Here is a 288358-nt window from a genome sequence, read left to right as displayed (position 1 = left end):
ATGGCAAGTGATGGAAGGTATCCCACATTACCGTGTCTGTTGTTATCACTGTGGGGATATGCCATTGTCAGAGGTGGTGTAGACTTCAGAGGGGAAGGGGCAGGGGTACATGGTGGTGCTGGGGAGTGTGGTGTCATACAGCATCATACATGGGCTCCTATGTCGGTACTTGGGTAAAGCTGGGGGACCGTTTTCTGGTGGTCGGTGGGGCTATTCGCCTGGGGGGCTGTGGTGGCAGGGTGGACAGGTGGGAGAGGAAGGGAGGTGGAGATAGGGCAGGAGTGCCAAGGGGGGGTGAAAGAGGTCAGGGACAAGCTTTTAGGAGGTATGTGATCGCAAATGAAGGTGTGAAGAAGGGGGTGAGGGGGAAGGATAGGGGGCATATATGTGGGGCGAGATAGGCCTTTGAAGTGTCCCTAGGGTTGGCAGGACTACAGGGGGTACAGAGTAGTTGAAGATGAAGAGATGGTGATACATAGTAGGCGTTATGTGTACAGCTTGTACAAGGTACATGTAGGAGAGAGAGGGGGGTGCGCAGGGGGAAATAGCCACAGTGCATGAGGTGACCTCCTGTGTCACAGTTTGCTTGTCATTATCTGTTGCCGTTGCTATTGCAGGGTCCGGGTTCCCTATTGTATGGTTCTCCTCGGTACTATCCTCTGTGCGCAGGAAGGGTGCCCATATCTGAAGGAACAGGTCAGATTGGTCCTGGAGGTTGTAAATGACTCACTCATGGGAGGCAGTGTAGATCATAGCCACTAGCCAGGCCTCCAGTGATGGTGGGGTTGGCGACCTCCATTGCCGTAGAATACATATTTTAGCTGTGACCAGCGCTGTGTGTAAGAGACAGCGTTGTGGTTTTGAAAGCTCTGGAGAGTGCCGCAGGTCATGTTGAAGAATGGTCGGGGGGTGAGTGGTAGCTGTAGAGGCATACTGGTGCTCAGGGCCAGCCCACATAAGACCAGAAGGTTTGCACCGATGGACATTCGCATATACTATGGGTCGTGTTGCAGCTTGTGTATGTCCATTTCCAGCAGTTTGCATGGGAAAGCAGGCCTGCTCTATGTAGTTTTGTTGGTGTCCAATGCGAATTGTGCAGGGTCTTAAATAGACAGAATTTTAATTGCGCCTCCCTGGTGCCTCTGTCCAGGGCTTCTAGGAGCTCTGCCCATTTGTTCTCCTCATGGGAAACTGATAGTCGGGTTTGCCATCTGGTGCAGAGAGCTCGCAACAGAGGTTGTGAGAAGAGATGGGAAGTAAATACCCCATAAAGTCCGTATGTTACCCCTTTGTGCTTCCTCCAAGTGTGGAGGTATGATACCACCGGTGAGGACAACAGGGACCAAGGGCGCGGGCCTAGAAATATCCTCAAGCAGTGCTGCTGTTTGATGAAATTCCAAGACTATGGCATGGGGAGGTCAAACTCCTCTTTTAACTGTGCGAACATTTTAAGATCGCCATTGTGAAGGAGCTGCTCTAGGGTATTTGTACCTGCTGACCTTCACAGGGGCACAGGCAGTTTCTGCCTGTTGGTGCATATGTCAGCATTGCTCCATAAGGGAGCTTTCCCGTGAAATCGTGGGTTTGAACCCAAAAGGCGATGTGCCTGTTGCCAGGCTTTGTGCATGGCAGATTTGACCGGGTTAGCGGTATCCTGTTGGCTTGTCCTTGTCCCATATAGAGCAGAAAGGCCTACCTCTGTAGACAACAGGTGCCGTTTGATGTGTACCCATTGCGGCGCGTCTGAGATCTCTGGTAACATATACCCCAGTTGGGAGAGCTGCAGGGCAAGGCCATAGTGTTCTACTGACGGGAGGCCCAGTCCTCCGCAGTAGCAGTGAGCTTTCAGTTTCAATGCAGCAAGACGAGGCATCAAGTAACCCCACACAAAGGACTTTATCCTGGAATCAATTAGGCATAACATGGTAAGAGGTACCTGAATGGGAAGAGTACCAAGGGTATATATAGAGCTCGGGAGGGTTACCATGCTTACGACTTGTAGTCTACCCCATATGGAAAGCACCAACACCTTCCATTTTTTAAAATCACATTGCATCTGAGTGAGCAGAGGGCTCACGTTATCCAAGACCACCCCCACCATCCCTTTATTCACCGAAACACCCAGGTATTTAGGCACAAGGTTGCCAGGGGAAGGGGTACCCATGTATGGCCACCTTGGTGGGGCCGACTGAGGTAGGCAATGCTTCACTCTTGTCAGTTTATTTTGTAACCAGAAAAAGATGAGAAATCATTTATGATTTGGAACATCGATGGCAGAGAGCCGTGAAGGTCTATGAGAGTAAGCAGGATGTCATCTGCGTAAAGGTAGAGTTTGAGTCTCCTGTTGGGAGGCGTATGGCCGTACTGCTGGCCGGTGTGCGTACGGTGGCTACTACAGATTCCATGGCCAGGAGAAAAAGGAGTGGGCACCGGGGACATCCTCAACACGTCCCTCTGCAGATTGGAAAAAGGTCCTATACAAAGCCCCTGGAGTTCAACAGTGCTGTAGGATTATCGTAGACCAGTCAAACGTTGGCGATGAATTGATCGCCCAGACCAAAGCGCTCCATTACTTAAAAAAGATAGTTCAAGTTGATGCGATCAAACGCCTTTTCTGCGGCCTGTTCCAAGGATCTACAGTGCTGTAGGGTAGGATGTGCAAAAGACACATAATTGATGGACGGAATGCAGAACAAATAAAAAAATTAACCCCCAGTCAAGAGATCTGGGTTAAATCCATCATTCTTTTGTTCACCATGCCACCCCAGTTTAGACCTGGCCATATGCAAATCAGTCTTGACCCTGTGCTCATGGGAACAGTCCAGCCCGAACTGCCAAGCCAAGTCCTCCCTGGACCAGAAACAAGCATCCTAGGACCAGTTTTGGGGTTTCACCCCTCTTCCGCCAGGATAGCTTGATTCCAGTGGCACAGTAAGCCCAGGACCCACGTCTGGGCATACCTGGTGCACTTAGGGCGAGAAAGCAAAAGACACACAATTGATGGACGGAATGCAGAACAAATCAAAACATTCACCCCCAGTCAAGAGATCTGGGTTAAATACATCATTCTTTTGCTCACCATGCCACCCCAGTTTAGACCTGGCCATATGCAGGGTAGGATGTGCAGAATAAAGGTGGGTATAAGACATAATGTCCTTTTCTAGTTCTTTGTGCTGGGCAGCTGCTTGTCTGTTGGCCTGCGCTGCGTCCCTCATAAGTTAGCCCCTAATGGTACCTTTAGCTGCGACCCAGAGGATCCTGCCAGAGCCCACATACCCTCAGTTGGTGGAGAGATACACCTTGAGGTGTGCCTGCAGTTGAGGTTTGCCCTTAGGGGCCCGATGGCTCTGGATATATTTATGCACCAGAGCTTACGGCCCAGTCTGGCCAGCCCTACCTCCAGCGATAGAAGAACCGAAGAATGATCAGAGAGTGCTTCCACCAGTATGTGGGATTCTCGGACAAGCTGCTCTGGGAAACAAGGAAATAGTCCAAGAGGGAAAGCGTGCAGTGGGTCGGGGAGGTAAAAGTGAATTCTGTATCGGTCGGGTGGCAAAGGCACAATGGTACACCAGGCCAGTGTCTGCCAGTATGTCGTCCATCAGAGCCCTATTCACAGCATTCCCCCTGTCAAGGGGTCCAATTCTATCCAGAACTGGGTCCCTCACCAGGTTCCAGTCCCCACCAATAAGGTATTGCAAGGCGCCTATCTCCCCCAGCACCCGTTTAGTTGGAGAAAGATTTTTTTTCCGCTCCGGTCACAGTGTAGACTGACCCCACGCAGACATGGTTGTCCCTAGTTGCAGTCTGGCAAATGCTTATTACCCGCCCGGGTCCGTCCATGTCTTTGTAACCATGGCCTGGAGTGATTTGCAGATGAGGATCGCTATGCCACATTTGCGAGTGGGTCCTGCATCTGGAGCATCCCCACCATGTACACTACTGTGAATCACCTTCCCCACTCAGTCACTGGGCAACTTATCAGACTGTAGGGCGTCTAGGTGCTTTTCCTGGAGCAGTGCTACATGCACCCGCTTTGATTGGAGGTAAGACAACATTTATTTTTCTTTTGATATTGTGCGTGAGTCCATGTACCTTCCAGGTTATTGTAGCACAGAGAGGGTGGGTGGTAGCCAAGGTGGGGGATATAGTGGGATGAGAAGTGGTAGGTGCTCACTGAGATTTATTGAGGACCCTCTTGGTGGGGAAAGTACGCTAGAGTGAAACAGGGGCGGGATTCCCCTGCTGGGTGTGTGTAGGTAACAAAGCATCTAAGGCGACACACAAAGAGGGAGTAGGATTCGGAGGAAAAGGGGGGGGCTCAGTGATAGATATAGAAAGAAAAAAGGGTGGAGGAAAGTTGGGATGGAGAAGCAAATGCTAGGCTGGGAGGTGGATGAGGCAGGTAGGGTGGGATCAATACGTGTAAATACACCGGCGTGATGGTTAAAGGAGGGGGAGGGAGGAGGGTGTGGATATCGGGAGGTCCCTAGGCACGCACCAGAGGTATTGTGGTCTGGTGGAGCGACCAAAATCAGTGCCAGCTGTGTTTTGGGCATAGATGTAGTTAGTGAGAGATGCGGTGTGGCTATACAGGGGAATATGGGAAGGCAGGGGGAGTAAGGGGGAAATGAAAAGAAGGGAGTGGTTGTTGGCTGCTGTGCAGCCTAGGGAATCCTAGACTTTCTGCCAAGGGTCTAGACTCACTGGTATGCTGCTCTGAGGGGGGGTCCGCCGGGAGGGCCGGGCTTTGCCTAGGGCTAAGCATGAGAGAATTTGTGCTAGGCGGGATGGAGGAGGCAGTATTGACCAGGGGGAGGATCCCAGGGAGCATCCTAAAACAGCATGGGAGTGCTCTGGGTGAGCATGATGCACAAGGGGATGATGAGCATACATCAGGTGGATATGAAACAGAAGCAGTGATGTTGATTACATTGTGAGTAAAAAGAGTCATGGTAGCATCATCTACTGATAGCATATACAACTTATATAACTACTCAAACAGTTAACACAGTAAAAGCAATACTCAGCTGTCTGACATATGGGGCCCTCTTTCTGCTCGATAGAACGTCTGCACCCTGTTCTGTCTCTAGTATGGGGGGCCCTGTCTAGGTCCCCCATTCTCAGCCTGCATCCGAGGTGGGCTTTAGAGGAGAGAAGGATTTGTCTCTGTGTTGCTCATGTATGAAGCAGTTACAGTTTGAAGGGCCGAAGCCTTATCCTTATGGGTGCGGACAGACATCACATGTTCTCTTTTTTTCACAATGAGCAACTGTTCTAGGAAGAGTGGAAAATAATAATCTTCCGTTGTGGTGGAATAATCTTCCAAAACCCAACTGTCAGGTGGAATATCAAAGATATTGAAGTAAAAGCCTCACTCACATAATAGTGACATGCTTCATCATAGGCAAATACTCCACTCCCAGAGAAGATGGTACTCTCCGGGCGGACTCAACCAAAGATATAATGGGAGTTCTTAGATAAGTGGGTAACTGGTTAAGCAGGGAACCAGGTTATAATTAAAAATACCTGCGAGTATACCCTTAATTGATCCTTTATTCTTGGGTACTCTTGGTATCGTTAAAAACTACGTGTTGGGGTTATTTTGAATCTAATTTAATTCAAATGTACCCTCAATTTTGTGCCAACATGTTTCGGCCCTTGTAACTAGCCCAATTGGGTCTGGGGGCCTTCGTCAGGGCGATGTATTTGTTCTGTATTTATATATCCCTGCCGTGTGTTAATGCATGTGTTGCATGCACCCCGAAAGTGAGACCTAATGCACTCACCTGTACGTGTTTGTACTCCGACACCAGTAGTTTTTCTATTAGAGATATCAAACAGAAGCAGTTCAACATTTATACTTTATAAACATATTGAAAATACTACTGTGCCTAAATTGTGCTCTTATTATCTACAATGAAGGTGGAGTGTGAGTGCACCACCTGACTATGTGCTCACTATTTGTGGCTTAGTGGACTAAAGAAATTTCAATCCATAATACTTTTTTGTGCCAATTCACTAAAATCCAATCACCGCGCTACGTGCTCTCAAAAAGGGATTGTTGCATCATAACTGTAGTGGCCACGACCGTTGTGTAGGTTAAAATCAACCTCAAATGTCGCACTCTCTCCTCTCACGAGGAAGGCGCTAAGCGTGGTGTTTGAATACATTCATTTGAATTCTTTTATTCGCTGAGTTCTATAGTGCTTGTTTATGAACCTATAGACGGGATGTGTTCATAGTTCCCAACTACGGTGAAGGGAGAATTATCTTTCCAACCATATTTAATTGATCAAGCATCAATCCGTTGTTTCTCACCTACTGGGAGATGCCTACTCGCACCATGAAGTTCTCATGTGTAGGGATGATATCTTGTAGTCACACACTAGATTGAAAAAGCGATATATGTCGCATGCTATCTGTTGCACCAACACGACTTGCTTCTTAAATCTCTGACATACGTGGTATTAAAATCTATGCAGAGCATACACGTTATGTTAACGATATGTGTCCCCCACAGCTCATGGTAGTGTTACCTAAATCACGTAGTGAGCAGTCGCTACAATCGCACATCCAAGGGGGTTTAGAATATTGTAAAACGAGGTCAATATCCCGCGGTGCAGTGCCTATTTGCCCTATAAATCTACGAACATTGTGTCCGCTGGTTGAAGGTGGGCTGCTCTTGTCTGCCCTTCTCAAATAATTATGTGCTACATTGGCGCTAAGGACGCATCTTCTACTCCCCCTTAGTCTAAAGGGAGGTAACCACAATTACGTTGCCCTTCAAGACTCCAGTGTAGTTTAATAGGGGGCCTCCATAAGTAAATGAAATTATATACCCACTTACTTCGTCAAAGATAACACCCGCTGTTCCACCTCTCGGGACACATCGTCTGCCGTCGGAGAGGTTACGCTGATACTGGCGCCTTAAGTGGAGTGTTAACCTTCTGGTGATTGGTCGCTCTATCTGGTGCAGTGTGATCTCTATGGTATAGAAAGGGGATGCCGGGATATTAGGCATGTGTCTGACTGGTTACCCCGGGTTTCTGGGTAATGTAGTTTCACATGTCGTGTTTACGATATTCTGCCTCTGCGGTGTAAATCTACTTCTTTTTTATTACAATCGGTGCAATTTTATGTCGCAACGATGTTTTTGCAATTCCGATCGGGAACTCTTAACGTCGTGTATTCAACTACGGAGTTTAGCCCAGTCTGTGGAAAGTGTGTTTACTGCCAAGGTTCATGGTAATTCTTCCGCTCCCCATTTTATAATTCCTCCAAATAAACGGATATCTGGAGAGTGTAATTGTCGCCCAGGCTCTGTCCTGTATTTATGAGCCCTATTGCATGTTGTCTGTATTTCCAACCCCTCCATTTTTCTGTCATCTAGCAAGGGATTGTGTTTTTGACCAGTATTAGGTTATGTTGGTTAATATATACTGTAACTGCCAAATGTACCATCTGCACATTTGTAGTGTTCTGTTTACGTTAGGGAAGTCCACAGGATTTCCTCGTTCAGGCCCAGGGTTGCGCTTGACAAGCGGTAGATCCATCTCTGTTCAAGTTTGAGTAGTGGTCCTTCATTGAAGCTGTTTGGTAATTTTTCAATCACAGTCCAAGTGAAATCATTCTCATTGTGATTCTGGGATTGAAAATGACGCATCATTTTGGTGATTGTTTTCCCACATCTAAACGTGCTCCGATGCTCATTTATTCTGGTTTTAACTTTCTGTGTGGTCATACCAATGTATATCTTCTTACATTTGCATGTTATTAGGTAGACTACGTTTTGGCTGTTACAATTGCTAAAGGTACGTTGTTGCCACGGGGTTCTTAGGCCTACGTTAATCTCCTTAGTAGCTGTTGTTAGTCTGCATACGTTGCATGATCCACACGGGAAATGTCCTACCACTTCTGGGAGATTCCACAAAGTGTGTTGCTGCCCTGTTCTTGTTTGTCTCTTATTTGGACGGGTATGGACAACAGCATCCCGGATTGACTTCCCTCTCCTGAAGGCAAATAATGGTTTTTCCAAACCCAGACCCCCTGAGTTTAGGGTTCTCCAATGTCGTAGGATAATTCCTTTTATTTCATTGGATTCTGTTCCGAAGGTAGTGACACAAACCATTTTTTTGTTTTCAGTTTTAGTTCGAGGTTCAAGCAATCCCTCTCGGTTGCTATTCTTTGCTCTTTTATATGCTTGTTTAATCAATCTTTTTGGATAAGATTTTGTCTTTAATTTGTTTGTCAGTTGTTCAGCGTGGAGTTCATATTTCGCCTTGTCTGTGCAATTTCTTCTCAATCTTAGAAATTGCCCTACTGGTAGGTTATCTTTTAAAGCTTTAGGGTGAAAGCTATCATATCTGAGCAGATTGTTAGCGTCAGTCGGTTTGTAAAACACTTCTATTTTAAGTATCCCTTCGGTTGGCCAGATCTTTAGGTCCAAGAAAGTAATGGAATCTCTTGCCAGGGTCATCGTGAACTTCAGGTATGCATCCCTGGAGTTCAACCAAGCTAGAAAATCATGAGCTCTGTCAACATCTCCTTTCCAAATGACGAATATATCGTCGATAAAGCGTTTCCATGTCCCCAAGTTGGTATGATAAGGGTTTGTCTCACTATATATGAACGTTGTTTCAAAGTTGTGGACATAAAGACACACTATGCTCGGCGCGCAGGTCATGCCCATGGATGTACCATGAGTTTGTAGGAAGTACTCTCCTTCGAATTCGAAGTAATTTCTTGTCAGGGCTAATCTTACACAATCCACAACAAACTTTATCGGTGTTATGGATGTCCAATTCTCTGATTTCAGTAGTTTCTCTATCACCGTTAGAGAAGCTTCTTGTGGAATGCTGGTGTAAAGCGCCTCCACATCGAGGGTCATCAAGTAATCGGTAGTTGGATCGAATCTTAGTAGTTGGAGTTTCAACAAGATGTCCTGTGTATCTTTGAGGTATGAAGGCATTTTTTGTACAATTGGTCTCAAGAAGTGGTCAGCGAATCTGGAGAGTGGTTCGAGTGCCGAACCAATGCCTGAAACGATTGGTCTTCCCGGTGGTGGATTTATGTTCTTGTGTACTTTCGGGAGAATATAAAAGTATGGTATCTTTGGGTCATTCTCTTTCAAAAAATTCTCTTCAGCAATAGTGATCCATCCCTCTTCTTTGGCTTTTGTTACCATCACATGTATTTCTGATTTTAGGTTCTCCGTTGGATCTCTCAGCAACCGTGTGTAATTACGGGAATCATTTAATAGTTTTAGGCATTCCATGTTGTACATTGCGATGGGTAAGATCACTGTTGCTCCTCCCTTATCCGCTGGTTTGATGATGATGTCCTGCATCTAGTTGAATTCCGTCAGTGTACGCCGTTCCATAGTTGTGAAATTGTTGAACCATCTGCGGTTCCTATCTTTCAGTTGATCAACTTCCCGTGTTACCGCCTTCTCAAAGGCTAGTAATGCTGGTGGCATAGTATGGTTGGGAGGGATGAATTTTGATTTCTTTTTCAGGCCAGTGTTTCTATCTCCAGTGTCGATCAATTCTTCTGTTCCCTCTGTTTCTGAAAAGAACACCGATAGTCGGAGTCGACGGAAAAATTCCGCTAGTTCTATTCTTAAATTGAAGAGATTAGACCTATTCGTCGGGACGAAGCCTAGTCCTTTCTTTAGTACTTCTTCTTGTGTTTTTGAGAGGACTCTGGTGCTCAGGTTTAATATTCCCGTGTGTTTTTGCTCGTGCTGGGTCTCGGGTTCTGTGCCGTAGGGTCTTCTCTGTTTGTTTCCCACTGTACCCTGGGTCCTCTCCGGTTGCCTTCTCTTTGTGTCCGGCCTCGTCCTAAAAAAGGTTGTTGATAGGGTTGCCATTGATATCCAAATTGTGGTGGTTGAAACGGTGCTTGCATGAAGGGGTTCCACCCAAACGGTGGTTGTTGGTAAGGGCCAAGGTGTTGGTATGTACCCCTGTTCCTTCTGGAACGATTGCCTCTGCGTCTTTGATTGCCTTTCTGGCCGTCATAAGATGAATCGCTTGAGTAGTTCCCAGAGCCTGTACTGTCTGTATCTGTAAAATCTGATGTATCTTTTTCAGATGGTGTGTAATCTTCCTTGGAGTATGGAAATACGTTTTCAAACTTGAACTTTTTTAAATCTTTTTGAAATTTTGTGATTTTTGCCTGGGTAAGATATTCTTTATATTCATTAATAGTTGTATTGTTTTCATCTAGTTTCTTTTTAAACTGTGCGATAGTGATCTGGGTCTTCAAACCATTTTCTAGTGTTTTTATTTCAATGAGTAGAGCATCTGAAAGTCTTTTTGCAGTTTTTATAATTAAGACGAGCCAGTCCCTGCTGCATTTCCATGCAATCAAGGACCAGCTGCGTCTGAATTCCGGGTCATTCAAAAATATTCGTGGAGAATTTGTTACAATCAGACCGTTGGGTGCTATGTTGCCCCTCAGATATTCCGTCATGATTGCACCATGTAGTAGGTTTTGGAAGATTATTCCAACACAACGGAAGATTATTATTTTCCACTCTTCCTAGAACAGTTGCTCATTGTGAAAAAAAGTTTAGAACGGGAGAACGCAACTGTGCCGGTTACTCTCTCACTCTCCATGTGTGAAAAATCACATGTTCTCTGCCATGATTCCGTGAACCGCTAGTGTTCCACCTTCTGCTGTCTGACGCCTGATGGGAGGGACTGGATTGTGCCTGATCAGGAGCAGTATGTTGGGTGTCCGTGTCCTGCGGTCCCATTAGGTCCAAAAACAGGCGCAGGTCCTATGGGTCATAGAAGTCCTTGGAATCGCCATCTTTGGTGATGTGGAGGCAGGCAGGCTCAAAGAGTCCATATTTGATGCTCATTTGGTGCAGTCGGGGTCTTAGAGAGAGGAATGCCTTGCGGCGAACACTGGTCTCCCTGGAGAAGTCCACTGTCATGCGAAGGTCATGCCCTTCGCATGTGAATGGGCCTTGGGTGCGTGCTGAGGCCAGCAACTGTCTTGTTTGCTCATGTTGTAGTAAGCAGGCAATGAGGGGACGGGAGCATGCAGCAGGGTCCTTGAGTGGAGGGCCGATGCGGTGGGCATGTTGAATCTCCAGTGGTGGGTCAAAAGAGATGCCTACAACTTCGGGAGGGTGTCTGAGGAACTCTCTGACATTCAAGCCTTTGGTTGTTTCCGGGAACCCAAAGAAACGGACATTGTCTCTCCTGCTGCGATCTTCCAAGTCGATCAGCTTGCTGTGAAGAAGCAGAAGCTCTTGGTCCTTGATTTGTACGGGGTTGAGGCGGCCATTTACCACTCTCAGCCTGTTATCCAGCCCCTCTGCACATGTATGGAACCCCACAATGTCCGCTCTTATTGATTTCGCTTCCGCTGTCGATGAGGAGTGTCCATCCCTTCCAGTTGCTGGTTGACAGATGAGATTTCCAGCAAGATGCGGTCCATGGTCTCACCTTGTGTGGAAGTTGGTGGGTCTGGGAGAGGCCACTTGCGGGGGATGGCACCCTTCATGGACATAGTGCATGGTTGTTTGAGCACTTCTGTGAATAGGAGTTTCCTGAAGGACTTACTCTCATGCTTGTTGGTGGATATTCCCCTCTAGCTACAGGATGATGCACTATGTTAGCGCAGTGACGCAGCAGATAACTGCGAAGTCAGGCCTATGGTGCACCAGTAGCGGACCAGCGGTGTCTAGGGATGAGGTAGTTGCTCCGCGGTGTCCTTTAGAGGCCGGACTAGAAGAGTGTGCAGTTCACTGTGATCCTGCTTGAGGGGGCGGGGAGTCACCGTCAGGCCCAGATCACCGCCGAGGCCCGGACCATGGAAGGGGGGAGAGTGCCGAGACTCACATCTGCCTTTGAGGGTGATGGGTGTGTGGCCCTCCCTTTCAACAGTTCCTGTGCTCTGGTTTGTTCGTGCTGTCACCGGTGCTGTGGGAAGTCCAAAAGTGGGTGGCGGGAGGCACGCGACATCACAGCTCTCTCAGTTGATTGGAGTCATGTGTTATCCGGTCGGCTGTTGGTGTGCCAGGGGTAAGACAGTATAGCTAACCGGGTTCAATATGTGGGTCCTCTTGTCGGTGGTGGCAATCCCATGAGTTGGGACCGCAGAGCAGCCAGGAGGAGGTGTCCAGCTCGTCAGCTCCCTCTGTGGCACGATGTGCTATGCTGGATGGTAGGGGCTCTATGTTAGCTCCTTCCACACCAGGGTCAACCCTCTGGTCCAGCTTCCACATGTCCGGGTGTCAGTCTGTGGGTATGGGGGAGGCCTGTCATGAAGTGTGCCCCGGTTCCCCCTCTCGAAATACGGCCGAACGGAGGTAAGTAAACAAATAAATAAATAAAACGAATTTGCATTTGGCAATGCAGCGCGCACAGTGAAATTTGTTTCATTTATTTATTTGTTTACTTACCTCTGTTCGGCAGTATGCTGTAGTTTACTACCCCCCACCCTGCTCCTCCCCCGCCCTGCCCCACTGCCCCGCAGCCCTCCCTCCAGGAGCCGCTACTGTCCAGGGCCCTGTGGTTTCCAGGCAGCGTGCGGGTATACACCGCTGCTATGTGCCATGTCCAGGAGAGGGGGCGGGGTCACTGCAATGGGGAAGGAGCGGCACCCCCATCGATGCCGTGTCAGGTACGGTTGGCAGCTTTTCATGGTGATTGGCAGGCTAAGGCCTGCTTGGCCGATGAGGGCAGGCGGATGGCGTCAGGCCGTGGTCCACATGTTGGATTGTGGGTCCGGCCGAAGTGGACCCTAGAAATCCCTCTCTCAGGGGGTCGAATGCAGGGCCTTCCCATGCCGTGTTTGCATGCCTACCGCTAGCCCTGATGACACACCTGAAGTGTCAGTCAATCTACAGGGAGCCGGAGCGGTGGGCGGAGTTAACATCCATGCGAGGGCTGAGGCTTCATCCACGCCTCTAGGCCCGGTGCTCCCTCCCAGTTATCAGGACGCTCCGGTGCGCCCCACTAAGATATTGGATCTTGGGCTTCCTTCATCCAGGGGTCTAGGCAGCATGAGGGACTTGCATAGTGTGTCCCCATCTGCGCCACGAAGGCGGCTGCCTCCACTTGGAGCCCGTCTCGGAGCAGAGCTCACAGCTTAGGTGGCCATCTTCTCTCGTAGCTAGATCACGCCCCCCAGGGTAGCAATTTTACGCAAAGTGCAGCACGAAAATGTAATTAGAAAATGAAGATTCTCTTCTCACCTTTTCCTCTACCAGAGACAAGCCAAATTACTGTCAAATATTTCCATTGTGTGGGGAAGCCTTTGACCTTCATGCTTGCTAGTAGAATAATTAACAGAATCTAATTAGCAGCTGAATCAGAGAAACATGATCATTCTTGTAGTGCCAGAAGAGGTGACTGTATGGGGAAAATAATGTTATATTTGTACTCAGGGTACTTGCCTATAATAACATTGTTATGTCAACCTTATATCTTGCCAATCTATGGCAAAACTTTGATGCAACTTTTGTTTATAGTGTAAAATACAGTAAACACAAATCCTTTCAATAAAGCATTTCAGATGTAAGTATTTACCGTCATCATATAAGGCCTGTAAAGGTCGGCATCAATCCATGAAGAGCCCTCTCTGTGACAGGATACCAATGCACATATACCAGGCTCAGTTAGGTAGTAGTTTTGACCAGCCCATTCACCTGTGCAGCAGTGTCTGTGAATTTATTCACCTGTAACTAGCAAGTAACTTGCCATAATCCTATGCCACCTGCGCAGCAGCAGACCTTATCTTTAAAGTGTGCAGTGAGTCAGTGAATGAGACTCAGGTACTGAAACTCACTCACTCACGGCAGAAGGCCACAAATCAAGTGATGCATTAAGCAAACAGATGAGAGGAATTAAGCAGGACAGGGAGCGAACTCTCACTCATTTCGTTAGATTTAGCAAGCAGGTTTATAAAGCAGAAATATTTTGCTCAAATCAAGTTAATAGTAGTGCAAACTGTACTTGAGCCTGACCTACTTATATTTAGAACTCAATTAAGTGGTAAAGACTTGAAATTGATGGAGCCTTTGAGGCTATTTGGACATCTATATAATGTGCAGTCATATTTGAAAACAAAATGGCAGCTTTTGTGCGAGGTACTCTTTACGTATAAGGCACCAATGACAAGACAAAATGCCCTATGCTAATTGTGATGGGGTAGTCCACATGTCATGCTGACTTTAGCACTCCGTACAAAGGTCAAGAATAGAAAAGTGTATGTCAAGTGTCAATTTTCTCCTTACATTATATTCTATAATCTCCTTACAAAGCCATTTACAAAACACATTTTCTTCAGTGTTCTCATTTCTGAACGTGAGAGGCATATTTGTAGATGGTCCTCAAGTTGTAAGCATCTTTTATCCAACTCAAGCCACCATTACTATTGTCTCAGACGGATTGGGGATTCCAAGAAGTGCACGAATATTGTCCCAGAAAATAGTAGGGCTGTCCTGGAGAAATAAGCGCCAACACACATAAATGTTAATTCTCCAAACCAACATGGAAACCTCATAATACTGAGGTAATTCTGCAACCCACAATTATTAATCCCATGGTAGTAATTATTCCGGTGAGAAATATATAGTACGGCATCAAAGGGTACCTCAGAATAATGGTCCCAAAACCCATCTTCCGGGATATCTAAAAAGTTATGAAAAGCCTCCTGCAGGCACTTCTTTTAAAGTCAGTTACCTCTGGGGCTATCCCACTAATTGTATGACTGGCAGATGTGGAACAATTGTAGTAGCTGGACTTTTAGGCAAATTATACCACGTTTGTTCCCAGGTAAAGCAGTTTGTAAATACAGGAGGGGCCTCAGAGACTGGTGTGTCCACAAAGGGGCATTTACTCTGGTGCATGGTGGACATGTCCTTCAAAATGTAGGGAAATTGCATTTGCACAGACTCATGTCTCTTTAAGAACAAGCACCTGGCAAACCACACTTTTGCACAGAATGTCTCATGCCAAGGAGAAGTTTACACTACTAACGTCCTATCCCCGAGTGACTTGGTGGTTAGGAGCAAAGATTATCTCATGTGTGGACAGAGAGTTAGACATGGCACTTTCATGCCTAGGGTGGTTTGTCCGTCCATGTGCAGATCCAGCTAAAGTTAACTTGAACTACACTTATAGGGGCAGATTTAAAAGCCCCTTGCGCCTCCTTACACCACCATTGCTTCACTTTTGTTTACGCAACAGCGGCGTAATCAATGCAGACAATTTACAACGTGACGCATCTAGGGAGATGCGTCACGTTGTAAAGCCCTGCATCATATTATACCTGTGTCAGGTATAATGTATGCGGCGTGGGCGTTCTCATGGAAAAAGCCATGTAGAACTGACGCAGTGAAACTTATAACATTTCACTGCGCCACTCTACGCCTTCACTGCGTCAAAATCCCTACGCCTGCTCAGACCAGGTGTAAGGAATGACCCTGGGCTGTTTTAATGGGAATCACCTATCTGTTGTGGCTCATTGCTGGAGTTATGCCACTTTCATGAGCAACTCCAGTAATGCGTCACTTTTAGGCCAACTTATGCATCAGAATTTCTGACACATCTGTAAATCCTTGCGCCATGGAGCACTGTATTGTCAATACAGCGCATCCATAGTGGCACAAGGACATTTGGTGCTGGCGCAAGGAAACTGACGCATATTTCTGCTGCAATCTGGAGTATTCTACCTCATTACATGTAGTGCTGCCCTGTCGCTCTGTTGTGTAGAATGGACATTCACCTTGAAAGTGTTCTTTGCTCTGTTTACAGAAACCATGTTACCATCCAGCCCAATGGCGCTTATCTCTCTTTAAAGAATGGAAGTCTGAGTAAACTACCAGACTGCAACTTGATGTTGATGCATTAGTCAGCAGAGCCTCAGTGAACATTGCCACCTGATTTGCTGACCTAAACACCCTAGCACCCCTTCTGGTTTTGACCTTGGTTCTGAAGCACTATTAATAGTTTTGGAAACTTGAGTCAAACACACTTGGGCAAAATAAATCGATGATTCTAACACGCTTCTGTCAAAAAATAAATAGTGTATTCTGTAGCATACCTAGTGACACCAGCTCAATAACGCTCTCTAACTTGCGGAGCATTCGGGTATTTCATGCCGACATATATATCTGCTTTACAGATGAGCACTGAAAGCAAACGACGGTTTAGAGCAATTCGAGGAGACAAAATGCAAAGATGTAATGAAGGAATGAAATTCTTTTATGCAGCTGTTGCCGGGAGTGTTCTGTATTTAAGCGCTCTCTGAACTATCATCAACGTGGTGCCTTTAGCTAAATGGATTCCTTTAAAGGTTTAGCTTTGCTTCTTTTGTTTTATTGTGTCTTGAAATGTCAAGAAGGGAAAACAGAATTTAAGTACTAAAAGAAAATAAAGAAGCCGGGTTTGCAGACTTCATATAAATATGGGGACTGTAACCATTAAGTAGAAAAGGAAAGCACTGGTTCAGCTATCCTGGATGCCACCTCAGTGTAAGTCATATTGTAACATTGGAAACCATTCCCGAAAGTCAAGGTGCCTTCTGATCTCAAAATTAAATTAAATACGAATATAGTCTTGAGACCACTTACAAGATTTGAAAAATTAATAATAAACTTGAGCCACCCTTCAGAACAATGTTCGTCCTCCGAATAAGAGACTTGCAGACAAACCTGCTTAGACAGAAGATGCCCGAAGAGGGGCTCAACTTACATAGCAGCCCTGACAAAGCCAACAGGATCAGTGCTTTGTTTTGATTTAAAAGTTTGTGGATGGGTGAGTGAGTGAATGAATGTGGCAGTAATTTCATGGATTGATGACTAACTATATGAATGTACTGATGGATGAGTGATTCAGCTCATAGAAACACGGATGAATAGGTGAGTGCATGGATGGATGGATGGATGAATGTGTGACTAAGAAATTGTACAGATGGAGATCGGTAATAACAATCCTACAAATTGAGGCGTGCCAAGAGCTACAGTCATTCCATCAGTGCAAGCGTAACACAGGGTAGGAAATTAAAAATGTCAACAATGTCATCATAATGCACGTTGAAATTGGCCCCATAACTCAATAATATGCAAAAGAAACAATTGATGGACGGGATGCTGGACAATGCAAACATTCACCCCCAGTCACAAGGATCTGAGTTTAATCCATCATACTTTTGCTCACAACACCACCCCAGTTTGGACCCAGCCATATGCAAATCAGTCTTGACCCTGTTCCTTATGGGAACAGTCCAGCCCGAACTGTCCAACAATTGTTCTATTTCCATTACTCAATAAGCCTTGGGACATTTTTTTATTTTTTGCCATCACTCATCCCAATTATATGTTCACATTCATCCTACCACTCAGAGATCGCCAGTGATTGTTCATAGTCACCCTTTCCCTCATTAGTACTTTGTGCATGTGCAGAATTGAACCCTCACTCTATCCTGAATGAATGTATAGAATTCCCTCAGAAATCGTCTGCTCACCCAGATTTGTACCATTACATAGAAACCATAATAACACTCAATATTTCCTAATACATGGTGAGATTTGCGCCAACTCTCAGTGACAGTGGTGCACATATTCAGGTTTTATCTACTGAATAGAAATCCTTGGTGAATGTTCAGAATTGTACCATAATTGACTAATCTTTAGCACTTACCTACATTTTCACTACCTCTCAGTACCATTTCGTGCATGCTGATATTTACACAGTCACTCAGAGGTTATGGTTACTTGTCCAGAATTGTATTACCACTCAGATATTTTGCTTCACAACATCGCACATTTGCGATTTATACCACCCTTGATAATGATTACATGTTCTGAATTAGTTTATTACACTCTAGCTCTCTCTGCATATCCAGATATGCATTACCACCCAGTAGTTAAGAATCAATGGGTGCCAGTAATGCCCCCATACCTCACAAATCTTGAATTCTTCCCCAGATGTGAACCATTTTTCAGTAAAGTTGGTTGACTGGATGAATCAAATTGCACAAACACATTAATCTTTAATGCAGGCTTTATCTTACACTATTGCTCAATAATTATGCGTAGAACAACATGCAGTGCAAGGATCTGTGCACTGACCCTCCTCCTTTAAGCCTATGACATAGCAGCAGTGTTAGACCTTACACCCTTGGCTTGTGCTCTCTCCTTAGAAATGTCAAATTTGCCTATAGTTAACTGGCACATTAAATCTACTTATAAGTCCTAAGTAAATGCTACTACCTGTATCTAGGACCTGAAAATTAAATCGCTAATAGTGGGCAGCGGTGTTCATTGTGCCACCCACTCCAGTAACATTTTAAAACATGTCTCAGTCCTGACACTGCAACCTGTAGTGCACTTTTAAACTGTCATTTCGACATAGCAAAATAAACCTTTTGCAAGGCCTTAACCTGTCTTTTAAAAATGTAGAAGTCACCAAAAGGTAGGACCCAAACCACCCCTAGGTCAGGGTGCATGGTATTCAAAACAGAGGACATGTGTGTTTAAGTTTTAAATGTTCTGGCAGTCAAAAACTCATAAATGTGTTTTTCACTGCTGAAAGGCTGTCTCTCCCATTGACTAATCATACTGGATATCCTTATTACAATTCATTAGTGCTGATGTTAGAGCAGGAATGGTTTGAAATGGGGTCTGAATTTTCTATTATTGACTAATCCCCCTGTCCTTTTTTTCTACTCAGTGTGCTGGATTTTTGCCACAGTTTCAGGGAAGGTCAAGAGCTGTACATCACATTAAATTATCACAATATCTATCTATATGAGGCAATATTTAGAGTTTTTTATGAGTTACAGGGTTTTTTTATTCAAACATTTTAGTAAGGTTTTTTTATTAAGTCACAAGTTAAATTCATCCATCTCAGTCATTAAAATCTCATTAGAAGTCTACTGATCAATAAGTAAATAATAGATCACAATAACATGTAGAAAGCTGATCCATAAAGGAAAAGAAATCCCTACTCTAAGAATAAAAAGAGGTCAGTCTCAGAGACCCATAAATAGTTCTAATAGTGAGAGAAATCATAAAGCATAAAGCTTCAACATCAACATAAAACATCAGTTCAATAAATCAATCTCAAATCAAAGTAGAACTTCTCATAAAGAGATGTTCAAGAATCTCAGTAGAGTCTCAGAATAGGGTAGACAAAGTATGAAGGGAAGTGGAACATGACGAGAGCGCTTCAATAATGGGGTTCAGAAGAATTGTCCTGCTCTAGGAACACACACTATTATAGTCAGACAAGAATATTGCTTCAATTTTCATGTAGCTTCTTCTCCTTTCTGTCGACCAATCAAGTTCCGATGCGCACATGCGTTCACGTTCACTCCCTGTCTTCTCACAGGAATACAGTTTTCTTTAGACAGCAGCTTCTAAGGTTGCAAATATGTCTGATCATGTAACTATATTGTCTAAATTCTCATGTTACATTCTCCCATTAAGGTCTGCATTCCCACGTCTGAAATTTCATTTCTAACCTTCGAAATAAAGTTTATTCATTTTCTAACATTTGTCTTTTTGGAAGCTGAAATATCTATATAAGTGAAAAACAAACATTTTTGCACAACAGCAATTCACTGGAAAAAAAACATGTCTGCTTAAAAGGTCAAGATGAAGTTGAAATTCTGAATTTACAATTTCTTGAATCTATTTCCTTTAATACGGTAGTGTCTCAGCATAATAGGCCTAGCACGCTCAAGTATGATTGCCTAGTGCAATTTTTTGCATTAAAGTAATGCTTTATGTTTCATTAGTTTTGCACATTATTTACATTATTTGTTGATATTTTTAAAACAGTTCTCTACTAATGTCCGATTGGAAGCAGATAGACATATGCAGTTTACACTCATATTAATTGTAATTTAAAATTCTCTTTAATGGTAAACCAGATTTTAAGTTACAATTTTGAAAATTCCACTTTTAGAAAGTTGAAACTTTCTTGTCCAAACCAACTGTGCCTAAAAGTTGACATTTTCTTGTCCAAGCCTTTCTGTGAGTGTCTTAGGTCACATGACTGTGAATAGCTCTGCAGTTGGCATTTGTGTATTGTTTCCAGAAAGTGAGACAAAGGATCCTAGGTGTGAGGGGTGTCTTCATGATAGGAAGGCTGAGGAGGAGCTCTCCCCTGCCCTGATTACATTTCAGGGTGCCGTGCCTGCATCACACACAAAGGAATGTGGCACCAGGCCTGTTACTGGCTTTTTTTTATTTTAGACAGTTTGGAACCATTAGCAGGGGAAGAACAGGCCAATTCTCCTGCACAAAGAATGGCACCAGAAATAAATGTGGCTTCTTCAGAACCTCTCATCGAAACACTCTGCTGCTGGATGGACTACCGTAATGTATGAAAAAGGAAGATTGGACCTGCTTGTCTTGATCCCAGGGTATCCATAGTGACTTAAAGAGTCAGGTGGCTTACACCTCCTGTGTGAGATACAGGGACACAGCAAGCTTACCGAGGCCTCCCTGCAAATGCCCAGCTGACCAGCACCAACTAGACGTGCCCGAGTCATATGCTGGTCTCTGCTGGAATATATTCTGATCCCCAAGAGGTGCCTCCCTTAGGACCTGTACACTTGGCAGGCATCAGTGAGAACTCCTCAGAAAAATCGTGAAAAGCCTGAAGTTTGGGCTTCTGATGAAAGCAAAGTGATCTCTTTGAGTAAAAAATTCACCACCCGCAACAATAGGCAACAGGAGGCTCCAGCATGACCAGCTCTCACGATGACAGTGACTTTTTGTGATGAACAGCCAATGCGGAGCTCCAGTGGTTCTTTGTGCTACAGCAACAACTAACTGACAGTTGGCCTACTCTTCACGTTGAAAGCCTCCTCCTCGCCGCCTTCTCCAATGCAAACGTAACTCTATGCGCTAGACCTGAGAAGGAAACTCTTAAGCTTGACTAACCTGGTCCCTGTATATGACCTGCGCTCCTTCATGGTCACCCTGAACTTCTGACTTCCTCTGATCCAGTGCAACCAGATAGCCAAGAGTTGGACTTTCTGCTTCTTGGTGCCATTTTTACCTAAAAGAAATTACTTAAAAATGTATCTCCAGTTCTACTGCTTTGGATTCTGTTTATTTCGGTGTCATTTTATTTATTAAAATGTACTCTACCTCTCTAAATTGATTTGCGAATTTTCTAGTGTTGTGTTTTCACTTAATACTGTTTGTGTGCTGCATAAATACATTGAATCTAAGGTAAACATGACCAACCTTTGTGCCAAGCTACCAGAGTCTTGTTAACAGGTTGATTTATTGACTTTTGTGGTTTACCCTGACAAGGATTGAGGTTGCTGCTTAAGAGGGCTTTCCACTACTATCAACGAATAACCCAAAAGCATGAAGAGAAGGGCCAAGCCACTTGGGATGCTTAAAAAAAACAGGCTAGTGCATTCCGCACCGGTAATGCCACATAAAAGGTTCCTGAAATACCAAGCAGCAGTGAAGCAGAATGTACCAATATGCAGGCACCATCCATCAACCAGGCTAAACTGATATTAACTAAGCAACCTAAGGCTTTGTCGTAATTGTGTAGCCAACTATGTAAATAAATATAAGAAACAAGAAATATTTTATTGTTTGTCTCCTGTCTTGATTTTGTGCCATCAGCAGGGACACTGGGATGTGGAAGGGAACAGAATGAGTACTTATGAGCAAACTATCTACTTGCTCAAAGCAGCATCCTTGTAATATTGGAAAATCATGGTGGTAATTGATGGTATGACAGACGGTTGCCTTCCAGGCAAAGAAGAGCAAAGCATTTGTCTCATTCTCATGGTCAAATTGACTTACAACATCCCTGAGCTCTAACTCCCATCACTGACAGGAATTAGCATTCACTCAATGAAGAGTCAGAGAGCTTTTTCAGGAGTGTTGTCACCCTATCTGTAATCACACATGTTGTAGCCCTACCTATGCTTACTTTTGCAATGACCTTTCCGTTGAAATGGCAGTAGGACTGTAAAGAGTAAATACTCCATGTTTAATGGCAGACAGTTGCAACAATCAGTGACCCAGATCACTGATCAAAATGTGAATGACTCAAAAACAAATGAATGCAGGGGACTTAGCTGTTGCCCTTATCTCAATATATGGATTGTGAAAGGTTTGTGAAACAATTACATCTCTGCCAGGCCTAAACAGAAGATTTACTTTTGTTTGTTTTCTGTAACAATCGTTTACACCATACAACTGTGAATAGCACATTTATTAACTGCTTATGTAAATGATACAGACTTTAAGACCCATATTAAAAAAAAAGGTTCAGTGTTCCCTTCTAATGTTCAAACTGGTGATTTGCAAGAAACAGAGATATGTCAGCGCTGGGAACCTATTCACACAGCCACCATAACAGTTCCTAAATAGACTGAAACAAATCTAGTCTTCATGGATGGTACTATAAAAAATACATATACACGATTTTATTAATTAATAGTCTACCACTTCCTTTTTATGTATTTTTGTTATTCTCATACAGTCCCTAGAAAACTTGGGACCTCTTGTGAATCAGAAGTGGGCACATGAGAATGAGTTCATTTTTATTTTTTGCATCTATAGGAGTATGAGCGTTATGTCATTTAAAAGTAAGGGATTAGTTACAGGTTTTCCCTGTAATTAGTTTGATGAAAATATCTAAGGGACTGTTCCATTAAAATGCTGCATTGCAGTTCAATATCTTTGTCATCAAAGTTAATAATAATGCTGTTGTTAGAAATGGGATTTCTGGTTGGCTAGGACTTGCGCCAAAACCAGGCAGAAACCACCACTCTAAGTCAGGGTTGGGGAGTTACACGCCAAAGATAACCCCTGCTCACCCCCTTGGTAGCTTGGCACGAGCAGTCAGGCTTATCCCGGAGGCAATGTGTAAAGCGTTTGCGCGCGCACACAGCAACAACACCCTAGGCCCACCACAAAAGAAACTCCACACAAGGTTAAATATAAAAAATAGCCTTTGTATTATAATAAACACATTAGATGATAATCACTTAAATTACACTGTGCCAACTGGCACTGGGCAGAATTTTACAGGGGACTATTTACACAAGACAGGGCCACATGGACCGCTGTCAGAATTAGCACAAATCACCAATAGTAAATGTAGAACATATACCAACTGTAACACAAATTGGCGCAATAATTACCTCAGCCTTATCACAATAGAATCAGGTATAAAACCTATCCTGTATACATCACAGGGGCATAAACACATTATGCAATCTCTCACACGTCTAACGCATTAGACCCTACCTCCAAAGTATAATTACACTAGGGGCGTACATCACACTGGGAAGTATGATCTCCCTAACATAAACCTAAACAGGTAAAACAACCTCCTATGCAGAAATCATATCTAGAGGTATAACACAAAGGGTGCGCAAAACATACTATACACGGTACATTTCCTAACACCATAAGCATTAACACAGGGTGCGCAAAACATACTACACACGGTACATTTCCTAACACCCAAAGCATTAAAACACAATAGTACGTCAATCACATTAGGGTCCAGGTTGCGCCAAAACCTAAACGTAGCGGCTGCCCACTACTTGCTGGGCAGCTGGGGACAAGAACAGGGACTAAACGCTGCAACTGGCACTAAGTGCTGCGCAGCTGTGGAAGTTAAATATGCGGCATGGGCTCTCAATGGCCCTTGAAACTAATGTGCCCCAAAGTTGGAGCCATCTGGCTCAGAAAACAAACATGTCCCCATGGAGCGCACGGGCTCCTGAAATCAATATGCGCCAATTAGAGGGAAGAATAAAAGAAAAGAACTTGTCCCCAACGTTGGAGCCTCACGGGCTCTGGAAACAACAATGCCCAATGTGGGAGCCACACAAGGGCTCTAAAACAAACAGGCTCCTCTTGGGTGGGGGGAAGCCCGCTGCCAGACGGGGCCGCCCTGACTCTGTGCCTCCACCACCATCTAACTCGAGCCCCACTCACCTGGGCTCTTTGGCGGGACTTCTCTGGGCTCTGGAGCGGGACCGGCACTCTGCTTCACCCGGTGTAGCGGGCGGGGCTCTCTCTCTCTTTGGAGAGCCTCGCTGGTGGCGGCGGTGCTTTCGTATTCACCCGGGCCCCCTCCTGGGACCCGGGACTCTGCATGGGCACTCGGGGAGACAGGGTAGGCTCCTGTCCTCTCCCGTCTTCTTTCCTCTGTCCCGGTGCGGACTCTCCTCTCGCGGGGCTTCCCTTCCTGGAAGCCCCACCCACGGAGTCCCTGATTTCCGGGTCCCGCTGGGCAGCGGCCCGTAGGGAATCCAACGTGCGGCTCGGGCTGCGGAGGTGATTCTTTTTCGGCTCAGATGCGGGGTGGGCACCCGCGTTAATTACGGCGAAGTCGCGGGGTGGGCACCCGCGCCCAAACAAAGTAATTAAATAAACGGGGTGGGCTCCCGCTTACAACAAAATAATTAAATAAGCGGGGTAGGCTCCCGCGTAGTACACCGGCAATTACGGGGTGGGCACCCGCCCTTGAATACAAACGAAAAGTGGGGTGGCCACCCGCTATCCTCAACAGCACTAAACGGGGTGGGCACCCGCGATCACCAGCACAATCAGCAGGGTGGGCTCCAGCTCGGAGGGCACAGAGGCAGGGGGGATCCCCACGCAGGGGATTCCCTCTCCAAAATGATCGCAGCTCTGTGCTGCAGCAAGAGACAGAAGCGCTGCTCCTCCTGGACATAAACCAGAGTGCTCCCAAGGCAATAAGGGTATAGCGCTTCCCAGGCGCTTGAGGGCAAGGTCCAGGAACAAAGTCCTTAGGAAGGCGGGGGGCAAGGGCTGGGCCCAGGGGCCAGCTCACAGGGCCCTCCAGGCAGGGAGGCAGTCCCCAGTGGCAGTCCTCCTGGCGCCCAGCAGCAGCAGCAGGCCCCTCCAGTTAGGATCAGCAGAACATCTTCCATGGGGTCACAGCTCCTTTTTATATACACATTTCCTTTGTCCCCAAGGGGCAGGGAAGGGGCAAACCAGATGCAACTGCTTCCTGAGCACTTTGTTTTGCTCAGCCCCTCTTCCTATTCACAGGACAGGCTAGGGACATCAGTCGCACCACAGGGGGCGGAGCCAGCATTGTGTAGGGAAGGCCCAGCCCTATACAGGTCCCAGGTGTACTCCTCCCTGCCATCAGCATGCAGATCTCTCCATTCACCACTGGGGCAGACCCATCCTGACTCCTGGAGCCAGGCACACCAGCAAATCACAAGCCAGACAGTCACTTCACATTTATTACACAGACATGCCAGCTTCTAGAAGTGGCACTTCTACACTAGACACAGTAACGCCGCACACATCATCGCGCAGCATTCAATCTCACGAGTTCGCACATACCAAACTCGACCCTGCACTCCCCACGCATCAGGAACTACCATGGACACACACATTCCCCATGCATTCCTATGGGAGGGCAGGTCAGTCTCACTAAATTTAACACAGAGCGCACGCACTTTCCACTGGGACACAGTGTAAAAGCGCCTAGAGGCCTAAAACCACTTACACAACATAGGGAAAAAGCTAGAATAATTGCAAAAAGTTTTGGGGGTGAACCCGGAAGAAGGGCCAAGTCCAACAGCTGTAGAATGTGATTTGATCTATTACTTGAGTGGGGAAAGCATGTGGATTGGTTGAAGGTGTGCATGACTTCCCTGTTCCTTGAAATGCTGTTTTCTCTGTGAGAATTGGGAGCAATTTGTTATAAAAAGGCTCAGGAGTTTTAGGTGTGCTCATCAAAGCAGCCAGTTTCTAATGCAGCCACATTTTAAATGGAGGGTGTAAAGGAAAATTCAATCATGCAAAAGTGGATACAAATACATAGCTGTTAACAAATATGATTGATAATGTTTTTACAATTTGATTAAATTCATTACACATCATTGAGAATTTCATTACACATCACTGAGAAAACATAAGCTGTGAATCATTTGTATTAGCTCTGATGATTTTTAGAATTGTATTAAGAAGGTGCTACCATTGATCATTAAGGTACAAAGGGGCATATAAAAAGTGGTCTTTCCGGAACAGTGATTCTGATCTGAACAGAAGGATCACAAGTATGAACCATAAAGAATGAAACACTCTAAGTATAATTAATAAATACATTATTAATAATAAGTCTATAAGTTGGAAGGAAAAACAATCCATACATTTACACTTCTGTATCATAGATTGAAGTATGGATACAAGTGACAATTCTGCAAAAAGATTACAAGTTGTTGTGACAAATTGTAATTCCCACTTGGGTAATCTGGCAAAAATAATTCTACTGCTATTTCGGAAGATTCTTGGGTGTCATCAATTTGTATTAAGGAACTACGGATATGTTTTGGTGCTGTTCCCATAATCCAGTAGTAGATCAAAGTGTTATTTGAATTTCTTCAAGTTATAACATCGGTTGGCTTACAAAGAGGTCTTAGAATTCAGGTGCTCAAATTCCAGAGGAGTCATCATTTAGGGGCCGATTCCGATCCTGTAAAAAGGCCGTACGAATCGTCGTACGGAGCGTTTTCTCCGTTCGACTCTCACCCGGTAAACTGTCCCTACAACCTAGGAAGTACGATTCGTACAGAAAGCCTATTTCTGTACGAATCGTACAAAAGACCATATGTGGAAAAAATACATACGATTCTGATCCGGAACAGCTTGTACGCGACATCCGGACGTATTCAGGCAGCGGTTTCCGGCCCAGCAAGTACGATTCGTCCCTACGTCACTCCGTACGGCCCTTTTTTTTACGGGAGTCAAACACAGCCGGAAAAGCAGAGTTCGACGTGAACCGCTACACAACGGAGCCCCGGTACGCGACGTACACGCCATGAACCCCATCGTACGTGTCATCCCAGTCCTCTTGGCCTACGACCTGGTGCACCGCACCCGACGGACACGCCGCAGAAGGTGAGAACAACACCCAGGGGCCGGGGGGGTGAGGGGCAGGAAACATACCCCATACACAAACCCAAACTTATAATATGTAGGCCATACATTACCACCACGCTCTGGTCACTTGAGGAGGGCTTGTCCAGCAACACCTGTGTACCGCAACAACGGAAGTGGACGTGTACGGTGCGTACCACACGTACCCCTACGGCACCATGACAGCTCAGGTACGGACCGTACCCACGCATGAATGCGTGGGTATGGTGGGTACCACACGTACCCCTACGGCACCATTACAACAGTGGTACGGACCGTACCCACGCATGAATGCGTGGGTACGGTGCGTACCACACGTACCCCTACGGCACCATGACAACTCAGGTATGGACCGTACCCACGCATGAATGTGTAGGTACAGTGCGTACCACACGTACCCCTATGGCACCATTACAACAGTGGTACGGACCGTACCCACGCATGAATGCGTGGGTACGGTGTGTACCACACGTACACCTATGGCACCATTACAACTCAGGTACGGACCGTACCGTACCCACGCATGAATGCATGGGTATGGTGCGTACCACACGTACCCCTACGGCACCATTACAACAGTGGTACGGACCATACCCACGCATTCATGCGTGGGTACGGCGGTCCGTACCACACGTACCCCTATGGCACCATCACAACAGTGGTACAGACCGTACCCACACATTCATGCGTGTGTACGGTGCATACCACACGTACCCCTATGGCATCAGTACATTTGGGATACGAGGCATACACACGCCATGAATGTGGGTTAGAGGACTGGCCCAGCATGTTAACATCATATTGGTGTGTGTGTATGTCCAGGCCAGCAGTGTACAGCTCCAAGGGGGTGCGTGGGTGGGTGCATATGACTCCCAGCAGTGTCCAGACATATGGGGGTGGGTGCATATTACTACCAGCAGTGGACAGACATATGAGGGGTGGGTGCAGAGGACTCCCAGCAGTGGACAGACATATGGGGGTGGGTGAATATCACTACCAGCAGTGGACAAAGATATGGGGGTGTGTGCAGAGGACTCCCAGCAGTGGACAGAGATATGGGGGTGGGTGCATATCACTACCAACAGTGTCCAGACATATGAGGGGTGGGTGCATATGACTCCCAGCAGTGGACGGAGATATGGGGGTGGGTGCATATCACTACCAGCAGTGGACAGAGATATGGGGGTGGGTACAGAGGACTCCCAGCAGTTGACAGAGATATGAGGGTGGGTGCATATCACTACCAGCAGTGTCCAGACATATGAAGGGTGGGTGCAGAGGACTCCCAGCAGTGGACAGACATATGGGGGTGGGTGCATATCACTACCAGCAGTGGACAGAGATATGGGGGTGGGTGCAGAGGACTCGCAGCAGTGGACAGAGATATGGGGGTGGGTGCATATCACTACCAGCAGTGGACAGGCATATGAGGGGTGGGTGCAGAGGACTCCCAGCAATGTCACACTCCCTGGAGGATGGATGTCTTTCACACACTGCATGACACACCACATGTGGATGTGAGGACATATAACACATGCATACCCACCCATGGCGGATGCAGCACAATACACACCCTGATTTCATGCCAACAGACTGTATAGTCATGTAACTGCATACAAAACTAAGATAGCCAAAGGGAACACACACTGTCACACACATCCCGGGACTGATAGGAATGTCCAGGTGCTGGTCCAGCCACCAAGATGTTGTCTCTCATGGAAGGAATAGGGTTCAATGCCACTAGATACAATGCCCACAATTGTGAGTCAGGTGCCCAAATACCCTGCATGACACGTACCATTTGTGTGTTAGGCCGTGATTACACACATGCATAGTGCTGAAAAGGGAACATTTGTCCCTGATGCCATTCCTACATACCCCAAACACCAGTACAGAGACTAGCAAGGATGGCACAGACGATTCAGCAGGAGACATCGGTGAGCAGGCATGGCCATTGTTGAAGGGATCCGTCACCAACAAAGGAAATGTGGACACAGGTCAGCACAACAATTGTGCAACTGTTTGCAGGGACGATGTCAGGAGCAACTCCTTGGGACAATGTCTCCAAAGGAAATGAACACACACTACCAATGATTATTTGCACAGACATTGTGATGGCACACAGATACCATGGTCCACCTCATGACCATCATACAAAAACATATCTCAGAACCCTAACACATTACCAGAACACCAACTTCATGAGCCTCATCACCAACATCAAGTACCTGAAATGCAATAGTGTTGAAAGGAAAAGAAAAGGCTTTATTCAGCACAGAAAAATAATAAATTAATAAGACTATGTACAAAGGCCAATGGCCAGTCCATTTCTCGAGTCCAAGGGTGGACGTAGGGGACCGCGTCCACGCCTACCTTGCCTGCACAAATGAACCTCAAGGTTTGTCGACCGGTGGGTGGCATCATCTATGGCAGGACCAGGCACCGCAGGGACTGGAGGGGGTTGGGTAGGTGTGGTGGATGCAGGGGTGGACGTCTCCACCACAGGGGGCGGGGCGGCGCCAAAGGTGGAGGTGAACACAGCGCTGCATACTTCTGCTAGGGCCTCCATCCTAACCCCTGCACCTGAAGATACCCCAGGGCCAACGGAGGGTGTGGTGGCCGAGGGATGGGGTGCAGCGCTCTTTGGGGAGGGGGTGGACATGGAGGGACTCAATTCCCCTGCCCGGAGACTTCCTCGCATGCTTGTGGGGTGGTGACACAGTGGGGGTGAGGGCCAGACCAGCCATGTAGCTGTCCTTGGGTGACAGTTTGGCAGGGGGGCTAAGGGTAGTGGTGAGGGAGGAACTGGGTTGTGAGGACTGCGGACTATGACTGTGGCTGTGTGTCTGTTGTCTTCCCCCAGTCCCTGTGGGTGTGCCTACATCCCCCTGAGTGTGCGTGCCAGGATGTGTGCGCTGTGCCTTACTTGTGGGTGTGCTGGATGTGTCTGTTGGGGTGCGTGCCTGTGACTGTCTGGGTGTGCGTTGGGCAGGCATGGGAGAGGGCAGTGTGGATGAGTCCGGGGTGGGGGGGATGGAGCGCTGCAGGGCAGTAACTGCTGCCGTCAGTGACGAGTCCATGGACCGCAGAATCCTGCGTTGGTCAGACATCGTTGCTGACATGCCCTCCATGAACGACACCACCTCTGTAAGCAGTCTAGTGTGGTCATGGAGGGCATTCAGCATCGATGCCTGCCCAACCTGCAACTCCCGCAGTATGTCCACAGACTCTTCACTGAGGGCAGCAGGGGTGACGGGGCAGGGGGTGCGGTGCCTGGCACGAAGGAGACACGGTGAGACGCTGCACGGACAGGAGGGACGGGAGCAACTGGGAGGGCGGAGATGGGAATGGAGGAGGCGGGGACAGATGTGGGGATGCTGTCAGTTGGTGTTGCAGCCTCCGCCTGCTCAGGGAGTTCAGCCTCGGACCCGTCGGCGTCGTAGCTACTCTCGCCTCCAGACAGGTCCTCCAACTGACTCCCCTCGCCCTCTGTGCCACTGGCTCCTGCTGACTCCACAGCACTGGCGGCACTGTCGCTGGGTTCCTCCTCCAGGTCCATGCAGGTGTCTCCCTCATTTTCGGTTGATGATGCTGTGGGCAAGGATAAGAAACCAAAATGCATCAGTCACCTGTATACATCTGACACATGAGCACAAAACAATTGGTCACAGTGCATATCCGGCAATGCATCATGAGTAACAGCTATATTACTCCGCACATATGTATGCCCTGTACTGCCCAGTTGGTAGACCCACTATGCCACTTGGACAACATGAAAAAAAGAACACACCAGGCCACAACTTGAATGAGAAATACACTGATAAGCTAGTGTCTGTGAACCGGTGAGCACAGCAATACAATGAAGTCATGCCACCTCTTGTTTACCCTGAAACAAAAAGTAGTGGTGCACCCAAGGTAAACTAACACACCTCAATACTCAAGGTGTCACCACACTCAGAGACCCGTAAGTACTTTGGAACACAAAACAAAAAAATGCAGTTACCTTGGGACTCCCAATACTCTACACAATCAACATGTTTTGAATGTGGAAATTCGCCATCTCGTGAAAGAACACTCATGTGCCTGGATGAAATATGTCGCACAAGGCAGTGCACACAAAAGTACATTTACCCTGTCATTGAAGAAGCTGACAACTTTTCCAAGAAGCTACAGTTAGAAATAAATGGTGTTTCAGAAAGTACATATACATGTGCCCACGGAGGTCTTGATGTCTTGACACTCGTTAGTTCGTATCACCAACAACAAAGGAGTCTCACAAAATCCAGACCACAGTGGGAACATGTATATGGAGAATCTGCAACACCAATTAATTCTAACCGTGGCTTCTTTGAAAAGGTGCCAGTGTGTTCAATGAAAGTGGAAATGCCGTTTGGTGTGTACTTCCTTGGGAGATATCTTTCATGCAGGCACATCATTGTTCTTAACACACATCATCAAATTACCACATTTGAAACATGAAGAACTGTTGACAAGTGCTGTGAGTGCCAAGGTACAACTTATTTAGAGTAACAACTTGAATTATGTCATTTGTCACATGGCTATCCGTCACCTGATTACACAGTTGGCTACACATATGGCCTACTGCCAGTCATCTGGAGTGGCACACATGTCCACACCCAGATCAATGCATAAGCATAAGCTAATGGGCCTGCAATTGGTTTGAAAAACAGCCTAGCTGTACTGTGGGGACAACCTTATGGCAAGCCAGAATGTACACACAGATGTCAGCACACAAAGTCAATACTGTGTTGCATCTGAACCACACACAGGTGCCAAAAATGTATGAGCAGGATACATGTTTGTAAAAAACTGACACAGGCTGCAAAGCACGAACATTAAGCACTGGCCACCATCACAGGGTCACTGCACATTGATTTTCTGTACAGCCAATTCTCAAACACAAGTCAGACCTGGCAATGAAAAATCAGGGTTGCACATGTATGCCCCTCCTGCACACCCCCCGCATACCTGAGTCAATGTGACTGATACAGATCAAGAAGTGACACCTCTTATTCAGGGTTACAATAACTGTGCTTGAAAACTTGCTTCATTGACACAACATCACCTCGTGGGGCTGGCAACACATATTTGTGACAAACAACCATCAACAGATTGTTGTGAATAGCCACACAGGCACTGCCCAGTGCGAGTATGCACAAGCAAATTGGTGTATCCCTGTCCAGTGGACACATGTAGCACACATTTGAAAAATACAAACTAGGCCAGGTAACAATGCCACAGAGGCTGACCTATGCTGAACCCACAGTGAATGTGCACAGTGTTGGATGACACACATGATTAGGAGGCCAGGGTGTCTCAGGGGACTGTAGTGGGCACACTGCTCCATGGTCCTGGAATGAGCTGACTGTACCATGTTCAACACTATGCATATCTCCCACTCATGCACATCATGTCTGATGCCACAACATTGGTCATGCATGCTGCAAGGGGGTTCAATTGAAAGCTCACACTCCTATGTTGGGAATCATCATCAGTGACAACAAATATGGACCCCCAACATAGTGAACAGGTCATGGCACAGGCAAGGTACCAACACAAGTCACAGACCACCCTCCAACATGATGCAGAAAGCTATGTGCACGTAGATTCACTGACACCCTAGATGACCATGTGCAAATGTGATTATACACAGACCGGGGGACACATGTCAAGGAGTGGAAGGGATGAAAAAGAGCCCCAGGTGACAATGGGGAACAGAAAATGCACTGCACATATCAACTCTGGGAGTGTATTCATGCGAAAGAGCACTTTCAAAAGCAGGCGACACATAACACGACCAAAAGCCATGTACCTACCCGCTCCTTGCTGCAGTCTCTCCTGTAACTGCCTATCGAGGTCAGGGAAGACCACCGCCAGGACACGTCTCATGTGAGGGGTCAGGCGTCGGTGGCCGCTGTGGGGGCGAGGACTGTCGAGCCCCAGCTGGACCCGGGCGATCCGCCGGGTCCAGCACAGGATGTCCTGCCACCTCTTGCGCATGTGGGGCAGCTGCCGACTATGCTCCCCCGCAGATCTCACGGCCCTGGAGACGTTGTTCCAGATCACCCCCTTCTCGTAGGCAGTTACCTGTCAGGATGACAAAGTGACACTACATCAATACACCTGCTCCATGTCCCAGAGACACACATTAGAACATCTTTGAAATGTTGAACAGGGCATAGGATGCTGACATGAATTGCCTCATTCACAACAAGAAATAGCCCTGTGTGCAAGCACCAATGCACTACATAGCATTGAAAGTCAACAGGTGGCATGAGGGGTGCAACACACTCACTGATCATGCCACACACTGTGCAGCACATGCAACGGCAGGCTGATGGCAAGCACGTGCCAAGCAGTCACATGTCCCACTCCACCGACGCACCCTCAGCCGACTAGACAGACACACCCAGGCACAGATCACTCGCCTGTCATTGACAACAGCGGATACAACCCTCACCCTGCACATGTGCCATTTGCCCGTGGGGAGTCACAGGTGTCGTGCTAGCTCTGCAAGTCAGACACAAAGCACGGCTTACTTGTCACAACAGATGGGTAGATCTGTTGCCTCCACCATGCAGCTGTGGTGCAACACTTCACATAGACACTCACCCACATGACAAGGAACATTCACACACATCAATGTCCATGAGGCCGTACACATCATTTGGACACTCTCACCACAGGTCCACTCAACTCATGCACATGTGTGGGTACAGTCACCTGTCACACCGGGGGGACCACTGAATCACCTCAGGACAACAGGAAAAAAAGACACCAAGGATTTGCCAGGCTGAATGTGTCATGCATTATGCAGTGAAAGTCACTGTAAGCACTATGCAAGTGAGGAGTGCACAAAGGAACTACATCATGCTCTGCATGTGAGCCATAAGCATGACCCCCCCCCGGGACACACTCTAAACAACATTGCATGTGTGTCCCACCTGGACACTATATTGACTGTCACACAACAGGTGCATAGGCAAAGGTAGTGGAGTCAGCACTCACCTGCTCCCCTGGTCTCCCATACAGGCTGGTGTACTGCAAGGCTTGATTCTCCTCCTGTGTGAATGGCTGGGCCTTCTCCACAGTATGTGACATGGCCAGAGGAAGCAGAGACAGCAGCAGTGTTGTCGACTCTTGAGTTGTGCTGGCAAGTGCCCTCTCATGGGTTCTGGCTGCCTTATATCTGTCTTGCTGAGGGGCATTCATTTTGAGGAGTACATAGTGATTGGTCTGAACCATTCGCATCGTACGTTTACTCCAATCCCTTTAAACATACACCAGTGACAGCATTTGCATCGTTCAAACTTTGAGCATCATTGTCAAGTCAACAACCACTTTGCAACGTTGTATTTTGTGGCCAACTGACTTTTCCAGGACACCTGATGGACAACTGAAAACTCGGTATCCATGACAACCAGCATGCATTTATGGCCTAACACTTGTCCCTTATGTGTCCCCTATGTCATTTTTAAATCCACACACAGGTACTGTGCGTTTGACACTGACCCCTACAGCACCTGTTGTACAGTGCGTTTGACACGTACGTGAACGCACTAGTAGTACACTTACGTGTACTACTAGTGCGTACAGGTACGTGTACTACTATTGCGATCCCCTTACGGGTACGCACTAGTAGTACACGTATGTGTACGCACTAGTTGCGATCCCCTTACGGGAACGCACTAGTAGTACACGTACGTGTACTATTAGTGCGTTCCCGTAAGGGGATAGCACTAGTAGTACACGTACGTGTACGCACTAGTAGTACACCTATGTGTACTACTAGTGCGTACCCATAAGGGGATCGCACTAGTAGTACACATACGTGTACTACTAGTGCGTACAGGTACATGTACTACTATTGCGATCCCCTTACAGGTACGCACAATTAGTACACGTACGTGTATGCACTAGTAGTACACGTACGTGTACTACTAGTGCGATCCCCTTACGGGTACGCACTAGTAGTACACGTACGTGTATGCACTAGTAGTACTCGTACGTGTACTACTAGTGCGTACCCGTAAGGGGATCACACTAGTAGTACATGTACGTGTACTACTATTGCGATCCCCTTACAGGTACACACTAGTAGTACACGTACATGTACGCACTAGTAGCACACATACGTGTACTACTAGTGTGATCCCCTTACAGGTATGCACTTGTAGTACACGTACGTGTACTACTAGTGCATACCTGTAAGGGGATCACACTAGTAGTACACGTACATGTACCGCTAGTGCGTACCCGTAAGGGGATTGCACTAGTAGTACATGTACGTGTATGCACTAGAAGTACACGTACGTGTACGCACTAGTAGTGCATGTATGTGTACTACTAGTGCATACCCGTAAGGGGATCACATTAGTAGTACACGTACGTGTACTACTAGTGCGTACAGGTACGTGTACTACTATTGTGATCCCCTTACGGGTATGCACTAGTAGTATACTAGTGTGTACACATACGGGTATGCATTTCACACGCTTACTATGGTAATACAGGCGTACACATGCCAGGAATGGAGGGCTACCAGTCGCACAAGGATGTCCATCAAGTTCTTGTCATTGCATACTGTTATGTGCAGGCCCTAGGTGTGGCAGCCAGTGATATTGCACAGGTCATCTCATCTAGTTGCACAATTGATGTGTGATGACCTGTGTACACATGTCATGTGTGATGGGGCACTATCTGGCACACATCACCTTGACACTTGCCACATGTGTGTCTGTAGTCCAACTGTGTCATGAACAGCAGCAGTGGGATGGCACAGTCATCACCATCCGGATCTGTCTCCTGATGCCAGGGACAGGGACACTCAATCAACTGACATGTCACGATCTGCGTGCCCCTTTGTGGCTATGTCAGGTGTGTTCCCATGAGCTTGATGTCAGTGTTCCGTCAACTGCATCTGCTGTTGGTACATCCAACATGGGTCTGTGTGGAGAATTGTAGATGGGCATGGGACACATCTACGCACACCATGCCACATGTGGATTCCCACCGCTGGAGGGTCTGTGTGCATCGGACATCATATTTTCCCAGTCATACATGTCTACGTTGTCTCAATGGCTGTGTCTTTCTCTTGGCACGTGTACCCCTTCATTGCAATGTGTTTGATATGTACATTTGACATTCGTTGTGACCTATGCATGTGCCTTGCAGTCAGCTATGTGGTTGTGTGTCACTCCGGTGATATCTGTGGCTCTTCACGCAGACTGGCCACCAACTCATTTCAGGGCATGTCATATAGACTTGACAATCAACAGGTGTATCTGGCTTTTTGTAGGACTGCCAGCAAGCTGGCATATGTGTCCTCTATGTATTGCACACACCCAACTCCATAGTTACCTGATGTGTATTAGCAGTGTAGCATGTGCTAAGTTCATTGACATTGATATTGGCAGACTCTCAATCTTCATTCTTACAAACAATGTCTTGCAGGGCACCGCCTGTCCCAAGACCAATGCCAGACTTGGGTGCCATGAGGGAACGTGCTTGCATCTGAGGTTACAGATTCACTCAACAGTTGATTGAGGACTTGACCGACAGGCTGGCACCACACCTCCAACCACGACACAGGTATCCTACTGCACTGACCCCAAAGATGAAGGTGATGGCAGCCCTACATTTTTTTGCCACAGGTACGTTCCAATTCACCATAGCTGATGTTGGTGGCATGTCACAGACAATGTTCAGCCGTGTCCTGCGTGATGTTTTAGCAGCCATGTTGGAGCACCTTGATGAATTCATCACATTTCCTACTCCTGAGGAGTTGACAGATGTCAAGGGTGATTTCTATGCCCTGGGAGGGATGCCCCATGTCATTGGGTCCATTGATGGTACACATGTGGCTTTGGTACCACCACAGGCACAGAAACAAGCCTATCGCAATAGAAAACATTACCATTCGATAAATGCCCTTGTGGTGTGTCTTGCTAACATGCTGATTTCCCATGTCTGTGCACGTTTTCCAGGATCAGCACATGATGCCTACATCATGAGGCGTAGCAGGGTGCCACAAATTATGCTGCGGCTGCACAACGAACGAGCATGTCTTGTTGGTGGGTATACTCTGTTTGTCCTGTGTGTTGCGGTATCTTTGGCTCTTACAGCGTCTCCTGACCCACTTTTTTACATGATGTTTCCATGTAGGGGACTCTGGATATCCCACCATGCCATGGTTAATGACACCTCCCCGCAGCCCAAGAACAGCTGCAGATCACAGGTACAACAATGCACACGGGCAGACCAGGCGAGTGATTGAGAGGACGTTTGCCCCCTGAAGAGCCGATTCCGGTGCCTGGACAAGACAGGCGGGTCCCTCCCTTATGCCCCCGGAGAAGGTCTGCCGAATCTTCCTCATTTGCTGCATGCTGCACAACATGGCAGTTGAGAAGGCAGTGTCACTCATCCTGGATCCGGATGAGCAGGAACATCCACCCGTGGAGGATCAAGGGCTTGCTCACGAGGCTAGTGATGAGGAGGAGGAGGAGGAGGATGATATCCGGAGTCAGCTCATACGCAACTTCTTCTCATAATGGTGAGTCACTGGGTATGAGTGTGCAAGCTTGTAGCATTGAGTGGCATGTGTTGCAATGTGTGTGTCCAGCTGACTGAATGCAAAGTGACTTGGATGTGTGTTCTGATGTGTCACTCGAGTGATGATGTCATGCCACACAGTTTTGCGGAGAGACTTTCTTTGCAATTTACATGTGTCAAACATTGTTCATGTTTGGTAAATGTCCATGTGTGCAGTGAGAATTGTTTTAGGTGACTTTTTGTGTGTCTGTCATTCCCAGGTATTTTGCGCCTGTTGTCTGCTCGTGTCATCATTGTCCTCCTGCTATTCCTCATGAGGATTGCAACGTGTGCTGAATCAGCGTTCCATGCACGGACATGTGGAAAGGTCAGTCTTGGTAATGTTTGCAGCAAGGATTTTTTGTGGTGGTACGGGTTTGGAATGTGTGGGGACTGCTTCTGTGCATGTTGTGGTACCATGCATACATGTCTTCTCACCATGGAGCATATAACATGTAGCATCACTCCCATGACATGATAGTCACCCTTCTTGACAGTCATTTGTAGTGGAGTGTGGCGTCTGATGAAGGCATCAATGTGTGTAAACATTGCCTCTGAAACATTGCAGATGCTACGGGTGGACATAGTGGGGGACATCACAACAACAGGCTCCATGGGAAATTGCAGCCTCTCCATGTGCAGCAGGATGTGTTTGGCTCATCCCCTTAATTTGTGTGCCAGTTCATTGGGATTTACATCATCCGTGTTGTGAAGGGGCTGTCCAGCATATGTCCCACATGTTCTGTCAACTGACTTGTGAGTCTGTTAATATGGATGCATATCCCTTTGTGTGTGTATGTGGAATACAGGTGTTCAGCACAATCCAAAGTGCCTCATCTCTGTCACTGCAGCTCTCTTGACAGTTTGCATGCGTCATCTATGGCATAATTGTCAAAGATTGAGCATCTGTGTGTATGTGTACTTTGGCAACATGCATGCAGTGCTTTATGGCTAATGATCTCTATTGTGCATGAAGTACCTGGTTGTGTATGTATTTGTGCAGGTTGCTCCCCAGAACGGGACGTGAACGCCTGCTGATGGTGTGTTTCCTTTGCGCTTCTCCGCATTTTGTTGCCTGGTCCAGTGGCTGTAATTTATGGTGATTGTTCATACATTTTCTCGTAGTGACCCATGAGTAACCTGACACTCCTTCCTTTACATACACCTGTTGCACTGTGCCTTTCAGACCTTGTCTTTGTGTGCTACTTTTTTCCTAATATCTAACCCCTTCCGCCTGCTGCTGCCTCACCTGCGGCACCGCCCCACCGAGTGCCCTGATTCTGCAACCCCCATGCCCCAAAAATGCTCTGCCCTTCCCCCTCCACCCATTCGAAATGCAGGCAGCAGCTTTTCTGTGCCACTGTAGCCCCAGCGCCGTGCCAAAGGCAGGAACGTCTGCGCCTGCAACATGCACAGTGCACGACCCTCTAGTCTTTGCATGACCCACGTCACACAACAGGCTCATGCTGCAGCCACTCTCCAAGCAATGTCATTGTGACAATCATCCTCCTGCTATGAGGCAACCCCTAAGCACACACACGACACCTTCGCATGCTGAGTGTGCTACTCCAACTGCCTACACAGTGCTGCCCAGCCTACAAGACCCTGTCAGAACAACCAGGTAATGTGCCTCCTACTCCACACCCGCTCCGTCCACAAGCACGCCATTGGACTCTGTTACCTCCTCAACACAACAGCCTCACACATCACCTTCATGACAGTAACCTGGACAAAAGCATCCTCAGCACATGACGTCTTCATTGCCATCTCAGACGGATACAAGACCACCCGCAGGGACGGCAAAACCAATCCCGGGGGATGAATTGCTATTTATTCACAAGTACACCCTCAGAGTCACAAATCCGGGTTTGCAGCAACTCCATGGCAACCCTCAGTGTAACACTCCTGTACAGATCTGCAGGCCTACATCCAGTATTCTGCTAAGCCATCAACACGTACATCTACACGCACGCCCTCACCTCCACGGGCTACATGTGGCTGGGGGCCAGTAACTTCTTGCTGGAGGGGAACCACTCACCATCCATCATTGGTCCATCAACATTTGAATCCACATCTCCAACAAGCAACACACTGCCCCGCACCCCGCTACCAATCCCCCAAAGATGCTTGATGTAAGTCACCACAGACAAGCTGTGTGGAACAACTCAAAACAACACCCCCGCCACACCCTGCAACCTCATGCACTGGATCAGCAACTGATCCAACAATCTTGCCACATTGACGGACTTTCCTGTGAAGCACAACAACAGTTAAGGCACCTGGGACAAGGCAGACCTACTGGACTTCCTACAGACTTAGCTGGACTCTTGTGCAAACCTTGCAACACAAAGAGCCATCATTTGCCTTACAGCCCTGGAAAACACCACACACAGCCATCACCATATCATCAGCAAGGACAAGTGGAGATCCTTCAGATAGTGCCGAGACACCCAAACACACGACATCAAGGAGCTCATCAGCATTGTGAGTGAACTGACAGCAGATCTCCATCCAAGACACCCCACCCTTGCAAGGCAGATCACATCCCTTGCAACTTTGTACCACTGCAAGCTCATGGGCATACACAATAGCCTTGGCACCCAGATGCAGACAGCACTATTATCCGCAGGACAAACCCTCATCAGGTTATGGACTCCCATCAGCAGCAATGACACAACCTGGCTCATGTGCAACATACACTCTGGCTCTCCATCAGGCCCCTTCCCACACAACATCTAAACCACATCAATCCACATCCTTGAAGCCCACGTCCAGCACGTCCTGAATGTCTCCTTTGAGTTTGCCACATTCCATGGGTGCAGAAGGCATGCAGAGACCCAGGCCCTTCTTAAACAACGGACGGCAGTACCGCAGGATCTCCTGGTACATCACCCTGCTTCCCTACCCGGCAAATGTCATCAGGAAGACACTCAACAAGCAAATGACAATTTTCCTCCATGCAACCATCTCCAGGCAACCGGCACCAGACCATCTTCCACAGTAATCACACCACTGCAACCGTCAGCATTGCCACCACCAACAATAACTTTGCCATGCTCAACAATGGTGAGGCCACCAACCCTTGACCTCTCAATGACATTCTACACCATGTGCTACCACACTGCCAGCTCACACATCTCCAACACTGGTATCCAGAGGAGGGCCCAGGGGTAAATCAGAAAGTCGCTCACCAGCAAGGCCCAGGGAGTCTGCCTCCACCCTGCAACATGTAGTACACTGGGGTCATCTGGCCAATGCCACAGGGCTCTTCTCTCAGCGTGACGATCTTCAATGTCTCATGACCCCCCTCTCCACCATCACATGCGCACACGACCTCATCATCATCTCGTATGCCATTGACACCCAGCTGCTCCTCAAACTCACCAAAGACTCAGCCATTGCCAGATCCAAATTTCAAGAAGGCATGAGATCCGTTGAGGAATGGCTGAAAATCAGCCACCTGAGGCTGGACTTGGACAGGACTGAGGTCATCATCTGAGGATTGTCCCCTTACAGCTGGGTCAACTCCTTGTGTCCCACTGGTCTGTGCACCACACTAGCACCCAGTGGCCACGCACGCAAGCTTGTGTTCATCATGGACCCATCGCTCACAATTACCATGCATTTTACCACCATCTGTACCTCATGCTGCAACACCCTCCACATGCTGCAAATGACCCACAGATGGATCCACTCCAAGGCAAGACAGACCGTCCCCCTGGTCCACAACACCAGCCGGCTCAACTACAGCACCGGCCTCTACGGAGAACAACAGCAAAACTGCAGGAGAAGTTGTCCACCTCCAGGGTGCATCCGCACACCTCATCTGCAACATCCCCTGCCCCAGCCACATCACCGTCCACCTGAGATAGGTACAATGGCTTACTGTGTGCTGCAGGATCACCTTCAGACTCCTCAACCACACTCAGGAGGCAGTCCACAACCCCAGACCCAACACGGACCTTGGATGTATGTCATCCAACACCCCGTTGGCCCAACTCCATGCAGCCCACCTTGCCCTGGCCACCATTCATCACATCCACATAAAAACTGCATGCAGGAGATAGTTCTCCCACCTCACCAAACAGACCTGGGACTCCCTCCCCGGGCACATCAACATGACCCATGACCTCTACACCTTCATGATACTCTTACAAATTGGTCTGTCTGAGCAGTATTTCAAGCACCCCCTCAGCAGCTTGAGGCCATCACGGGTGAGTATTGGGCTCCATGTCTGTATTTTGTGATACATTGTGACCCATGTGTGTCCTCGACCGGACTCAGATCTAAGTGTATGGATGGCTGGAGTTTGTTCCACACTCAGGCATACTTCGACATATCCCCACACGTATGTTGTGGACTCATGCTAAATGACTGCAACATAAAATTTCATGTCTTAATTTTTTATTTATAGCTCTGGGGAGTGATTTGTGCACAGAAAAAGGTGCTATGCAGGGACCATAGAATCCAAAGTTCACAGGGGGAAATGGGATCCTTGGCATTTGAAGTCATCAGAGTCCAGACCACAGTGTTTGGCATCATTGGTCAGACTGGGACAAGCAAGTCCATGTGGCAGATGTTGTCAGTCAATGAGGTGATTCTGTCGCACATGAAGGCCAGGTGAACTGAGAGATGTGGATGGGCCGCTTCCTCTCATGGACTTTTCCGTGGACGACCCACCTTCCTCGCGGGACCCTCAGATGCAGGCCTTGACGATGCTTGTGACGCTCCGTCGGATGAATCCTCCTCCTCCTCCCTCCCTGTGGCTGGTGGTGGTCTTCGCCTGGTGGCACAGGGAGGGTTGCCCATGTTGTCGGTGATCCGACAGAGTGAATGGCTTATGTCCCTTTACACCGCCAGGAGCTCAGCCAGTCTTGCCTCCATCTGTCCTTGGTGTTCTTGTTGACTGGCGTGTTGCTCGGCTTGATCTCTGTGAGGGTCATCACTACCTGGCTGAACTCCCTGGTGTCACGTCGGTATGCCTCCATGATGTTGTGGATGTGTGACATACCTGTCCCTTCAGCTGGCTGGTCAGGTTCTCGCCTCCGCCGTCCTCCACTCCCACCACCCCTGCCCACACGAGCCTGGCCTGCCGTTGTGGGCACATCGGGTCTACGGGACCCCTGAGGGATGGCAGTGGCGGTGGTGTCTGCCTCCTCCTGGGTGCCCGCCACACCTTGTCCCTCCTGGTCAGACTGGCTCAGTTGTTCACTGCGGGCAGGGCTCCTCGGTGTTCCTGGGATGTGGCAGGAATGGGGGGTGGTGGTTGGCACAGATGTTCCTGAACCAGGTTCTGCAGGGGCTTGGACACCAGAGGGTCCAGATCGGTCGGGGTCATCCGCGGAGTGTTGAGAGGCGTCGCTGCCGGTGGGATCAGGTTCCTCCCGAGCCTGTGACTGTGATTCTTCCCCCCATTGTTGGGGGGATATTCATCACGTTGCCCTGTGTGTGAGAGACAGACAATGTTAATGCTGTTTCATGCAACATGCATGTTTCATACACATTCAAGTTGGCACTGTTCCTCCAGGTAGTTGTATGTGCCTAGCATTCTCCTCAATGTTCACTTGTGGATGGGTATGTTGCGGTGGGCAGATTGATATGTTCTCCTGAGTCTTTGACATGTCGATTTGTGGCTTGGATGCTTCTTCGGCTATGTATTGGTCTTGTTGTGTTGCATGTCCATTGTGACAGTGGGTAAATCCATTGCCTGTCCTGGTGGTGTCTGCTTGTGTAAGGGGTGTGTGTGACAGGGCCTGCTGGTGGGTGTAGTGTGATTTGGTCCTGGGGCTCCCAGGTGATGTAGCTGTCCCCCCATGGAGCATGCTGCCATGACAGTGAGTGTGAGTTCCTGCCCTAGATATCTGACCTTGTTGTCTTGGTGTTTGTGTTTGCACTGGTCACAGGAGGGCCTTGTGCTGCCTACACCAGGGCCAAGTGTGAGCTTCATGTAGCATGGGACATAGCATGGCCTTGCTTTCTCAATGGGGCATACACATGTTATTGGCATTAGCATAGTTTTTGACTGTGGTTCTGGCCGGTGATGGCTTGGGGGTAGTTGCGTGCATTTGGTGCAGTTGGGGTGTGGATGCCATTACACCCATGTTACGTAAGTTGTTTGTGTACTCACCAGACTCTGCAACTCCTTGGAGTCCATGTACTCCCACCGGCGGAGGCATGGCCATCACCTTCTCCTCCCAGGGATGGTAATGTACTTGTCTGCGGGGCGCACCACCTCCAGTGATGTTGCTCTGGGCGTAGTCCTTATTCATTTTGCGCTTGACCGCCCTCCGCAGATCGTACCACCTGGCTTGGCATTCATTCCTGGTCCTTCTGATGGGTGCAACAGCATTCACCCTATCGACAATCCTCTGCCACAGGCGTGATTTTTCAGCTATGCTGGTCTGTCTGGCCAATGTTCCAAACAGCTGTGGCTCAACTCTGATGACTTCATTGACAAGGATCTCCAGCTCCTCCCTTGTGAACTTTGGATTCTTGTCTGTGGGCATGGTGTAGGGTGAGGGTGTGGATGGTTGTGGGTCTGAATGTGACGGTGTGGGTGTGAATGTGTAGAGGGGGTATTTGTGAAGGGGGTTGTGTGAAGGTGTATATGTTAAGGTGGATGGGTGCAGTTGTTGGTGTGTTCTCTCTAGCTGCAGTGAGTCTGTTACAAAGGCTCAAGGTTTGTGTGTGTGGGCCCTTTTTATTGGTCCATTTGTGGGTGTGGCTCAGTTAGAATTTTTGGTGGGTGTGTCATAAGGGGTGGTTGTGAGTTTGCCCCTCTGTTTGCCTGTTTGGATGTGTCCAGGTCAGTCCTTTCCATTTTTTGTGCAGTGTAGACGTGTTTTGTGGTGTTGTGCGAGTCGAATAGACCCTCCTTGTGCTGTTTTACAGTGTCCGTGGTTCAGTCCGGTACAGGGGTACGAGTCGTACTGACACACACCCCCATGCGTTGTGTATGTACGGTGCGTACACCGCCATTGCTTATGTATGGTGCGTACACCGCCATCGCTATGTACGGTCTGTACACCGCCATCGCTTATGTACGGTGCGTACACCGCCATCGCTATGTACGGTGCTTACACCGCCATTGCTTATGTACGGTGCGAACACCGCCATTGCTCTGTACGGTGCGTACACTGCCATTGCTTATGTACGGTGCGAACACCCCCATCGCTATGTACGGTGCGTGCACCGCCATCGCTTATGTACGGTGCGTACACCGCCATTGCTATGTACGGTGCGTACACTGCCATCGCTTATGTACGGTGCGAACACCCCCATCGCTGTGTACGGTGCGTACACCCCCATTGCTATGTACGGTGCGTACAACCCCATTGCTATGTACGGTGCGTACACCGCCATCTCTTATGTACGGTGCGTACACCGACATGGCTATTGTACGGTGCGTACACAGACATTGCATATGTCCAAGTCATTCCCCGTGTACCGGACAGACGTTTTCCGTACAAATCGTAAATCGAAAAGCCGGTCCGGATCGTACTAGTACGGTCAGACTGCATTTTTACGATTCGTACGGAAAAGTGTCCGGGTACGTCTCGTACAACTTTTCCCGATCTGATTCGTACGGATAGGGCTGATCCGTATGTACTTTTTCCCGTACGAATCGTACTTAACGGGTCGGACGTTACTTGTACGATTCGTACGGAAAAAAATACGGATATGAGTCGTACGGGAAAGAAAAATACAGGATCGGATTCCGCCCCTAGATGTATTAAAGGGAGCCCAATCCAAATGGACAAAATTTCTCCAGTTCATACTTTTATCTTGCAAAAAAACGGCTACAATTCCTAGATCATGGAATCTATGATTCTGGCACATTTTGGCAAATATCCAGTCTAGAGTGCACTGGAAAATATTCAACAAACTCTTGTTTAGCTATTTGCAAATAACGGCATGTGGAAATAATGTAAAAGGAATGAACCGATCAGGTTTCCATACACCAGCATTAAAGATTCCGACTGATACACATTTAACTCAAAAGCACAACTCATAAGCATTACTATGTCTGCCATGTGATTTGTTGGGAATTTCAGACTGTCTACTAATAACCCCAAAAATCCTGGGTACTGGTGCAATTGGATAACAACACAGTCTATGCTCAAAGAACTCAAACTAACCTCAGACTCAGAGAAGGGTGTGTCCTTGGTTTGTTTTTATTCTCTCTATATCTTGCAGATATACCTGGCATCTCCAATTCAACCCATTCTGTCCCTCCTTTTTTGTAGTGGGCATTCAATTGCCTGTGATATGCTATGAACAATATTATTTTAGATTACTGACAAAAAAGGGAAGCAAAAGTAAATGTTAACCCCTTGCAACTAAGAATGCATATTGCTATACGGGTGTCCATTTTAGCTGTATCTTAACATGGAAAATACACAAAAAGCCTTGACAATAGGCGATGAATTACTCCATTTCTTTGAAAGTATGGAAAATAAAAATTTGTTGCATGAAAGAATACTTATGAAGCTAACTTTCCTACAACTTGCAATGTATGGGTTGAATAGCTACCATTTATATCTATTAATTGATTAAATGACTTATAGCATTACTATGAAGTGGATATTTGTTCTATGCTGCATAGTTTATTATTTGCCGTTTAGAACTAGTTAGGGGTATTTGCACCAATGCAGATGCCTATTTCTTGAAATATTGGTCTAACGTTTTTGCAGCTTTATCATACTCTTTGAACACATTTTGGTGGCTTGTACTACAACTGGATGCTTATAACCTTCAATATTTAAAATCTTTACGCCCTTTTTAAGGGACTAAATGTACCTATGGAGGATGTACAAGCCCAACATTTCCTTTAACCCCTGTGCTGCTAGGCCTTTTCCCCCCCTGTGCTAAGCCTTTTTTTTGGCTATTTGGGGTAGTTTGTGCTTAGGCCCCTGTAACTTTTTGACCACATAACGTATCCACGCCAAATTTGCGCCCTTTATTTTCAACATCATGGGGATTCGAAAGGTACCCAAGGTTTGTGGATTCCCCTGGAGGGGACCCAGAAATTAGCCAAAATACAGCAAATTTTTCTTTTTTTGTGGAAAAATTGGAAAAAAGGGTACCAGATGAATGTGGTTTTACCCTGCAAATGGTATCAAAAAGGGGTTGTGGTGCTGAAATCACCATCTTCCCAGCTTTCAGGGACAAGCAGACTTTTGTCGGAAAACGAAAACATTTTACACAGTTTTGGCATTTTTCTGGGACATAGCCTATTTTTGCTCTTTTTGTGCATTCAACCTCCTTCCAGTTAATGGTAGAAATGGGTATGAAAGCAATAATGGATCACGGAGAGCTATACATTTTGAAAAAGTAGATAAAATATTGAATTCAGCAAGGGGTCATTTGTGTAGATCCTTCAAGGTTTCTTCATAGAAACTAACAGATAAATGTTGGCAAAATTGAAAATTAGTTGAAAAAAGCAGCCATTTGTGTCAACGTTTTCACCTGTAACTTCTTCTAATTATGACAGCTGTATGAAAGCAATATACCGTTACATTTGCTGGACCTTTTTGGTTGTGGGGATATATAGGACTTGTAGGTTCACCAAGAATCCAACGAACCCAGAGCCAATATCTGAGCAGCATCTTGCAATGGTTTTTTATTATGTACCGGGTATACAGCAATTCTTATGGGAAAATGTATACATGGAAAAATTGGTATGAAAGACACCTATGTATTTTTCAAATGGGAACATAATATAGAGTTTAGAAACAGTAGATACTTGCACATTTCCGAAATCGGGAGTACCCATACTAACATGAGAGCAAACCTGTACATTTTTTAAAACTAGACACCAAGGGGAATCGAGGATGGGGTGATTTGACTTCCTCCCACCAGGTTCTGTTACCCAGAATCCCTTGCAAACCTAAACAATTGTCAAAAAAAAACACACTTTCATCACATTTCTGTGGTGGAAAGTTCTGGAATCTGCATGGATCTACAAAATTCCACACACCCCGTGTTCCCTAAAGTCTTTCGAGAAAAATGTTACCTCACTTGTGTGGGTAGGCCTAGTGCCCGCGACAGGAAACGGCCCAAAACGCAAGGTGGGACACAAAACATTTTCACAGTAAAAATTACCCTTTTTTTGCAAGGTGCATAGCTGTAGTTTTTGAACCCTAGCTCTGCCGGCACCTAAGGAAACCTAGGAAACCAATACAGTTTTGAAAACTAGACACCCGGGGGATTCTAGGGAGGTATGGCTTTCGTGGATCTCCAACATTTTTTTACCCAGAATCCCCTGCAAACCTCAAATTTAGCTGAAAAAAACACTTGTTCTACACATTTTTGTGTGGGAAAGTTATGACATCACTGGGCTGACACAAATTCCCTACCACCCAGCGTTTCCCCAGGTCTCGCGATAAAAACGGTGCCTCACTCGTGTGGGAGGCCCAAGTACTAGCAACAGGCAAGGGCGCAAATGTATTGAAGCGTCTTCTAAATTTCCTATCACAAAACGACCTGGTTTTGCAAGGTTGGGGTCACCTGGGTTTTCGGCCCCGTGCTCGGCGGCCATCTAGGGAAACCTACCAAACCCACATATTTCTGAAAACTAGACACTTGGGGGATTCCAGGGACGTATGGCTGGCTTGGATCCCCCAATGTTTTTGTACCCAGAATCCCCTGCAAACCTCAAATGTAGCTGAAAAAAATCACTTTTTTCACACATTTTTGTGTGGGAAAGTTGTGGCATCACCGGGCTGACATAAATTTCCTACCACCCAGCATTCCCCCGGATCTCCCAATAAAAATTGTGTCTCACTCGCGTAGGAGGCCCAAGTACCCGGCAAGGGCCCAAAATGTATTGAGGCAACATCAAAATTGCCTATCACAAAACGACCTGGTTTTGCAAGGGGGGTCACCTGGGTTTTTGGCCCCGTGCTCGGTGGCCATTTAAGGGCACCTACTGAATCCACAATTCAGTAAACTAGACACCCGGGGGATTCCAGGGAGTTATGGCTTGTATGGATCCCCCAACATTTTCTTACCAAGAATCCCCTGCAAACCTCAAATTTAGCAGAAATAAATCACTTTTTTCACACATTTTTGTGAGGGAAAGTTGTGGCATCACCGGTCTGACACAAATTTCCTACCACCCTGCATTCCCCCGGATTTCCCGATGAAAATGGTGCCTCACTCGTGTAGGAGGCCCAAGTACCCGCGACAGGCAAGGGCCCAAAACATGGGTTTCCCTAGGTGCAGGCAGAGCTAGGGTTCAAAATCTACAGCTAGGCACTCTGCAAAAAAGGGTCAGTTTTCACTGAGAAAATGTGGTGTGTCCATGTTGCGTTCTGGGCCATTTCCTGTCGCGGGCACTAGGCCTACCCACACAAGTGAGATATCACTTTTCTCAGAAGACTTTGGGGGACGCGGTGTGGCTGGAATTTTGTGGATCCATGCAGATTCCAGAACTTTCCACCACAAAAATGTGTGGAAAATGTGGGTTTTTATACAAGGTTTGAGGTTTGCAAGGGATTCTGGGTAACAGAACCTGGTGGAAGGCACACAAGTCACCCCATCCTGGATTCCCCTTGGTGTCTAGTTTTCAAAAATGTACAGGTTTGCTAGGTTTCCCTATGTGAAAATTCAGTACCTAGCGGGCTTTCTGTTGCCCTATGGAGGGGGGAAATCGAGGGCTATTGCCCTGATATGCCCCCAAGGGGGGCGGAAAGACTGTGGCTATTCTTTTGGGGGGGGTGGGGGCATTGGGATGCCCATTCTCGGAAGCCCCCACCCCTACTAATAGAAAAGCCAGCATAATCAATGGCGCCTAGTGGACTTTCAGTCCACCGGGTTGCAGATCAGGGGCTACTGCCCTCAACTGCCTCCAGAGGGAGGGCAGAAAGGCTGTGGCATCTTTATTTTGAGAGTGGGGGCCTAGGCATGCCCATTCTTGGCAACCCCCACCCCTACCTATGGCTATTGCCCCCATTTTCTTCCTGAAGGGGCAGCTAGTCTTTAGTTTTCTTTGGGGAGTAGGGTGGGGGCATTTGCATGCCCATTCTGGGCAGCCTCCATCCCGGGCCTATAAAAACAATTATCTCTTGTGTCTAGGGTGCTTTCTGCCCCCACGGGGGTCAGAAATACTGGGATTTTGTGTGGGGGAGGGGTGGGGGCATTGGCATGCCAATCTTTGGCAGCCCCCACCCCTAAATTAATCGTAAAAAAAAACTCTGGCGTCTAGTGGGCTTTCTGCCCCTCCCGGGGGGGTAGATTGGGGGCTACCGCCCCCATCTGCATCTGCACCCAGGGGGACAGAAAGACTGTTATTGTGCAGGGGGGTTGGGGGCTTTGCCGTGCCCATAATGGGCAGTCCCCACCCCTAATATACATAATAAAATAAATCCCTGGTTTCAGGTGGGGTTTCTGATTGGGGGGCTACTGCCCCCTTCTGCCACCTAGGGGGGGCAGAAGACTGGAATTTTGTGGGGGAAGAGGTGTGGGCATTGGCATGCCCATATTGGGCAGCCCCCACCCTAATAACATATGGCAACTAAAAAATCCCTGGCATCAAGTGGGCTTTCTGCCCTCCTGGGGGGAGATTGGAGGCTACTGCCACCATCTGCCCCCCGGGGGGGCAGAAAGGCTGTAATGGTGGCAGGGGTGGGGGCATTGGCAAGCCCGTTTTGGGCATCCCCCACCCTAATATATATGCTAAAAAAAATCCCTGGTGTCAAGTGGACTTCCTGTCCCCCCGGAGGCTGTAATGGTGGTGGGGGGTTGGGGCATTGGCGTGCCTGTTTTGGGCAGCCCCCACCCTAATTATATATGGTAAAAAATAATCCCTGGTGTCAAGAGGGCTTTCTGCTCCCCCAGGGGGGGGCAAATTGGGGGCTACTGCCCCCATCTGACTGAATATGCGCAATTATTTTGCCCAAGGGGCTGCTCCCCCCTCCTTGGTGTCTAGTGGGTGGATCCCTCATGGGGCGATCCCCAAGCAGGGATCCACTAGGGAGGTTCTCCCCTTTTCACCAATACCTCTCCTGACTTTCTACGTGCTCAGGGGGCTGAGATAGCCCCCTGAGCACGTAGAAAGTGAAACTGAAATGAGCCTCTTGGCTCATTTCCATTTAATTTTCATTGCAATGACGTCAGCGTGCCATGCACGCGATCGGCATTGCAAAGAAAATGTAAATTGGCCTCAGGAGGTTGCTTCCCCAGCCTCCCGAGGCCAATAAAAAAAAGGGAAATCCCTCTGCTGTTTACTGCAGAGAGATTTCCTGCCACTGTCCTCATGACGGAATGGTTCCGTCATGAGCACAGGAGCACCAATGCTCATAACGGAACCATTCGATCATGAACATCGAAGGGGTTAAAAACTGTACTGAAGAAGGTATTAAATCAGATCAAAAAGCACAAAAGTTCAGTTTTGCAAAGCATAGTCAGTATTGTATGACGATTTCAAGACTTAGCTTATTAACACAAACGGCAAAGATAAGTTGTATACAAAATATCTATATTTCATTTGTGTCCAAAGGTTAGAAGAATATTTCTAAAATGTAAAACTGGTAGATTGCAAATTGAGGCAGACAATCCAAAAAGTAGAGTACTTTCAACAAAAATGTACCTGCATATAATGGTGCTTTGCAATTATCCGTGTCTTGTGTGCAAAAAGGATTTTGTATATTAATAAATAAATAAAAAATGGGGATAGCTCTGCCCATTCCTTGCATCTATGCTATGTATAAGTTCTGTGTTGATAAGAGGGTGCAGAGAAATAATATTGAGGTAAAAATATCGAATTGCACAAATATTGTGGTAAAAATATCATGGGTCAGGAATATCGACAGTAAAATCCTCGTGGTCAAGAATATTGATTTTAGGTAAATAATAGCGATTTAAAAATATCGAAGTATTTCTTATCGTTTGTAAAAACTAAGGGGTCGATTCCAATCCGGGTCGGACAGCTCTCCGAGAGCTGTTCATAGCCTTACCTTGCGACCGGCTCGTACCCGGAGCTGGTCCGTCTGGGCGGTGAAGTACGATGCGCATAACTGACAAAAATCCGACCGTCACGTAGGCTGAGATTCAAGCTTCATTCTCCATCCGAGGCGTACCTCCGAACGCCGAACCAAGTCGCCCGGATGCAGAATCCACAGCAGTTTCCGGACGGACAAGTACGATGCAGAAATCATATGCGCCGGACGGGTCGCCACATACAGCACGTCACAGCATCCGGAAAAGAAGCATATCAGGTACGATTCGCGCCAGAACACAATCCACGGCTGTGAGACGGACCAGCTTGCAATGGGTATGAGACGGAGCAACAAGTCGCGTGTATGAGACGAACACATCATAAATCCCATTGCGCAGGTCATACCAGTACTGTACATCTATGACCGGATCAGGAACAGATGCGGACGGCGCAGACGGTAAGTCAGACACCCACCACACAAACAAATGACCCGTACCCGCCAAATGTCACACACACCCAGAGGATCCATATCCTGGCCACTAGCAACAGGCCACCATAGGGGTTGCATGGCCAGCACCACTAGTCCCAAAACAGTTGTCTAAGGTAAAGCCAGCATAAAACGACTCAAAGGTGATTTCCTAGGCAACAGTATCAGTTTTTGCAATTCTGTGTCCGATTGTTATCTAAACCATTAAATATGGTTGCCTCGTGTTTAACTTTCATGGCACAAAGAATGTCTGACAGCTGCATGATAATCAGAGGGCTGTACACATTCTTGCAAAGTTAGAATCTGGGTTGTTTCTAAAATTTGATTGAAGCCTTATAATTATATGCCTGGGTGAGGAAAATGTTTCACAATATGATGAGTATTACTTGAACAATACATTTTGGTAATTCTGGTTTACTCTTTGATGCAAAATTACCAATAATAACATGAATATTCATGCTCAAATAATTAAGATCAATTTGGATAAAAAAATCATGGAGCAAGAACACATTTAGCTAGCGTGGGCAGCTGCTCAGGCTGCTGTTCAAGTTTTCATGTTCATCCGCGCATCTATTATGAACGCGAGTGGGCATTTTTTGCCCTCCGAAAATAGCAATAAGTCCAGAATTCTTCTTCTTTTGTAATTCCACTTAATAATTCACCAAATTTGCAGGTAATTCGGCATGATTACGCCACACAGAATTATGCAAGTTACGCCATTTTCGACACAAAGGTGCATTTTGCTCAAAAAGGCTAGTGGTTAATGCCGGGCGTAAGGTGGGGAAAAGCCCGACCACAAGTGCACATTTAGCAAACGCAGCAGCGGCTCATTCTCCTATTTGTATTCTGTTGCATTTAGCGCTATTTCTTAGTGCAAAATACATCCTTGTGTTTATTTTGGATGCAAGTGAGCATTTTTGTACTAAGAAAATAGCACTAAATGCAGAATTTCTGTGCTTGAGTAATTGCACGTAATCTCACTGAATTTTTAGGTAATTCTGCATCACTATGCCACATGGAATTATGCAAGTTTCACCCACCTCTTCTTATGACTTCCTTTTTAGGTCTTGCCTTGGCAGCGCATGCACTCTGAAGGACTGGGTTTTCTTAAGACCCAGCGGTGCCAGGGGACAACACCTGAAACCTTCGTGGGTTACCTGTTCTGGCGTACAAAACACAGGGACACGGGACACTTCCAGTGACGTCAGAGATCAGCGTTTATTTACTGCAGGGATACAGAAGTCACAAGAAGTACACAGCGTGTAGGTTCTCGGAGACTGCTTCAAATTCATAGAAGTAGGTCGCTCCTTTTATACACGTTTTTGCCATAGCGCAGTATGGCGAACAAAGGTTACAACTCAGTTCCCACAATAAACTTCAAAAAGGGTCGCGTTCATGTTTCAGGAGGCCGGAACATAATTACAACAGTCTTGCCGGTTCCCAACTGTAAAAACATATCCCCTCCGCAATAAACACATTTCCTCTTAACCATAAACACATTAAGGAAGGGCGAAAAAAACAGAATGCGAGGAAAGGATGAGGATGCACAACAGGTTAGAAAAGAGTGTTAGGGTAATAAAGGAAACTCGATAGAGGGATCAAAGACCTCGTGTCTAATGTATGCGTGATTGAAACAATAGACCGGAGCGGCAAGATGAGCCTCGAGCGAGGCCATCTGCCTTACTCGTGTCATTCCCCTCGTCATAAAAGTCACCTCAAAGGAACACGTGTCCTTCGTACTATCTTGGAAATCCCAGGGTCACGAAACGGACAAAAGCCCGTTCGCTGGCTACTTGAGGGCAAGAAACAAAATGGACGCTGTATCTAAAATGGAACCCGAGGGTTCGAATGAACGAACACAAAAAATGAGACAAACCGTACAAGGCTGCATAGCGAAACTTCGCACACCCACTGTACTCGTCATTTGCGGTTCATAGATACCACACTCGTCCATATTCGTCACCACTCGAAAAGTGCCGTCCCGTCTCACACGGAACCTCAGACGCTCCTTTTGCCCTCATGTAGGCAAGCACTAGTCTAGATCAGAATCTATATCCATATTCATCAGATCGTTCAGATGCTGCTGAAACATCATTCTATCCATCAATGTCTCCTTGGTAACAGATGGCCGCCTTATACACGTCGCAGCACATTGGCCACATAAGGCAGGACCACACTGAACACAAAGACAACACGTGAACAGAAACGCTACAACAGCCCCTACAATCATCAGAATACTCCAACCCCAAGTTGACATCAGGCCCCAAAACCATCCTAGAAGCGTCCAATTACCTTCGTCCACGTGTATGGACTCGGAAATCTTATGCAACTTCGAGATGGCTTGATATACAGTCGGAGCATTGTCAGGGATGAAAATGCAACAACTAGAATGGATAATTTTACACACACCCCCTCGATCTGCAAGAACAACGTCTAGAACCATACGGTTCTGCAACGTCATGAGTCTATCCGCCTGTAGTTCCGCTGTTAGATTACCAAGGGCGTTTGCAGTAATATTAGCAGTCGATTCCACCACACGGGTCAACTGTCTTAGGTTCCTACTATTAACCATAGGTCCCCAAAACGGCAGGAAACCCTTAAAGAAGTCTCCTGCTTCTTGACCAGCAGTATCCTCTTTGCTAATTACGCCTCTCACGACTCTGGTTTTGTGATAGTCAGAAGCAACTGTGAAGGTCGGAGGTAAGAGATTCGCAATATAACAGGTACCCGAGAAGTCGCGGGGTAACCATGTATATGCGCGCTCATAACACACAAAATAGGTGCCCTTGGCGGTCAGAAAAACAGGGGAAGAGAGCATCGGTAGAACATACGTTTCAGTGCAAGCACTGTTCCCAAGTTGTGCTCTCGGATTTCGACCCAAACCTTGCAAACAGAAATTACCAAGATGCGGTACAATCCATATCGGGGACGAGCTCTTCAACTGTCTATCTCCCACTGACGTACCATACTCAGCCTCACTCAGATCCTTATAAGCCTGCACTTCTTCGTCTGGAATGAGTGATGGATCGAAAACATCTCTATCCAGATCTGCTATGGCTGTCGCCAGAGGCTTGTGGTACGGACCAGGACCGGACTTGACAGATCGTGGCTCTCGACTGGGGTAGGAGTCTAGTGCACTGCGAAACATAGTTTGGAATGCTCGAGCTGAACCCTGGGAGCTGTATGGAAGGACCAAGTACGGAATACCCCTATCCATGGTGTGTGGCATTAAACCACATACCCAACAATTTGTAGTATTCACCACTAACTGATGCTGATGTAGGAGTTGGACAAAAGAATTATTCCTGAATTCCGCACGTCTAACCTGTTCGTGTTGAGGCAAAGGATGAAAAGAATGTGGGGAAACAGTAGTGAGGGAACTTAGATTAGAAGAAGAGGTAGGCGAAACAGAAAGCAAGAATTTCGATACCCCAAAATACACTCCGCCCACCAATAGCATAGATACAGTTAGGAATAACAAAAGCACCTGAAACAGAAAACATTTTGTTCGCACGACCCTCCTTAACTCCGATCTCTGTGCCAATACCCTTTCTTCTTCCACCAGCTTAGAGAATGCCATCCTCTACAAACCGTCCATGACGTTCTTGACACACTTCGTTCTGAGCAGCGATTATCAATCCCCAGGAGTTCCCAGGAATCGACAAAAGTAACCAACCTAACGTCAGAAACCTGCTAAACAGAAAGAAGTGCCCGCACGGCCCTACGGTAACCCAGATGGCGAGGTTCAAATTTATTACAAGTCTCTTAGCTGTGGAAAGCACGAAAAACTTAAAAAGAAAGGGTGTAATTGTTCATAACATTCGTAACGTCAAAACCACTATACTATCAATTTTTATTAGTCCTTGAAGTTCTTGAACGAAGAAAGTATCGACTTCTTCCAGGTTGAGTTTGCTCTACAAACAATTGTTCAGATGGCGCAGCAGTGTTCAATGAAGCAGATGACGAGTCGAACCTTGGGTTTTCTGCTACTGATGACTCCACTTGTGGATAGGGCAATGACGAATCCTCCACAAGTTGAGCGTCGCTGAATGGCACGAAACGCGAGGGAGTCTCAGTCTCTTCGGCCGAAATCCCAGTTCTCACCCAACCGTCAGTTGGTAAGGGAATCGGTACCTTCTTTGTATGACTGGCGTGGACCCAATGTTTCCGGCCCTCCAGTCGTACCGCCGTCCTCGTCGTCAATAGGACTAAGTGGGGTCCAACAAATCTTGGCTCCAAATTACGCTTCCGACCGAAATTACGGGTGACTACCCAGTCACCTGGCCGGAGCTGATGTCCAGGACCCTCTGTCTGCGCCGGTAGAGCTTCAAAGACCTGTTGATGAATTAATCGTAGTTTAGTGGTCAAATCATACAAATAATCGATCAACATTGGATATTCAAGACTATCAAAAGCCCTAGGCCTCGGGACTCCCCAAATATTCGCAGGGCGACCGAACACAATCTCATATGGGCTGAGCCCTACTCGAGAGTGTACCGTCGCTCTGGTCGATAGGAGAGCCAGAGGCAAGGCATCCGGCCATGACAGGCCAGTCGAAGCCTGTATCTTAGCGAGTTTCAGCTTCAGGGTACCATTGTACCCTTCAACCAAACCCGCTGCCTGAGGATGGTTGGCACTGTGGAATTTTTGCTTTATTCCAAGGCCCTTACACACACTCTGCATTACACTTCCCACAAACTCACTTCCATTATCCGACCACACAATCCGCGGCATTCCATACCTAGGGAAGTATTCCTTCAGCAAGATTTTCGCTGTGGACATGGCAGTATTATCCTTAAGAGGATAGGCCTCGATCCATCTGGAGAACGCGCAAACCACAACCAAAACATACTTCAGGTTATTGCATCTCTCCATATGGATGAAGTCTAACTGGATAACCTCAAAGGGGCAGGTAGGAGGAGCGAAATGACCAGGTGGAGTGGGGGTACCCTTTCCGGGATTGTGCATCAAACACACCATACAATTCTTAACCACTCGTTCGGCACACTTAGCAATACCATCATTCCTCCACACAGGAGACAAGAACTTGCATATTCCTTTCGCACTGATATGTGACAACCCATGAGCCATTGTCACAACAGCTAACACGTATGCATCTGGAAGCATCCATCTCTGACATTCCGTCAGATCAACCCAACATCCATGCATATCCAATTTCCCTGTACTTTCTTTCCACTTGATCTTTTCAGCTTCAGTAGCTCCATTCTGAATTTCTTTCACACTCTCGACAGTATTTTCACACATACCAGTCTCTTCCGGCCATCTCACTGAACTCGTAACATACATTCGAGTCGCAAGATTCTTAGCCGTTTCTTTAGCAATCTCATCTGCAAATGCATTACCACGACCAACATCATCCGTCACTTTCCGGTGCGCACTACATTTGACGATCGCCACTTGTTTAGGCAATGTAAGTGCATCCAAAAGATCATTCACTAGTTGCCCGTGTTGAATCTTCGTACCATGCGATGTCATAAATCCTCTCTCTCTCCACAATCTTCCAAAGTTGTGCGCAACACCAAACGCGTACTGACTGTCGGTAAACACATTCACACGCTTTCCTTTCGACAGAACACACGCTCTCGTTAATGCAATTAATTCTGCCGCTTGTGCTGAATTCTGGTTCAATCTCGCAGTTTCCACAACCGTGCTCAATGTCACTACAGCATACGCAGTCGTCACATCACCATTCGGCAACTTAAAGCAGGAGCCATCCACATACAAAGTACCATCGGGATCTGACAAGGGAGTGTTTTTCAGGTCCACACGACCTTTTGTTTCTTCCTCAGTTCGTAAATAACAATCATGGGGCAGCACATTATCTGCTTCTATATTAATCGGCAACAATGTCGCCGGATTCAGCACATTACAGCGCTTAATCTGAATGTGACTTGCCAAAAGGGTAAGCTCATACCCAGACAACCGTGCACTCGTTAGATGTTGAGTCTTTGTCCGATTCAAGAGCGTATCGACTGCATGCGGAACCATTACTATGAGCATATTGTCCATGACCAAACCTGCGGACTGCCGAATAGACGCCGCAGCTGCCGCCGTCGCCCTCAAGCAACTTGGCAACGCTCTAGCTACCGGATCTAAGGTCGAGGAAAAATATGCACACGGACGCTGCTTACCACCAAATTGTTGCGTTAGGACACTCAACGCACAACCATCCCTCTCATGGACGTATAATGTGAAAGGCTTACTGTAATCAGGAGTACCTAACACAGGAGCCGAACACAGTGCATCACGTAGTTCAGAAAAACTTTTCTGACATTCACCCGTCCAGGGCAAAGGAGTCGAAACGTCCTTGCACGTGAGAGCTACCAATGGTTTCGCTAACAGTGAAAAATTCGGGATCCACTGTCTGCAGTACGACGTGATACCTAAGAAGGCACGCACATCTCTCTGAGTTGTCGGCACAGTCATTCGAGCAATTGCTGTAATTCTTTCAGGGGTCAACCTTCTCCCCGCCTTTGACAATAAGTGACCGAGGTAGGTTACTTCTTGACAACAATATTGTAATTTAGAAGGTGACACTTTATGATGCAAGTCGCAAAGGTGCTGTAACAAAGACACTGTAGCGACTTTACAAAGCTGTTCAGTGTCAGCAGCAATTAACAGATCATCAACGTACTGAATCAAGGCTGCACCAGCCGGTAACACAAACGCATCAAGTTGAGTTTTAAGAGCTTGGCTGTAGATTGATGGACTCTCACAGTAGCCCTGTGGGGCGCGTTTGAATCTAAAGCTACGCCCACCTAATGAGAAACCAAACAAATCTCTGCTTTCTACAGCAATCGGAATACTGAAGAACGCATTTTTCAGATCGATGACCGAGAACCATGATGCAGTGGCTGGAATCAGAGTCAGTAAAGCTGTAATGTCTGGTACCACAGGAAACTGTGGAACAACAACTTTGTTTACCTCTCGCAAATCGATAACTAAACGATACACGGGAGGCTTGGAGGGATCCGTTCGTTTCAGAATAGGCAACACGGGACTATTGCACACATTACCTCGTGTCTCCTCAATAACATCTTTGCCGATCAAATCGTAAATGATCGCTAACAGTGCCCGTTCGCCATCAAGGGAGATACGATACTGAGGTATACGTGGCAAACGCGCACCCACTTTTAGTTGGACAACATAAGGTGGTATATCCAACAGGCCCACATCATTGGGACCGGTTGCCCACAAGGAATCTGGAAGAGACCTCAATTCCGATGGGAGCTTGTCGATCGATAAATACATAGGGGAAATCACGCTCTTACCCAACGTAAGCTCCACACCCGTAGGAGAACAGTACAAAGTCGCATGTAACCTTTTCAACAGGTCTAAGCCCAAAAGATTCTCCCCACAACCAGTAGTCAAAATCAAAGGAGCTGCCAGCTCATGAGTCCCAATTGTAAGGGGCAAAGGGCTGGAGACCGGATTGCTAACAGGGGCGCCAGAAAATCCAACGGAAACATTCGTTAAGCCAGACAAAGGCGCGCCAGGGAGTTTAGAATGCATGATGGAACTTTTCGCTGCACCAGTGTCCAACAGAAAAGGCTCAACAACGCCCAAAGTGGCTACTGCAACATAGGGCCCTCTCTGATCAACCGGAACTGATACTTCTCCCTTCCTTTGTCTACGGCTGTCCTAGTAGATACCATCCGCATCAACATCACACTCAACATAATGATCGTCCACGTGATACTGTGCAGACCGATCAGACGATGATTCGCGTCGATCGAAACAATTCTGCGAATCCGAAAACGTCGCAAAGCGTTCGGTCTGATTCTGGGTAACTCCGCGACCTCTACCACGAGAAGTCTGTGGAGGACCACCACGTCCTCCCCGAGCCGACACACCATTAGCCCTATCACGTAAAACCGGACAATCGAACTTAAAATGACCTTCCCCACGACAATATGCGCACTGATTATATCTCAGCACAGTGCGGGGCGCGGGCGAAGCGTTGCGCTGCTGGGGTTTAGAAAACTGTGGTAGCGATCTGTTGGGCTGCTGCGTATCACTAAAATTCGAACGCGGAGGATAAGCTTGCTGCAACAAGACCTTAGTTTTGAGATCTTTAGTTTTCTTTTCTGCACGCTCACTTTCCTCTTTTTCTCTATTCTCATAATATTGGGCCGTAGCCAATATTTGGGCAGTGGTAGAAACAGCCCACGCACTCTCAGAATTCTTCAACTTGTTGCTCAAGTCGGGCAACAAATTCGATACAAATTTGTCAACGAACAACCGCTGACCACCCTCAGAACCCATATCCTGACCGCTATGATCGATGAACGCCTCTTCGAACCTAGTAAAGAAGTCGGACACACTTTCATCCTTCTTTTGCCTGCATGCTGATAATTTGTCCCAATTGACGCGCATCGCTGGCATAAGCGTCTTCATGAGGGTAATAATCCTCTGGGGCAAAGCCGCAATAACCTGTTCAGGTTTAGCCCCACCAACCTGCCGGGCATCTGCCGCTGTGAGGGCAGCCCAGTCACCGCCTAACTCGGCTACATGATTCTCATGACGGATTTTCGCCCAAACCGGCTGAGGCACCACATTGCCGAACAACATATCAATATCGGCTAGGTTCATAACTGTAGCATCCACCAATTGGGACAGCTCCTTATAATAACCCGCAGGGTTCTTACGAGGATCGGGTAGTGATTGCTTCACTTGCAAAACTTCCGACCGCTTCCAAGGGAGGTGTATCCACACTCTCTGGAAGTGCGGTTGGACAGGAGGGACAGCAGCAGCATCGCCTGGCATCCATACTGGGGGAACTTCTCGCATTGGATACTGACCAGGTTGTGCCATCCATTCCGTAGTCGCGTCTTTAAACAGTGCACGTGGTTGCACTGTACATCGAAATGACAACAAACGTTCTAAAGCTTCTCGGACTTTATCGCCTACGATGACACCCGTGGCAAACCGGAGCTGTAGCTCAGAAACCTCAGGTGGCATATCATCAGCCATATCATCATCCCACTCCTCTTTTAATGACTTACACAATTCTTCGAACACAAATCGTTGCGTGGGCGCATTGAACTGAGAAAATGTTTCGAACACTACACGTGGGGTGTATCTAACGGGGTTGCGAATCCATCTGCGCGCCGTCTTTACCAACGACTCACGTTCCCTATCATCAGGAAGCTGACTGCGTCTTTGAGCAACATCCGAAAGGGTCGAGCCAAGTATCGGCCCAAAGAACGGAGAATAAAGAGAAGCAACAGCAGTCAAGAGACGACTACGAACAGAAGGAGAGGAGGAAGAAGACGAAGGTGTAGCAGCCATAGGGGCAGAAACAGCAGAGGTAGACGCAGCAGCAGGAGTAGCAGGAACAACAGACTGAGGAGGGACTGGGAAAGGCGCAATAGGGAGAGAAGCCGGACCAAGGGGATGTACGATCTGTGGCCCAAGGGGATTCGGGAGTACAGGAGGAACGGCAGGCTGACCAGCAGCCGCCAAAACAGCAGGTTGAGGAAGAGGGGGATTAACAAGACCCATAACATCAGGAGCATAAGGAGGTGGCGATTTCATCAGATAAGACAAAAGCGAATCTTCCACCGATTCTTCTCCTGTCTTATCGATCGTAGAAGGTAGCGTCGGGTAACATTTGTCCACCGACATATGGTGAAGCCGAGCACTAACTTCTTGCTCCTTCTCATTCTTATCTAACTGATACTGTTCTGCATTGCGCATCACCGTAATGACACCTTCTCGTTTATTTTTCTTGTTCTGTTTGATTTCTTTCTGCTTGGCCTCTTTCCGCCATAACCGGAAGGAATCAAACATGGCCGGCCTAGCTTTCTTTTTAAACAATTTCGCTTCCAAGTTATCTAAAATGGTAGTCTCAAAACTGCCATGAGGTGGCCAACTAAGGACACCATCCTTTTTAGTATAGCGAACCCAATATTCATTATATACGATAGGACCCACGCCATGGCGACTATAGAGCTCATAAAGCGGAGTTCCAACCGGAGGTATCGGGCAGGAATCCTCCAGCCGGGAATCCATGCTGCAACATTTGAGAAACCCAAACAAAGTACTACGGCCAGGCATCGTGCACACTAGCCAAGTATACAAACTTCAAGGGCTATCGAATTACGATGTCCTCGCAAAAGTGCAAGACCCTCGGTTTTTGGCAATTGCAATCGTCAAATAAAACCCAACAACTAAGAACCAACAACTAAGAACCACAAATGCAATGGAACCATGCAACCAACAAAGCGACACTGGGAGCGACCCACAAATACTTAACTGAGAGAGAGCAATGGCGTCACCAGGAAGGCCCGTCTATCGTCTCGCCGTACAAAGGACTACGCCAGGCGCCAAACAGGTCGACAGTCAGGGCATCGGTCCGTCGCAGCCGTCAGGAGGCGGGGATCTTCGCGGAAAGGACGTCGGGCCACTTATTTCGACAACTGGATCGATGAAGCGGGGTGCACCTTCCCTCGGAGATTTCACACGAAGTTCCTCACGATCGTCGGGCTTTGGACCGGTACCGTTGATGTCGCCCCACGTTGGGCGCCAACTGAAGGACTGGGTTTTCTTAAGACCCAGCGGTGCCAGGGGACAACACCTGAAACCTTCGTGGGTTACCTGTTCTGGCGTACAAAACACAGGGACACGGGACACTTCCAGTGACGTCAGAGATCAGCGTTTATTTACTGCAGGGATACAGAAGTCACAAGAAGTACACAGCGTGTAGGTTCTCGGAGACTGCTTCAAATTCATAGAAGTAGGTCGCTCCTTTTATACACGTTTTTGCCATAGCGCAGTATGGCGAACAAAGGTTACAACTCAGTTCCCACAATAAACTTCAAAAAGGGTCGCGTTCATGTTTCAGGAGGCCGGAACATAATTACAACAGTCTTGCCGGTTCCCAACTGTAAAAACATATCCCCTCCGCAATAAACACATTTCCTCTTAACCATAAACACATTAAGGAAGGGCGAAAAAAACAGAATGCGAGGAAAGGATGAGGATGCACAACAGGTTAGAAAAGAGTGTTAGGGTAATAAAGGAAACTCGATAGAGGGATCAAAGACCTCGTGTCTAATGTATGCGTGATTGAAACAATAGACCGGAGCGGCAAGATGAGCCTCGAGCGAGGCCATCTGCCTTACTCGTGTCATTCCCCTCGTCATAAAAGTCACCTCAAAGGAACACGTGTCCTTCGTACTATCTTGGAAATCCCAGGGTCACGAAACGGACAAAAGCCCGTTCGCTGGCTACTTGAGGGCAAGAAACAAAATGGACGCTGTATCTAAAATGGAACCCGAGGGTTCGAATGAACGAACACAAAAAATGAGACAAACCGTACAAGGCTGCATAGCGAAACTTCGCACACCCACTGTACTCGTCATTTGCGGTTCATAGATACCACACTCGTCCATATTCGTCACCACTCGAAAAGTGCCGTCCCGTCTCACACGGAACCTCAACTCCATGCCCTGTCTCTGCGAGCCTTAAAGTAATCTGTATATTGGCTTCAACTCTGTGTAATTTCTCCTGCCCCTAGCGATTTGCTGAATTTTGGCATAGCTATTGTTAGCTGGCTTTTTAGTGGCTGTTGATGGCAAACTGACTTCCGTGTAGTCCGGAAGCAGCGGCCACCAACTACAGGTTTCATCCACCAGATTGCACTTTTTGTTTGTATCGCGCATTTCTGCCTGATCTAAACATGGCAGCGGCGCATGCACAAGGCTGCGGCAGGAGCCGGTGTGCGCGAGGGGTGGGCAGCACTGTTTGTCTTCCAGCACATGCACACCACTTTCAGGATGCTGCTTATTTATATTACGAGTGTTTCCCTGTGCCGTGTTTGCCTGCCCCACCACCCCTCCCAGATCGCTGCTTTGATAATGCTTGCGCATTACTGCTCCCCGGCTCCGGGCAGCGGGCAGGCCTGCAGGACACGAAAGCAGCCTCCCCAACTGGCAGACTTGAAGCTGCAGGTCATCATCATCGGCTCCCGCGGGGTGGGCAAGACAAGCCTGATGGAGCGCTTCACCGACGACACCTTCTGCAAGGCCCGCAAGTCCACTGTGGGTAAGAGCTGCTCCCAGCCCCGCTCAGCGCAGCCCGTTATATACTAAACTTGGCAGAGTGGGTACCCTTTCAACTTCTTGTTTTAAACACGCGCCTTTGAATCTCTTTTATTTATTTAATATTTACAAGCACAGCACACTTTAACTTTCGCGGCCGTACCCCTTCCATTCTTTAATTAGGCAGCCCGGCAGCTTGCTCCTCCCTGCCGTCCCGCCCCTGGGCGTGAGCTAATCTTTCATTAATTACAACAACACGGCATGGGGCGCTATGCTTAATATTTCAGCTGATGCCTGTTAGATTTGCTGCTTTGATAATGCTTGCGCATTACTACATCTCCCTAAAATTGTTCCTCGACCCCCGCGGGTCGAGCACCTGCTGCTGAGGCCTTTGTACAACAGCGATTCTTTAATTCCGGTGAGGTCACTCGTTGAATGCAGGAATGAAAGCCGGATAACGCTAGTGCAGCATCATGGCGCCACTCTCTCAGACCCAGACCATGGGCTAACTAACCATAGTTGGCAGATGATCCCAGGGGAAAATATAACCACCACTGGATGCACTTGACAGTAGTTAAAGTATTGGTTAGCAGGGCTATATTGCAATCGGGGGCGTAGTTTCCATTGGTACAGCATGTGCAGTGGCACCAGTGCCCAAAGGGGCCCATGATCCCAGATTATTGCTGTATTTTATAATTAAAGCAGGAGTGTGTGTGTGGAGGTGGGGGTTGTTATCCATTTTCTTGCTGAAGGCCCAGGATGGCACTCTGGTTACGCACTGATAGCTACTATTAAAAATGTACTGGAAGGGTATTCGTTGCGACTCTTATCTTTTAGGGCAGTATTTTTTTCCATTTCGGGGAGGCCTCTCGAGCTCCCTCCACTCGCAGGATTGCAGCGCCCCCCTGTTTGTTTTGCAACCAGCACAGTAACTCCCTGCAGGCTCGGGCTCCCCGCCGCCATTGACGGGCCTTTTCATGTGCCAGTCAATGATGTCAGTATTGCTGGCCCAGCCCTTGATTCAAGCACCTGTTCGGAAAGAGGGGCTGTTCAAGAGGTTGCAACCTTCAAACAGTGCGTGCAGAAATGAGGTCAGCTTTACTTTGTGTTTGGGGCGAAGTGAAGTCAAATGCCTCTGCTGGGTGGCATGGGGAGGCGAGTGGGAGGGGTCTGCTTTCTTTTGAGCAGACCAGCACTGTAGTTTGCTTTTGTACATGACTGGGATGACTAGATAAATGCCGGGTTCTGTCCATCACTTTGTGTTCTGCAGAACAGCGAAACTGAGTCCGGTTTGCTGTTGCCCATTTCCAGCATGTCAGACGTAAGTGTGGGGGAAATCTCGAGATCCTCAACCGCAACACTGGGCAAGAGGTGCCCTTTTATGTGTCCCCATACTGTCATGACTCCCTAGGCTCCACGCCTAAAGTAAAGCCACCTTTGTGGTTCATGTTCTTTTTGCCTTTCTGTGTCACTGTTGCCCCTGAAAGGGGTTTAGTTGACTTGGCCAATACAAGGTTATCATACCTGCGAGCCACCAATCCCCCCACGCCCCCTCAATCCCCCCCGTGCACCACAAGTACTTGTATATGTGCATGCGTGTGTAAATGCATCTCCTCTTGGCAATGCTGTATATGTATGTGCATGCTTGCTTATGTGTATGTCTGTGCGTGTGTGTCTGTATGTGTGTGTTGTGCTGCAGGTGTTTGTGTTTCCAAATGTGTGCATGTCTGTGTGCGCGTGTTTCTTTGTGTCTGTGCTTGTATATCTGTCCATCTACGTTTATATTTAAGATTTTTTTATTGCACATAAGAGGGCCAAGGGGTATTTAAAACACGGGCGCCATGCTTTATGTGCAGCATGGTGCCCACTTTTATATTTACAAAAACAATAGCTTGTTCTTTCTATAATCCCACTTCTTCACATTTGTTTTTGGAATTGCAGTAGTATTGTTCATGAAAAGTGGAATTGGTGTCAGCAGTCTTAAATCGTTAGACTAGCTCTGAACTAAGAGGAATTTAGTGGTCAGGTCAGGACTGAGTACGGTGCTGGTAACCATTCTGCATAGTTAAAGCCAAATTAGCAATTGTGAATGTTCCTGTTGGAGTGCTACCAAGCGAGTTGGAAAGTGGTGGTTTGACTCTTTAGCCAGGTCGTGCATTTTCTCTGCTACGATCACAGACAGCATGGAACCTGCAATGTCCCAAATCACTGCCTGACTTTGAATATACAAGAGCAGTGAGTAGCCTGATAGTTCCAATGGAAAGGGTACAAGAACAACCTAAAACCAAACTAAATTAATATATAAAAACAGCCAATTGTCACAGAATACTTGACTGTGGAAAAATTGAGAATAAACAACATTTGTGCTACCTGAGACCCTAAATTAGAGATGTTTGTGATGGTTGTGATAATACAGACATTCCACAAAGTACATTTATTCAATTGGTAATAATGTTATCATGCATTTAGATTTAAAATGTATAATAGCAAGCCATACTTCTGCAATATGTTCAGCATTTAAAGGTCTGGAGTTATCACCAGCTTTCTACTGACGCTAACAGACACATATTTCACATGCAGTGAGATGCTATTACACACATTCTTTATGTGACAATACCACTTTTCACCAAGTACATAAACCATATAAAATGTGCAAAAATTAACGTTCTGCGATTTTATCACAGTGTCTTACCTTCGCAACATATTTTCAAATTAGTGCTTAATTTCAGTACAGGCATCAAGTGTCTACCATGTGGTAGTCTGTTTAACACATAAATCGGCAAATTATGAGAAGCCCCAGGCACCAACAACTAAAAAGATAAAAGGAGCATGGCAGCATCTGTTGTGGACATTTGTTTCAGACATATCTCTCAAACCACACCTGAATGGCACCAACTTACAATTGTCACACACTAGTAATGGTAATTGGTTCCTGACCCTTAACATTTGTGTAGTGCCCACATTACTTACTATCTCACAGTATGGTAGAATGTTATTAGTCTTCTGGGGTTCTACGTTCTACTTTGGACGGTTGGGGAGGATCTCTGGGGACTGTCTGGAAGTGGTTGTTTAAGCTGTCTTCTCCTGTTGGAATAAACCTACATGAAACCTACAACTTGTTTGCTTAAGTGATTACTTTATGTTGGCGACGAGCGGGAGTCAAGGAGAGGACAGCGCTCACTTGGATGAACTATTCAGAAGGTATTTCTACCTTAATTCATGCGTTTAACACCGGCAGTTGCACGAAGGAGCGTGTTTTGATTGCACCAGCAGCTGAACTATATGTTTACCCAAAGAACGTGTTTTGAAAGCACCCGCGGCTGAATTAATGCTTATTAATGCACAGTAGTGGTGGAGCCTAGAAAAGCAGCGGAACAATTAGCAGAGGAAATAGTGTGGATGCGGCTTGGTGGCTTTAGTTAATGACAAGGATTGCCACTTTTGCCGTTTTTGAACTGTGCCTGCGGTAACTTTCAACGATTTGCGTTTGAATTCTACATGCCTTGATGTTGGATCGTGTATTAGACGATTGACAGTTGACAAGTTTTAAAGTAAACAGGAATTGACTTCACTTGCTTTGAAGTTCTATTCCATCGTTCGCGTCTCCTGGCATTTCCGCACGAGAGGAAGACGGGAATTGGAATGCCAGAGTGCATGCTGGGAGCGTGATGACATCACGCACTCCCGGCGGCCATTTTAGGTGTTTGGGATCGTGAAACTGTTTTGGTGGCATTGCTTTGATTAGTCCTTTGTTTCTTTTCCTGCTATTCTTGTAGAAAGCGAAAAAAATATACGCACGGTGCGAACATCGCTTAGGTGATTCGCACACCCCTCAAGTAAGGAAAGAATTAATAATACGTTTTTTTTATTATTCTCCTTTTCTTTTCTTTTATCCTTGGACCGATTTAGTAGTTGCACTGATCACACATTGGAAATATAATGCAACATGAACACCTCATAAACAGAGAGAGTTAAAACATTACATATGAACAGCATACTATATAGATAATTATTGTACTGTTGTTTCATATATCAAACAAAACAGAGAGAGTTAAAACATTATATATGAACAGTATAGTATATAGATAATTATTGTACTGTTGTTTCATTTGAATATTCACAATGTCCAATATTTCTGCACCCCCACATTTTTTACTCTCTGCCGGTGAACCTAAGATAGAATGAGTCCTGTGGTACCCTATGTTTCTAGCTTATGTAGAAGTGTTAGTGGAGGATGGTTGTTCTCCGAAAAGAAAATTAGATCTCTTAAGATATTGCTTAGGCGGTCAAGGCATTAAAGAATTTGATAATTTACCCCCTCTCGAGAGTACAGAAGGGGTAAATGTGTTTGAAGTCGCTGTCAAGAAAATGAGCATCAGATTTGGGAAGAAAATAAATGTGGTTATGGAAAGATTCAAGTTTTACTCTTGTGCTCAGAGAGAAGATGAATTAATCAAGAACTATGTATCTGCTTTGCGTTCCTTAGCGGGTTCATGTGCATTTGATACCATTAACTATGAGCAGGTATTAAGAGATCAAATAATGATGAAGACAAAGAGTAAGAAGATACAAGAAAGGTTGTGGTTAGGTACGGAATCATCGTTAAGTGCAGTAGTTAACATAGCCAAAGGCATCGAACAATCTGAAAAGTTTGTTAGTGAGATCAGAGGTCAACCCCAAACATTTAGTGTGAAGGTGCAAGACCCTGTAACTGAAGTATCTCTAGTAAAGAATCAATCCATGCCCAAAAGACCTACACCTGTCATCAAGAAAGACTTTGGTTTTAAAAATAATAAATTTAGCAATAGACGTAATCCTGTGATCTGCTACAGATGTGGCAGCTTTGATCACGTAGGTAATTACAAAGGATGTCCTGCATGGAATAAAATCTGCATCAAATGCAAGAAATCAGGTCACTTTGGGAAAATGTGTAGGTCGTTACAAAAAGTCAACTACGTCACTTGTGAAGAAGATGAAATCTCCACAGAATTTAGTGAATTCAATTGTATTTCTTGTGTATGTGAGAATAATTGTAAAGGTTTTCCATCTAGTGTAATATTGATTGATGGGAAAGAAGTGTTAATGATGATTGATTCCTGTGCTTGGTATTCTATCATCGGCAATGATGTATATAAAAAATTGTGGGATAACAAAGAACTATTACCCCCGGATATCAGACCTGGCAGTTATTCGGGGCACAAGATTGACTTGGAGGGATTCATTTGGGTTGATTTTGTTTTCAAAGAGAAAAAAATTAAAGGTAAATTGTATGTTGCGACCAAAGGGGTATCTATATTGGGGTGGCCAAACCAACAAGAGTTGGGTATAAAATTGGATCCTAATGCCTCACCTCCTGTGTATAGCGTTTCCACAGGCGATGAGGCATTTGTACTAAACATAAAAAACAAGTATCCTAGTGTATTCAATGATACTCTTGGGAAATATGTGGATTTCAAACACAAAATTATCCTCAAAGACTCTGCTGTTTCGGTGAGGCATAAAGTCCGCAATGTACCTTTAGCCTACCGCACCAAATTGAAAGATATGTTGGCAGACCTAGTTGCTCGGAATGTGATCGAACCCATAGAATCTTCTCCATGGGTTTCTCCGGTGGTTCTTTCCCTTAAAAGTAATGGGGATCTTCGTTTATGTGTTGATCTACGCAGTTTGAACAAAGAGATCTGGATTGACAGACACCCCTTACCCAATATACACAAATTGATCTCAACTCTCTCTGGTGCCTGTGTGTTTTCCACTGTGGATCTAGCTAGTGCATACCACCAAATTATGTTACATGAGGAATCAAAATGTCTAACTGCATTTATAACACCGGAAGGTATGTTTCAATTTTTCCGCATGCCTTTTGGGCTGGCTAGTGCGGCCTCGGTTTTTCAGAGGCTTATGAAGGATGTGTTGGAAGGATGCTCTGGTGCAATCGCCTTCCAAGATGACATCTTAATTTTTGGAAAATATCTTGAAGAACATGACTCTAATCTAAAAAAGGTTCTAGATAGTATACAAAGGAAAGGCTTAACGCTCAAATTTGCTAAATGTAAATTTAGGAAGGATAGAGTTGAATATTTAGGACATGAAACATCAAGTGATGGCATCAAACCAAAGCTAGACCATGTAATTAGCATTTCCAAGGCACCTGCACCTACCACAAAAGAGCAGTTAGTTTCCTTTTTAGGTCTAACTGAGTTTTATAGTAAGTTTGTGAAGAATTATTCTTCAAAGGTTTTTGCTCTACGCATACTATTGAAAAAAAACCGCAAAATTTATATGGGGTGAGGAGCAAAAATTGGCCTTTGAAGCACTGAAAAAGGAGATCAGCTCTGTCCCATTTTTGAGACCTTTCAGTTTTGGAGGGGAATGTATAGTAGCAGTGGATGCTAGCAGCACAGGTCTAGGTGCGGTGCTTATGCAAAAGAATTTTGGAGAAGACTTCGTGGTGTCTTACGCTTCCAGATCATTGCGTGGTGCGGAATATAATTAGTCCACAATTGAGAGGGAATTGCTTACATGCACTTGGGCTGCTCAACACTTTAGACAATTTCTGTGGGGCACGAAGTTTCAATTAAGGACAGATCATAAACCCTTAATTAACATGTTAGCAGCTGGAGGTGGCAGAACACTTACGGCGCGTTTGGCAAGATTAGCTGCCAAACTGCAAGAGTACCAATGTTCAGTTGTGTATATCCCTGGCCGTATGAATGTGCATGCTGATTGCATGTCTCGACTTCCTTTGCCCGATGCTCCAAAGCCTGATAAGGATACAGAAGAATGGGATATAGGGGCAGATTTACAAGAAAGGGATGCATCTGTAGAGATGTGTCACTTTCCCTGCGCCACCCTTAGAAACCCTTGCGCTACCAGAGATGTGCCGTATTTACAATACCGCGCACTATGGCGCAAGGATTGACAGATGCGTCAGAAATTCTGACGCATCTGTTGGCGGAAAAGTCACGCATTGCTGGGGTTGTGTCGCAAGCACGATGCAACTCCAGCAATGCGTGTTGAGGCCTATTCCCACTACACTGCGTCACTACTTACGCCTGCTTGAAGCAGGCGTAAGGTTTTGACGCAGTGGCGTCCTAAAAGTGGTGCACTGAAATCTTGTAGATTTCAATGAGTCACTTTTACAAGTCCTTCCTGCGTGGGAATGCCCACCCTGCATACATGGGTGCAGATTTATGATAACTGGCGCATCCCTGCATATCAGCAGGGATGCGCCAGTTATAATGCGCCACAGCTGCGCCACCATGGATGCGCCGCATTTATAATGCGGCGCACCATGGGGCAAAAACGGCACAGATGCGTGACGCATCTGTGCCGTAAAAGTGGCGCATTGCTGGAGTTGCGTCGCAAGCGCGAAACAGCTCCAGCAATGTTCTGGGGGGCCCTATCTGTACAATGCTGCGTCAATCCTTACGCCTGCTTCAAGCAGGCGCAGGGTTTTGACGCAGCATGGGCCTAAAAGTGACTGAGTGAAATCTTGTAGATTTCACTCAGCCACTTTTAGGAGGCGTTCCTGCGCCGGAACGCCCCCACCTGCCCTGGAACGCCTTCATGTGGCGCAGGGCTTTACAACGTGACGCATCTCCCAGATGCGTCACGTTGTAAATACCCCGCACCATGGCGCAGGATTTGCACCGCTGCTGCGTCACAAAAGTGACGCAATGGCGACGCAAAAGTGGCGCAAGTGCAACATAAATCTGCCCCATTATACCTGACGCAGGTATGATGTGACGCAGGGCTTTACAACGTGACACATCTCCCTAGATGCGTCACGTTATAAATAGGCTGCATTGTTTGTGCCGCTGTTGCATCAAAAAAGTGACGCAACTGCAGCGCAAAAGTCACGCAAGGGGCTTGTATATCTGCTCCATAGCTTATACTATAGAAGATGTTAACTATAGTGTAAACTCGGAGACTATTTCAGAGGAAATGTGGCCAAAGGCCATGTCTGATGATGTAATCTTGAATAGTGTTGTAAAATACTTACGGGTTGGATGGCCTGAAGAGAGGAAATTGTATGGAGTAATTAGTTCTTTCTTCAAAATCAGGGATGAACTTATGTTTTCACACGGATTTGTAACCAGAGGTGATAAAATTGTCCCTCCTCAAAAAATCAGGGAGAAATTGATCGATCTGTCCCATGAAGGACATTTAGGCATGTCTTGCACTAAGCGTCGCTTGAGGGAATTTTATTGGTGGCCCTACATTGATAGCATGGTGGACAGGTGGGTCAGAGAATGTGCACAATGCTCTAAGAGTGACAAGTCAGTCAAACCTTTATCAGTGGATATTTCTCCCACTGAATATTTGCAAGGGCCATGGAGGAAACTGGGGGTTGACATAATTGGTCCTCTTTGTCTTTCTTCTACCAAACACGTTTTTGCTCTAGTCTTGGTAGATTATTTTTCAAAATGGCCAGAAGTCAAAATTGTAGACAAAATCACTTAAACTCAAGTCATGGAATTTTTGGAAAATATATTCAGCCGGGAAGGTCTTCCTGCTGAACTTGTTTCCGACAATGGTCCAAAATTCATTAGTAAAGAGATAGAGATGTTTTTAAATAAATGCGGTATTGTTCATAAAAGAGTTTCTAATTATAATCCTATGGCTAATGGTCAAATTGAACGCTTCAACAGGGTGGTAAAAGAATCCATACAATTGGCTATTAAGAGTAATATTGATTGGAGGAAAGCTTTGCGAGCTACTTTACTTACGTATCGTACATCTCCTAACTCTGTTACGGGCTGTTCACCATTTGAAATGTTAAGGGGAAGGAAACCTAGTTCGAAGCTCATGCCTTGGTGGTTGGAAACATGTAATCCTCATGATCCAAAGGTGGATTTCAAATTAGTTAGAGAACGTGTGAAAAAATATCAAGAAAAATGCGAAAAGATTATTGCAAAAATCGCCCGTTGAATTGTAAAATCAGATTGGGTGATTGGGTACGTGTTAAATTTGGTAGTCCTGACAAAAAATGGTCCAAATGGTCTGACCCTGTCAAAGTAACTGAGGTGTTTAGCAAAGCAGTCAGAGTTCAGGGTGGGAACATTTGGAATTTTAGAAGGGTTTCCATGTACAGGTCTAATGATATTGTTAACAAACCATTTGTTATCCCACAAAAACATATGGTGATTGATGGGGACAAGGAAGATTTTCAGAATTTTTTAGACACTTTTGATGGTTTTAATTCTGAACCTGATGTCTGTGTTCCATCTTCTGAAACTCACAACTTTGGTACTAGTGATACTATTGTAAAATCAACCCTGATGTCGGATACTGCTGTGGCACCAAGTACCATTACTATTGAAAATCAAAATATGGAATGCTCACCTATTCAGTATGAGGAAATATCTGTTCCAAGGAAAAGTTCTCGCATTAGGAAATTACCTGTCAAAATGAATGATTTTGTTACATTTTAATTCTCATTTTTTGGGGTTTTTTTGTTGGTTTTTTCAAAGGGGGAAGGTGTGTAGTGTCCACATTACTTACTATCTCACAGTATGGTAGAATGTTATTAGTCTTCTGGGGTTCTACATTCTACTTTGGACGGTTGGGGAGGATCTCTGGGGACTGTCTAGAAGTGGTTGTTTAAGCTGTCTTCTCCTGTTGGAATAAACCTACATGAAACCTACAACTTGTTTGCTTAAGTGATTACTTCAATTTACTTCTTTGATGCAAAGCGAGGTTTATGTCCACCTCCTGCTTTAACAGCTCTATGTCACGGCCGGACTGGAAAAAAAAAGCAGCCCTAGCAATTCCACTTGACAGCCCGTGGAAGGGGGTGTCACTAGATGCTCTAGTTGCGAGCACCGCTGCCGCTTTTATTTTTGTTACCGACTGCTGCAAAACTGTCCCCCAGTGACAAAACCGGCCCCCAAGGATGCAAAACCGGCCCCCACCCCTCTGGCACACCCGGGAAACGCCTAGTGCTCGCTACGGCCTGTCCAGCCCTGGTCTGTGTCCATCTTCCAAAGCAAGAAGTACTTGTCCGATATGTGGAATATGGATGCTGCTCCACTCCAGGAGGACCACACACCAATTGTAGAGAACCCCAACTGCCAGGTTTGGTTCTCTGTAATGAAAGTGCATCCTCATCTACGTTTGTTAAATGAGCGATGGCTGCCCAGTTAAAGCAGCTCGATCAACACTCTCTTTTGCTTTGCAGTAACACACTGCCAAAGTGATGGTTTGTAGCTGTAAATCTAAATACAAATGCCCCTGATGTTCAGGAAGTTAGATTCCTGCTTGTCAGGGATTTTGACCAGATGTGATAAGACAGGTACAAAATGAACATGGAGCCACACATGCTCTTAAATTAGGTATGAAATTAATGAGTTTTGAAACAGTCTCCTCGATTTATTTTTTAGTAACATTCACAAAGAAGCTGCTGCCCTGGTGCCAGAGGATGGTAAGTCAGGATCGTGAACGGGAGCCATCAAGAAGTATTTACACAAAGATTATACATCTGCAAGGTGTGGTCTGTGATAAATTAGGCTCACCAGCCATCAAACGTATCTCAAAACAAAAAGTGAGACTGAGGGACCAGCACAGAAAGAGCTGTACCGGAAGCTAAAAAGAATTGGAAGGCGAAGCAAAAAAAAGGGCTGGATATCCCTAAACTCATGGAGTCCAGCTGGTGTGTGGCATGCGCTGCATAGGCAAAAAGATCTTTTGCAACCGCTTCGGCTTTTCTGCCGAAAAAGTGCACGCGTTCCATTGCCTTCAATGGCAACGCATGCACGTGTGGCGATTGCCTTGCGGGAGCGAGCTTGACACCATATGTTTGTAATTAACTTACAAACACATGGTGCCCCTGGCTCGCTCCCGCAAGGGAAACGCTTTGTGTGCTGTCGCACTCCCCCCACCCCTCCCACTTTAGCACTTTTTTTTTTTAATGAGCTTTTTACTTGGGTAAGTTGAAACTTGCCTTCTAAATTTTAGTATTTGCTCTGACATGGCTTCATTTGCATGAAACCCTACCTATCTTATCTGTTTGTAATAGAACTCACATGTTGTGTGCTGATTTCCTCTGGATTTCATTGTGCAAATCTAAAATAATACATTCTCCGACAGCATCCCGCGACATCTTGTGTCAGCTACGAAGGGGGTTTTGTAAGTCAACCTTAAGCCCCCTGAGAGCAGCTGCAGCTTAAACTTGTTAAATGGGAACCGAAGCTCACGTTACAAGTATCAGTAAGCTGTGTACTCTGTCAAAGCATTCCTCAGACACTGCAGGCCTTTACTCGCGGTTAACATTGCACAACATTAATATGTTGGTGTTTGACGGAGTGGAAGTTGCCTGTTTCCAGTGAGACCACATAGGTCATAACAGAAGTCACAAGCTCACATTCATTCCTATCTAATTATTAAAGTATGTACTGGACTTCTTGCCAGTCAGCATTATGCCTTTGGACAGTAGGTCTATACATTGATTATCTTACATTGATTTACATTACAACGTTACTCTTTGTGAAACATCTGTTTACAATCGGACATATAGTGTAATCGAGTAAAAATCCCCTTTGTAACCTGTGCATGCTCTAATTTTTTGTAATCAGTTTTTCTTGCTATGTATTATGTCCTCTGGCTTGGTAAAGAGTCCTGCCACTGGTCTGGTCTCCGTTTACATTAAACTGCTAATAAGTAATTTGACGAGTTAGTGTTTGAGGCTAATGCTAGTCTGTTATTTCCTTCGTAGCTTCTGGAGTTTTGGTCATTGCAGCGAGAGCACTTCGTTACCCGAATTGCACTCTAAAAGTAAAATGTCACATTGCACAAGATCATGTTTAACCCCTTCCATGCTGGACGGATTCCCCTGCTGTGCTGATCTTTTCCTGCGCGGGCGTGGTCATGACGGAACGGTTCCGTCATGAGCACAGCTCAACCGTGGCTCATGACGGAACCGTTCCGTCATGAGCACCGAAGGGGTTAAGAAAAAATTGGAGCTCAGAAATAACCTCCCTACTGCATGTTTGTAAAGTCTTTGACAGTAGCTCAAAATAAATTGAAAAGGCCTCTTAGCTTTGCAATAATTGGCAATATACATTTCAAATGATTACAGTTTTAGGAACCGTCTGATTTGTATTCTCCTTAAATCTCTGTACTCGAGTAGTAAACTTTGCTTCTAGTGAGTTATCCAAGCATGTCGTATGCGTTTACTGGTCGTCAGCTTGGTAGGTTTCCTGTGTGCACTGTGATCTCCCAAAAAATGCCAGCTTGCCAGAGTACTGTCCAATTAATGTTAATTGTTGTGTAATTGCATTAATATAGTGCTTACTACACCATGTGAGGCATCAAAACGCTTTTTCGGCAAGTAGCATGCTATTCCGGAACCCACAAACGGTTAGTGGTGAATTAGTATAGGGAACTGTGAAATTATTTTGAGTGGAGGACATGTTAGTCTGTTATTTGGATGGAAACGGAACAGTGAAGGGATAGAAGAGGGAAGGATCTATAGTTTTTTTGTTTTAATATTTTTGTAGTTCATAGCAGTAGGAGGGGGTTTTGATGAGTAAAGGGGAGGTGGAGGCTGTTAGGTTCACAAAACTCAGAGGGACAAACTTCTCACCTCATAACATAACTCTCAGACAAGACATGCATACAACACAACCCTACTCACCTCTTGAGAAAAACTCCCAGAAAACTACAATTGGCAATTTACAGTATTGGGAGTAAGACGACATCCCTCATGGACACTTGCAGTTTCTGGACTATTGGGTATTTCACACCAACAAGAATGTTTATCTTTTCCTTATGATTGAGGAGGTTCTCTCCAAAATTCTGGTAACTAATTGAACAAGCATTTGCATGTACGCGAGTTTGAGCTATTGGCATTGAAAATGACAATGACTTTTATTTATGTTTTGGCTTTGAAAACATAAATAAAATGGTTTGTCATTTACAATGTCAATAGCTTAAACTTGTGTAAATGCGAGACCTAATGCATTGCAAATGCTTGTTTTAACTCTGAGAATAAAACAGCAGAAAGTAGTGGACAAACTGAGTACTGCAAGGAAGATTAGTATGTCAAGCATAAAAGTGAATCAGGATGTGAAGCTGAACTTAGTGTAAGTTAGTGTAAATAATGAAGAAAAAAGACTCCAATTCTCTTTAAAAAGAAAAATGTAGCTGGATTGACTTAGAAATATGCCCTTCAAACAACCAATACATCTGCACAATGGGACTTGGGCAATACCAATTCTGGACAGCACAGAAAAAGCTAGAGATTCAAAGAGCATTTGATGGTGACTCCAACTAAAGAGCATATACAGGTTGATATATTGGATGAGCAAGTAAACATGGTTTATGATGTAGAAATACAGATGGAGAAGGACATACAATGCAGAATTGAGCAATTTTCTGGCTGTACTTATTAAATGCTTATGATATCTTTCTTGATGAAGATGATGCAACCCTCTTCCTCCTTAGAACCTTAAAACCTCCGCAACAAATATGCAAGCAAGTGAGCTTTAAATCAGGCCCCAGCCTTAATTATGAACTGGTGGGATGGGGCAAATGATCATCTCCACATGCCATTCACATAAGGAGTGAGTCCCAAGTGATCACAAGTGAAGGCTCAATATCCTATGAAATCCAGATGCTAAATGCAACATAAAAGCTATTCTAGAACAACTATATTATTAAGACATTATAGCACTTTGCAATTCCATAATGAACATAACTCTTTTTCTGGTTTCTAAAACCTAACAGTTCAAATAGAATTGTTTTAGATTATAGAGAATATATCTCTCTCTCCCTCTCACACACATACACGCACACACGCACACACACACACACACACACACGCGCACACACACACACAACACACACTCACACACAGGCTGTACAAAATGCTCATACTAATGTACTAATGGCAAACCTTGTGCAGTAAAAATACAAAACTATCCCGGATATTTAAAATGGGTTTCCAGCCAAAACATAGCACCTTAAAACCAATATCTAACCACTTTCTTGTTCAAAGGATTTCAATACTATTATACGAGATTGCCTATGGGATATAAATAGTACTGATCTCTTTGCAGTAAGAACAATCGAGATCTTATCGGAAGATCTTGAGGCATTACCTTACATCGATGACAGTTAGATCATGGATGATTACTTGACTGAACACCGGACTATAGTAACATTACTAGCTACATACAGGTACAAAATCAATTTGAAAAAATCCAAAATTCTATGTTTTAATGTAATATTTCATGGATATAAATTGGCAAGTGAGGTAAAGAGTAGGTACCTGAGATCCTATAGAAGTGTGGTACTTTACAATCTCCAAATAAGTTAAGAAGATTGCAAATCCTGTGAGAAATTGGGTGGTTGGTTGAGGGGGCCAGAGCCCTTCTCAAGCAACAGTCACCATCCTTGTCAGAGTGAACCACAAAAGTCACAAAATTCACCTTTGCTTAACCCTCTGGTAGCTTGACAGAAAAGCAGTTGGGCTCAACTTAGAGGCAATGTGTAAAGGGGCAGTTTTATGTGGGACTTGCGCAACTTTTACGCCGCCGTTGCGTCACTTTTGTGACGCAGCGGCGGCGTAAACCCTGCACCACGTTGCGCCCCATTTACATCGTGACGCATCTATGGAGATGCGTCATGGTGTAAAGCCCTGCGCCACGTGAAACCTGCGTCAGGTTTCACGTGGGCGTTTCGACACAGGGGGGGGCGTTCTGTCGCAGGGACGCCCCTAAAAAGTAACTCAGTGAAATCTATAAGATTTCACTGAGTCACTTTCCCAACGCTGATGCGTCAAAACCCTGCGCCTGCTTGAAGCAGGCGTAAGGCTTGACGCACCATGTTAGGGATAGGGTAGGTTGGAACAGTGCTGGAGTTGCGTCGCACTTGCGACGCAACTTCAGCACTGCGCCAACCTTACGCTGGCAGATGCGTCACGTATCTGCTTGTCCTTGCGCCACGATGCACCGCATTGTAAATACGGCACATCTGCGGTGGCGCAAGTGCAAACTTGCGTGACGCATCATGCGCCAGGGAACATAAATCTGCCCCAAAGTATTTAGGCATCACACACACAGTAGTAAAGTGAAATCAGAACACAGCACAACAAAAACACAAAGCAAAGGAAAATCCCACACTAATTTAGAAAAATAGAGGAACATTTTATAAATCATTTGACATGAAAATGACTAAATTCCAATCAGTAGAACCAGAGATATGCAATTTTAAAGTTTAAAGTATGGAACCTAAAACCACAAAGTGTCAGTCACAGTTAGCTCATCGTCATCGTATGAGACTGGGCAAAAGTCAGAAGTTCAAGCTCACTACAATTAAGTGGGGGCCAAATACAGGCACCAAGTTAGTCCCCTAAAAAGTCACCTTCTAAAGTCTAACTCAAAGAGTCCAGATTACGGTGGAGGAAGCCGCGGCAAGCAGGTGGAGAGTTGTGGATGGTCTTTGCTGTAGTGTAAGGAGCCTGTCCGAAGTTGCAGATGGCCGTTGCTGGAGATTTGCGTTAGATGTCACAGCAAGCTGTCGATGCTGCAGCGCAAACTATAGATCTTGTGTTACTGGTCATCGATGGTTGTGACTGTAGCGTGGAGAGTCATATTCACCAGAGCTTCGTGTTGGTAGTTGACGCAGGTGACCAGGTGTTGGAATGAACAAGCTCATTTGTGGTCGTGAAGAGCCCAAAACGTCAGGATTTCTCATTTTCCTTGAGGAGCAGTCTATCTGATGCAACCCCAAACATCAACACCAAAGGTCCAAGACCTGAGGTGCACTTCTTGGGGATCAGGGACTCTCTCCAGCTAGGGCCAGCAGGTATCAGGCAGGTCCAGGCTTCAGGTTATCTGAACAGATGCAGAGAGGCCTCTGGAACTTGTTCTTTCACTGTAGATCTAACATGAGGTCAGTCAGCTGACCCTTGGAGTCACTTCAACCTGGGATGAAGGGTGCAGGTCCAGTCTTTCTTCTAAGCAAGCAGGGCCAGTGCTTTAGCTAGGCATTGTGTTTGCCGCCCAGAGGCCGCATGTAAGAGCGGGGGGTGCTTGCGATTCTTGCAACAGCTGCAGGTAAGAGAGGGGGGAGGCCCAGGCCAAACAGCCCACCCTTGTTACGCCACTGAGCAGGGCAGGCCTCAAGCAGCAGAGCTTGAGGGCGTCCTTCTTCTGTAGTATCAACAGGTCCAGGTGTGTACTGAAGAGTTTGGTCTGAGGGTCCAATATTAATACTTGGTGCCAGATCTGAAATAGGAGAAGGTTCAGGAGGTTTACTTTCCACACCTAGAGGTGTTTGGAATTTTCAGCCTCCCTGCCCTGGCCCCAGTTTTTCTGGGGTAACAAAAGAATACAGTCAAACCTTTGTGAGTGCACTGGGGCAGAGCCTTAATGATGTGCAAGTGTGGTAGGTGACAGTGCCTCCCTCTCATAAAGTCAGAGATGATCCACCCTGGAAACTCATAGTCCCCAGTTGTATGGGAGCAATACAAAAATATAAAATGCCAGCTACACCTAGTCATGTGACACAGGATGCAGGCATCAAATAGTTGGGATAAGAAAATGCAACTTTCTAAAAGTGTCATTTTTAGAATTGTGACATAAAATCCGACTTCATCATTAAATAAAGGTTTTAAATAACAGCTCCTCAAAAACCAAACATGACTTTCCTACCTGCTCCCAATTCACAGTTGTTACTTTAATAAATGCAATAAGGTTACTCAATGTTATCCCATAGGAGAGGTACGTCTTGCAGTAGTGAAAACCAAATGTAGCTTTTTTTGCCACCAGGTCATGTGAAACTTAACCCCTGCGCTGCCAGGCCTTTCTACCCCGTGCCACACCCTTTTTTGACCATTTGGTGTAGTTTGTGCTTAACTTTAAGTCCACATAAGATACCCATGCCAAATTTGCAACCTTCCTTCCAAGATCCTGAGCATTCTATAGGTACCAGGACGTTGTGGATTCCCCTGGAGGGGACTGGGAAATTAGGCAAAATACAGCTAAATTTGGATTTTTGGGGGGGAAATGGGATAAAAGTGCTGCAGTAGAAAGCATCTGCTTTCTTCCCTGCAAATAGTATCAATGAAGGGTTTGTAGTTATAAAATTATGATCTTCCCAGCTTTCAGGAACAGGCAGACGTTTGTCAAAAAAACAACATTTTCTTTACAGTTTTGGCATTTTACTGGGACATAGCATATTTTTTCAATTTTTTGTGCTTTCAACCTCCTTCCAGTTAGTGGAAGAAATGGGTATAAAGCCAATAATGGATCTCGGAAAGCTATTAATTTCTGAAAAGTAGACACAAAATTCAGAATTCAGCAAGGGGTCATTTGTGTAGAACCCTTCAAGGTTTTCCTATGGAAAGTAACAGTTGAAATAAAAGAATGTTGAAATTTAGTTGGAAAAAAAAGCCATTTGTGCATACATTTTCACCTGTAACTTCTTCTAACTATGGTAGTTTTTTGAAAGCTATATACCTTTACATCTGTGGGACACTTCTGGTTGCACGGTTATATGAGGCTTGTAGGTTCACCAAGAACCCGAGGTACCTAGAGCCAATAACTGAGTTGCACCTTGCAATGTTTTTTCATTGTGTACCGGGTATACAGTAATTCATTTGGTAAAATATAAAGAGTGAAAAATCGGTATCAAGGAAACCTATGCATTTCTGAAATCGGAACAAGATATGGAGTTTAGAAGCATTGGTTATTTGTGCATCTCTTAACTTGTGGATACCCATATTAGCTTGTGAATTAGTGGTTATTGTTCAAAAAGACTTCCTTTTTACACACTGTCTTACATTTGGAAGTCAGAAATGAATAGAAAGACAAATCACAATAACACTTGTTCTACTATTGTCTGTTTCCCTAAGTCTCCCAATAAAACTGGTACCTGTGTAGATATGCCTAGTATCTGTTACAGGAAACTCCCCAAAACGCAACGTGGACACATCACATTTTTCCAATGAAAAATGAACCTTTTTTGCAATGTGCCTAACTGTGGATTTTGGGCCCTGGCTTGGCCGGCACCTAGGGAAACCTAGCAAACCTGTACATTTTTTAAACTAGACACTCAGGGGAATCCAGGATTGGGGGACTTGTGTGGCTCCCACCAGGTTCTGTTACCCAGAATATCATGCAGTCCTCAAACTTTGTAAAAAAAACACACATTTTCCTCACATTTCTGTGATGGAAAGGTCTGAAATCTGTGGGGAGCCACAAATTGGCACCCACCCAGGATTCCCCCTATAAAAATGGTACCTCACTTGTGTGGGTAGGCCTAGTGCCTGCAACAGGAAATGCCCCAAAACTTATTGCGTTTATATCAAAATTATTTATCACAAAACAACCTGGTTTTGCAAGGAAGTCATGCACTTTTGTTGGTCCTGGGCTCGGCGGCCATCTAGGAAAACCCACCAAACCCAGACATTACTGAAAACTAGGCTTGTGTGGATTCCCAATCTTTTTACCCAGAATCCCCTGTAAACCTCAAATTAGCTAAAAAGTCACATTTTTCTCACCTTTCTGTGTGGGAAGGTTGTGAGATCACCACGCCGCCACGAATTTCCCACCACCCAGCAGTTCCCTCTATTTCTATAAAAATTATACCTCACTTGGGTGAGTGCCCAAAGCAGTGTCAGCCTACATAGTTATGAAAAAAACTGCCCATCTGGACCCACTTTGGTTCCCCCTCAATTTTTCAGTTTTATAAGATTTTAGGTTTTTTGATTTGGGCACCCACACAAATGAGGTATAATTTTTTTCAGGTGACTGAGGGAAACACTGGGTGTTGGGAAGTTTTTGCAGATGCATTGATCTGACACATTTTCCACATAGAAATATGAGGAAAGTGTGAATTGTTTTAAGGTTTGCAGGTGATTCTGCGTAATAAAACGCTGGAGGATCCACTTAAGCCACACTGCCAGCCAAACGCAATCCATGTTTAACACCGGCCAAGCCCCATCCATGCATATCACGAGCCAAGTGCCATCCATGCCGATTGCCAGCCAAGCACCATCCAAGCACATCGACAGCTAAGCGACAGTCCATGCACACTGCCAGACATGTGCTATCCATGCAGACTGTTAGCCAAGCGACAGTCCACGCACACTGTCAGCCAAGCACTAGTCCACACACACTGCCAGCTAAGCAAAAGTCCACACACACATCACCAGCAAAATGCAGATTCACACACAGCCAGTCAAACGCCAGTAAACACAGACCGTCAGCCGAACTCCATCGCACACACACACACACAGAAACATTTGCTAGTGTCTAGTGCTTTTCTGTCCCCCCTTGGGCGCAGGTGTGCCTAAAAAGATACCTGATCTTCCCCAAGGGGGTGCAAAAGCTAAAATGTGTTCAGAAATAAAGGGAAGCAACCCTTGCCTAAGGGCCACTCCCCTAAAGATATCTCTGTTGTCTAGTGGGATTTCTGTCCCCCGGGGGACAGATCGGTGATAATAACCCCCGTCTGCCTCCCAGGTGGGCAGAAAGGCTAACCGTTTTGGGTTAGGGGTGGGGGCATTGGTATGTCCATTGTGGGCAGCCTCACCCCTCTTCATTAAAAAAAACAACCCTGGTGCCTAGTGGACTTTCTGCCTAATGCCCCCATCTGCACACCGGGGGGCGGGGGGAAGAAAGACTGTTTCAAATTTTTGGGAGGGTTGGGGGCATTATAGTGCCCAATTAACTCAGCCCCCACGCCTAAGTATTAAAAAAAAGAATCCCTGGATACTATTGTGTTTTCTGCCCTTGGGGGAGGCAGGTTGGCAGCTACTGCCCCCATCTGCCTCTTAGGGGGAACAGTAAGAATCACTATGCCCAGATTACTATGGGGAGAGCAAAAGCCCTTGCTCAAGGGGTGCCCTGGTGCCTAGTGTGTAGATCCCTGGTTGGGGATCGCCCTCTTGGCTCCACATGGGAGGTGTACCATTGGAAGGGGAGGTTCCCCCCTTTCCAACAATATCTCTGTTGTTTGATTCATGGCTCGAAGCTGAGATAGCCCAACCAGCACTGAAGCACTGAAATGAGCCGATTGGCTCATTTGAATTTTACTTTCATATGAAATGATAGATGTCAGCACTCCATGTGCGCGATCGCCATTACACATGAAAAGAAAATGCCTCAGGAGGTTGGGGAAGCTCTTCCCCACCTCCTGAGCAAAATAAAAACGAAAGTAAAGCCCTCTGCTGAAAACAGCAAAGGGGTTTACTGTGGTGTGCCGAGGACGTAACGGTTATGTCCATGGCACACCAGTGCTGCAGCAATGGACGTAACCGTTATGTCAATGGCAAGGAACCGGTTAAAAATACATGGCCAACTTTTTAAATACAATGCACACAGCCCTGTGAGTGTATTAGGCCCTACCTTATGATGATTTCTATGTATTAAATGAAAGATTCGAGCCTGGCAAAGGTTTATTTTTCCAGGTTGAAACAGCGTTGTAAAACTGCACACAAGGTTGGCACTGGGTGGCTTGAGGTATGTTTAAAAAGACTACATAAGTGAGTAACACAGTTAATGCTGCAGACCCTCTAGTAGCATTTGATTTACGGGCCCTATGTACATTTAGTACCACTTTGCTAGACCTGGCTTGTCCAGCGGGTTTATCCCTAGACTTTTTGCTTGTTGGCCTTTTGCTTCTGACCTGCTTTTGTTGCTTTTATGACTCTGGGCACTTTACCACTGATGATCAGTGCTAAAGTGCATATACTCTCCCTGTAAATTGTTATGATGGAGTGGTGATTCCATGATTGACATATTTGATTTACTAGTCAGTCCCTAGTAGAGTGCACTGTGTGTGCCCAGGGCCTGTAAATCAAATGCTGCTAGTGGGCCTGCAGCAATGATTGTGCCACCCACATAAGAAGCCTGTAAATGTAACTCAGGCCTGCCATTGCAGAGCCTGTGTGCAGTCTGGTGCTGCCATGTCAGCTTGGCAAGTGCACCCACTTGCCAGGCCGTACTTTCCCTTTTCTTACATGTTAGTCACCCCTAAGGTAGGTCCAAGGTGCCCCTGTGGGCAGGGTGCAGTGTATGTGAAAGGAAGGATATGTCCTGATGTGTGTGGCACGTCCTGATAGTGAAATACTGCCCATTTCATTTTTCACTATTTTAAGGCTATCTGTCCCCAAAGGATATAACGGGGAGTTTGCTCATAACATCTTATGAGCATTAATGCCAATGTTAACAATATGGTAAAATAAAGTTTGATATGCCAGAACTTAGTAGGTATTTTCCTGCCTTACCATCCAGTGTGCCACTGCTAGGATGTGTATTGACTGTCTGGTTTTGGAGTGACAGGGGCTGGGGGTGTTCATTATGTTCAGACTGCCACTTGGGGGGCTGAGGTGTGTTTTGCCTTTCCATGGTGAGACAGGGCTGGGCTGAATAGACCTGGGCTGCATTTAGAGTTGGGGGAGAAGATTTCTTTCACACCTGAATTGGCCTGGTCTGCCAAGGACATTGTCGTCTCCACCACCTGCCAGGAAACTGCACCAGAGAGAAAAGAACTGGTTTTGGCTGGGCAAAGAGCTTCACTGCCACAGAGAAGAAAGGATTTTACTGTATAAAAAGAGGGGCCCAGACCCCAGACTTTTAGATCACTTCTGGGAATCAAGAAGAACCTTTGCCCAGGAGAAGAGCTGGAGAAACTGAGGAGGAATACTGCCCCTGTGCTGTTTGCTTTCTGGGGTTGGCCTGAAGTGGCTATTTTCTGCCAAGGAAAAGGAAAGGACTTTGCTGTTTGCTGTGTACCCTGCTTGAGGAAGACCTCCAAGGGCTTGAATTGAGCTTGCCCCCTATTTTGAGGTCTCAGGGACACAAAGACTTCACCCTCAGTCCCCCCTGAACTCCATTGCTGCGAGTTTTGACCTGCAGAAAGGTGCCTGCCTGTGATCTGGTCCTCTGGAGGTTGTATAGGGACTGGAAACTGCAAGAACTGTGAAAATTGACGCATTACCTATTTTTGACGCATCGCAGCGGTGCAAGAAGAATTTTCCGACACATCGCTGCTGCCAAAGGAGCAACACAGTGCCTGCTCGTGGCTGAAGTGTCTGCCGTGCGACAAATGATGTACACCAATCTCTGACGTCTGAGATCACTGCACCGATTCTGACGCAGGCCCTGTCGGGGAAAAACAGACCCATTGTAGCGGATAGTCACGCATCACATCGAAGCGCCAAGTCTGTCGCATCATTATGGGACACAGTAAGGAATAGACGCATTACCTCCCCCGGATCAAGGAACCGACACATCACCTTCCGTGAGTGTAAGGAACTGATGCATTACCTTCCCTGCGACCCTTTTTCTTGCATTTTTCAACTCATCCAAGGTACTCTGTGTAAAAGTGTTGCAGCCCACATTTTCTTGGAACTTAACTATTGCTACCTTTTAAGAATCATATTTTTAATACTGTATTGAGGATTTTTGTAATTTGGTCTTGTTTTAGTTTAGATAAAGATTACTTATTTTTCTAAACTGGTGTGGTGTCCATCTGTAGTGTTTTCATTGTATTACTGTATGTGCTCACAAATGATTTACACACTGCCTCTGAGATAAGCCTGTCTGCTCCTGCCAAGCTACCAAGGGGGTATGCAGTTTTTTTTTTAGAAGTGTATCCACCTTACCCTGACTAGGAAGAAGGGTCTCTACTGGGAAAAAGGTACCTACCTCTATCAACTACAGACCCCCATTTCTAACACACTTTACTTAAGACTTACAAGTCAATAAATTGTGTCAATTGAGTGTAATCCAATTTCACTGTGTTTAAGGGAGACAGCACAAACACACACTCTTCGTAGCAGTAATAAAGTACATAGAGCCCTAAACGCCCCTCTAAAAAAACAGGTTCAGAACATTGGAGGGTGAAGGTAAATAGTTTGGGGATGACTCTGCAGTGAGGGCTAAGTCCGAAAAGCCCTGTTGGGATTTCTTAACTTTGGGAAACCCTACTTGCTGCACTATGTTGAGTGAGTACATTTATTATATGATTTGATTTCTCCCATGTTTTCTGACAAACATTGGATAAAAACACTCCAGAGCTATCTTGCATGAACTTCAAGCAGACAATATAGAGACTAAGAACCTGATTTAGATCTTGGCGGACGGGTTACCCATCTGCTAAGATCTAAATCAGGCCCTACATTTTTACAGATTAGAGAGAATAAAACAAACCTAGTGAATACAATTATTCCAAGTCCATCAGGCTACGCATGCATAGTTTTCAGTGAGGGACAGACAACTCCCATAGCATACAGATCACATTTCTATTCTACTGCTGACCATGCTTCAATCTCCCAGAGATTGTGGTGCAGACAGCCATATTTAAAGAGCAACCTCTGGTCCAGGGGAAACAAATCATTAAATTATCCCCTTTACCTGCACTTAAGGAAGCAACCTAATGCTCACTCCCTAGACCTGCTGTGGGTACAATGGGCCTGTTTGCTAAATAGAGTTGATGTAATGTTAAATATATATGAGCCTAGAGTTCGCATGCAGGAACTTCTGCAATGAACTCAAAGTATTCCCAAAACTGCTAATGTTTTACCCATTTAAGTTCTCTTGGGCATTGAAGGAAATCAGGTTATTAGTTCAGTGTGGTGTGAGCCCCACTCAAGTAATAAACAAAGTCCTTGTAAGTAAGAACCACAAAAGCACATAAATAAACCTAAGTTTAACTCTCCGGAAGCTTGGCACAAAAGCAGTCAGGCTTAACTTAGAGGCAATATGCTAAGTATTTATGCAGCACACACACAGTAATAAAGTGAAAATGCAACAAAAGAAAAATCCCACACTAGTTTAGAAACATAGAGTAATTCTGAATAAATAGAATTACACCAAAACAACACTACTCCAATAAGTAGAACCTGAGGTATGAACTTTTTAATTTTTAGGTAAAAATAGTTTCAAGAAGCACAGTTATCGGGTCACTCTGGACCGGGTCACAGATCAGAACTTAAGGTCAACCTCTATGAGGCATGGGTCAGATACTGGGACCCGGTTCGCCTCAGAGTAAAGTTTACTTTCAATTTTTGCTTGGTTCCATGCGAGCAGCCTCAATTTGAGCCTTGCGTTGGATGTGCCATTATTGTTTGAATGGATACCTAGTCACCAGTCACATTTGCACATTGACAGCAAATGCAGGGAGGTTGTTGTTGATGCAAAAAGTATTGTGCGGATGAAGTCAGGAGTCTGTAGTCTGAAAGGTTGCGTTGGCAGTCAGATGCAGGTCCAACGTTGGCGTCAGTGAAGGCTGCTTGTGTGGAGACCAGGGATAATTCTTTTTCAAAGAGAAGAGGCCAGATCCTCTGGATTTTCAACTGGAGTCCAGTTATTGCTGTTTTTAGATTGGAGGAGTATACTTTGACAACAGCCCTTAGGCTACCCTAAAGCTCAAGGAGGGCTGAGTACAAACCCCTGGCCATCCTACGCAAGAGAGAAGCAGCATCTGCCACATACAAGGCCTTTTTGTCTTCTCTCTGGAAGGAATAGACATCACACCACAGGTGAGCCATTAACAGTCACATGACTTGATACTGGCAGAAATGGACCTACTGTTTTAGCAGAAAAATGTCGACTTTCTAAAAGAGATAGTTCCAGAATAGCAACTTAAAATCTGACTTTAGCTTTAAAAAGGATTTTACATTACAATTCAAATGAGAAGAAGAAATATTTCTCTATCTGCTCCTAAACTAAAGTTATCACTTAATAAGTGTAACAAGGTAATCTAGTGTTAGGCTATGGAAGAGTTAGCATTGCTACAGTGAAAAACGACTTTACGGCTTTTTCACTGCCAGAAAATGTACAACCTAAGTACACATGACCTTTTAGGGCTGACCTTATGGGTGACATATAAGTATTAAATATGAAGTTTTAAGCCTGGCAACAGGCCTAATTTGCCAGTTTATAATGACATTTTAAATCTGCACTATAGGCTGCAATTTCAGGCCTGATACATATTTTACAGTGCTGCTTTAATGGGTAGCACAATGATTGCTGCAACTCACTAGTAGCACTTAATTTACAGGTCCTGGGTACATGCAGTACCACACACTAGAGACTATGGGAAATTAAATGCATCATTAGGTGTATAACAATGTTGCCATGTTTGGAAGGAAGAGTGCAAACACTTTACCACAGGTTAGCAGGAGTCCTAAAGCCTACAAAAACAGGTTCAGCAAAACTAGGGTAGTGAAGGCAAACATCTGGGGGAATATCACACAAAACATGGTCATTTCTCACAAATGTTTCAAGTGACTCTGCTCAGCCAGTGGAGAGAACTAAACAAAAATACTCTGCAGCTTTTGCTGCAAAACAATGAATTTTCAAAGCCGGTGACTTCAAGCAGCTACATACATACACTGAAATCTTAGCTAATTCCCCTTCATAGCTCATAGAAATACATACCTTTTTGCTAGTGCTCAAAAGGTTAATCCATCATTTCCATAATAATAATGTCAGATTCAACCTATTGTGTTCTATGTTATAATGTAGATTTACCATAATGGCGCTTAAGCAAATTCAGAAATTCAAAAAAGAAATCAATAAAAACATAACCAACTCTGGAGAAATGTGGCTGTCCTCCAGGATAAGCTTCCTTTGGCCCATGCACAGCACACCATGGCGCATCAAAATGTAGGAATTCAAAGAGAACGGTGCAGCAGATTTGTCTACAAAACAGCAGATCAAACATATAAAGTAGCTCCAGTTACGAGTTCTCAAACTACGATCAACACACCTTTATGAGGTAATACAGAAAACATTAAAACAGAGAAGCCTTCCCTTTCAATACTCCTACACCCTCACTCAAAACAATGCTCAGATGGGGTTTTACCTGAAGTGGGAACTAGACATGCACCTAATGAGCAAGCTTGATTTGATTTAAATACGTCATCTCATAAGGGGATGGGGCCTATTCATGCTAGCATAAGTGCTATGGTATCAAGGCTACAGCAACGCTAGTGGTGACTGTATGCAGCAATGTAATATTTGTCAACAGATAAAGCATTTTACTGTTGCCAGACCGCCGCAGACTCCCATTACTGTTTCTGATTGCCCTTTTGGGGTGATTTTACCCTTACTATTGCTGGTTGCACCTGTGGGGTGATTTTCCATGACCATGTTAGGCCAATCACAAGGGTAAACTGACATACATATATATTGGTGCTGTTGATTTCATTTCTGCTCCAGATTCCAATGGGTTTGGCCACAGGGAAATGCAAATGCTTGAGCAGTACAAAGTAGCAATGCAGCAGGTCATACTTTTAATTCAGACAATGGTCCTGTGTTTGCTGCTAAGATGTTCAAGGTGGCATGTCTGCTCTGGGATAACATCTACTATATTGTCACCCTTTCTGACTGGAGTGTAACAGTGTCATACAGGGTGCCACCGGTACACATAAGCAAACCTTGATGGCTAGGGTATTGAGTATAGGACTAAATTGGTTGCATAGCTTTAATGGATAGCGGAGGTCACAAAATAATCTACCTAGATGCATTTTAGGTTGTCACACTCCATACAAGATGCTCTTTGGCGTATCTATGTTTGTGCCTGATCTTGATACCCCTCAAAAGGTGGCAGAAGCAAAACCGTCTGGTCATAAAGCTCATTTAAATTTATTACAAAATGTCCAGGAAGTCAGAATCAAATTATGTAATGTGAAGCATTGCAATTCTGCCGCCAAAAAAGATAAGCATTCTATAGCTGCCGAAAAGTTGTTCCCCCCGGACGGTTGAAGGGGGAGAACATGACGGCTGTGAGCTAGCTGCCGCTTGCGCTCGGAGCACCCGCTCCCACCACCGGACCTAATGCGGCATACTAGTGCATTGCTCACCATCCGGCTCTGTGTTCTTGACCTCTGTGATTCTCTCCCCAGCTTTTTTGCCTTCTCTGCGGCTCGTAGGGGTCGCGGGGGCCGCGGCGGTTTTCTTCAGTGAGGGTGCCGGCTTGGACACGGACATTCTGGCTGGGGATGTGCTGCGGAGAGGTGGGGCAGCTCTCGCTCCTCCCTTGTTGGTCTCAGGCCGTCCTGGAGCTCCACAAGGGACGTAGAGCGGCTGCTCGGGGCCATCTCCGGGGGAACAGTGGTAGAGACGGTAGTGGCAGTCTCTTTCAGACCCGTGCGGCGGGGCACCAGCGGGAGAGTTGCCGTGAGACCTTGGAGCTTTCGGAGACATCAGGTACAGGGGCCGCAGGAGCTGCAGGAGCTGCAGGAGGGGGGACCAATAGCCCGAAATCAAGGCCTGCGCAAAAGTCATCTGTTTTGGAATCTCATGCTCCCTAAGGGGGGGTCTGTTTCTGATTGGAGTGTCCCGCAGCCCGCCTTTGTTTTTAAAAAGGGTTCCAAGAGGAGTAGGAAGGGCGTCAGGGGCATTCTAAGTTCGGTCAAAACTCAGCAAACACAACTAAAAAGCAGTTCCAAAATAGGCATTGAGAACAATCAAAATTCCCCTGAATCCCATCAAGATTCTGATTTGAATGCAGATAACGCTAATGCTGTAAGCAAGCCATTAGGTTTTGCCTGCAGTGCCTCTCCACCAATGCATGCTCTAACTAGCGCTTCTGGCTTTCAGACCCACCAAGTTAAGGCTAGATCTGTTAAACCCAGGAGGTCTAAGCGTATCCCTGTAAGCACCACAGGTAAGATCACCCCCTCATTGCGCTCATATTTTAGAGTGCTACCCGAGGTTCTGCACATCACCACATGGGGGTTCTGCAGGGAGAGCCTTGACGTGTCAAGTTCCACAATAACTTTGGTCCCACCGGAGAAAGCCATGGAGCCAGAACCAGAAAATGAAACAGATTCAGGCTCTCCACAAGTGAATCCCAGTACGGTTTCAGACCCTCTCGCAACCACAGTTAGTCCTTCTACTCCTTTAAGCCCGCCTGGTAGCACTTTAATACAGTCCCAGATTACGCTTTTGGCTAGTCTCATTTGTGGATCTGGGGGGCCTAGAGGCAGCTCTTTCTTCACCCTCAGCCTTAGAAGCCCTCTTTTCCACACTATCGGAAGAGATAAAGAAGGGCTTTGCGATCTCTGCGGCTAACAAGGGGGAAATAAGAAGCTTTCGTGAATCACTCGAGAAAAAAGTAGATCTTCTGAATTCTAGAACGGCAACCCTTGAGAACAACGTGGGTGAATTAAAAGAAGACCTCAGGATGGTAAAATCAGACATTACGGCACTAAAAAAAGAAGAGGCGGATCTGCGGAATAGATTGGAGGGATTGGAGAATACCGCACGCAGGAATAACCTACGCATTTTGAATGTTACTGAAGGAAGAGAAGGATCTGATCTTAGATCTTATATTATCTCACTGCTTAAGTCCTCCTTACAGCTTGAAGACTCTGAAGACGCAATAAACCTTGATGTACAGAGGGTACATAGGGACCCCTTTCGCAAGAACCCAAATAGAGCAAAACCCCGGAAAATTTTAATAAACTTCCTCACCTATGCCTTAAAAGAAAAGATCCTCAATCTGGCATTGAAAACGAAGTCAGTTAAGACTAACGATTTTTCCTTTGAAGTTCGCTCTGACCTCTCAAGGCACACTCTGGATAGGCAGTAGGAACTGGGAAAAAAGCTCGAGGAGTTTAAAAAGTTAGGTGCAGTTGCTCAGTTGAAATTTCCCGCTTTCATGAAGGATATGTACAATAACAAAATGTACAATTTAATATCAATCCAGGAGGCGGATGAGCTGCTGGATTCTATCATTAAGAGGGCACTATAAGGCTTTATTAGGCAGGATCCGGACTGGGGTTTTAGTTTAAATCGGGCTATTGTAATCACCCTCACCCGGTGCAGTATAGCGACCAAGGGCTTAGAGTAGCAGGTGCAGGAAAAGGGAAGGGAAAAAGAAAAAAAGGAATTTACACACTATTTAATAGAGCATAGGGTTGCGGTTTGACACCTTAAGTTTAAATATGAAAGGAAATTAGGAACAAAAAAAAAATATATATATATAAAACCCTGAAAATGGAGGACAATACAGGGGGACCATAAATAATATAGATTAGTATAGAACTTAGAGTTTCTGGTCGCAATCAGGGGCCAGAAGGTCTTTCTTTTTGCTTTTTCTTTGTTTTTTCCTTTTTCTTTTTGACCTTACATTTGGTGGTGGGGGTGGGGACCTCCGAGTTACAGTCTCTGGACTTCTTGTCTAGATTTCTAGGGTAGGGGTTCTCCACGGGTGGTGGGTGGGGGCATGGAGAGGCGGTTGGATGGTGTTGCAAGGTAAAAAATGTAACAAAAATGTCCTCATTCTTTTTTTAACAGTACCAATCTTAGTTTTTAGAGTAACAATTATGGAATTTTCATGGAGCTTTGCTGGTTGTAGGGTTGGTTTTCAGTGCTGGTGTTGGCCCTCGTGTTTTTCCTGGTTGGATCCACCATGAGCATTTTAAAGATCTTGTCCTGGAATGTCAATGGTCTGCGTGCTAGACCAAGGAGAGATAAGACTTTGCAATACCATGGGGACTCCCTTGCGCAGGTCGTTGCCCTCCAGGAAACTCATCTCCGTAATGAAGAGGTAAACGCCCTTTTAAAAAATAAAAAATGGGTTGGTCCATATGCTTGCACTAGCCAGTCAGCTAACATTAGAGGGGTTTTAATTATTTTCAAGAAATCGGCCAGGGCACGAATCCTGTTCCAGTTAGCTGACCCTGGTGGTAGGTGGGTCATTGTAAAAGCTGTTATTATGGGGTTCCAGCTCACCCTGGTTGGTTACTATGGGCCTAATGATGACGACGCTTCCTTCTTAAAGATATTTTTCTTCACTTGGTAGATCTACCTGACCCAGTAGTACTAGCTGGCGATTTTAAGATTGTTTTGAATCCCTTACTAGACAAGTCACCAAATAATAGAGCTATGGTCCTGTCCAAATCAAGGGAATTTTTATTGGGAGCCATGAAGCAATTCGCCCTTTCAGATATATGGAGGGAAAGATCCGGTCAGCAGATAGGAGTCTCGTTTAGGAACTTTAAGCATCGGCATACTTCTGGAATAGACTACATATTGGTTAGTCAAACGTTAAGAGGAAGAGTAAAGGAGATCTCTTACATGGCTTCACATCTTTGGGATCACTCTGGTATTTTGCTGGGGTTAGAGTCTCTAAAACTCAGCTTCTCCAGGTCTTGGTCCTTTGACCGTACCCTTTTATTGGAGGAGGAGGAGACTTCCTTCTTATCTCAGGAAATAGATTTTTTTGGGGAGTTAATTTGGATTCAGCTCCTATTGCGGTAGTCCGGGACTCACTAAAAGCTTACCTGCGGGGTCAAATCTCTAGTAGGTCAAGTTTTAGGAATAAAAAATATAAAGATGAGGTCTCATCAATAGAAGCCAAGCTTAAGGCAGCGGAGGCCGATTTAATCCGTCGTGTCCCCCCTGACATCCAACAAGAGCGTCAGGTCAAGTATGACAACTTGAAGGGTCAGTTGGAGAGTGTCCTACATACCAGGCTTACTCGAAGATGGGAAGCTAGTAAGATTGCCCATTTCGAGTATGGAGAAGGGGCAGGGAACTTCCTTGCGTGGAAATCCAAATCAGATCGGGCAAGGAACCACATTAAAGAAATCATCAGTAAAGACACCACTCTTTCTTCAGATGAGGAAATCTGCGATGCTTTTCAGACCTTCTTTCAAAACATCTATTGTGAGGACAAAAGGGTGGTGGACTCTAGTGTCCAGAGTTGGCTTGAGGATATCTCTCTTCCCTCCTTGAACCCTGAACAGCAGCAACAGTTAGATCGGGAAGTCACCCAAGCAAAGGTCAGGGAAGCTATATTGTCCTGTAAGAATGGGAAAGCTGCGGGTCCCGACGGGCTCCCAGCAGAGATTTATCAATCAGTGAGTGATAAGATTGTCCCCACCCTGACATTGCTTTTCAACCAGATTCTACAAGAGGGGTCAGTGCTCCCTGCTTCCTGGAATGAGGCCACAATCATTTTGATTTTGAAACCCGGGAAAATCCCTTCATGCTGTGGGTCATATAGGCCACTTTCACTTTTGAATGCGGACTATAAAATCTTCGCTTCTATTCTGACAGCCAGGTTGTGACGTGTGGCGGGTGATATTCTCCATCTTGATCAGAAGGGCTTTGTCAGGGGACGGCAGTTATCAGATCTTACTTACGATCTCATAGGGGCCATTGATGTGGCATCCGCGTATTCTTTTCCTTGGGCCGAAAATTCATTCGATCGGTGCAGCTGATCTACCAGAACCCAACGGCCAGACTCTTTGTGAACGGGAACACCACTGAGCCCTTTAAAATTTTGAGGGGGACAAAGCAGGGTTGCCCACTCTTCCCTCTCCTTTTTGACTTATATATTGAGCCCTTTCCTCAATGGCTTAGGGACGACCCTAATATTCAGCCATTTAAATGTGGAGATTGGGAGAGGAAGGTCGCCCTGTATGCTGACAATATTTTAATTATGTCAGCCAATTTGTTAACAGCTTTCCCTGCAGTGATCAGTCAGGCACAGGAGTTTTGTCTGGTCTCAGGATATGAGATCAATGCTGCTAAGACAGAAATCATGGCGTGGAATCTCGAAGGGACACAGTACCAGCACCAGCACCAGCACCAGTATCAGATTAGCCCTAAAATGAGATACTTGGGGATTAATGTGGTTCAGGACATCACTAAGATTGCCGAGACCAATTTAGCTGGGGTGGCCAAGGAGTGTCGGAGGTTGAGGAAATCATGGGCCCTGCTTCCACTATCCATCCTAGGCAGGGTCAACCTAGTTAAGATGTCAATACTCCCCAAGGTTACCTTTCTTTTTAACTGTATCCCCTTACACTTTGAAAAATCTGCCATTGATAAGCTACAGCAAGATATAAATTCATTTGTTTGGGCACACAAATCACCAAGAATAGCCTGGAAAAAGTTGAGGCGGAGGAGAGAGAAGGGTGGCCTTGCCTTGCCAGATTTTCTGTTTTATGCGTGGGATTTCCAACTCACCCATTCGCGTATGTTGCTGAAAATGCCGGTTAATAGCGGGGCAGGGGCTATGTTTCTAGCTATGCTTAGAGGTGCCAATTTAGCTGAGGAGGGCTTTCTGTTTAAATTCGGAGACCCAATTTTTTTTTTGAAGATTAAGCTGCAGGTCCTACAAGGATTTGCTAAAACCTGGGCAAAACTCAGGGGAGCTACTACACTTAGTTATTTTTCCAGCCTGTCTCCCCTGTGGGATTCTCCTGGTACTCCGGAGTGTTTAAGGGATAGTTTGACATTGCAATACCTTTGAGAGAAGCCGGTCTAGCGGTTTGGGGGGATTTGGTCCACGACGGCACTCTTATTTCATGGGATCAACTTAAAGATAAAGTCAGAGAAGACCTCTCTAGGTTTAAACATCTCCAGTTGAAAAGCTGCGTCCAATCCAAGCTAGATCAAAGGAATTCTGTAGGGGAAGGCACTTTTTTAGAACATCAGCTGGTGTCCAAGCCCTGTGGAAGAAGGGAGGTCTCATTTTGGTATCAAGCCATTGCAGTCTCCGTGGATGGCGAATTTAAGCTCACTGAGGAACTGTAGGGGGTGTTCCTTACTTGCACAAAATTGTGATCATCTTTGGGAGAGTTCGTGTAAGCTCTTATATGAGTTGGTAAAGCCTGCATGGTTGAAGAGAAACCACCTGTTTACTATTCATTCTCTTCACTAAAGCTTTCTAAAATCTCTACCGGTCTTCCGGTCTGTTGTAAGAAATGTGGGTTGGCCTCAGCTCCTGACACTCACATGTTTAAGGAATGCCCCGCTCTGGAGATTTATTGGGACCATGTCGGCTGTTTTCTGACAAGGGTTTTGAGCCATTCAATCCATATTGACTTATCCCTGATCATTTTCGGACTCACAGATGAAGTAATGGGCCCTTCCAGATCATTGCTTTTCTATCTCATCTTGCTGGCCAGGAGAGAAATCTGGAAAAGATGGACAGAATCTTCCCCTCCTACCTTAGATCTTGCAGTAAGGAGAAGATGGCATTCTGGGATCTCTTACAACTTAGATTGGGCTCAGGAAGTGCGTGAGGGTATTCTTTCTTTTTCTTCTTTTTTCTCCTGAGTCCTATGATTATGCTGCCTCAACACTCTTCGGGCAATGCCGTTTATCTCCAACTTTACGGCGAGGGTCCCCCGGCTCTTGGAGCTTGGTAGAAGAGCTATCTCAGCTGGTCCTTCTTTAGCATCCAAGTGGGTCTCTGGTACCTGTAGGCGGGCTTTCACTTCTAATTGCCCACCTTCTTCCAGCTTGCTGAGTATGGTATAGAGATCTTGGGAGCACAGTGAAGTGAGATTGGTGGCGAATGAGGACACAACAAAAAAAAAAAGTTGTTCCCCATAGTGGGAAGGATATTGCAAGAAACCTTTCTGGATATACATGTTTTTGAGCCATCTTACATACCACATGTCCCAGTTCATTTGGGTAGAAGGCTCACAAACAATAACCTTGTCTCCTTGGCCTGGTTCAAAGAAAATGAGGAAGGTGTCCATCGATCACATCAAAAAGCATAATATGGCCAATTTGGTTCGTAAGACACTAAGATGCCTTTGCAGCAGAACTGCAAAGCTAATCCATATTCTGGGAGAACTGCCCTTAGAAAAACTGAAATACTGAGTCCTGTTCTGGGGACTGCAGTCCCTGCTAAGTTGCCTGCTCTACACCATGTACCAACTTCCACAGAGGAACCTGATTCTGCAATTTTAACAAACGCTACATTTCCAACTCTTGCTGTAGTTTAATATGAGTTACCAAATGAATCAATGCCATTTCTCCACTATAAGAAACTGTAAGTTATGGGAACGATTCTGAAGTTGATTTTAAAATAAGAAAGTTAACACCACACTCTACAATAGTTCAACACCACAAATGCCTTCATGCTTGATGCTGGTTTTCATGATAGACACATTTTGCCACCATGGTCTCATTTTCGACCGCTGCTGGAGTATACTTTTTTAATGTGGAGTATCATGCTTTTTACAATGTTGCAGCTAATAAATGGGAATGATGTTCCTGACAAAACTGTGCTATTTCTTTTGGTTCAGGAATTGCAACCACATTCTTCTTCTTATAGAGCACACCGGGATAATCATGCTGTGATCATTACTGTGTATCCTGTGGTAGAGAGTGTAGTTTGGAAAAAGGTTCTTTATCAGATTAGAGAACTGACAGAGATGATATAGATTCTGCGTGTATTAAAAGTATCATTAGATGATTCAATAATTCCTGGTTCTTTTTCATATTGATTGGACATTTGATGCTGTTAAACAATTAGAGATTGATTCATTTGTTTATGCTACACTTAATAATGAAGACCCTTATTTAAATGCTGATATTCATAAAGAATTTTCATCATTATTGTCATCCACAGAAATAGAGTTCCCAACGAAATATATATTTATACACAGTGGGAGCTTATGAAGCCCTGCCTATAAATAGTTATAAAAACTTTAAATGAAAAAAATCCTTAATTTAACAGGGTTGAAAGATCAGACTCATCTGCCTTTTTTATGCCTAGAGACCACAAAAACTTCACAAAAATCTGGTTATAGTCACAAACTCATATATTCTGCAGAATTGATAAAAAATATTGTTATACAAGATTGTAAATATTGCAAAGAAAACATTATTGAAAAGAAGTATTTGGGGAACTAGGTTTTGGCAGATTTAAGGTACAAAAGTTCTGTTTAAAGCCTGCATAATGCCTAAAGAAATGTTGTTCTTGAATACTGTCCAGCAGACCACCTATTTGGGATTTGGGTCCATTAAAGTTTTGAAACACCTTCTATTCCATAAGTGAATCTTACACAGTTTCTGGATGGGCAGTGGAAACAAAATGTTGCAGCATCTGAGGTAAATGACATGACTCAAAGCGGGACATTTAATATAACTATATTTAAGATACAGGTGTGTGGTACTGGTATAGTTTTCTCTCGAGTAATTACATGAAAATGTTGACCACCATAGGGGGACTCTATTCCCCAGCAGCCTCGGCCCATAGGTGGAGGGCCTCGCCTGGGCAAAGACTGGGTCAAGTGTGGGCCATTGGCACCCATCTGCGCCAGGAGGAGCAGGGACGGGGCCACACTCCTTAAATATGCCACTAAAAGGTGATGAATTTTTTGTTGTTACCCCCAGCATGTTGATCAGTTGGCTCCCTGAGATATAGCACCCTGATTTGCACCTCAAGCTTCATCCTGAGCATCAATGGGGAAACGGAGGGCAGCGCCTGCCCCTGCGAAGCCTACCCCAGGTTCTACCATAGATGGCCTTCTGCAATGTGCTGTGGGGGTTAGTAGCAGGGGAATTGACTTGGCGGAACAGCGCTTGTCTTTGACATCTCTGCCCGAGCAGCTGCACGAGCTATTACAAGCTCTCCCTGAGTCTCGTGTGTTCATCAGCATGTCTCCACCAGCTCTGTTCCTCCTTACAAGCCTTGGGCCCTGATCAATTGGCCATTTCCACTGGCACCAAAATCTTGAGTGTTGCTACTACTTAGGAGTGTGATGATATTATGGAGCGAGACAACCATCTGCATGCCTGGCAAATTTGACTGATTCTGAGGCGACTAACAACAGAGAGGGCTTGAGAACGAGGCTGGACAGAAACGCCAAATCAAAAAGACCACGTTTAGAACCGTCCATCATGTCAACTACCCCAGTCCTAGCTTCAAAATGTCAAATTAGCCCTCAGTTGTATGCAGGATTCCGTGTCGGTTCTAGCCGGGAAAATGTGTCAAAGAGTAATATCGTCACTTGCTGAATCTCTGGGCCTTATTATTGATAGATTAGGCAAGGTTGAGAAAGCTTTAATTAAATTGATGACACTCTGCTGGCGCAACATTCTGCAAGTTCCTCTCTACCTGGCCCACTAGGTTACACTACTGATATGGCCCATTCAACTGTCATGAACCCTAGTGACCCTTGTGATCCCTCGTCCTGTGTATCCATTGAAGCACTCACTTCGTTCCTTACGTTCATGATGTCCTTAATCAGCCATGTTATGGTCATGATGTCATTAATCAGCAATGAAGTGACCACGTGCGTGTACACAACATATGAGATTCAACTATGTTGTTAGTGTGTTTGGTGAAAACATTGTGCAGATCATGGTACAGAAGGAAAGTATTTACAAAGTTGCACACACACAACATATGGTATTAGAATATGTTGTAAGTGTGCTGGAACATTATAGTACAAACAAAAAGACAGCATGCATATGTGCATAAGACACTGTCTTATTGTTTTGTATCTTTCTTTTTTTGCCTTTTGTGTGAGCTCTTTGTTTTTTCTTTTCGCACACTTCTGCTTGGTTGCGGTCATTTTGTACAACTTCGCAACATGACACCTTGCGACCGCCGTCCGCTCCCAGCTGCACATAAAAGGCGACCATAAAACAGTCCGAAACAGCAATAGCCAGCTTGTACTCCAATATTCTCCCCCTACTTGATAGGGTGTTTAAGGGTGAGACTAATAGCAGTGCAGATGATGAAATCCTAGATATGGACAAAATTCACAAAGATCTAGTAGCTATATTGGGCGGTTCCTTTTACACCTCAGGTCCGCCCAATACAAAGATGTCAGGCAAGTCTAATTCTTGGTTTACCAAGAAATGTAGGTTAGCCAAACAGGAACTACTTCAGGCCATTAGAGGAGGTAACCCTCTACTTATCAGGGAAGCCAGGCGAGTTTATAAAAAGTTAATTTCTGCAGCTAAGTCTGAGTGGGAAGAGCAAAGATGGGTCGCAATGAGGCAAGCCCTCGTGGCAAAGGACCCAAGAACATTCTGGAATCTTGTCCACTCTGGAAGCCCTGAGGGCAACACCATGATTGATCCACATGTTTCCGAGGATGCTTGGGCTTCCCATTTCGAAAAACTATATTCGATTAACACTAGTAGGTGCATCGATCCCCCAGCCATCATAATGTCAAAGGGTCCGTCCTGGCTGGCACCCCCCTGGACCCTATCAGAAGTGGACTTGGCTTTGGACCTGCTTCAAGCTAATAAAGCTCCGGGGTTGGATCGTATTCCAGGGGACTTTTACAAAGACGAACCAAAGGTTTGGGCCCCTTATTTCCAAATTCTCTTCAATTCCATCCTACAAGGCTCACCGATTCCATCTACCTGGACGGGCGCGGAAATTATCCCTATTTACAAAAAGGGATCCCCCCTTGATCCAGGTAATTATAGGCCTATAAGCCTAATAGATGTGAGTCAAAAAATCTACTCTAGGCTTCTTCTCCAACGCCTACAGAGTTGGATAGAAGAGAATAATATACTAACCCCACTCCAAGCTGGATTCAGGGCCAAAACGTCCACTATGGACCAACTATTTAGGCTCCAGTTGCTCCATTGGAAACATGTTATTCTGGACGGGGGTAGCCTATATATGACCTTTGTGGATTTGAAATCCGCCTTTGATATGGTGGATCGTAACCAGCTATGGCACCTACTGCTGGATATGGGAGTCCCGCCTTATCTATGTCATCAATTGAAGATTCTTCATGACGGGACCTATGCTAGAGTCCGCTACGGAAAAGTTGGAAATCTGACTGGCCCATTTCCTGTTGCTAAGGGAGTTCGACAAGGCTGTGTACTTGCCCCAACCTTGTTTTCCCTCTTCCTCAATGGCCTTATTGCCGATCTTTTAGATGCTATTGACATTGATGCACCGAAATTGGCCTCCAGAAAATTCCCTGCCCTCATGTTTGCTGACGACACTCTGCTGCTGTCCAAATCCCCGATGGGCATGCAGAGGGTGTTGGACCAGTTCACAAGCTTTTGCAAACAAAGGAATTTGGTGGTCAATATTGGCAAAACAAAGTATATGGCCTTCACTGTAAAATCCTCTAATTACCCACATCCTAAAATGGGAGGAGTCGCTTTGGATCGGGTTTCTATCTTTGAGTATTTAGGCTTGACCCTAAATGACAAGATGGGTTGGTCCCCACAAATTTCTAAAGCCAATTTAAAACTCAACCAGGCGGTGGGGGGCATCCTTAAAGTTCATAAGAACTGTTGCTTAAAAATTATAAGTGCCCCTCTAGAAATTTACTGTGTCCAATCTAGATCCTCTACACTGTACGGGGCTGAGCTATGGGGTTCTAGTAGCACAAATGATCTGACTATTACTGAAAATAATTTTTTGCGGAAACTATTATCACTCCCAATCAATACTCCACTCATGCCATTGCGGTTGGATCTTAATATCCGTCCTATTTCTGAGGTCATTGCCATACGTCCGGTGATGTATTGGAAAAGGCTTTGGAGCACACCAGAGTTGGCATGTTACAGAGACGAATTGAAGGTAATCTTGGGTTTACTTGGGGCCGATAAGATTCCCTGGCTCCAGTATGTTAGGCAGTCACTATCCAACATTGGCCTTGCCCATCTCTGGACTAATCCAGAGAATTGTTTAGGCATTTCCAAAAAAAGTCTTGCCCTAACACTCAAAGACTACTTTCTCACTAAAGCTTACCGTCTAGTTAGGCCTTCTAGCCTGACTGATCAGTTCTTGGACGTTAAGTGTAATTACGCCTTTGTATCTGACCTCGACGTTATCCAGCCCACTCTAGCAAAGAAGCTGTTCCTACAGTTCAGATATGGGACCCTTCCTTTATATTCAATTACTGATAAATGGGTGGGTGTCCTTGAGCACAATTGTCCGGGGTGCTTATCTGAACAGGAAACTATGATTCATGTTATGCTTTTTTGCCCAGCATACGCTAGAATTCGGAAGAAATGGATTATTCAGCTTTGCTTGAATCTGGGTATTAGGAGCTACCTTGACTTTTTCAGGGTCTTGCGAAGTGATCTAAATCCACTTGTCGTGGTAACAGTTTCCAGGTTTCTACTTGCAATGTGGCTAATTCGCATGAAACTGATACGTAACAATACAGATTGATCGATTGCTATAAATTCAATGGGGGGTTTTATTTGTTGATAAATAGTTAGTCACCTTTATTTCTATTATGGGTATTGTACTGATTGAATATATTACTATGAATTGTTTCATTTATGTACTTTTATGATTTTAAACAATCGAAATAAAGGTTTTTTGAATTGAAAAGGCGACCACACCCAACAGCGTACCGCGGATTAACAGCGGTATGAGAAGAGAGGTTGATTCATCCCATCGGCTCCTGTGCTGACAACGCGCTGCGGTAGGCCTCATTTCAGTTATCTTGTAGTGCTCAGGCAGGAAACCTTTTCCTTGAACTAAAATACGATGGAAAGCAATAGAAATCTTGAGAGTTCTGAGGATTTGTTGTTTTCTGCATACTTTTCAGTTGTTAACTCATAGACAAGATGCATGAATCAATTTGAACAGATAAGAAATCAACTTATTGCAAAAATTCACAGACATTGTACCCTGATAAAAGAGTACTAAAAAGGTGCAGCCACAGACAAGGACTTTATTTGAAAGAAGTCTCTGATAAAATGCTAAAGAACATTATATAAGCACAGTTCGGATTGCAGTTATGAGTAGAAGAACAAATACCTCACTCCTGAGTTTCTTGTTTGCACAGGTAAACCACATCTTGTCATAAGCACATTAGAAATGAGGTGCTGGTTGGCTAGGGTATGCACCTAAGCCAGGCAGAACCCACCACTCTAGTCAGGGCGAGGGAGTTACACGCTGAAGATAACCCCTGCACACCCCCTTGGTAGCTTGGCAGAGCAGTCAGGCTTATCCCAGAGGCAAGGTGTAAAGCGTTTGTGTAACACACTCACACAGCAGCGACACACTAGGCACACCACAAAAGAAACTCCACTCAAGGTTATAAAAAAATAGCCTGTGTATTATCTATTAAAACACATTAGAACACACTCACTTATATTACACTGTTCCATTGACACTAGTCATGACATCACAGGGATTTACATGAATCATGTGGCCAATCGGGCCATTGTCATAATCACATTACAGTTAGGCTGACCAGTAACTACTGGTAATATCACGCTTAGCACATTATGTTATGCACACACATGCTTCTCAGTGCACCTAAGTACACACTTGCCACAATATGTATAAAATGAGCACCTCATGCCAACAGTAGGCCTATTTTCACATTTATCCACATCAGTGCATGATCAGTAGTGCATTATCAATTGCTGGTAGAGTGCACACATCTCTGTGAGAGTTCCACCAATGCCGCCGGCGAGTCTCTCGTTGAACCCAACCTGGTGGCGGCTTCAGACCAGCTGGAAAGTGAGCGTACCGCTGTAGTCGATCGGGTACGTCATGGAAGTGTCCGGACGGCAGCGACAGAACAAGAAGGTGGGACCTGGAACGCTCGGGAAGCGCTGACTTCAGGAAGCTGAGGAGGGAAGAAGCCGCGGGAGAGGACCGAGCAGGAAGAGAGAGTGAGGACAAAGATCTGCACGGCGCAAGAAGCGAAGACACCAGGACCACTGGACATTACACCGGGAGAAGAGAAGGACCCAGGAGCCAAAGACTGCTCTCGGAGCAACGCCAAGGAGGAAAGCGGAGGCTAGGACTCCCCACACTACGGCCCTGGAGGGTTGTGGGTTCAGGCAAGTGCCCAACGCATGTTCCTTTTACTTTAAGGGTTGGTGGGCGGGTTTGCGAGCCAAACCATCTTAAATACACTGTTGTTCCCTGCACTTAGGCACCACACGGTTAGGGCACTGGTGAGAGGAGCACAACCCCCCACTTTTAAAGTATTAGGACAGCAGCCTGACTGAAAGAGAGACAACATCGGCCCTTCTCTCTTCCCGTTTGTGTTCTGGACTTACTCTGATCCCCTTAACCACGTCAAGGACAATTTATACAAAACCCAGGCTGTGAAAAGAGTGTACCAAATAAATAATCCTACAACCAAGAAGCCTAAGAGTACCCTATGTGAGGAAGGGATTTGGGGGGACCTGTTGCACTCAGCGTGGCCACATCCCTACAATCTCCTAATCACATTATGCCCATTTTAGGAATACGGGCGAAAATCAGGCCTTCTGGCATCGTCCTCGGTTTGGCCCTACAGTGGAGTCAGAAGTGGGATCAGGATCAGAGTCTAGACTTGACCTGACCCAGTCCATCACAATGGAGGCCATGATTACCCAACTGGCAGAGGGCCAGCGCCATTTACAGTTAATAATTGAACAGCAGACCAAAATGGCCCAGAAAGAGCGTGACGTCCTACACGCAGCCCTGAAGGACCAAGCATCCCTCCAAGTACTAACCACCAGGTGCAGGACACAGCTCTCCTGCATTTAATGGATGCTATTTCAAGTGCACATGTCCATCCCAGTGTACCGGGGTCTGTACTGCAAAAGTTCCAGGACAGCAATGACCCTGATTATTTTTTTGTGAACTTCGAGCGGGTCGCCTCCACCGCTGCCTGGCCACCAGAAAGATGGGGACCATATATAGCCCCCTTATGATCGGTAGAATTACAAGCCACATAACAAGCTGCTAACCCCGCAGGAGCAACCACCTATGCAGATATAAAAAAGGCGATCCTGGAACGACTTGTTTGCGATGAGGAGTATTACCGTAGCCATTTCTGAAAGGAGAAATGGACAGTTGGGGATAACCCTCGTGCCTTGCACTACTGCATAAGGAATTTAGGGAACCGGTGGCTACAACCCTCCTCATCTTCCATAACAAACTCACTGAGAAGAACTACCTCGAACATTATTTAGAAGCCCTCCCACTTAACACCAGAGCATGGATCAAGCAACATCCCAATCTTACAGTCACTATGGCTGTTGACTTACCCTGTACCTATCACCGGTCCCCAAGTTCAAGGCCCCTTCCCACCGTGTCCCCGTAGGTCCGCCCAAAACCCCAAACAATACACCGTCAACCCCAGCAGAAAGCAAGGGTCCCTCCTCAATGAAATACCACTACAGGTCTGCCCCTGCTACTAGTTCGGTACAAGGCCCACAGTGTTTCCACTGTACTGAGTGTGGACACATAGCCCTACACTTTCCTGCATGCAATCCTCCCCAGGAGACTATGGAAGTAGGGTATATCTGAGGACGGGTGTTGATCGCAGGAGAACCCCTAAAGAGGTATAAAAAAAAGATACATGGTAACAGGAAGCCCATTATAGCCCTACTAGACACCAGATGTCACCACACAGTCGTCAGTAGAGAACTCATACCAGGTTCCCAGAAGGAGAATACATACCAGGTTCCCAGAAGGAGAATGCATACAAGTCACATGTGTGCATGGGGAAAAAAAGACGTATCCACTCGCAGAAGCGTTGATTGACATTGATGCAGAACCCCAGTTGAGGAAGGTGAGAGTAGTGCCTCTTTCCCCGAAACCGTCCTGTTAGGAATAGATCTTTCCAGATTCCACGAGTACTTCTCATCCCTCCATCGCCCTTCCCCCTGGTGAGCTGGTTGGAAAACGCTCTGTTTTTCAGGGAAGAAATAGGTGAGCCCTCCATCTAAAGATTGAAATCCCGTAGAGATAAAAGATTAGAACGAGCGCTGTACAACAGGACGTGTCGTACCATACCAATTCTTGTCCTTGCTTCCTCAGATGGGCCGCAGCTGCCAGGCAAGAGTTTACGAACAGCACAAATGGGCGATGCTACACTGCAACATGCATGGGAACAAGCACAAGAGAATCACCCAGAGAAGGTAGGCCCATATTTCTGAGCAAGAAAAGGACTCTTGTATAGAATACCACATGAGAACAGACACACTAAAGAACAATTGTTGGTCCACAAAGCATTCCATGAACAAGTCCTGTGCTTGGCCCATAGTCAAACAGGGGGTGGGCATTACGGGAAGGAGCATACGCTGAGGTATTTGTTAAAAAATTTCTACTGGCCAGGCGTATAGCAAGATGTGGCCAGATACTGTGCCTCCTGGGCTAGGTGATAATTGGTTCATACACCTGTGCTTCCATGTGCTCCACTGCATGCTTTCCCAATAATAGACGTTCCTTTTCAGAGGGTAGAGATGGACCTAGTAGCCCCCCTATTTCCCTCTGCCCATGGTCACCAATATATTCTCGTGTTGGTGGATTATGCCACCCGGTATCTGGAGGCAATCCCCTTGGCCAGCACAACCACCACAGCTGTAGCACAGGCCATGATCTCTTTTTTCTCCCGTGTCGGCTTTCCCACAAAATATTGACTGACCAAGGTACCCAGTTTATGTCTCAGTTAATGAAACAGGTATGTGATCTCTCAGGAATTAAACAGATATGCACAGCGGTATATCATCCCCAGACAGATGGATTAGTTGAGAGATACAGTAACACAATCAAAACAATGCTGAGAAAAGGTATAGATAAGGCAGCTAGAGACTGGGACAGAAAACTACCTCTCATGTTGTTCGCGATTGGATCACACAAACAAAAATCCACTGGGTTTTCACCATTTGAGTTACTGTTTGGGAGAAAACCTGTGACTCGCCTCGATATGGCAGTGAACAGTGGACCAAGTAGGAGGACGAGGGTAAACCCTTGTTACAGGACAGCACATCCATAAAGGACACCCTAACCACACTATGGGAGGAGGCCCACACAAACATGGACAAAGCCCAAGCCCAACAAAAATGACTGTATGATCATAATGCTAAACTATGGGAATTTTTTCAGTGGGAGACTATGTACTGATACTCCTACCCACTACTGATAAAAAGCTGTTAGCCACCTGGCAAGGCCCTATCAAGTACTGGATAAGATCACTCCAGTCACCCATCACATAGCCATTCCCCACAAAACCCTGACAGGGCAAACCTACCACGATAACCTTCTCAAAGCTGGGATGGTCCTATGCACGTATCTTTGTGTAAGGACATTCGAGAGCATCACATGCACTAGAAAAACCCCTGGAGATATCCTTGGCCCCCCAACACCTTATAGAGACTGTGCCCGTCCGTTTAAAGGAACAATTAACAGGGGAACAGAAACAGCAATTGCAAACCCTGTGTAATGCATATTCCTCTGTTTTATCTGGGGTCCCAGCGCGAATGACCCTGGTCGAACACATGATCATCACAGAAAACACAAGACCGATTAATTTGAGACCTTATCATATACCAGCCTCAAGGAGACAGGCAGTTGACCAAGAGATAAAAGCCATGCTAGAAGCAGACATCATTGAACCCTCCCATAGCGCCTGGTCCTTCCCAATCGTCCTTGTCCCCAAACCCGATGGAAGCATAAGGTTTTGCATTGACTTCCATCAACTGAATGCCATCTCGAAATTTGATGCCTACTCCATGCCCCAGGTTGATGAAAATATAGAGCGATTAGGAGATGCTAGGATTATGTCTACCATAGACCTTACAAAAGGGTTTTGGCAAATCCCTCTTTCTCTTGAAGCCTAAGAAAAGACTGCCTTTTCCGCACCTTCTTGCTTATTTCACTTCAAAGACCTCCCCTCTGGTATTCATGGTGCCCCGGCCACATTTCAAAGACTGATGGACGTTCTTTTGCGTGTCAATCAGACATATGCTTTCGCTTACTTGGACGACATTGTCATCCACAGTCCAGACTGGAAATCACATCTCATTCAAATAGAAGAAGTCTTTTACACCCTTAAACAGGCAGGCCTCACTATTAATCCTAAAAAAATACTTTCGATACTGACCACATTGAGTATCCTGGATATGACATTCAGGCAGGGATCACCAGACCGCAACTGAACAAATTAGATGCCATCTTGAATATCCCTCGTCCCGTCACCCGAAAAGACGCCTGGTGGGTTATTACAGACAGTTCATCCCCCGCATCTCAAGCATGGCTAGTCTCCTCACAGACCTCTTCACAAAAACTACGTCGGGAAAACACATCCATTTGTCAGCTCTTCAAGAGCAAAGTTTTTGCCAATTAAACAAATCCTTGTGTACCTCCCGGTCCTTGCGTTCCCCGATTTAATAAAAACCTTCATTCTCCAAACCGATGCCTCTGGGAAGGGCCTCAGTGGCATACTATCTCAACCTGACGACATGGGAGATCTACGCCCCATTCTCTTCCTTAGTAGGAAGGTCTTCCCTAGGAAAACACGTTATGCTACGATTGAGAAGGAATGCATAACCATTAAATGGGCTATGGAAGCCCTTCAGTATTATCTCTTGAGCCGGCATTTCCTTTTGCTTACTAACTATGCCAGCTTACCTGGCTTTCCCTACATAAGGACTCAAATCCTAAAGTACTTTACTGGTTCCTTGCCTTGCAGTGTTTTTTCTTCCACACCCTACATGTTCTGGGGAAGCTGCAGACAAACGTGGACTTCCTGTCTCATCTCCCTGTTTCCAAAAGGTGCACTCGTCCATTCCTGGGGTAAAGCAGTCTGAGAGTTCCAGGAATGACGCCGGCGAGTCTCTAGATGAGCCCAACATGGCGGCGGCTTTAGACCAGCCCAGAAGTGAGTGTCCCGCTCTAGTTGATCGGGCACGTCGTGGGAGTATCCGGACGGCAGCGACGGAAAAAGAAGGCAGGACCAGGAATTCTGGGGAAGCGCTGACTTCAGGAAGCCAAGGAGGGAAGGAGCCGCAAGAGAGGACCAAGCTGGAAGAGATAGTGAGGACCGAGATCTGCACGGCGCAAGAAGCAGAGACACTGGGACCGCTGGACATTCGTCGGGAGAAGAGGAGGACCAAGGAGCCAAAGACCACTCCCGAAGCAACGCTCTAGAGGCCAGTACTCCAAGGAGGGAAGTGGAGGCTGGGACTCCTCTCACCACGTGGGTTTAGTCAAGTGCGCAACGCACATTTGTTTTCTTTTAAGGGTTGGGGCGGGTTTGCGGGCCACACCACCTTAAATACACTATAATTCCCTGCACTTAGGCACCACACGGTTAGGACACTGGTGAGAAGAGCACTACCCACCCATTTTAAAACATGAGGACAACATCTTGACCCTCTTATTTTCTTTTTTTTTGCGGGGGGGGGGTTCTGCTCCCTCTTGAGGAAGACACCCCGAGGATGAATGGAAAACTTGGTAACAAGTAAAAAGGGAGACAACACCGACCATTCTCTCTTTTCGTTTGGGTTCTGGACTCCCTTTGATCCCCTTAACCAAGTCAAGGACAATTTCTCCAAAACCCAGGCTGCGAAAAGAGTGTACCAAATAAATAATCCTACAACCAAGAAGCATAAGAGTACCCTATGTGAGGAAGGGAGGTGGGAGGGCCTGTGGCACCTAGTGTGGCCACATCCCTACAATCTCCTAATCACATTATACCCACTTTAGGAATAGGGGGGGAAATCAAGCCTTCTGGCATCGTCCTCGGGGAGGGCATCATGCGCTTTCCCCACAATGTCCCCTTCCAGATTAAGAACTTACCCAAAGACGTGTCTCCCTCAAGCAGCAGCCCATGATCTTACGGCGCAGCTGCGGACACTGCTCTCACACTCCCCCAAATGTAGAGCAACCAAAAAGCTCTAACGTTGCAGCGCATCCGGGACCCTCCAGGATCTCAACGACTGCTGTTTGTCAAGCATCCAAAGTGGAGACACCTGCACCCTCTCGACAGCATGGGAGACGCGCTAGACACGCCGGTCAAAAAACAAAGATCAGAGCAACGTCTCTCTGCTTTTGCCGCTTACTTCCTGGGACGTGGTCCCATTCAGCCCCACCCACACCCAGGCTTTGCCTCTGCCTGGCTTCCAGCGCAAATTCGCAGCAAAGTCTCTGTTGGTTTTGGCTCTTTTCTGCTTCTATGTAGTGCGGCAGCCTCGGACCAAGCAGCAGAGCTCCGGCTGCAGCAGTCAGTGCCGGTGCATGAACACAGGAGGAAGAGCACTCTGCTTCCTCAGCTCTCCCCTCCCGCCTCCTGGCCACAAAGGTGAGCCCTATGCTGCCCACTCTACAGGGCAATGAAACAGTGCTCTTCCTAAGTCACACAGAGTGAGCCCACTCTGTGGGCAGTAGGATGAATTACAATGCTCACCCAGCGTCACGTTCTCTTCAGCCCAGCGCAGCCTGCAGGGGCAGCCTGCAGCACTCCCTCCATGCTGGGCTCAGCGAGAATCACGGAAATTCAGTTCAAGAAAACAGGCAGCAGGTCAGCACACATGGTCCTAGGGCATAGGGGCAGTTCCTTCAGCAAAGAAGCTCCCAAGGCAAAGTTACAGTGGCAGTTCCCTGCCAGTGCAGTGTCTTCTTCTGTTCCAAGTAAGCTCAGTTCAACAGACCTCGGGTCACAGCCCCAATACTTATAGTACCATATGTCTTTGTTCTCTCCCTGGCACAGGCTCTGAGCCCAGTCCAAACCAGTTCTGGGGGGCACTTTGCAAGTGCACAACAACCTCCATTGTCAGTGTAAGCCCCGGCCCCGGACACACCACAGGGGGTGAAGCCATCATTATGAAAGGCAGGCACTGCCCTATTCAGGTGCAGGGGCTACTCCTCCCACCTCTCCAAATGCAGACCAGGCCTATTCAGCCTAGCGCTGACTCGTCCAGATTCTCTGGAGCTACTGCACATCCCCAGCCCCTGTCACTCCAAAGCCAGTCTGTCAATACACATCCTAGCAGAGGAGCCAAGACACATATCACACAGAAATGGCCACTTCTAAAAGTGTCATTTCTAAAATAGTAATAATAAATCCGCTAACACCAATAAGCAGCATTTATCACCACTATTCCAAACATTTCAAACTTGATCACGCTACCCCTCTCGTATCAGTAATTACCACTGAGGCACATATCAGGGAATCAACAATGCATCCCTATGAGAGGGCAGCCTCACAGCAGCGAGAAACCAAATAGGCTGTTTGTCTCTACCAGGACATGCCACACAGTTAAGGCACATGTCCTACTTTTTACTTAAACTGCACCCTGCCCATAGGGCTAGCTAGGGCCTACCTTAGGGGTGACTGATATGTAGTAAAAGGGAAGTCATAGACATGGCAACCATTTCATGTGCCATGTCAGAGCGGCACTATATAGTGCGCTTATACCCGTAGGTGTCTTGGCGCTTTCAGCTGAAACATACTACCTGAGGAAAGTTAATTTCTAAAAAGCCACGTCTTAAGCTATTTTCTGAAATCTAGGAGGGTAGGTACCCTACTGAGGCATAATGGGAGGGAATTCCTAAGCTTGATGGTATTATAGCTGAAACTCCTACCACCACAGCTCGTCTTTTTGATTCTAGAAGTGGTCACCAAGCTGGCATTAGCCGATCAAAGAGATCTATTTGAAGAGTACCAGCTGAAAATATTCCAGAGAAATTGTGGACCTTCTTTATACAGTGCCTTGTGAGCAATGCAGAGTGCCTTAAATTTAACATGCTGGCAGCCAGGAAGCCAATGAAGATCCTGCATACCTGTCCCAACTGACTGATATTTAGGAATATCCAGGATCAATCTAGCGGGGCATTCTGTACCGCCTGCAACTTCCTAAGTAGTCTGGCTTGAAGGTTTATATATAGACCATTGTAATAGTTCAATTTGGACAAAACGAACGAGGCCATAACAGTTTTTCTTGTGTTTTTTGGAATGAAGGGAAGAATTTTTCTTAAGGTTTTGATGGTAGGATAATAAGAAGAAACAACCTTAGAAACCTGGGTCTCAAAGTTAAGTTTTTCATCCATAATAAAGCCCAGATTCTTGGCTTTAACTACTGGAGTAGGAGGAGAACCCAGGTTGTCTGGCCACCAAGCTGGTGACCAAGGTGGAAAGAGATTACCAAACAGTACCACTTCTGTGTTGCTTTAATTCAGCTTTAGACAGTGCTTACTCATCCAGCTACTCAAAGCGATCATACAGTCATGTAATTAAAGGGAGTGATTAACATCCTTATCCACTGTCGAGATTACCCGCTGGGTATCTTCCGCGTAGGAAGTGGGATTCAGATTAAAGCTTTTAATCAGCGGGGCAAGTTCAGAGACATATATGTTAAATAGCGTCGGGCTCAGCGAGGAGCCCTGAGGAACCCCACAAGGCAAAGTAAATGGCAAGGACTTAAACTTACCTAAATGTACTGTTTGGAACCTGCCTGATAAAAAAGATGTTAGGAGAGTGAGAGGGCCTTTCCTCCTATCCCTATAGTTTTCAATCGTTGGACCAAAAGACCATGGTCCACGGTGTCGAACGCTGCGGACTGGTGCAGCAGAATAAGAACTGTCATGCATATTTCTTCCGTAGTTTTTATCAAGGCAGTCTCCGTGCTATGATTTGCCCTGAAACTGAACTGACTATAGTCTAGAAGTTGATTTTCTAAAATAAAAGTAGAGAGTTCAACATTTATTATTTTCTCTATAATTTTAGCTGGGAGTGAGAGTCTTGCTATGGGACGATAATTAGCCGGATCATTAGTGTTCAAGTTTGGCTTTTTAATGAGAGGCAAAATACAGGCCTGTTTCCAGTTCCTGGGAAATGATCCTTGTGTAAACATCTGATTAAATATTTGTGACAGATAGGAGATGATGTGTTGGTTTACAGTTTATAGAATCCTAGGGGGACAAGGGTCCTCTGGGGATCCAGATTTAGCAGCAGAAAGAAGCGTGGCTATTTGGTTTGGAAATGTTAAAGTGAATTCTAGAAATGACGACTCATTAGTTGTTTCCTAATCTTTAAAGTTAGTAGGGACCTTAGATTTGTCAAAAAGATCATAAATCTGATCAACCTTACTTATGAATGTCTGGGCAAGCTCATTGCAAAAGTCTTGGTTGTAATTAGAAGAGTTGTTTTTTGTAAGTGGTAAGTGGTAAGTTTCTTTATGGTCTGTAAAATTTCTTTACTAGAATTACCGGCATTTTCAATTTGTTGTGTATAATATTGACTCTTCTCAACAATAAGCTTTTTCTTATAGTCTGCAAGCATAGCTTTATACCGATATTTTTCAGGTTTGTCATAATTTATGCGCCAGTTCCTTTCGTGCCTCCTGCAGGCTTGCTTTTCCAATCTCAGGGCCTCAGAAAACCAATGAGCCGATGGTGTTTTTCTATATTTATTTACCATAGTGATTGGTGCTAGTTTTGCAAAATTAGATTGAAGCCATGTGGTGTAGTTTATAGCTCAGGAATTGACTTCCATTTCAAGGTCTGGATGATTTTGAGCTAGCTGGAATGCCTGTGATGCCTTATCAATTTTATGCCAGGGTCTACTGAGTATCATAGTATTCGGTGTGATCACGGTTTTAGATGGAGGCAGTTTATAGCTAAATAATATTGGGTGGTAATCTGACCACCCTAAAGGAAGTGTGGAGGGATTAGAGATGGCAGGATTGTTGGTAAAAAGGCCATCCAAAGTATGCCCAGCTGAGTGTGTAGGGTCTTGTATAAGTTGTTTGAATCCTAATTCTGATGTCATTTCAAGGACATCCAATGTATCTTTATCTGTCATTAATTCTAGGTGAAAATTCACATCTCTTAAAATGGTAAAGAAGTAGGATTGGAGACCTAGTTCTAATAGTGAGTGGAGGTTAGGCAGAAATGTAGATTTTATGGCCTGGTGAACGATAAATTAATATCCCTCTAAACGTCTCTTGTTTGAGAGGTGTGACTTTGGAAAGGAAGGCTTCACATTCTGTGGAAGGAATCATTGAACAGTGTGTAATTAATTCACTCCGGTGGATTAATGCAAGACCCCCGCCTCTTTTTTGTGGTCTATCAAGTCTAAAGACTTCATATCCATTGGGAACTGCAATGATAAAACTGGGATTGGTTGCATCTTCACCCCATGTTTCAGTTACAAAAAATGTGTCTAGTTTGTTATCAAGAATCAAAACTGCTAGCACGTATTTGTGTTTCACCAAAGATTTTGCATTAATGAGGGCCAATTGGAGTTCACTGCATGTCAAGCAGGACTCCAAGTGCCCAATGGCATTTTTTTGCATCTTGATTGGGGCCTAGGAATTATTGCCTTACAAAATGATCATTGTGTATTTTCTAACCTTGCTAGATCTTGACTGTTGAGTTTATTACATAAATGATTTCTAGGAGGACATAAAGCACATAGACTCTCACTGGTATATTGGATTCAGGGTTGTCTCTCAAAACAGGACCAACATTTCTGGCCCTGGACTTAGTTCAGGCGCGGACGGGCACGCGCAAGTGGTGCGGACAGGCACGTGCCAGCTGCGCGCCCACTGAGCGCGTCTGCTGCGCGTCCATTCCAGCATCCACCTAAATAGGTGCCGCTTGAAGCTGGAACGCTAACCTTGCCTGGAAATGGATGTCCTGAATTTGTGTAAAAAAGTACAAGACTTCATTCCGCAGCAATCGGCATGAAGCTGCGGCGGACCGGGAAAGCGGGAAGATAGGGTCTGTGCGCAAACTAGCAACTGTGCAAATGAGCAAATTACTGGTCTAAACCATTTAAAAACATAAAAATGTGCAAAATGATGCAAGGATAACAAAGATATGTGGGCAGAGGTAGACATGAGTGGCCTTACGAGGTCTTTGTGGTCTTTGGAAAGCAGCTACATCAGCGGTTATAGCCCCATTTCACTGATTCTACTGCAAAGATAATGGGACGAATTCTGTTGGACCATTTGCAGTTACGGACCTAGGAGCTTAACATACTCTTGATCTTTAATTTGGTTTCCGCTCCGGCCTAGGTAAAGTCAAGCAGTCCTTAAATCTATATTCGCTAATTCCCTAATGTACTGTGGCCAAGCATGGCAGGTTGCATTTGGCTTTTATGTATTTGAGTTCTGCCTTTGACTCTGTCAATAGGTCCAAATTGTGGGCAACAAGATTGATACAGGGGTTGATTTGTATATTGTTAATTTTCTTAGAGCACTACATAAGGATGTCACCGCCAGTGTAAGGTACCAGCTCGAGGGGGGGGGGAGACTACATCAGCTTTTAGCCTGGCAAGTGGTGTACGCCAGGGCTGTATTTTGGCCCCCTTCCTCTTTTCTATTTATAAAAACAGCCTGGAGGATAAGTTGGTGGAACTTAGGGCAGGTTGTCCTTGTGTAGGTGACCGTAATATTCCCATATTAATTTATGCAGACAAAACTGTCCTTATTGCCAGGAATGCGAATGGATTGCAGCGCCTGCTGGAGTCTTTTCATGAGCTTATGGCCAGTCTAGATCTTATGGTCAACCAGAATAAGACCCATATAATGATCTATGGGGGAAGGTAGAAGGACAGTGTATTTGTTTCAGGCCTGGGTGTAGTTCGCTGAGGTATGCTACGGGGATCATCGCGATGACAAAAAACGCAGCGGAGTGGTGGAGTGCAGGCTGAACTGCCACTCGTGTAGAAATCCTACCTGAGCAGCAGCTCGCGGTCGCGAACTTACTGCTCTAGAGTGCGAGGGGGGAAAAACTCAGCTGCACTATGTAAATCGGAGTTTTCTGCACTCCGCAAACTCCGCGGAGGGTGAAGTGCAGAAAACTCTGCAAACTGCGTGAACAGTGCGGAGTTCACCACACAGGCCTAATCCTTTTTAGTAAACAGCGGGAAAGTTGGCTCTGTTTCCACTTTTTCATATCTAGGTATCCCCTTTAATACAAGTCTCTCATGGGGACCCCTGAAGACCAGTGGAGCCATTGCTTTTTCTGAAATCAGTGGAGGCCGTTCTTAATTTTGCCCACAGAATTGGCCAGAAGCCCATAAAGGAACTCTTGACTGGTTAGAAAGCCAAATATTGTGCTATTGCTTCATATCGGGCAGGGGTGTGGGGCATTGAAGATCTGGGGTGCCTCGAAAAAATTTAGAATGGTTTTAGCAAGAGGCTCCTAGCTATCCCCCAAAGCACTAGCTCTTTTATCTGCCATACGGAGGTAGGTATTGGTTACATTAGCAACTTCATTATAATTCAACACCTCCCTCTGTGGCTTAGAATTTGGACCAAAAGCCAGACTTCCTTTAACAGGGCTGTGCTTGAAGTCTGCTTAAAACTCAACCATTGTCTGAGTATCCCTTTGATGAATTATATACAGAACATCTGTAGTAGTTTTGGCGGGAGGATTTGTTCACCTTTCCCAGCAATGCATTAGCTAGCTCTAATGTGACTTTGAAGAATGCGTTTTTAGAGAGATGTTTGGAGGACATAATGCAGAGGGCTGCAGACAAACCAACGGTCCAGACTTTTATGGGGATTTTATTTGAGTGTCAGTCCTGCACCATACATAATGTGGGTGGACAATAGACTCAGGTTATGCACTCTGTACTTTTTGACGGCCTTTCCGTCACAATGCTCCTATTTTTTCTCAACTATCCTTGTGTCCTTGTGACGATCAATCACCACAAACTACCTTACATTTTACGCTATCTGCTGCCTATTCTTAGGATAGCATATATTCGTTACTGCAGAGCAGCTTTTATTTACCTGCAAACTTTGCCCACTATTAAGATCTGTATTCTTGCTGCTGTATATGTTGAATGTTTTATCAAATTAGAGGGCCTCTGTTTTTAGGTGATTTTTTTTAATATTATATGGATATTTAATGGATTTCTGTACACTGTTTGATGTGCTTTTTATTTATGATCCGATTGTTCGTATATTTTTATTGTCAGACTAGACCAAATAAAAATATTTGATGATGATGACGTGTAATTACTTAAAATGCATCTCGAGTAAATTGGGTCAGAAAAAGGAAGCTGGTGACGCATTTCATGCTCAACAACAGCGTGCAAGCACATAACCATTTTTTTATACCTGTCAAGCCATCCTCATGCCCTCATCATTCCTGTTCCATAATTGCGTAGTAGGGGGGGGTGCTCCTTCCCTTAATTGAAAAAAAGGCCACAGGGAATGGGATCCCCAGGGCCTGAAGTGGTTTGGGGAGGTATGGTTATGCTAATTTTGGGTTAGACACCCTGCAGCAAACCCCTGGCTGCACAAGACCGAAGGCCATGTGCAGCACTCTGCAGGGGGTTTTCCCATTTGGAAAATACACTTATAAAATGTAATAAGGCAACTCCAATGTTATCCTCTGGAAGACATAGGCCTTACAGTAGTGAAAAATTTATTTAAGAGTTGTTCACTACCAGAACATATAGAATTTAAAAGTAGATGTCCCACATTTTAAATACACTGCACCCAGCAGTCTAGGTTGTTCATGGCCTACACTAGTTGTAACTTATATATATTAAAGAGGGAGGTTTGGGCCTTTCACAAGGTTTAATATGCCAGTTCAACAGGGCAGGTTAAAACTGGACACACCTGCTCAAAAAAATTGCAGGCCTGAGACATGTTTAAAGCGCTACCTAAGTGAGTGGCACAATCAGAGCTGCAGGCCAACTATTAGCATTTACTTTACAGGCCATGGGCACATGTAATAGCACTTTACTAGAGACTTATAAGTCAATTAATTATGGGAATTGGGATTAAGGCAGTTTTACCATGTTTTAAGGATACAACAAAAGCACTTTAGCACTGCTTAGCAGTGATAAAGTGTGCGGAGTCCTAAGGCCAACAGAAACAAACTCAGCAGAAATAGGATTTGAAAGGCAAAACGTTTTGGGATGACTCTGCAGAAAGGGCAAGGTCAAACACAACCCCCCTCCACCCTAAATCCAGTGCAGGCTAATCCATACCTTGATGGAATTCCCTGCTTAGGCAATGGAGTGTGGACAATGGCCAGCTACTGCAAAATAAACTGTGAGTTCTATGCCCTTCTGAATTCAGTTGAATCCCTCTGTCTACACTCTTCTGAGCCACTGAACGGACCTGGGGGAACCCTTCTTCTCACTTGTCAACCCCATCTGTCCTGCACATAACCTTAATTTGCTCACAGATGCATCCCAGTAGGCAGACAGTACCACCTTGGCCAACAAACTGATGTGACCCATTCCACCCATTGGATAAAACTTCTGTCCCCAGCCCAAGTAAAACTTTGCCCATAAGGACAGTAACTAACAGAGACCACTGACAGCTGCCAGTGTCAGGAGCCGGCCCCAGGCAATCCAGGGCACTTTGATCTTTGATGTTAGTCAGATTGGAGGGCAGTAGCCCTGGGTGTTTTGTAACTCAGTTCCACTCTCCTCCCCACCCGATCAGGGATATAAGCCTGAGATTCGCCACTCAGCCTGGGGTCTGTACCCAAAGACTGAACATGTGCCTGGTGAGCCAGGTCTTCCAAGTGAGAACCACCACTACCCTCAAAAGTCACTGCGTACTTCCCCCTCACTCTGATGGGGGGAACCTGAGCCATCCTGCTTAGCATCAGTCCTAATTCCTTCCCAGACACTTCGGTATCACCCAGGGGTTTGCCTCCTTTGCAAGCTCCCTGGGGTCAGTGAGCTTGTAATCAACCAGCTGTTGGCGTAGCTCTGGGAAAAAGTGACTGAATATGTGCTCTCTTGAAGCTAAATTTTACAGCCCTTCAAAAGTTTTCACCTCTCTACCTTTCACCCAACCATCTGGTCCCTTACACAAGTAACCCAGAAAATACCCCCAAGACTGTTAGGACAGTTTCTTACTATCCTTGAACGTCAGCCTGTACTGTTCTTATGTGAATACATATTTCTTGACACGGGTGTCCTTCATCTCATCCTGTCCCACTTTCTTAGTGCAGGTAGGGAGTCCCTCCTATCACTAAATGTATGCCTCCAAAGGCCAGCTCCCCAATCCTCCTCAGAGACATGTGCATATCTAGAACACCTTCATATACCTCGAAACACCTGCCATACCCCACCTCAAAGTCAGGTATCAAGTCATTGGGCATGTGGCCCCTTCCTTCAGCACTGGACAATGTAGTCTCACTCCAATCATTCCTGATGGACTCTAACAAATTAACCTGTGTTCAACGCCCTGGTAGCTTGTCATTAACTTAAGGCAATGTGTAACATATTAGTGCAACACTTCAAACAGTAAAACACCGCTCACAAAAAGTCCCACACCAGGTTAGGAAAATAGAGCGAAATATATTAAATAAAATAAGACCAAAACAGCCAAAATCCACTCAACAGAACAACAGTTATGATTTTTTAAAGAATACATTGCACTATAGTATCTAAAATCATAAAGCACTAACTGTGACTCTCTGGTGGCCCTGTACCGGGTCAAAGTCAAAAGTTCAGGCTGACTGTGATGGAGCATGGGTCGGACACAGTCTTACATAAGTTCAGCTGAAATTTTGCCTTCTCAGGTTTAGTGTCCCTTTTGAGTTGGAGAGGGTTGCGGGGAGCATTGCCGGCAGTGGTCGACGTGGCAAAGAGCAGGCCTGACATCGTGGAAAGACAGGCTGGAGCTTCGCGGTAATTGTAATTGTAATTGTAATTTTGGTTTCTGTGTATTTTCAGTACCCTGTGGACCCAACTAGATGTAAGTACCACAGAATAGCGACTATATTTTTGGAAGTATCATTTTCACATTTTTACAGGCAGAGTGACTTATTTTCTTGGTCCTGATGAATGCCATGCACCAGCTGGGCAGATTAAGGCAGAAACATGTTGAACAGAATATGAAATAGGAGAATATCCATGTCCCTGTTTCACTTAGCTTGGTTTTAATCCTCCTACCCATTGGGGGTGCCTGAATACATAATGTATCCTACCCACCAAGAGGTAGTTTTAACTCACATTCACCATATACTTTTTGGATGCACTCTGCCACTCCATCCCCTATAGACTTCTATAAAGGGATGACCTGTTAAAAAACAAACCTCCCGCTCCTCGCCTTAAGGTGAGTCATAGCCCACATTGGGTACCTTGTGGTCACAGTGTGAAGAGGGGACCCAATGATGAAGCATTTCACCCTAGGGTGAGTGAGGGTTCTCATCTTTAAAAAGCAATTCTTCTGCACCTGCTTTTCATTTTGTTTTGTGTCCTTAATTCGTGATCTATATCACCTGCCCAATTATTTATGTTAGATAGTTTGTTAGGAGTAGTATGGTGGGTTGTTTTAAATACTCCAATAGACCCTATTTTGTGAGATACTACCATTCCTTGTAACAGCACAGCAGCCCTTCTACCTGGCAGAGTATCCACAGGTCCAAAAGTGTACTGAAGTGATGCTGTCTGACGTACTTCATTTATACACACTTGTGCCTTTGAAGAAGGGAGAAGCTTCTGGAGGCATGCATTTGAAGTTTACAGATGCCCTGCCTTCCCTGCCCTGGCTGCAGATGAACTACAGGTGTATGCAGCCCTTTGCATGCAGACAGGACACAACCTATTCAAGTGTAAGTGAGACTGCACCAAGCTCCTACCTCCAATTCTGCCCGTGATGGCCCATCTAGGCACATCCAAGATCCCATTGTGTGTGACTGTCTAGGAGGAATACTCAAATTCCAACTGCCAACTACACCCAGTCATGTGACCAGAGACAGGCTGAAGCAGCAAATGGCTAAGGCAAGAAAATGCCAGCTTTCTAAAAGTGGCCTTTTCAGAATTGTAATGTAAAGTCCGATTTCACCATAAGTTAGGATTTTAAATCTGGATTCTAGAGACAGCAAACATGAATGAGTTATCTCTTCCCATTTGGAAATTGCACTTATAAATGTAAAATGCAACTCCAATGTTATCCTAAGGGAGAGATAGCCCTTTCAGTAGTTAAAAAGTATTTTAAGCATTTTTTACTACCAGGACATGTGAAACTTAAAAGTACATGTCCTGCCTTTTAAATACACTGCACCCTACCTTCTGGGCTGTGCAGGGCCTACCCTGGCAGTAAGCTGTTTGTATATAAAAGAAGGTTTGGCCTGTCAATAGGTTTATTTTGACAAGTAGACATGGCAGGCTAAACTGCACATACAGGCTCTGCAATAGCAGGCGTAAGACATGTTTAGAGGACTACTTAAGTAGGTAGCACAATCGATGCTGCAGGCCCACTAGTAGTATGTAATTGACAGTAACTGGGCTCATGCAGGTCCACGTTATTAGGGACGTATAAGTAAAAATAATATGCCAATTGGTTGTAAGCCAATCCTATCATTTTTGAAGGAGAGAGCACAAGAGTTTTAGTTCTGGTTAACAGTGGTAAAGAGCGCAAAGGCCTAAGGCTGACAAAAACGAACTAGCAAAAGTAGGAGGAAGAAGGTAAAATGTTTGGGGAGGACCCTGCAGAAACATTGAGGCCCAGCACCCTACATATTACATCACTCATGACATCTTCTATGACATCATTGATAATATCATTGCAACATTTGCAATTAAATTATTGATGAGAAAACTGTGCATGGTGAGGGTGCGAATTATTTTTTTTAAGTTTAGAAAGCTTTATTGTGATGATAAACAAAGTAAAACATCAGTACAATTTGTATGATGAGGGGTGGCAATGCGAAGAATAAGCGTAACAATAAAGATTAAAAATGAATCACACCTCGGTAGATAAAACTATACAAAGTCAAATGCATTTTAAGGTTATAAGAAGAAGAAGGAAAGAAAGAAAAGAAGAGAGAGAGAGGGAGAGAAAAGAGAAAGGAGAATGAAAGGAATCCAATACAAGAAGAGTTACAAACAAATGTAACTATGAGTAAAGTCAGGAGCAAAATCACAACAATAAATGTAAATACAAAATTAATTATTGAACCTGGAAAGAAAGGAAGTTAAAGGCAACCATAATAAGTCTTTTTTGATCAACAAAGCAGTAGAATTAGCAAAAGCGCGATCAAGTCTATGATGATGACATAATAAATTCCACCAAGCTTGAAATGTAATGTTTGAAGTGTCCTTCCAGTTAGTAGTAATAATTTGAAATGTAAGAGCCAGGAATAAATCAATAAATTTACCCACATTGCCATGAGCATCCCAAACAGAATAGCAACTGCCCAGAAACACATGAGAAATCTCAAAAGGAACATTAGGCGATAAAATATTGTTTAATTTTAACCAAATTTGAGACCAAAAGGACTCAACTAGAGGGCAATGGAAAATCATGTGAAGGAAATCACTGTTATTGTTAGAACAAGACCAGCACTTCGAGGAGTTTATTAACTTAAATCTGTACATGTCAGAAGGGGTGAGAAAACGTCTATTATAAAAATAATATAAGGTCTGAGTAGTGCTAGCAGAACGTGAGGAGGTATGAATTTTTGTCTACAGAGAATCCCATGTGTGTAGGGGGAGCTCAAGGGCCAGATCTTTTTCCCATACAAGTTCTGATTTGGATTTTGTTCTTATTTTCGAAGAGTGGGATAATGTTTTATATATAGTAGAAGTATTGAATTGAGTAGAGAAGTCAATGGAGGCAGAAAGAGTATGGTCAGGAATAGTCGTGGGAGAACCCTGAAGGGAGAGACGGTTGAGAGATTCCTTAAGCAAAGGGTAATGAAGGGCGTGAGAAGAGGAAACATTGTAGGAGGTTTGCAGATCAGGAAAATCCATAAAAGAACCATCTTTCATTAAGTGTTGAGGTGTAATAATACCCTTGTCAATCCATTCTTTCCAAAATAAAGCTTGATAGTTAATCTTAATAGATTTATGATACCAAATTGGAGTGCGTAAAAAACGGTCAGTTGAAGGTAAGTGGGAGTGAAGCAGAGAGGTAGTTATTGCTTTGGAATGAATAAAAATAGGAGAAGAGAAGCGTTTCAGGGGTTGGGACATGCTGGCAGCTGGAATAAAAGAAAAAGGAGAATATTGAGCTTGCTCTAATGAGCTCCATGCTGTTAGAGGCGGAGCGGAGGTCTCAGATAAGGAGGTCCAGATTTGCTTTAGTATGAATGCAGAATGATAACGTTGAATATTTGGAAAATTGACACCACCCAATGCCTTGGATAACTGAAGATGTGCCATTGAAATCCTAGATTTACGTTTGTAACCTGGAAAGAGAACTATTAATAACACGAAAGAAGGAATTGGGAAGAGAGATAGGAAGCATGGATGAATAAAAACGTATAATAGGAAGAAGCATCATTTTAATTGTAGCTAATCTACCCCACCAAGAGAGGAATAGCGGAGACCAGCCGTCGATTAGGGCGGACATTTTTGTAAGGATATCTGCAAAGTTAATTTTATTAGTTTCCTTGATGGTGTTGGCGTAAAGAATACAAAGACATTTGATGTGTTTAGAGGTCCACTCAAAACCTGTGTTCATAAACATGGAAGGGAGACAAAATTTATTAAGAGGCAGGATTTCAGACTTATCTACATTCAATATATAGCCAGAGACTCTTGAGTATTCGTGTAAGAGAGAAAAAAAAGCAGGCAGAGATGTGGATGGATTAGAAATGTACAAAAGAATATTGTCTGCATATGCAGTGAACTTAATATCAAGTGATTTAAATTGAAAACCCATATAGTGAGTTGAGCGTTTAATTGATTCTAGAAAGGGTTCCAGAGCAAGGATAAAAAGAAGGGGAGAAAGAGGGCAACCCTGTCTAGTCCCTCTAAGAAGAGGGAAATAACGAGACTGACAACCATTTACCCAGACAGAAGTGGTCGAAGCAGAATAAAGTAATTGAATGCATTGAAGGATAGGATGGCTAAAACCATGCCATTTAAAGGCACCGAAAATAAACTCCTAATTGACCCTATTGAATGCTTTTTCAGCATCTAAAGTTATGGCGGCAAGAGGAGAATCAAGTTTAGAAGCCAAATGAACAATGTTAAGAAAAGTGCATGAGTTGTCTGAATTGGAACAACGCTTGACAAAGCCAAATTGATATATGTTAACAAGGTCAGGGATAATTTTATTAATACGTACAGCAAGTAATTTTGCAAAAAAAATTCAGTCTCTGTTTATTAAAGAAATGGGCCTATAATTTTTACATAAGTAAGGGTCTTTATCTTTTTTAGGTAATAGGCAGAGCCTAGCCTGAGTGGAAGAACCCTGCGCTGTGCCAACAGCAAGGACATGATTAATCAAAGAAAGGAGGTGAGGAGTTAAAAGTGATTTAAATTGGAGGAAGAATCGAACGGTAAAGCCATCAGGGCCCTGCGTCTTGTCTTTAGGCAAAAGGGAGATTGCATCAATGATTTCGTATTCGGAGATGGGAGCATTTAAAGAAGAGAGATCAGCCTGATTCTCAGGAGATTTAGGAATCAGTAAGATCAGGAGACGGGGAGGATTCCGGGGTATAAAGAGAAGTATAGTATTCAGTAAAGCAATCAAAGATCTTGGCATCTGAGAGATGTAAAACTCCAGAATGATCCCTATAGCAGCAATTTTAGATTTTTGCTTTTTGCTTTTAAGGTAATTGGCTAGAAATATGCCGGCTTTATTCCACCCACCAAACATTTTTGCATTAAATTTAAGAAGGTTATTACAAGCAGAGTCCCAAAACTGTTTGTTGTATTGCATTTTTGCTTTAATAAGATTGGATAATGTGTAGGGGCAATTGGCAGAAAAATATTCATGTTACAGCATTTTAATTTGTTTGAGGAGAGATGTAGTCACTGAAAGAGTCATTTTCTTTTTCCGAAACACAAAGTCAATTATAAAACCTCTGGCAGAAGCCTTAAAGGCATCCCAGATTAAATGAAATTGAGAAACAGAAGAGGGATTATGGGGAGGAATTCTTGAGCAAAGAGCAAGAACTGCTCTACAAATTGAGAGTTCACGAGAAGAGAGTTGTTAAAGCGCCAGCGCCGAGATGAGGGTGAAGATGAAGGACATTCTATATCTAAAATGACAGGGGCGTGATCGAAGATAAGAATGGAGCCAATCTCAATATTGTTCATGAATTGTAGGGTATGTTGTGTGAGGAAAATGTAATAATAATTTCTCCTGCCCATAGATCCCATTCTCGTACATGTAATGTACGAGAATGGGATCTATGGGCAGGAGAAAAAAAGAAAAGTTCCCAAACATCCGGGTGGGAAGTTCTTCATGTATCAACCAGTCCTCTTGCAGTAATAGCCTTATGAAAGGTTTTTTGCATCTTATTGGGGATATATTTGGTTTGAGATTTTCGGTCAAGGAAGGGGTCCATAAGATGGTTGCAGTCTCCACCCACAATCAAATTGTCAGCGGCATGTGAGGAAAGGAGAGTGGAAAAATCAGACCAAAAGGCTGAATCAGTACCATTCGGGCCATAAACATTGCAAGAAGAAATTTAAGTGTTATTAACTGTAACATCTAAGAAAAGCCACCTGTCTTTAGATTCATTTTGTAGATGAACAATCAAGGATTTATGGAATAAAATAACAACACCATTCTTATTATTATCAGCTGGGGAGCAAAACATTTCGCCAACCCAGTGTTTACGTAATGAAGGCAAATCTTGTGACCTGAGGTGTGATTCTTGTAACAATGCGATATGACATTTCAATTCAACAAGGTGAGACAATACTCTCTGCTTCTTAACAGGATTACGCATACCTTTTACATTCCATGAGATGATGCGGAGACCTTTCATAGGTAAAGCTCATGGAAAGTTAAACAACAACAAAATATAACAGGTGTAAGAAAGATATTAGATGAGGTATGAGGAGTCACCCAGAGGGAGAGTATAAGAAACAAAAGAGGAAACAAATATGAAATGAGCAAGGCAGTGAGAAAAGGAGAGTAATAAAAAGGAGTGAGAATATAAAACATCGCTTGGTATGAAAAAAGAAGTGAACGAAAGGGTGGATACAAGAATAAAAAAAAAACTAGTGCAAAAAAGGACCCAGGAAGGAGGAAAGGAAAAGATAAGAAAAGTAAAAAAACAAGAATAGAAAAGGAGAGCATAATCGCCCGTGAAGAGATGTGAAAAAGAAGATGACAAGCAAAGAAGGGGAAGAGGGGAAGAAAGAAAGCAAGGGAGCATAAACCCCCAAGAAGAGATACCAGAAAAATGATGACAGAAAGCCCGAAGGCTTTAGTCATAAAGAACAATAAGAAGAGAGACATTGACATATGAGGGGGGCAACGAGGTACAAGACAACCACACAAAGAAGAGACATCGAGGAAAAAACAAGATTACCTTTTAATGACAGATAGGGAAATGGGAGAAATTCCAAAGACAAAGAGGTAAACAAATTAAACAAAATGAAGGGAACTTACCACTTACAGTGGGAAAAGATTGCAGCAGGATGAATCGCACATTACAAACAGGAGGGCAACAGATAAGGAACATCATCATCAATTCCATAAAGGGGAGGTCTGGAAAATGAGGGAAATAACAAACAAAAACATAGTTAAGGATTACAAATTACCAACTAGAACACAGTATAACAGACCAAAGAAACAGCAACAAAACAATTAGAGCTTGCTCAGTTCCATAAGTTCTCCTTTGTGAGCGTGAATGAACTTCCGGAGGTCGGCAGGATCTTCAAAACTCATAGTTCTGTCCTTATAAGTTACTTTGAATAAACAAGGATGTATTAAACCATAGCGGCCATTCATGGATCCCAAAGTAGGTCAAGGAATTCCTTCCGCCGGTTAGCAGTTGGCTTGGAGACATCTTGACTGAAGAAAACTCTGTGGCCAGACCAGAGCATCTGCTTATGTTGCTTAGCTGCATTAAGAATCGCCATGAGATCCGAATAGATAAGGAAGTAAGCAATTATACCTCTTGGTTTAGATGAGGAAGATGCACTCTGTGGTCCCAACCGATGAGCTCTTTGGATGTTAAAGTCCATGGATTTTGGGAGACCAACTGTCTGAAGGACTTGGGTTTTCAAAAATATAATCATATCCGATCCTTCGGAACCTTCTGGAATACCGTAAATGCGTAGATTTTTTCACCTGTTGCGATTTTCTAAGTCCTCTGTAGTCTTTTTGAGTAAAGTTACTTCTTTAGTGAGGCTGTCAACTCTGGGGATAACATCTTGAGCATCACTGACTTTTTGTACTACATCAGAAAGTCTCGAATCAAGGCCAGACCATTTTTCATCCAACCTCTGAAGAGTTGCAGCTGTGTCGGTCATGAAGGGTCGAATGAGGCATAATTCCTCCTTTATGTCCTCCAACATGAGAGGGAGTGGTGACTTCGAAGGAGAGGGAGGGTCCTTCTTGGTGCGTTTACCAGGACAAGCAGCTGCTTCCTTACATCCTCCAGAGGAGACCCCCTGAGGTTTATTTGGGTGATGAGAATCCATGATGACGAAGTAGAGGAAGTACAACAAGAGATTTTAAAAAAGCAGCCATAAACTATGCAAAAAAAAAAAAAAAAAACGCCGGAGGGGCAACGCTGTTATTATGAGGAGAAAGAGCCTGAAGAATGACCAGCAAAAAATTACCAGAGGAGGGTCGTGGAAAGCAAGCAAAGTGCAATAATAAAGTGCGGTCCAGTATGAATCAGAGAAGGTGTGCACTCAAAACTGGGAGTAGGAAAACAAATGGTAAGGGCACAACAATACTAAGCATGTCAAAGTGATTGCCACTAAATTAATACATAGTTACGAGCCAAGGCTGCTGTATTAAGGATAGAACATTCTCCCTCCGAAGTTCCTTAATAGTCAAAAATGAGGCAAATAGTAAACTTTGACAAATAAAAAAAAGGACCAGCAATTACTCCTTACAACATAGCAGGAGTCACAACATCAGGCAACCATAAAGAATATAGGATGTGCTGCGGTTATTACAAGGAATGAATCATTGTTGCAGCCGTGTGGAGTGCTGCATTGGGAAAGAGCACAAAATGGCGGCCGTTGCGAGGCGGAGAAAAACGGAGCCAATAAATAGACAAATAGACCTTCCCAGGGTCTAGAAACTTGCCATAATGCGCCCGGTCGTCTCCTGCACAGGAAACCGTTACTGCGGTGAAGAAGCACTGCGTGAAAGAGGTCCCTTCTTTAACGAGCAGAGCTCGAAGTTGCGGAGCTCTCCAAGTGGCGGCCATCTTGCATCGCCGCTACCGCGCGCCTCCGGGGGTGCGAATTATTCATGCCTTAGGGCAGGAATTATAGTTACTTGAGATAACTATAACTGCCGAGTCGGCAATGTGGCGAGTGCAAGGGAAGTGTTTTAAAACAAAATTATTTTATATTCCCGACCCTGTCATCTGTAGAATTCCCCCGCCGGCCCCACTGCTCTTACCTGTACGGGCCACGCTTAGTTTTATATATATATGTGTGTGTGTGTGCTTCTGCTTTTTTTTGTTGCATATTTATATAGCGCGAACTCGACCCGAACGTATTGGAGCGCTTTACATGAGCACTGTATTTACATTACACATTCAGGCACGGGGAGATTATGGGGCATATCAACAACAACCAGCGATAATTATCGCTGAGCGCACTTAACGCTCGGATAGTTATTGCCGGCTAGCGCCGATTTTTATCGCTGAGATAGCGTGCTATTAGCAACGCTTATCTCATCAGCGATAAAAATCCTAGCGCTAACTGGCTAACGTGAGATTATCGCTGGAAACCCAGCGATAATCTCATGTTAGCTTGTTGATAGGGACTCACAAACTTAGCCATGATATCCTCCTTCCATAGGATATCATGGCTAAGTCAGTCCTTAAGCAGGTGTTAGGAAAGTAGCGATAACAGGTGTTATCGCTACTTTTCCTGACGCTATGCTTCATAGCGTGGGGGTTGATGATAGGAGAAATCTCATTAGAGATGCAAAGCTGGGCGTTAGAAATCCCCACGCTAAAGCAAGGTTTCACGCGTTAGCGTGACCTTGCTGATATAGCGATAACATTATCACCGCTTTTCGGCCGAAAACGGCGATAATTTTTTATCGCCTCGTTGTAAATATGCGCCTAAGTGATTTGCCCAGAATCACAGGATGTGGACGCGACCTCGAGGCTCGAACTCTGGTTTCCTGCACCAAAGTCTGCAGTTTAAGCCGACAGACCACATCCTCTCCCAAGGTTTGCACACACATACACAGATCCGTTGCAAAGGTCGTGAGGTATTACATAGTTGGTAAAGGCATGCTTTGTAATGGCATGCCCAGTAACATCATACATCTGTGGTAATCTAGCTGATATAAAGAACGTCATGATTAGAGTTATGAGTAAAGCCATGAGTTGGAACACAGTTTTGTGTGTAGGGTTTGGTTCAACGTGAATTGTGCACAAGAAGACAACCAGTTTAAGCTATGAACTCGGATGTCATACACTGTCATCTCTGCGTTTACTGTTACACACTGAAAAGATGTTGTAAATTTAAATTACCCAGTCCTCTCAACGTTTGAATAAATAATGTGACAGAGAAATATCCAAAAGAATGATGCGGCACCTGTTTGGAAAAGTGCTTCTTTCTTTTACTACTAAGAGGTATGTCAGTGATCTGGAAGAAACCTCTTCCTTGCCACTCACAATTAAATCGATTAGACCAAAATTACTGTCATCTTCCCAATCTTTCTGGTCAGCACTCTTTCATTAACCTTCAGTATCAGCAAGAATCCGAATTATTAAAGAAGCCGGAATAAAGATTTCTCCAAAATACATATTATTTTCTGACAATGTGAGAAAGTTATTGGGTTCTGGGAAATATTTAAATTAGATTCAAAGTTCCTTATTAGATTGTCCAGCACCGTGGAATGGCTGCTAGGAAATGATGTTTGGCTCTGTGGGCCATTTCACTCACTTTCTGACTGCAGCTTTCTCGAGGCCTCGCGTTCGTCTCTGCTGCTTTATATTCCACTCTATTAGCCATCAAAGCTGTAATATTATCGCTCAGAGAAAAGGCAACAATCCGATTTGGATTGATTGAATTCAACGTGTATGAGGCCGCGAAATGACTGGGTTAGGAATCCCCAATTATAAAATCCACAGGACAATTGCAGGCAAGATCATCTTGCAGAATAGATGAGCAGCTTCACAGATAATGTTAAACCACGCTTCAACTGACCTATTAGCTCAGTGGACCCAGCAATGCTCCTCTGGAAATTGTACTTAGGTGTGATTGGGAATTAAAAAAAAAAACAAGAATGATTATTACTATGGAGAATGAATTGAATTTATATTTTCATAGTGGAAGGATAAAACAGTTCTCTGTCCATTTCTGGAGAAAATCATTTGAGTTTATACACGTAAAATCAGGATCAAACGAAATATACATGTAAACTGTTTTAATATGTGAGACTGTTTCATTCTTCTAAGTGAATACATTTTTTTTTACATCGCTGTAAAATTGGCCCTTCACCTCGGTATGCGTAAGTAAAATAAAGTAATAACATCCTGGAAAAAGCAAAAACTGGTAGGAATGCAAGATTATGTAAAACATGTGAAATGTAAGCATGAACAACATGGTTACATTAACGCTTATACACTCTGGGGCATATTTACAAGCCCCTTGCGCCACCCATACATCACTTTTCCCATGTTAAAAATGACGCAAAAGTGGCGCAAGGGGCTTGTAAATAAGCCCCTCATTATTCAGAAATCAATGAGAGTTTTTGACTGAGAAGCATGGTTTAAAAAGACCACGGGGCATATTATCAAGGATGGCGTTAAAAATGATCGCCAGTTTAGCGGCAGAAAACTGCTGCTAAAGCGGCGATAATGGGCTTGATAATATACTGCAGAGAATTCCAAAAGAAGCCCATGCTCTGGTGTGAACCTGGGCTTCTATTGGAATTCTCCAGGGCATATTATCAAGCCTATTATCGGCGCTTTAGCAGCAGTTTTCTGCCACTAAACCGGCGATAATTTTAACGCTGTTTCTTGATAATATGCCCCCACATCCCTAAACACAGAGCCGTGGTACACATTTTATAAACTAAAAAAAGGAAAAGATTTGAGAAGGATCACCTTAAACGTTTTCCACATCACGCATCTACCAGGTTTTGCAGTACCTTCAGGAATGGTGCACTTCCCCACCCAGGGAAAACAATGTTGGTCAAAGAAAGACGGGAAACGAAAGTAGCGGCTTCCTGGCAAACTCTGTAAAATGGCGTTAATGTGTTTGGATGTGAATAAAACCAATCTGGCCACGTTGCGACCACTCTGTCTTGCTTTATTAGTTATTTTTGGTATTTTGAACCATTTTTCCTCTCTCCTTGTCCAAGGCTGCATTTTGGAATAGAAAAATGTCACAAAAAAGTCATTTGCAGCAAAAGTGTTTATTTCTTTTTTGGATCCATTTCATAGGGGAACAAATGAAAGATAGGAGATGAAAAGGAGGGTAAGAGCCGTTTCTTGAGTTCATGGTTTTAGGGCAGTGAGGAGGAGGGAGACAGAGACAGAAAGAGAGGGAATAAAAGGAAGAGAATGAAAGAATGAGGGGGGTGCAGCCAGGGCCGGACTGGCCATAGCGGGCACCGGGCATTTTCCCAGTGCGCCGCACGGGTGGGGGCCGGTTTTGGGCCCCTGGGGGCCGTTTTTGTTACAGGGCCGTTTTTGCAGCATAGCTGCAAAATCGTCCCTGTAACAAAATCGTCCGAAAACCGGCCCTGGCAAAGTGCTTGGTCGGCCCGTGAGGGCCGGCTGAGCACTTTGTCAGGGCCGGTTTTGGTTCCCAGTCCGGCCCTGGGTTCAGCTGCCAGCAACAGAGCAGGAGACATGGACACTGTCCTTTCCTTCTCTGCCCACCCCGCCCGTCCCCGAACAGCCACGAACGGCCAAGCCTCATGTTGAGGCCTTGGCTATCTCTGCCTTCATGGGACGCATTTTTAAAATAAAAAATTTGGGGGCATATTATCAAGCACTGCGTTAAAATTATCGCCGCTAAAGCGGCGATAATGGGCTTGATAATATGCCGCAGAGAATTCCCATAGAAGCCCATGTTGACACCAGAACATGGGCTTCTATCGGAATTCTCGAGGGCATATTATCAAGCCCATTATCGCCGCTTTAGCGGCAGTTTTCTGCCGCAAAAGCTGCGATAATTTTAACACCATTACTTGATAATATGCCCCTTGGAGAACATATTCTATCACATTCAAAAAGTAGAGGCACCATGTGCCCTTCTGATCCCACCCACTTCGACCACTGATAATAGCACCAAAACTCTTTCCACATAAAGCACTCTAACAAAATTAGGGGCATATTATCAAGACAGGCGATAAAATTATAGCCGCTTTAGCGACAGACAGAAAACTGCTGCTAAAACGGCGATAATGGGCTTGATAATATGCTTTATGGAATTCCAATTGAAGCCCATGTTAGATGTGAAGGACATCTAAACTGAGCTTCAAGTGGAATTCCATGGAGCATATTATCAAGCCCATTATCGCCGTTTTAGCGGCAGTTTTCTGCCGCTAAAGGGGCGATAATTTTATCGCCTGTCTTGATAATATGCCCCTGATTTTTTACCAATAGAGTAGCCTCCTACTTTTCTGTATAAGAGCACTTTAATGCAAGACAATACAAAACAATACCACCAAGAAAATTTGGGGTATTTGAAATTGTTGGTGATATGAAGAATGCAGTATGCAATAAAGCTGTTTCATCTGGTACGGTCTGACTGAAATGGTAAGAAGCACCCACTAATTTAGGACTGTATTCTGTGGGTCTAAGCACACTGTCTTATTTTAGAGCCCACTAACATAATTGTGCTGATTCATGATTCCATTACTCTTTCCAGTGCCCTGTTTGCATAAAAGACTTTGCACATAAGATAATAATTAGGACAGCACGGGTGCCCAAATCAAAAGGCAGGATTGCTTGGGTTTGGGCCATAAAAAAAGGGCAGGCAGGAGGTTTCACTCACACAAGCCACACGTCAACAACGCAGGTGATAGACGAACCCCACAGGGTTTCCTATGGACACTACCAGGAGAACATTGCTCTTCTTTCCAGTCCAAGAACAGTTGGGTCTGGCCAGGAGCTCCTCAGAATCAAGGATGGTAATGCACGGAGGCAGATGACCTCAGCCAGTTTATTCACCACGTTGATAATAGGCTTGTGCATGTTTTCCAAGCTAACAGTTTGGGCTGCTGTAGTTCTGAAGAAGTAGTAAACCTTCAACGAGCCTCTCCAAGGAGTGGAAGTATAGGAGGACAATACCCAACTTTATGCCTCAGTTGAGAATGTCACTTCCGGAGTGGTACAAGCTGGTGATAAGTGATTCTGGCTCTATGGTTTCCAACAATATGGAAGTGAGGGGCAAGAAATAATCACATGGTGGGCAATGCCTTCTTATTTTCAGAGTGCTTTGTCTTATAGACTTAAACTGCAAGGGTGTGAGCTATAGTTACCTTAGGGCACAAGTTATAGTTATTAGAGATAACTATAACTGGTGAATGTCAGTGTTTATTTTAGTTTCAAATGTTACTTTGTCACTGAAATATTCGTCCAACTATAACATCACTTTAACCTTTGTTTTTTTTACAGTGATTTGTTGGGTTGTTTTAATGTAAATATTTTACTACCACACAAAAAAAAAACAGCATGTATATTCAAGTTGGCCGCAAGGCCTCGCTTGCGGCCAAGCCCTGCCTCCAACCCCACAGGCAGCAAACTTCCCCTCCCTAAGCCATGAGCCTCATTGGGTCCGAAAGACCTAATTACCTTGAGGCCTTGTTTTTTTGTTAAGGGAAAGGCACATGTGGCCCCCTTTTCGAGCCACTAGGTGCACCATGGATTCCATCCTCGTAGAATTTTTTTATTATTATGTGGAGGGTCATGCAGCCCCCACCGAGCCTCTAAGGTTACCATGGTATTCAATCAATTAAACAACATACTCCTTCAAGTTATATTTACAGCAAAGAACTGTCCAACAAAAGAGATAACACTTTTCTATAACATTATTTTGTTTTATTTTCAAAGATATTTATCTTTTTCATTAAATTAATATCCATAACTTAGTCAATAAATACATATAGCTATACTCTTTATCCATATAAGAAGTGTCTCGAAAATCGATGAAGCAGTACATTTAATCAAGGTACATGACTCAACGGCTCATGACATACACAGAAGAAAAAAATCATATACAGTTAATCAAAGAAAACAAAAACAATTATAATGAAAACTACACATAACAATATAATACATCTAATACAATATACAAAACACAGTTGCGCCGACGCGCGTTTCGGAATCCCATGTACCATCCTTCCTCAGGGCGCTGATGGTGTATTCAAAAAACAATATTTGACAGTAACTAATACATTTATTTGATCTGACCAAGGACTATTTTCAAATATTTGTCAAAGCTTCATCAATAACATCTGTGGGAACTGTTATAATACCATTAGATTCTTTAAATTAATCAAACTATGTACATAAAAATGTTTCATAAGAGCTTAATTAGGGAGTCAATAGGTAATATAATTCAAATAGAATGAATAGATAACAATCGTGGTCCATAGAGACCAAGAAGGATCAAAAAAGAGTCAATATCAAGTTCTACATACTTGTTATGCTACAAGTATGTAGAACTTGATATTTTCTATATTCTAGTTCTGGGTGTACTTGGTTTCATTTTTTCCATGAGTTATTTTTCCTCACTGGGTGATTTTTCTATGACTCTTTTTTGATCCACTGATGCCCCCTCCCCAAATTTCTCAGCTAACGTCTTTGGAAAATACCCTACACCCACTCAACTGCCATAGTAATATCAGTTGCTGAATTTCTCCCTGGAGCAGTGCCAGGCAGGGTTTTATTTAAGCATCGACTCCTGGCACCAAATGTGAGTCGTTAGATCAATTGTGTGTAGCGTGGTTGTGTGTGGGCAGCCTATGGATTTTCCGTTTGTTGCAATCTTGAATGCCAATTTGAAACAAACAAGACTACTAACTATTACACTTGGTTTTAGTAGCTCAATTCACATTGTGTGTACTTAGCCCTGGGGATTGTGTGGGCTCATGACGAACCCCCTGTGATGAAACTTTATAAAGAAAAATTGGTAAATGCACCCGATTATATGTGGGTGCTGCTTGTTTTTGTTCTCAGGTCATGATAGTAGGTTTTTCTCATTTTTGGATGTGAGATGATTATCCATCTGAGAAACAGCACAGAGATATGTATATATTTTGATCAAAACTATGACTTTGTTTCGCTTTTAGGTGGCCCATTCACTTCTGAAACAAGTCCCAAGGTCCACAGGTTTGCACTCACCTGGTGACTATGTGGTAAATATATATTAGTATTGGCACAGTGTTCTTACTCTGTGTGAGTATAGTACTTTGTGGTTTTCTCATGTTGTTTCTGTCTCCCCCCACCTTTTTCCCTTTTTGTGTCATTTGTAGGTACAGTGCACAGTTGGGTTACACATGAGTCCTCTAGCCCTGATGAATTTGCCTGTAAGTTTACTAAGGTAATAAAACATATTGGCTGCTCTTCACACTATGGTCAAAGTATGTTATTATGTTTTCAACCATGAGTGGGGGCATAGATATAAATGATTTTGAAGGATTTCATGCATACTCTTTTTTTATATCATTGTACTGAGAATAAAGGGACTAACTCTCACAGTCTGAAGACCCTATAAAATGTATATGCAGGAGATTGAAGTAAGAATTTAGTTTGGAATAGTTAATATATATATAGACACTCACACTATATGGACTTTTCTTGTCTTAATAGAAAAGTTCCAATGATGAGGAAATGAGACAGTTGGTAAGCACTAGCCAACAGGCTCCTGGTGGTTGCTTCCATGAGGCATTGTTTGTTCTGTGACATCTTATGCTGTTTGTATACACCCCTGGTGAGGTCTGACTGTAGCTGTCCTGGTTCCTAAAGTTAGCTTTGCCATAGTAGCCATTTGAATTTAATTGAATTTTTTTCTTGAGGGGTGTCTGACATAGGGGATGTGGTCTTGTCTGAGTCAGGTCTGAGTGGAGGGCAACCCTCTATCTTTTTGACCCTCTATAGCTCCTCTTTTTGTGTTCATAAGAGTACATCAACCCTGAGTGGTGAGCTATCGGTCTATATTGAAGCCACACTTGGGGTAAGCATCTATTTCTGATGCCCAGGTTAATAGGGCACCATAAGCTACACCAAAAGTACATTCAGTAATGGTTATCTCAGTTTTAATCCTATTAGAACAGCTATTTCAGAACTATAAATTGATATGCATTCCTCATACATGAAAATTAATGATAAAGCAAATAATTTATCTGGCTATAAGAATGAAGATGTTTGGGGTTGGCAAGGTGTAGTCATCAAATGCAACCATTCACCTGGTAAGATTAACACATATATTGGTACGAAGTACCAATAGGACGATAGGACTTTATTTTCATGGTATGTTACAGGCATTGTGTAAAAATGGTGAGTTCTTACAATAGATCATGTGAGGGTTATATCTTTCCAGGAATTCTGGCTCCCTTGTCAAATCAACATTAATGAGCATGCACTTCTCTCAAGGGAAAGCATCCAGGTCACATATAGAAAGAACAAAGTGAGGTCTAATCATATATTTGTGCACCATACCTCTTAATAGGGCACATAGAGGAAATTTCATATGACCCTGCACTTGTAGTTCAGGTAACTGTCCATGAACAAAAAAGGAGGAGTTTTTTGGGGGAGGTTTGTATTTTCTTCTACCAATGAAAAACAGATCAGAATTAGTAGCTAATATGATGATGTTCAACTTAATTGTTCTATACTGAAATACTGCAATCATTGTATCTGCTGATTTCAGTAGCAACCTATTGTAGAGCGTTCATGTTGTATGGTCTGGGATTGTTTCTTGGGGGGCATAACTGTATTTAATAACGTTGTTCAATCCCAAAGTACCATGCCCAACTTGCTGAGAGTATATAAGTGTTTGTTATCTTTGCTATGTTATTTAGGGAGTCTTCTGCCATAATATTGTGTCAAAAATAGTACCAGTCTTAAAATCCTGGCTGTAATATTCTAATGTCATTTATATTGTGGGACTGTGTGATATATATTTTCAATTTGAAATATCTTTTGTGTTTAACATCCAATTTAAAATATCTTTATTACTTAAGTTGTTTATTAGTTTAAAAAAAAATACTAATTAAGTGTATAAATATTTTAGGTAATTTTTGTTTTTTTGATGGTTGTGGGCTTCGTATGGAAATTGGGTGGGGAATGTTGTTAAGTTATTATTTACAGTTATTTGTTAACGTTAATATGCAAAAAAAAAATTATTTTGTAGTTTATTTTTTACTTAAGTGTATAAATACATGTAAAATTATTTATTTTTAATTATGTTTTTGTTTTTTTAATGCGTTTAATTTGTTGTTTTTATTTTTTTGTAGTTTTCTATTTATTTTTGGAAGTACATGTTTATTTCCTTTTAAATGTGATTTTTTTTAATGTAAATTATTAATTAGAATTACATTTTTTGTGTCTTGCGTGTATGTAATGTTTAAGCTTTATATTTTATTTTTTAGAATATTTTAGTTTCAGTTAGTTCAATTTCAGTGGCTACAGCTCCAATGGCTCTCTGGAGCATTCTATCTATGGAAGTTGGTTTGTTCAAAGAAGAGGGTTGTTGGAGTGAGACATTGGGGTTCCCTGCACCGATACGCCTGCCCTGTTTGTGACTAGTGGCCAGAGAGGGGTTCACAGTACAGGAGTCACTAACCTTGCATCTGCGTCGAGTTGGACCTCGTTCCAAGAATCTGCAGGGAGGCGTGTGAGGCGACCAAGGGGGGAAGGCCCAGCCTCTTCCGGTCTCTGACGGACTCGGACGGGCCCGCCCTTGGCCTGGGTTTCTCCCGGGAATGCCCGCGCGTGTCCCGCGCCGCGGGAGGCCTGCTCGCTCTTTCAATCGCCTCCTGGTGCCACGATGACGCGATCTACAGGTGTCACCCAGTGCCCGCTGGGAAGTGTAGTCCCAAGAGCCGTTCCCCTCACGGCTTTGCCCGATGGCAAATGAGCATGTAAGCCATTCCGCTCACGGCTGGGGTGGAGGGAAGGCAGTAATGGTGAAGAAAGAAGCAGTTCCCCTCATGGCTGTGGCTGCAGGTGAGTGAGCGCGTCCCGCGCTGCGGGAGGCCTGCTCACTCTTTCAATCGCCTCCTGGCGCCGCGATGACACGATCTTCAGGTGTCGCCCAGCGCCAGCTGGGAAGGGTAGTCCCAAGAGACGTTCCGCTCACGGCTTGGCCCAATGGCAAATGAGCATGTTTCAGTTAGTTCAATTTCAGTGGCTACAGCTCCAATGGCTCTCTGGAGCATTCTATCTATGGAAGTTGGTTAGTTCAAAGAAGAGGGTTGTTGGAGTGAGACATTGGGGCTCCCTGCACCAATACGCCTGCCCATTTTGAGTCTAGTGGCCAGAGAGGGGGGTTCACAGTACAGGAGTCACTAACCTTGCATCTGCATCGAGTTGGACCTCGTTCCAAGAATCTGCAGGAAGGCTTGTGAGGCGACCAAGGGGGGAAGGCCCTGCCTCTTCTGGTCTCTGACGGGCTCAGACGGGCCCGCCCTTGGCCTGGGTTTCCCCTGGGCACGCCCGTGCACGTCCCGCGCCACGGGAGGCCTGCTCGCTCTTTCAATCACCTCCTGGTGCCACGATGACACGATCTACAGGCGTTGCCCAGCGCCCGCTGGGAAGTGTAGTCCCAAGAGCCGTTCCCCTCCTGGCTTGGCCCGATGGCAAATGAGCACATAAGCCGTTCCCCTCACAGCTGGGGTAGAGTGAAGGCAGGAATGGTGAAGAAAGAAGCCGTTCCCCTCACGGCTGTGGCTGCAGGTAAGAGAGCGTGTCCCGTGCCGCGGGAGGCCTGCTCGCTCTTTCAATCGCCACCTGGTGCCGGGATGACGCAATCTAAGGGTGTTGCCCAGCGCCCGCTGGGAAGTGTAGTCCCAAGAGCCATTCCCCTCACGGCTTGGCCCGATGGCAAATGAGCACGTAAGCTGTTTCCCTCATGGCTGGGGTGGAGTGAATGCAGGAATGGTGAAGAAAGAACGGCTGTGGCTGCAGATGAGTGAGCGCGTTTTTGGGTTGTTTTTAGTTTTTAGTTTTTAGTTGTTGTTTTGTGCTTTGGTTTTATGTTTTATGTTTTACATTTCCATTAAAATTTCAATAATGTTTTATATTTTGATTGTACTTATTTGTATTATTAAAACTATGTTCTTTATTAATTGAATGTTTTTATAGTAAACATGTCGGAGATATTTTCTATTGCAAAAAACGAAGTTAGCTTTTAGGTGTAAATAGTCAATTTGAACTTCGTATAAAATCCTTGACTTTATGCAATATTGTTCTGTTTGGAGATTGAATAGTAAATATAGCACCCCTCTTGTCCCCCCCAAAGCCCAACACTTTCACAAATGTGGTTACTTTTGAGGTGAGAATTGTAAATATAGCCAAATGGCCAACACTTTCCCCAATATGCTTCAGTTTATAGTTGGAATATTAATTTAACACCTCCAGCCTTTTAAGTTCAGCACTTTCAACAAAGAGTGAAGTGGGAAATGCTAATCTACCCCCTATAAAGTCAAATAAATTCCCCAGTGTGTTCAAGTTTGGAGTGGGAATGGTATATCTGCCGCTCTTCCGAAAGACCTACACTTTCCCCAATGTGGTTAATTTTGTAGTGGGAATATTACATATAACCCCCAAAAGCCCACATTGTTTCCAATGTGGTTAAGTTTAGAGTGGAAATAATAAAACTACAATTGCCAAAGTCCACTTACTCCAATGGTTAGCTTTAGAGTAGGAAAAGTAAATCTAACCCCTCGCCCTCAGTCCAACACCTTACCCAATGTGTCCACTTACTCCAATGGTTAGCTTTAGAGTACAAAAGGTAAATCTAACCCCTCGCCCTAAGTCCAACACTTTACCCAATGTGTCCACTTACTCCAATGGTTAGCTTTAGAGTTGAAAAGGTCAATCTAACCCCTCACCCTAAGTCCAGCACTTTACCCAATGTGAATAAAGATGGAGTGGCAATAGTAGAAATAAACACTCTCCCTTACCCCCCAAAACCCAACACTTTTCTCGAAGTGGTTCATTTTGTACTGGGACTATTACATTTAAACCCTCTCCAGCCAAAGTCCCGCACTTTCCTCAATGTGGTGAAGTTTGGATTGGGAATAGAAATGCAACCCATCCAAAGTTCAATACTTTCCTCAGTGGGTTAAGTTTGGGGTGGGAATAGTAAATATAATCCTGTGCAAAATCCAACATGTTTACCTTTCCAGTTAATTGTAGAGTGGGAATAAAATGTCTAACCCTGCCAGAGTCCAACAATTTCTCCTAATTGTTTAAGTTTGGATCTGAAATAGTAAATCAGAACCAATATCAACTCCAACTCCTTCCCCAATGTGGACAAATTTGAAGTGGGAATGGTAGATATAACCCACTCTCCCAAAATGTAACACTTTCTCCAATGTGTTTAAGTTTGGAGAGGAAACTAATGTTCCAGCTTCACCCCTAAACTTCACCACTTTCTTCAATATAGTTAAATCTAATCCCTTCAAAGTCCAACACTTTCCTAAATGTAGTTATGTTTGGAGTGGAAATACTCAATTTGCTTAAAATAGTTAATTTGAAGTTACAACTATTTATTTTGTAAAATCAGAAATGTAATTTACAATTTATATCAATTGTTATACGGTATATTTAAAAAAACATTTTTCTTGTTTTTAGTCATATAAATATATATTTACTTCCATACTATAAATACATTATTTTTTATTTGTTTTACAGTATTTTTTAACAATATTTTTTATATTTTTATAACACATTTTTAAAACATCGATTTAAATATTTTACACTTTTAGTACTTTAAAAAATATATTTATTTATTATTTGCATGTATTTACTGCTTTGGATTGTATAGAAAGAAAGTCTTTATTCAGTTCCATTATTTTGCCGTTATATATGTTTTATGATTTTGAAGCTCCAGCAACTCTACAGATATGCAGTTCTTTGTTGCTTTTCCCTGGATGATGTCCTGCATGTTATTTGGCAGTATTGGATGGACTGTATTTTTTATTGATTTTTCCATGGGAAATAATGGTATTTAGATTTCACCGTTGTGAAGGAGTAACCCATCCGCAGAGATTGAAATCAGGCCCTTAGTAATTATGCAAGCTTGCATGAATAAGAGTAATAATTTGGTGCAAAAATCCTACCACAGAAGCACAGGAACAAATAACTACGGGACTGATTATGAGTTTGGCGGACGGAGGACTGCCGCGCTGGTGGTTCTACAGTGGTCCTCCGGCCGTCGTATTACGAGTTGCATCATGAGCACAAATGTGCGCTGGCGCAGGTCCATTGACACCGCCGGAATCGTAACTGCGTCGGCTCAACACACCAATGAGGGCCAAGCAACCTCCGCCACTCAAGACTGCTAAGCCAATTAATAGTTGTCTTTCAGACCGGCGCAAGTGTCGCAGTCCATCTGCTGCAGCACAGGAGGTGGAAAGGGAGGGATCTAAAGCAGAAACTCGCTTCAACTCATCGACACACGACCTCTGCTGTCATGGAGGCCATCTTACCTGTCGTCCCTATGATATAGCTCCTTAACTCACTCCGAAGCAGAAACTGACGCAGGCGCCATCTCCAGTAATTCACACCACAACACAAACACCATGCCACGTCAACACTATGCCACGTCACACAGAGGAGGTGTGTCCTCCAAGTGTATCAATCCCACAAAGGCCTGTGCTTTGAGACATGGGGTAGGGATGTTATCCGTTCATTGACACCAGCCAATCACAGAGAGCAGTAAATGGCCAGAGGTGCCTTTAAATGTGGAAAAGCGAAGGCCTAACTTTGCACGCAGGACAGTGGCATTACACACAAACCTCAATGCTAACAACTTAACATACTCCATGCATCAAAGCATACTAAAAGGCCAATCAATCCCCATGTAACCAATCTTCACCTCTCTACCCCATGTCAAATTAACTGTCAAATACGTCACCCTTATCACTGTCCAACATACCATCCCCAGGAATCCCATTAAGTTTTTAGCATGACACAAGCCATATCTCAGCACTCTGGTACAACAACCTCACACTACTAGTACATGGCACTCACAATACCATGTTCTGGTGCACATGGGCAATACATGTCATAGTAGTACAATTACAATGCCCAATACAAGTCGAAGTTTACCCTCCCAGTCCCCAATTAGTAACTAGACACCATGCACCAAAAGGCCTGGGTCTCCTAACAATGCACTTTTTCAGTGATGTCTGCAGTAAGAGGACAACAACAATACCTACACCACTAGTCAATTTCCACACCCATGAACACACATTACAAACAACACACTTCCTGGTACACATCGACCTTCATGAGTACCGCACCTCAACGTCTCCACACACAGCCACATTCATGCATGAAAACCCTTGAGTGCATGTACATGGACCCTCTTCCATAACATCTACCTAACATCTGCAAATTTCAGATCCTAGTCACTACTGAGAAAGGACCACCTATTCCCAGCTCCAAACTGCAACATTGTAGTAGTATGGAATGAAGGAAAGCATCACATCTTTCATCATCATGAGCAATGAATTCAGAAGGTATTATTCGATGGTCAACTTTATTAATAAACAGAACATCAATCAAATGAATGGTAAATCCAATGCTGATTTGGGATACATCACCGTGCAGTACCGCACAACTTGCCAAAACACGCTGCCAAGCACACCTCCCCATGTAGGGGCATCAGCTCAGCATTCTAGGCCCGTGAAATTGGAATTTGGGGAAAGTAGGGTTGGGAGTGGTAAGTGGAGGAACTAAAGTGGAAGGACGGGTAGTGTCTGAGCCAGAGGAAAACACATTGTGACTCTCAGACAATGCAACTTGTCTTTGGGGAGGGGGAATAATAAGGGGTGGGCTTTTGGAGGTAGAGGTAGTCTGTCGCGGTGATATGAGTGTACCTGTTGCTGGTGTCTTTGAGTCTGAAGCTGCTTGTGTAAGATCAATGTCTGATGGTGTGTTGTCCATGGAAATGTGTGTAGTGGGGATGCTGTGGGAGGTCTGTGTCTGCTCAGTGAATGCATGCATGGCAACTTACCTGTGTTTTGGTGACAATGTGGTGCTTATGGATGATGGTGTCTGTGTGTGGCGATGTCTGTGTTTAATTGGGACAGGAATGGGTAATGGGACCTGAGAGGTTGAAGAGTCTGGTTGAGGTGTGGAAGGATGGGTTTGAGGGAAGGCTGCAGTCAGTGAGGAGGCCATTGCCTGAAACAATCTCTGTAGAGCAGACATGCTACTGTGAATGCCCTCCAGGAACTCCAGCGTCTGTGCCATAATGTTTGACTGCCCCTGGAGTGCATTCAGTAGTGCAGTTTGTCCAACAGAGATCTGTCTCAACAGTGACAAAGCCTCCTCACTCAGGTCAGCTGTCGGCACTGGGGCTGGGGAAGAGGTAGCTGGGGCAAAGGAAACATCACACCCCTTAAGGGAATGTATGAAGACATCTTTGTGGACAACAGGTGGGATGGGTGCTGGTGGATAAGGGTGAATGTGGCACAGTTTCTGTGTGGTCCACAACCACTACAGGGCCGCTACAGGAGCTTGACTTTTCTTAGGATGATGAGAACGAGTCGGTACCCTACAGGGCACACCCCACACCCTCTGATGCTGTAAATCTGCGGCTGTCAGTTTCCTGACCGGAACCACTCTGTCCAGCTGCCTCCACCACGTCGTCCATATGTTCTCCTCTGCCTGGCTCTGAAGATGCTGAAACTAATAGGGGAAACAGGTGTGACTAATATGTACATAACCATCACAAAACAGTTGCACAACAGTGACATCACAGTGGCATGCAGTACTGCATCAACACCGATCACTAACACCTGCATGGCCACTAATGGTTTCATGTCACACCATTTGCCAGCACAAAGTATCTAAAGCAAAAGAAGATGACCATTACAATGGACCAGCACATAGCACATCGGTCTCATATGCAACATCCTCAACACAGTACTGCCCTAACACACCATAGAGCGATATCTAAACCCGAGATTGTGACTTTACCTGAGAAAGTGGCACACCTGTTGCCAGCAATGAAGGGAAACAACTTGCATATATCCAGTTCCAAAATAACAATTCAAACACAACATTGTAGAGACACATACCAACATGTTGCCAGACTCAATCAGGCCTAAATATGTCAGTTATCTATGTGTCATGTGCATTCTATGTCAACAGTGGAATCCATTACTCCACCTAGCCATAACATGTCACATCCCACACACAGATGAGCAGAATGTGCATCACTATTGTAAGTACGCAGTCAGATACAGATGAAGAACACTAGTCAGAATGCTGAACTTACACATTACACACTGTATATGTGTAGAATATAGAACACAAAATCACCATAATAAAACAATGTACTACACATACCTGCCAAAACTGGACCAGGTTACATAAGCTCTTCGCTAACATATGTACAGTTCAATACACATTGAACTTTCTATAGTCAAAGAAGGAGCAGTATCAACTCCAACCCACACTGAACAACAGGTATCAAACAATCCATGTGTCAAAAGGACCCACATCCAAGTTCCACATTTGTGATCTAACACACGACATGCCACACATATCTGACGTAGCAAATACAGGAACTATTTTTGTGAACTGCCATAACTGGGTTGTCTGACAATTTAAAGATCAGACATTCTTTCCAATATGGACCATCTGGGGAGAGGAGTTGGCCTAACGGCTAGGGCGGTCGACCTCGAATCTGGGGAACTGGGTTCGAGTCTCGGCAATGACTCTGAACATCCTGTGATTCTGGGCAAATCACTTAATCTCCCCAGGCCTAACAAAAAGTAATGTGTCCTCATGTAATGCAACTGGTGCTATGTAAAGCACTCTGATACCCGATTCGGGTCAAGTTCGCGCCATATAAAACTCTGTTAAAAAAAGAATCATGTGACGCTTTGAATTCTCTGTATGTCAATGTCCTCTAAGAATAAATATCTTCATCAGATATGAGTGACCCTGTAGAATATGTCCAACTTTACCCATCCAGCCATGTCATGACACACCTGCCTCCAGTGTGGAGTATACCATGAAGCACTTTTCTGGAAATAACTAACATGTCTGTGAACTTTGTGTCGAATCACTGCAACACTCAACCCCTCCTTGCTGCCGTTTCGCCCTCAACTGCCCATCAAGGTCAGAATAGGCCACAACCAGGGCATGGACCATCAGGGGAGTCAAGGGATGTTGCACGCCCCTACGCTGGGGGGAGTACCTTCCCAGTTGGGACTCATCTACTTCTGAAGTCCTCCCACCTCTTCCAACAGTGGGCTCAGCGCCGCTTAAAAACTCCTAGGGCCCACACTTTACGGGCGATGCCTTTCAATAATGCCTGCTTCTGATGGGCATTGGCCTCAATACATGTCCAATAATAACCTAGTTAATATCAGTGTAAAGTTGACATGAACAAAGCAAGCTAAATAATGATTCATCGATGACACATATCACAAATATTTAATTTACTACAAAATATATTTTAATTATGAGCACTCTCATCTGTTTGACCAGCTTTTAAGGTGCAAATACACTGGTTTTGTCCCACAATCTCTGAGAAACATGCATGAACACACACTCCTGGAACACATACATCAAGAAACATACATTTTCATGGTCAGCGTTGCCTGCTGAATGTGTAAGAGAGGCACATAGAACCACATCACCAACACATGATGGAGCATGTTTTCCTGCCATGTTTGGACACACCCTATTTTCATCTGGAAGAACATGACACAGCTAAAGCCACATCTTGCATTACTGTCAACATGATGTTACCGAAAGGGATAACCACAGCAGTAAGTCTGCTTGTATCACATAGTCACCTGACAAAGTGGTGAGCAAAGGACATGTTGCAATGGATCTCATATTTTTAACACATGTGCAACGTGATGTAAGGGCTAGGCATAGCAAACATATGAACATACCACATGCCATCTATGTCACATGGAAGACCCACAAAATACTCAGATATGGCAATAATATAATTACGTATGAAGCTACATGACAAATGGAAAAATGTGTTCGGACACACATGGCCTTGTCGAAGGTATTTGAATGTTGAACCAAATGTAAAGGTCCATGGTTAGGGCCAGACACTTGTCTACATACAGAATACCCGACATGAATGCAAAAAATGGGGAGATCACTGTAGTGAAAGAGGCTGTTAAAGGTACATTAGACGATTAGCATAACGCAGGGTCCATAGTGAATAGTCACAGGAATGAAAGTAAATATCAAGTGTTCATGCCCCTGCTCACTTAGGAGATCTGAGTTCACTCTCAGCATCCATTTTTGATAGCACACAGTCTACCATTCACATCACATAGTCAAACATTAAGCTGCATGCACAATACGGGTGGGCGTAATTTGCGTAGTCGCGCTACGCAAAGCGCTGCAAAACGGTAAAAAATCTCTGTGAACACGCAGAAATTCCACAAACTCGCGGAATTGCTTGTTCGGGATGCTTTTTTCCTGTTCGTGAACGCTATTTGCGTGCTCGGGGGGAAATATCTCGTGAACACGCATTTTGAGAACGTGAACAAGCAAAAAATTCCGCGAAGCCACGGAACGCAGAATTTTGGGCAATACCGCATTCTCCGCGGAACGCGTAATTACCCAAATTCTGCAAATTCCATGAGCGGAATGGAATTGACCGCCCAGGCCTAGAAATTACCCAAATTCTGCAAATTCTGCGAGCGGAACGGAATTACCGCCCAGGCCTATTGTACACAGGCTGCTGACATGGCCAAACGACCCACTAATGGCTGCTATTGCTCAGTGAATTCCACTGATGCAAGCAGTGACATGTATGTGTACATCTACATGTAGTAATGATCACTGCTCTCAAAAGCAACAAAAATGCTTAAGGACATATTTACACAAATGCATAATGTTCGATACATCCGATGACATCTCCACAACATACAGAAAGACTCCTTTTAGTAAGTGCACAAGTACCTGTTCAGCCAAGCTAACACATCACATCTGTCAAGAATCATACACATAATTACCATTGACTCTGCAAAACTGTGTAGACCACAAACATGTTACATTGGACTCTGTTACACAAATAATTCCAAATTATCCATGTACAGGAAATGTTTGAATAGGAAACATAATGTCACATGCTCACTTGAAGTACTTTACATACAGTACACATGCACATCTGTCCTTTATGATACACTGAAAGTCATGCACCTTGGCACGTGAATATGGTACAGTAGTCGTACACACCTGTTCCTCTGCTGAGCCATGCAGTTGTCGGTACATGGGGAGAACCTCTTCTACCAGCTTCTCAAGTTCTTCTGGGTAGAAGGCAGGGGCCCTCAAGCCTCTGTGATGTGCCATTAGGGCCAGCAGAGAAGCAAAACAGCAGCTAATGTTGATGATGTTGGTCTGGCACCAGTGTCAGTTGGCAAATGAAGAGCACAGGTCACGGCCATCTACATATATGCCACATACTCAAAGGACATCATGCACTCACACTGCCATTCGTGTGAGATTCTTCAAAACATCCAGCCACGCTCAAAGGAAGTTTAATCTGTCAGGGTTTGTGTAGTTCCGCGCCTGCCTAGTCGAAAACTACATGTCCCAGAAGCAGGAGGGGCAGAACTAGCGTCTACAAGTAGACGCAACGCACGTTCACGTGCGTTATACTGTGCAATTGTAGGATCAGGCTCGACAGGACGTCAGAGCCAATAACCGGAGGATTGTTCTTGGAGAGCTTGCTCGGATATCTTTCGTTTGAGCCCTGTTTAGCGAGTTCGCAGAAGAGTAAGGAAGAAGCGGTGAAGTAACCGCGACGCTCGTCAGAGAGCGTATTTTGGACAATGAGGTGTGTAACCGTGGTGCCCTGCTGTTTGTTTGATGAGCATAAAGGTGCCTAGAGACTGCGGTGCGGTAACCACAAGGTCTTAAAACAAAGAAGTAATTTGTGTTTCGGGACTAAGACCAGTGTTGTTGGAGACTTTATTAAAAGGGAACAGTTTCTTGGTTAGCTCTTTCCTAGAGTTAATTACACAGACTGGCATTCTTTCACAAGGATCTGGAATGTTCGTTTGGACTTCCGTAAATAGAGACTTTGCATTTTGTCTTTTCCCCTGTAGCAGTTTTTTAGTTTTGGGTAAGCAGAAAGGAACCTGGGTTTTGGGTGGGCTAGGCACAGGGTTATTTACCGAGTAGGACTATGAATCTGATATGCGTGTGATCTCATGTTTTTGTGTTCTGTTTTGTAGCTCTATCCACCACCGGAGATTGTTGTTCTCATTGGCTATGCAGGCTTGCTATAGTACCACGGTGGATAAGGTATTTATACCCATTTAGCGAGTGTTAATGAAAGTAGCATATGGTGTATCTGTATTTACTCTGTGTCACCTTTTATATTACATGTTCTCCTCCGTCCTGTTCCCTGCCCTTCCTTTCCCTCACTTGATCTTTCTACAGCTACATAACTTTCAGTTGGAGTTTGGGGACGTCAAGGGATGGACCCATTGTTGCATCATCCTGACCCAGAGGAGTACACAAATCTGACATAATCTGCAGTCAACACTGCCTACCGCGCATTGAGCAGATGCTTGCAACATTTGAAATTTGAAAGTAACGATGTGCAAACTAAGCGTCACTAGTGTGTGTAGCAAAACAACTATACAAAGGTATTCCTATATAAAAAGAGCACTCATGGCCTTGAATTTACATTTGAAAATGTTCAGCCATAGGCTAGTCTTCCCTTTCCTGCCTCCTATGTCCACATCAACTCCACAGCAATCGGTATCACTTTCTTTACAGCAGTTATTTCCTGCTAAGCTACTTATGTGTTGAAGGTGTACCCTTCCGTGAATATGCAGCTCGCCAAAATGGAACATGCTGAGGTGCACTTAGGAGGAGTTCGAATAGGCAAATCATCCACTGTAATGGTGACATTCTTCACCAATTCCATTGCACTTGGGCTGCTGTACAAAATCAACAGATTGTTTGTGTGACAATGATGTCACTACATGGTCTTGCAGCCATCACAGGATGTATGAAATGCTTTCCTCATAAATGCATACATTACTGTATAGAATTAGTAGACCTCCGCAGTGTCATATTCTGATTCTATCTTCCTGTATTTGTTCATTGAGACATATCATGACACCTATGGTTTAGAAAACTAGTTAGTCATGTAAGTCACTAAAGCATATGTACTCTCGATGTCTGCGAGTGAAGATCACACTTTGTGCACACAATTTGGAATCCATCCACTAAGTGCCCAAGTAGTGTTGCCATTCAGTACACGGACTGGACACATCAGTACTGCATTTTCTGACAGGCCCGCAAAAATAATTGTAGACGTCCACATGTTTTGTAAACATATCAGGAAATGACTACGTAGATATGGATGTTAGTTCTGGCTAACATACATCATACATCTATGTACAGCATCACACGTGTTGTGTGTGACCATCAGTCCAGCAAACATTACAATAAATGTCATGTAATGTTGGTTGATGGGATCTCATATCTCTAACAATGCCATCACAGACATACATATTATTTTCACAGTATGGAGTTGTCTGAACATCCCATGTACCATACCTTGCAAACTTCACATGCCCCAGCAGATTTTACCCACATCTGTTGATCTCAAACCCAACAAGTTTTTTTCATATTTGTCCCGAAGGAACAATATGTGATGTCATCACATGTGCACTGATAAATAGTAAAAATTGTCATCCAAGAAAGTAATTAGATTTCAAGAGGTGGTGGGACTCAATTGTACATATGCAAATGTGGCTATAATAACCGGAATAAACAACTATATAATGAACAATGCATGAGGTTATATCAATGTGCATTAACACATGTCTGTTTGACATCTGTGCCAACACCAGTGCCTACAGTTAACTGCAAGATACAACTCCACCACAGCAGGGGCAACATATGACCAACCCAGGCACCTCAGGGAATACCCATGGAAGGGACATACTACTCCGCAGAAGAGGGTGGCTGAGGTGTTGGAGGACAGGGTTTTAGCTTAGCCCTTGAATGTTGTAGCCATAGCCTTCCTACTTCTTTTTTTGAGGCCAACTTTGCTGACGCTGGGTCTGGCCATTGTGGGATATGTAATGGGGATGGTAAAAGCAGACTTAGGTTGTGGAATGGATGGCAGGTTTAGTACAGGGCAAAGTCCAAAACACTTGAGGAGCCGGGCTTGGGCAGATGGTCCAGATGAAACAAATTTTGGATCAGGTTGGGAGGTAGAGGGAGTGGACTGAACTGTAGTGTTGTCATGTGTTGTGTGTGTGTAGGTCTGGTGGCTTGGCTGACTGTGGGTGGGAATGGCCAGCTGTGTGTATGTATGGTGGCTTGGCTGACTATGGGTGGGGATGGCTGGCTGTGTGTAGGTCTGGTGGCTTGGCTGACTGTGGATGGGGATTGCTGTTGTGTGCTACATCTGTCTGTCCTGAGAGCATGCATGGATGTGTGTAATAAGAGTATAAACAGGTACAGGAAGGGGTGTGTGGACTGTGGAAGATGAATGATGTGGGTGTGAAGGCTGGAATGAGACAAATGCTGCCGTTGTTGAAGAAGCCAGAGCCTGAAAAGATTCCTGTAGGGCACACATGCCACTATCAATACCATCCAGGTAGGCAGCCATCTGAGCACGTTGGCTACCCAGACCCTGGATGGTATTTATAAGTGCAGTCTGCCTGACAGAGATCTGTTTCAGGAGGTCAAAGGCCTCCTCACCAAGGGCAGCTGGGGGCACAGGGGCAGAGGTGCCTGGAGTTGTGAAGACGGGTCCCCTCTCATAGGACCAGGCATGGGAAACTGGTTGTGGAGCAGCAGGGAGGGTGGAGATGGAATGGCAGACAAAGGTGTATGGGCATCAGTGTGCAGAGTAGCTGCCACCACCAAGGATTGACCACTGGAGTCCAACACAACTGATGTAGTAGTGTCTATGTCCTCTGGGGCACTCCCCTCGCCCTCCTAGTCACTGGGTCCATCGGTGTCTGAATCCAGATTAGTCAAACCTGTGGCAGCTGCATCACCAGGATCCTGGGCCCTGTCTCCTTTGCTTGAATGGTTGATTGCTGAAATAACAAGTTAACTAGGTATTAGGAAGACATCATGACAACCATGTGTTCCAAAAATGTACACACTGCACTAGACTGCAAGCATTTTGAAAGGCCATGAAGCCATACATGTACATGGTATTTTCACATCCCAAGAGTCTGAGTAGAACATATGTTAACGATATGCATCATTACATGCCAACAAAAGAAAGTTAGATTTGCATCCTTTGGTTCACTTTACGATCAGACTTGACGACATAACTTGCTAATCAACGTGAAATGTCAATGTCAGCAACATCCAGCAACGCCGTAATGTCTTGGGGAGTCATTTGTCGAATATGTACGTACTCCATATTTTTAAGCTGAGCTCCATCATCCTAAGTTACAATTACACATACCATGTCATTTCACTCACTTTTCTTGCATACCTGTTTACTATGTTCTAAATGTCATCTACAAATATTTACCTAATCATATACTTACAACAGCGAGTCTTTCAGCCACAAGACCTACAAATGCCGCCACAGTTGACATCTGCAAATTCTAGATGGAGAAGGCATGGCGGGACTGGTCCTTCTGGACTGCTATGTAGCATTTGACATGGTCTCCCTGCCCATCCTCATCTAATGCCAACATGACATCATAATCAAAGGAAATGCAATTCAATGGATCTGCTCCTTCCTGACTGGAAGGTCTCATCAGTCAGCCTTGCAACATACCTTGGATGCCTGTGACCTGAGTGTTGAGTTCCACAAAGATTTGCATTGATCCGGGCCTCTTCAACGCATAAATGCAGGCATTAGCAAGGTTCATCCATTCTCACAACTTTAACATTCTTTCGTATCCGAAAGTCATGCAACTCATTCTCCCTCTCACAGACAAAATGCCCAGGACCCAGATCAAGTTCAATGCTTGTATGAATGAAGTTGCCCACTGGATGAAGACTAGCTCCATGCAGCTGAAAACTGAGAAGACTAAAATAATAATCTTCAGGAAGAGGACTACACTATGAGACTCCACTTGGTGGCCAAGAGAGCTAGGCCTGACACTCAACCCCAACACCCATGCCAACAACCTCAGGATCATAATCAAAAGCAAACTCAACATGCCCGTCGTCCCTACCTCGTGCTTCCATATGCCAAAGATGCTGAGGAAGACTTTTAAATGGCTTCCAATCAGCACCCAGAAAACAGTCACTAGCATGCTTGTCACAAATGAGCTGAACTATAGGAATACAATCTATAACCGTATCAACAAAAAACTCAACAGAAGGCTTCAGACTGCAGCCAGAATCACTCTCAACCTCCCACACCACACTCCCATCACACCAACCTAGCTTCCCATACACAAACAAGCATAGTTCAGACTCCTCACCCACACTGTCAAGGCACTACATAACACTGGCCGAGCATATGTCAATCACACCTGCTTTCACAAACCTTCCAGATACCCCTGCTGGTTCTTACTCCCTCGCTTATGGAAAACCAGACCCGGGGGTCGAGCCATCTCCTATGTCACTTCTAAAGCTTGGAACCACCTGCCACTGCAAAGAACAGCCTTCTTAATTCTTAAATTCCACAAGAAGCCAAAGACCTGAATTTTTGAGTGGCCACTATGCCCTGGGTGATAATGCGCTTTACATATCTGCATAATATAATATTTCCATTGCTTTCTTTTCCATATCCCCTGTAACTTAGTAGTAATTTTCCCTTTTATTTAAATCTGTTTTATTGATTTTCCATGAATAAAGCAGACATTCCCATTACAGGTCACAGTTTGTTTAGATCACATCAGCTCCTTACACCATACAAATTTGACTTTTGTACAAAGCTGGTTTGTGTATAATAGCAACATTGAACACATAGGGTATTCACCCATTGTGTCTTACTGTATACGTCTCGTTTTGCCCTCTACCCCTGGCATCAGTGGGGTCGGCTGCTAGGGGCATCCAATCTACAATATAGTGGTGTGTGAACTGTGAATCAGTCTGCCAATTCGGGAAGCGGGTGATAATGTGTGGGACAATGTAAACAAAAATAGGGGCGGTGGTGTTTTTAATTAGTACTAGAACCGTCCTCGATCCCCACCTCAATAGGCATGCATGTGCCCTGTCATCGTGGTCTGCAAGCGAATGGTACTAGGACTTTGTCACGTGATGTTCGATTGTGATTTCTACTGGTGATCTATCATGCTGTGCTTGTGATCAGTGCACCTCCCCTAATTCACGCTGTGTAATGATGCTGGGGACTAATGTGTCTGTAATGTCATTTCCTTGGCTCTGCATGTCACATCGAATTGTATCCCAATGTGCTGCAATTGGGATTTGGAAAGGACTAATGTGTCCTCCTGATGCAGCGCAATGGTTTTTGCCTTCGCCTACACCTGCAGGGAGCACTTCCAGGCTAGCACCTGAGGGGGTTCAGGGGACTTCCATTTTTTAGTGATCAGCCACTTCGCCACCACCAGACCCAAGGTGATAAAATGAGAGGTCACCCTCTGGCTCTTGCTCCTATGGTAAATGTGCAGAATGCATGTCTCCCACAGAAGAGGCACTGTGCGTTCCGTGCAGTGAGCCAGGGCATCGGTCACCGCCCCCCAGTATTCCTCGAGTCACGGGCAGCTCCACAGCATGTGTAGTAAATCTACCCCTGTGATGCAGAATTGCTGGCAGACGGTGTCAGTGCAGTTGAAATATCTGTTGACTTTGGTTGTGGTGAGATAAGCTCTTTGTGTGATGTCGTTTTGTAATAACCGGAAGCGCATGTTCCTCTGCACATTGACGGGACCTTGCAGCACAGTGGTCCACCATCTTTGCCGCAGGGTTGACAATGTTGTCGCTGTGTGGTGTCTAAGGATGCGGCAAAACGTTTTGTTAGGTGCATGACCTGCCCCATGACATGCAGGTATTGAATAATTAAGAGCATTGGGGGTTCCTGGGTCATGTCCCCTCAGTGCTTGCTCAGTGTTGCTATGAGCACGCAATGCAAGAGGAACTGACCCTGATGGAGCCCATCTTCCTCAGCCATTGAGGAAAATGGTAGCAAGATGCCCTCGCGGTATAGATCTCCTATATCTTGGATCCCCACCTCACCCTAGTCATGGCAGGACCACCATTTTAATCGGGGCCACATGGCCCACAACTGTCTGAGAAATCATGCCCCAGAATGACATCTGAGAGCGAATAGATACCAGTGCTCTACCCAGATTGCCGTCGAATAGGTACGCGTATTGACGGAAGATCCTTACCACTAAGTATCGAAATGTGTCCACTCGACATTCTAAGTGAGCATTGTTGAGCGTGTACCCTGGGTCTGATTACAAGTTATTAAAAGTGTATAGACACAACGTTGTTGCATTCACTTTTAGTCATGACAGAGCATTAAAATCACCTAGAGTGTACACCAGTGATGGGGGAATCGATTGAACGCCCTAGATGTAAAGAAGAAGGTCAACCGCATATTGTGAGATTGTGTGTGTGCCGTCTCCCAGTGGAATTCACCAATCCTCACCCCATATTCGAATGGCCGCCGCCAGGGGTTCAATAGACAGCGGGAAAAGTAACGGGGACAGTGGGCATCCCTGTTGGGTCCCCCATTTCACCTTAATTGGAGCTCAGATGTGGGGTCCTGTCTGCACTCTCCCCATAAGTTAATTATTTAAAAGCTTAACCATGCGTGTGAAGGTGTCCCCTAGCATGTAGCGCAGAAAATAGATATCCCCACTCCAAGGAGTCAGAGGCCTTCTCTAGGTCTAGTATTAGACATCTAGAGTAGGGCCATTGGCCTGTTGAGTATGTGGCTACCCTGAAGAGGCACCGCAAATTCAAGGAGGTACTGCATGCCAGCACAAACCCATTTTGGTCAGTGTGAACCAGGGATGGAACCAGAGGCACTAATCAGTCCACCAGTAATTTAGCCAAAATCTGTGTTTTACATGGCTGGGGGCAATATGAGCCCAACTTAGCTGGGTCCTGAATAGATTTGGGGATTGAGACTAGTGGGAGGGCAGATTCCGCCACCGCAGTGGTATATAGGGCACGTAAGTGCGGGGTCAGAGCCAAGGCATATGCTTTGTAATATTCCGCAGGTAGCCCATCAGGTCTGGGGGTTTTGCCCATCGGGCCGCAGTTAGAAATGGGGGTCTCTAGTTGGCAGAGGTAGGTACCTTTGTCCAAGTAGGGACCCTTACCTCTAGTCAGGGTAAGGGGGACACACACTTTAGATAACCGCTGCTCACCCCCTGGGTAGCTTGGCACGAGCAGACAGACTTATCCCAAAGGCAATTTGTAAAGTATTTGTACTCAAAACACACAGGAATAGAGTGATAACACCACAAATGGACACCACACCAGTTAAAAAAAATAAAGTAACTTTATCTAAACTCAACAAGACCAAAATGACAAAATTCCAACATACATGTAATAAGAATATGGCTTTAAAAAGCTTTTCAAACAACTTGGCCCATAGAAGACTATAGATGTGTGATTCCACACAAAGTACCTGTAGATGCATCAAAATGTATAAGGCAAAACAGCGGCAAAGATGGGAAGCGTAGAAAAACAAAGATATGCGTCAGTTCCTGAGACCATGGGGAGGCGATGCTTTGATTCCAAGATGGTTCTGGTCCGCAGGAGATGCATCAGGAAAACTTACTGCACAGGTACGATGAGTGGAAATCCAGGATGTGGTGGCAATAGATGCAGCGTGTCGAGCGGTGCTGAGTTGGTTTCTTCAGTCGCGATCACTCGATGCGTCGGTTCTTGCAGCAGGGACAGATGCTGAGTTAGTTTCTGCAGCAGAGCGGCAATGAATGGAGATTCTTCTCATACAGGGGTGCTGCGTCAGAAAAACAGCCACAAAAAGAACGATGCTTCAATTTTCTTGTAGTTGCGTTGCTTTTCCAGCTCCCAACAGCAGGAACAACCTCCAGAGGCCCAGCACAGTGACAGGCACCTCTTGGAATGGAATGGAATAGGTTTTTATATAGCGCGATAGCTACCCGCAGGCGTCCCGGCGCTTTAGCAGAATACAGGTGGGTGAAGCGGGTCGAGGTTATCGGCTGAAGAAGAAGGTTTTTAGTTTTTTTCGGAAGAGCAGGATGTTAGGTTCTGAGCAGATAGAGAGTGGAAGGGAGTTCCAGAGCCTTGCTGCGTTTGTTGAGAACATTCTTCCTCCACTTCTTTCTCTTTTGAACCTGGGATTGATGACTTGGAAGGCGAGGGTCGACCTCAGCTGCCTATTGGGATGGTAGGGGGTGATCAGGGTGTGATTCAGGATTGCTCCTTTCCTCCAGTAAGCACGGTGGGCGATGCACATGCTTTTGAAGTTGACTCTATCCTTTAATGGCAGCCAGTGAAGTACTCTTAGTTCAGATTTCACTGATTGCCGGCGGGGAATGCGCAGGAGAGTGCGAGCAGCGCAGTTCTGAATAACCTGCAGTTTTTTCAGGGTGGAATCGGGGGCTCCTAGGTATAGGGCATTTCCGAAGTCCAGCCGGGAGAGGATTAGACCCTGGACCATGATCTATCTGGCCTTAAAAGGGAGGAGCGGTAGGATCTTTCGTATGAGTCTAATAATGCCCATGCAGGTGGCTGCTAGTTTGGTTGCCTGGTGGCCGAAGGTTAATGCGTTATCCAGCCAGATAGCCAAGCTCTTGATGGTATCCCTGGCTGGGGGTGCTGGGCCTAGTGCTGGCGGCCACAGAGAGTCAATGGATTTTTGGGGGGAGTTGCCCAGCACCATTAGCTCTGTTTTGTCGCCGTTCAGCTTCAAATAAGACTGGCTCATCCAGGAGCACACTGCTTCCATGCAGCCTCTGAGATCGCTGGAGTAAGAGGAGGGATGAGTCAGGGTAACCACCAGTTGCGTATCGTCGGCGTAGGACACGACTTGAACGCCGAAAGGGCGTATTATTTCTGCGAGGGGGAGCATATAAATGTTAAACAGTGTGGGGCTCAAGGACGAGCCCTGGGGAACCCCACAACTGAGAGGTTTGCTGGGCGAGGTGGTATTACCCTCACAGACTCGAAAAGAGCGGTCTGAAAGAAAGGAATGTAGCCAGGCCGCAGCAGTGGAGGTTATCCCTAGCTCTGATAATCTGTGGCATAGGATGTCATGATTCACAGTGTCGAAGGCGGCACTGAGGTCCAATAAGATAATGGCCGCAGTGCCGCCCTGATCCACGATCTTTCTAGCTCCTTCTGTTACTGCTAATAAAGCAGTTTCTGTTCCGTGCATGTGGCAGAACCCCGTCTGTGGGGAGTCCAGAGAGTTGTTTGTTTCCAAGAATTCTTTGAGACATTGATTTACGTGTTTTTCCGTGATTTTAGTTATCCAAGGTAACAGGGAGATCGGGCGGTAGTTCCCCGGGTTCATCTGATCTAGATTGTTTTTTTTCAGGAGGGCCTTAACTGTAGCTTGTTTCCACTTCGGGGGGACAAGCCCTGCTGAGAGGGAGTTGTTGATCAGGTTCTGGATGATGGGGAGGATGGTGGGGGTAATTGTTCTTAGGAAACGAGCTGGGGCTGGGTCACTGGGGGATCCAGACTTTACCTGTAGTATTATAGTTTCTAGGCTGGTAGGTTCCAGAGGTGGAAAGGTTTTTTAGGGAGGTGGGAGGGGTAGGTCTGGTGTGCTGCTGTACTGATAGGGGCTGAGGGGGTGGGGGGAAGGAGGAGTAGATCGTGGCTATTTTGTTATAGAAGTAGTCGGCCTGTTCATTGCAACGAGTTTGTGCAGTCAGAGGATCTGGTAGATTGTCGGGGAGTTTGAGCAAGCTTTTTGTGATCTGGTAAATCTCCTTGGGTTTGGATGCTGCTTCATTAATCTTATTTTCGAAGAAACTGGCTTGAGTTTTTTTTATGTCGATTTTATAGATTTTAATGGACGCCCGATATTCAATTTTGCTGGTGTGTGAATAGTCGAGGCGCCATTTCCGTTCCAGTCTCTTGCATTCTCTCTTAAGAGTGCGCAGGTCCTGTGACCTACCAAGGGGCATTTTTTGGTCTCTGTTTGGATTTGATGTCCTTGAGTGGAATAATAAGGTGGTGATCCAGTTATTAAAGTTGTCATTGCTGACAATCGGATCGGGGTTGTTCTCTGGAGCAGAGGCTTCTAGTGTGGATATCCACAAGTTAGTATTGAGTTGCGACCATTGCGGTCTCTGCTAGGGGCGGGGGGTGATGTGGGGCTAGATCCTGATGGTGCCCAAAAAAATGGGATCAGAAAGTGGTCCGTCCATGGGAGGGTGATGGATGGACTAACTGTGAGATGGGTACAGTTACTTAAAATTGGGTCCAAAAGGTGCCCTTTTTCGTGGGTGGGTTGCAGTACTAACTGGGAGAGATCTAGTGCTAGTAGATTATTACGTAGTTCGGTGGCTGCCGAGTCCAGGGGGTCGTCCAGGTGCACATTAAGGTCACCTAATAGGGTGTAATTAGGTGAGGAGCAGATACCACTGGCTACCTCTGTGGCGAGCTGGTTTATAAAGTTAGTTGGTGTGCCGGGTGGTCGGTAAATAAGAGTCCCTGAAAATGTGCAGGTGGGGGAGAGGTCCAGCGAGAAAGTGAGGTGTTCGCAACTGGATAGGTTGGTTGGAGAGGAGCGGCATGTGTAGCAATTTTTATAAATGATAGCTATACCGCCGCCCTTTCCAGAAGAGCGATCTGCTCGGAGTATTTGGTATTCTGCAGGGAGTGCTTGAATGACATTGGGGTTGGAGTCAGTTTTGAGCCATGTTTCTGTGAGGAAAATGGCGTCGGGGTCTTTGTCCGAGATCAACAGGGATATTTCTGTGGCATGTTTAGGGAGGGATCTGCAGTTAAGCAAAAGCATGCGGAACGAAGGGGTGTGTGTGGCTGGGTGGCTTTGATACTTACAGTGTGGGCAGTTGAAGTGTTTAGTGGTGGGATCCCATGATGCGAGGCAAAGATCATTAGTGTAGCCTCGTAGTTGATGTAGCGTGTAGGAGGAGTATTGTGTAGGAGAATTTTGGCCAGCGGTCGTGGCCCCTGGTCCCGGTCGGGCGCAGACGGGCTTGCCTTTGGCGCGCCTTCGGCGCCCCGCCAGCGCCGTCGCTGCGCCCGTCCGCTGCGCCTCCTGGGAAGGGGAATCATTTTGTAGTGGCGAGGGCCTCTGGATGGGAGGGGCCTAGCACAGGTGATCAGGTTCCTCACCCAAGATGGCGGGCCCGGAAGTTCAAAATGCGGCAGGAGAGCCGAAGGCTCTGTCGATTTCTCGAGGGGGGGGGCAGGAACCGCTCTCACTCAGCGGTGGCCTGGATTGTGAGTACCAGAATACAGTATGTAATTTTTAAAAGGTGCTAATTCTGCAAAATTCGATTTTCCAAGTGCGCGATTAAAACCAATAGAGGGCTTCTCAATCAAGCGGCAAAGTTTTTAAGCGCTGTCCCGGCTTCCGCCTCAGGACCTAAACAGCACACCACACTCACTAGTAATCAGTCAAAACTCCCAGCAAGGAAGTTCAGGGGAGCTGGGGGTGAAGTCTTTGTGTCCCTGAGACTTCAGAACATGAGGCAAGCTCTACTCAAACCATTGGAGATCTTCCTCAAGCAGGGGGATACAGCACACAGCAAAGTCCTTGTCCTTTCCTTGGCAGAAACAGCTACTGCAGGCCAACCCCAGACAGCACACAGCATAGGGGCAGTAATCCTCCTCCAGTTTCTCCAGCTCTTCTCCTTGGAAAAGGTTCCTCTTGATTTCAGAAGTAGTCTAAAGTTCAGCGGTTTTAGGTCTAATACTTATACCCCAAAATGTATTTGTTCTCTTTGTGCAAGGGACTCTAAGCCTAGTCCAAACCAATTGTGTCCTCACTGGTGCAGTATGACCACAGGGTGGAGACAGCATTGTACAAGGGAGACAGGCCCATTCAGGTGCAAGGAAATCTCCTCCCACTACTCTAAATGCAGCCAAGCCCCATTCAGCTTATCTCTGAGTCTTTCAGGGAGGGCCAGGCACACCTCAACATCCCCAGTGGCTGTCTACAGTGAATGAACATCCCCAGTCCCTGTCACTCCAAAACCAGACGGTCAATACACAAACAGTTAGAGGCACACAGAATGGCTAAACAAGAAAATGCCTACTTCCTAAAAGTCCAACTTTTTTCGAATAAGATTCCCGAGCTTTGCCAGAAAATAAAAAAACGTATTCACAATGTATACCCCCGTGTTTCTAACGAATTCAGGCTCATATAATTTTTACCAGATATGCACAGGTGAATACTCGCCACATCACTTGTGTTATAATACAATAATCACCGTTGAAACTAAACGACACGCATGAGGCAAGTATTGGTTTCCAATTAATCATTAAACCTTAATACAATTGGAATTTTGGCCATTTGCGGCAATTTCATTTGAGTGCACCTTTAATATTCGCCCTTGACATTACAGTCAATCTCCTTTCTTTTTTAGAAAGATTTTCTAACCCTGTGAGTATATGCGTTGCTTCACGTCCACCAATGTTTTCCACTGATTCCTCCTCCACAATTGGAAAGAATCTGTTGCGCTACTAGCCAAAGGTTCACCTTTTATAACGCAGGGATCCCCAACTCATGAACATTTCCCCTTTATGTCTTGTAGTGTCTGACCACGTCCTGAGGAGGAGAACCCTCAAATTGAATTGGGGTCAGATACGCGTCGACCCCTCTCAGATAGCAGTAGCCACTACTAGTTTACGGAATACTCTGTATACAAACAGGACATTTAACCTGTTGTAATCTTTGTGTGGTCTAGCTGTACCTGGCAAGTTGCATTCTCAAAAAATATTTATTTTATACACTGCCTAACAAATAAGGACTGGTCTGTTGTCCGTCGTTACATTGTGTTATTTGTAAACATTTGCTTGTTCCTTGATGTGTTTCTGTGTGAAATGTCTAAAATTTTATTATTATTTCAGTTTTGAATTGTATTGTGCAGTATCTTTTTCTATGACATGAATCAAATGTCGACCATGTTTGTACTTGAATGAAGTAAGAAAAGGTGGAATAAAAGCACCATAACCACTTAATGATTTAAAGTGGTTATTTTTGAATCTATCAATAATTAATGCACGTCCAAAACACTCTCTACTTTTGTAGTTACTTTCTTAAAGTGGCATTTTCAAACACATTTTTTTAAAACTATCTTTACTAAAAGATGTGTTATTAAATTCTGAGATCAGAGAGCCTAAACTTTAGTTCTTTATCTTGTCCCATTGGGAAGTTATACTTGATGTTACAAAGCATTTCCCATTCTATCCTATCGAGCAAGATAGCCTTTCAATAGTGAAAAACGAAATTGGCAGTATTTCACTATCAGGACATGTCGCACACACCAGTACATGTCCTACCTTTCACATAAACTGCACCCTGCCCAGGGAGGTACCTTGGGCCTACCATAGGGGTGCCTTACATGTACGAATGGAAAGGTTAGCGCCTGGCAAGTGGGTGCACTTGCTAAGTCGACAAGGCAGTTAACAACTGTGCACAGACACTGCAGTGGCATGTCTGAGATACCTTTTCAGGGCTACTCATGTGGGTGGCAGAATCACTGCTACATGCCAACTAGTAGCATTTGATTTCGAGGCCCTGGCACACTTCAGTCGACTTTACTGGGGACTTACCAGTAAATCAAATATGCCAATCAGGGGGAGCCATTTACACAATTTACACAGGGAGCACTTGCACTTTGACACTTATCAGCAGTGACAAAGTGCCTAAAGCATCTAAGCCAGCAAAAACAAGGTGGAGGCAAATAGGTAGAGGCAAAAAGTCTGGGAAAAACGTGCTAAAGATGCCATGTCTAACACGTGTTCCCTCCAGCTGAAAGATGGGGAGAATTACCCACCCTCCTGGGAGTTCTCATCACTAAGGTGGAAGAATCTGGACATACCATCAGCATTGGCGTGTTCTGTACCAGGGAGGTGTTCCACCGTAAAGTCCATTCCCTGTAGGGAGTTGGACCACCTCAACAGTTTTGGATTCTTACCCCTCATATGCATCAACCATCTGAGGGGCCTGTGGTCTGTCTGAACCCGAAAGTGAGTCTCAAACAAGTAGGGTCCTAGCTTCTTCAGCGCCCAGACCACAGCAAAAGCTTCTCTTTCAATTGTACGCTACCTCTGTTCCCTAGGAAGTAGCCTCCTAATAATGAAAGCTACTGGTTGGTTGGTACTGTTCCCACACCATGCTCTGAAACATCTGTCTGCACAACAAATTCTTCGGAGAAGTTGGGTGTCTTGTGCACGGGCGCCATGCACATGGCAGATTTCAGGGCATTAAGAGTGGTCTGACAGGCATTGGTTCAGATCACTTTTCTTGGCTGCTTCCTTGAAGTCAGCTCTGTCAAGAGGGCCACAATGGTATCATGTCCCTTGACAAACCATCTGTAGTATCTGGTGAGTCCTAAAAAGACTCTCACCTCTGTGTGGATCTTGGGGGGCTCCCAAGACAGGATGGTGTTGATCTTATGCTGTAGGGGCGCCACCTGGCCACTTCCTACCTGGTGCCCTAAGTACACCACAGATCCCTGCCCTATCTGGCACTTACCTGCCTTGATAGTGAGGCCTGCCTTCTGCAGGGCCTTCAACACTTCACAGAGGGTGCTGCAAGTTTTCCTACCAGCAGAAGCTGAACACAGCAATGTCATCCAGGTAAGCAGTGCTGAATTCCTCCAGCCTGGACAGTACCTGGTTGACCAGTCTCTGGAATATAGCAGTGGCATTCTTCAACCCAAAGGGCATGACACATAACTGGTAGTGCCCCTCTGGCATTGAAAACACAGACCTCTCTCTTACCCCATCAGTCAAGGCAATCTGCCAGTAGGCAGATGTTGGATTAAACATACTAAGGTACCAGCCAGCTCCCAGCCGATCAATAATCTCACCAGCACTGGGGATGGGGTGCGCATCAGTCCTGGTGATGGCATTGAGCCCACAGTAATCCACACAGAACCGAAGTTCAGGAATGGCACCGGGTGCAGCAACTTTCGGAACCAAGGCCACTGGGCTACCCCAGGGGCTGCTGGAGGGTTCCATCACCCCTAACACCAACATTTTGAAAACCTCTTCCTAAAAGCTGGCCCTGACTTTGTCAGATACTCTGTAGATTTTATGTTTTACAGGTAAACTGTCCTCAGTGTCCACATCATGGACATACCAATTGGTTATTCTTAGAGTCAGGGAGAACAGGGAGACAAACTGTTCCAGCACCTGGTGACAGTCCCTCGGCTGCTCTGGGGTCAGGGTGAGAGAGAGGTTCACTCCATCCACTACCCATCATGTCCCTTGGCTGACAGGAGGTCGGGAAGAGGCTCACTCTTCTCTTCCATTCCATCATCTGTAGCCAGGAGCATTGTTACTTCAGAACTCTCAAAGTAAGGTTTCAGGCGGGTCAGGTGTAGCACCCTCAAAGGGTTCCTGGGAGTCTGCATGTTGACCAACTAGGTCATATCACTCTTGCACTCCACCACCTCAAATGGACCAGTCCACTTGTCTTGTAACGCACAAGGCTCCACTGGTGCCATCACCCACACTTTTTGGCGTAGTATTCTGGTCGTAACATTGTTTCATCTCTTGGTTGGCTTCCAGGTTCACCTGAGCAATTTTCCTGAAGTGCAAAATCTCGGTTTCTGAAGGCCAGCATGTTGCTGAACATATCTTGGAGGGTTTTACCAGGAGTGTATGCCCAGACCTCCTTCACCAGACTCCTAGGTCCTCTCACCGGGTGCCCATACAGCAATTCAAAGGGACTGAACCCCGTGGGTTTCTGCGGTACCTCCCTGTAGGCAAACAGCAGGCATTGTAGGAAGACGTCTCACTTACGTCTCATGGGCTCTGCAAGACCCTTTATCATGCTTTTCAGGGTTCAGTTTAATCTCTCAAGCAACCCATTCCCTTGGGGATGGTAAGGAGTAGTGAATTTGTACATTACACCACACTCCTCCCACAGGGACTTCATATACCTGGAAATGAAGTTTGTATCACAGTCAGACACCACATGGGAAAAGATCCCCATCAATTTACGGCTCACCACAGGGGCCGTGATTGTCCTCAGAGGGACAGCTTCTGAGTACAGGGTGGCATGGTCCACCAAGACCAAGATAAACTTGTTGCCTAAGGCTGTCTTGGGTTCCAGAGGCCCCAAAATGTCAATTCACACCGGCTCGAAAGGGGTGCTCACCACAGGAAAGGGTTAGAGGGGAGCCTTCTATTTCACTCCAGTTTTGCCACTCTTCTCCAAGCTTCCATCAGGAATCAAGTGTGGCCCAGCCATGCCCACCACCCAGTCAGGTGTGCTCTGCTACCCTCTAAGCCCTTGCTGTGGGGCATTCACCACCTCTGCACTTTTGTTTGTTCTGGGGGTGCTTCCCCTCACACTCAGAGCCCCCAGCCTTATTCCTTGGCTCTGTTGTCCTGAATGATTCAGCAGTCTGATATCAGTGTTTGTGGTCAATCCACGCAGCCAGCTCGATCTTGTGTGCTAGTTACTTCCTTTGTGGGTCAGGACCATGCCAAGTGTCTCACGTCACACTCGTACCTGACACCTTAGTGGAGCCATTGGCTGTCGTCGACTGACTTCCTTTGGTGCTGGGGGTCAGTTTCTTGAGTGCCACCCGTTCCAATGCTCCTCTCTGGATCTAGGGCATGTGGTGATCGTTTTACCTCTGCCGATGCAGTTGTGTTAAAAGCCCCAGGGCGATCCAGTCCCTGCTCCAGCAAAGCTCCACCCAGGCTCTTCTCTCCTCATGGCCCCAAGGCCCAGCTCACCATTCCGGCCTGTGTATGCGTCTCTGGCTCTCGTGTGCCCCTAAGCTGGTGGGGGTCGGTCAGGATGCCTACCCCCTTTATCATCGCCTGCGCTGTGGTGCCTTGGCCCGGCAGATGTAGCTGGTGCACTGGATCCTTCAGCCCCCAACAGGCCCAGTGTCAAGGCCTAGGCCCGAGCCAGCCTCCAGACCTCCCCTCGATGCCTCCAGACCAGATAGGTAAACCGGACATCAAAGTCGTCACCGGTGTGCTCCCAGCTCCTCGCCTCATGGATCTGTGGTTTTCCGCAGTTACAGCGATTGGGCAGCAGTCGCCACACCCAGCTCCAGTGGTGGGTGGGCTGCCACAGTGCTCACTAGCCCGCCCCTCCGCTACTATCGTAGTGTGGGTGAGCTGTATTTGCACCACTGTCCTACAGCCCAGGGTGCCCGGAGTCCAGGCCCTATCTGACCTCCGGTGTTCCAGGGGGTCTCCTCAATGACAAGACCGAGGCAGTCAAGGGTCGAGGCACCAGGCCAGGCCCCGCTCAGCCCTTGCAGTCAGTACTCTGCATTCCGGGCCCAGTCATGCCGCATAATTTTTAGGACGTTTTCTGGGCTCGGTCCTCTGATGGCGACCACTAGCAGATGTTCGGCCAGTCTGCAGGCCCCTTCTCGCAGCACTCCACACCAGTGTGTTGCCGGTATGGTTCGCATCACACCTTAGATCGCTGGTGCTCAGGAGCAGGCTCGTTGTCAGGCAGCGAATGGATGGCTGTTAATTATCAGGTATTACAAAAAGAGAGGGACAGGGGCGCTTATAGGTCCAGCATATGAGCCCCAGGGGATCGAGCAAGCAGAAATGGTATGCAGTTCCTGCGGGGGAAGAGAGGAGGAAGAGGCTAGGTCGGTCTAATACCCTAACCCTTGAGTGGAGACAGGGTGTCTCCCAGTTTGGGAAATGGAGCCCTCACACACCCGACTGGCTGTAATGCTTCATAATAGGGAATGCTCTTCATCAGACCATCGCTGCAAAGCCTTATGGGCACCCTATGAGGAGCTCTTTATCAGAGATTTTTTAATCCCAAGCTGTTAGTGAACTTAGAAATATTTTTGGACTTCTCAGAACTGTCATTACTTGCATCAGCTCTTCATTGGATAGTGGCCTCTTAAATAATTGTTTTCAATGGCTTTTAACAATTTAGCTGAGATCTCACTATTTCTACACCTTCCTAGCAAGCCTTTGATTAAGTAGAATGCTTGGTTACGTTTTTTTGAGAACTATTTAATCGCAGTTGAAGCAGAGGGCTTTGAACCTGAAATAAATGCTGCTATTTTGTTTATTCATTGGGGAAATGAAGGGAAGCAAGATTTTGATAATTTGCCTCCAGCTGTTGCCTCATCTAGAAAATTCTCTTGAGTACTCAGAAGCGATTAAAAGGCTTAGACTCAAATTGTCACAAACATAGCTTTCAATTGGAGAGATGTAACATTTTTAAGTAGGACCAAACAACTGATTAAGGGCATTAGCTGCTACATGCAATTTTGGAGCATCCATTGACATATACATTGGAGATCAGTTTATATATAGCTGCTTTTCAAAAAAGATACAAGAAAGTATACTCAGTTGCAGGGACTCTCCATTGTTAGAGCTTGTTGATTTTGCCAAAAGCATTGAATGTTCAATAATCTCCAGTCTCAAGATGGTTTGGGTATCCACTCAGAAATGTTCTCCAATTGTTAATACGGTGGGGTATTCTCAGCATGTTGATTAGGCCTGGGCGGTAAATTCTGTTCCGCTCGCGGAATTTGCCAAATTTGGGTAATTTTGCGTTCCGCGGAGAACACGGGATTACCAAAAATTCCGCGATCCGTGGTTTCGCGGAATTGTTTGCCTCTTTGCGCTTTTAAAATGCATGTTAGCGAGATATTTCTCCACGAACACGCAAACAGCATTCACGAACAAGAAAAAAGCATCGCGAATGGGTGGAACACGCAATTCCACGTGTTCGGTCAACTTTTGCGTGCTCGCGGTGATTTTTTACAGTTTCGTGGAGCTTTGCGTAGGGCGACTACGCAAATTCCGCCCACCCCTAATGTTGATACTGTTCAAATTAAGAGCAAAGTCAGTAAGAATGTTTAACATAATACTAACACTTTGTGTTTCAGGTACACATCTAAATACTATTGAAGCAATTATATTCAATGTCCAGCAGTAGGTAAGTGATGCGAGAAGTGGAGGAAATTAGGTCACTTTCACAGCATTTGCTGGTCTGGTAAACACCAAGTTAAAGTATTGTTGACTTAACAGAAGGGGACTATCCTGTGGATCTATCAAATATAGTCCTGAATCTGGAGATCAACTGCTTGTCTACTAACAAAATTAAGGAACCTTTATGTCAGTTAACTCTAGGTTCCCAAAAAAATCTTAATATAATGTGTGACTCAGATGCCCTATTACTATCATATCTGATACTTTGTTACACCAACAGTACGGGTCTAATGTTATCCTGAGTACCCGGGACATACATCCTAAATCTTATGGTGATCAGGATATCAATATGTTTGGGTTCTTCATAGACACCGTGTCTTGTCTTAGCAGGTCAATGTGAACTAAAATCTACGTTGCAGTCCAGGGTAGAAATATAGGTGGCCTGGAGGACCTTGCAAAACTTGGTCTTCTGCTTGTGCCTGGTGTTGATCCATCAGTCAGGGTAGCAAATGTATCTATACTCACAACTGATAATTTTAATCCCTCTGAAGATATTATTAATAGATCATTCAGGAATATATACAAACAATTAAGTTGAAGAGGCATGAAATACCTGTTACATAGAAAGCCAGACCAGTGCCTTAAGTGCTAGAGCTGAATTGAAATAGCCATTAGAGAGGTTAGTCGGAGATGGCATTATCAAACCCACTGACTGCTTTGAATGGGTATGTCCCAAAGCATTTTTGCAAAAAGGATAGTGAGGTTCACTTGTATGCTGATCTGCTCAGCCTCAACAGGAACATTGTGGTTACTTCCCATCCTCCGTCTAAGGTTCAAGATTTACTTGTCAACACTGGGGGCTCTAAATAGTTCACACTTTTGGATCTCAAATCAGCTTACTACCAGATCCCATTAGATTAAAGGTCCCAACAATTAACCACCTTTATAACTCCTTTTGGAGCATTTAAGTTTTGCAGACTCACTTTTAGATTGGCTTCAGCAGCTAGTGTTTTTCAGCGCCTCATGGATAACACATTGAAGGTTGTGAGTGGGGTACAAGCATTTCAAGATGATGTGCTGATTTTTGCAAAATCTTTACCTAAACATAATCACACTCTTTAAGCAGTTTCCACTAAATTTAAAGAATTTAGTATCACTCTATGCACAGATAAATTCAACTTTATAGCAGAAAACATTGACTACTTAGGACACTATATCACTCCCAATAGTATTTCTCCAAACGTTTCATTGCATATTAAACATTCACAACCGGCAGGGACTAATATATACTCCACTCCTTTCTTGGGCTAAATGAATAGTATTCAGTGTTTGTGCAAGGTTATGCTTTTATTGTGAAGCCCTTTAGGAATTTACTCAATAAGGAGGGCAGTATATCTGGTCTGATGTTGTGCAAAAAGCTTCTCAGAAAGTGAAGAATCTCATTATGTAATCCCCAGCTTAAACTCCATTTGTAGCAGGAAGAAAGTGTATCATAACTGTTGATGCCAGTGAAGTTGGATTGGGGGCTGTGTTTTCACAGTTACACCAGGACAAAAAAAACACCATTGCCTTTGCCTCTTACTCTTTCAGTGGAGTGGAAGCCATTTACAGCACAGCACAAAACTAAGGGGCATATTAACAAGGCGGCGATAAAAAATTATCACCGCTTTTGCAGCCGTTTTCGGCTGAAAAGCGGCGATAATTTTATCGCCTTATCAGCAAAGACACACTATTGCGTGTTTTGCTGATTTATCGCCCCTTACAACAACTCCCAGCTTTGCATCTCTAATGAGATGCAAAGTGGGCGTTCCGTGCCAGAATAACTGGAGAAATATCGCTAACCGACTTTTTCCAATTATCAAGCTGCACACAAACAAGCAGAGCGATAAGAAAAGTAGCGCTAACCACAGTTATCGCTACTTTCCTTACGCCTGCGTGTGATCTGACTTAGCCATGTAATCTAATGGTAGGTGGATTACATGGCTAAGACCACCCTGCCCTATCAGCAAGGTATCGCTGGTCGCAGTGTGATTATCGCTGGATTTCCAGCGATAATCACACTGTTTTCCAGCTAATGCATGGATTCCTATTGCTTGGGAGATAAGAGTTGCTGATAGCATGCTATCTCTGTGATAGAATCCAGAGTTAGCCTGCGATAATTATCCTCACGCTAAAAGCGCTGAGCGATAATTATCGCAGGCCCATGCTGATATGCCCCTAAAGGTTCAAGACTTTCATTTGGGGTTCTCATTTTGATCTATTCACAGGCCACAAACAATTGCTCCACCATTTGAGCGGCAATCGTTCAGGGAAATCTTCAATGCAATTGGTCAGATTGTTATCAAAACTGCAAGGATTTTTTTTTACGGTGAAATACATACCTCATGGGAAAAACATAAGAGTGGACTGTCTCTCCAGGTTACCCATCAGAGGTGAAGACTCCAGCACACTTCATGATAATAAGAATGTGACTGCTTCTGTGAAGTGTGCACTGTGGAATGAAGGGATCATCACACATAAACAGTGGTTAGATGCTTCCAAACAGGAAGCCATGTTACAGTGTGTTTTTAAATTCATGAAAGAAGGTTGGCCTAAGGAAAGAAATGTTGAGGCCTTTTTGATATCTTTTGTACAGATTTCAGAGGACCTCTCAGTTGTTGACGGGAGCTTGTGCATACTGGTGTGACAAGGCCACCTGTGGCTATCAGAGATTATATTATTAAGTTGGCACACTAGGGCCAGTTAGGGGTCAATAACACATGCAAATATATAAAACAATTTTACTGGTGGCCTGCATTGAAAGCTCAGGTATCTAAGTTTATTGATAATTGCACCACCTACTTGCTATCTGATGAGTACTGGAGGGTACATGAGTCACTCATTCATATGGTCCCTCTACCGGGGAATGTTAACAAAAAAGTGGCACTTGATTTTGCAGGACCATTTGAGTTATTACCTAATAACAAAATATGCATAAAAGTTTAATTTGATTATTTTTCAAAATGAGTGTATTTTGATTTTGCCTCTGTTTCCAACACTAACGCTATATTCAATTTAAAATAATACTTTTTGATGAAGAAAGAGCACCCAAAGAAATTGTTATAGACAGCGGCACCCACTTCACATAAGCGTGCATGAAGGACTTCATTGACGGTTTTCACATTACTCATATCAGAGTTGTGCTTTACTCACTTAGGGGGATATTAACAAGGCTTCGCATTAAATATTGCAAATCACGCTTAGCGCGATTTGGAATATCGCCGCCTATCGCTGGTTTACATCGCCGTGTTAGCGGCATATTTACAATGCCTTGCTCACAAGCGATGTACAAACCTGCGATAGAGGGCGATATTCATCATTAGCGTGTGAAATCAAGCAATGATTTCACACGCTAATGAAAGCTTGATAATAGGGGAGTGTGGACGTAACCAAAGAATCCACCTCCCACTCAAAACATGCCTAAGTCAAGTTTTGACCAGGCGTAAGGACCCGGCGTAAACCGTGGTTAGCGTGGCTTTCTGTGGTTTCGAGGCCACGTTGTAAATAAGGTGATGTCTTTTTCTCGAACTTTTGTCATGGTGTCACGGGAAGGTACGCCTACTGTGCATCTCATTAGCGATGTATATCGCTAAGATGCGTGGCGTTACAAAAACGGCAGCTAACATGCGCTAATGCATGTTAGCACCGCCTTGTTAATAGGGCGATGAAATTATCGCCGCTTTAGTGGCAAAAAGTGCCGCTAAAGCGGCGATAATGCCCTTGTAAATATGCCCCTTACTGCCAATGGTTGAATGTATGAATACATTCTTAAAAGAGGGTGTGCAAACTGCCTTGACCATCGATCTTGAGGTCAAAACATTTCTAAGAGAGAAAGTTTGGTCATATGTAGTAAGTCCACATAGTACAACAGGTATGTCCCCATTTATGACGTTATGCAACAGATTTCAAGGGCTTCAGTGTGTCCTGACTGGGTGAGAGAAGTAAGAAAAAGGAGCAAACATGACTTGCAGACTTTTGCATCTATAATTGAAGCAATGCAAAGTCAGGTTAAAGAATGTTTTGACAAAACACACCATGTCAAAGAATTTAGATTGAAAGAAGGGGATTGGGTTTTGATCAGAAATCGCACTAAGGTCAAGAAGGCTTTATCGAAATGTTTAAAATCATTTTGTGTTGAAAGAGTTTCAAAACGCTCAGTACTTATAAAGGACAAAAGATTGTGGAGTGAGAGAGATCTGGTCAAGGTTACCCAGGCGCAGGCTGCCAAACTTAATGCTCTGCAAGGCTATGATGGCAACAATTGCTCTATTGAAAGCACTTAGACATTGAAGTAATATATGGAGTGCGCAGTACATTTAAGAACTAGCTGTGAGCGAGCAAGCTCCTGCTTTGTGGACCGAGCTCACTAGTCACAAGTAAATAGTAAATGCATGCACGTTGCTATGTTTCTTTTTAAGTAACTGCTTTATGGCCCATTATGCGGTCCCACATCGGTTACACAGTCTTCGTTGGGTGCCTGATGCATGAGGACAGGCTGTGTGTGGGCTTCTTTTTTACTACCTTCGACTTCATGGAATAAACGCTGTGCTTATCTCCGCTCCTGAAGTTTCTATATAAAAAAACTCCCTGGTTGGTAACCACTAATTAGTAAGGTTCATGACTTGGGACAACACAAAAGATGCACTTAAAAGTTTTGAACAATGGCACAAGACATTCAAGATGGGTCTAACACCTCTCTGCACAAAATGACGAATGGAGTGTGGTTATTTCTTCCAGACACCAAGAGTGACATAAGTCATACTGCAGACTAAAGACAAACAACCTTTTGAAGTACTTAGAGTTGCCCCTAAAAGTATGAAAGGTCAGGTGCATGTGACTACTATTTGAGATTACAGAAAGGAATATCACTACACAATAAACACAGCAAGATGATGGACAGAGTGGTGACACTTTTTAACCACTCCCCCCAATCAAGAGATCTGGGTTTAATCCATCACTCTTCTGTTTACTATGCCACCCCAGTTTGGACCCAGACATAAGCAGAAAAGTCTTGATACTGCACCTCATGGGAACAGTGCAGCCCAAACTACCAAGCCAGGTCCTCCCTGGACCAGAAACTAGCATCATGGGACCGGTATGGGGGCATCACCTCTCATCAGCCAGGCTAGCTTAATTCTGGTGGCACAGCGAGGAAGAAACCCACATCTAAGCATACCCTTGGCCACTTAGGGTGAACACAACAAACACAATAGGATGATGAACAGAGTGCTGAAACTTTTCAACCACTTACCCCCAGTCAAGAGATCTGGGTTTAATGAATTGTTCTTTTGCTTACTATGCCACCCCAGTTTGGGATTTTCAACACTCTGGCCATCAATTTATTTTGCAATGTTTCATTTCACTACACAGCGTCTGTTGCTAAAAGACAAAGGAGCATATTATCAAGAAACGGAGTTAAAATTATCGCCGCTTTAGCAGCGATAATGGGCTTAACAATATGCCCGTGAGAATTCCCATAGAAGCCCATGTTCTGCTGCCAATTCTATAACTTTGATTTTAAATACTTAATGTGATTTTAACATGTGATACGAATGCCTAAAATTATTCTTATGAAATTTTGAAGTATAAATAGATTTTTTCCCGACTTTTGTTAAATTAGAACTTGCATATGTAAGTAAGGCCATGAACAATTTCCCAATTTCCACTGTGCATTTTGTACATTTGTTAAGATCCCCTCGTTAACATCTCCGGTAGATTACTTCTCTTGATATACTTAAACTAGTATCTACATACCTAATAAAATGTAGCATTTTCTATCAATGGAGATTGGAAGACAATCGTTTTTTTGGGCAAGAGCAAGAGATGGTGGGGCAGATTTACACGCCCCTTGCGCCTCATTTACGCCGCCGTTGCATCACTTTTGTGACGCAGCGGCGGCGCAAATCCTGCGCCATGGTGCGGGGTACTTACAACGTGACGCATCTGGGAGATGCGTCACGTTGTAAAGCACTGCGCCACATGTAGGCGTTCCTGCACAGGGGGGGGCGTACAAGATTTCACTCAGTCACTTTTAGGCCCATGCTGCGTCAAAACCCTGCGCCTGCGAAGGACATCTAACATGGGCTTCAATTGGAACTCCATAGAGCATATTATCAAGCCCATTATCGCCGTTTTAGCAGCAGTTTTCTGCCGCTGAAGCGGCGATAATTTTATCGCCTGGCTTGTAAATATGCCCCATAGTTTTTTGTGCAGCAAGTAACATAAATCAAGTAAAGAGTATGCGATGGAAATCAAAGATTAACTTCATTACTTTGTATGATCCTGCTTAGATGAGATGTAATTAACTGGAAAGATGGAAGAGGGAGGTAAGACACTAACCAAAGTAATACGCTTGTTGGTGAAGAAAGAGTCTGCATAATGGTAAAGTGCCCGAGGTGAGTATATACATTTTTATTTGTTGGCATTTCTATAGGAGTAATTTATACACATTTCACTATAACTGTTACAGAATGTTCATTTTTTTTTAAAAAACCTTTATTCTTTGAAATCAGTGACACAGCTGTTCAGCCGACAACCCGGAGGTACGGCAGCTTTAAAAACACAACACATGCTAGCGTCAACATTCCACTGACAGGAGAATCAAAGGTTCTATTTTAAATAAACACAAACCCAAACCTAAACACAAGCAAGGCGATAAGTACTGTAAGCACCAGAAGGGGTTCCCATCAGGGGGAGCGCCCCATTTCGTCCAACAGACACAGGTCTATAGTAAGGGAAAGGAGGGGAAGTCAGGGACTCAAGAAGACAAACACATACCAGCAAGGAGTTCAAAGCCGGAAAGGAAGCTAAGGGGAGAGCTGCTCCTCAGGCGGGTCCGGGGGCAGGCATATGCCCCCTCTGTACTGGTTCCATCGCCCCCATACAGAGTGCCATTTCCGAGGGCGGCCTCGAGCACAATACACTGTCTTCTTCCTAAACATGCTCCAATCCATGTTTTCCATCCACGCTGTCAATGTAGGAGGCCCATTAGAGCCCCACAGACGAGCGATGTCGCGCTTGGCTACCATGTTCCCCAGGGTCACCCACTGAGTCTGTGCTGTGTCGTGGTCAGTAGGACCGCAAACATTCAGGAGACAACACCGCGCCTCAGGCTGCATGACGATGCCCGTCACCTCCCCCATCACCTCGTGGATTCGCCTCCAAAACTCCATAATCGCACCACATTCCCAAATAATATGTAGGAAGGTGCCCACCATACCACAGCCTCTCTTACATAAGCCCTCCTCAGAAAAACCCATATGGACCAGCCGGGGCCCCGTCACGTAGACCCTATGGAGTATTTTAAGCTGCACCAACCGCAGGCGCGCGGGGATCGCAACCTCTTTGGGAGAAGAAACTGCGTACTGCCAATCCTCATCATCTAGTTCAAGGCCATCTCTGGTCCATTGATCACGCAACCCTAGAAGAAGATCCGCCCGAACATTAATAAGTTTCTTATAAATGAGCGAGATCGTACTCTCTGGCATATGGCCATTCAGGATCCGGTCCTCTAACGGAGAGGACTCAGGCACCTTCTCCCCTTCTACAAGGACTGACCGCAGGGCATGGCACACTTGAGCGTATCGGAAGAACTCCGTGCTCCCCAGCTCATATTCCTTCTGCAGCTCCTCGAATGACTTTATCCTACCCTTAAGGTCTCCAACCCTGGATATACCGATCAGGTCCCATTTCTCAAACCCTTTTGTATGCCAAAGCTTTCCCAGAATATCGGAGTCAAACAGAGGGGTGGCGAGGGTAAGCTTACCCCTCCAGCCCCGTGAATCCGTTGCAACCTTCCATACATGCACGGCCACCCTGGTGGGCCCCGTAAGGGTTAAGTCCAACGACTTCGAATACAACGCTCTGGGGTAGTTACCCCCACGTAGCAACCATCGGTCCATGGCGAAGCCGGGGCTCAGCGCTGGACCATACACACCATGGTTAATCGCGCTCAACTGGGTGGCCCAGTAGTAGCGTCGAATGTCTGGAAGCGCGATACCACCGTCGTACCACGGAAGCGTCAACTTAGCAATCGCTATACGCGGACGCCCTCCCCACAATAGCGCGCGCTGGTGGCTTTCGACCTCACGGAAATAACTGGCCAGGACCCAGTCAAGGGTATTCTGCAGTGCATAGAGGAAACGGGTAAGAGACATCATTTTGAACAGAGCGGCACGGCCAAGGAGGGAAAGCGGCAACCGTCGCCAGCCCGCCACGTCCCGCCGCAGATGTGCCAAGGGAGGGAGCAAGTTCCTCTCGTATCGTAAAATGGGGTCGGTGGAAATATAGATCCCCAAATACAAAAAGCCCTGCTGGGCTATCTGGATCGAGCAGTTGCGCGGGACAGGCGGGACCTCTCCACACAGGACATACAAGTATGACTTCCCCCAATTAATGACAAGACCAGAGTTCCTACTGAAAGAAGTCAAGACGTCACAAACCACTATCAGAGATTTCTTAGGCGAGGTGAGGTATAGCAGGATATCGTCGGCGTAAAGTGAAATACGGTCTTCGTGGTCAGGCGACCAACGAATCCCACGTATATCCGGGTGCCATCGTATCCATGCCGCCAGCGGCTCGAGAGCAAGGGCGAACAACAACGGCGACAGGGGACAACCCTGCCGGGTGCCTCTCCCGAGCTCGAACGGTGCCGACGCCCGCCCGTTCACCACGACGCTAGCAAGAGGCCCCTCATAGAGCAGCCTCACCCAGCCCACAAATCCAGGCCCAAAGCCGAACTTGGCTAGCACAGCCCACAGGTATGCCCACTCCACCGTATCGAAGGCCATCGTGGCATCTAGGGACGCCACAATAGCCGGCTCTCGCATCGTGCCCGTCCTAGCAATCACTCCATGGAGGCGTCTAAGATTCAGTGCAGTGTTACGGTGCGGGATAAAGCCCGACTGATCCGGGTGGATCAAGTCGCCAAGCACCCGGACCAGGCGGTTAGCAAGGATCTTAGCAGGGATTTTCAGCTCGGCGTTGAGAAGTGATATCGGCCGATAGGAGCCACACTTGTCCCGGGGCTTACCGTCTTTATGTATTACCACAATCGTCGCCAGCCGTTGATCGAGCGGAAGAAACCCATTCGCCCGCGCCTCCACGAACATGGCGCGCAGGTGAGGAGCCAACTTATACGGACGAAGCTTATACAGCTCAATCGGCAAACCATTTGGGCCCGAAGCCTTACCGGAGCGCAACGCGCGGATAGCACACGCCACTTCGTCGACAGTTATTTCTCCATCGAGGTCATCCCTATCAATGGCAGAAAGGCAGGGCAGAGCGATATCACGCAGGAGGTCACACGAGTCCTCAGTCGGCCTATCCGAGACCGAGGTGTATACCGTACGAAAATAGTCCGAGAAACACTGAACTATACCGTCAGGGTCAGTGACAACCTCTCCCCCATCCGTCGACAACTCCGGCACCACTCGATTGACACGCTCTTTTTTATCCAACCACGCCAGCAATTTCCCGGCCTTATCACCAACATCATACAATCGACCCTGCTGCTCCCTATTGAGGGTCTTGGCAGCGTTCGTCACCAGATCCCTATATTCCAGTTGCTTCAAGCTCAAATTATGCAGTGTGGCCGGTGCAACATCCTCTTCCAAGGCCACTTCTAAAGCCGCTATCTCGTCCTCTACTTGCGTCACCTCGGCGTCTCTCCGCCGCTTGGCGGCCACTACCAAGGAAAGGGCCTCCCCTCTCAATACAGTCTTAAAAGCTTCCCACAAGGACACCGCAGATTCAACTGAACCCTGATTATCTTGAAAATAGTGGTCAACTGTCTTCAGCAACGCACTGCGCAGCTTGGGGTCACGAAAGTACCAGGGGTTAATGGGAGCCACCCTGCCCCCCACCACCCGGCCAATATCCAGACGGGCCCACACCGGTGAATGATCAGATATGCCCCGTGCCAGATGCCTAGCCTCAGATACCAAAGAGGCGTGCGCAGCCAGAGTGAGCAAGTAATCAATCCAAGAGAGACTCCCGTGGGCCCCGGAATGAAAGGTATATTGTCTCTGAGTGGGGTGCCGTAGCCTCCAACAGTCTACCAGACCAAAAGTATCTATAAAGTCGGGAAGCCACTTCTGAGCACCCCCGGTGTCTCTGGGCGGGTACCTATCGAGCATTCCAGAACCAACCGCATTGAAGTCTCCTCCCACCACCAGCATCCCTTCGGGGAGTTCCAACAAGGCCTTGCCCAGATCAGCAAACGTGGAGGCCTGCAGGGCAGGAGGGACATAAACAGAAACCAACACCAACGTTCTGCCATCCCACCTCCCCGCCACAGCCACAAAGCGCCCCCTGTCATCGGCAATGGTGGAGTCAACCTCAAATGGTAGGGAAGCTCTAACAAGTATACCTGGAGCCCGAGGAGAACCCCGAGTGAGCAATGAATTTATAACCCTTTCTGTTAAGTGCATAACACATGTTCCCTATAAGGTGGGTCTCCTGCAGAAGGACCACATCTGGCGAGGTCCGTTTCAAGAATTGCAGGACTATCCCCCGTTTGATACGATCCCCTAAGCCATTAACATTCCAGCTAATTATGTTTAAGCCCCTATCCCCCATCCCCAAACACAAAGAGACCTCCACCCCCCCGGAGAACCACGATCGGACAATACTGACAACCATTGCTACGCCTTGCAAGAGAAAAACCACCCCCACCAACAACCCCAACATCCCGAATCCCCCCCCCTCCCTGCACCCCTGCGTCAGCTTACAAAGCCCCCCCAACTTGCAGTGTGCCTGTCGCCCTATCAAAAACAAATCTACAAAAAGTACCCCAAGGGAGGAAAGAGCTCCTATCTTCCCCCCGCCGCCCTCCCATTACTGCAGGAAGGTGCGAGTCACTGTCCGGGGCTGAGTCAAAAAATGCCGACACCGGAGGTATCACTTCTGTCCATCCCGGTCGCCTTCCGCTCCATCCAAGCTGTCCCGGCCGGGCTGTCGCCGAGGGAGCGCATCCAACCAGTCCCCTGCCATGTCTGGTGATTCGAAGAAGAAAGTCCGATCCTCATACACCACACGCAGCCTGGCGGGGAAAAGCATGGCATACTTCAGGTCCATATCCCTAAGCCGCCGCTTCACCCCCAGCAAACTTTGCCTCTGTTTCTGCACCATCTGGGTGAAGTCAGGATAAAAGCTCACAGAGGCGTTCTGAAAAGGCACCGGGCCTGTCACCCTCGATGCTTGCAGGATAGCGTCTCGATCCCGAAAATTAAAAATCCGGGCGACAATCGGCCTTGGGGGGGCTCCCACCTTAGGCCGTCCTCCAGGCACTCGGTGAGCCCGCTCCACCGCAAAAAACTTGCCGAGGCCCTTAGGCACAAGATGATTCACCACCAAATCCTCGACGAGTAGATCCACGGAGAGCTCCTCTGAAGTTTCCGGGACCCCAATAAGGCGCACATTGTTGCGCCGGGCCCGACCTTCAAAGTCTTCGAGCCGGCGGGCGGAGAGGTCATTCGCGGTTCGTAACTTACGAACCTCAGCCTGGAGTTCCGAGACATCGTCCGCGAGGCCAGTGGTCTTGAGGTCCAGGGACTTGACCCGCTCATTGGTTTTGCCCAGGTCCGCGCGAATCAAGTTGACATCAATCAAAATCATGTCCATCTTGTGCGCCAGGGTCTCGAACTGTCGCCCAATCGAAGATTGCATCCCATCTATCGCCCCCTTGATATCCTGCAATGATAACTCCGAGGTTGGGGATGGATCGGCCTTCTGTGCTTCCAGCGACTGTCCCGATCCACCAGGCGACCCCTTCTGCTGGGCATAACGATCCATATTGTTGGATTCGGTATAGCCTCCCCGCCTGGTAGTCTTAGACTTCGACCTGTCTGCCTCCGATTTGGTCGACATCCCGAACAGCAGGACGGTCAGTTGCCAAAGGACGTCCCCCACTCAGCTGGAGGAAACAGGGTCAACTAGGACTTCAACAGCCAGTCAGGACCGAGTGGAGGTCTTCCAGACAACAGAGGATCTGCGTGAAGCACTCCCAACCCAGAGCGAACAAAGGGCGAGAAAGCGAAAGTGAAAGTGCAGCGGCATCCGTCCGTCAGTTCACACCTCCCAAGGCCGCTGTTGTTCAATTAGTGGCCGGGCATCCTGCCTACGCAAGCCCCTGGCATCCTTCGGAGGTAGGCCGCAATCTTCCGCCATGCACAACTTCGGTCCCCGGTGGGCGATCTTTGCCCGGACAACGTCAATCGCCCCAGCTGTGACTCAGTTGCGGGATTCCGTGCATGAAAATCAGGATTTAGGACAGGATAATTGCAGGAGGGCGCGAGGGTAGCGGGAGCTCAGGGCTCACGTGGCCATCTTGGTCAAGCGCTAGGCTCCTCCCCCATTTTCCTCAGATTTGATAAAGGATTATGCTGGCAGAATCTGAAAAATCTGTAAATGATGAAGTGGTGTTGGCGACAGACTAGAATACAAGGCAATCTTTGCATTTAACATTTGTCAGTGACAGAGTTGCAAAGAGAGTGGTATGAAGAATGGGTTAGTCCAGAAGATGACCTGGTAGTAGAGGCGTGGGGCTTGATATCTGCAGCAGAGGATATTGAGCTGATGGGCTTACTGCTAGCCTCCGTATATCTGAATCATCCTGGCCCCTCAGCCCACGTTAAAGGGAGCGGCCGTGAACCATCAACTAACCTCAGTCCTGGCTTGAAACAGGGCTGATTCGTCATTTTGGCTGCTACAATGAGTAAGTGTGGTAGGGAAATGCTAGGCAATGTGGCGAGGAGCTGAAAACTCAGCAATGTCTTGCAAGTCAGGTGGGCCACAGACTGGGGTGAAAGGCACTGGCCAGATTCTGGGGCCCACAGCAGTGACTTGAAGATGTGCTTTTGATTTGGGAAATAGCAACCATTCAAAGAGAGAAATGACAGGCAAGGTGCTATGAGTAGGTGTGTTGCTCACAGCAAGAACTGCAGCAGCCTGTAACCATAACCCGTAACAAGGCCGAAGTACCCTCCCCCCCAGACATCATTGGAAGCTGCCACACAGTGTGAGGGCCAGAAGAGGGCAGCATAAGAGGGCATTCTATGCTGATGCATCAATGAGGTTCAGATGCTGCATGCTAACCATGCATGCGCTGAAATGTGTGTATGGCCTGCCCCCCAGGATGCTTTCCTATCCAGGACGGGTAAATGGTGCCTTGAAGTGCTGGGGAGTTAGGTCATAACTGCACCCCCTGTCATTAGGTATTGCAGAACTTGGCAGGAAGTGACATTGGATCACGATAGGGGATCTATGGTGGCCATCTTCCTGAAATATCCTAAACTGAAATAGGCAGGTTAATGTGAACTTTAGTGCTTAGTCATGTTACAGTGAACTGTGCTATGTCCTTGTAGGGACTGTCACTGTAAGACTTTTATGGAACCTGCTGGACTTGGTGGCTACAGAGGTGCTTTCCCGGTCTCTTGTGGAAGATGTGTGACCTCTGCTATAGAGTGCGGCTGCAACCAACTTGCACAACTGTGATGATCAGGGATGCACATTTGATTACACAGCATTTGGATACTCTGGTAGCAGGTGGTGTGGGCGCTGTTCATCTGTGAGCTCCATGGGCAAGCCCAGGTCTGTCAAGGGGCAGAGCTTTGATCAGGAGATACAGCCTGTAATGATGGAGCTGGGCAGGAGACATGAACTTGCCTTCGGCCATAACAACCAAAACTCTGAAGGGTCAGCTTCCCAAGATAAACTGGACAAGATGCTAACAGCTACGGAGACGATGAAGAAGGTGCCTATGAATAATATTGACACAGTGGTCATGGATGTTGGCCTACTGAGAGGTGACCAAGGTAAACTAACAGACAGAGTAAAGAGCAACAAGGAGTCTTTGAAGCTCCTGGGTCCAGACACTACAGACTTGCTGCAGCTCATTGTCAGCTTCACTAAAAGAGAAAACTTCATTGACTACAGAGTGAAAGACACAAGATACTGTTCCATCTGGAATAGTATAAGGAAAGTGAGAGGAACAGACATAGGGGCATATTATCAAGCCAGGCGATAAAATTATCGCCGCTTTAGCAGCAGAAAACTGCCGCTAAAACGGCGATAATGAGCTTGATAATATGCTCTATGGAATTCCACTTGAAGCCCATGTTAAATGTGAAGGACAAATCACTTAAACTCCCCGTGCCTACCAAAAACATGAATGTGTCCTCATGTAACGCAATTGGTGCTATGTAAAGCGCTCTGATACCCGATACCTTCGGGTCAAGTTCGCGCTATATAAAACTTCGTAAAAAAAATTATCGCCGTTTTAGCGGCAGTTTTCTGCCGCTAAAGCAGCAATAATTTTATCGCCTGGCTTGATAATATGCCCCTTAATTCTCTACATGGCAAACTGGCTGCTACAAACAGTGGAGTCTTACGGTCTTGCCTCTTTAAAACAGGAGAAGCTTGAAAGTGCCAGAAAGACATTTGATCCATACACACCTCCGATGTACAGGTTTCCACGTAACGTTCATACAGGGACACGTCTGACTTCAGAAGAGGGAAGGATCTTGAAGAAGCAGTGGAGGGGCCAGTTATTCTTTAGTTTACGCCAGAGTCGCAAATGTCTGGGTGGGACACAGTATATTTCCTGCCACGAATGACGCACAGATAGACCCAGAAGGCAGACATGCACTAGTTAAGGGCAGACTGGAGGGAGAGGATCTCCTGTTAGTAAGCATTTATGCATCTAGCATTGAGCAAGCTGACTTTATTTTTGAAATGTCTGAGCTCCTGGTGAACTTTGCAAACCTGCTGGCTATAATTCATGAATAATTTAATGGCCTTAGCGACATAGCTCTGTACTGGTCTCACTCCTCTCTATTGACAGTGTCAAAAATGGCTAGGGCACTTAAAGACTAGGCTATTGTCCGGGACATGGTGGTCTCCTGTAGAGAACACAACCCTGCCCTGACAGAACGCTTCTTTTATGTTAATGTGCACAATATGCACATTAGAGATGGGAAACTGTAATGCACCAGAAGAATACCTGCAAAGTTGTTCATCTTGAATATCTCTGAAAGATCATCTTGACCAGTGTTCAATGCTGATGTTGATGCGGTGGGGCATAATGAAAATGGCTATTCATAGCTGGAGGCTGTGGAAGTATTTTAATAAAGAGTAAACACAACAATCATTTGCAATGCAATCAGTGTCACCTTTGGGACCTTATATGTATTTAGCTATGCAGCACATCAGCCTGGGTGCTGAAACATCTACTGTTCCTTAACATGGAGTGAAAGTAAGCGCCAAACTGCGTGACACGCCAGATATGGGAAAACATGGATGAAATATTGCCTTTCAGCAGGAAATGGTATAGTCCAAAGCTCTGTTTTTAACATAAAATCAGGACCTTCGGTGGTCATATCACTGAAAATACAAGATTTGTAAAAAATATTATTGTCTACGGGTGCTTGTGGAAGACAATTTCTATGGACTGGAATCTAGAGAATGCTAAAGTGATTCTGGTATATTACTGACCTCTGCTGGTCGTTTTCAATCAAGAAAGTTAAATAGAGGCAGTTGCCAGAAGAATAAAAAAAATAAAGTCCCTCAGCAAAAAGTAATTCTGGTGTTTTACTGACCTCTGGAGGTCGTTTTCTATCAAGACAGTTAGATAGAGGAAGTTGAAAAGAAAAAAAGTCCCTAAGCGGAAGCAGACAAGTGATCTCCAGAGCCCACAAAGTACATACACATATAAGGATATAATAAGTATATACTAAAGTATATACAAGAGGGCTTGAATGCTGGACCTAATAAGCGGATCATGAACCACGGGTAGCTGAACAGATACAGAAAAGCGTTTATTCAATGCAGATTTATTTTAATCCTAATTTGAACATTGCAAGGATGAAATAATCCACCCAAAAAGAACATCAGAACATATATTAATTGGCATATATGCTTTGTAATGACATTTAAGTGAAATGTGACCACGCAGTGCGAGAAACGCAATGAAGTGACATATTTACACAGAGAAGAAAGAAAAGCTGTTTACTGTTACTCAGGAAAACTTGTAGTTTCTCTTTCCCCATCAGGTACTTGATTTCATTTGGGATCTGAGACATGGGTTTATGGTCAAGAGGTGTGTAGTGTTCTGTTTGGCTGGGTTGGCGATATATCTTATGTCATAACTGATCTTATTTGAATCACTGTCACACCTCTCTTAGGTGTATATTCACAAGAATGTGTGCTAAACCACCAAAAAATGGCAACGCAACTTTACACATCGCTGGTAGCATGCGATAGTCTGACGAAAACGTGACCAATGTCCGCGATACAACCACCCTGACGGAGATAAAAACACAAACCACAACACCAAAAAACGTGCGATGAGCCCATTTGCGATGAGGAAAGCAGGGATAAGCACCGCCAGGCCTGCGAAACACACGGCAGCACAACAAAAGCCTGAAAAAGAAAGACAAACCAAGCAGAAAACAACAGCCAACCACAATGGAGACAACCTGAGCCAGCAGACAACCCCACCAGCCCCATTGGCAACAAAACATTGTACATGGCAGGCCATCTTGGACAAGGTGACTGCAGCCTGAGAGCGGAGGAGGATAATGGCAGAAACCCAGAACTTTCGGAATGAGGCGAAAGGCACAAACAAGCAGAAACACACCATCAACAAGAAGGCAGCAATGCACACGAGAGGTGGAAGTCCAGTGCCACACCAGGACCTGGATGACATGGAGGAAATGGTGTCCACCACATCAGGCTGGAGATGAAGGTAGGACTCAGGGAACGGTAACTGCCCAAAAAAACAGACACTACAGCAACAGGGAGAGGAACCAGCAGGGATGGGGGGACGGGGGAGTTGGGCACAATGGCACACATGCACAATTAAGCACAGCACAACTGCAGACAAACCATGCCCAAGAGTTGAGCCAAGATTGAATGGTGAAAAGACAGAGGTCCTTATTTTTGGTAAGGATAGGGATGCCTGGTCGAATGAATGGTGGCCGCCATCATTGGGGACGTGTCCAACCTCCTCACAGTCGGCAAAGAATCTGGGGGTCATCTTTGACACAGAGTTGGCCATGAACCTCCAGATAAATAGAACTGTAGCTACTTGCTGGGGAGTTCTAAAAATCCTCCGTAGAATAGTTCACTATCTTTCCCCACAAGCAAGAAAACAAACAGTTGTAGCATTGATTGGGTCTCGTTTAGATTATTGTAATGCACTTTACACTCAGATCAACAAGGGATTGCTGCTGCGTCTACAAGTAACTCAGAATGCAGCAGCAAGGTTTGTTCTGGACCTTCCTAGCTCAGCCTCCGCCACTTTGGCTAGGAAGAATCTTCACTGGTTGCCCATTGAACATCGTATTTCTTTTAAAATTGTCTGTCTCGTCCACAAGGCACTCATGGCAGGACCGATGGATGGATTAGGATCTTTGCTGTTCCGCTATGTCCCTGACAGATGCCTCAGATCTGCACAACAGAATCTTCTTGTCATTCCCCCCATCAAGAAGACAAGATGGGGAGCGAGAGCCTTTGCATCGGCTGCTCCGCGTCTGTGGAACGCACTTCCCCTTGAGCTTAAGGCCATCTCATCCTTACACCTCTTTAAGGGAGCCCTTAAGACCTGGCTCTTTAGGAAAGCTTATCACTAACATCATAGCATCGTAGCATTATTCTAGTTATTATGTTAGGCGCCTTGATGCCCTTCGGGTTGAGTTCAGCGCGTTATAAATTTAATTTCATTCATTCATTCATTCAAGAGTAACAACACCAACCAGGAGCACAAGTCATACAATCTGGCAATATCACACCACTGAACAAGCACAGAAGGGAAAACCACACTGTCTGAAAGGGAGAAGGGTGAGCCAAATCAGAGCTGAAGGGAAATCTCACACACAATGCAGCACACACACATAGGAAGCAAAGCACCCCAACATCGAACACAATGTGGTACAAACACCAACATGTGCACAACCAAACACAGGACACAAGTGCACCCGCCTGTGGCCGGTAAACGGCCATACGCATCTGGCAAAGCACAAAACAGAGACATGATAATGCACAAGTACAAACACACAGTCCTGATGAGGTAGCAATGCACGTATGGCAGGGAGCCAGAGAGTCCGTGACACACACATTGGCATACAAATCAAGACACAACACAGTTGGAGACAAGTGAAAGTGCGGAAACTTTATCAACAAGTGCGTGTCAGTATGGCCAAGAGAAGTGCCACAAAATGCAGACAAATGCAGCAACATGTTTGGATGAGGAATGTAGGAAAGCGCCCATGTCCACTTCGGGGGAGTCCCTCACCAACACAAGTCAGTGCCAACCCGCGTTGGTTGTCTGCGCCTGGATCATGAGTCCTGGCCAATGCAGTCATGTCCACTGTCGTCTTGGGACATGTGACCAGATTCCTAACATGCAACCATGTGTCGGGACATGTGCAAAGGGTCACATCCAGTTGTGGCTGCAGGTACCTTGTCACTCGTCCATGAACACGAGTGCAGCGGCATACGCCAAACTCTCCAATGAGCGATCATCGTCCACCACATCTGACATGTCGTCGACGTAATCCATCAGCTGACCCGGACAGATGTGCTAACTCCAACCCCTGAACTCAATGTGCACCAAAGCCCAATTGGGTAGTGGCTCAATGTGCTCACTGCACACGACGACTCGTGCAATCTCCCAGGTCCAGTTTCCAGCCTGCATGCCAAACATCCATGCATGCCATAAACGGCAATCACGGTGACACTCCTGGTCATGGGCCAACAGGGTGCACACACACACGTCGTAATCCAGGTCAGCTACCGTTACGCTGGAGAGGCAGACTTCAATGGACCACTCGAATATGCACAAGCGACAGTGCAACACAGGCTGCACACAGGTGACATTCGCAAGGTGGAAGCTCAGCCGGTAACTGATCCACAGCACTGCCAATGGCAGTGCCCCCAGTACATGCAGCAGACGTGCACGGTACAGCTCCACGTGACTGGAGTAGACCATGTGTCCGGGATGGCCTGCCATTGTGTCAGTGACTCTGCTTGAAGCGGCACTGGCTTGCCCTGTGGCAGTCCTGTGGATGAAATGGCACAGCTCGGTGCAATGAGCAGTGTCTGTGTGCAACAGGTGCAGGCCTGGGGTGGGTTGGGAGTACGTGTGAAGGCCATTTCAAGCACGCCAACTACAACCAAGGACGTATGCATGTGGGATGTGTACACGTTGGTCTCATGTTGGGCAGTGCGTAGTGTGGGATTCGCAAGCAAATGCTATTGTATATGTCAGGGGGTGCTGCCCACATGCAAGTTCCTTCTCGGAGCTGCAGATGTACTACAGGCTGATAGTTCAGACAAAGGACCTTTCATCCCTACAGTAACTTCACCATCTGCATGCATACAGGAGATGTACAGAGGCCTGTTGTGGGTTTGGTGGGATGCATGCGACCCTGGGAATCATGGATGATATGCCCAGCATGTGGCACATGAACTACCTCACTGTGTGTTACGTTGCCACACAGCTGCTCCTCCCTCCCACAAGCCCCCTCACTTGTGTGCGCTACGCAGTTGCATCACTGGCACTCCTACGTCACACCATTGAAATGCCTGTCCGCGCATGTCCAGCAGCATGCCAACAACACCGTGACACTGTCCTTTGAAGGTGGGCGGCCACCTGAGTGTGGGCCAATGGACCGGACAGGGTGGACACAGATGTACAGCCCATGGCTGACTGTGATCGCGCTGCGAATGAGGCCAGGCAACTGACTCATGCATCCGCAGGACTACTAGACATAACTCTTGGCATGCATGTGCCAAGACCCAAAGCGGTCTTGCACTTCTACATGTCCCAGTTCGTGCGGGCCCACCATCCTGGTGCATGCCACATTGCAAGATCGACTACTGTGGCCCTGGTGGCGACAACACCCCAACACAGAGACACACTTAATCCACTTCCTGTCCAAGGCCAGGTCTGAGCCGCGCCCTTCTCCCCCTGCCGAATCAGCACACCCCTGCGCTGACCTGACGTGCGCAAGACCAGCACACGCCACATGTGCATGCAGGGGGGTGTATGCGCAACTACATGTCCAGGGTCACTGCCAATGCTGAGGTGACCTGGTAACGTCCGATGAAGGCATCACACTGTGATGTTGCAGGGCCCGTGCAAATCATGCTGATACAATGACCACATGAACACACTTGCTCAGATGGTGTGAATGGCTATGGGCACGTGCGCCCGGCCACATTTATTAGCAGGCACACACACCGAGTGACATCTGTGTTGGATGTGTGTGGGGTGTGTGCACACCAGCCGGCAAGGGCTGCCTGGTGCAGTCAGAAATCGACAACAGTGTACATCGAGAAGGACGCAACCATTTGACGATAAAGGCCCCATGACTTCTGCTGCACAGAGTTAGTGGCCCCAGTTGCACAGCGTCCTGCACAGGCCTACCACCATGGACCACTGACTTGTGGGGCACTGGGGCAGGGTCACAAGTGCAGAGCAGGTTTAGCTAGATGACAAAGGGGCTTGTCGCAGAGTGTCTCGGTGGATAGTGGAAGGTGTACCCCCAGGGCATGATGCAGAGTGCAGGACCACGCTGAAACAGTCACTATGGTGGAGATGAACGGAACTGACACATGTGGGGCACCAGGCCCGGTCCTGCCAGATGAAGATGCAGAAGACCACCAGGCCACGGACTCAGATGCCACCAAGGTCCAACCAGATGGTGCCCATGACTCATTGCGCACAGAGTTAGTGGCACCAGTGCTGTTCGGGGATGACGCCTGTGATGAGGCATGTCCAATGGTGTGTACTCCTCCACATCTTATCCAAGACACAGTTCCACATGTGTGACCTACTGGACCGCAGTGTAGGCCTGAGGCAGGGGTCAGCACGGGCCATTCACTGAGTGTCGCCGGCTTAGGTTGGATGGCCCCACCGGTCTGCGTAGTTCAGGTTCAGTGGCACCATGGGACGCGGACTTGCGGCGAACAGGGTTGATGGCACCAGGTCAGTTGTTGATAGTGTTCGATCCCCTTCGTGACTCTGATCCGGCTTTCGTCCCGACTGAGCCACATCTTCCTCTTACTCCTGTCTGTGCGTTCACTGGGATCACTGACATAATATCGACTACAAAAATATAGACTTACAAAAATATCGATGCCAAAATATAGAATACCAAAATATCGACTCCCTATCTCCAAACAGGAAAGTACAAAAATATAGAATCCAAAATATCGTTGTAAATTATATAGTTAGTCAAAATATCGAATTTTTTAAATGTTTTAAAAGTAATGTAAAATTAATGAAATAATACATATAATTAACTGACACACACTTATCAATACTTAAATAACATTAAAATAAATAAATAATTAATGTAAGTAAAAAAAAAAATTAATACATATTAACGTAATATTTATTTAAAATATTCAATATTTTCTGCGTAGGATAGCGGGCGGATAAAATGTACTATTACCACTCCAGTAAGTGCAATAGTAGGGAAAGCGTTGGATAGCGGGAGGGTAAAAATTACTATTACCACTCCAGAGAGTGCAACAGTAGGAAAAGCGTTGGATAGCGGGAGGGTAAAATTTACTATTCCCACTCCAGTGGGTGCAACAGTAGGGAAAGCGTTGGATAGCGTCGGGGTAAAAATTACTATTCCCACTCCAGAGAGTGCAACAGTAGGGAAAGCATTGGATAGCGTAGGGGTAAAAATGACTATTCCCACTCCAGAGAGTGCAACAGTAGGGAAAGCGTTGGATAGTGGGAGAGTCAAATTTACTATTCCCACTCCAGTGAGTGCAACAGTAGGGAAAGCGTTGGATAGCGGTAGGGTCAAAATTTACTATTCCCACTCCAGAGAATGCAACAGTAGGGAAAGCGTTGGATAGCGGGAGGGTAAAAATTACTATTCCCACTCCAGAGAATGCAACAGTACGGAAAGCGTTGGATAGCGGGAGGGAAAAAATTGCTATTCCCACTCCAGAGAGTGCAATAATAGGGAAAGTATTGGATAGCGTAGGGGTAAAAATTACTATTCCCACTCCACAGAGTGCAACAGTAGGGAAAGTGTTGGATAGCGGGAGAGTAAAATTTACTATTCCCACTCCAGTGAGTGCAACAGTAGGGAAAGCGTTGGACAGCGTAGGGGTAAAAATTACTATTCCCACTCCAGAGAGTGCAACAGTAGGGAAAGCGTTGGATAGCGTAGGGATAAAAATTACTATTCCCACTCCAGAGAGTGCAACAGTAGGGAAAGTGTTGGATAGCGGGAGTTCAAAATTTACTATTCCCACTCCAGTGATTACAACAGTAGAGAAAACGTCTAATGGCGTCGGGGTAAAAATTACTATTCCCACTCCAAAGAGTGCAATAGTAGGGAAAGCGTTGGATAGCGTAGGGATAAAAATTACTATTCCCACTCCAGAGAGTGCAACAGTAGGAAAAGCGTTGGATAGCGGGAGGGTAAAATTTACTATTCCCACTCCAGTGAGTGCAACAGTAGGGAAAGCGTTGGATAGCGTAGGGGTAAAAATTACTATTCCCACTCCAGAGAGTGCAACAGTAGGGAAAGCATTGGATAGCGTAGGGATAAAAATTACTATTCCCACTCCAGAGAGTGCAACAGTAGGGAAAGCGTTGGATAGCGGTAGGGTAAAAATTACTATTCCCACTCCAGAGAGTGCAACAGTAGGGAAAGCGTTGGATAGCGGTAGGGTAAAAATGACTATTCCCACTCCAGAGAGTGCAATAATAGGGAAAGCATTGGATAGCGTAGGGGTAAAAATTACTATTCCCACTCAAGTAAGTGCAAAAGTAGGGAAAATAATAAATTAATATTTTGTTAAAAATAATTAAATATTAATACCAAAACAAGTATTACAATTAATTACCAATCACACAAGATTTAATAATTGATTATTTATAAATACCAATATATTTTTATTTAATTAATTACCTATTAATAATTAATTAACAACCAATTGTTTTTCAATAACAAACATTAATAAATGCTAATAATACCAATTAATCATTAATTAATAATATATTGATTAACGATATACACAAATTATTTAAATAATTAATTTTTTACAATTATATTACTTCCCACCATATTCCCCTATAAACACACTACCCGCTACAAATATTAAATGAATACAATTAACATAATTATCAATTAAACAATTAATACAAATTATTTACCAATTAATAATTAATCAACAACCAATTAATTTTCAATACCAATTAATATAAACCCACAACCCGCTACAGAAGTAAAACGCAAAATTAAATTAAAAATAATTAATAATTCCTATAAATTGTTATTTAATGTACTATAATTAAATTACTTCCCACCCTACTCCCCTATAAACCCACAACCCGCTACGGAATTAAATTACACAAAAATAAAATAACATAAAATTCATTACTTTAAAAATATACTAACATACATTACAATATTAATACATACTTTTAACACATATACTAACACTTAAAACACTATAAAAAATTCGATATTTTTAACAACTATATTATGACTGTCGATATTACTTATTTCTATATTATTGCAATCGATATTTCTTACCTGTTTTTCGATATTCTTCACCACTATATTTTGGCAATTCGATATTCTGTCCATTCTATATTTAAAACTCGATATTCTGTCCACTCGATATTTTTTTTTCGATATTATGTCTATTTACCGTTCACTGGTGTGGACTCTGCCATTCATGTGCCCACAGACACACATCAGTAAAGAGTTGGTACTCCCTAATGACGTTACCTGGCAAATCCACAAACACACAAATTGCAACTCAACAAATTGCATTTATCTGATGACGTGCCCATGTGGCTTACCATATATAGGCATGACTACGCGTGCTGTTAAAACTCGCATGCTGGAACACAAAAGTAATTTCAGATGCGTAAGGACCAATACTAAAATGACGACCCATTACAGCCTGGAACGACATGCTCCCACCTCATTTGAATGGGTGGTTTTGGAATCTCACCCCCATATGTCTAAAAAAGCCCTCTTTAGACTCGAACAACGTTGGGTTCTGAGATTGGCTGCTGATACCACTGGCCTTAATGAGGATATTCCGTGGAGCAGTCTTACTTGACTCAGGCTACTATCTTCTTGACCTTTGATATTCTATGAGCCTAATTTTTTCACAATTTAGGCACACTTACTAAGGTTATTACGATATCAGGAATCAGGTTGTCCCTTGGCTTATATTCTGTTGATCTTCATTTTTGGAGTATGGGTTTACTCAATTATTCTAGTTGCCGAATGGTAATAATATCCATACTTTCGGGTCTTGAGTTCCATCTTTAGCAACAGGGTTGTTATCCCTGAGTGCGGACCTCCGCTGTGCTTTTCACTTTATCACTTCGTGCCTGTTACTAACCAAGCTCTCAGCGCGCAGTTAGATTTAATTAAATAGGGTGCCACAGATATTGTAACAAACGAATGTCACCAACGAGTGTACTGTCTGTTCGTATACAGCAGCACGCGTCGCCAACAAGTTCCCATGGCAACCTCCTATCCAATCGCCGATTTGTTAAACCATTCAGAGGGGAGCAACCTATTGGTTGACTGTTGTTCACACCCTCTTTTGTTGCGACCGCGTCATACGCACGCAAGCGAGAGGGATTCCTTTCTACACACTGGTTCCCATAGTATCCCCGTGAGCGTCCCCACCCGTCTGACAGTCGTTACGGTTGGCGGCCTAGTGGTTGGGACGTGGCCACGCCTCAACCGCTTGCGACCGCCCTAGACGTACCGACGTAGCACGCCGACCGGCTTTCATTTCTTTGAGCCAGTCGCCCTTACCATCACCAGACTTGAGCGGCTGGCGGGGTCTTAGGTTTACGGTAACGTTACTACAACGAAATCGTGAGTATATTTTCTAGTTGTTGGATCGTTTATTGAGTTAGAGTGCGGTTTTTAGTCTTAGTTGACTACGTGATACACAGGAGAGACTGGTCGGACACGGGTTGTGAATTGCACTGTCTATGGCAGGTACATGAGTGCTTCCTTTACCCACATTGAGACTAGTCCAGTTATATTCTCAATCGCCATATGCTTGTGCTGATTTGCAGCACTTCCGGTTGCCACAACCGCTGGTTGCCTCATTGATCTACGCTGTGACTCTTTCTGTTACATTCTTAAATGCCATGCACGGGCGCTGATGTACAGGATAACTGATTGCGTCAACCATTGCTTCATTAGTACTTGCACGGGCGCTGATGTACAGGATAACTGATTGCGTCAACCATTGCTTCATTAGTACTTCACCATCCTTGGTACAAGCACACTCATTTTCCAGTTTATGTGACCACTACAGCAAACTTCCGCCCTCGTGTGATTGGGTGTTAGTTCTATATTTTACATGCTTATGTATACCATGAGACATCCCACCACATGGGTTCTCCAACTTATATTGAGTGCACTTGACGCTTATTGACCTGATGTATCTGTTGTTTGTTTGTTTTTTTATCTACCTTCCTCCCTTTAGGACACTAGCATTTAGTGCCTTCCTACCCTGGCCCCATTTTCTCCACAGCCTAATAGGGTGAGTTCATGCTAGATTGTTTTCGATATTCAAAGCAACCATGCTGGTTGAAACTGTGGAGAAGGTTTTCAATTGAGATTCTGCTGTTTGCCTTTATAAAGTCCTATTAATATCTGCTCACAATCGACGCATGCCACGGTTTTATGTCTGACATCACTTGTTGTCTCAAGTAAACCTGATGCCTCGAATTGTTTTTAATGACAATGTTTTTAATTGTGTGTTTTTTTCACAGGTTGTGTGTACTTGGTATACACGGTACCACACTTTTTTAGGGTGCTGTATGTGTGGCCACCACTGACACCTCTTAGAGGTTGTGGCCACCACCAAAAAGGTGCAGGTAGCCGTATACATTGGTCCTGAAGAATTGCCATTTAATATAACCCTAGGCAAGAAACATGTTGACCTCTTTTTAGCACATATTACTCACACACCTAATGGTGAGAGATGTGCGGATTGTTTTTAATCAGGGTGTTGACCACACTTTATTAAAATTGTTTGAAGTGGATCACCTCCCCTGTTTTAGTACACTTACCTTTCACTTCACTAGCACCTACACCATTTATCATAATTAACTGCTTTCCCCACACACCTCACTCATCGGCGTTTGGAAATAAAGATCTCCGACAGGAAGGCCCCCTCGGGGTGCCTGATCGGGCATTGCACTGCCGGCCCGATAAGGAGCAAAGACCCGGTGATGAAGCAAGACACCCGCTTGTTGGGTGTGTGAGGGTCTTCTTTTCCAGAAGGAGTACCTTCTACTCCGTTCAAATCAGATTGCTTTCACACCATCACCTTGGGACCTAGTGATTCTAACACACACTGCGCTAATATCAGGAACTGCATACCTCTTTGTTAACATTGATTGTTGGGCATGTATGCTGGACCTGCAATAATATTAAGCTAGTTTATTATTGTTAAAGCCCCTCCCTTCCCTCTTTCTTGTTTGAGATTCATGATTCGCGACTATGATCTGGATGTGGGACCTAGTGGTCCGCAGGGTAGGCCTGAGCCCTCATCCACGTGTCTCCGACTTGCGTTAAACAGGGTTAGTGGCACCACGTGTTGCCGACTTGCGTTAAACAGGGTTAGTGGCACCACGTGCTGCTGGCTTGCGTTGAACAGGAATTGTGGCACCACGTGTCGCAGGCCTGCGAAATGGAATTATGCCTCACTGACCAAAGGGAGTCTGGTGCTTCCACAGACTTGGGGTCACTGCCATTCCAGACTCAGGACACAATTCCACATGTGGAACCTACTGGGCCAAACGGGATGCCGGTGGAGTATGTCAATGAGTAAGGAGTAATGTGGGCCACCGTAAGGGTGGCAGGCGATGGTCTGCGGAGGCTGCAGGGGTCGCGGGACTGGTGCTTGGAGCTTGCACTTGCAGGTGATGGACCCTTTCTGACACAGCCGATGTAGGCAGGTGAGCGAAGCCTCATTGGTGTGCTGGGGCAGGCATGACGGGTCTGGGGACCAGCGGTCCAGGGTGCATCAGGGCACACAGGCTCTGCCGCACTCGGCGCAGGATTCGTGGCGGGCTGAGAGGCGCCGCCCTGTCAGACGCGTTGTCCATTCCGAATGAGAACCACGACATGTGCGACAGGCTTTTTGTTCACACCCCTACGCAGGCCTGGTGTATGCAGGTCCAACCCACTATGCACGCGCATGCAGGGGCGGACGTGACGTGAGACATTTTCGCGTTCTGCGCCACAGCCTGTGGGTACACGGTAGCGTCCACTTCCCACTACACTCCATGCACCAGCAGTTGATCTCCTCATGGCCATTTCCGTGGTTTGCCCTCTGTGGTCTGTTCAGCACCTCCACGCCACACCTGGCATTGGGTAGATTCACTTTCCTTAGTCACTTGCCACTCTCACACATGCCTGTTCCATGCCTCTCATCACATCCTGCTATTGTGTATCTGTGGTGCCATGTCGTGGCTGGGTTGTTGGCATGGCAAGGCAGGATTCCCAATGGAGTTGTGTTGTCGTGTCTGATCGGTTGGCATACTGTGTGTCATGTTGAATGTAGTTGTGCTGCGTGCTCATTGGCAGTGTCGTGAGTTGCATGACTGTGGGCTGGAGGTGTATGCTGTGTATATTTTGGACTTACCAACGGGCACTGCGGGCCCGATTCACAGAACTAACTGAAGACAAAATCCTAAACTTACTACCATTTTTGTATTCACAGAAGGCACTTACTCATTTTGGTATTCACAGAAGACACTTACTCACTTCGGTATTCACAGAAGTTAGGAGTCCTAACTTTAGGACTCCTAAATGCCTTCTGTGAATACCGAAAGTCTTAAAATTAGGATTTTTCTCAGTTTAGGAGTCCTAAAGTTAGGACTCCTAGCTTTACTACTACTAAACTGAGAAAAATCCTAATTTTAAGGCTTTCGGGAGTCACAGAAGGCATTTAGGAGTCCTAAAGTTAAGAGTCCTAACTTTAGGACTACTAAATTGCGAAAAATCCTTATTTTAAGACTTTCGGTATTCACAGAAGGCATTTAGGAGTCCTAAAGTTAGGAGTCCTAACTATACTACTACTAAACTGTGAAAAATACTAATTTTAAGGCTTTCGGGAGTCACAGAAGGCATTTAGGAGTCCTAAAGTTAGGAGTCCTAACTTTAGGACTACTAAATTGAGAAAAATCCTTATTTTAAGACTTTCGGTATACACAGAAGGCATTTGTGAGTCCTAAAGTTAGGAGTCCTAACTATACTACTACTAAACTGAGAAAAATACTATTTTTAAGGCTCTCGGGAGTCACAGAAGGCATTTAGGAGTCCTAAAGTTAGGAGTCCTAACTTTAGGACTACTAAATTGAGAAAAATCCTTATTTTAAGACTTTCGGTATTCACAGAAGGCATTTAGGAGTTCTAAAGTTAGGAGTACCGACTATACTACTACTAAACTGAGAAAAATCCTAATTTTAAGACTTTCGGTATTCACAGAAGGCATTTAGGCGTCCTAAAGTTAGGACTCCTAACTTCTGTGAATACCGAAATGAGTAAGTGCCTTCTGTGAATACCAAAATGAGTAAGTGCCTTCTGTGAATACCAAAATGGTAGTAAGTTTAGGATTTTGTCTTAAGTTAGTTCTGTGAATGGGGCCCTGCATTTCCATGTGTGCCATCCTGGGAGTGCTGGGTGATGATGGACTATCGGGAAATGTGAGTTTCATGCACTCTACGTGGGGAGTTGGCCATGACATTGTTGAGGAGTCCTGGGCGGTCCACCATTGTCTGCACATTCAAGGTATGCGTGTGCTTTCTGTTGTGTTAGTTGTGTGCAGTGTGGGCAGGGGGCATGAGGTGTACATTTGTGCAGTTGATTGTCCCTGACACGTGAGGGAATCCAGCTATGGCGTAGGGGCCTTGCTTGGTCTCCAGCTGCTCCTGCGCAGTGTGTGTGATGTGGGGGTGCTGGGGTACCAGGCTGATGTTGGCATCCAAGTCCTGACCTTGGATAGGGCTGGCTGTGTGACTCCTCCGACTCTGGCAGTTGTGGGTTGGATGGTACCAGAGGCTGGCATGTGCTGCGCAACCGGCAGCTTTGTCTGCGGTGGCATGTTGGTTGTCCGCTTGGTTGGTACCATCAGCAGGTGGGGGATGTGGGTCAGGATGCGAGGGATGGTTGTCCTTTTGGGCCTGTGGTGGGAAATGTCCTCCTCTGGCGTTGGGTCTGGGTGGCAGGTGCATTTCAGGTGGGTCCACTGGCTTTGTGTACGCTGCCTCTGTGGTGTTCCCGGGGAGGGGGGAACGATTCCTGGGGTGGTGGTGGGCCTGGGGTGGTTGCGGTGGGTGTTGTGGCCCTCATGGGTATCTGCATTGCATGATCATTGTGCCCATGGCATCTGTGGGTGTTCCGGTGTGGCTCTTGGCTGGGCTCCCTTTTATGCTGCAGGTAGTCATCCTGCTTAACACCAGCAGAAGGCAGGTGTTAATTCCCTGCTGCTACCGCTGCTTACCGCCTATTTTTGGTTCGCATCGCAGATCTGGCAGTTTGTTGTGAAAGTGGTGTTGTGGTTTTTTCATGTGCTTTTGCATGGGAACGCATACTCTGCATCTCATTAGGGTTAGCTGGTAGTGTCCACCGTGGAGATACATTTTGGGGCAGTTATCGTGGGAATACTGGCATTGTGTGCAGTTTGCACCAGCTTGTGAATGGGTTGTTAAATCTATCTCCACTTTTGATGCGTTAAGGTGGAGGTAAATCGGAGATAAGTCCTTGTGAATATCCCCTTAATATTATCAAATTTGGTTTGCGGTACATTAGGGCCTCTAAGGACTGATTTTGTAAGAGGTAGAAATGTGTTCGTTTTTTGAAGGCATAGAAGCCTTTTAGAACCAATTGTTCAAAAGTCAACACTTCTGGAGGAAGCAAAGCATCATCGTGCAGTGTCTCTGAGACATGTTCTGAAAATAATGTTCTCGGACGTATTTTCTTGAAGAACACTAATAGTTCAGTGGATTTATTGAATGGTTCAGGTTTTTCATAAGAGACGCATCTGCTCAATAGTGAAATCTCGGATGAGAATCAGGTTGTGTAGAGAAAATTCTAATGTTGTGATCCTTCAGGCATTTATCTCTATTAGTTCTGCAGGCTTCATTGGTACAATTTCTTTGTAGTTTGGAGTTCACCCGGGGTAAATTTGTGTCTGTAGTGGGAGGGCCTAGCTTTGGCATGGGCAAGCTGGGCCAGGCCCGGGGCACCAATCTTCTGAGGGGCGCACAGAACTGTGTCCATTAAGGACACAGTTCTGTGCGCAGCATAGCTCCCCTCAACTTGCTCCACCCTTGTCTGTGTTCCAACATGCTCGTTACTGTCTGATCTACCAATTGAAATCAGTTTTATTCCTTCATTATCATACCACACAGTATGTTTTTGACACCCCATTGTCCCCCTTGCTTTCACTCCCTTCACTCTCTCGCCCTCGTGGCAGGTAAGCTGTAGAGGATTTAGGTGCGCTGGGAAAGGGCAGGAGATGTTTGTGTTCAGGGGACATTCACTGCTCAGCCAGGGACTGACGTGTGATCATCACGAAAGGCCCACCCTGCCGCCTCATTTTATTCACTACCATCAGCAGTGTGCCAAATTCTCTCCACCCAAGGCGCTAACCTGGCAAATGTTGACTCTTTGAAGCAGCAACTCCCACCCTGGCCTTATTGGCCTTGGGATAAAAAAGGAACAGTTTGCAGGCTGTATGGAGTTGCAATAGTACTCTCAAGTGCTATTAGAATCTGATGAGAAGTCAAGAAAAATTACTACACGTTGGTTGATCATTCTGGGTCTGGTGAGTTACCCACTGAATTATATACATTATTGACAGATTTGCTGGAACCTCGATTCCTAGCTCTATGTGTTGCTGCCAGGGAGGGGAACATCCTTCCATCATCTTTACAGGAAGACTCTATTGTTCCACTGCTTAATCCCAGCGTGGACCCAGAGCAAATAACATCATATAGATCTTTATTGAAGCTTAATAATTGATGCTCAATATGAATTATAGGATCCTCTGTGAGATGGTGGAGATTGAAGACTATGGGACAGATCTACAAGGAACTGCCACAGCGTGGCACCGCAAGCCCTTTGGCTGCACCACGCTGCGGCACTTCCGTAGCAAAGGGATGCGACATATTTACAAGAATATGTTGCATTTCTGTGCTTCCCCCTGCACTGGGGCTCAAACTGCAGCCATCCGCTGGCGCAGGCACCCTTGCACCATGGTGCAAGGATGCCTGCATCTTGGGGAGTTTGTTTTTGTGCCGGAAGGGGCACCTTCCTGCACAAAAACAGTCACTACAGACATTTTCTTCTTTCAATACGTGCTGTACAATGCAGCACGCATTGAAAAAGGAAAAAACGAGGAGAAACTAAAACATTTCTCCTCGTTGTGCCTCGCTACGCCACCTCTAGGGTGGCGTAGCATTCAGATGCATCTCCAGATTTACGATTTCCTGTAAATCTGGAGCTGTGTTTTGTTCCATGGTCATTGCGTGGGAACACCCACAGCAACACCCGTGAAACGCCCCTTCAACGCAAAGTGCTGCGTGTGAAGGGGCCGTATTTACAAGGAGAGGAAAAGTTACACAGGGTGGCTTTTCCTGTCCTTGTAAATATGGAGGAGCCCCCTGCGCCACCAGTATGTCACGAAAAGTGACATACTGGTGGTGCAGGGGGCTTGTAAATCTGCCCCTTAATGCTTTTGCCTTCCATAGTGCACCCTGACCAGGGCAGATTTGTTGCAGGGATTAAATATCTCCCAAATATAAGAACGCTCTTTCACTTTATGGAACTGGCATCAGTCACATTACCTCGTCCAGTAGTAATTTCTGCTGATCTGGAGAAGGCATCTAACACAGTCAGCTGAAGCTATATATTGGAGTATTTCCATTGTTGGTTTCAGGTTTGATCAAAACCTGTAACAACAATGTGACCAAGTGAGGGGGGAGTAGCACACATTTCCTTATGTAGGGGTACATGTGTAACATACTAAATTGGATGTACTAGCAATAACATTACCAGGGCTCTCTGAAACCTGTAGAAAGCTTTTAGATTGAGTGATTAATTCAATACAATAACACTTTGTCTGCAAGGATGTCTGTACACTCCTGTGCTGGTAGATCTTCCAATGTTGCACAGATCTTGTGAGTTATGACTCAATTTTGTTAAACCACTTAAATTCATCAGTTATGGTTTGAAGCACAAACAGTAGCTATCGTAGATTGGGCAGAGCTTGCCTGGCTTCAAGATGGCCGCTGCCTAAGTGTGCTCAATAAGCAATCGCACCTATCCGACAGGAATTCTGCTACATTCGAGCATTAAACTATATGCTCTTTGTCGTACTATAGAGAACTCAGGAGGCGATAGCCGTTGGTGCGCCCATCGTGACTGCCCAGACTGCTGACAAATGGTACTGGGGTGCGTCCACGAGGGGCCTGGCGGGGACCTGCCATCATCAGCGGAGTGGCAATACAGACTTGGGCAGCCCTGAGTCCTGGGGCCTTGGCCTTATGTCCGCTGGGGTGAGGAGTGTGTACCCCACCCCACCAGTGGACTGCAGAGTTAACTGCGCCTAACTCCTCAGTGGCAGGGCGAGACACGGTCGGACGGCCCTTGCCTTGGTCGTGAGTGGCGGCGCTGAGTCCCGGGCCTGGGCCTTATGCCCGTTGGAGTGGGGAGTGTGTTCTTGGCTCCGCCAGAACACAGCAGAGAGATCTGTGCCCAATCCATCGGTGGCCGGGTGAGATACGCGAGGACAGCCCTGAAGGAGTGACGCAGCCTGGCCCTAGCCTTAGCCGAGATCGCTGCAGCGTGCTTCCAGAGTGATGACTATGGGGGCACTGTCTGCGGGAGCCCAGCTGGATCATCTACCACACTTGGCGAGATCTCCAAAGAACTGGTGCCCTCGTCTTAGTGGCAGGCCGCGCAGTGAGGCCCTGTGCGACGGCCGAGGACCAGTGAGTGCGGGCATTGTGCTCCAGTGAGCAGATATGGGGCACATTCAGACGGCGCTGCCGAGTGGGGGATTTGCTGATTCCCTGATACTTGAGGATAGCCTGGGGTGCCCATACCCATTATTTGGCCTGCTACAAACTGCTGTGCTTTCCTTGCGGCCGTGGGTTGCCCCTCCTATTTTCCTGCTCGATCTACTGCCGTTGCACTGCCTGCCGGCTTCGACTTTATAGTGGTTCCTCGCTTTGCCCTGTGGTACGTGCTGGTGTGCGAGGTGGATCGATCTGGGGCCCCTTGCCTACGTGTGCTGTGCGTTGCACAGCTGGGGTGCTTGAGGTATCTGCCGTGAGGCCTGGACCCCATGAGACCATGGGCAAGGTGGATAAATCACAGCCTTAGCTGCAGTTCGAGCAGCGTAAATCGAGGCATAAGGAGGAAGGCGCTGACATGGCCTTTGAGGGCCAGAAGGACAATGCTGAGGAATCTGAAGGGGACATTCATCAAATTGCATGCAGAGAAGCTTGTCCGCCATCAATTGTAAAAATTAATCCCTGGGGGGGCGTGGTTAAGATGGCGGCTTAGGCGGACGTGTTGTTCTGCCTCTCCCGTGGGCGGCCCAGCATAGCACCCGCGATCGGCCGTTTTCAGCTGGCGGATGCCTATGGCCTTGACCCAGCGGGTGCCGGCAGTGACAGCGGAGACACGAGAGCGGTAGCCTGGCGCGGACCTGACTCCCGGGGCCCGAACACAAGGAGCGGAGAGCAGGCCCACGAGGCAGAGGCCTGGCTGAGAGAAGGCGTGGCCTGGACGCAACGGAGGCCGAGCAGGATCATCCGGGGTTGGTCCACCACGACACGGCCCCCGGGAGGGGGACCGGTGAGGCGGGCTGAGCTGCGTGGGGATTTCAGCCGCCCCCAAGCAGTGGAACCCTGGCGCCCTGGGCCCAGCCGGACGGGGCGAAGAGCAGACCCAGGAGCCGGAGGCCTGGCTGGGAGGCGGCACGGCCATGCAGCAGCGGCGGCCGGGCGGAGACAGCGGGGACTGATCAGCAGCAACGTGACCCCCGGAAGAGAGGTTTGCTGAAACGGGCGTTTCAGTGGGGGGCTCTTGCCTGCCCCTGAGCAGAGGAACCAGCGGAGGCAGAACCGGCACGGGTGACCCAGAGGGGCGTGACGCAGGCCTGCCACCTCGCGAAAGCCGCAGTGACTCGGTGGTCCAGGAGCAGGTTGAGGGCTCAGCGACCCTGACGGGACTCCCCGCCCCACCACCAGACAGGCAAGTGAGTGCTCTGAGGCAGAGAGCTGCTGTTGGCGCCAACTGCGGGGGAACCGGTGGTTGACGGAAGGAGGCGACGGCAGAAGGCTGGAGGTGCCCCTCACTAAGCCTGAGGCTTGGCAGCATGACTAAGAAGACGGGGGTCTGATCCAGGTGCAGCGCCTGGGGGCCGGCGGGCTCCGTGTACACATGGAGTCCGGGAGGGGACTTGCGGGCTCCGCAGAGGTGAGATACGCGGCGATGGGACCGGGGCCTGCCATCTGGTAACGCGCTGGGTTTTGCCCAGGCCCGAAAAGTGGAGCAAGCAGGCGGGGGCCTGGTGCAGAGGCCCCGGAGAGACCCGGCCCGCCATTGTGAGGCAGTTCCACAGCATTTGGACGGTCCCGGAGCTGGTGGAGGGGCCAACTATATGGACGGGGCCCTCCTGCCCCTACGGGGTCAGGCAAACGAAGGCTCTGGAGGTGGGAGCTGCGGTCGACGCCACCAGCGAGGGACCCAGCGGTGCCCGGCGGGGGATCCGCGATGGGAGGCCCGAAGCTCCTCTGACTGGGCCTGGATCTTGGCAGCACGTGTACTGGAACAGGGGGTAGACCCCTGTGCAGCACCCAGAGACCAACAGGCTCCACGCTCACTTGAAACTCCGGAAGGGACCTACAGACCCCGCGAAGCGGGCTGCATAGCATCAAGGCTGGGGCCCGTCGTCTTGGGGCACGACCTACTGGTGACTGACATTACTGACGGCCGTTGGGGGCACCCGAGTGGCAGGCAGCAGTGAGGAGACACGAGGTGGGGCCCGCCGCCGGGGGGGGAAGCATTGTAGGACCCTGCTCCACCAGGGAGCCTGCTGAGGAGGGCTGGGGACCGCTGGGCTGTTGGGGCAGGTTTGGAAACTCGGCGCGGCTGGATGGCCCTTGACGCCCGGTGGGCGGTTTACCACGGCATAGCACTCTGGAGGAGAGTAATCAGGAGCATAGCTCCAGGGCTGCATCTGGGGCAGCATTGTAATCCGCAGGGGCTTGACATCCGGAGTGAGACCCGCCTGAGTGAACTGGACGGCGGGAGCGGCAGAGCTGATTGAGGCAGACGGGCTGCCGGCACTGGATAGCTGCCAGGCGGGGGTTGCGACTCTCCCCGGGCAAGACGGTGGGGGTGACAGGGGTAAGTTATGGTCCCCCCGAAGGGCGGCAAGGACAAGACATTGAAAGAACTGTTTGCAAAGACAAAGGCGGGGCCCACGACTGGCGTCATGGCGGCGGGAGCGTCTGGTCCCCCACCCACGCAGACGGATGGAGCTGAACTGATCACTAAGTCCTTTCTAGAATCCATGTTCACTGGTCTGAGAGCTGATATTCAAAATCTTCAAAAATAATTCACGGCGGAGCTTAAAGAAGTTTGCTGTGATGTGGACGGTATCGGGGAAAGGGTTGCCGCACTGGAGGACAAAAGTGATGGGCGTGACACAGAACTGGCGGCGCTACAACAAGAGATCATCCGGATCCATGAACAGCAAGTTGACCTCCAGTCGCACGTAGAAGACCTGGAAAACCAGTCTTGGCGCCACAATATACGCATCCGAGGAGTGCAGATAACCGAGGACTCGAAAGACCTATTTGATTTTATGAGAGAACTCTTTAATCATATCCTGGATCGCCCACTGGAGTCGGAGTTGCGGATCGACTGGACACATAGGGTAGGCCCCCCGAGGCCCTCGTCCGCCACTTCGTCCGACATTTTAGTGTGCGTGCAAGACTACCGCACCAAAGAGGACATACTTTGTAAAGCTCGTCAAAAACACCCAGTGAAGTTCCGGGACCACGCGCCGGTTCTGTACGAGGATCTATCGGCCCTCATGCTCCATAAACGTAGACTTTTCAACCCAATCACGGCGCACCTTCAGCAGCGCAACATTCAGTATAGCTGGGGGCATCCCTTCCGCCTGGTGTTCCACATTGACAACACCCTCTACCAATTGCGGTCCTTGTCGGAGGCGGCAAAGCTGTTGGGGGTGGATTTACCGGCGGAAGACAGCGGGGCTGAGGGGGGCCCAGTAGACGCAAAGGCGGCTGGGCCTGGGTGGCACCAAAAGGGCCATCGTAGGCGCACTAAGAAACCTCCAGTGGCGGAGATTCTCAGAGGACAGCAAGCGGCAAGGGAGACTGTCTCCGCGGGTCTGCGCAGCCCTTCACCCAGCAGAGATGTGTGACAATGGCAGCCGGCTTAACTACTGGGTTTCTGAGCGGCCGCCTGCGGGAGGGGGGCCTTCTTCTTGTGATACCTTACTCCACGTTGCTTCCTTACCATCCACCGGAAGGTGGAGGACACTGGTTCTGGACTTTTGCTGTTCAAATGTTGGGATGTTCGGGTAGGGGTTGGGGGGTTGGTTGAGGGAGGACATGGGGTTCCACGTCCATCAAGGGGTGGGGTTGTGACGGAGGCAAAGACACGGGGAGCACACATCGCTCGTCCATGGCACATTCCCCTTGCACATGATGCGCTGTTCACTTTGCGTTCCCTGAGATTGCTAGATGGAGTGAATGGCGCCACACACACTTAAAGTATTAACACTCAATGTTAGGAGGCTTAACAACCCGGTGCAGCGCAGAGCGTGCTGTCCTGTTTGGAGAACTCACAGGCCGATATCTGTCTCCTTCAGGAGACCTACCTATTAGCTCAAGACTGTCACCGGCTCAGGTCCTGAAAATTCCGATACAACTCTTTTCTTCGAGCCCCACCAAGGCGGCGGGGGTGGCGATCTTGGTGGCCCAGCGGTTTAGGGGGGAAGTTCTGCAGAAAGAGGCGGAAATTAGAGGACGGCTATCGGTTTACAGGTTTGCCCTGGGAGCCTTGACCTTCACCATCGACTCTCTATACGCCCCTAATGAGGGTCAGGAGTGCTTTTAGCAGTCCGCCCTCACGGATGTCAAGGCCACGAGCGACCGCCATATTCTCTTGGGGGGAGATCTGAATCTTGTTTTTGATAACATACAAGATAGGTCTTGTCAGCGCACGCATCAGACTGGTGCACTCTTGGCGGCAGGCCTTGACCGGCTACGGGACTTAGGGCTAGACGATTTGTGGCGCAGTCTCCACCCTCAGAGTCGGGAATTCTCTTATTACTCTCATGCACATAAGACATATGCACGGCTGGATTACCTCTTGGTTTCTTCCGCGGTCAGAGGGATGGCATCGGCCGTAGAGATAGGGGTGGCTTCTCTTTCCGACCATGCTCCGGTGTTTACTACTTTGACTCTGCCGCCGGTGGTGCGGCTGGATAGGGTATGGCGCCTCAGGGACACTCTGCTACACTGGGAGGACGTGATGGGGCAGATTCGTAGATCGATCACTGATTTTATTGCACACAACGCCAACACCGACACAACCTTAGCGACACAGTGGGCGGCGATGAAGGCGGTCCTCAGGGGAGAGTTTATTGCTGTCTCGGCTGCCGACAATTCAGAGCGCCGACGCAAGTGGGAGGAACTTAAACAAAAAACTCAGGAGTTGGAGCAAATGCATCAGAGGACGGGCACCCCGAGGGTATGGCGTCAGCTTAAAGCCATACGACAGCAGCTGGCGGCTCTTGATCAGGATAGAGCGGAATACGCTGCCTTACGTTTAAAACATGCCTATTACACAGGAGGGGATAGGTGCAGGCGCCTTCTCGCCCACAAGCTCCGGGAGGTCCAGAAACGCCAAGGGGTCCGCGAGATCTGCCGGGAGGACGGTACGAGAGTTCCCAAAGTCAGGGACATAGCCGAGGCATTCTGTGCATATTACGCTATCCTACACGCTGGCTTCCAATTGACCGGCAATAATGGGGCAGCCTTTCTAGACTCGGTCACGCTCTCAACTCTGTCCAAGCTCCAGGTGGATCAGTTGGATAGAGACATCCGTCCTGAGGAAGTGAGTGCTGCTATCTCCCGGTTGAAACCGGCGAAAGCCCCAGGGCCGGATGGCTTTACCACCATCTTTTATAAGAAGTTTTGTACCTTGCTGGCGCCCCTTCTCACCCGGTTCTTCAATTCCTTCTCGGCCGCGGGAGCGATCCCCCCGGACCTCTTGGGGGCCCACATAGCAGTCATCCCCAAGCCGGAGAAAGATCGGACTCGCTGTGGGGCGTACCGTCCCATCTCGCTGTTGAACGTCGATCTTAAGCTCTACTCGGGAATACTGGCCGGTCGGCTGGCATCTTATATGCCAGACCTAATTGACCCGGATCAGGCGGGGTTCATCCCAGAGTGCCAAGCCCCCGACAACACGAAAGGAGTCCTGCATTTGGTTGAAAAAGCCTCCCGTACGGCGGGAGAATATATGTTGCTCACGATCGATGCTGAAAAGGCGTTTGACCATGTTCCTTGGCCCTATTTGGAGCAGGTGTTGCTACGGATGGGGTTGGGAGAGAAATTTCGCACCCATATTTTTAATTGCTATAAAGTTCCGTCGGCGATGGTTCGGGTGAATGGCCACACGTCCTCTAGCCTCCCTATAGCGAGGGGCACGAGGCAGGGGTGTCCGTTGTCGCTGCTGCTTTTTGCCGCATGTATGGAACCCCTTGCCCAGAAGATCAGGCAAAATCCAGGAATCTCCGGAATTAAGTTTGGGGGGCATGTTCACACCATCAGCCTCTACGCGGACGATGTGCTACTATCTTTATCGAATCCGAGGGAGGCATTGCCGGCTTGCATGGCGGACTTGGATACCTTTGCACGGGTGGCGGGGTTCAGGGTGAATGCGGACAAGTCGTTGGCTCTTAGCCTCTCCTTGACTCCATCCACCCGGGAATACTTGCAGAGCTCACTTCCCTTCCAGTGGGCGGAAGAATCGGTCCCCTATTTAGGGATCCAGCTGGCTCCTACACTTCCTCAACTATGCCGCTTTGCGTCGGAAGATCCGCAGGGAGTTGGGGCAGTGGAAGTACTATCCCCTTTCGTGGTTGGGCAAGGTCGCGGCGGTCAAGATGACCATACTGCCACAGATCCTCTACCTCTTTCGCACCATTCCTCTATATCCGCCTGTCGGATGGCTTCAGCAGACACAATCAGAGTTGGCCCAGTTCATTTGGAACGGGCAGAAGCCGCGAATGAAGAGGTCATTGTCCACTCTCGCACCTGAAAACGGGGGGGCTTGGGATCCCTGATCTTCAGCTCTATTTCTGGGCCGCACAGCTATGCTATCTGGTGGAGTGGAGCCGCTGGGAGTCGGAGAAACATTGGCTGTTCCAAGACCAAGCGGTAGCGGCCCGGCCCTTGCAGGAAATCCCCTTCCTGCAAAAGCAGCATAGGCCCCCTAATCTTTATGCCTCTCACATCACTCGCATCCCCTTAGAGATCTGGGATCGCACTAATGGCTCTCATGACCTCACCACCTTTCCGTCCCCGCTTACACCCCTGTTTGACAATCCAGAGTTCACTCCCGGAATGGATTCGGTAGCCTTTAACAGGTGGAAGCCGACTGGCTGCCGTTTCCTCTATCATATATATGATGCGGAGGGGGTGCGCTCGTTTCAGCAATTCAGGCAGGAATCCGGGCTGCCGGAAGTGGAATGGATCCGCTACCTCCACGTTCAACACTGGGCGCATGACGGGCTGGTCCGCCCATTTGCAGAACGGCGGCTTTCCCAGTATGAGCGTTGGTTAATAACGCGCTCATCAGACAAACAGCTAATCTCCGATCTGTATAGAATGCTCCAAACGCGACTCGCGCACACTTACAACACAGGTAAGACACGTTGGGCAAGGGAGCTAGGTAGGAATCTGACTCACGAGGAGTGGGAGGGAATATATTACAGGGCCCGACACTCAGCATACCACATGGGACTCACAGACACACTCACAAAGATTGCGACCTATTGGTATTACACTCCGGAGCGCTTAAACGTGATAGACCGGAAGAGAGATGCACACTGTTGGAGGGGATGTGGGCAGATAGGCACCTTGACCCATTTGCTTTGGGATTGTGAGTGTGTCCGGCCATACTGGAACCAGGTGCTTGATGAGGTGGACAAGCATTTTGACACTGCAACACTGTGATTTCCGGCGTATATACTGTTGGGCCTCCCAAACTCTCTGACCTACCCGCTTAAATCGCGTAGGGGACGACAGATAGCCATAGCGCTGGGCTCGGCGACACAGAACATACTTACTCATTGGTGCACTCCCAACACGCCAACGTTTACGGGTTGGTTATACCGATTGTGGCATGTCCTAGGCATGGAAAAACTCACACTAACACTGACCGGGGAGGGCTCCAAATATGGGGAGCTGTGGAAGCAATTTTTGGCGTTGTTGTCCTCCGAATTCAGGGAGGTTACTTGTCCCCGCTATTTACGTTTGCTGCGACTATCCGAAGGGCAGAAGGAAGAGTAGGGCTTGGGAGCGGCAGAGACAGCGGGGGAGGGGGGACAGATGGGTGTGGAACGTGGGGGAGGGGGGGTTGGGGTTAGGGTTGGGGGAGTTTTTAGATGCTTTTCGTTTGTTCCATAACACCTTATTGGGAACTACTATGGCATCTCTAGGATGGACGACGTTTAGCGGAGGGGTAAGGGACCCACCTACCCTTCCTGGAATAAGCAAGGTGTTGATATTTTCCTTGGTTGGAGCTTTTCTGTGTATTTTTGAAATGTCATTAAAAAGATTTAAACCATAAAATTAATCCCTGGCCTATCGGATGGACCGCATGTCCGAGCGCATTGATAAGCATGACGAGCGCCTGGATATGGTGGAGAGGCGGGTGTCCAAAGTAGAGGATGCCAAGATGGAGACAGACAACACCCAGAAACAGATAGGGAAGCTCTTAAGTCCCCTGCAGGATAAGGCGGAGGATTTGGATGCTAGATCGAGGTGCTGTAATATCCGCATCACGGGTCTACCTGAATCTACAGCCATGGGTAATATGGAGGTATATGACGAGCAGCTCTTGGTGTCACTTCTGGGAAGCAACACATTCTCTGCCATATTTGTTATCAACAGGGCTCATCACTCCCTTGGTACCAGGCGCCCTCCTGGCACTCCCTCACGTCCTGTGATTGCTAAATTATTAAACTATATGGTCAGGGACGCTGCATTGAAGTGAGCCAGGGAGATACATGACCGTCAGTTTGAGGGTTCTTCGCTCTCACTCTTAACATACCATAACACGTGTATTTGTAAAGCGCACGTTCACCACTACGGGTTTCTTGGCACTGAATAACAGATGTTTTGTTGTTCCCCAACTCAATGGTACTCATTTTATTGACGTCAGATGGATGAAAGGCTGAGTGGACCCGCTGGGATTTGAACCTGTGATCAAGAGGTCGAGCACAGGCCCCTACAGTAGACGCATTAGTCCACTGAGCCACCAGACCCGGCATCCCTGACTTTACCATGAAGGAGCAGGAGGTGAGGCGGCAGTTTGCTCCTTTGAAACTTCGACTGCGGGAGCATAGCCTGGAGTATGCAATGCTGTACCCTGACAGATTACAGGTCATCATGAATGGCAAATCAAGGATATTCATGGACCCTATGTTCCTACAGAAGACCCTCAAGGAGTACACCAAAACTCATGGGAGGAAAAAGATACAGAGGAGTTTGCTGATGCACCTGGCAGCGATTTGGAGGAGCAAGAATGATATAATTGTAATTTGGTCCTCTTTCACTTATCCAAATAGGTATGTTGTAAAGGGTTTATTGTTCGAGGTGCGCTAGAGGTGGACTACAGATGTCTGATGCCCGGAGCCTGGGTGGTTGATTCTACTTGTTTGTTCAATGCTGAGGACAGCAGTGTTTAGGACATATATTGGGACATTATACACACCATTAATCTCTACTGGCTCACTTCGTCCTAGCTGGGAGGCCTTAAAGATGTCAGGGAAGGGACTGCCTCAACTCATTTTGGGTCCAGTTATTTGCTATTCTACGGATGTATAAATTGTGTTTAGATGGCTACGTCTTACTTCTGAGTTTGTGGGAATCTACGTGCTGAGCTGGTAACATCCCCCCTGTGAGTTACCCACTGTATGGCATTATACTAGACTTGTTTTCTTTTTGTTACTGTAATCTTTGTTGGAGCATTTTTGGACATTGGAGAGAGGGGGAAACATCGACTATGACAAGTAGGGGATTGCATAGTGTGGATGGGGGGACATATTGCTATTTTTGTCATTATAGTGTGTACATGGTACCTACATACTTCTCAAACAATGCATTGCTTCCCGGGAGAGGGTTGGAGATACATGACTGATATGGATATCGCAGACCTACAATTTGTAGCTTGAAATGGCGCAAGGCCAGGGTAACAGTGTTCGCTTTCCAACATGGAGTATCAGGGGCCTTAATGATTTTAGAAAACTGCGAATGTTGGTTTCTTATCTTACTCGACATGAGATTGATATCGCTTTATTGCAGGAGATCCATCTGCCCATTGATACTAAAATGTTCACGCACAGACGTGTACACAGTCTCTTTCATGCGGCATGGTTCACTACACATGCCAGGAGGGTGCTCACCTGGGTTAATCCCAGATCAGAGATTACACTGGAGGTAATTGAGGCGGACCCAGGGGGCAGGTACATCATTTCTAAATACCAAGGGCGGGGTGTAGACCTGCTTATAGTAAATACCTACAGACCTAACTATGACAATCCACAATTTTACAATGATTTGCTGGGGCATATGAGTGGGGAGACCACTCTGCCACAACTATGGGGAGGGATCTTACCTGTGTGCTGGATCCGGCATTGGACCATTCCAGGTGTTCTGTGCGACGCCCTTCGGCAGCAGCCAGAGTTATTTGTTATGCCACTACTCAATTAGACTTGTTAGATGTTTGGCCGACGCACTCTTCGGCGGTGGGGTGCTTCACATATTACTCAGCCTCGCATGACCTCCACACTTGAATAGATTATTGGTTTATCTCTAGATCTCTGCTCCCTCAGATACACGCTTGCTCGATTCTCCCCCGATCTTTTTCCAACCATTCTCCAATAATGTTGGACATAGAGAGCCCGCAGAAGAGGCCTGCTCCCATTACATGACGATTCCCGCCATATTCTCTGCTCGACAGTGTTTTTAAATCTGAGTTGGCTGAGGCCATAGAGAGTTATTTAAAATGAATATTAGCTCTGTTCATCAGTTCTCAATTGTATGGGAGACTTTTAAAGTCTTTATTAGGGGGATAGCCCTGTCTAAGCACTCTGGGGTCCTTCATTCTATCAGACGGCGATTGGCTACTCTTGAGGATCACTTGGCCGATCTGGAGCGAGCTGTCTAGGCAGGCGGAGATACCGGCAACGTGGAAAATTTGAAAAATGCTTCTGAGGAATATCATGAAACTGCTGATAGTGAGGTGAAACACATGGGAAAATAAGCAGTTGCCAAAACATATGGGGAAGGAGAGAGGCGGGGTACAGTTCTTGCAGCTCTGCTGGGAGATAGGCAGCAATCGGGCGGTGTGACTGAATTGTGAGCTGCAGGGGGAACTACTGAGGGATCCAACTAGAATAGCTGATAGGTCCAGCCAGTACTACTCCGATCTGTATTGCTCTAGATTGGTAGCTGATGTGGCAGCAATCCAAAAATATTTAGAACACATTCAGAGACCGTGGTTAGCTGATGAACACAGGGAGCACCTTATGAGGCCATTGGATTCTAGTGAGGTAGTTGCCGCGCCAAATGCAATGCATGTTGGAAGTGCTCCTGGGCAGGACGGCCTTACTGTCGCTTACTATAAATAGTTTATGGAGCTGCTTATTCCACACCTGATTACTCTTTTTGAGGAGATGGAGGAGGATGGGAAGATGCCCCCCTCAATGAGAAGTCTTAATTGTTACATTATTGAAGCAAGGTAAACCCCCTAATGAACGCTCGTCCTTCAGGTCTGTGTCACTTCTAAATGTATACACCAAGCTTTTTGCAAAAAATCTCAGCTAACCGGATCGCCCCTTGGTTCCGTTCTTGGTTGGGCAGGAGCAGTCGGGATTCGTGCCAGACCGTAATTTGTCATATAATCTCAGGACTTTATTTGGAGCGATACAGCATATCAAGCCAGAGATCAAAGCTGCTGTGGTCTTTCTCAATGCAGAAAAGGCCTTTGACTCTGTTGAGTGGGCCTTCAGACAGATGGGGGTGGGAGAGGTTTTCCTACAGCTGGTGGTGGTCCTATACAATTCCCCTACAGCCAGGGTAAGAGTTGTTGACATAGTTCCTGCCCCTATCAAGATCTCGAGGGGCACCTGTCAGGGTTGCCCATTATTGACTCTGCTGTACGCCCTGGTGGAGGAGCCACTGGCATACGCATAAGGGAATATCATGATTGCAGGGGGATCCGCTTCCCTAAATACAATCTCATTGTGTCATCCTATGCTGATGATACACTTCACTAAATCCGAGACCAAGAGTCCAATCTGTCTCTGGTGCTGAATGAGGTGGTGAAATACTCTGCTCTCTGGCCTTAACATCAATTTGACTAAGTCAACTATTTTCTCATTGTCCCCAGCCAGGGAGCCTATTGAATTAGATTATCCACTGTTGTGGACATCTGAGCTGGTGTGCTACTTGGGCGTGCAAGTTCATACAGATTCGGAGTTGGTCCTTAGCGAGAACTATGGTAAAGCGATTGCTAAGCTAGAGGAGGATGCGGAACGCTGGATCCGCCTGCCCTTGTCTCTATTGGGTCACATATCCCTTATGAAAATGGTGGTCTTATCAAGATTTTTATTATTGTTTTTAAAAATTTTGATGGAGCTCACTTCGCACATTTTCGAGGTCCTTCGTTCCCTATTAGTGAAACTGGACTGGCCCGGGAAACACTTGCGTGTTAAGTTGGATTCTGGCCTCAAGAGGGAGCCAGTTCAGAGCTTTTAGGTGTGATAATATGTGGTCGGATTTCTTTGAACCTGTTAGGAGTCTGGCGGCAGTGCTGAGGCAGGCTTTTATGGGGGCCAGAGAGATTTGGGTAGACCCGAGAGGGTCGAGCATCCATATTTCAGTGTGGAGATGACTAGTGCCTGGACTGCCATTTTTAGGTCAGGAGTGTCGAGGAAAGGTTTCAGTTTTCTTAGATAGCTCAGGTGAAATCTGGCGGTTTTGGCCATCGAGTTGATGTGGTCACGCATATTCAAGCTGCAGTCTAGGGTTATTCCCAGGGATTTGTCAGAGTCCACTATGGTTGGTGGGCAGTTTAGAGCTGTGTTCGCCTTAATCCATTCCTGTATGTCAGGGTTGGTTTTGGGTAGGGAGATTAGAAGAAATTCTGTTTTTAGCATTAAGTTTGAGCTGGGTAGAGGCATTGGATAGTCTGCTTCAAGGCCTCATTCAGGGAAAGAATCTCCTCAAGAGAAGGTATTGAGATGTAGATCTGGGTGTCGTCGGCATGCATGTGGTAGGAGATATTGGCGGTGCGTAGTACTTCTGCTAGCGGTTCGACATAAAGGTTGAAGAGGTTAGGGGGTCAGGGTTGAACCTTGAGGGACTCCGACCGTGATCGGAGAGGGAGCGGACAAGTTACCGTTGATTAGGAATCTCTAGGAGAAGTTCTGGAGGAGGGACCTAGACCATTCGAGAACAGGGCCATCCAGTATCATCCTGAGTCTGAGGCGTTCAAGGAGACTTTCGAGGTTGACCGTATCGAAAGCCGAGGATAGCTCTAAGAGGACTAGGAGACAGGTTTTGCCTTGGTCAAGGGCTTGGAGGGCATCATCCCCAATGTGGAGAATGGTGGTTTTAGTGCTGTGCCCAGGCCTGAACCCAAATTGGAAGTCGTCTAGCAGGTGGAAGTTGGTGATGCGTTGGCTCAACTGCTGTGGCACACATTTTTCCAGAACTTTGGCTAGGAGTGGGATATTGGATATAGGTTTAAAGTTGTCAGGGGAAGCAGGGTTCAGCATAGGTTTTAAGATGGGGGTGACATGAGACCGGCTTTTAGAGAGTCAGGTATTGACCCCTGAAGAAGGGAGGCGTTGATTATTGCAGTTCGAGGGGAGTGGGTCGTTAAAGTGGTTGTTTGGGTTTAAGGAGGATAGAATCTTTGAGACGGAATGATCGTCATGAACTTTGAAGTTGGACCAGTGCACTTGGTTTTTGGTTGATATCTGGGGGGGGGGGGCAGCGCAGAGAGATGAGGCAGTTTCGGAAGGGGTTGGGAGTACGGAGCGTATCTAAGTTCATTTCCTAGGGCAGTAATTTTGTCAGAGAAGAAGGAGGAAAATCCCTTGCATGTTATTAGAGATTTAGGGGTTTCTTTGGAGGTTTTAGGCAGTTTGTTAGATTGGTGTTTGACTATTTCGAAGAGCTTGCAAGGTCTGTTCTTGGCGTTTCCCACTTCTGATCTGAAGAATTTTTTTTTTTTAAATTTAGGATGTTCCTATTATAGGCATTTCAGGTCTGGCGGAGAAGTTTTAAATGGGAGGCTGAGGGGTGCTGTCTCCAGTTTCTTTCTGTCTGCCGGAGGGTTCTCCTTTCATTGTCGAGGGATCCATTGAACCAGGGGTTTCTGTCTTTGATTTGGGTTCTTTTTAGCTTTAGCGGAGCAAGATCATCAAGAATGTTAGTCATAGTAGTGGTATGGTGTTCTGTGAGGTTGTTGACCGTTGTGATATGAGGGGGGTCAATCTTGCAGCATGCAGCCAGTTTCCCGAGATCAAGGTTCTTGGTGTCTCTAACCCAATGATTAGGAATGGCAGGTTGCGGAGCCCTTGTCTTGTGGGTGCCAGGTAAATGGAAGGTAATAGCGTGGTGATCAGACCAGTCGCATGGGTCTAAAGAAATACGTTTGACCGCCAATTCCTTAGCAATGATCCAGTCTAGAGTGGCACCTTTCAAGTGTGTTGGGAGAGTGCAGGCTTGGGTAAGGGCTTGGTTGGCCAGGAAGTCTTTGATGGCGTTGACCTGAGGGCCCTTGAGGCCATTCAAGTGCAGATTGAAGTCACCAAGGAAAATGTCTTTGGAATTGGAGGAAACCTTGGCTGTAATGATTTCCATGAGGTGGTCTGTGAAGGTGTCATTCATGCCTGGGGGGGTGGTAAAAGATGTGCAGCCTGCACAGTTGAGTGGCGTTGCTGAATATGGAAAGTGCAAGGTATTCGAAGGAGTCTGTGGGATCTACCAGAAGTTCCGTTAGGAGGGGGTTACAGTGCGGTAGATGCAGGCAATGCCTCCCACTCTTTTTTGATTACCGGGCCAGCCTTGTGATATTATAGTTAGTCTTACCACGCAGTTTGAGCTGAAGCCTGACCAGTTAACCACTGCATGTTTCAGAATTCTTTATGTCCAATGCTCTGTTAGTAGTGGGTCAAACGTCTATGGATGTATGTTTCTGCATTTCTTCTGCCCCTGGATGCGTTGATGTATCTTCATGTAACAGACTCCATGTAACTGACTGTGTACACTGTTCAATAATGATGTTCCACTGTAACTGCTTTTTTTATCCGAATAAAATAAAAATTTTAAAAAAGAAACTGTAGTTATCGTATCCCCTTGTGCTGCGATTTCCAGCACACATGACTTCATTGATGACGTTGCTGCTGCTGTTGTGTGCACAAAGCTGAACCCGCACTGGACACCCTAAATTTGACTCTAATTTTGCTGCCACTGGAGTGCTCTATCAAATCCCTGATTGTGGCCCTGGGTGCTGATATGGGTAAGTGGGGTATGTTCATAAAGCTGGACCTGTATTGAACACCCTCTGCTTCACTCTCATTTTTTTCCGTTGAAGCTGTTCCTGAAATCTCTGCTTGTAGCCCTGTGTGCATCCAGCCAATCACCTTATGTAAAGAAATTCAGCACTGGGGTGTGCCGTATTTCTGTACACATCCCTATGTGAGAAGGTGGCCCTATATACGCTGTCCACTAGTTCTAGTGGGCACCTTGTATCAGTCCAAACAACCCCTTATGGTGAATGGTTAAAGACAACCTTTATTGAAAGCTATCCTAGTGGTAGCTCTGGAGAGCAGCCTTCAGGCTAAGTCTTGAAGGAATGTAAAGCAGCTTGTTTTACCAGTCTATAATCTCTTGAATGATCAAATGAAAGGACAACCACACCAGGTATATATTCAAAATATATGTATTTAGGATAAAACACACCCCTCTAGTCTCTTTATGAGACTGGAGCTCGAAGTACTTTGTTTACAAGTTAGCAATTATCAGTAATAGCACAAATACACGTTTGGGCCCTAGGGGTGTACCAAACCCTATACCAAAAAAGTGGTATAAGAACCACGACTGGGATAGACACAAGGCCTAGAGCCTGTAGAATCACTGGGGCCCCAAGGAACCACCCAAGGTAGTGACACAGGGGACCCACGGGGACTGTATGCAGTGTGTAAACACAACCGCGGGTTCCCATTAGCTTCTATGGGCAATGCCGCGGTTGGAAATGTAAAGATTAGGGACACTTAGAATCGAGTCAGGACCAAACCCTTTTGGGCTTAAGAAGTTCTAGGGCTATCACCCACGGGAGCACCGGAGTATTCGAGGTACCTCGCACAGGGAAGCCGGGTGCATAGGTGTCTTTTGGTGTCAGGTCGCGTCGTCGTTTTCAATGGAAACCTGCAAAGAACTGCTGCTGCTGTGAAGAGGAGAAGTGTCAGAAGAGATCCAAGCCTGGATCTAGGATGGAAGGAACCTGAAAGCAGAGGGGACAGAGTCTGGGTCACTAGCCAGTGACCAAGGGCAGGATGGACCAATGCCCACAGATGTCGGGTGCTTCAGGTGAGTTGTTGGGTGTCTTGACTCTTCAGCCACGAGGTCCAGGAGGCGTCGACGAAGTCCACGAGCCAGATTCAATCTGTCCCACAAAGTTTGTCGAGTGCCGCAGTGTCAGCGACCAGAATGGACACAACAAGCCTTGGCAACGGCAAGTCACTGGAATTCAGAGAAAGTACTGCGGTGCAGACCAGCAAGGTCTGAGGGACTCACCCAGCAAAGGTAAGTCAGGGCACGTCTGGAGCAATTAGAGAAGCTCAATTAAAAAAGGAGTTGCCTTCGTGGGGACCTGCAAGCCAACGGGCTAGTGATTGCAAAGGAGCCTCAAGCAGTCGCACTTGAAGCTGGCCCACGGGTCACTCATGGAGTGGAGGCCAACAATCTTCAGTGCAGGAGGTGCTCAAGGCGGGGCTACTCAGAGCCCTAAGCACAACTTCGAGGAGGACCAGGAAGATAGTGTTGCTGCAAAAAGTTCACGGTGTCCACGGGTCACGTTTCCACGTCACCCACGATAGCCACAGGCCTCAGCTTTGCTGTGGACTCAGGGTAGCCTCGGGGAAGTCTGGAAATCTACCTCTGGTGATGCAAAAACTTCAGTGTCCGGCGGGAGCTTCAGCGATGCAGACCGGTCAGTTGTTTCTTTGGTGCCTGCAAAGCAGGAGAGTCACTCCTTGACCCCAAGGGAGATTTCTTCAGTCTTCTAGTCAGGATAGAATGTCGAAGGTCCAGGATATATGTTGCAGAGTTTCGTCCAGGGTAATCTAAAGTCCTAGGGACTGGATTCCTATACTTATACCAAGTTTAGGGGATGGACTAACTCTAAGGCCCCACCTATGGGTGGGTCTTGCAAGAGGGGTGGTTACACCCATTTCCTTTGTCCTGTTTTGCACCATAGCAGGAGAAGGTAGTCCCTGCAACTGGTTTGAACTGGGCTATGCACAGGGACAGCAAACGTGCCCTCAGTGCAGGACTTCAAAGCACCAGAGAGTGCTCCCGCCCAGCCCCAATACACATCTGCTTGTCTGGGGAGGTGGTTACACCTCCCTTCGACAGGAAACTTTTGTCCAGGCCTCCCCTGCTGGAGTTTCGGTCAACAGCAGGAGGCCAGCCCCGTGTCTGTGGCAGAGGCTTCCTGGGCTGGACAGGCCGTAGCGGGCACCGGGCAATCCCCCGGTGCGCCGCATGGGTGGGGGCCGGTTTTGGGCCCTTGGGGGCCGTTTTTGTTACAGGGCCGTTTTTGCAGCTATGTTGAAAAGTCAGCCCTGTAACAAAATCGGCCGAAAACTAGCCCTGGCAAAGTGCTCGGCTGGCCCCCTTGGGGGCCGGCCGAGCACTTTGTCAGGGCCGGTTTTGGTTCCCAGTCCGTCCCTGGAGGCATCCATTTTGTGATGCCAGGGCTCAGGAAAGTCCTACCGGGTTTGACCAGTGTGAACATGTCTAGAAGGGTGGAATGCTACCCCCACCACCAGAACTGGCGGGGGGTAGGATTCCAAAGCGTTTGACACCAAACATGACATGTTTTGATGCAGCCATTCCAAAGTTAGCATATCACAGAACAGCCATAAGGAAGTATTTCCGAAAGCTGCAGATGGGCTCAGCTCATGCTTGGGCACCCTCTCACACAAAACCAAGCACTCTGTCTTCATGATTGTCAAGGCCTGTCATAGGAGTGGCTTATAGGTTTATATGTGGATATAGGTAGCCTATACCACTGTAAGGGGTGCAAGCACACCCTTTCCCAGGCTGCAGTAGCAGACCTGTGATGCCATTTTGGAGTGCTTCCCAGGCGTGGCATGATATATGCTGCCGCCCCTGGTAGGCCTCTGAGGTACCTATGCCCTAGGTACATAGTATACCATATACTAGGGGCTTACAAGGCACTCCAGAATTCAATTAGATATGTACCTAATGTACATGCAAACCATTTGAGAGAGGAAGAAGCTAGGCTGTGGTCCTGATTAGCAGGGAACCAGCCAGAAGAAGGTCGAAAAACAGTGAAACACCAGCAAAAAGCGGGGGTACCCATGTGAAGCAGATCCTACTCTCCTACACCCTGCATTTTTTAACTGCTACAGCTCAGCACAGCAAAATTGCTTCATTGCAGTATTGTGCAATTTCATTGTAAATATTCACTTCTGTTGGCCTAGACAGCAATGGGTAATAATGCGGACAGGTGTTATTGGGTCATTAACAGCCGTTTCCCATGCAGGTAAGAGTGGTGGGGCAGTGGGGGCGGTAGGGCTGGGTGAGGGGGATTTTGACATATGACAACGAGGAAATTTTGCCTCATGGTCGTTTGTTGAATCGCCCCCCCAACCCGGCCCCACCACACTTACCTGAAAGGGCAGCGGCTGGTCATCAATATTAGTCCCATTCAGTAATGAAAAACAGTATCATCAGGAAGTAAAAAGGCAAAATATCCACAGGCAGTAACAATCATCGATGTACCTAAGCAGTAAAGAGCACCAATGGGTTCATGCAGTAACAAACATCAACAGCACCAATCATTAATGACTATACCTTCCTGGCATGTTGATTTTCTCTTGGGTTCGCCCCATCGTGCCCAAGGTCATTTGACATTTGGTAGCTCCACATCTTATTTAAGGATTAGTATTTATTGGTAGTTCCCCCATTGTGCACAAGGTTTAGGAATTTGTGCCCCCAACTTTGTCCAATGCTGAGTGGGTATATGTTAGTATCCCTCCTGGCCAAACATAGTGGAGGTGTTTGGTGCCCCTGCTTTGCAAAATTTTAGTTGTAAGAAAATGCCTCTTTTTGGCATAACAATTACTATTTCTAATGGACGGATACTGCTGTTGTTTGACTCTTTGCGCTTGGACTCTGCTAACCAGGCCCCAGTGCATCATGTGCTCTGACCCTCAAAGCATGTTGAAATTGACTGTAATCCTAATTGTCATATTTAACTTGCCTCTAAGTCTGTATTATATGGTACAAAATGTACCCTCGGCCTGTAAGACAAATGTCACTAGTTGACTGCAGCACATATTGTGCCACTACTAAATTGACAAAAAAATATGGCTGCAGGCCTGCCACCAGTAGCCTGGCTCTAAAGGTTTGAACTGAAAATTTGACCTGTCAAATAACTCTTTTTTATAGGCCTAAAATCTTCTTTTAAATAATATTAGGTCACCCCTAAGTTAGCCTCAAGTGCCCATAAGGCAGGTTGTGTGGTATTTAAGAGAAGGGCATAGAAATATTTACTTTATTTGGTTTAAAACATATAAACTGTAAAAGACAGTACAAACAATACAGCATCAACAAAACACAATATCATTAAGAATAGAGCCCATAATAGGCCATGTTAAGAAATAACCCATGCTGTTTACACTACACGATAAAGCATAAAAGCAACAATTTAACACAGTACATCAATCTAGAATCACCAAATTCTTCATCTTGACAGCATTGTCTAAAAACCAAGCAACATGATAACAACGTTCTGACACCCAGCAGCATCAGAAAAGACAGCAGAGCAGGCCTAGCTTGTCTAAAATTATCATCAGCTAATACTGGCTGTGAAAAATCTTTTGTGCATACAGGAATAAAAAGGACATATAAAAAAAAGTGCATAGTCTCTAGAGCAGATACACTATCGCATAAACAGGGAGCACTCATTGACCCAACCCTTTGGACTCATACAGATACTGTATTAAATTACACATGAAATGATTTAATAAAAATCAATGGGCGTTTGACATCACATAACGTAGGTACGGTTCTAGAGAAAAAGGGGCATATTAGCAAGGGCCATATAGCCGCTTTAGCGGCACTTTTTGCCGCTAAAGCGGTGATATTTCTATCGCCCTATCAGCAAGCTGTCGCTAACAGCAGTTTGCGACAGCTTTTAGGCGATAGCGACCGGTTTGGGGCCCGCTTTGCATGTCTGCGATATTCATCGCTAATGACATGCAAAGTGGGCGTACCCAAACTGTTAGCGACTGAAAGCAGTTGCTAACACAGCTATGGCCTATTAGCAAGGCAGGCGAAGCGATGAAAAAAATCGCGCTAAGCGCGATTATCGCTATAACCTAATGCCTGCTAAAAACATGACTTACCTGTTTATCCAATCGGAGGTGGATCTTCAGGTTAAGTCCCCATTGGCATTAATGCGTGAAGGGGAACAACCTTTACAACGCAACTTTTACAACGCACTGCCATTACAACGAAACTGTTACAACGCGAATGCATTGACAACGCATGCCATTACAACGCAAGTCTTTACATCGACTTGCACTAGATGGCGTGCTAACATTAAAAATAGTGTAGTTTACTATCCAAACACCTTCCCTACTGTTACGTGGACTGGAGTTAGAATAGTAAATGACACTTTTTTGATGTTAGCACGCCATCTAGTGCAAGTCGATGTAAAGACTTGCGTTGTAAAGACTTGCATTGTCACTGCATTTGCGTTGTAAAAATTTAGTTGTAACAGCATGCGTTGTAAAAGCATGCGTTGTAACATCATACATCCATGCGTGGATATCGCTGGATTTCCAGCGATATTCACGCATTTCGCCGCTATCGCTGGATATTTTAGCAGAATGGAGAAAAACGTTGTTAATAGCATGTTTTCCCCGCTAAAATATCCAGCGATACGCAGCGATAAAAATGAACGCGCTAAGCGCGTTTTGCGATACATATCGCAACTTCTTGCTAATAGGCCCCAAAGTAGGTTGAACCAAGACATGGAATCTAACAAAAGTCTTGAGCAAAGTGCTAGATTTCCTTTCTTCCCTTCTTAGTATAAAATAGGCTTTCTTAGCCCAGGCTATGTTCCCCTTGACAGGATTATAAAACTGTTCTGGTTGCTATAATTTATTAAAATAATCCTTGACATAGTTTAGCCGAGGGTCTTTGTTGGCAAGGTCAAGGCTTGAACAATCTTTAATAACTGATCTGTTCAACGCAAGCTCATTCTTGAGCCAAACAGATAGCCACAAAATCAAGGGTCAAGGTTGAATTAAGTCTCAAATGTAAGCAGTTGCTAGTTCTTCATGAATGTTATAGGTAGACACACTAAGGGCAGAAAAAGCAGATGCTTAAGAAAACGATTCTCTTATGTTTGTGGTTGTGTTATGCTGGCATACTCCAAACCTTGCTGCCATAAGAGGCTATAGCAAAACACTTAGGGGCCTATTTACAAGCCCCTTGCACCACCCGTACGCCACTTTTCCCATGTTAAAAATGACGCAAAAGTGGCGCAAGGGGTTTGAAAATAAGCCCCTTAGTCGGATAGATTTTAAGTAATGGGACAACACATCTATGCCCTAATCTTGAGGCAAAATCTAAAACTGAAGTGGTGCTTTTTGCGAAACCATGGCTTCTGCCATAAAACAGAGGGAACAAATTCACAGAGGGATCAAAAAGAATCTAAAGACAAGTAAACATCTTCACTTTGCTCAGCCTGTTGCCCTGAATTCAGAGGTTTTGCTCTTAGTTGTTTTTGGGCCAATTATCATAATGTTGGATTTGGTAAAATTGGTATTAAGGTCGAGGCTGTCCATAAAATACACAAAACTGTCTAAAAGCCGTTGAAGGCCCAAGTCAGTTCTGGAGACCAGAACAGGTTTCTCGGCATTGTGTAATTCAGGCCCTGCTGACCACTCACCGAAGGTACATCTTGCCCTGCTGTTGAATGAACCTTATCTAGGTTGCTATCACACAACATAAATAACAAGCATTTGCAATGCAATAGGTCTCGTATGTGCAAGAGTTAGAGCCATTGGTATTGTAAATGACAATGTGTTTTAGCTATGTGTTTTGTAGTGGATTAGATGTATATGGTTTGGAGTGGAATTATGTGGGTTGAATTGGAACGGTTAGTTGCGAAATAGTGTGGGGTGGAATTGTGTGGTGATATTTGTGTTTTGGAATTATGCAATTTGGTGAATTGATAGGTGTGAGCTGCATAAAATAGATGGAAAGAAATATAGAGAGGAATAGGTCGTTTGTGCATGAAGTGGGGAATGAAGTCTAGATAGAGGAACAGAAAGTGTATGAGAAAAAGAGAACTAAGGGTAGAGCAGGCCGAAGACGCATAAATAGGGAGCGCCTATGTATGTCGAAGAGAGCTTAAGATGGAGGAGAGTGTGGGTTTGAGGGATGGAAATGTTGATATGGCACAGGAAGGAAATTTTGCTTGAAGACCTGAATTGAACTAATAGAGTGGCAGAAAGAGTGCATGAGCGAGCAAGAGGGGTGTGAGAGTGTACAAGAGAGAGATGAGTACGAGGGGCACCCCGGGGTGGGGGGGGTAAGAGATGGAATTTTGCACAGCGTGAGGTGATAGAGGAAGGTAATATGTTTGACCAGGTAGTATAGAGAGGAGGCTAGGAGTGTGAGGGAGGGATGAGAGGGGGTAGGGGAATTGTGAGATGAGAGGGGGTAGTGGCAGAGTGAGGGATAGATGGGGCAGTGGGTGTGTGGTGGAGAGATGATCGAGTTGGTGGAAGTGCAAGTTTGAGATGTGTTTTGGAATTGTGTGGTGTGGGATTGTGTGGTATGATGTGGTTTTGATTATGTGGTGTGTAATTAAATGGTATAAACTTCAGTGGAACTATGTAGAGTGTGAATTTGTGTGGGTGCATACACAAACATTACAGGGATGGGAGTCGGCGGGTTAATCTTTCAAAGCTTGAAAGTGCTTTGATACACAGCTGTCTGGACAGAAATGGTCCTTGGCTTAACCTAGATTATTTCTACTACCACTTATCCCTCGTTATCTTCGTACTTCATGTCAGCAGCTAGGCGTGACTGCTGCAATGCAAGGGTTGATGGGGAACTACAGTTGGGCCAAAGTCCCCTTTTTAAGGTAAGGGGATATAGAGATGGTGGGTAAGGTGGTAATAAAAGAGTATGATGGAAGAACAAAGACATGGGGTGAAGGAAAACAAAGGAAGGAAGAAAGAAGAGTGGATGCTGGGTCAACGAAGAATGGACCGAAATGAAACAAAAGGAACAGAAAAATAGATAAAATGATGGAACATCAAAAAGCATGAAAGATAGAAGGGCCGTGAGAGACACAAAAGGCTGCGAGTCTACAAACGTCCCCCGTTATTATGAGACGCTCCATATTTGAGGCGCTCAGTTCCATTCTGCATGGCACAGGTTTTTCTTCTTTGAATCACACTGTTGAATGCATTTACATTGTTGAGTAACAATCTAGAAACCAGATCAGCCCGGAAGAACATGCGACCTGGGGCATGTATGTAATATAATTTGTGGTATAGTGCTTCAAATGTCCACAGCGAGCTGGAGTCCTAAAGAAACGGAATCAGCAAGTCCATAGAAGTCACTTCACAAGAAAATCTCATGAGGAAAGGAAATTTCGTCTGGGTACACTCAGAGGCCGCTGTCAATGAACATTACAACCCTTTATACAATATTACTTTTTCCAGCATAATCAATGAAAATATGGCAAAGATTTCCTTGTACGAGACTTCAAACATTGCTGTCCAGATGACCCCCAGGGATTAGCTTTATACCTGCAAAATAAACAGAGCAGGCAAAGTGCGCCGGACAAACATCTAGGCCTGCGGTGGAAGCAGGGCGCAGATACCCATTCCCAGCCAATTAACAACCACTTAGGGAGCAGCCATAAAGGCACACCCAGGGAGCTGCCAGCACCAAACCCAGGCTGGCCACAGGTAGAGCTGCAGGGCGCCAAAGTGGAGACTTTCACAGACTGCGCACACTTCAGAATGCCTTGCCCTTGGGTTATAGTGTGCCCCCAGAGAAGCCCTCTTCCCTCCCCTTCTACACTCTAAACAAGCTGTCCCAGTCACAAGGAATTATGTTAACCCCATCTGTGTTGAATCTCACAAATCAATATCCGGAAGAAGCCAGAACTCAATCATGTATTCCGAAGACCAAAACACAGCCACTAGAGCACCTCCTTGAATTAAAGAACGGCACAATTCCCATTGCATATTAGACAAGTATTACTAAATGCGCTCCTTCCGCATTTTCAGAATGTGAGCACCAGACTGCATGGCACCTGCAGATGATGCGTTCAGTTACCTTGTGTAATTTATTCTGAGGCAAAGCACAAGTGTTCAGATATTGAAGGATTTCGACACGACTTGAAATAAAATAGTACAAAAGTGCACTCGTGTCTGTCTTAATCGCATACGCCCTCCCCCTAGTTTAGTGAAATATGCTCCCTGTTCCTGCTAATTTCATCTTCAGAATTAAAGTGCAAAAGTTACCGTTGCACCCTACAGTATTAATTCATAGTTTGGCGCAAGGGAAATGGCAGGACAGTGGAAGACGATCACACCACGGGAAGGATCGTTAGTGCACGTCTGTGATACGGTTAAACTTTGCATCAAGCAGAGGTGCAACTAGGGCGAGGCAGGCATTTGGAAAAGAAAGGCGTGCAGCAGTTATTGTTTAAAGCGTGTCGCGCTGCCAAACAAAAATCTTTTAAAAAACAAAAAGGTGCAAGTCGGTCAAGCCGCGAATTTTGAAAATATCACACGCGCCCGCCATTGCTACTACTACGCTGGTAAAAAAAAACAATGTTGTAAAAATAGAGTTGGGCGAGCCGTGCACAACAAAAGGAAAGTTGCACAGCCGCCATTGTTAGAGTTCAAGCATAGCGTGCTGCCCTGCAAAAGAAGAACAAGTAGTCCTCAAATAACAGATAACACTTACGAGAGTAAGGGAACAGTAAATGGCCGTTGATCCTTGATAAAACTGGAAATTATGGAAACAAATAAGGAGCAAGGAAACAAAATGCAACAAACAAATTAGCCAATTGCAGGAAGCTGCCCATATTGCTACATTACACTCTGGTAGAGTATTTAGAGCAGGTCTCGAAGAGACACCGTATGCGCTGCCTTGCTCGACCTAAAAAGGGAGATAATATGCATCCCTCTATAACCCCCATTTCAGAGTGAAAGTTGTTGAACACTCTCCCATGGGCCCATAACAAACAGAAGCTGTCTGATTCATTTGTAAGTTGATCAAAAAAGCGAGGATGAATGTATTAATCCCTATACCCAACATAATATTCCAAAGTTTGGCCCAGTATGACATGTCAAAGGCTGAGCTCAGATCCATGAATCTCAAATGAAGTGATCCTGTCTTAGCGTTGTTTATTTAGTTATGAGAAGCTAAAAATTCAAACATTGGTCCACCATCCCTTTTCCGGGTTGGAAACCGTACGAGGTCAATCAGGGTTTGGTGATAATTGACCCACGCAGTCAGTCTATTCAGTAGCAATCTCCCACCAACTTGACAGTAGAATCGATTAAAGAGATGGGGCGGTAGAAACATGGGTCATCTTCACTGCCTTTTTAAAAACTGGATCCATGAAGATGGAATTCGATTTTTTGATGGTGGTTTTGATACATAGTGATAGCAGCAGCGCTGATAAGTTAACATTTGCCTTAAATAGTTCAAGTGGGACATCACCTCGACCGGCTTGCTCTTTTTTGTGGGTCTTTGTTCTTTGGCAACTCTAAAATTGCATCCCTGACGTCCTCCCAGCTAAAGCTAAGCAATGGGGTCCAGCAGGAAGGCAGGGAGTAGCCAACTGGGTATCAAGGGAGCATTTGGAATCGGGGGCATCATAAATAGCAAGAAAATGCTCCACCCAGGATTGCGGGGTAATATTTTGAAATAAAGAGCTTCCAGCTGGAGGGACAAAAAATGGGTGGTTGATTATTTCACAGAATCTGGAGACAAACTGGTAGAGCAGGAAGTTCTTAATTCTTCCCTGGCCTCGTGCTTTAACTCAGATTTCCTTTTTTTGATGGCAGGGTTATATTTGTGATGACAGGAGATTGCTCTATCCCTATTAATGGGTTTTTTGTGAGGAATGGCACAAGAATGATCAAGCCATCCACATGAAGCTGGCATGCTAGAACTGGTGGTAGTTAGAATGAGCCTGGACTTATTGCAAATAGTAATTTAAGATTACAAAGTATATTCATCCAGGGTTCCATCATCCAGCCAAGTTAAAAACTCCCTAGAACATTCCCTGAACAATTCATGACAAAATTGTCTGGAAATAACCTTGCACCAGTGAATTCTGTGATCCTGAGCTTTGGTTGTTTTCGGTCCACACAAAGCATGGATATTGGGTGTGGAGTTACCCTCTCAGGAAAAAGTATCACATAGGGGATTATGATCCCATCTTTAATACCAAAGCACCCCAAAGTTAGAAAGACAAGAGGCTAAGCCAGAAGAGGCACAGATAAAGTCAATTGTAGAAAAACAGCCTCTCCTGCAAAAAGTAGGCACAATCAGGGTGGGACTATTTAACTCAATGAAGACTAAATTGTAGATACTCAGAATAGTTTTTTGTGAATATCCCTGAGCAGAATGTCTAAAGTCTTGCACAACTAGAGCTAAAGGTAACAAGTTACAATCTTTTTGAACAGGACAAATGTTAAATAGATGCGTATTAAAATACCAGAGAAACACTACAAAACATTTCCCTGTAAAACACTTAGGGGCCTATTTACAAGCCCCTTGCACCACCCGTACGCCACTTTTCCCATGTTAAAAATGACGCAAAAGTGGCGCAAGGGGTTTGTAAATAAGCCCCTTAGTCGGATAGATTTTAAGTAATGGGACAACACATCTATGCCCTAATCTTGAGGCAAAATCTAAAACTGAAGTGGTGCTTTTTGCGAAACCATGGCTTCTGCCATAAAACAGAGGGAACAAATTCACAGAGGGATCAAAAAGAATCTAAAGACAAGTAAACATCTTCACTTTACTCAGCCTGTTGCCCTGAATTCAGAGGTATTGCTCTTAGTTGTTTTTGGGCCAATTATCATAATGTTGGATTTGGTAAAATTGGTATTAAGGTCGAGGCTGTCCATAAAATAAACAAAACTGTCTAAAAGCCGTTGAAGGCCCAAGTCAGTTCTGGAGACCAGAACAGGTTTCTCGACATTGTGTAATTCAGGCCCTGCTGACCACTCACCAAAGGTACATCTTGCCCTGCTGTTGAATGAACCTTATCCAGGTTGCTATCACACAACATAAATAACAAGCATTTGCAATGCAATAGGTCTCGTATGTGCAAGAGTTAGAGCCATTGGTATTGTAAATGACAATGTGTTTTATCTATGTGTTTTGTAGTGGATTAGATGTATATGGTTTGGAGTGGAATTATGTGGGTTGAATTGGAACGGTTAGTTGCGAAATAGTGTGGGGTGGAATTGTGTGGTGATATTTGTGTTTTGGAATTATGCAATTTGGTGAATAGATAGGTGTGAGCTGCATAAAATAGATGGAAAGAAAGATAGAGAGGAATAGGTCGTTTGTGCATGAAGTGGGGAATGAAGTCTAGATAGAGGAACAGAAAGTGTGTGAGAAAAAGAGAACTAAGGGTAGAGCAGGCCGAAGATGCATAAATAGGGAGCGCCTATGTATGTCGAAGAGAGCTTAAGATGGAGGAGAGTGTGGGTTTGAGGGATGGAAATGTTGATATGGCACAGGAAGGAAATTTTGCTTGAAGACCTGAATTGAACTAATAGAGTGGCAGAAAGAGTGCATGAGCGAGCAAGAGGGGTGTGAGAGTGTACAAGAGAGAGATGAGTACGAGGGGCACCCCGGGGTGGGGGGGTAAGAGATGGAATTTTGCACAGCGTGAGGTGATAGAGGAAGGTAATATGTTTGACCAGGTAGTATAGAGAGGAGGCTAGGAGTGTGAGGGAGGGATGAGAGGGGGTAGGGGAATTGTGAGATGAGAGGGGGTAGTGGCAGAGTGAGGGATAGATGGGGCAGTGGGTGTGTGGTGGAGAGATGATCGAGTTGGTGGAAGTGCAAGTTTGAGATGTGTTTTGGAATTGTGTGGTGTGGGATTGTGTGGTATGATGTGCTTTTGATTATGTAGTGTGTAATTAAATGGTATAAACTTCAGTGGAACTATGTAGAGTGTGAATTTGTGTGGGTGCATACACAAACATTACAGGGATGGGAGTCGGCGGGTTAAACTTTCAAAGCTTGAAAGTGCTTTGATACACAGCTGTCTGGGCAGAAATGGTCCTTGGCTCAACCTAGATTATTTCTACTACCACTTAACCCTCGTTATCTTCGTACTTCATGTCAGCAGCTAGGCATGACTGCTGCAATGCAAGGGTTGATGGGGAACTACAGTTGGGCCAAAGTCCCCTCTTTAAGGTAAGGGGGATATAGAGATGGTGGGTAAGGTGGTAATAAAAGAGTATGATGGAAGAACAAAGACATGGTGTGAAGGAAAACAAAGGAAGGAAGAAAGAAGAGTGGATGCTGGGTCAACGAAGAATGGACAGAAATTAAACAAAAGGAACAGAAAAATAGATAAAATGATGGCACATCAAAAAGCATGAAAGATAGAAGGGCCGTGAGAGACACAAAAGGCTGTGAGTCTACAAACGTCCCCCGTTATTATGAGACGCTCCATATTTGAGGCGCTCAGTTCCATTCTGCATGGCACAGGTTTTTCTTCTTTGAATCACACTGTTGAATGCATTTACATTGTTGAGTAACAATCTAGAAACCAGATCAGCCCGGAAGAACATGCGACCTGGGGCATGTATGTAATATAATTTGTGGTATAGTGCTTCAAATGTCCACAGCAAGCTGGAGTCCTAAAGAAACAGAATCAGCAAGTCCATAGAAGTCACTTCACAAGAAAATCTCATGAGGAAAGGAAATTTCGTCTGGGTACACTCAGAGGCCGCTGTCACTGAACATTACAACCCTTTATACAATATTACTTTTTCCAGCATAATCAATGAAAATATGGCAAAGATTTCCTTGTACAAGACTTCAAACATTGCTGTCCAGATGACCCCCAGGGATTAGCTTTATACCTGCAAAATAAACAGAGCAGGCAAAGTGCGCCGGACAAACATCTAGGCCTGCGGTGGAAGCAGGGCGCAGATACCCATTCCCAGCCAATTAACAACCACTTAGGGAGCAGCCATAAAGGCACACCCAGGGAGCTGCCAGCACCAAACCCAGGCTGGCCACAGGTAGAGCTGCAGGGCGCCAAAGTGGAGACTTTCACAGACTGCGCACACTTCAGAATGCCTTGCCCTTGGGTTATAGTGTGCCCCCAGAGAAGCCCTCTTCCCTCCCCTTCTACACTCTAAACAAGCTGTCCCAGTCACAAGGAATTATGTTAACCCCATCTGTGTTGAATCTCACAAATCAATATCCGGAAGAAGCCAGAACTCAATCATGTATTCCGAAGACCAAAACACAGCCACTAGAGCACCTCCTTGAATTAAAGAACGGCACAATTCCCATTGCTTGGCTCACTGCAATATTAGACAAGTATTACTAAATGCGCTCCTTCCGCATTTTCAGAATGTGAGCACCAGACTGCATGGCACCTGCAGATGATGCGTTCAGTTACCTTGTGTAATTTATTCTGAGGCAATGCAAAAGTGTTCAGATATTGAAGGATTTCGACACGACTTGAAATAAAATAGTACAAAAGTGCACTCGTGTCTGTCTTAATCGCATACGCCCTCCCCCTAGTTTAGTGAAATATGCTCCCTGTTCCTGCTAATTTCATCTTCAGAATTAAAGTGCAAAAGTTACCGTTGCACCCTACAGTATTAATTCATAGTTTGGCGCAAGGGAAATGGCAGGACAGTGGAAGACGATCACACCACGGGAAGAATCGTTAGTGCACGTCTGTGATACGGTTAAACTTTGCATCAAGCAGAGGTGCAACTAGGGCGAGGCAGGCATTTGGAAAAGAAAGGCGTGCAGCAGTTATTGTTTAAAGCGTGTCGCGCTGCCAAACAAAAATCTTTTAAAAAACAAAAAGGTGCAAGTCGGTCAAGCCGCGAATTTTGAAAATATCACACGCGCCCGCCATTGCTACTACTACGCTGGTAAAAAAAACAATGTTGTAAAAATAGAGTTGGGCGAGCCGTGCACAACAAAAGGAAAGTTGCACAGCCGCCATTGTTAGAGTTCAAGCATAGCGTGCTGCCCTGCAAAAGAAGAACAAGTACTCCTCAAATAACAGATAACACTTACGAGAGTAAGGGAACAGTAAATGGCCGTTGATCCTTGATAAAACTGGAAATTATGGAAACAAATAAGGAGCAAGGAAACAAAATGCAACAAACAAATTAGCCAATTGCAGGAAGATGCCCATATTGCTACATTACACTCTGGTAGAGTATTTAGAGCAGGTCTCGAAGAGACACCGTATGCGCTGCCTTGCTCGACCTAAAAAGGGAGATAATATGCATCCCTCTATAACCCCCATTTCAGAGTGAAAGTTGTTGAACACTCTCCCATGGGCCCATAACAAACAGAAGCTGTCTGATTCATTTGTAAGTTGATCAAAAAAGCGAGGATGAATGTATTAATCCCTATACCCAACATAATATTCCAAAGTTTGGCCCTGTATGACATGTCAAAGGCTGAGCTCAGATCCATGAATCTCAAATGAAGTGATCCTGTTTTAGCGTTGTTTATTTAGTTATGAGAAGCTAAAAATTCAAACATTGGTCCACCATCCCTTTTCCGGGTTGGAAACCGTACGAGGTCAATCAGGGTTTGGTGATAATTGACCCACGCAGTCAGTCTATTCAGTAGCAATCTCCCACCAACTTGACAGTAGAATCGATTAAAGAGATGGGGCGGTAGAAACATGGGTCATCTTCACTGCCTTTTTAAAAACTGGATCCATGAAGATGGAATTCGATTTTTTGATGGTGGTTTTGATACATAGTGATAGCAGCAGCGCTGATAAGTCAACATTTGCCTTAAATAGTTCAAGTGGGACATCACCTAGACCGGCTTGCTCTTTTTTGTGGGTCTTTGTTCTTTGGCAACTCTAAAATTGCATCCCTAACCTCCTCCCAGCTAAAGCTAAGCAATGGGGTCCAGCAGGAATGCAGGGAGTAGCCAACTGGGTATCAAGGGAGTATTTGGAATCGGGGGCATCATAAATAGCAAGAAAATGCTCCACCCCGGATTGCGGGGTAATATTTTGAAATAAAGAGCTTCCAGCTGGAGGGACAAAAAATGGGTGGTTGATTATTTCACAGAATCTGGAGACAAAACTGGTAGAGCAGGAAGTTCTTAATTCTTCCCGGCCTCGTGCTTTAACTCAGATTTCCTTTTTTTGATGGCAGGGTTATATTTGTGATGACAGGAGATTGCTCTATCCCTATTAATGGGCTTTTTGTGAGGAATGGCACAAGAATGATCAAGCCATCCACATGAAGCTGGCATGCTAGAACTGGTAGTAGTTAGAATGAGCCTGGCCTTATTGCAAATAGTAATTTAAGATTACAAAGTATGGGGGAGGAGCCTAGCGCGCAACCAAGATGGCCGCGTAGGTGCGAGGCTCCCGAGGACCTCCGCGACCTCCTACATAAATCCTGACCGAATCCTGTCCTGAATGAGGGGACTGAGTTTGTGAACCCGAGCTGAGGTGACGCCCGTTTTCCGTTTTTCAATCGGACTTCGGACACCGGCGGGAGCACCGATTGAGGTTTGCGGCCTTCTCCACACCAGCCCCCCGTACTGGAGTAGTGGGGCGATCCGGCGACAAAGCGAACAACAGCGGCGGGCAAGGCTGGGCGACTCGCGTGCCCCGCGCTTTCGCTTTCGCTTTTGCGCCCTCCTTGCTGCCAGGCGAGGTAGGGTTGCGGAGCGGTGTGCGGTGCTGTGGCCTCGTTGGGGTGCCCTGCCGGCCCGCCGGCCGCGATCCGTCCTGAGGAGCGGTGGTCGCCCCCCCCCGGAGCCCTTGAACGGGATTGTCTACCCCCTTTCTGAGGAGATTGGCTCGATTTGGGGATTGCGACCATGGCCACAAAACAAGATGGCGACCGGGCCAAGGTGAAGTCGACCCGTCGTGGCACGGCCCAACAATCCAATAACATGGACCGCTACACCCTCCAGAAGGGATCTCCAGAGGCGCTGCGTAGGTCCCCCACGGGCCCGACTGATGCTCCTGCTCTGCCCACGGACCTGACCCTCCGGGACGTCATGGGCGCCATCGCCGAGATGAAGGCCTCGGTGGACCAGCGCTTTGACACAATGGCGCAGAAGATCGACTCGGTCCTCGTGGACGTGGGCCTCGTGAGGGCCGATCTGTCTAAAACAAATGACCGGGTCGATTCTTTGGCCCACTCCACCTCGGGCCTCACAACTGACGTGGCGGCCCTCCAACAGGAGGTGCGCAGGCTTGGCCAGGCGAGCGCCCTGATGAATCGTCGACTGGAGGATTCCGAGGGTCGGGCCCGGAGAAACAACGTCCGCATCATCGGGGTGCCGGAGGGACGAGAGGCAGAGGCAGCGGATCTGTTTGTGGAGGACCTGGTCCTCACCCATCTACAGCCTCGGGGGCTGAGCAAATTCTTTGCAGTGGAACGGGCCCATAGGGTCCCCGGGGGTAGGCCTAAGATCGGCGCCCCTCCGAGGCCTCTCATCGCCCGGATCTTCAATTTTAGGGACAGAGACGCTATCCTGCAGACTTCTAGGCTCCAAGGGCCAGTCAGACTTGACAACATGGATATTAATTTCTATCCTGACTTTACTCCGGCGGTCCAAAAGCAGAGACTGGGCTTTCTGGGTGTCAAACGTCGCCTACGGGACCTGAATCTCAAATATTCGATGCTTTTTCCAGCTAAACTGAGGGTGGAGGTAGATGGCCGCACGCACTTTTTTGATCGTCCCGAGGCGGCCGGGGACTGGCTGGACACTTTGCCTGGAGATCGGGGCCGGGGGGGCGGGGGGGGAGCGGTTGGTGGGGAGGGCCCGCCGGATCAGGACTAAGGGACTAATGGTAGGCCTTGCTCCGGACTGTGTTATTGTCACCATTTATTGTTAGGGTAAGTTCCCCTCCTGTGGAGGCCGTGTGGGGTCTCTTGGGGGATCTCCCTCCTCCTCTGGGGGACTAGTTAGTTTTCTTCTATGGGGCGACAGGCACACTGCACTTTGGGGGGGCTGTTCGGGCTCATGCAGGGGTGCAGGGTGGGGGGAGTTCTGTTGGGATGGGTGGGTTGGGGTGGGGTGTGGTTCGTTTCTACCGCAAGGCAAACCCTTTATTGTATTGGTGTTTTTGAGATGCTCTCGGGGGGACTAATGATGGCTTCTGTATGGGATGGGGGGTAGGGACCTGACTTTGTTGTCCTGGAACGTTAACGGACTGGGGGATAGGATTAAGCGGGGTGTGGTCCTGCAGTATCTGAAACGGATTTCGCCTGATGTGGTCTTTCTGCAGGAGACACACCTTATTGGTAACTCCTTTTGTGCCATGAATCGACGTGGTTATCGTTTGGTGGCCCATTCGGGCTTTACATCAGGCTCACGAGGGGTGGGCATTATGGTCAAGACCTCGCTCCCGCTAGAAATAGACGAGGTGCGCCATGAGAGGGGACGCTACACTGTTTTGGTGGGGAGAATGGAGGGCAAAGTAGTCGTCTTTGTCTCAGTGTACGTCCCACCGGGGTTACAGTCCACCACCTTTGCGGACCTGGGACGCCTCCTTCTTGACCTTCCGGGGGGGCTTCTGGTGGTTGGGGGAGACTTCAACGCGGTGGTTTCTGGGACTATGGATCGTTATCCCCCTAGGGACCTCCCCCGGGCACGGGCGTGGCTGTCGGGCCTTTTGGACACACTGGGATTGGTGGACTGTTGGCGTTTAAAGCATCCCACTCAGCTGCAGTACACCTTCCATTCGGGTGCCCATGGTAGCCTTTCGCGGCTTGACCATATCCTTGTCCCTGCGGCCTATGCCGGGAGAGTGGGGGAGGTGCGCCATCTGGCGAGGGGCATTTCAGATCACTCCCCACTCCTGTTGCACTTTGGTGTCTTCCCGAGGGGGGAGGGCAGGGTAGCTCCAATCAATGCTTGGTACCTGCGTGACCCCACTATTCGCGCTGACTTGATTAAATCCTTGCAACGGTACTTTGAGGAGAATGTGGGGTCAGTCCTGTCGGCTATCTCCCTGTGGGAGGCTTTCAAGACAGTGCTTAGAGGGGAGGCCCTCTCCTTTATTTCCCATGCCCGGAGGCGTGCACAGGAGGAGGTGACCCGGGTGGAGGCCGAAATTACTGAATTGGAGGGTGATTTGGGGAGTGAGGTGACTGACGCTGCGCTTCACGTTCTGCACCTTAAGCAGGCGGCTTATAGGGCCCTCGTCACGGAGGCGGCCAGGGGCCTCAGCAGAGAGCAACAGGGGCGATTGTATGATGTGGGTGACAAGGCGGGCAAGTTGATTGCGTGGTTGGATAAGAAGGAGAGAGCTAGTCGTGTGGTCCCGTTGATTGAGAGGACGGATGGCGTGCGTGTTACTGAGCCGGAAGGCATTGTTTCTTGCTTCGCGGATTATTTCCGCGAGGTATATTCCCCGGTTTCTCCCTGCTCGGAGGAGGACTCCCATGCCCTGCTGCGTGACATCGCGCTCCCCTCCCTTTCTGTGGAGGACAGGGAGTCGCTGGATGCCGCCCCCACCTCGGACGAAATCGCTCTCGCCATCCGCTCGGTCGCTTCTGGCAAGGCCATGGGCCCGAACGGCATTCCTATCGAGTTATATAAGCTGCGACCGGATGTACTGGCACCCCACCTCTGCGCAATGTTCCTTGCGGCCCACTCGCGGGGCTCCCTCCCGCCGGACCAGCGTCTGGCTACCATTGTGGTCATCCACAAGGAGGGGAGACCACGAGACCGGGTCACATCCTATCGGCCTATCTCGCTCTTGAATGCGGAGCCTAAAATCCTCGCCAAGGTGCTCGCCAACCGGCTGGTCGGCGTGGTGGGCGACCTGGTCCACCAAGACCAGTCCGGCTTTATTCCCCATCGCAATACGGCTCTTAATCTGCGACGCCTGCACGGCGTGCTAGCGCGTGTTCCGTTCCTGCGAGAGCCGGCCATCTTGGCGTCTTTGGACGCCACTATGGCGTTCGACACGCTTGAGTGGCCGTACATCTGGGCGATGCTGGCGAAATTTGGCTTTGGGCCGGGATTCATCAGTTGGGTCAAACTGTTGTACTCGGACCCACTTGCGCAGGTGGTGGTGAACGGTCGAGTCTCGGCCCCATTCGTGCTGGGACGGGGCACGCGACAGGGTTGCCCCCTGTCGCCGCTCCTGTTCGCACTGGCCTTGGAACCCCTGGCAGAGTGGCTGCGGTGGCACCCTTCTATCCGAGGTCTCCGTTGGACCCCCGAGTATGAGGACCGCGTGTCCCTCTATGCAGACGACATCCTTTTGTACTTAGCCTCCCCGCGCAAATCACTGATTGTCCTGGTCGATGTTCTGCGCTCTTTTGGCCGCAATTCAGGCCTTGTCATCAACTGGGCCAAATCCTGCATCTATGTGCTTTCCGGGGAGGCTCCTGTCCTCCCGCGGGGCTGTCCGATCCAGATCGCCTCGCAGGGATTTCGATACTTGGGTGTCTACATTACGCTGGACCCGGTGGCCCGCTACGAGCGAAATTTGCTTCCCCCCCTCCAGCGCTTGAAGGAGGATGTTGCGCGCTGGCGGCGCTTGCCGCTTTCGCCGCTCGGCCGGGCGGCGTTGTTCAAGATGATGTCACTGCCGCGCTTCCTGTACGCCCTCCAGAACACTATGGATTTGGTCCCAGCGCGCTACTTCCGTGAAGTGGAAGGTCTACAGCGCCGCCTGTTCTGGGACGGGAGGCCGCGTATAGCCTTGGCAAAGTTGACGCTCCCGTGGTACGACGGAGGGATTGCCCTCCCGGACATTAAACGGTATTACTGGGCCTCCCAGTTAGCTGCAATTAATCATGGCCTTTATGGGCCCGCCCTAAACCCGGCATTTGAAATGGACAAGATGCTCCTGCCCGGTGGCGACTACAATCGAGCGCTCTACGCGAGCGTGCCCGATTCCCGCTTGACGGGACCCACGCGTGTCATGGTGCGAGTATGGCACGCGGCTAATGCAGCTATGGGCTGGAAGGACCGTTTGACCCGGGCGTCACCGCTGTATGCGTCTGAGAGGTTGGGCTCTCTGTGGACCTCGAAGGGTTTTGAGCAGTGGGACACGATAGGCATCAGTACAGTGGGGGATCTCTGGACGAGGGGAGGATTCAAAACATTCGAGACGCTGCAGGCGGAGTTTCAGCTGCGGGGCAGTGAATACTTTCGGTACCTGCAGGTCCGTCACGCACTGGGCTCCGTCTTCCCAGACGCGGCCTCCATCCCGGAGTCCTCCCCCCCTGGAGGATCGAGTGCTAGATGGCCATGTTCCGGACAGCACGATCTCCCTCATTTACAAGAAATTGATAAATGATCGCTCGGGCTTACTGACTGGCCTCCGCGAGGCCTGGGTTGCCGATGGGCTGGAGTTGGACGACGAGGACTGGATTTCCGCGGTGGCCTCTCCGAAGGAGGTGGCCATCCTGGCTCGCCTTCGCTTCGTCCAACTTAAGATACTCCACCGGGTGTACATGACGGGGCCAAGGCTTCTGCGTATGGGCTATGCCGAGGACGGATTGTGTAAGCATGGGTGTGGTGCTTCAGCGACTTTTTTGCACATTCTGTGGGAATGTCCGAGGGTGGAGCGATTCTGGCGTGGTGTGCATGAGGTCCTGCGAGCGGTTACGCATGTCGCGCTGTTGCCTGAAGCGAGGAGATGTTTGCTGAATGTGTGGGAACCGACCGATTACTCAGGTTCTGCAGACGCGATGGATGACTCTGGGCTATATGGTGGCTAAACGGGACGTTGCGCAGCTGTGGGGATCCCAGAGGCCCCCGGCGGTGTCGGCCTGGAAAGAACACATGGATTGGTGCATGTTCCGAGAAAAGGTGGTGTATGTGGCGTGGGGTAAGCCTGGGGCATGGGTGAAGATATGGGGCCCCTGGAACGCCTACCGCGGGGGTATCTGCGAGCCGCCGTTGTTGCCTCCCGCTTCACCAGCTCCATCCCCCTAGTTTGCTTCCTCCCTCAGTCCCGAAGCACAGTGTTCTCCCAGTCCCGGACCTGTTTCCCTTCCCCTCTCGGGGGTTTTTTGTGGATGGTTTGGGGTCCCCCATTTGAGGAGCACGTGCTGCCACTTTCGATCGTGGGTTGCCTTGCGGGTGTGTGTTTTTTATGTTGTTGTGTTGTATAAAATGAAACCGTATTGTGGGCCCAGAGCCATATGGCCCGCGTTGTTGATACCTCCTGCCTTAGTGTCTATGCAAAGCCAAGTGCCTCATTGTATGTATCTCATTTGCTATCGTCACTTTAGCGGCCGGCCGGAAGGTTGTAGGCCCATACCTGTATATATCTGAGATTGCAATAAACGGTTTCAAAAAAAAAAAAAAAAAGATTACAAAGTATATTCATCCAGGGTTCCATCATCCAGCCAAGTTAAAAACTCCCTAGAACATTCCCTGAACAATTCATGACAAAATTGTCTGGGAATAACCTTGCACCAGTGAATTCTGTGATCCTGAGCTTTGGTTGTTTTCGGTCCACACAAAGCATGGATATTGGGTGTGGAGTTACCCTCTCAGGAAAAAGTATCACATAGGGGATTATGATCCCATCTTTAATACCAAAGCACCCCAAAGTTAGAAAGACAATAGGCTAAGCCAGAAGAGGCACCGATAAAGTCAATTGTAGAAAAACAGCCTCTTCTGCAAAAAGTAGGCACAATCAGGGTGGGACTATTTAACTCAATGAAGACTAAATTGTAGATACTCAGAATAGTTTTTTGTGAATATCCCTGAGCAGAATGTCTAAAGTCTTGCACAACTAGAGCTAAAGGTAACAAGTTACAATCTTTTTGAACAGGACAAATGTTACATAGATGCGTATTAAAATACCAGAGAAACACTACAAAACATTTCCCTGTAAAACACTTAGGGGCCTATTTACAAGCCCCTTGCACCACCCGTACGCCACTTTTCCCATGTTAAAAATGATGCAAAAGTGGCGCAAGGGGTTTGTAAATAAGCCCCTTAGTCGGATAGATTTTAAGTAATGGGACAACACATCTATGCCCTAATCTTGAGGCAAAATCTAAAACTGAAGTGGTGCTTTTTGCGAAACCATGGCTTCTGCCATAAAACAGAGGGAACAAATTCACAGAGGGATCAAAAAGAATCTAAAGACAAGTAAACATCTTCACTTTGCTCAGCCTGTTGCCCTGAATTCAGAGGTATTGCTCTTAGTTGTTTTTGGGCCAATTATCATAATGTTGGATTTGGTAAAATTGGTATTAAGGTCGAGGCTGTCCATAAAATAAACAAAACTGTCTAAAAGCCGTTGAAGGCCCAAGTCAGTTCTGGAGACCAGAACAGGTTTCTCGGCATTGTGTAATTCAGGCCCTGCTGACCACTCACCAAAGGTACATCTTGCCCTGCTGTTGAATGAACCTTATCCAGGTTGCTATCACACAACATAAATAACAAGCATTTGCAATGCAATAGGTCTCGTATGTGCAAGAGTTAGAGCCATTGGTATTGTAAATGACAATGTGTTTTATCTATGTGTTTTGTAGTGGATTAGATGTATATGGTTTGAAGTGGAATTATGTGGGTTGAATTGGAACGGTTAGTTGCGAAATAGTGTGGGGTGGAATTGTGTGGTGATATTTGTGTTTTGGAATTATGCAATTTGGTGAATAGATAGGTGTGAGCTGCATAAAATAGATGGAAAGAAAGATAGAGAGGAATAGGTCGTTTGTGCATGAAGTGGGGAATGAAGTCTAGATAGAGGAACAGAAAGTGTGTGAGAAAAAGAGAACTAAGGGTAGAGCAGGCCGAAGACGCATAAATAGGGAGCGCCTATGTATGTCGAAGAGAGCTTAAGATGGAGGAGAGTGGGGGTTTGAGGGATGGAAATGTTGATATGGCACAGGAAGGAAATTTTGCTTGAAGACCTGAATTGAACTAATAGAGTGGCAGAAAGAGTGCATGAGCGAGCAAGAGGGGTGTGAGAGTGTACAAGAGAGAGATGAGTACGAGGGGCACCCCGGGGTGGGGGGGTAAGAGATGGAATTTTGCACAGCGTGAGGTGATAGAGGAAGGTAATATGTTTGACCAGGTAGTATAGAGAGGAGGCTAGGAGTGTGAGGGAGTGATGAGAGGGGGTAGGGGAATTGTGAGATGAGAGGGGGTAGTGGCAGAGTGAGGGATAGATGGGGCAGTGGGTGTGTGGTGGAGAGATGATCGAGTTGGTGGAAGTGCAAGTTTGAGATGTGTTTTGGAATTGTGTGGTGTGGGATTGTGTGGTATGATGTGCTTTTGATTATGTAGTGTGTAATTAAATGGTATAAACTTCAGTGGAACTATTTAGAGTGTGAATTTGTGTGGGTGCATACACAAACATTACAGGGATGGGAGTCGGCGGGTTAAACTTTCAAAGCTTGAAAGTGCTTTGATACACAGCTGTCTGGGCAGAAATGGTCCTTGGCTCAACCTAGATTATTTCTACTACCACTTAACCCTCGTTATCTTCGTACTTCATGTCAGCAGCTAGGCATGACTGCTGCAATGCAAGGGTTGATGGGGAACTACAGTTGGGCCAAAGTCCCCTCTTTAAGGTAAGGGGGATATAGAGATGGTGGGTAAGGTGGTAATAAAAGAGTATGATGGAAGAACAAAGACATGGGGTGAAGGAAAACAAAGGAAGGAAGAAAGAAGAGTGGATGCTGGGTCAACGAAGAATGGACAGAAATTAAACAAAAGGAACAGAAAAATAGATAAAATGATGGAACATCAAAAAGCATGAAAGATAGAAGGGCCGTGAGAGACACAAAAGGCTGTGAGTCTACAAACGTCCCCCGTTATTATGAGACGCTCCATATTTGAGGCGCTCAGTTCCATTCTGCATGGCACAGGTTTTTCTTCTTTGAATCACACTGTTGAATGCATTTACATTGTTGAGTAACAATCTAGAAACCAGATCAGCCCGGAAGAACATGCGACCTGGGGCATGTATGTAATATAATTTGTGGTATAGTGCTTCAAATGTCCACAGCAAGCTGGAGTCCTAAAGAAACAGAATCAGCAAGTCCATAGAAGTCACTTCACAAGAAAATCTCATGAGGAAAGGAAATTTCGTCTGGGTACACTCAGAGGCCGCTGTCAATGAACATTACAACCCTTTATACAATATTACTTTTTCCAGCATAATCAATGAAAATATGGCAAAGATTTCCTTGTACGAGACTTCAAACATTGCTGTCCAGATGACCCCCAGGGATTAGCTTTATACCTGCAAAATAAACAAAGCAGGCAAAGTGCGCCGGACAAACATCTAGGCCTGCGGTGGAAGCAGGGCGCAGATACCCATTCCCAGCCAATTAACAACCACTTAGGGAGCAGCCATAAAGGCACACCCAGGGAGCTGCCAGCACCAAACCCAGGCTGGCCACAGGTAGAGCTGCAGGGCGCCAAAGTGGAGACTTTCACAGACTGCGCACACTTCAGAATGCCTTGCCCTTGGGTTATAGTGTGCCCCCAGAGAAGCCCTCTTCCCTCCCCTTCTACACTCTAAACAAGCTGTCCCAGTCACAAGGAATTATGTTAACCCCATCTGTGTTGAATCTCACAAATCAATATCCGGAAGAAGCCAGAACTCAATCATGTATTCCGAAGACCAAAACACAGCCACTAGAGCACCTCCTTGAATTAAAGAACGGCACAATTCCCATTGCATATTAGACAAGTATTACTAAATGCGCTCCTTCCGCATTTTCAGAATGTGAGCACCAGACTGCATGGCACCTGCAGATGATGCGTTCAGTTACCTTGTGTAATTTATTCTGAGGCAAACCACAAGTGTTCAGATATTGAAGGATTTCGACACGACTTGAAATAAAATAGTACAAAAGTGCACTCGTGTCTGTCTTAATCGCATACGCCCTCCCCCTAGTTTAGTGAAATATGCTCCCTGTTCCTGCTAATTTCATCTTCAGAATTAAAGTGCAAAAGTTACCGTTGCACCCTACAGTATTAATTCATAGTTTGGCGCAAGGGAAATGGCAGGACAGTGGAAGACGATCACACCACGGGAAGGATCGTTAGTGCACGTCTGTGATACGGTTAATCTTTGCATCAAGCAGAGGTGCAACTAGGGCGAGGCAGGCATTTGGAAAAGAAAGGCGTGCAGCAGTTATTGTTTAAAGCGTGTCGCGCTGCCAAACAAAAATCTTTTAAAAAAACAAATAGGTGCAAGTCGGTCAAGCCGCGAATTTTGAAAATATCACACGCGCCCGCCATTGCTACTACTACGCTGGTAAAAAAAACAATGTTGTAAAAATAGAGTTGGGCGAGCCGTGCACAACAAAAGGAAAGTTGCACAGCCGCCATTGTTAGAGTTCAAGCATAGCGTGCTGCCCTGCAAAAGAAGAACAAGTAGTCCTCAAATAACAGATAACACTTACGAGAGTAAGGGAACAGTAAATGGCCGTTGATCCTTGATAAAACTGGAAATTATGGAAACAAATAAGGAGCAAGGAAACAAAATGCAACAAACAAATTAGCCAATTGCAGGAAGCTGCCCATATTGCTACATTACACTCTGGTAGAGTATTTAGAGCAGGTCTCGAAGAGACACCGTATGCGCTGCCTTGCTCGACCTAAAAAGGGAGATAATATGCATCCCTCTATAACCCCCATTTCAGAGTGAAAGTTGTTGAACACTCTCCCAAGGGCCCATAACAAACAGAAGCTGTCTGATTCATTTGTAAGTTGATCAAAAAAGCGAGGATGAATGTATTAATCCCTATACCCAACATAATATTCCAAAGTTTGGCCCTGTATGCCATGTCAAAGGCTGAGCTCAGATCCATGAATCTCAAATGAAGTGATCCTGTCTTAGCGTTGTTTATTTAGTTATGAGAAGCTAAAAATTCAAACATTGGTCCACCATCCCTTTTCCAGGTTGGAAACCGTACGAGGTCAATCAGGGTTTGGTGATAATTGACCCACGCAGTCAGTCTATTCAGTAGCAATCTCCCACCAACTTGACAGTAGAATCGATTAAAGAGATGGGGCGGTAGAAACATGGGTCATCTTCACTGCCTTTTTAAAAACTGGATCCATGAAGATGGAATTCGATTTTTTGATGGTGGTTTTGATACATAGTGATAGCAGCAGCGCCGATAAGTCAACATTTGCCTTAAATAGTTCAAGTGGGACATCACCTAGACCGGCTTGCTCTTTTTTGTGGGTCTTTGTTCTTTGGCAACTCTAAAATTGCATCCCTAACCTCCTCCCAGCTAAAGCTAAGCAATGGGGTCCAGCAGGAAGGCAGGGAGTAGCCAACTGGGTATCAAGGGAGCATTTGGAATCGGGGGCATCATAAATAGCAAGAAAATGCTCCACCCAGGATTGCGGGGTAATATTTTGAAATAAAGAGCTTCCAGCTGGAGGGACAAAAAATGGGTGGTTGATTATTTCACAGAATCTGGAGACAAAACTGGTAGAGCAGGAAGTTATTAGTTCTTCCCTGGCCTCGTGCTTTAACTCAGATTTCCTTTTTTTGATGGCAGGGTTATATTTGTGATGACAGGAGATTGCTCTATCCCTATTAATGGGCTTTTTGTGAGGAATGGCACAAGAATGATCAAGCCATCCACATGAAGCTGGCATGCTAGAACTGGTGGTAGTTAGAATGAACCTGGCCTTATTGCAAATAGTAATTTAAGATTACAAAGTATATTCATCCAGGGTTCCATCATCCAGCCAAGTTAAAAACTCCCTAGAACATTCCCTGAACAATTCATGACAAAATTGTCTGGGAATAACCTTGCACCAGTGAATTCTGTGATCCTGAGCTTTGGTTGTTTTCGGTCCACACAAAGCATGGATATTGGGTGTGGAGTTACCCTCTCAGGAAAAAGTATCACATAGGGGATTATGATCCCATCTTTAATACCAAAGCACCCCAAAGTTAGAAAGACAAGAGGATAAGCCAGAAGAGGCACATATAAAGTCAATTGTAGAAAAACAGCCTCTCCTGCAAAAAGTAGGCACAATCAGGGTGGGACTATTTAACTCAATGAAGACTAAATTGTAGATACTCAGAATAGTTTTTTGTGAATATCCCTGAGCAGAATGTCTAAAGTCTTGCACAACTAGAGCTAAAGGTAACAAGTTACAATCTTTTTGAACAGGACAAATGTTACATAGATGCGTATTAAAATACCAGAGAAACACTACAAAACATTTCCCTTTGTATGATGAGCAGATCTTTCCAGCAAACATCTTAGAGGAAAATCACTGGCATCCTGGTACTGGATTGAGTTAGCTGATAAAAATTGACGAACAGAATGCTACAAACATTCCAAAAGTAAAGAATAACTGGCAGTAAGTTGTGAGAACCTGTATCCAATTGTTTGAGGCAACAATTTACACTTAAAGAGATCAGCACTAGGAGGCCTAACTTTGCTTTACCTGAACATGATTTTGTTGCTGGCACAGACTACCTCTTGTAACCCTCCACCAACAAATAGCTGGTTATTTCCCATATTGATTATAAACATATCACAGTATATTTTTTCAAAAACAAAATCCACCCAGCATTGTCCTTCCTTCTGGCCACCCCTGCTACATTGCAACGCAAAATGGTGAAGATGTCCTGATCTTTTAAATGATAGGGTGCCCTGCTATCAACAACATTGTCTTTGGGACAGTCAGTCATTGTCAGGGGTCCAAATCTGTTTCTGGTAGAGAAAACAGAATCTTTGCCTGTTGCTTTGAAATGTTTAGATAACAGAGGCTGGTGGGAAGTTAGTGAAAATACCAGCAGGCTTGTAGAAATAACCCAAGGGAAGTGGCAAAACACCAGGAAAAGGGGGGTGAAAATTTCATTACGAATGCCAGATGTTCAGGGGTTGTTAAAATTCACAGTGACAGAATCACTAATCATAGTTTTTGCTGACTTGTGTAGCCAGTTGACCCGTTGCACCATACTAACACAATTGGACAAGTTAAAGTTGCCCCTCAAACCAAAGGATAACTTAATTTTTAAGCTGGAAATAATGTTCAATCACCCCAGTTTTTATAAGGGGAACATTGGCAAGCTTAATGACATATGGTGTTACAGCATGTGGAAAATCAAAGAGATCATTATTAGGGCTAGAATATCCTTCTATTGTGACCAGATTGATAGGCCTCTCTTTAACATTATCATCATTGGGGGGATGCTGTTGAGTCTGGTGATACTTTAAAGAAACGTGCCCGCTTGACCAACCAGTCATAGCCCAGTGTTGCAAGCACTGCATGTTTTAGGTTCGGCACAGATTTTCTGCGGGCAACCCACCTTAGGGTGTGTGGGACCCGAGAAGGGTAGGATCGGGTTTACAGTGTGCCGTGTACCCTCCACAGGGGTTGGGTGAATCGACTAAAAAATAACATGAGTCTTGGTGAGAGTATCCTCTAATTTGCCAGGAGTATAATTACAGGCTGAAAAGAATGAAATAATTAAGTTCTCTAGCTTGTTAAAATATTTGGCAAGCAAATCATCCACAAGATCATGTGTCAAGGCTGTCCCTTTTAAGGTGCCAAGAGATGTCACAACTTTCTTTTTTCTAGTAGGACTTAGAAAATGCAGCTAATTTATCTGCTGGAGGCTGATGTACAGTAACTTCCATCATACATGAATTAGCGTCTCGGATCGATTTGGAGTTGGATTTAGTTTTGGAAACAGCCCCTTCAGTTACCATGCCATGCAGAGGTACATTTAAACTGCTTAGCTGTGGATGGGCCATATCCGAATTCCTCTTCTACTCATATAATTTAATCAATCAATCAATCAAAGATTTGTACAGTGCTTGGCTACTCAAGAATGTTCCAGCGGGAAGGACCAAATACACAATTTTCACACAACAAGTAATCACTGAAAAGCTGCTATAAAAAGCCAGGTTTTAAGGAACGGCCAGAAGCGATATTTATCCCTCAAAGCACGCAGATCCAAAGTGTGCCATTCCAAGCCTGTGCTGCAAGATAGGAAAAGGAATGACTGCCCCATTTTTTCCTCCTAATTCTCGACGCCAGTGCCAGCCATGCACCAGAAGAGCAGAGGGTTGTAGCCTGATGATAATTGATGATCTTTGCAGAGAGATAACTAGGGACCATCTGATAAACAAATCTATGGGCAAAAGTTGAAATTTTAAGTTGGATTCTCTCCTTGATAGGAATTCAGACCTCCGACCCTCGGTCTAGGTCCACTCTCTCCCCGCAGCTCTGCTGTGCCGTCTCTTGGCTCCAGACCCCGACCTCCTACTTCGAAGGTTCGAGGCTGCTGCCCACTCCTGCGCCAGCTGCCCACTCCAACTGGGACCAGACTGCCTGCAGCCACCGTAACCTTTCTCAGCCATTTTTTTTCTAATTTTATCCCTGTTGTGCCACTGTTATTGTGCCCATCTGTGTCTTGCTCTTATTCTACCACTGTTTTTATTTTCTCATGTCTGCCTGTTCCTTTCACCTTTCCCTGCTGCTGCCCCTGCGACCCATCCCCCCAGAATTCCCCCCTGGAATTCCCCCCCGGAATTCCCTCGCTCCCGCCTCCCAGCAACTCCTCCCTCCCACCTCCCCTACTTAATGGCAGCCGCTGCGCAGCGGGCGAGCTGCCAGCGCACCAAAGGCATGCCAAATGGAATCCCGTCTGCGCCTTTCTGTGACCCAGGAATCCTGGACCTCCCACTACCCATCGCTACGACACCACCACCCTCCTCACACTCAACCCTGGAAGACTTAGAGAATGCCAACAGGCCTCGCCGAACATGACTCATGGCCAGTTCTCCTGCCTATACTGCCGCCAGATCCTCACCACCACCCTGGCCTCCAACACCGCCGGCGCCAGCACTGGCAACACCCTAAAAAGCATCCTCCTCAACGTACGCTCCGTACACAAACACGCCATGGAAATCTGGAGCCTGCACGACTCTCTCTCGCCCGACATCGCATTCTTCACAGAGACCTGGACCAACGCATCCTCCGGCCCCGACATCAGCACCGCCATCCCAGAGAGATACAAGATCCAGAGGAAAGACTGCCCCAACCACCCAGGAGGGGGTATCGCATCGCCCACAAGAGCACCCTCCGCCTCTCCACCTCCAGCGAAACCTTCCCCTCTGCCGAACACCTGCACTTCCAGATCCAGACGACCCCCAAAGCCACACTCCGAGGAACCCTTGTCTACAGACCTCCCAGCCTCCAAATACCCTTTGCCACCACCATCACCAACCTTTATCGCACCCCACGCCATTGCCTCAATAAACGACATACTCATTGGAGACCTGAACTTCCACCTCTACAACCCCAGCAACCACAACTCCACTATCCTTCGTGACAACCTCGCAAGCATCGGACTTAAACAACTCATCAACACACCGACCCACAGAGCAGGACACACCTTCGAACCCATCTTCGCAGCAGGAAACAGCGTCCAATTCAGCCACACAACGCAGCCGCCATGGACCGACCACCACTGCGTACACTTTGCCATAAGCAAACCCAAGGCACCCAAATCAGCCCCACGCCCACCACAAAGGAACTGCAGCAAGGTTACCAATGAGCAACTTACTCCACCCTCACCCAAGACAACCACACCTGGGCACATGACGCAAATGACGCAAACGATGGATCTCCAACTGCACAGACGAGCTCGCCCCGCTACGCAACCCCGACAGACAACGCTCCAGGAAAGCCGCCTGGTTCACCACCACTTTCCAAGAAGCCAGACGCACTTGCAGATGCCTGGAGAAGAACTGGAGAAACACCAAGACAACTGAAAATCACACCACCTACAAGGAGGCCATGACAGACTACCACAATCAGATCAGAGCCACCAAGAGGAACTTCATCCACAACAAAATCCTGGCCAACTCCACCAAATCCAAGGAACTTTTCAGTGTCATTCAAGAATTCACCAACCCACGCAGTGAAGCCACAGACATCACCCCGTCCCAAGACCTCTGTGACAAGCTTGGAACCTATTTCTACCTCAAGATCAAAAACCTCTACGACAACTTCATCGACCATCCATCAGGTGACACATATGGCCCCCAGAAACACCAGCCAGTCCACCATCTCCAAATGGAAACCGATCAGGGCTGAAGACACTGCCTCGACCATGAAAAGTATCCACTCGGGGGCCCCCACCGACCCCTGCCCCCTTCACATCTACCACAGTGCCGCAGCCGCCTTCGGCCCCGAACTACAATGACCATCCACACCACCTTCAAAACAGGCACCTTCTTAGATGACTGGAAGAGCGCAGAAGTCAGACCCCTGCTGAAGAAGCCCACAGCTGATCCCACTGACCTCAAGAACTATCGGTCCATCTCGCTCCTCCCCTTCGCAGTCAAAGTTGCAGAGAAAATAGTCAACAGGAAACTGACACGATTCATTGAAGAGAATGCCATCCTCAACCCGTCCCAATCCGGATTCCAAAGCAACCACAGCACAGAGACTGCCCTACTTGCCGCCACAGACAACATCCGCACCCTCCTGGACCAAGGCCACTCCGCAGCCCTCATCCTACTCGACCTATCAGCGGCCTTCAACACCATCTCCCACCGCACACTAGTCGCCAGACTTCACAACGCAGGCATACAAAGAACAGCCCTGGACTGGATCTGATCATTCCTCACCGGAAGAAGCCAAAGGATCAGACTCCCACCCTTCCTCTCCGACCCCACGAAAATCACCTGCGGAGTCCCACAGGGTTAATCACTGAGCCCCACCCTCTTCAACATCTACATGGCCTCCGTCGCAGTCATCGCCCGACAACACGCCCTCAACATCGTATCCTACGCTGACGGTACCCAGCTCATCCTCTCCCTCACTAAAGACCCCACCACTGCCAAACTCAACTTCCAGAAAGGAACGCAAGACGTCACAGTCTGGATGACCAACAGCTGCCTGAAGCTCAACACCGAGAAGACAGAAGTCCTCGCCCTTGGTACCATCCCTTCTACATGGGACAGCACCTGGTGGCCGACCGCCCTCGGAAGCCCACCTACCCCCTCAGACCACACCAAGAACCTTCACATCGTACTCGAATCATCACTCACCATGAACGGACAGGTCAATGCCATCACCTCCAGCTGCTGTAACACCCTCCACATCCTCCGCAAGACCTTCAAGTGGATCCCCCCTGAGTCATGGAACACAGTCACCCACGCACTCATCACCAGCAGACTGGACTATGGAAATGCACTCTGCGCTGTCATCAACAAGTCCCTGCTCCACAAACGCCAGACAATACACAACACTGCCACCAGACTCGTCCTCTGCATCCCCCGACATGGACACATCAGCCAACACCTACGAAGTCTCCACTGGCTCCCCATGGAGAAAAGAGTCACTTTCAAAATCCTCACTCACGCCGACAAATGCCTACACAACAACGGACCCAAATACCTCAATGACAGAATCAACTTCCACGTACCCAAAAGAAACCTCTGATCTGCCAACCTCGCACTGGCCGAAACCCCACACATCCACAGAGCAAGAGCAGGCAGAAGATGCTTCTTTCACATTGCAGCCAAGACCTAGAATCAGCTACCGGCAGACATCAGACGCGCCCACTACCTGAACACCTTCAGGATGGCCCTCAAGACCTGGCTCTTCGGCTAAACAGATCTGCGGAAACCCCCCCCCCCCCCCCCCCCCCCACCCCAGTGCCTTGAAACCCTCAATGGTGAGTAGCATGCTTACAATTCCCTGATTGATTGAATGTAGGTCCTTTAAATAAGGACAAATAGCCATCTGCCTAAGGCTTTTTAGTAACAGCTTTGCTGCAACATTTTGAACCAGCTGTGACCTCCTCAACAATTAGGCTGGAAAGCCCAAATAGAGAGCATTAGCATAGTTAAGACGTGTGGTAATAAGAGTCTGTATCATCGTTTTTCGGACCTGCAGAGGGAGAGAATACAATAATGTCTTTACTGATTTTAGGTGCCCAAAACAGGACCCTATGAAGATGCCACCTGAGGACCTAAGAATAACAGGCAGTCGATCATAACCCCTAAATTATGCACCACTGTCGCGGGAGAGAGAGGTGGAGAGATATAACTTGGACAGCATTCCCTATCCCAAATAGTAGGTGAGACAAAAAACAGAATCTCAGTTTTGCTAGCATTGCATTGAAAATGTTTAACCCGCATCCACTGAAAGACAGCCATCAGGCAATTCTTAAACATCCTGAAAGCGTCCGGTAAGTTTTTATCCATAGTGAGGAAAAGAGGCTTGTCAGCATATGACAATAGCTGGACACCAACAGAGTCCAAAACAGAGTCCTGAGGGTCATGTAGATTTTAAAAATGGTCAGACTCTAGGCAGAGCCTTATGAGACTCCACATGTGATCTGTTATGGCTCCAACCACAAAAGTCAGATACGTCAATATATTGGAACCACTGCACAGACCTTTCTGAACACAGTTCAGAATGGCTACTTATGCTCACCCTTGACACAGGACTAAAAGTGCGGCCCTGAGGTGCTAGAAACCACATTGTGCCGAGTCTGCAGCAGTGAGGAAACAATGACAAGCAACCAGAAAATCCAGACAGTAAAGTGTCACAGTAAACTATAAGAAGGCCCACTGAAAAAACATATTTCTAAGTAAAGAATAACATTCTTACTTGCATTGTGTTTTTTTGTCAGAAAATATAGGTTATGGGTGTGGACCAGCAGAGCCTCCTCGGGGCTCTGATGGGCATGGATGGTTCTGCCCTAGGCCCAGGCGTTGTCTGGGCGTATCCCATGCACATTCCATGCAGCGAGAACCCTCAACCACTTAAAATAATAAGTTGAGAGACCTCCACTGGCTCCTGATCAATAAAAGAATCACCTTCAAGCTCCTCACACATGCCTACAAAGCCCTCTACAACACTGGACCTGCATACCTCAACCACCTCCTTTCCTTCTACACACCTACCAGACATCTCTGTTCTGCCCAACTGGCCCTGGCCACCATCCCTTGGACCTGCAAGACCTCGGCCAGAGGGAGATCCTTATCCTACTTCGCTATGACGACCTGGAACTCCCTGCCTCTACATCTCAGGCAATCACCTTCTCTCCCTCAATTCAGGAAGAACCTCAAGACCTGGCTCTTCCACTGAACCGCAGATTCCCCCCACAGTGCCTTGAGACCCTTCCTACGGGTGAAAAGTCATGCTTTACAAGAAACCTGATTGATTCAAGAGGAGCATGGTCTGGCTCTGTCTTCTTCCACAGCGGAGGTTCTGGGACTTGCAGCCCCTCTATGAAAGTCCACCTGTTGCTTCCTGTGCTGAGGGCGCTCTCAAGTGCTTAAGAGCATGAGGGAAAAGAGGTGTGGTCTGTGTCCACCTGCCTCTACTGCTGAGGTTCTAGGACTTGCAATCCCTCTATGAAAGTCCACCTGTTGCTGCCCATGAGTAGGACATGTAAAAGTTTGAAGAAAAACATGTCCTTGCAATGGAAAGGTCTAAAGCGCTATTTTCACGGTAGTAGTATAAGCAGTTCCATAGGAAAGCATTGGGAGGTAATCTTAAAATGAAATAATATCACCTCCACCTAGGAATCAGGTAAAAAGTTACGTCTTGGACTTTTTCAAATGTTTCGCACAAATCCAATTCATAAAGTCAGATTCATAACAAATATTTTACAAAGGGGACTTTTACAAAGTTTCTTTTTGTCTGCCTAAAGGCTTGAGAGGCCCATTTTCCTGAGCTTTCAACAGTCACACAGGAGTTGAGCGCTTCCTTGATTAGGTTTAGGTATGAAGAGGTGTCAGGATGACCATCTGGGCAGTTCCCAAGAACGTAATTATTTTTAGTGGGGCCTGCTCTCACACAGGCAGCTCTAGCTCACACCTGGGCCTGACCCCTCCTTTATCATGCTAGCCAGCCAGGCACCAATCCCTGTGGGAGAAGAGCTGCTCCCAGAACTTGTTTTGAATGACCACAGGATAAGGTTTGCTAATTTCTCTGGCCACGCCTCTACGGTGGGCACTGGAGCACTACACAAGGGAAGGAAGGTTCTAATATGTGGGTTTTAGATTGCAAGGGGCACTCTAGGATTGCTTGCAGTAGGGCACATCGGAACTGCTGCAAAAGAGAGAAGTGTTAACCCTGCAACTGTCTCCCTTTGGGTCAGGAAAGGAGCAGGAACTACCCCTAGTGACAGGCTACTCCTAGGCATAAAAGTATCACCCCCAGTCAACGTATTCGGAACACGACTGGACATGTGAAATACAGAAGAAGGACTACACCTGCTGTTGTGAGCTGTGGGGTGAACACTAACAACTGCTCCCACTTATACCCAGGCAGCAGCGGTTTCTGTGTGTGGGTGCCAGGGCTCCACCCCTTTACATTTACCAAAATTACAGTAAAAAAGAAAGCATTGCTAAGCAATGCTAATTCTGCTTTTTTTTAGTTTTTATCGTATACATACATATAGACACTTATTCTTGAACTGGGGTCTGCTGTATGTGCTGAACTTGTGTCATGGTGGTGCTTTGCTAAAATGTACTCTCTTGGGCGGGTGTGGGTGGGTGGGAGTGTTTGCCGGGCAGACAATCTCACAGCCCTGAGGTCTGTGTGATCATCAACCCAGCAAAGAAATAGCGTCAAAGGCTGAAGGCAGGAAGCCAGGAAATCAGGTCTGTGCAGTACGTCATCAGGACTTATGACATACTGCTCAGACTTTACTTGGTTCTCACACACCTGTTAATGTTGGAGCTGAACAGCGTTTTAGCTCTGGTGTGATGTTACAGCTAAAGTTGTGGGGAGTGAAGGACAAGGTGTTAGTTCTGCGCATTGCAGTTTGTGTCATGAAGGAGTCGGAGTTGGCGTTGCCTAGCCTGGCAAGTTGAAGGCAGCTTCAAGTCTAGGTGAGGTTAGAAAAAGTGCCATCTGCCGGGCCCAGGCCATTTAATTAGTTTTAATTAGGCCTATCAAATATTTCCACTACGTTGGCTTACAGTAAATGAGACTAAGAGGGGCTTTGCAGGGGTAACGGCAGGGATTTGGGTGACTGGTAAAAGTGATTGTTTTTTTAGAGTGAAGGCGAGTCATGCACGGAGTGGTAAAGCCAGTAAGGCCCCATTCCCACCCTCACAAACAGCAAACAATTCTCTTTTGCAGTTGCATATAGCGCAAACTCCACCCAAAGGTATCGAAGAGCTTTAGTTGCATTACAGACAGACATTTTGGCATGGAGAGATTAAGTGACTCTGACCCGGTTCCCCAGCTTCAAAGTCGACAACCCCAGCAACTGCACCACACCTCTCCCTTTCACTTCAACCCAGGAAAATTTAGAACCAAGGCGGGTGCACACTGGGTGAAGTGGAAAAGGAGAGATGGAGGCTGGCAGAGGAGGGAGTGGCTGACCAGATGTGTGATTGAAACATGTCTTAGACAGAGTGAGTGTTCTGGTGACTCTTGTGACAAGGCCAGAATAATTAGTGTTACTGTTTAGAGAGTTGATGACATCTGTGCATGCCCGCATTAGCTGTTTTAGATGACAGTGTGATACACATGTACATGTGATGCTTGGATAACTGTAGGATTACCCTAGTTATACATTTCATGGACTGTAAGGACTGATACTATCTGTCTCTGTGCACAGGTTATTGTTTTTACCATGTGGATGGAGGGCATGTCAGAAGCTTGCCTCAGACAGAAGCACTTATGACTAGGAATCATTTATTTTAGCATTACTGAAGATCAATGAAGTCTTCAGCGAGGCTGGTGTTAATTCCCTGTTCCCCACCTCTAACGCGGTACTGCCTACCCACCCCCACCCCAACCAAACCCAGCCTCACCACTTTCAAACTGCACCAGCCGCCACTGTACCCAAGACTGAGAAGTGGACTACTAATAATCTTCAGGGACACAAAATTGCAAGAAGTCCACTTTTCTAAAGACTTGCTGTGGACCATGCTGGTGGCTTCTACTGGAATGGTCCTGACCTGTTAGTGGTGTCCCTAAGGGCCTGTGTGCCCTTGGATAAGTGTCAGAGTATACTCCTCCTGCCTGACCCTAAAACCTGAATCATACAAAAGGTGAACACAGGACTGCTTATAATGTGTCTGACCAAAGGCAATTGCTTGGTTAGCTTCCCAACCCATTGTTCTTTTGCTCATCATGCCACCTCTGTTTGGACCCAGCCATATGCAAATCTGCCTTGACCCTGCTCCTCATGGGAGCAGTGTAGCCTGAACTGCCAGGCCAGGTACTCACCAAACCTGAACACAAGCAAACTATAACTGTTTTTACCCTAATAAGGCCTCATCAGTTTTTTTTGTTATTTACAGTTTTATATAGCACAACCTAGACCTGAGACATCGGGTATCAGAGCGCAGTGCATGAGCACCAGGTACGTTACAGATAGACAAATTCATTTTTTGTTAGGCACAGGAAGATTAAGTGATTTGCCCAGAATCACAGGATATTGGGCGTCGTTGCCCGGTTCCCCAGCTTCCAGGTAGACCGCTCTAACCGTAAGGCTACATCAGTACAGTGTAGCTTGATTCCAGTGACACAATGAGCACGAGACCCATGTCGGGGCATACCATTGCCATTGAAACTCCTAAAAGGTGATGGAAGGAATGCGTACAATTTTTCTGACCATTGGCAATCGCTTGAGTAGCATCCCAGTCCATCGTTCTTGTGCTCACCATGCCACCTCGGTTTAGACCCAGCCATGTGCAAATCAGCCTTGACCCGACTATTCATGGGAACAGTCCAGCCTGAACTGCCAGGCCAAGTCCTCACCAAACTAGAACACAAGCAACCTAGGGCAAGTTTTGCCTTGATAAGGCCTCATCAGTCAGGTAGAGCTTGGTTCCAGTGGCACACAGAGCAGTGGACCCATGTCTGAGGCATGCATTTGCCACTCAGGCTAATACATAAAACACACAAAAGATGATTGGAGGAATGCTTGCAATTTTTCTGACCACTGGCAATCACTCAAGCTAGCATTCCAGCACATCGTTCTATTGCTCACCCTGCCACCTCAGTTTGGACCATGCCATATACATATCAGCCTTGACCATGCTCCTTATGGGAACAGTGTTTCAGTTCAGGGAGGACTTGTCTTGGCAGTTCGGTCTGAACTGCTCCCATTAGAGCAGGGTCAAGACTGATATGCAAAGAGCCGGATCCAGACTGAGGTGGCATGGTGTGTAATAAAACAATGGACTGGGATACTGACCCAAGTAATTACCAGTGGCTGATATTAACTCAAGCATTCCATCCATCACTTTTTGTATACTATAGTATATTGGCCTAAGTGAGACAGAAATCCCAAGACGTGGGTCCCGTGCACACCTTGTTCCTGGAACCAAGTTAAACCAGGCTGAAGAGCTCATAAGGACAAAACCGGTCCTGGGTTGCTTGTATTATGGTTAAGGCTCCCTGTTTTCCGTTTTTACGGATATTTACAGATAAATACAGACAGAAAACAATGCATTTTCTGTCTGCATTTATTTTTAAAAGTGGATAAATACAGAAAAATGTGCTTCTTTTAATTGACTATCTTTAATGAATTGTAGCCCAACAGCTGAGCAGATGGACAGCATGGGAAATTAAAAAGCAGGATAACATTTCTTTAAATAATGGCATATGTCAACATACATTTGTGAATAATGCGAATATTTAGTGAATGTATTGTGACGTAATATTTGGCAGCTTAAATAGCTACATCACGACAGAGATCAAAGGATGAGTATGCATCTATCAGTTAAATAAATATGGAAATGTACAGTTTTACATCATTTATACACAAAACACAAAATAAATATGGATAAATACAGATAAAATGTCCCAAAAATAAATATGGATAAACACAGACGGAAATGTTAAAAAAAATAAATACCATAAAACCGGGAGCCCTAATTATGGTTCAGGGAGTACTTGGTTCAGCAGTTCGAGCTTTACTGTTCCCACTGGAGTAGGGACACTGATTTGCATATAGCTGGGTCCAAACTGAGGTGACATGGTGTGAAAAATATTGATAGACTGGGATGTGGCCCGAGTAATTACCTGTGGCTGCAGATTTATTCAGACATTCGATTCATCACTTTTTGTATATGTTAGTATGCTGACTTAGGGGGGAGGGGTATGCCCAAACGTGAGTCCTGTACACACTGTGTCACTGGAACCAAGTTACACCCAGCTGATGAGCCCTTATCAAGGGCGAACATAGACCTGGATTGCTTGTGTTCTTGTTCAGGAAGGACATGGCTGGGCAGTTTGTGCTGCACTGTTACCAATGGAGTGGGGTCAAGACTGATTTGCATAAAGCTGAATCCAAAGTGCTGCGGCATGGTGTGCAAAATAATTATCGACATGGGATGCAGCCCCTTGTAATTACCAGTGGCTGAGATTAATTCAAGCATACAATCCATCACTTTTTGTATCCTATAGTAATCCTAAAACTTGGCACTTAGAAACTTTTTCAAGGATTGTTGCCTGGAGAACTGACAAAAGATCCGGACCAACCTGCCAGCAGATCCGCTAAGGGTGAATCGCCTGTGGGCCTGCTATATTCTCCTGCTAAGCAGAAAATCCAAAACCGACAAGCATTCAATGACATAGAAGCCTCTCCGGCTACCGTCTGCAGCCTTGCCCCACTGAAGGGATTTGGCTTCCAAAAAAGAGAGTAAGTTTAATGGTAGAAATATTCACCAGACACTGAGCAGTATCTGATCAACGTTGAAGGCCTCTTGGCCACAAACTCTGGTCTTTTCCTGCTCAGAGCTTTTACCAACTTCATCAACAGATTCACCAAGACCTTTTTCTCTGGTGCCCTGTCATCGACAGCACCATCCCCATATCCAGGCTGCTCCCTTGCCCCACTGAGGACTCTGACATCTCAGAAAATGTCCAAGTCTGAAGGTAACTTTTTGTGCAGGACCAACCTGACCCTTGTATCTGACTCATGCTCCATGACCCGGTCTAGTGGCGCCTTGCATTACTTTGATTTAAAAACATTAAACATTCATATCTTTGGTTTCCCCTTTTTGGATTTCTGTTCTTTTGATTTCATGGTTTTTCATTTAAAAATTGGAGTGGAATTTTTATTGTGTTGTGTGTTTGACTTTTTAACTGTTTTGGTACTTCTAAGTGCTTCTCACATTTTCTTATGTTAAGACTGTCTGCTCTGCGCAGTAGCTGCCACGGCTTGAGTTCAGGTTTAAATTACTTAAACCTTTACCAAACATAACAAGAATATTACTATTAATACTTTTGATGGAGGACAATGCACCTTGAATAATAAACCACTTTCTCACATTGGGGAAGTATTTCATGTCACCACCTTGCCAAACGAAACAGGGATAACAAAGAAGGAATGAGTTTTATTTAGCAGCCAGCTGGATCAGCTGTTCCTTTTTAAGTCTAAGATAACTAAGGGTAAGTGAGAACGGGATATTCTTTTTTTATTTTATTTCACAGGATATTCTAATAGCAGCTGCGGCTTTGCAGTCACAAACTTTTCAGATGCAATTGGTCAACATCTAAACCAGAAAATTACAATAAGCAAATTAAGTTCACTACCTCCAATCCAAGATGCATATTGATAACACTCAAATGGAAAACAGAGCAGTGAAAAAGGATAACATGCCCTAGCGCCTTGGAAATCTACCTCTACAAACAGGGCAGAGATAGACAAAATGCCAGAGATGTCGTCGTCAAGTCACCTTCAACGTAATGGTCCTTGACTGCTCCCGCACGGAAAATAAAAGGGTCTGTACTTTTTTACATGAGCCTCACCTCCTGATGTCATATGAATCAAGCAAAATTAACCAAACATTTCGAAGTCTCGAAGCTCACATAGCTAGATGATGACGTGTGAAACTCAAAGGGCCTCATTTGTGAAAAGTGACCCATCGCTGTGAAAAAACTGCAGTGCGTTACTTTATATTGCACCCTCCTTGCGACATGCTGGATGCATCATATTTACAGTATGACGCATCATGTTGCAAGGATTTACATATACAACGGTATTTCTGACGTATCTGTAGGCGCAAATTATTTTATTGCTGGAGTGAGTCACGAAAGTAACGCAACTCCATCAATGGGTCATTTCACATGGGCAAGTCCCATTTCAAATGTGCCTGCGTCAGTGTTACTGTTCTGTGAGGCAGGCGTAAGATATTCACGCATTTGCGTCCTAGAAGTGACGCAGTGAAATTTCATAGCTTTCACTGCGTCACTTCTACGAGGCTTACTTGCATCAGAACGCCCACCCTGCATACATTATACCTCATGCAGGTATAATGTGGCGCAATGGTTTACAAAGTGATGCATCTACCTAGATGCATCACTTTGTAAATATGACGCAACATGGCACATTTTTTACCCTGCTGGTGCGTCACAAAAAGTGACGTACCGACAGCGCAAAAGTTACCCAAGAGCTCATAAATAAGCCCCAAAATCTATATTTTAGGAACCCCCCCAAAAAATAAAGGTGTTTAGGAACACGTTTGTTTAACCTTGGAATGTTTGGAAAAGTGATGACACAATGACAAAATGAGTAGCTCCATACCTTATTGGATATCAATAAAATTAAATCACGGCGTGAAGGACAAGAGTGACTACATTATACATATCCAGTTAATCAGTCTCCAGGACGACACGAAAACCTGTGTCAACTAGAAGCTCTGGGCCTTATTTATGAGGCCTTGCAACAGTTTTGCGCTTCCGTCGTGTCACTTTTTGTGATGCATCGGCTGTGTAAAACATGCCTCCTGTTGCGCCCTATTTACAAAGTGATGCATCTAAGCAGATGCGTCACTTTGTAAACACCTGTGCTACATTATACCTACGTCAGGTATAATGTATGCAGGATGGGCGTTCCCAAATAAGTAAGCCTCGTAGAAGTGATGCAGTGAAATCCACGAGATTTCACTGCGCCACTTCCAGGACGCAAATGCGTCAATATCTTACGCCTGCCTCATGGCAGGTGTAAGACTGAGGCAGGCCCTTTCACATGGAGCTTGCCCCATGTGAAAGGACACATTGCTGGAGTTGCGTCACTTTTGTGACACACTTCAGCAGTGCGTCACTTTTGTACCTACAGATACGTCAGGAATACTGACGTATCTGTAACTCCTTGCGACATGATGCATCATACAGTAAATATGACGCATCCATCATGTCGCATGGAGGACACACTGAGAAGTGACGCATTGCTGCTTTCATGCAGCGATGTGTCACTTCTCATAAATGAGGCCCTCTGTGTACTTACAAAATCTTGCAGCGATTCATGATTCAATACCGTGTAGTGGATGCGGGGCAATTCGCAATCAAGTCTCAAATTTGGACAGCACTCAATCTCTATATTAGAGAAAAAAACGTGTACACTATCAATCTTTGACACACATTATCCTGATACAAATATAGCATGTTTCAATTGAACATTCGACAACCAATTAGTGTTTGCTGGAAGGAAACACACTGGTTATATATAGAACCTGTGAACGAAACAGATAAACACATAATTAAAGACGTTTTAGCCAAGCAGAATCACATGTTTTAATATAGCTGAATAAACACACTATTGGCACATTTCCGACGGCCTTTTAAGCCCCTTTCACTGGCAGTGACACACAAATATTGAGTCGAGGAGCTCAGCATGTGTCACAGTGTGAGCAAGGTGTGGGCACTGCTGCAAGTGCCATACCTAGTTTATTACTTGAGTGGACATTGCCTCCTTCAGCGAAGAGGAGCAGCTGTGCCTCGCGTTATGTCTGCATGGTTTGCTAGGCTCCTATTAATTAATATCTGGGCTGGAAATTACAGTGAGCAGTTGAATAATTTGCCAATCCATCTGTCAGTGGAAGGAGAGCTATTAATGGCTTCGCGTTACTCAACATTCAAGGGATTATTTTGGATGTGAACTCGAATTCTGAAGCGAAAGATAACAACACAGTGAGGCAGGGTTAGAAAACATAAATTAACAAGTAGAGAATGCATAAATTAAACACATACAGAAAATAGCTACAGAATACATACATTTAACAAATACAGAGAAGAGGTACAGTAGAGTAACATATTTTAAGGACTGTATTTTAGAGGTGTGACAGCAGTTGACAGGGACAGTGTGGGGGTTGTAAGGGCTTGTTTGTGGTTGTGGGTCTGGAAGATATTCAGACAAAATATCAACAAAACAATATTGAGCTGCAGAAATATCGAGTTGGAAATGACGTGATGCACAAAAATTGTGTGCAAAAATATTGACAAGAATATCGATTGTAGGGTAAGTAATATTGATGATAAAAATATCTATGGTGTTAATATTGATGTTAAAAATATCTATGTTGTTAAACTCATTAAATAATATCTTTGTTCATGGAATAACTTTTTAATTATTTTTATGTATTTTATGTATTCTTAGTGCTGTAGCGGATTGAGGGTTTTATAAGGGTGCAGGGTAGGAAGTAAATTAATTATAACACATTTTTAATTAATAGTAATTATTTAATTGATAATTAATTATGTTAATTGTGTTATTGTTTTATTAAGATAAGTTTTTGGTGAGGTTTGTGGGGTTTGTAGGAGTATAGGGTGAGAAGTAATGTAAGTATAATTATTTAACAATTACTTTTTGATTATTTTTAATTATTGAATTGAAAATCAATTATGCAAATTGTTTAATTATTATAATCTTTATTTACATTTTTGTTGCGGGTATTGGGTCTTGTAGGGGGAATGGGAGGAAAATGATTATCATAATTAATCAATAATGTTAATTATTAATAATTATTTAATTGATAATTATGCAAATTGTGTCATTAAGATGTTTTTTAAGTTATATATCAGATGTGGGTTGTTGGATTTGTAGTGGTGAAAGATGGGAACTTAATTAAATAAAATGAATGTATTATTAGTTCATTATTCATAATTGTTTAATTGCTTAATAATTATGTTAATTATGTAATTAAGATTTTTTTATTCATATATTAGGGGCGTGTTTTAGGGTTTGCAGCGGTAAAGGGTGGGAACTCAATTAAATGTAATTCTTTTATTATTAGTTAATTACTGTTAATTGTTTCATTGACAATTAATTATGTAAAATGTGTAATTATTATATTTGTGAGTAATATTTTAGGTTTGTGTTGTTTAGTTTGCAGAGGAATAGGGTAGGAAATTATTTAAATAATAATACATTTAAAAACAGTTATTAATTCATTAAAAACTGGTGTTATTTATTATGTTATGTGTAAATTGTGTTATGCTTTTTAATTGTAAATACAATTATATTTGTTGGTTGTTATGATTGTGATGAGAATATAGTGTAATATTTTAATCATATTACTATTATTTATTTTAATTTAACATATATATTAAACATTGTAAACAATATGTAATTGTACATTTTTGTTTAACACATATATATATGTATACATATATATATATTCACTGAAAAAACCATAGGTTTCAGGCACGTTATAGTTAGAAATTAGCATTTAAAAAACCTTTGAAATTCACTGAAAAAACCATAGGTTTCAGGGATGTTATAGTTAGTTGGACATTTCAATCATAGAAAACCAAAGAAATTCCCCTGTTATAGTTAGTTGAACTAACTATAACTCGCGCCCCCGCAATGCACTGCTGATGATGTCACATATTACATCATTCATGACATGGTCAGTGACATCACTGATGGCATCACTGATGACATCTCATATGACATCACTGATGACATCATCCAAGTCAATATCTGATGCACCTTATCAGACCCTATTATAACACTTGATACACCCACTCTAAAATACAGACTATAATATTCAAAACCATGAACACACCAATACCAGTTAGTACATGTACACTTACTAATTCCTAGGTCTACACACACATCCATTCATTCACCCATACAGTCACTCATAGATACAGTCAGCCATCAATACAGCATTATCATATGCACTCACATATCTATACAGACACTCACACCCCACCTCTCATTCATAGAGTTATTCACACACCTAGTCAGTAATGGAAATAATAAATCACACTTTCATTTACTCACCTGTACAGTTATACACATTAATCCAGGGCATAGTACTCCGCTCCGCCCACGGAGTGTACGTAGCGCTGCCTGCTTCGCAGTTTACGAAGTAGGCGTAGCAGACAGCGCTACGCACACACCGTGGCGAAGCAGAGCTGCCCGCCACCCGCCGCCCGCCCGCCCTAATTTTTAAATAAATTACAAATTTAAAAGTAAATTAAATACCTTACCTTTGGTGCGGCGTCCCGGGGCTCCCTCTTCCTGCTTGACCGGCAACTTCTTCTCACAAATGCGCATGCGCGGACGCCCGTAAAAGTAGAGGTAAAAGTAGGGGTAGGTGGCCCCCAGGAACCAACAGGAGCCATGGGGACTTCATCCTCCAACTACTAGTGTGCCAGAAGGTGCTTATGCAGAATGGTGGTGGAAGATGGCGAGCCTCCAGTGGCTTGCTGGGCCGCATTTTCATTCCTTTTATTATTGGAGGAGGGATGTGTTGCTCCCTTTTCCTGGGCCGATTTGGTCACTGGGGACCCCATCCCCAAGGGTCTTGCCTCTTGATTTTTTTTTATTATTTTATTTAGGGGATTGTGCAATTTCAGCCTCGGCGACTCCATCCCCTGGGGCCTTTCCTTTTTTCAAATTTGGAAAACAGAGGGGTACGCTCAGCCCTGCCCCCTCCCCTCCCAGGGCCGATTTCATTTTATAGGAAAGTGATAACATGTTTTTAGACATGAATAATTAAATTAGAATCGCCAGACAAAAACTAAACATGCAAAACAACTGTTACTAGTTTGTTGCAAATGGAAATTAGAATCAATTTAAGGCAGATTTTCAAAAATGCTATTGTTCAAAATGTATGGAAATATTACCTTCCTACAATGACCTATTGGTCCAAAGATTAAACATATTGCCAAAATGATAGCCTTTCCGCTGATCATTTTTGTTGATTTTAGAAAACGAGGTGACAAAGAGACGCCTGTTCTCGTTTTCGTTGCTTAGGGGCTTATTACCAGTCTGATAGTCCACAAACCACCAGATTCACAGGGGTGAAGCAGTAGCGGACTTCCGACTGCCCTATTATGACCAGGGTGGGCAGGCCGTTTGGTGGAACGGTGGTCTTGAGGCGCCAATATTCTTGACGGGGCCACTGCGGCCCCGCCAAGCATATTATGAGTTTCCTTACTGCCACACTATTCATGCTGTTGCGACCGCCATCAAAAGGATGGTGGTGAGGAACCAAAGGGGACCCTACAGGGGGTGCATGCAGAGGGGCAGATTATGTGCTCCCCTGTCTGCATGCACTCCCATATTCCGGCAAGGAACAAAATACACAAACATTGTACTTTTCAGTCCATGCAGGAACATGTTTTACTGTTCCCATTGCAGCGACTATTTTAAAGGCACCTCAATGGGAATGCCAAAGAACTGTCCACCAGCGACTTAAAGCAGTAATCTGATGGGTGGTCTGTTTTTGCAGTGTTGGGGCCGGGCAGCAGCTGGGGGCCCCATTCCCACACCGCCAAAGTCATAATAAGGCCCTTAAACTGCAGATGTAATATGTACTGTGACATACCTTGCACTTTGGATACTGGCCCTGGCAGAAGACATTATGTTTATAATACTGTATTCATTTGTTTACCAGTAAAACCTTCTAAATAGTCTCTTCTGCATATATTTAGTATGGAATTGAACTATTTCATGAAACTTGATAAACTGTGCTTGAAAATACTTTTAATAACCTCTTCTAAGCAAATGCAATAGCTATACAGATTTGACTTGACTAAATGTCAGCTTGTGGTTTCCATCTGGTTTTACATATTGTGTAAAAACAGTGCCAGGCTTCGCTGATATAATTCTAAGTGTCAAATCTATCTTCCATAATGCCTTTCAAATTGATGGGGATATGTCACTGTACTGTGACTCAAGACACAGGGATATCATAGTTTTGAACTTTCAACCTTTTAAATGTCACTTCACAGAAGCAGTAGTTAATATAATCTTCAGTATAGGTCAGTATAATAGATTAAAGCAAAATAAATAGTATCTCTGCCAGCTGTTTTTCTCAAGGACAATAATTGTCACACTGTAGGCTATAACATTTCCTTTGGTGGCCTGCTGCTACTGATAACTGTTTGAATGGAAGTGTGCAAACGGAGGGTCATTTGGAACTTGGGCTTTAATTGTTCGGCGAAATAAAATGTCCTGTAATCGGGTTACTAACATTTTTCTGCACTACCCTGTCATTAAAATGTCCGGTAATTACTGGGAGATGCAGCTGCAGATGGCTCAATAATCCTATGAACCTTTCGTTAATTACTGGAGAGCTCTCAAGCAGCTTTGTGCTGCTGGAAAGATTGTGGTAATGACCAGTGGACACAATATTTCTGCTGGTTAGAGGCCGAATTACTGCCCACATCTAAATTCTGCAGAAAGGGCTGTCAGTAATACTATGAGTGGCTCAACCTTTTCTGCTGTATTTACCAGCCCAGGTTCTAATAGATCAGAATCTGATGTGCACTGCAATTTCATAATTCTTCATATTTGTGCACACCTGTTTTATGAAATGCAGACACAGAATCATTCCTCAACTTATTTACTTCACCAATTCCTACAGAGATGGATGTGCGTGAAAACTGGCAACACGATCTGCCACAACTCATGACTCCAAGGTCCTCATTACAATTTGAACAAACTATTGTGGGCAGGATGGACTTGATATTCTAACTGGAAAACTGAGTAACTTAATCCAGGAGGCTATGGCCCCATATTTTGGTGAGACTAACTAAAATTGAGGAGCAGCTAACTATTGTTTGTAAAGCCCTAGTACCTGTAGAAGTGACTTCACCACATATCTCAACTGAGAGAGGCTTATCTGCAAGGGGTATAGCCGAAGGGAATGGAGGCAAACAGTCGGAGGTTATATCTAATGGGGTGGCCCCTAGGATGGTAGTACTTATCCTCAGTGCTATCCTCCCATGTTGTGGCCATATACAAGAGACCACAAATACTAGTGCACTGGTGAAGCTAACAGAGAATCCTGTTTCCCATGAAAACTCCCTCCTGTAGAGCCAATATCTGGGTCCGGGCGTCCTGTCCCCCAAAACTTCTAATTTAAAGGATGGGGTAGATCCCTCTTTAGAGACATAAAGTCCCATAGTCGCTCAGATGGTACCCTAGGCGGGAGTGGGATTGTAGACCGGTTACACCTGCCCCCAGAAAGTACCCCCATACAGTTGATTTTAACGGGGGTCCCAATGTTATCCCCCAATCAAAAAGAAAGTTGCCAGAGTCTTATAAATAAAGAGACTCACTGGTGCTCTTAAAAACCCCCACCTCATTTTAATTGATTTGAGTATATTATTATGGCTAGGCGGGTGTGCTGGATTGGTGGCACTAGGAAAAGCATTGGAGGGGACTGTGTCGTGCTTAACTTTAGTGACGCAAAGTGTGTCTATGATGCACTAAACCAGTTGAAAGACTCACCTACCAACAGATAAAGGCTCAACCTTTGAGTTTCTTTTAACCCCAGTCAGATTTTACCTCCAGCATGCGGTCAACTCGGCCTAGACACATCATTGAAGCCCCTTTGCGCCCCTCCTACTTTCACCCTAATAGCTGTGAGGCACTCTCAGACCTAACCAAGATTGACTGACTAACTACAGAGACTGGTGGCTATATAGATAATGATATAAAAGCCCACCTATACGGTGATGTAGGGGGAGCTGGGACCAATGAGGCATATGGCAACATAAAGCCCCACAAAGACCATACTATAAATTACGCTGGTCCCTCGGGACAGGTGCCCGGGGGAGGGGTCGCTACAAACATCCGTGGCCAGTCCACTGGTCTCATTAGTTACATCACCTGACACGGGCCTGACCCATCCTATACCCCCAGTTAAACTAATCTCCTGGAATATAGCAAGTATTCGCTCGAAACTAACAGATGAGGTTTGGCTGAAATACATCAGGTGTTTCAATGTAATCTGTCTACAGGAGACGTGGGCTAAAGAAAGTATAGAGATGGATCGTTATCAGGCCTTTGATGTGCCTGCCATAGCATCGTCGCCAGGGAGAGCAAAGGGAGGGTTGGTAACCTTCTTCTCAGTCAGATTTGGTTCCATAAAAGTTTTGGGTGTTGGATCCTCTCAGTGGTTTCAATTGATTATGATTGTTAACACGCTCCAGGTGAGAGTCCTTCTTGTAAATTGGTACTATAATATTTTTGACACAAAGTATTGTCAAGTTATAAAAGCCTTGCAAATGTGAATGACTAATGTTTCTGGTAAGTGGCAACCTTTATGTGTTTTATGGGTGAGGGATTTTAACTGTACATCCTGTAAATACAGTAATAATAGAGTTGGTGGTCTTTTGGACACAGATGATCAGCGTTTGGTGCATTTTATTCACACCGTGCAGGGAGAGGCACTGAATACCATCATTATTAAGAACAAATTGGTCAGTCTGACAAATAGTTTTTCAGCCCAATGTCTTACCTTTGTTGGGGGGGTAGGGAAAGTTCGATTGATTTTATGTTTATTTCTAGGGAGTGTTCCTCACTGGTGTGCGATTTTCATGTGGACCTGGAAATAGTGAGTGACCACAACCCACTAATTGTTTCACTTAAAGTAATAGCTAGAACTACAGGGGGGCGATGGTCGCTTGACTGATTATAATTGCAATACAGGTGTAAGAGTAAACGGGAAAAATAAATCCACCACTTTTCAAGGAGGATATAGTTATATCTAATTTCAAAGTGATCATGGATTGTTTGGAGCAGGACTCTTCCTCATCAACGATTGTACAGAACTTTGAATGGCTCTGCATTAATGTGGCAAATAGATTAACATGCCCAGCTTGGCCCAAGCAGCACCGTGATAGCCGCTGGTTTAATGCAGAATGCTCTAGAGCCCACAAGATCTTAAAAACTGCCCTCCAGACTTACCCCCGTAACAGAGAACAAATAAAATGCACGAGTCGGTTATATAAAACCACCATCAGTGAAAGAAAAGAGGAGCTGAGGCAAACAGCATGGGATGATCTGGAGAGAGCTAGTGCCCTCAGAGATAGTAAAAGTTTCTGGGCCATCATCAATCGACCCCAATTTACTGAGGAAGCGGGAAAATGTAGTAATTGATCCTGGGTGACAGCTGGGAGCTACATTTTGGGCCAATCTTCAACCCAAATGGTAGGGAGCTGTTGATGTCTGATGAAGAGCTCCCAGCCGATAAGGCGCAGGCAGTTGAGCTTTGTGACTCACTTATGGTGACTGTGGTGGAGGAGGCACTCGCTAAGGGATTAGTAGGAAAGCTCCAGGCCCAGACGGAGTTCCACTAGATCTTTTTAAGTTAAACATAAATCTTTGGGCACCCCTGCTAACTCAAGTTTTTAAATCGGTGGTGATTTGTCCAATTCCAGTATCTTGGAAAGGGGCCATAGTTGTACCCGTGTTTAAAAAAGGGAACAGAAATGATCCTGCCTGTCATAGGCCTATTTCCCTTATTGACTCTACCACTAAAGTACTGGGTAGGGTAATTATTGCCTGACTAGAGTCATGGGCAACTAGTAAGGGGATCATATCAAAGACACAGTATGGCTTCCGGAGGGGAATGGGAACAACAGAGCAGTGCCTAAATTTGTCGCTGATCATGGGCAAGTACATGAAGGCAAAGAGTGGTTCTATTAGCCGCGGCCCATGGAGGGAGTTCGATGGGGCAGAAAGGCGGGGTGGGGGAGGGGCAGGGTGGGAGGTACTAAAAACCGGAATATGGCTAATTGGAGGTAAGTAAACAATTAAATAAATAAAACAAATTTCGTAGCACGCGCTGCATCGCATTTTGCGATGCAGGTCGCGCAATGAAATTCGTTTTATTTATTTAATTGTTTACTTACCTCCAATTATCCATATTCCGGTTTTTAGTACCCCCCACCCTGCCCCTCCCCCGCCCACCTTTCTGCCCCATGGAACTCCCTCCACGGGCCACGGCTGGGTTCTATCCACCTTGACTTCATGGACTTGTCCTGTGCATTTGATAATGCGAACAGGGTGAAATTGTGGGCACTAATGACATGAATGGGTTTTGAAAGTGCACTAATCCTGCTCCTAAAAAGGCTACATACTAATACATCTGTTTCATAAGATTTGGACCCCATGGGAAAAGGATGAATCCTATTGCCTCAACCGAAGGAGTTTGGCAGGGGTGCATTTTAGCACATTTTCTTTTTTTAATTTATTCGAATGACCTACAAGCATTTTTATTAGGCAAGAAATTTGATTTTCCCCGCGTCACCCAGCTCTGCTGCTCTTGCATACGGATGATACTGTACTTATGGCCTTGACTGCCAATAGCCTCCAAACCTCCCTAGACGCCTTCACAAATTTTATGGCGGCGTTAGACTTGAGGGTTAATTTCTCAAAGTCTTACATAATGGTATGTGGCCCAAAAAAGGTTAAAACCAGAAATTTCAATGTAAGGGGTAAGTCCAATGAAAGGGTGGAACAGTTCACATACCTGGGGAACATGTTTAGCAAGGATTTGAAATGGGACTCCCTGATTATGGCTAGGGCAAAGCAGACAAGTAGAGTAGTGGAGGGGCTCTTTAGGTTCGCCTGTAAGTCAGACCATAAGCCACTGCCTGATCTGGTTACCTTATACAATGCAAAATGCTTGTTGGTTGCATCGTATGGGGCGGGCGTATGGGGCTATCAAAGAAGTCGCTCGCTACAAGTAGTGTATAACAAGGTTATAAAACGTCTACTGATGATTCCAAGAAGCTCTGCCACATCATTTTCTCATCGAGAAGTGGGGATGGAATACATAGAAGTTTGCATCGCTGCTGCCCCCTTGCTCTTGTGGGCCAAAATTTGGGTCTCAGAAGAGTTACAGTTTTCCAGGGAGATCATCGAAGACTGCATTAATCTGGATAAGTCTGTGACGATTCACTGGCTTCGGATTGTGAGGGATAAGTTATCCGAGATTGGGTTGGTTGAGTACTTTGACACCCCGTCGAGTATCACCTCAAACGCAAAGGGTATAATTAAAGAGGAGTATAGGGTCTGGGCAAATTCGCGTCATTTACAACTGGAGGTACCCGGCCCTAGCTGCCCTTTTATGCCCAAACAGCAATATTACCTATCCTTTACAACGAACAGCCAGATGCGTTTTCATTTAACAAGATTCCACCTTAGCACTTTGCACTTTTTGGTAGCGTTCCCCAAACAATCTGGGTAGATGGACAACCTTATTTGTTGACCATGCGACAATAGATCTCCCCAGAGCACCTTGCCCTTTACTCTTTTTTGTGCAATTTATAAAGAACCATCGAGTAGATTTTTGGTACCCTTACTAATGAATACTCGCCCTTGTACATATATTGAGGGATACAGATATCTGCAATCACTGATCAATCCTGTTTTGTGCACTGCTGTTTTAAATTTTATTGAAACAGCAATGGGCATTAGGAAACGTTATGAAGTGCTATAATTGGGTGGGGAGATGAAATGATCTGTATTCCTTGCTTTTTATGCCAAACTGATTCGAAATTCTAAGGCCGTTATTACATCAATGTATAAGTATGATTTTAGCTTATAAAGGAACTTTTATCTTTTTAATATTTATAAGAAAAAATGTATTTTAAATTTGTATTGTTTGTTCGTTGAAACTATGCCGAATAAAGTTAATTTGACTTGACTTGACTATTGTGGGATATTTACCATATCTGATAAATGCCATTAACACAAGTTGAAATATTTAGTGGAGGTGGTGTATACCTCCTATTCTGAGTTGTTGTTATGTGGAAATTAGTAATAGCATGCTGAATTGGTTTTAACACACCAAATTCCACATCTTCCCTTTTTTTCTGGTCCATTTTCCCTGAACAAATTTTAACAGGTTGGACCTGCTGCAATCTATCAAAGGAAACCTATAGAGTGTGGGATACCTAATATAAAACTCGTAATTCCAAAACCTGTCTAAACTCCGATTTGCCCAGTCATTTATTGCTCAATTTAGTTCAATTGATGCAAAATATTGCCTTTTATGAATGAGACCTATGACTAGCACAGAATGAGGAGGAGGGCTGAGGCAGAGAGCAATACTGATCTCTCATCACCAAGTCTCCCTCCGGTCGGTTTTAGACTTGAGAGAGGAAGAAAAAGACACAAGAAACTACAGCCTCTTCCCTCGGGGCTCTTCAGACCAGGGTGAGGTGGAGGAACACTAGGGAAATGCGTGCTTCTCCTTGAGACATCCCAGCAATGGAAAATAATCTTAGCAGTAGTATGAATAACTAGATTTAGATTCTGGTATTAAAAAAAAACATGTGCTCAGCTCGAGTTATCCACATTTTTTCTAAAGTTGGGCAAAGCAATACATATATTTGAGAATATCCAAGCCAAAACCTAGCTTAAGCCGAGACAGATTTCTGAGTGAGGCAGTAGGCAAAATATGAGCTGAAGCACCATTACAATTCCTTCTTTGGAGTCTGAATCCTGCTAAAATTATTGTAAATAACAGCAACTATATAAAAATATTGAGTGCTAAAACATGTTATGTCAACATTTGCAAAGGCTTTAAAAATGTGAAACTAATCAATTGTTTTAGACGATTGGTTGACACTTTCTTTTCCATTAGTGACTGAATGTGTACGTCGCATCTAGCCTCCTACAAAGAATATAACCTAAACTTTATTGCAACAAATACCTTGTTTATCCATGTATTCTATCTGTAATGTAATAAAAGAGAAGAACGTGCCATCGTTTAGTTATCAGTACCTTACATCCCGAGATTTATAATGTCATATTCGTAAAGCTACAATCCAACTAGAAAGGCCTGGAGTGGCTGGTGTGTTAGTGGTATGAGTCCAATGGGTGGCAGTATTGAGCATGGCCATTTGCAGCCAGCAACAACTTACATTGAACTGAAACCTGTTAATATGCCAACATTCATATACGTATATATATATATTAACACCAACTTCATTGAACAACTCCCAATCAGTTCTAAACGCACACATGAAAGAGTAAATATACGTTTTTAATGCTGCACAAAAACCAACATGTTTCTACTGCTGTTTGAATCCTTATTAATTGTCAACTTCATTAATGATCCTCCAGAATGAATCATTGATGCAGGGAGATTCAAATAAAAGGATATAAACCTGTTTTATTATTATTTTATTTGATGGTGGTGGCAGGGGATCCTCCGCCCAAATGAAGGGGGGATGGCTGCCTGCTTGATAATTCTGGAGTAATGTAAGGCAGCGCATATCGCTGCCTTTTTTATTCTGCCCATGGGTGTCAGGGGATCCACCCATCGATTTTTGGCACATTCCCAGATTTACCATTAGTAGTAGACCTGGAAATGCGTTAATATGCTACGCCTCCTCAAGTGAGGCATAACAAGGAGAAATATCTTTATTTCTCCTTGTTCTTTCCTCTTTCTACATGTGCTGCATTCTGCAGCACACATAGAACAGGGAAAATGATTTCGGGGATTGGTTTTGTGCAGGAAGGTGCCCATTTGTCATGTGGTTCCTATGGAAAATACAGGATCTGTGCGTTTTGACAACATACACTGTAGGATTGGTGTCAGACGAACTCTGATCACCCCTACCGGGTATGTTGGTCTTTCTGTATCAGCTAGCCCACAGTGCCACTATAATCTCCTCTTACCAAGGAGAGAATAGTTTCTGGCAACCTCAGAACATGACAACCCTCATCCCTCAGGGACGTGGAAACCATGTACTACCTTTTGCTCAGTCACTCGTGCTTACTTAGTTTCTCTCAGAGATATACACTAAATAAAACAATCTGGGAGTTTTCAATAATCATTTATTGAACGGTTGTTATTCTGGTGTAGAATAGATGTGTTGCAACAACCGTTAGACAGTTTAGGATATAAATGATCAACAGTACTATGAAAGCAAAAGGATGGTATGGTTCTACCATCTTACTAAAATCATGAATACATTCAAGTATATAAAACACATGATAAAAGGTGCTTACTCCTACGATGCCTCCCTATCTAGATGTACCTAAATGTACCTAGCATAGGTGTAGGTGTTAAGCCAAGAAGGATCTAGTCAACCCCATTGCCTTAAGTGAGACTGTGGGACCCCGTCCTGGTCTCGTGTTAGACACCCCGCAAGGGATGTTTTCAGACCACTGCGAGCTGAAGTGTCTGCATGCAGGAACCTCAGCGTCTCTGGTCAGTGTGTTGGCCAGGAAGGCTCAGTCTCCTATAGCTATCTTAGCAAGATGTGATGTATATATACCCATAGGTCTCCACAGGGGTCCTACTTTGCTGTGTTACTAGGTTGGTCTAAGGATGACGTTGGGCTTGAACATTGTACATAGATTTTATACAGGAGATGGTAGTCCTGCTGTGCTTCCATGAACCCTCATGCATAATGTATGAGATTTCAAACTAGGGAAAACCCACGGTCTGAATGCAGTGTAATATCTAGGTAAAATATCAGTCCCTGTAAACCGTGACAAGTGAAATGTAGGGAAAGAATATAGGTGAAGGGTAACGAGTTTACCGAGGCCTATATTACAGTACCTATATGGAATCTAACACCTTCCTCTACAAAAACAATCCTGCCTACAACTTGGAAATGCTTGCATCATGGTGCAAGGGTGTCTGCATTGGCTCTAGACAGCAGTTTGTGTGCCAGCACAGGCAGAGAGCAGAAATCCACCCTATAATGTTAAATACAGTGAATTCATTCACTCTCCCTTTCATGCAGCAAGGTGGCTTGCTGCTTTCATGAATATTTGTTAAATATGTCCCAAGTGTCTTTCTGCAAGGCCACAATTTCCATCCTGTGTCCTTTGTGCCCATCCCTTATAAACTTTGACTCTTACTTGAGTTACAGTTCCCTTCCAGTGTGCCTTTCACCTGCATCTAACGTCTGACATACGTGATCATCTTTTACATTCAGGGTCACTTTATCGCACTTTGTTGGAAATGTACACTCCAAAATAAATTTCTGCCCCATTTTGTTTCAAGGATGTACTTTTGAGAGGCACCTTGTTTCTGCCAAACGATGCTGGTAAATCCTACTGCAGGTTGTTGCATAAATGACTGTGCCCTTATTAAGGTGGGGTGAGGGGATTAGGTTCTAAGTCCTGTTTTTATCGTTGAAGTTGGTATATCATCAATGGAAATAGGTTTTTGATTTGAGTGTGATGTTGGTAAAAATGAAAACAGAAACATCTGCAAAGACCAGTTGTACATAACAAATTATAAAACTATTGGTTCTGAGGTGCCAAAGTTTGTAGTGATTAATGTTAGCTCCCTGGTAAAAGCGTTCTTATAATTTTTCCCCAATGTCACAGGAAATTTGATTTTTCTTCAAGGAGTCACCTTTTCATGATATGATGCAAAGAGGGTTCAGATTTTTTAATGTAAAGTAGTAAAATATTGGATTGTACTACTGAATATCGCCATGAAGAATATCGACATATAAGATTATCAAGGAAAGAATATCGACGGACAAAATATCGAAAGGTAAGTGCATGTAGAGAGGTATAGATTTACTGTTTCTAAGTACACATCTGAATACCTTGAAAACTTGTGTACAGTGTACTCCCATACCTGTTGATATTTTTTTCTCGATATGTTGTCCTTGATGTTTATTTTTTATTTGTAAAGCATGACTAATCACCCAATAGGTTATTCAGGTGCTTTCAAGCCCCGGAGGCTTATGTAAACAGCCAGGTCTTGAGGGCCATTCGGAAGTGAGGTGATGGTTAGGAGGTGCGTGGGGAGGTTGTTCTACGTTTTTTCTGCAAAGTGGGAGAAGGAGCGTCCTGCACTTCTGCTTCGGTAGATTGGGGAGCGTAGTCTTCTCAATGGTTGGTGGAAATGTACTAGGTGGTTAGTGTAGGCAGGTCCTTGGTTGTGTGGAGCGTTGTGTGCATGGGTCATCATCTTAAATTGAATTGACATCTCTTCTGTAAGGGGAGCCAGTGGAGTTGCCTGAGGTGGGGTGTGATGAGGTTCGTCAGGGAGCGGTTGAAAACCCACCTTTTTCCCTAAAGGCAACTTGCTCTTCCGGAACCCCGATCTCCTACCCCCCCCCCTTACCCCCCTCCTTTCCCGGCCCTCTGACCTGTAGAGGTAGGGTTCTTAGCGCTGGGATACCTCCGGGTGACTACGCGCTCTATAACATTTTTTTAATAATAATAATAATAAGACCAAGGATGATTCTGGCTGCAACGTTCTGTACAGTTTAAAGTGTCCGGAGAAGGTGTGCAGTGATTCCTACGTAGAGGGCATTGCCATAGTCCAGTCAGCTGGTGATGAGGGCTTGTGTCACGGTGCATCTTGTGTGGAGGAGTAGCCACTTGAAGATCTTATGTAGCATGCGCAGAGTGAGGAAGCAAGTGGAGGAGATGGCATTGATTTGTGATTTCATGGTGAGCTTGTTGTCAATGATGATTCTGAGGTTTCTGGCATGGTTGGAGGGAGTGGGAGCGGGTCCTAGGTCTGATGGCCACCAGGAGACCTTTCATATGTTGCTGCTGTTGCCAAAGATTAGTTCTTCCGTCTTGTCTGGGTTCAGCTGCAGGCAGTTGTTTTTCATCCAGTCAGTGTTGTTTTTTAATGCATAGTGGAAGTTGGTTCTTGTGGTGGTGGGGTCCTCGGTGAGTGAGAGGATGAGTTTGGTGTTCACTGCATAGGAAATTATGGTGAGAACAGGGGATCTGACGATGTTGGCCAGCTCGGTCACATATGCATTGAAAAGCATGGGGCTGAGGAATGATCTCTGGGGGACACTGCAGGTGATCTGCTTGGGTTCAAAGGTGAAAAGTGGGAGGTGGATCCTCTGGGTTCTTCCGGTGAGGAAGGAGGTGATTCATCTTAGCACATCCCCTTGGATGCTGATGTGGGGGAGTCTTTTGATCAGCGTGTAGTGGGATACAATGGTAAAGGCTGCTGAGAGGTCGAGGAGGATCAAAGCTGCTGTTTCTCCTTGGTCAAGTAGGGTTCGGATGTCGTTGGTGGATGTGATCAGGGCAGTTTTGGTGCTGTGATTGCTGTGTAAGATGGATTGGGAGGCATCAAATAACTCGTTCTACTCCAGATGTGCCATGAGTTGATTGGTGATGATCTTTTCCAGTACCTTTGACTGCTAGTTTTTGAGATTGCAGGGGTCAGCATAGAGTTTTTTAGTAGAGTTCTGACTTGAACATGTTTCCAGGCATCGGGAAATGTTGCCGTGGTGATAGTGGTGTTGAGTAGGTTGATGAGTTTCTGGCCGATCCCTTGGTTTCTGAGGTTGAAAGTGGGATGCGGGCTTTGGCCTGTGGGAGCTCACAAGTGGATGGACACAGGGCTCAACTGGAACCAAAAGCAGGCTTGGCAAAGTTTATCATACCATCCTCCATAATGCAGGGAGGGATCCTGAGTTCTGCAGGGAGAGGCTTAGGAAGGATAGTTTTTGATTGATGCAAATTGAAGTATTAAAACATGTTTTGATTTTCTACTCCTTTCGTCTCCTTTTGTCCACTCCCTTTTTCTTACTATAACAATCTCATTCAGCATCTCTTATTTTCACTTCCAGATTGTTCCTTTTCTCCTCCCCTTCTCTCTCCACAGAATAACTGGTTCTGTTGAGGTATCACTATTAAAATCCCATTACTTTTAACTTAAACCCTGACACATACAATAATTATGGAATAGAAAGCCCTCTCATCCCAACTCATATTGTATGCTTATAAAAACAGTATACATGTTTTCTGCCCAAGTAGGAGAAACAAATGCCTTTATTTCTCTATTTTTGTTCCTATAATGTTTCAAAGAACATTTGTCTTTAAAAATGCACGCCTGTACACAGAATTGAAAGAAAGATCAGTGGGATACGGACATATTTTTGTTACATGTAGGTCCACAAGATAAAATATCTTTGACAGTGTTAACTCAACCTTTCATGCATCTCAGATTGGTTAAATGAGGAGCATTGCGTTGCTAATCGTATCATATGTATTTTTAGGGCATTAAAGCGAAATTGAGATCCAAAGAATGAGCTTTTTCAGAAAACCTATCATTTAGGGTTTAATCTTTTCCAGAGAGCTAATATGGAGGGAACGCGTGGATGACCTCAGAATCAAACATATACCCTGCCCTTTCTTTCTAACATTTGGATGCAGATGTGGCATTCCATTTCTCTCAATGACCCTGTTTGGAGGACTAAACTAGCATTTGTACTGTTATCGAACATCTACACATACCCACGTACATACACAGACATGCACAAAGTGCTTTGTTAATTTTAAATTAATTTGTGGCTTCTCTCCTCTCAAATGGACATTGGCGTCTGCTGCCACTAAAACTTGGTGGGGCAGAAAGGGGGAATAATAAAAAAAATAAAGAACCTTCCTGCCACTGCATGACGGCCCGGCTTTTCGGTGCTCCTCGGCTCCTCTCCCCACACAAACCAGACTCTGCTTGCATGCTTTTATAAATATAAGTGTATATGTAAGTGAGCAACTTAGAGCCCTCAAACAAGGAGATCACTGATATCCCATGGCAGTACATGCAGCAAAATGTAAGGCACAAGGACAACACAAATGCTTCAGCTTCTATGGGATAGATCATATAAGCCTTGATCCTTGAAGAGGTAATAGAAAACTTACCTTATGATGCAAAGAAAGCATGTGGACAATGAGTCTAAAGTCAGTTGGACCGGGCCTGAATAGTGATCATGAGTTACAATATTTCTTAGGAGACAAAAATAAAAATTATTATGTATAGAAATAAAGTATTGAAAGACAATAGATAGATGGAATGATAACAATGGAGAGTCTGAGCCTCTTTTGATTACATGAATTGGTTCAACCGTAATGTACAACCCAGCATGTTGAGATATAATAGTAATAACACTGAATAAATATTGTTTGACAATGTCATTGGATAGAGTGCAAGTGAATAGAATGTTGTTTTGAAATAATGTTCCATACATATATAAGTACAATATACAATTCACATTTACCATAATGGGTCATATATAATTAGCATGAACTTGCAAGGCGTGATAACATTTTAAGAGACAGGATTGAGACCTCGCTTATCACAATTTTAATAAGACTTGAATATTCAACCCAAGTATAGACTAAGTATGGATACCTTCCAATATAAGACATATTGGCACATCACAATAGTGGTGACTGCAATATAGGGAAATAACATCAGTACAGATATGGGCGACTACATAGCGGTTACAAAGAATGTATCGGCACATCCATCATGGCTGCTGTTCAGGGAAGATTCAAAATGTAGCAGTACAACATACTAGATGAGCTGTTCTGCAACTATGTTGACTACCCTTAGGGGTCATAGGTAACTCTTCCGCTGCCATACACTTGCGGCTCAGATCAGAGATGCTGAGATGTTTATGGTACTCATGAATTCATGCCAGATCATGAAAATAAAATAATCCATCATTCTAGGTATGTGAACATGAAATGACTGTTGTATGTGACCAGAATTAGATAATATAAACACCACGGGTTCCTCTCATATTTGTTACAGCAATTCCATATGTTACCCAGGAGAAGTCATCATTAGCAGCGTGAGTGGGCTGAGGGTAAGAGATAGAGGAAGAGGCAGCCGCAGGCCTAGGACAAATGGCCTTGAGGGCACCAGTGCACTTGGGAATTGCCTGATGCTCACTAAGGGCAGTCCGGCATTGGTGCCGCCTTCCATGGAGCATCAGTGCGCTCTAAACTCTCCAGGGATGCAGCCATCTGAATTTAGGATTGTGTCCTAGCACTCCAGCATTACCTCCTTTCTGTTTGAGAAATTCTTTGAAAAGCCTGTGGTTTAAGGGAAACTGTCAATTTGTAGGGATGGGTGTCTGTTTGACCTGTCAACCTCAGGGTGGTCTTCCCCAAACCTTTTTGCCTTCACCACATCTATTTTTTGCTGATCACGTTTTTTGCTGGACTTAAGACTTTTCTCATATTACCACTTCTAACCAGTGCTAAAGTGCTTGTGCTCTCTCCTTTAAACATGATAGAATTGGCTTACACCCAATTGACATATTTAATTTACTTATAAGCCCCTAGTAAAGTGGTACTACATGTTCTCAGGAACTGTAACTTAAATGATACTAGTAGTGCTAGCCACAAAAGACCCATAAAAGATACACTTCACTATTCACGCTCGGAGCTCTGTCTTTTAATACTAAATGTTCTACCTGCATTAAACATACCTGGTTTCCACTGGCTGGCTCTTTTAAGTGTAAACAATGTCCTTTTCAAAGTAAGCTAGATGGGAGAGGCATTTCTCCCCCTGACTCTACCGAGTTCAGGTTTCTTAGCCTGAACTGCCGGTCCTTGGCTAAACACCATGCTGAGATCTTTGATTTATTAACAGAAGAGTCTCCTGATGCATTATTCTTGACTGAGACTTGGCTGATGCAGGATTCCGTTGCAGAATCATAGTTGGCACTTCCTCAAGGTTACATTATGAATCAACTTAATAGAACTGGCAATAGAGGTGGTGGTATTGCAATAATCCATAAGGAGCTTTATTCATGCAGCTTAAAGAAGGAGGACATTCCTGAGTGTGAAAGCGCACTCTTTAAAATGACCCTAAACCACAATTTCACGGTTTCTGGATTGCTCATTTATCGTCCACCAGGGCAATCTAAAGTCTTTAGAGAAGAATTAACGCACAAGGTCACTCTACTCGCCAGTAAAGCAGCAAATTCCACCATTTTAGGAGATCTTAATTTACATTTAGAAGATAACTGCAAGACAGGCATTGCTAATTTTTTAGCTGATCTAGAGGCCTGCCAGTTGACCCAATGTGTCTCTAACAGTACACATGTAGCAGGTCATTTGTTGGACCCTATATTTTCCAACTTAGGCTCCATAACAGCTGCGTCCCCGATTCCCATGGCGTGGACAGATCACTTCCTTGTCCCTTTCTCCATTCGTTGGCAAGGTAAACCAGCACAGAATTGTTCATTGTCTGTATTAAAACAACCCTGGCATAAATTAGATATTAACAAATTCTCAGATTTACTGTTAAGCCATAAACCTCAGGTACTATCCAATATAGAATCAGCTAATACACTTTTTCTGGATTGGCTGACCCAAGCTCTGGACAGCTGTATTCCTGCTAAACGTAGCTCGAAAAACAAAAGAGGACAATCCAATCCTTGGTTTAATGAATCCTTGAGTAAAGCAAAAAAAACTGTAAACAACTGGAGCGGGCCTGGAGGCGCGCTTACGATACAGAAGCCAAAAATAAATACCGCAAATCAATTGACATACCATAAACTGGTCCGGAAAGCCAGAGCAGAGTACATCGCTAATAAAATCTTGGAGGGTAATAATCCCCCTTCTTAAGGTCATGAAATGTTCCAGCCCGAAAGCTGATTCACCTATCACCTCAAACACGCAGTGTGACGAATTGGCTGGATATTTTGTGCACAAGGTGGAGAAAATTTACAAAAGATTCCCTTTGATCACTGTTAATTCTGACCTGGGGGAAAGGCATGAGGATAGTGGACCTATTATGTAAAACAATACATTGTGTTCCTTTCCTCAACTGTCCCTCACTGAGATTGAGTCCCTTTGCCTGAAAATCAAATCAGGTTCTTCAGTTGACTCTTTGAGACCAGCTCAGTTTTGTCAATTTCACAACATCATTTTCCCAGTGGCCAGGGAACTGATTAATCTGTCTCTGTCCTCAGTGTCCTTACCACCAGCCTGGAAGCATGCTAACTCCTCTTTTAAAGAAACCATCTTTAGAACCATCTGAACCGGGTAATTACCACCCCATCTCTCAGCTTCCTTTCCTGGTGAAAGCCACGGAATCTCATGTAAATACTATTCTTGCAGAGTTTGTAGAGCAAAATGAAATTCTGGATGCCTCGCAAAACGGCTTCAGATCCCGCCACAGCACCGAATGTGCTCTGATGGCAGTGATAGAGGAAATCCGCTGCAGCCTAGATGAGGGAAATTCCACGGCCTTAATTCTTCTTCATTTAAGTGCTGCTTTTGACACTGTTTCCCATGAGATATTACTACGCAGGCTACAGGAAATAGGGATTGGTGGTCTGGCCTTAGCCTGGTTTCGATCTTTCTTGGAGGGTAGAACCTTCCAGGTCACTGTGCCACCTTTCCACTCCCAGGAGTATGCCATCAAACACGGTGTGCAACGGGGTTCGATACTGAGCCCCATGCTCTTTAATATCTATGTACAACCCCTGGCAGTAGCAGCTAGAAACAGAGGATTGTCATTGGTATCCCATGCCGATGACACCCAACTAGTTATCGCTTTTTCTAAGAAATGCAAAAATAACCTCGTCAAATTTAGGGAGGATATGCTGGTGATCACTGACTGGATGACAGCAAACTGCTTGCAGTTAAACGCAAGCAAGTCAGAAATACTTTTGCTTGGGAGAGATAGTGACATTTGGTCAGAGCAATGGTGGCCAATCAAATTAAAACCTGCACCCTTACCTAAGGAGGCTGTTAAGAACCTGGGATTTTGGATTGATAGAAGTCTCTCCTTTGACACTCAATCCAAGTCGGTCGCAGGGACTTTTTTTCGGGCTTTTGAGAGGGTTAAAACCTTTGCTTGTTTTTTTTTTTACCCTAATATTCGTCCGACCATCCTACAGGCCACGATTCTATCCAGGCTAGATTATGGCAACTCCTTATCTTTAGGTGCAAACAAATCCTGTTTTCAACGCCTTCAAAGAATACAAAATGCGGCAGCTTGGACTCTGTTGGCACTCCCAAAATCATGTTCAGTGTCTAAGCTTTTACCTAAGCTACACTGGCTACCAATAGATAGAAGAATTCAGTTCAATACACTCTGTGTCGCTCATAAAATCTTGACCCAACAAGCCCCTCTGGTTGTAGCCAACATGCTGGTGCCGTATGTTCTGAGCCGACTCCTGCGTTCTACTGACCAAGGGCTGGCTTGTATCCCCGAGTTCAAAGAGCCAGAGCTGGTGGTTGCGCTTTTAAGGTTTTGGTGGCCAAACTCTGGTACTTCCTTTCCTCTTCTATTAGAGGACTCCAGAACCACCTGGCGTTCCGTAAAGCCGTAAATACCTGGCTCTACCCGGCGTAACTTTCATTCCTTTTCTGGACCGTCTCTAGTCACTTACACCTGGGTAACGCTGGGACGCCCCGTCACTGGGGCAGCTATGCACTGTACAAATCTGCAAATAAATAAAATAAATAAATAAGTTACAGTCCTAATATACACTGGTATGAGTAGTGCTATAAAACAAATACAATGCATGAGAGTGGGGCTATGGAGAGATGAGGGGCAGTGTTGAAGGGGGTCATGGGGCGGCAATAAAGATTGTCACACTGGGTGCCACCAGCTCTAAAGCCGGCCCCGAATACAAGCCACCATATTCCTTTGAAACTGAGGCGCAGCTGCAGGTGACGGCATGTAGCACACTTGAAACACCCAGAAAGTTGCCCAGGAGGAGCCTGAGATTCCATGCGGAAAAGAGTGACTCCAAGGGCCTGCTCTGTTCTACAGGTGAGAGTACCAGCTAACAGAGTATGTAGGGCTCTCCTGTTCATACTTTTACTGCATTGCATTTAAAAAAATTGAATTAGTAGTCTTTATAGCTACCCATAAATGTTTTAGCGACTTTAATTTCTTATGAAAGCATTTCCATGTCCAAACTGTTCTCTGATGCAAGAGAAAAGGCAGTTGCTATTAACAATTGAAAACTAGGACAATTACACTTTATACTTTTTAATATTACAATTTACTTAAATGACTGCTTTGTACAAGTAAATGATTATTGTTATTGCTACAAAGAACTGTGCCGGGGTGACGTTAACACTTTCAATGTACCCCATTAAGAGTGATCTAAGGAAATTAGTTTATGATTTACATACACCAGTGGTGCAGCCTGGATTTCTTAATAGCATAAGACTACACCTTATTCTTAGAACCTTGGAAGGGATAGTAAAATCATGAGATATTAAAGTTAATGCAGAGAGATTGGTAAAAAAAAAAATCTATTCCAGTGAGAGAAGGAAAACGCTTACAGGCATTAACCACTGTGTAAGTCACAGTTAAAGAGAAAATGAAATGGTGCCTTTTAAAGCATTTCTGGTTCCATTTTGTAAACAGGATATATTTTATAAAATTGATCATTTAAAGGTGACCTTCCCAGGCATCAAGGTATTTCAACAAAAGAAGGTCCAATCTGAATTGGTAAAGCTCCGGAATAGCTCGAATTTTATCAGTATGGTACATTTGATTGTTGCAATTGTAGAAGCAAAACTAAGTGGCAGGTTTTACGCTTCCTTTTATGTAGGACTATTTCAAGTTGTAAGCAGGGTTCCGTGATAATATCTTCTCTTTTCTTCACCACAAATAAATGCGAGGCTAATATCGGAACGCATTCATATCTGGAATTACAGCACTTTCATAAAAATAATGGTTTAAGGTATATGGGCTCGTAAAATGAAAATGTTAATTCATGTTTTCTCCCTGCATGCTGATCACAAGTTGTGTAATGGAATACTACAGTGTAGAAGGCCATTAGAGGCCGGTGAAGGTGAAACATGTGCTGTGAAATCTGGGGAACTTGGGGGGATTTGTACAATGAAGTGGCGTTATTTAAAAGCAAAATGCCATGGTTTGTTTATGTACAGGAAGGTGTCCCTTCCTGCACATAAACAAACATTTAAAAAAAAATCCATTTTGTAACTTTCATGTGTGCTGCATGAAGCAGCACACATGAAAGTTACAAAATGGCATTTTAGGATTGTTTATGTGCAGTAAGGCTACCTTCCTACACATAACCAATCCTCCCCTGCACACAGACACCCTTGCACTCTGGTGCATGGGTGCCTGCGTTGGTGGTAAGTTGTTTAACCTAGCGTCATCTCAGGGTGGAAACGCAAGGCTGCACCACATTCTTTTAAATATGGTGCAGCCTTGCGTTTCAAAAGTGGCGGAGCGTGTCGTTAAGACAAGGAGGCTAACGACAGCTCCGGCACTTACTAGTACATATCCCCCTAGATCTGTGCCTCCACCAGGATGTTGTGCCTAGTATATCCTGGTCGGTATTGAGTCTGTACTCAGACTCTTGTCTAGATGAGAAAGCATCTGCCAAGCCTTTACAGCTTTTCGTCAGTCTTAAAAAGCTAAAATGAAACTAAAGCGTTGAAACATGCTGTCACTTTTTTTAAAACCAAACTATTATTTTATCACACGTTCATTTGCACTCATAATTATTACATCGTTTTTATACCCCTGTCTTAGAGATCAAGATTTACGTTTACTAAAACAGGACCTTCATTTCATGCTGAATATTTCTCTGTTTGTTCATTTCTCCTTCAAATCTAACTTTAACCAAACACTGGGCTTTCTGTAGTAGGTAACCAGGTGTAATGTGTGAGAAGCAGCTTGTACTCTCCACTGCTTTCTCCCTTTCCGATTCAAGAAGGTCATTGTCCTAGTATTTAAATATGAAAGTAGACCTCCCTAATTTTTTTGTTCTGTTGTGTGGCTGTGAAATCTGTTCTATAGCGCCTTTCTCATCTTTTTATGACCCTAGCTAGTTCTCCAGTGAGTATAACTCACTATTTGGTATCTCACTATGGCTAAAGCCAAACTTCCTTCACCCGCACCTATGCAAATGTATTCATGGGGTGGTGAAAGAAGGGGGTTGTTTGGGCAGAGGAGAATGAACCGTACATGGGGGATGTCGTACTTTGGACTCTGTTTATTGATGACCTCTATATCCTATGGGATGGTGTAAAAACAACACTAGAGGAATTTCTATGAAAATTGAGCAAGAGCAACTTTAATAATAACAATAAACACTGTGGATTCCATAGGAAAACACCAACTGAAAATTCAATGCTGTATGCCAATAGTGGACATCGAAAGGCATTGAAGTGGATCATCCCCTATGGCCAGATGCTAAGAGCAAGAAGAATATGCTGCCCTGGAAGAGGATTTTGAGTTGAAAGCAGCAAAAATGACTGCAAGATTCACCTATCGTGGCTAATCCAAAAGTGTACTGGAGGATGCGTTGGAAAGGACTTTGAGTAAGAAAAGGGAACTTTTGCTATATGGGCTATATGGGCAAGACCATGAGTTGATGGAAACAGACACTAAACTTGATGATAGGTACTATCAAGCTCAGTTTGACATTAGCAGAATCTTGAAAAAGAACTGGCACATTTTAAAACATGAACTGCTTATATAGAGTATTAGTAGCCCTCAAACAAGAATTACATATCACAAAACAACTTCTCTAATTGATATTTTAACACAGAGCTTTTATGATCAAAATAAAAAAAGTAACTAGTTAATGGAGAGTGTCAAGGGCTTTAAAAAGTGCAATATTTGCAAACGCCTGCAAGATTGAAAGGAGTACAAGACTTTTGAGTGGCAAACAATCACCATCTAAGATAGAATAGCATGTAACACAGAGATTGCGATATGTATTTGAATGTGTTTGTGGTAAGTGTTATGTGGTGAGCACAATCAAGAAGTTAAAAGTGAGGATCCTACAACATATAAGATTGATCAGAAATGGCAGCAAGAGCTATCCAATTGCTAGCAATTTTATGAAACATCATTGGAATTCACTAATGGGACTAAAGTATTACGGCATGAAACATATAAGCGCTCATCTCCATGGTGGGTGATAGAGAAACGGAATTAAGAAAACAGGAATCCAAATTGCCACTGACCTTGCGTACAGAGATGCGGTACGGTCATAATACTGATGCAGAAAATCATGCACACTTCTAGGATATGAATATCGAGTGGCACACCAACATTTATCTTAACTTGCAACATGATGTAGACTTTGATCTCTTTATTGGTTTTACTCACATATGTCTATGTGTTTTTATGAATAATTCATAACCATTACTGGAACATTAACCATTTGTTTCAATTGCATAAGGATACGTAGTAGCACACTTCAAAGAAAAAAAACAAGGATTCATATAACCGTATGTAGGTAATGGTGATCTTAATATTTTGAAGGCATGGTAGCAATTTTAATCCAGTTCTAGCACTTTCGTATGATGCATCCTGGGTTGATTATTATTATTTTTTTTTTTTTTAAGCTACACCTTATGAGTTTGGTTAATACAAGCCTCCCATTCTTGTCAACTATTTACAGACATTTTGTAGACACCTTGTACTTGAGAATGAGGAGTGCAATAATCTCAAATTCATAATATGTATTTGTACTGTGTGGTTAAACACCAGACACTTTCCATGATAGAAAGTATATTAGATCTAATGAGTCACGCATGACTACTGAGGGACCAGGAATGCAATGAATTAAATGCTGTTAGGCCTGGGGGTCGCTAGTTGGCTGAGGTAGGTACCTTAGGCCAAATAGGGATCCTTGCTTCCACGTCAGGGAATGGAAGGACACCTTCTCATAAAGCCCCCGCTCACCCCCTTGGTAGCTTGGCACGAGCAGCCAGGCTTATCTTCAAGGCAAATATGTAAAGTATTTGCAACCACGCTCTCAGTAACCCAATAATGACACCACAAATGGACTCTACATTAGTTTCATAAAAACGAGTATAAAGTTATATAAAAAGATATACGATGAGACCACACGATATAAATCCAACATATGCGTATTTGTATTATTCCTCCTGGCCGGTTGTTAGGTGAGCCAGCCATTGTAAGTTCTGGCGATATTAATGAGCAATTATAAATGATTCATTGCAGTCCTAATGTAATGCTATGCAGTTCCTAATGCTAGATTCAGGCCCTTTGCAATGTAAACATAATGCAGTTTGTAATGCTAGAATCAGGCACTTTGCAATGTAAAATAATGCAGGTCGTTATGCAACAATCATGCAGTTTGTAATGCCAAAATAATGCAATGCGTAACGCAACAATCAGGTAGTTCGTTGTGCAACTTAAGGCAATGCGTAATGCAACAATCAGGTAGTTCGTTATGCAAAAATCGTGCAATGCGTAATGCAACAATCAGGCAGTTCGTAATGCAGAAATAATACAATGCGTAATGCAAGAATCAGGTAGTTTCGTAATTCAGAAATAATGCAATGCGCAATACACTATTCAGGTAGCTCGTAATGCAGAAATAATGCAATGCATAATACGACAATCAGGTAGTTTGTGATGCAGAAATAATGCAATGCGTAATACGACAATCAGGTAGTTCGTAATGCAGAAATAATTCATTGCGTAATACACTCCAGCACTGATCACGGTGCCTTAGGCCGTCTCTCCGCCACTCGTACTGACTCGCGGTCAGCTTCTATCAACAGATGCCCCCACACTGGTATGGTATAAACAAAAGTGCAGCTCCTCACTCCGGCCCCGGTACTGCCACTCCTTGGCAAGTACGGGCTGTGATACAAGTCGAAGCAGACAGCAGACAGAGGCTCGCGCTGCAGGAATGGGAGAGGCCGAGAGCATCTCTCTCTGAGCCTGCACCCTGCCCCGGGTGGCGACAAACGTTACCGGGGGGTGCGACCTCGCTCGCCTCTCCTCTTCCCGCGACTTGGGCCTCCGATGCAATCTTTGTGGATTCAGGCTCTCCCTCAACGGGGTTGGTTCGATATCCCAGTCTGGCAACGGCGGGCTCGGGCCAGCGGCTCAGCTCCTCCAGGGCTGCCGGTCCGTGCTGCTGGTGCTATGAAGATATCAGGCTGCGAAAGGGCACACGCACACAGCGTCGCTGACACTCACTTGAGCTTCGGTTGTGCACGATCACAGGGCACTCCTCACAAAGGTCCCAGGCTGCACGAAGCACGCACATACAGCATCGCTGAGACTCACTTGAACACCGGGTGCACGATAACAGGGCAATTTTCACGAAGGTCTCAGGCTGCACAAAGCACATGCATACAGCGTCACTGAGACTCACTTGGACTCCGGTGCACACGATCACAGGACAATCCTCTTGAAGGGCTCAGGCTGCAAAAAGCACACACACACAGCGTCGCTGAGACTCGCTTGGACTACAGGTGCCCACGATCACTGGGCAATTCTTACAAGGGTCTCAGGCTGCAAAAAGCACATGCACACAGCGTCACTGGGACTCTCCTGGAAACTTTTGTGTTCCTGAGTTTCCTCAACAGGGAGCTAGTTCACCTCGGGCCCTTGGGGATAAGTCACTTCCAGACACAGCACACATCAAAGTCCTTTCAAGCAGGGGGACAGAGCAAACAACAAAGTCCCTTTAGCCTCTCCTTGGTTAAAGCAGCAAACTGCAGGCATGCCCCAGAACACACAGCAAGGGTCTTTCCTTTCCTTCAGTCTCTTCAGCTGTTTCTTCCTTGGCAGAGGTTCCTCTTGACCACGAAGTAGGTACAATCCTTTTCAGTCTTGATCAATCCATTTCTCCAAAGTTCAGAGGCTTCAGCTCTCATAGTTATACCCCTAAATGTCTTTGAAATCTTTGTGTTCATGGGGCACTGACCCCTGTCTAAACCAGTTCTGGGTGTCTCCCTGCCAGTGACACCGTCTTCCTTTGATAGTGGGGGTCTGGATCCTCAATCACTTAGCAGGAGATGGTACCATTGTTTTTTGGTGGCAGCCCAGACCTCTTCACCTCCAGGGGCTACTCCTCCCCCCTACACTCCAGATGCAGGTCAGACTGTTGCTGTCTCACCTCCTCCCCTTGGTCAAGACATTCCTCAGATCCTATCACTCTCATATCCAGACTGTCAATCCACAACCAGGCAGAGACACACAGAAATGTCAGAGAACAAAAACCCAGCCACTTCTAAAAGAGTGGTTTCTAAATACACAATGAAAAAACCACCTTCAAAAAAAGATGTGTTCTTGAATTGTGAGTTCAGGCACACTAAACTTCTCCTCTCTATCTTAAGCCTTTGGGAAGATAGGCTGGAAACATATTACACAGCCTTCCCCGTTCTGTCCTATGGGCAAAATGGCCTTTCAACAAGACCTGGGCGGTAAATTTCGTTCCGCTCGCGGAATTTGCGATATTTTGACATTTACGCGTTCCACGGAGAGCGCGAAAATGTCAAAACTTTAGCAACCTGCCACGAAACGGAAGTGTTTTTCGTGTTCGCGCTTTAGAAAATGCATTCTCGCGCTTGCGATCGCGACTTACCGGTTCCCTGCGTTCGCCGACGAGTTTTCCGATCCGTTCACGCACACCACAAGATGTTGGATTGTTGGTAGCCAGTCACGTGAGCGTTTGCGATTACGAACACGTCATTGCGATCACGAACAGGAAATAAGCATCACGAGCAAGATGGCTGTGCCCATTAGCAATCGCATGGGCAAGTTGGAGATATATTTCCCCACAAGCACGCAAAAACACATCGCGAACGGGCGGGAAAAGCAATCTCCACATCGTCGTGAAAGTTTCGCATGCCCGCTGAGATTTTGCGCAATTTCGCGATAATTTGCGAAAGTCAATTTCGCTAATTTCGCCCACCCTTACTTTCAACAGTGAAAAACGAAATGGAGAGTATTTCATTGTCAGGGCATGCTACACACATCAGTACATGTCCTACATTTCACATACACTGCCCCCTGCCCAGGGGGTTAACTTGGGCCTACCATAGGGCTGTCTGATGTGCATAGAAAGGAAAGGGTAAGGCCTGGCAAGTGGGTGCACTTACCAGGACAACATGGCAGTTTAACAAACTGTGCGCAGGCACTGCAGTGGCAGGCCCGAGTTCCCTCTCTAAGGCTACTTGTGTGGGTGGCACAATTAGTGCAGCAGGCCCATTAGTAGCATTTGCATTACCAACCCTGGCACACATAGTGCACTTTACTAGGGACTTTACTAGTAAGGCAAACCTATCAATCATGGACAACCAATTACCATTACACTTTACACAGGGAGCACTTGCACTTTGACACTGAGCAGCAGTGGCAAAATGTGCAAAGCATCTAAGTTGGCAACACCATATCAGGGAAGGGCAAAACATTTAGGGAACTTT

At 45.7% G+C, this 288358-nt stretch overlaps 1 long non-coding RNA gene across 1 annotated transcript; it reads left to right on the top strand.

The window, feature by feature from the left end:
• Positions 1-148174: 148174 nt before the first annotated feature.
• On the top strand, positions 148175-283703 carry LOC146810800 (uncharacterized). The gene is made up of 4 exons (XR_014965734.1): positions 148175-148326; positions 148727-148796; positions 272756-272927; positions 283265-283703. It is a non-coding gene; the product is annotated as an uncharacterized LOC146810800 (long non-coding RNA).
• Positions 283704-288358: the final 4655 nt, after the last annotated feature.

Source organism: Triturus cristatus, chromosome 7 (genome assembly GCF_964204655.1).
Source record: "Triturus cristatus chromosome 7, aTriCri1.1, whole genome shotgun sequence".
Taxonomy (NCBI): domain Eukaryota; kingdom Metazoa; phylum Chordata; class Amphibia; order Caudata; family Salamandridae; genus Triturus; species Triturus cristatus.
Note: the sequence above shows the minus strand (reverse complement) of the source record. Positions and strands in the feature narration are given on the sequence as shown.